The sequence below is a fragment of the Pleurodeles waltl genome, chromosome 6 (assembly GCF_031143425.1).
Source record: "Pleurodeles waltl isolate 20211129_DDA chromosome 6, aPleWal1.hap1.20221129, whole genome shotgun sequence".
Classification (NCBI taxonomy): Eukaryota; Metazoa; Chordata; class Amphibia; order Caudata; family Salamandridae; genus Pleurodeles; species Pleurodeles waltl.
Window position 1 is genome coordinate 246,143,731 of NC_090445.1, and position 288,358 is coordinate 246,432,088.

At 44.9% G+C, this 288,358-nt stretch overlaps 1 protein-coding gene across 4 annotated transcripts; it reads left to right on the top strand.

The window, feature by feature from the left end:
* The first annotated feature begins 5,514 nt into the window (after positions 1–5,514).
* Positions 5,515–139,288, top strand: TACO1 (translational activator of cytochrome c oxidase I). 4 transcript variants are annotated; one of them, XM_069238016.1, is made up of 6 exons: positions 5,515–5,533; positions 62,674–62,989; positions 85,847–85,953; positions 114,769–114,902; positions 129,231–129,408; positions 138,233–139,288. In XM_069238016.1, exons 2-6 carry the CDS (start codon positions 62,689–62,691, stop codon positions 138,431–138,433), a joined length of 921 nt encoding a protein of 306 aa, XP_069094117.1. In that variant the 5' UTR covers positions 5,515–5,533; positions 62,674–62,688; the 3' UTR covers positions 138,434–139,288. The 4 variants fall into 4 exon arrangements, with proteins under 4 accessions (XP_069094117.1, XP_069094116.1, XP_069094114.1 ...); XM_069238015.1 differs by lacking the exon at positions 5,515–5,533 and adding an exon at positions 36,385–36,404; XM_069238013.1 differs by lacking the exon at positions 5,515–5,533 and adding an exon at positions 56,661–57,316.
* Positions 139,289–288,358: the final 149,070 nt, after the last annotated feature.

Genomic DNA, 288,358 nt, shown 5'->3' on the forward strand with positions numbered 1-288,358 from the left:
CTGACAATTCTTACACAGGCCTGCCACTGCAGCCTGAGTGAAATAACGTCCACGTTATTTCACAGCCATTTTACACTGCACTTAAGTAACTTATAAGTCACCTATATGTCTAACCTTTACCTGGTAAAGGTTAGGTGCAAAGTTACTTAGTGTGAGGGCACCCTGGCACTAGCCAAGGTGCCCCCACATTGTTCAGAGCCAATTCCCTGAACCTTGTGAGTGCGGGGACACCATTACACGCGTGCACTACATATAGGTCACTACCTATATGTAGCTTCACCATGGTAACTCCGAATATGGCCATGTAACATGTCTATGATCATGGAATTGCCCCCTCTATACCATCCTGGCATAGTTGGCACAATCCCATGATCCCAGTGGTCTGTAGCACAGACCCTGGTACTGCCAAACTGCCCTTCCTGGGGTTTCACTGCAGCTGCTGCTGCTGCCAACCCCTCAGACAGGCAGCTGCCCTCCTGGGGTCCAGCCAGGCCTGGCCCAGGATGGCAGAACAAAGAACTTCCTCTGAGAGAGGGTGTGACACCCTCTCCCTTTGGAAAATGGTGTGAAGGCAGGGGAGGAGTAGCCTCCCCCAGCCTCTGGAAATGCTTTGTTGGGCACAGAGGTGCCCAATTCTGCATAAGCCAGTCTACACCGGTTCAGGGACCCCTTAGCCCCTGCTCTGGCGCGAAACTGGACAAAGGAAAGGGGAGTGACCACTCCCCTGACCTGCACCTCCCCTGGGAGGTGTCCAGAGCTCCTCCAGTGTGCTCCAGACCTCTGCCATCTTGGAAACAGAGGTGCTGCTGGCACACTGGACTGCTCTGAGTGGCCAGTGCCACCAGGTGACGTCAGAGACTCCTGCTGATAGGCTCCTTCAGGTGTTAGTAGCCTTTCCTCTCTCCTAGGTAGCCAAACCCTCTTTTCTGGCTATTTAGGGTGTCTGTCTCTGGGGAAACTTTAGATAACGAATGCATGAGCTCAGCCGAGTTCCTCTGCATCTCCCTCTTCACCTTCTGATAAGGAAACGACCGCTGACCGCGCTGGAAGCCTGCAAACCTGCAACATAGTAGCAAAGACGACTACTGCAACTCTGTAACGCTGATCCTGCCGCCTTCTCGACTGTTTTCCTGCTTGTGCATGCTGTGGGGGTAGCCTGCCTCCTCTCTGCACCAGAAGCTCCGAAGAAATCTCCCGTGGGTCGACGGAATCTTCCCCCTGCAACCGCAGGCACCAAAAAGCTGCATTACCGGTCCCTTGGGTCTCCTCTCAGCACGACGAGCGAGGTCCCTCGAATCCAGCGACGCTGTCCAAGTGACCCCCACAGTCCAGTGACTCTTCAGCCCAAGTTTGGTGGAGGTAAGTCCTTGCCTCACCTCGCTGGGCTGCATTGCTGGGAACCGCGAGTTTGCAGCTACTCCGGCCCCTGTGCACTTCCGGCGGAAATCCTTTGTGCACAGCCAAGCCTGGGTCCACGGCACTCTAACCTGCATTGCACGACTTTCTAAGTTGGTCTCCGGCGACGTGGGACTCCTTTGTGCAACTTCGGCGAGCACCGTTTCACGCATCCTCGTAGTGCCTGTTTCTGGCACTTCTCCGGGTGCTACCTGCTTCAGTGAGGGCTCTTTGTCTTGCTCGACGTCCCCTCTCTCTTCAGGTCCAATTTGCGACCTCCTGGTCCCTCCTGGGCCCCAGCAGCGTCCAAAAACGCCAAACGCACGATTTGCGTGTAGCAAGGCTTGTTGGCGTCCTTCCGGCGGGAAAACACTTCTGCACGACTCTCCAAGGCGAGAGGGATCCGTCCACCAAAGGGGAAGTCTCTAGCCCTTTTCGTTCCTGCAGAAACCTCAGCTTCTACTGTCCAGTCGAAGCTTCTTTGCACCCGCAGCTGGCATTTCCTGGGCATCTGCCCATCTACGACTTGCTTGTGACTTTTGGACTTGGTCCCCTTGTTCCACAGGTACCCTAGATTGGAAATCCACTGTTGTTGCATTGCTGGTTTGTGTCTTTCCTGCATTATTCCTCTAACACGACTACTTTGTCCCTAGGGGAACTTTAGTGCACTTTGCACTCACTTTTCAGGGTCTTGGGGAGGGTTATTTTTCTAACTCTCACTATTTTCTAATAGTCCCAGCGACCCTCTACAAGGTCACATAGGTTTGGGGTCCATTCGTGGTTCGCATTCCACTTTTGGAGTATATGGTTTGTGTTGCCCCTATCCCTATGTTTCCCCATTGCATCCTATTGTAACTATACATTGTTTGCACTGTTTTCTAAGACTATACTGCATATTTTTGCTATTGTGTATATATATCTTGTGTATATTTCCTATCCTCTCACTGAGGGTACACTCTAAGATACTTTGGCATATTGTCATAAAAATAAAGTACCTTTATTTTTAGTATAACTGTGTATTGTGTTTTCTTATGATATTGTGCATATGACACTAGGTGGTACTGTAGTAGCTTCACACGTCTCCTAGTTCAGCCTAAGCTGCTCTGCTAAGCTACCATTATCTATCAGCCTAAGCTGCTAGACACCCTATACACTAATAAGGGATAACTGGGCCTGGTGCAAGGTGCAAGTACCCCTTGGTACTCACTACAAGCCAGTCCAGCCTCCTACAACGTGGATGACCATCCAGACATCAGGCTGGAGCCGATACCAAGACCAAACCCACTGCCAGGATGTGACCCTCTCCTGATTACTCTCCCTCGTGTGCCACTGAGACACCCTGTTGACTGTTCAATGACATTACTCCATTTCCCAATGGCCCATGGACACTGGACCTTTGCTACCTACACCTGTGCCACCTACTCTGAGGATGCCATCTACCATGACCCCACTCATCACGTATTTGCCACTGTATGCACAATAAACACTGAAGATCACATCTACTGCTTTTGTGTCTTTATTTGTACACATACAAATGTTTGCTCTGCAAAGTGCTATGTGGGTTAGGCCCCCTAATCCAACAGGCAGTGTAATGGACTGCAGAGGGAGGCATCATCTGCAGGAGACACAGTATAACACATATGTCCCAGGGTAGATGTAGGGGAGTCACTAGTACAGCCACACACCAGAGTATATCCAATCATCCAACCTGCAAAAATAACATGACAGAGACTACCATCAGGATTGTAGGCACGGTACCACACAAAGCACATATGCAGTCCATAGTGTCCTGGCCAGTATAAATAGCTATCTAAACAGGGCACAACAGATATGACATGAGAACAGGAGAATGCAGGACACATAGCACAATATAGGCCTGTCCATAGGAGGTGTGAATCTTGCAACCTGCAGAGAGTACACATGGAAGAGATGATACATTTTCAGACAGCGCCTTACATGCATTCAGTCACCTCCCACAACACACATAGGGATAGGTAAACTTCACAACACCAATGATAATCCTAATCAAGAGGACCATTGACAGCAAACTATGTTGAAATAGTACAAATGCAAATACACACACAGCATACCTGAATATTACTGGAATTTCTGATTGATGAGCTCTGCCCTGGAGTCAGCTACAAATTCCTCATCTGCCTCCTCATCACTTTCCACTTCTGCATCACCAGCCACTGGCCCAGCTGCCTCCTCATCTTCAGCTAGTAAGGGTATCTGATGTCTCAGGGCCAGATTGTGGAGCATGCAGCAGGCAACTATGATATAGCATACCTTTTGGGGACAGTAGAGGAGGGCACCTCCAGAGATGTGAGCAAAGCAGACCACAGCACACAATGTAAACAACTATAAGATGTAGGTAATATCATCCACGGTATGTGAATTCCATTGAAAAAAAGGAGGCACGTAAGTATCTCATGTTCTTAGAAGAAAGTCTCTTTAATTGAAAACGCAGTTTGCTTCACTGAGAGAGAACATCCATCAAAACACAGCCAACACGTGTTTCGTCACGCAGGTGACTTTTTCAAGGCTGCAGAAAAACATATATACATACTAGTGTTTTATTTTGTTCTTAACTGAACAGCGTAAAAAAAAGCTCATACCAATAGGAATAAGGCCATTCCTTTTATTACTAGATTCAGTCCTGCTAGCAGGCCAGTGTTTCGTATACTTAAAAGGCACTGGCACTTACTACTCTTAGACCCTGGATTAGCATCCGCAATTGACAAGACACCATCTATTACACATAGCAGGGATAGGACCTTGAGGAATGTCCTATGTCCCAGCTTTCTTGCACCCCTCACAAAGACACTTCCGCCAACTTTGCTCTCTAGTAAACCGGTTGGTTTTTACAAGTGTGGTTGCTGTGTGTCATGCCAAATGGCCCTTAATAAAACTATGACTTTTTCTTACAATACGGAAGCTATCCATCAAATTAGACATTTCATCAATTGCAACACTAAGTATACGGTTTATTGTATTATCAGTGATTGTGGACTGATCTATGTGGGTAGTACTATTCGTCCTCTCAAAGAACGTATACAAGAACATGTTAGAGCGATCAGGAATCACACAGCTACTTACCCTCTTGCAACACATTTTAACTCACAGCATGGGGAGAAGGGCATCCTTAACATCAGATTTCATGGTATTACCCATGTATACACCTCACCCAGATTGGGGGATAGAACAAAGGATTTACGTAAGTGTGAGGCGAAATGGATACTAAAACTTCGGGCTGTAGAAATGGGTCTTACTACTGACCGGGAACTCCATGTATTTCTCAGTTAATGTCTATTGTATTGATATGGTAGTTTGTTGTTGAATTTCCTCATGTTATCCATCTTATGTTCACACTAATGTTATGGTATCCTTTGTATTTTTGTATCGCTTGAACATTGGTTGTTGCTTTTAAATTGGCTTAGTTTTGCATTACTCTAGATGTCTGAACCAACATATGTGTGTGTCGTCATGGGACATTGGCCACAGTTCTATGCATATTTGTAGCCTATTATTCTATAACTGTGTGGCTCATTACTAATTATGTTCATTTGCACCTTAGTTTGTCCTGTCTTACAATGATACTGCTAGCTATATACATTGTTGCTTCCTATGTACATGCATCACAAATGTATAATTGGTAGCCTACGGGTGATTTTTTGTAAATTTTGATCTTAACTGAATACTTTCTTTTGCATTCTCACACTTTAGATGCCCCCCTCTATTATGAGGGTTCTTCTCTTATATTACTTTCTTCATCACTGCATTTATTCTTTCCTCTATTTTATGCACATAGTGTTTCCTTGTAACTCATAGCTTTTTCTAATCTATTATTACATATTCAACCGTTCTAGTTTCCCCCGTTTTGTGTCCTTTTTGTGTGGTTCCGCCTTTTTCCATTATAATATGGCCACCGTTGTATTAGTCAGACTAATTCTGTCTTTGATGCATGGGTACCTGCACTTCGGTTGAGCTGTTCGTTTTCTGTCTCCTGATGTTTCAGTATTATAGTCCTTTTTCACTTTTTATATTATTACATGGGTTTTAAATAGCGCGTCTTCTGCGTTACTAATTCTTTGACTTCCGTGAAACTACTCGTGTCTACGGCTCTCGGCCGCATATGGTGAGTCTATTCACTCAGCATTAGCTTCAGTCTTTTTTCAGATTATTACACTGGGGGTTTCTCTAACAGTACGCCTCCGCGCTCACTTTTGTTTTGACTTTGTTAATACCATACACTTTACGGCACTCGGCTGTATACGGTGAATCCGTTTCTTAGGGCAAATTTCCTGTTTTGGGTCATCAAACCGTTTCACATGTACAACCCCAGTTCTGGATAATAGCTATGGACTATACCGGCTAACTTTTTGAAATGGGCTTCTACCATATATCGTCTGGTTTATGTTTTTGTATCTACTTTTAGGACTACGGCCTCGGACTTATCAGGGTCTCCCATTTACAGTTACTGTCCATTCGAATTGACTTTCCCTACTGTGGCACACTTATATCCACCAGCTTGAATACAGGTAGTTCATTAATTAATACCTGTTTTACCTAATGCATACCTTCTTGGTACTGCTTCTGTAGATTTTGCCCCTCTTTTTCAACCTCTAGTGATGCTTGGTGTTGCTCTTATTTTTCTTCCAGTTCCAGACGTGAATTAAACACTGTAACTTGGACTGATATAAGTTTCTGTACAATCACATTGTTTTCTAGGTACGGTTACAGGATATTATTTCATGTTCTCTTCTGAATATATGCATTATCTTTTGTTTAGCTGACTCACTCTTTACTTTATTATATGGACTAATTTACGCACGGTTTTCTTTGGTGCTAGTATACAATCACCTTGGGTTTCTATATATACTTTCTCTTTTAGGAATGAGCACATACTATATTGGTTTTAATTATTTTAGATGATTGGGGAGTTTTTCTTTCCCTTAGGTGCGTACACATGGTGTTTGTCCACCATTCTTATCTAATCTTCTCTGGTCTCCCATGTCCACGTCTCCTCTTACTTATCTGTTTTTTACACGGTGCTTTAACCCCTTCGCTGCCAGGCCTTTTCCCCCTCCTGTGCCAGGCCTTTTTTTGCCTATTTGGGGCAGTTCGCGCTTAGGCCCTCATAACTTTTTGTCCACATAAGCTAACCAAGCCAAACGTGCGTCCTTTTTTTCCAACATCCTAGGGATTCTAGAGGTACCCAGACTTTGTGGGTTCCCCTGAAGGAGGCCAAGAAATTGGCCAAAATACAGTGAAATTATTATTTATTTTTTTTTAAATGGAAAAAGTGGCTGCAGAAGAAGGCTTGTGGATTTGCCCCTGAAAATGGCATCAACAAAGGGTTTGCAGTGCTAAGCTCAGCAGCTTCCCAGCTTTCAGGAACAGGCAGACTTGAATCAGAAAACCCAATTTTTCAACACAATTTTGGCATTTTACTGGGGCATACCCCATTTTTGCAATTTTTTGTGCTTTCAGCCTCCTTCCAGTCAGTGACAGGAATGGGCATGAAACCAATGCTGGACCCAGAAACCTAAACATTTCCGAAAAGTAGACAAAATTCTGAATTCAGCAAGGGGTCATTTGTGTAGATCCTACAAGGGTTTCGTTCAGAAAATAACAGCTGAAAAAGAAAAATATTGAAATTGAGGTGAAAAAACCATCAATTTATCTCTACGTTTTACTCTGTAACTTTTCCCTGCAATGTCAAATTATCGAAAGCAATATACCGTTACGTCTGCTGGACTCCTCTGGTTGCGGGGATATATAGGGTTTGTAGGTTCATCAAGAACCCGAGGAACCCAGAGCCAATAAATGAGCTGCACCCTGCAGTGCGTTTTCATTCTATACCGGGTATACAGCAATTCATTTGCTGAAATATAAAGAGTAAAAAATTGCTATCAAGAAAACCTTTGCATTTCCAAAAAGGGCACAAGATAAGGTGTTGAGGAGCAGTGGTTATTTGCACATCTCTGAATTCCGGGGTGACCATATTAGCACGTGAATTACAGGGAATTTCTCAAATAGATGTCTTTTTTACACACTCTCCTATATTTGGAAGGAAAAAATGTAGAGAAAGACAAGGGGCAATAGCACTTGTTTTGCTAATCTATGTTCCCCCAAGTCTCCCGATAAAAATGATACCTCACTTGTGTGGGTAGGCCTAGCGCCCGCGACAGGAAACGCCCCAAAACGCAACGTGGACACATCCCATTTTTTTTAAAGAAAACAGAGGTGTTTTTTGCGAAGTGCCTACCTGTAGATTTTGGCCTCCTAGCTCAGCCGGCACCTAGGGAAACCTACCAAACCTGTGCATTTCTGAAAACTAGAGACCTAGGGGAATCCAAGGAGGGGTGACTTGCGGGGCTCGGACCAGGTTCTGTTACCCAGAATCCTTTGCAAACCTCAAAATTTGGCTAAAAAAACACATGTTCCTCACATTTCTGTGGCAGAAAGTTCTGGAATCTGAGAGGAGCCACAAATTTCCTTCCACCCAGCGTTCCCCCAAGTCTCCCGATAAAAATGATACCTCACTTGTGTGGGTAGGCCTAGCGCCCGCGACAGGAAACGCCCCAAAGTTCAACGTGGACACATCCAAAATTTTGGAAGAAAACAGAGGTGTTTTTTGCGAAGTGCCTACCTGTAGATTTTGGCCTCTAGCTCAGCCGGCACCTAGGGAAACCTACCAAACCTGTGCATTTCTGAAAACTAGAGACCTAGGGGAATCCAAGGAGGGGTGACTTGCGGGGCTCGGACCAGGTTCTGTTACCCAGAATCCTTTGCAAACCTCAAAATTTGGCTAAAAAAACACACGTTCCTCACATTTCTGTGGCAGAAAGTTCTGGAATCTGAGGGGAGCCACAAATTTCCTTCCACCCAGCGTTCCCCCAAGTCTCCCGATAAAAATGATACCTCACTTGTGTGGGTAGGCCTAGCGCCCGCGACAGGAAACGCCCCAAAGCGCAACGTGGACACATCCAAAATTTTGGAAGAAAACAGAGGTGTTTTTTGTGAAGTGCCTACCTGTAGATTTTGGCCTCTAGCTCAGCTGGCACCTAGGGAAACCTACCAAACCTGTGCATGTCTGAAAACTAGAGACCTAGGGGAATCCAAGGAGGGGTGACATGCGGGGCTCGGACCAGGTTCTGTTACCCAGAATCCTTTGCAAACCTCAAAATTTGGCTAAAAAAACACATGTTCCTCACATTTCTGTGGCAGAAAGTTCTGGAATCTGAGAGGAGCCACAAATTTCCTTCCACCCAGCGTTCCCCCAAGTCTCCCGATAAAAATGATACCTCACTTGTGTGGGTAGGCCTAGCGCCCGCGACAGGAAACGCCCCAAAGCGCAACGTGGACACATCCAAATTTTTGGAAGAAAACAGAGTTGTTTTTTGTGAAGTGCCTACCTGTAGATTTTGGCCTCTAGCTCAGCCGGCACCTAGGGAAACCTACCAAATCTGTGCATTTCTGAAAACTAGAGACCTAGGGGAATCCAAGGAGGGGTGACTTGCGGGGCTCGGACCAGGTTCTGTTACCCAGAATCCTTTGCAAACCTCAAATATTGGCTAAAAAAACACATGTTCCTCACAATTCTGTGGCAGAAAGTTCTGGAATCTGAGAGGAGCCACAAATTTCCTTCCACCCAGCGTTCCCCCAAGTCTCCCGATAAAAATGATACCTCACTTGTGTGGGTAGGCCTAGCCCCGCGACAGGAAATGCCCCAAAACGCACCGTGGACACATCCCATTTTTTGAAAGAAAACAGTGCCTACCTGTGGATTTTGGCCTGTAGCTCAGCCGGCACCTAGGGGAACCTACCAACCCTGTGCATTTTTTAAAACTAAAGACCTTGGGGAATCCAAGATGGGGTGACTTGTAGGGCTCGGACCAGGTTCTGTTACCCAGAATCCTTTGCAAACCTCAAACTTTGGCTAAAAAAACACATTTTCCTCACATTTCGGTGGCAGAAAGTTCTGGAATCTGAGAGGAGCCACAAATTTCCTTCCACCCAGCATTCCCCCAAGTCTCCCGATAAGAATGATACCTCACTTGTGTGGGTGGGCCAGGTGCCTTCAACAGAATAAGGCCCAAAACTTGAAGAGATAGAAGGGATAGCACAGCGATTTTATAAGGGCATATTCTTTTATACATCTTTAGACGGACTCTGCTTTGGGGACCCACATAAGTGAGGTGTCATTTTACTTGGGAGACTGAGGGGAAAACTGGGGAGTAGGAATTTTCTGCTGGAGCGGTGATCCTACTAAGAAAAGTCAGCAAAATATGCTTTTTTATGCAAATTTTGAGGTTTACAGAGGAGTCTGGGTAAGAAAATGTTGGGGGAGCCACGCAAGCAACACCTCCCTGGACTCCTTGGGGTGTCTAGTTTTAAAAGATTTCTGGGTTTTGTAGGTTTCCCTAGATGAAGGCCGCACCCAGGACCAAAAACATAGGTGGGCCCCCCCCCCCCAAAAACAGGTATTTTTGTAATATATCATATTGATGTGTGCACATACGTCCGTGATGTGCCAAACACTAAAATTGTGAAAAGAAACACACTTAGGTTATGTGAAGAAGACCCCTCACCCACCAACCAAGTTGGTGGCATGCTTCATCATTGGGGTCACACCAGAGGCACCTAGCGTGTCACAGGTGTGCTGCGACGCCTGATTACAGCGGAGCAGGTTTTGTCATTTTTACCACACATACTGGTTGGATTTGGCACGAGGGTGAGTGATGGTTCAGTGGATCAAATTTTATTAACAAGAGATTTCACAAAAATGAAATGCACTGCTAATAACTGAAAGGCAAAAAACTGAACCAATGACTCACAGCTCGTGAGCTGTAAAGCCGCGACAAGGCACCAACCGCTTTACAGTCCATTCACACACCTTTCATACATGACATGCACAAGACCATTCACACCGCCAGCCACGGGCCCAGCACATTACAACACTCACATCGACAGATCGCGCCACTCAAGGGCCCATCACTTACATACGCCCACATGCCTGATACAAGAATCACACCAGCTGATGGGAGTGTGGACTGGCGTTTGCCTGGCACCGCCAGCCAAGCGCCACCCCACGCACACCGCCAGCCAAGCGCCACCCCACGCACACCGCCAGCCAAGCGCCACCCCACGCACACCGCCAGCCAAGCGCCACCCCACGCACACCGCCAGCCAAGCGCCACCCCAAGCACACCGCCAGCCAAGCGCCACCCCAAGCACACCGCCAGCCAAGCGCCACCCCAAGCACACCACCATCACTTTTTTGTTTATAAACAACAAAGAAACCACTAATTATAAAATAAGCACAAAACTACAAACACAAAAGCTCTAACTAAATACATGACAGAGATGCCAACCGTGAAACATATGAAAATATAAAACAGACAGCTTACGCTCAAGGTATTTCCCAGAATTTCTTTTGGGTATGGTAACTTCTGTAACAGCCGGGAACACACAGCCCAGGCTTCGAAGGGCATTCGGGGCAGTACATCCGGCTCTCCCTCCGGATTAATCTCTGGGCACATACTCTACATTACTTTGTGGGCATGTCTTTTTTGGGAGTGGGAGGAATGTGATCTGGAAAGTGCCGATCTTTCAATCTAGCCACATCCTCCACCACTTCTACTCTAGGAACTCTTGCCGGTTCAACCACAATAAGGCTTTCTATCACCGACTCCTGAAATTTAACAAATGTCATCCTTGACTCAGGTGAACAATCCTTGTATACAATAAAGGCATTAAAAGTTGCCAAATGAAATAAATGTAGGGCCAACTTTTTATACCACACATAAGACTTACGAAGAGCAGTGTAAGGTTCCAACCTCTGATCTACTCTATCAACACCACCCATGTGCCTATTGTAGTCCAAAATGCACGCAGGTTTGCACACTTCCGCAACCTGACCCCAAACAGCCACAGGGGAAGTACTCTCATCATGGATGGTCGATAGCATGTACACATCCCTCCTGTCTGAAAATTTCAGAGCTAGCAGCTCATTATTCCGCAAGGCACTGCACTGTCCCCTCTCAAGTTTTTTACAGACAAGCTCCCTTGGATAGCCTTTCCGGTTAGAACGGATTGTGCCACAAGCTACAGTGTCCACCCTAAACAACTCCTTGAACAACTGCACTCCAGTGTAGAAATTATCTACGTACAAATGGTGACCTTTGTTAAACAGCCGTCTAGCAAGTTCCCACACAATTTTTTCGCTAACTCCAAAAGTGGTCGGGCAACCAGGAGGGTCAATACTGGAATCCCTACCAGTGTAGACCCGGAAATTATACACATATCCTGTACTGCTTTCTGACAGCAGATACAATTTAATCCCATACCGTGCCCTCTTACTAGGAATGTACTGCTCAAAAACTAAACGCCCCTTGAAAAGGACCAAAGACTCGTCCACACTTATCTCTTTGCCTGGAACATAGACCTCTGAAAACCGATCTACAAAATGATCAAGGACAGGCCTAATCTTAAAAAGGCGGTCACAATCAGGGTGATCTCGTGGCAAGGCTAAAGCATTGTCTACAAAATGCAGCATACGAAGAAGAAGCAAATACCGATTACGTGTCATAGTTGCAGGAAATATAGCAGTTGCCATCAAGGGACTAGTAGACCAATAAGAAGCCAGTGACGGCTTCCTGATCAACCCCATCAAAAAAGACAAACCTAAAAACCTTTTCATCTCTTCCAGATATGTGGGAACCCAATGAGTAGCTCTAGACTGAGGCTTAAGTCTGGCAGCGTTGTCCCGCAAATATTGCTCTGCATACACATTTATCTGCTCCACAATCTCTTCCAAAAATACATCGTCCATAAACAAGTGAAAGAAATGGACAGGCAGAAAGTTTTCCGTATTAACTCTACACCCTGGGAGACCAGTAAATGCAGGTAACTGTGGCTGCTCCATGTTTGGGGCAATCCAGGTGTCAGGTCTTCCAATGGGAAACCCTTCAGCCCCAGGCTGCTGCACTCTTGGCACATCAATGTCCTCCTCTAACACAGGCCCTTCATCTGCACTGAGAGTAGCTTCCTCATCAGAAGAATACTCTCGGACAGAAAACTCACTTCCAGAATCTCCTGCTTCCTCCTCTGCCTCAGATGCAGAGTCAGTGTCGTAATCATGGTCTGAAGACGACTCAAAGAGCATGCGAACAACCTGCTGAGCGGTCACTTTGCAGCTAGCCATGATCCTAACAACAAATGGATTGCCAACAACAACTAGCACTAAAATAAGTAATAAACAAAGTGTAGCTTTATCACAAAGAGTTATGTACTACAAAAAACTATACCACTCAGTTGCCTGAAATAGCTACTCACCAAGCAACTACTCTGCACAGATAAAGCAATCACCAATGATATCCCACTAAAAAGAAAAAAGAAAAAAGCAAATTAGACATATGACAACACAAACATCACTGTGCTCAAATCTAAGGACAATGTCAAACACACAATACTGCATTTAGTACACCACCTACAAACATGTCATTCATGCATGTCAACAATACTCCTTTGGAGTAAATTGCTTTCACTTACCTAAAACATGCAACTATGCAAACCACAGGACAACTACTGCCAAAACCGCAAAGATCCACAGCAAAGGAAGCAAAAGCGTTGAACTAGAAGAAAAAGAAGAAATAAATTGTTATAATCACAAATACAAATACTTTGCCAGTTGACAAACACCCCACCACTAAGAACTTTGAAGTTGTCCCTGGTACCTAAGTGGATCCTGCCCCCCTCGGGGGTAGATGGGCTTAAAAAAATTGGCCAATCTGCCCCCAAGGGGGGCAGAAATGGGCAACACCTCTGTGCCCCCTTTTAGGGGGCGACCCTTCCCAAAGGGGGCACCCCCAGCACAAAACAAACAAATCCCTGCCGTATTGGTGGTTTCTGCCCTCCTTGGGGGCAGATGGGCCTACAAAATTAGGGGCAGAGATGGCCATTACGATTTTTCCCCACCTTAGGGGGGCGACCGTTGCCCAAGGGGTGCCCCCAAACACATACCACACACACACACACACACACACACACACACACACACACACCACACAATCCCTGGCGCCTAGTGTGCTTCCACCCCCCTGGGGCCAGATCGTCCAAAAAATGGCTGGTCTGCCATCGGGGGGGCCGAAACAGAAAAAAAAAATAGCTCCCCAGGGGAGAGACCCTTGCCCAAGGGGTTGCCCCCAAAATTAACAATAAAAACAAAATCCCTGGTGTCTAGTGGATTTCGCCCCCCCCACCCCCCTGCCGGCAGATCAGCCCAAAAATTGGCAATCTGCCCCCCGGGGGGGGGGGGGGGCGAAATACTAAAAAATAGCCCACCAGTGGGGCGCCCCTTGCCCAAGGGGTCGCCCCCCCAAAAAACTTTACAATAAAAATAAATCCCTGGTGTCTAGTGGTTTTCGCCCCCCCTGGGGGCATATCCGCCGAAAAAATCGGCGGATCTGCCCCCAGGGGGGGGGCGAAATACAAAAAAAAATTGCCCCCGGGGGGGGGGGGGGGTTTGCGACCCTTGCCCAAGGGGTCGCCCCCAAAATACACACAAATAATAAATTCCCTGGTGTCTAGTGGTTTTCGCCCCCCCCTGGGGGCAGATCCGCCGAAAAATCGGCGGATCTGCCCCCAGGGGGGAGGCGAAATACTAAAAATAATTGCCCCGGGGGGGGGGGGGGGGGCGACCCTTGCCCAAGGGGTCGCCCCCAAAATAAACAAAAAAGAAAATCCCTGGTGGCTAGTGGAGATTCCTGCTCCACGATTGCGGGCCCTGCCCACGATCGTGGAGCAGGAATCTTATGAAAACAGGCACAGGGGGAAAGGAAAAACCCTTTCCTTTCCCCCCGTGTCTGTTTTCACCACCCCCGCCCCCCAAAAACGGAGAGGACTCACCTGAGACGTCCTTCTCCGAAGACGCGCTGGAAGCAAATGGCTTCCAGCGCGCCCGGCAACACTAGATGAGGTCAGCGCACTGTGCGCGCTGATGTCATCGGATTGCCGTGGGGGGTGCGGGGGTGGAAGGGGAAGGTCTTCCCCTTCCATCCCCGCCTGGGGGGGGAGAGGGGTGCACGGGGGCGCGCTAGCGCTCCCCCAAGTTCCCCTGTGCCTAGGACGAGATGATCTCGTCCAAGGCACAGGGGAACTGTAGCCTTGGATGAGATGATCTCGTCCAAGGCACAGAACCGGTTAAATACATTAGGCTCTTTATTTGGGGATCTAGACTTCTTTTGATTTCTTGTTTGGCGTTTTTGTTTTTACGCTGTTCAGTTAAGAACAAAATAAAAGACTAGTATGTATATATGTTTTTCTGCAGCCTTGAAAAAGTCACCTGCATGACAAAACACGTGTTGGCTGTGTTTTGATGGATGTTCTCTCTCAATGAAGCAAACTGTGTTTTCAGTTAAAGAGACTTTCTTCTAAGAACATGGGATACTTTGTGCCTCCTTTTTTTCAATGGAATTCACATACCGTGGGTGATATTACCTACATCTTATTGTTGTTTACATTGTGTGCTGTGGTCTGCTTTGTTCATGCCATACATATTTTCTGTGCTTATGGGTAGTAAGGCACCTTGACCACCTGCACCATTTATGTATTGTAAAATTCTCATTACTGTGATCACTCCCCTGGAGGTGCAGCAATCTTCACCCTTACTACCTCTTTATTTTACCTCCAGATATGTGTAGGCATCAAAATCTGGCCTTCAGAAGGCCAAATGTCCTTTCAATTACATGCCTCATCCTCCCATGGGCCTCATTGAAATGGAGTTCCCTTTCAGTGGCAGGGTACCTCATAGGAGTTAACACATAGGGAAGGTTAGGATAGCCAGAGTCACCTGTGTGCACAGAGGTAGGACTTGTTACAATACAGGTACAGCCACAGGGAAGTATGTGATGACAGGTGCCATAACAGAGACACACGTCCAAATGCATACATTCCAATGAGCCAAGCCCTCTCTCTGTAGTCATGCCATCATGTGGGGGACATTGCTGTTCCTCAGAATGAAGGAATCATGCACAGATCCTGGAAACTTGGATGTCACTTGGGTGATGTATTGTTCTGCCACACACACACCACCTGAACATTGATAGAGTGGTCGTTTTTCCTGTTCCTATACACCTGTTCATTGGCACTGGGAGGGACCAAACCTATATGGGTGCCATCTATGGTCCCTCCCACATGAGGGATGTGTCCCACATCGTAGAAGTCTACCTTCACATAGGCCAAATCCCCGCATTGGGGGAACCTGATGTAGCTGTATATCCATCAACACAAGAATGAACATGGGCTGTGACATCCCTGCTGACAAGCCTACTGTAATCTGAAAGGAGCCTGTGGCAAGAAAGTGTAGCACTGACAGTACCTGAACTATGGGAGGGATGGCATAGGGATTACGTATGGCAGGCAACAGATCTGACTCCAGCTGGGTACACAGATCCATGATGGTCTGACGATTCAGGCAATAGGTCTGAATTATATGCCTCTTCTCCAGGGTTGCAAGGTCCACTTGCGAACAGTACACTGGTGCATGTCGCAATATCCTCATGATAGGGTATTTAGGATAGAGAGGAGAGAATGTACAATGTGAAATGCACTCCACACATGTTAACAGAACATATCATTATCGCACACACCTAACACTGTAGAAATGCCGCACAGTGCTGACACATACTATATTGGCCATGCTGAAGCGGTATGGACTCCATCCTTGCTGCACATTGCTGCCCCTGATCAATAGTATTTGACACACATCACACGTGTTGGGTTCCATATGTGGTACACTGAGCTGTCCTGCACTCAGCACGTATGTAGTCATGCTAAATACCTATGTGGTTACACCGCCTCAGACCCGACGTTTATCTGGACATGCACGTCATATGACAACCAGCAATATAAGGCCAGAATATCATGCATGTCACATGTATGAGCCAAACCATGATGCCACAACATAGGCCTACTCCGCCTTCACTGAAAAAAGTGTATGGCACACTTATTTTCATGCATCAAGGCATATTAGAATAAAATGGCAGCTGCCTGTCCTGCAACACTAGACAGATGGAAGTGACCTAAGCCTAAGCCTAAGTCCGCTGGCATATGTCTTCATGGAAGTAGGCGGTTGCAACTGCTGTGCAACTCCTCATTGGGTAACATTGCTGCCTATGAGGGACTGGAGCCAATGTTGATCACTGCCGGCGGTGATGGTCCTGTACGCGGCTGCCGTGACTGCCATTTTCTGCAGCCTTGCTTAATTGACTCCTGACACTCTTGCAAGCAAGACCTCCATGAGTTGAGCTGCTGTGTACTGTCTCTGGGAGCCATCATGCTACGTTCTGCAGCTGATAGGGCCCCAGCCTTCACCCAAGAAGAGCTTGAGAAGCTGGTGGAAGGGGTCCTACCCCTGTATGGACAGCTGTGTGGGGCACCAGAGGAACAGGTGAGCCCATACCATAGTCATGTATGATAGGGTAGTGTGTGTGAGGGTGAATGGCATATGTGTTCCAGTCAGGGACTACATGCATGCAGGCGGCATGGTGTATAGCTGTGTGAACCGTGAGGATGGGTATGTGTGGGCTTTTGCTGGTTCTGCTGTTTATAGTCCACTGGTGTTGGTATGGTGCCAGTCTACATAACTTGTGCTCTCTGTCTGTGTCACCCATGCAGGTCAACGCCCATCAGAAGAAGGGGATCTGGCATGCCATCACCAAGCAAGTGTGGACCATGCCCGGCGGAGCACCCATTGTCACAAGCGGTGGGAGGACCTGAGACGCTCGGCCCGGAAGACCGCAGAGGCCCAGCTGGCAATGTCCTCCCAATGAGGAATGGGTGCCCGTCGGACCCTGACACCCCCTATGGCCCCCATTTTGGCAGTGACCTACCCTAAGTGGATGGGCGTTTGAGGGAAGCACCGCTGCCACAAGGGGGTGAGTACTGACTGCATCCTGGGACTTGGCTGGCCTTAAATGGGATTGGGTACCTCACTGCAGTCAAAGTGACATTGAAGTTAATGCAACCTGTGTATCAACATTTGGTAATGGGTATAGGCACCCTGAATGAGCATATGTTGTAGATATGTCTCCATACTTTACTGTCAGTGAATGTACATCCGCCACTTCCATAGCTCCTCATGTCTGTGTTGGAGGCTGGCCATCTATGTAGTGTAAAGAATCGAATTAACTATGCAGAGGGTCAGGGCAACCACATGTTGGATTCTAACATCCATGTGGACCACCTAATGCTCCAATTTTTAAGGTAGCTGGGCGAACAGTTAGGCTAATCCAGGAGATGTGCTAAGCATTTGCTGTACTCACAAATCCAAAGATGCACCACACACACTCAATGAATAACTAGAGACCAGAAATTATAAAAATACTTCAGACTTTTATATGAATTTTAAGACCAAGATCTTTAGAATACGTTAAGTACTTTTCAAATGATTACTTTTTGAAGTTTTAGCAGTCAGTCTTTCTGTGCATAATTACGCACCATTGAAATCAATGCACAGTCACCTTTAGAAATGCAGTAAAAATCACACAGGTGAGTTACCAGTCTCTTCTCTTGCAGGGTGGTTGCAGCAGTCGGTGGGCACACTGTGCCAGCTGGACAGTCGCGGGCGGCTCCCGATTCTGGCGAAAGCAGCGTTGGAGAGGTTCTTAGCACAGGCACAGGGCCACCAGTAGGGGCCACTTGGAAAAGGAGCTGCTTTGCAGATTTAAAGATGGTGCCTTGGGGTCCCCTTGGGATGTTGAGGTCGCAAGGGGTTGGGGACCCGGGGCACACAACATATCCCGCGATGCAAGGCCCAGGGTGGCCAGGTGCAGGGCAAGTTGGAGGTCCAGGAGCTGCGTGCAACAGAGTCCTTTGGTGCTGGAGGCGAGTCACTTTGAGGGCTGCTCAAAGGAGAACGGGGGCACTCTGGTCAGAGGTCCATGGTGTTCCTGAAGTCCCTTGACTGGAGCTTCTTCCTGATCCTTTTTCAGCTATGGGGGAGCTGGTTTTCTGCTTGTCCGATGTCAGCTGACCAGTACCCAGGGTACTGGCGTAACTCAGCCACTAGAGGGCACAGTGCCACCATACTTGGCACAGTCGTGGGTCATATCCGGGCGGTCATTGATGTGTCGTCGGGTCCGGCTGTGACGTCCAGTCGTGGAGATATTGGCCGGTCAGTGAAGTGACCCTCATTGGTTTGTTGGTCCTTTGCAGGTTTCTTGGTTTTCTTGAGTGGTGCCTCCACTCAGGAGGGAGATCTGGGATTATTCATGGAGCCTGGGTTTCTTGGGGTCAGTCCAGTGTCCAGCTCCTTCGCAGCAGTGATTTTCGGGTCCTGGGTGTAGCAGGCAGGGTTTGGCACCTTTTCTTGTGCAGCAGGTCCTCAGTTCTCTTGCTGTGGTCTTCTTTTGGTGCTGGTCTTCTTTTCTTCCTCAAATCCTTTTCAAATCTGATTTCTTGGTCTAGGGGAGCCCACTAAATACTGAATTTAGTGGGTGTTTTAGGGGGAACATGGTAGTGTCCATTGGGACACTTAACCTTGGGTGGCTACACCCACTACAGTGACCACTTCCTGTGAGAAGGGTCACTTCCCTAAATCTAATTGGCTATTTTCCTCCATTCCAAGATGGAGAAAAATGAAATGAAGGGTCCACTTCGCTTGCAAGCCCCTGGGGGTGGTGCATGCTTAGTGATGCCACACCTCCTACCCTTTGTGTGGTATCCCGCCTTTGCTCCCACCAAGCGCAAAGGGGGAGGCCATCTGCTGCTAGCAGCAGGCCAGGGGATCAAGTTTCAAAGGTGGTAGCCCTTTAAAGCTCACTGCCAGGGCAGTGCACATTCTTGTGGGAGGGGGAGTTAGCTCCTCCATCCAGGAAGGGCTTTGTTTCACAAACCAGAGATACAGGGCTCTCCCCCAGGGTTTGTGTATTGGTTGTCTGGATGTGGCAGGCTTGCTGGAACTAGTCAGCAACTATGCCAGGATAGTTGGCTTTTTCAGGGGGCACCTCTAAGGTGACCCCTGGGTACTTTTTAAATACATCCAGTACTGGTACCAGTTTAGATTCATCATTCTGAGTTGTTTGATACCAAACAACCCAGGGTTCAGAGTAGCCATTATGTAGCTGGTATACTTGTATTGACCAGTGTCCAGCACATATATTAAAATGGCTGCTCTGTGCACTCACTATGTCCCAGGTTTGGCAAGGACACAGTGGGGGCATATTGCTCATGCAATTATGCCCTCACATATAGTATGGTGTGCCCTGCCTTAGGGCTGGAAAGCCTGCTAGAGGGGTGACTTACCCATAACATATGCAGTGGAGGGTGGACAGGGCACACAGAGAGTGTGCCATGTTAAGTTTGTATTTTAGGTTTGCACCAGGACACTCAGCCTGCTATGGCAGTGCTGGGTGTACCTGGATGCATAGCTCTTGAGGTTGGCACAATCAGTGCTGCTGCCCTCAGGGGCTTACCCATAGTACCCCATGACCTGGGTACGTAAGTACCTTTTACTAGGGACTTATAGTAGTAGCTAACAGTGTATCCAATTACTTTCACAATGTTTTAGGGAAAGAACATTGACACTGGGAACCTGGTTGGCAGGATCCAAGTGCACTCCAATCCAAGTTGCATTCAGAAATCAGGCAAAAAGTGGGGGGTACTGCAACAAGGAGCCAGTCTCTCACAGTCTGTAATGTGGAGATGCAGTAATGTCATAGGCACATGTGTGACTCCATCCTCGCCATACAATGGATGTGACTGTTAGTATCACTGTAAGCATTGTGTATGAGCAGTTCAAGACAACTGCATTAGTGGCTCTGAGGTTTAGTCCACTCCCATCTGTGTAGCCTATTCTGTATATGCGACTGTGTCACTCTCCTAATATCACTGGGACTATATACATCATGTACTGGTAATGGTGTTGACACATTGTGGGGCTGACATTACAGCTCCACCACAGGACTGGCCTTCATGGAACATGAGTATTGGCCTGTTAGCAGACTAGGCAAATACATAGGTGATCTTCTGACTGTAGGGTATGTGTAGGTAGCCAACCTGGGATACTGTAACACGTCAAATTGATGAGATCTGATAGCACAGGTGATGCATTCCTAAGAGCTATGCTTGTGGGGATGATGGGCTTCCAACCATTTGGTTGGTAATGGAGGTGGTAAGTGCCTTGGGAGATCCATTATTTGTCAACATGGTGTGTACATGGCATGTAGGACATAGTCCTAGCCTGTCCTATGCTGCATTGCTGACTGACTGCCTACAACATGTGGTCATGGATAGTTGGGGGCACATCTGATGGCCTGTGACTATTACAGCTTGCCTTGGCAATTAGGTAGTGGCAGATTTGGAGTGGTTTGGGTCCTGCATGACACATGGCATGTTGATGTGACAGTAGATTTGTATTCAGTAACCTCAGGCTGCTTATGTGGTAGTGGGATGTGTATTTGTTGTACTGGCAGTGGTGTTTGTCCATGTGTGCCTAATGCATGCAAATACATATACCCCCTGAGATGTGTGTTGTCTGGCCTCAGTGACAGGTTTTGCCATTTGTGTAATGTTGTGTGTGAGGCTGGAGTTCTCATGGTGCGTAGTCCAACTGATGTACCTGCATGTGTGATGGCATTGGAGGTGGTCCATGTAGTGGTATGATTGTTCCTGATGTACATCTGTTGTGACAGTGCACTCAGTGGATGTGTCTGGATGCTTTACATGTGGTACATGGGCCATTGTTGATGCACTTAGCAGTATGCTGGGTAGTGATGCATGTGTTGTGCGTCACCTGCTTTGGCTCTGTGATGGGGTCAGTCTACTAACATGCCTATACCAAAGATTCACATTGTACACATCAGATGTGACTGTTTGGGTATCTGACTAGCATAGGCTAAATCTGAGTACTTCTCCATAGTGGCAAATGACAGGTAGGTGCTGTGTGGTCTGAGAGTGGAGTTGTTGTCAGTGTAATGGACATGTTACTGAGGACATGGACTTATCAGTTGTTGTGCCTCTAGAGGCCTGATGTGTTGTGTCTTGTCAGCTGCACATCCAGTGGGTGAAAGGAGTATTGAGGGAGAAGATGTGTATTCTGGCATACTATTGCTCCTGCAACCAAGGCATGCAATGCCAGCTAAAGGGCTTAGTTTGGCATCATTGGGGTGAGTCTAGTAGTGTACTCCTACTTAGGTATAGCTGTAGGTGTGAGGGGTGGCAGACAGGTGAGGGTAGTAGTGGCATGTAATAACATGATAGGTAATGTGTATTGGCAAATGCGCTGTCCTAGCCATATGTATTGTGACCGATGTACATGTGTAGCTGTGTCAATGGTAGGTATATGTTAACCACTGTGCCCCCTGTCTCTATCTCTCTCTCCCCCCTCTCTCACTGTGTGCATCAGCATCGTCTGTCAAAAGAGAAGGGGCACAGGTGAGTGGGGAAGCAGAAGCCCACGGGACCCATGAAACTGGCACCAGTGACACCGAGGGACCCAGTAGGACAGAGGGTGAGGAGAGTGCCACAGGGGAGACTGGATCGAACACCTCATACCTGGAATCCTCCTCCAGTGGACACTCCCTGGCAGTGGCGGACCCATCAGGGAACACCCCTGCTCCATCTATGTCCACCACCCCCCTTACTACCACCACCCTCCCTGTTTCTCCCCACCCAGTTGCCCTTGCGTGCTCACCCAGGAGGGTGGGTGTCTCCTTCATCAGAGGCACCTCTGCCCCAGTCAGCCCTGCTGCCCTGAGTGAGGAGGCTATTGACCTCCTGAGGTCTAACTCTGTGGGTCAGTCGACCATTGTGAATGCCATCCAGGGACTGGCAGCTCAGGTCCAACACAGCAACGCGTTCCTGGAGGGCATTCACGGTGCCATGGCTGGCCTACAGAGATGCTTTCAGGCTCTGACCTCTTCTTTGACGGATCCAGACACTAGTCCCATTTTACCCACAGTCAGCACAATAGCAGACCCGCAGACATCCACCCCAGTCACCACATCCGCACCCACCAAAACCACCGACACCCCCACATGCGGCACCTGCAGACACCACCCCAACAGACAATTACCCATCCATCACAACATTTCTCAGCACCTCTTCCCCATTTCCTCCCAAAAAACCTAAAGGCCCGTACTCACCCACCCAACAGACACCCCGCACCCACAAGCATTCCACACATGCACCTGCACCCAAGACATCCACACCTACACATCTGACAACCACTCCCTCTCCCTTCACTCCCATACTCTTTTGCCATGACTGCCCTGTGTGTCTAAAAAACATTTCCTCTCAGAGTTTTCCCTGTTCCCTACCTCTCTCCCATCCTGTGAGACCCCCCAAGCGTTTCTGTGTACCTGCCCAAGTCCAGCCCTTCCACCTCCAAGTCCTACCCTGCACCCCCTGCTAGTGTCCATGCCCATCCCCCTGCCAAAAGATCAGCCCCTCCTAAGCCCAGGCTCAAAGACCCCCCTACCAAGCCCAAACCCAAGGAACCCCCTCCCAAGCCCAAGCCTGAGGATCCACCTCCCAGGCCTAAACCTCCAGCACTCCCCCCTAATCCCTGAGGTGCCTTCCTGGTCCCTTGATGCCCCTACCCTGTGTAGGTAATTTTGCAGTCAAGAGTCAAGTTGGGGCACAGTGAGGTGCCATTTGTGCCTTGGGAACCAATGACTATGGACTGGCCAATGGCCTTCAATTTGTATATAGTTCATTTTTACTCTTTTAAAGTTGAATACACCTGGCCCTACCTGCTGTTGGTATCGATGGTAACATACTTGTCCTGCCTTTCTTTCTACATGGCTGTTTTGTGTATGCGGGCTCTGGTTTGTGTGTGTGAGATGTGTTGGTTGTGCTATCTGTTGTGACTGGGCTGCATGTGTGTGTGGTCCTGCCATTGGGTCCACTGTCATTGCTGTGTTTTGTCTGTAGGATGTATTTGTGTTTGGTATATGCATGTGTGTAGCCAAATTGTGTATTGTTTGTATTGGCATGTGCAAGGGTGGTGTTGTGTGCCCTTGTGTTGTTGTTGTGTGTGTGTCCGTGTGTGTGGTGTTGGCTATGTACTAAGAGTTGTGTGTGGTGTGTCATATGGCTCGTTGTATGGCAGTGTGATAGTGTTGCATGATATTGTGGTGTTGTTATGTATTGTTTTATGTATGTGTTGTCATGTGGAGGTGTGCAGTCAGAGTGCTTGGTGAAGCGTTTGTGTAGTTGCGGTTGTGATGTCGCTGTGTGAGTCGGTGGGGTTGTGTATGATTGTGTTAGACAGTGATGGTGCTGTGTGTGTGCGGTTTGGTGTGTGTATGGCACGTGTGTGTTGGCCATGGTGTGTGTAGTTTGGGTGTACGTGTGTGTAGTAGGTGTGTGTGTATGTAGGTGTGTGTGTGTTTGAATAGGTGAGTGTTTACGTGTGTGTGTGTCCATCGCAAGCCGTTCCAGATGTGTGTGTTGTGTGTGCGCGTGTACTAATGCCATTCCCTTCAGTGTGTGCTAGGTGTGTGTACTTACGGGTTGTTATCGCCGTTGCTGGTTCCGAAGTCATTGTGTGATCAGGAGCAGTGGGAGGACTTCGAGTTCAGGCTCCATGGCAGCTCCGGGCATGTCTGTGTTCCTGAAGGCGAGTTGGTTTCCGCCAGGGTTTTGGTGGCGGTGCGACCGCGGCGGAAACCCTGGCGGTGTGCAGCCTCATAATATGTCTGGCAGAAACATGCTCCCTGCTGGTCTGAAGGTGCCTACCGCTGTCTGTGGCGGCCTGACATTACTGGTGGTACTGGCGGTAGTTTAACTGTGTTCCATTGGGAACACCGCCATGTTCATAATTTGGCTTCCTTCACCAGCGGGGCGTCGATGGTACGACTGCCACCACCAAACTCATAATGAGGGCCATAGTCTCTAAAGTCTACGAGTTGCTCTCACCTAAATCAACTAAACTACACCTGCAAAATGAACAAAAATTGGAGTGAGAAATACACAAAATCGACATAAACATTGACTGGAATGACATTCATGAATACTGTAACACCAGTGCTGTCCCAGAATAAATTAATGCACATCCATAGAACTTTTTGGTCCTCTGAAAAATTATACATACTCGAGCCAGAGAAGACCCTAAGTGCTAGAACTGGGGTGAACTTAAAGGGTACCTAGCACCCATGCTGTTCTACTGCTGCACATTACAAATACACTGGACGAGTATCTTTGACTTAATTAAAAACATTATGGGTATTAGACCATCACCTGCATTTTATTATATAATTCTTGGATAGCTTGGTCCACAACTATCCAGGGAAACAGGTAATATCATAATATTAGCCTGTAAAGTGATTCTCTCTAATTGGAAGAATACGAGTGTTGTATCCTTCCACATGTGGCAAGAATGACTTTCGTTCCTCAGAGGAGCAGATAATATCTTCTTACAACTCACACCTTGGCGTTCTCTCAACAGACCTATGCGAGACTCGCTTGATAATACTATTCTATACTCCAAACCACCCTAGAATGGCAATACCCTCACTTCATCCTGTTACATTAATATTCTGTGATGCTCACTCCATTCTAATTATTTTTCACTCACTGGATAAAACAACTTGAAGGTGACAAGTAATTAGCTTACCTGCATTTGTTTATATGAAAAATTTACTAATCACTGTTCTATTCAGCTGTAAAGATGAGGTTTATACGATAAGCCTGTAGCACCGTCTATCTCTACTTCTTCATTCTAGTTTTCTGTACTACTGTTTTTCTTCTTCCTTCTTTCCTCTTCTCCTGTTCTGTTTGTGCTCATTCAACTTTGTTTGCGATATTGACTCAATGTTCATGCAGAAACTGTTCCTTTGTTTAGCACTGTCTCGTGTGTTTGAATATGCAAGTAACTAATAAAAAATATTTGGACACAAAAATGTAAAGGGAAATTAAAAAATGCCTTTCTACTGGAAGTTTAGCTAACCACAACTGATATATAAAATTGCCTTGGCCCTCCTGCAGTTATTTTACCACATCAGATATTGAGTGAGAGAGTGAAAAACACAAAGAGGAATGAAGAAGGAAGATGGGAAAAGCTTCACAAAGGAAGAAAGTGTTAAACTGCAAGAATGAGCTAAAGGAAAGGGCAGGGTGTGTTTGGTAGTGGATTAAAGATACACACACACACTGGCACGCACGCTCGCGCGCATGCGTATCTTCTTATTTAGGAAAAGGACTTCAGGCACACTGTGTGCAGTTGAAGCAAATGTTTATTCCAATACGATGGAAACAACAGAACGCGTTTCGGCGATAACGCCTTTTTAGGGTCGAGCCTGCGTTGCATGCGCTCTTGCATGCGTATCGCAGCGAGACTTTTTTCTATTTAGAAAAGGGCTCGGAACCCTGTCAACTTCACGTCAGTGTTTTTTATTGGTTTGTGGGCTTCCCTAATAAAATCTGCTTGCTTTCATTAGTCGATGGCACGCATACGTCATGCCTTTTCCGGTGGCTAGCCCTCCTCGAGCGCAGCGACCAAGTACAGAAAACATGCGAGGCTCGCTGTTTTCCATCGGGCTTGTGGACTTTTTTCTCTCTAATTTACAAGCGCGATCTCGCTTGGCAGAAGTCCAGCGCTTTACATACTTGATTTCACTTTTTCGGGTTATGTACATAAATGCACTTTTGCCCGATAGGTGAAAAGTCGGGTTAAGAGTTTACAACGCGATCAGCTCTAACATGAGCAAACGCGAGACCCGTTGCATTGTAAATGCTTGTTCAACCTGTTTCTTCCTCCATTTTGCCCGTATATAAATCCAACACCTATGCGCTCTCTTTGTGCTCAACATCACTAGCATTAAAAAAAACACTAAAAAAAATCCTTTATACAGCCTTTACAAGTGAAGTTAAAACCAAATATCCAAAATATTCAGATTGCACAAAGAATGATGTAGAACTTCATTACAAAATAATCTAAAAAAATAATTAATTCGCGATCCTCTGTTCATATAGATTAACCACTTCTCACTATTATTTCTACACTGTACATCTATTTTTCCAAAATAACAAATTATATATATACGTATGTACACATACACGTCACGGACTCTAGCATCCGTTAATGCTTAAATCATAGAGCCCTATATCTGAATCTGCACATTCCACTAAACAATTACCCTTTAGCATAGCTCGATGATTTAAGCATTTACGGATGCTAGAGCCCATGCCGTGATGTGTTCATACGTATATATGCAATTTGTTGGAATAAACATTTGTTTCACATGCAAAGCGAGTGCCTGAAGTATTTTTCCGAAATAAGAGACCTGTGTTTATATTGGGCGCGAATGGCATAGCGCCATGGAGGCACAGCTGACGGTCTTGAGCTGACTGGCAACAGCGAATTGCAGTGTGGATTTTGAAGTCGGTCAAGCCCATAAACTCTGATTATGTTAAAGGGGGAATTCGTCAGGTCGGAGGGATTTATCGCTGGAGTCGGAGGGCTCCCTGACGAGATTCGTTTGAGCTCAAGGTAGGCGTTTTTGTCTCCTTTTTATCTGGGATCTCGGAGACAGTCATTAGGGTTTGGGCAAGGACAGAATGCTCACAGCAGTGAGGTGCGAGTGAATCAGCCCTTCAGATATTGGAAGGCAGCGCTTTGCATCCAGTTAGGGCGGAGAGTTGGGAAAACGAATATTCAGCTAGAAAAGTAAAGGCAGCAGCAACTTTTTAACATGCGACTAGGAGAGAAACAGTACAGAGGTCAAGTGATGTGCAAATGGATAGAGATGATTTACCGAGCGTTTTTAAGAACTTGTAAAAATTAAAAAAGACAGCTAAGTGGTGGGAAACTGAATCACTGCAAAATGATTTGGAGGTTGGAAGCGCACCTAGAGGCCTGCATATTATGATCACTTGAACATATAAGGACCCTAATCCGGAGATGTTAAAGGAATGGGTACACCATAACACTAAGGGATTGGAAGGGATGATGAAGATACTGATCAAGTATGCACAATTAGACAGAGAGCAACTTATTAACAAAATTGGTGTAATCTGACAATTAGTAGATAAGCATGCTAATAAAGAAAAGATTAAGGCCCTCATTACAAGGTTGGTGGTCATCAGACCACCAGCCTCGCTGTGGCAGTCTTTCCGCCGCGGACCCGGCGGTAGAGACCGCTGCATTACAAGTTGTGGGGTTTGTCAGAAGCCAAACCGCCACAACGCTGCCTGGTCCGCCGGTGAAGTCACACCAACGTGGATGGCGGTGAGCTCCTCCAGCCGGACTGCAGCCTCTGGCTGCCGGCCAGATTACTAGACTACAGGCTTTCTCTGGCGGTCACCCCGCCAAGAAAACCCTGGTGCTAATGCACCCGGCAAAAGACTCCCCATTCCTGTCACCGGCACATGCACCCCCACACGTCCACACACATGTACCCACACATGTCCACACTCTTACAAGCACGCAGCTCACTCACCCATGCACTCGCTACATACACCCCCATTCACTCAGAGACACACACTCAAACACTCATTCACACACTTACACGCACTCAGGTATAGCACACACGAACACCCCTATTCATGCGTACAAACATTTACATTCAATTGCATACATGCACGCATTCACAGTCCCCCTCCACATATCCGCACGCATTCACCACCTCCTCCGCATACTCGCACTCATACTACACCCCCCTCCGCATACTCGCACACGCAGGCGCGCTCCCACTTCCCGCATTCAAACTACCACACACGCACTCACACATGCAGACACACACACACACTGACACCCCCCTCACGTCGGACAATCACTTACCTTCTCCGACGAGGAGGTAGTCCGGGAGAGGATGGGTCCTGGCGGTTTTGCACTGCCAGCACCTGCACCCCAACAAGACTCTGCCAAGCCGTATCATGGCTTGTAATACGGCGGCCAAAGCCTTTCTGGCGTGGCAGTGCTGGTGATGCAACCACATCTTCAGCTCCATCGGCCAGGCCGACGCAGAAGGACTTCTGCCCATAAATGGGCGGAGGTCCACACACAACTCCAAATATGGCGGTCAGCATACCGCCAGCACTGAAAAAGACGGCTGAAGGCATAATGAGGGCCTAAGTCCTTTAACAAATCAATGTTGGAGATACTGAAAGTGGCTGACGAGGTTATTATACAAAAGAAGAAATGCAAATTCCGTAGGGACAAAAAGGAATATGTGAGAGGACAAATGTATACTTTTGCGAAGAAGTTTAGAAGTTTGAGAAGTTGAGGAGACAGAAACTTTCTGAGAACAATGTGGAGAGATCTAGAATAGTACCAAGTGAGAGGAGTACAGATGTAAGCTTTGACACAGATGTGGGCAAACAGAACAGAATGGAGATACATACCACTCTGCAGAATGAGTTAATTTTTTTTTAAGGCAGGACTGAAGGAAAAACCACAGGCCTTGGCGAGAAGGAAGAAAACAATGAGGAAAAGGCAGAGGAAAAACAGAAGAGGGGGTCAGAACAAAAGGATTGTCAGAAGAGAATCTGAGAGTGACCAGGAGCAACTGGAGATACTGATTGACTGTAATACAGTAATCAATTTATCAGAAATGGAATTAAGTGAAGTTGATGTAAAAAAATCTCTCCTTGGGCCTATCCTACTGTAAAACTAATAAGTTTGATTACGTACAGACCAGGCTTGATCTCTTTAAATATGCTAGAAAATTGAAACTAGCAAAGTTACATAAGTTGAAAGATCGTAAAAAAATACAGGTTGTAGGGATTGGAGAAAATACTATACAGAGCAATTTGTTGGTTGATGATATATATGTGATGAAATAACTAATGGCAATGCAAAATAATGGCACCACTGAGATAGATGATACTGCAGTAGTGGAAAGATTGGAAAAAGGAGTGTGGTTATCTGAAGAGGGGAGCTCTATGTTGAAGCCAAAATCTAGAATGGTGAATGGTACCAATAAGTGGTAATGATAATATTGACCAATTTGTTGAAATGATAACGAAAGAACTCCAAATATTGTGGACCAAAAAAAACAGGAATAAGTATAACAAGAGTAGCATGGAGATGATGAAGAGGGTGAACAAGATATGTTCCAGCCAGAATGTAGTAGTAAGAAATGCAGATAAAGGAGGTAATGTAGTCTTGGGGTCTATGGAAGCGTATATATGAGAGGAGTTTCCTAAAGCTTTGAAGGGATGGTTTGAGCAGGGACTACCTAGTTCATTTGAACGTAGCTTTTTAAAGACAGATTGTTCCAAATTGCTGGTCTTCTATTCAATACCGAAAATACACAAGGATGCTCAGATGCCTCCAGGTAGACCCATTACAGCAGCACAAGAAGGACTATTTGAAAAAGTGTCAAGATACATAGACTTTTTTTTTGCAACCACTTGACAAAATCTTCTCTTCTATTTCAAAGATACAACAGATTTTTTGAGGAGAGTGTTTGATATCAGTTGTAAAGAAAACATGCTCTTAACGACACTTGACGTATCACACTGTATACCATCATAAAACATACATATAGGTTAAGGGCCACAGAAATATTTTTGAGGTCAAGACCTGCAAGGTTCTATAAACATAGTAAAATGCTGGTAAGCATGATGGAAGTGGTGTCTAAAGCACAATATCTTTTTATTTAATGGTGACACCTATGAACAACAACAGGGGACTGTGATGGGCACCTGCTTCGCAAATTTACACATGGGCCAGTGTGAGGAGCAGGTCCTCAATGGCTCTCATCTGGATGTTTGGAACACACATATTATATTATGGTTGTGTTTCCTAGATTACATTTTTGTGTTATGGAAGGGTGGTAAAAGGAGTGCTCTACAAATTGTGAAATAACTAAATCAGAATGATTTGAATTTCAGTTTTACAAGTAACATAAATGAGAAAAAGATTGAGTTTCTTGATGTGAAAATCAAGGGGGTAGATAAGAGGTTGGAGACCACCCTATACAGAAAACCTAGTGCTGGAAATAGCATCTTGCATGCTAGTGGTCTTCACCCTACCTCTTTGAAGGAGAGTATCCCTTATGGTAAACTCTTAAATGTAGAAGAATATCTAGTGACAACATAGATTTTAAAGAAGTGCAAAAGATATGGTATAGAGATTAAAGGATAGGTGTTATAAAGATGAAACCTTATAAAAGGCTTGCCATAAGGTATCTGGTAGAAACAGGGAGTCTCTTATTTGGTGAACCAAAAAAGAAATGTGGTAAGAAGACACAACACAGATCTATAATTATGTATAACAGCATATATGGAGGTGAGAGCAGTTTTGGGAAGGCACTGGCACCTATTGAGAAGTGATCCAGTATTAAGTATAGAGCTCATGAGATGTCCACAGGTAACATACAGGAGAAGTAAATCCTTAAAAGATAAAGCAGTGAGGAGTGATATGAGGAGTAATAAGAATAGCTGATTAAAATCGAGTGGTGGACTTAATAAGAATTGTGCCAAATGCAAGGCCTGTAAAAATGGAGAAAGCATTACAGAATTAAAAAGCGGAGGTAGAACTATCCATAAAATTAAAGGTCAGTTCACATGTAAAAAAGATAATTTGTGGTCTGTATGCTAAAATGCAGCTGTCCCAAGATCTGTGTAGGTGTAGGAGGCTGCCCCTCTATTTAGTGTGCAAAGCTAGGCACACTGTGCATGGGGTCCAGGCACCCACACGTTGGTTTACAGGAGTAAAACCTAGATCACCTAATGCTCTAATTTTTAAGGTAGCTTGGTCAAGCAGTTAGGCCAATCTTGGAGAAGTGCAAAGCATTTGTTGTACTCACAGCATCAATCTTGCAACTCACACACTCAAAGGAATAGCTCGAGACAAATGTATAAAAATACTTAAGCTTTTTATGTAATTTTTAAGACCAAGATTATCAAAATTGGTTAAGTACGTTTTGAGATATGAATTTTTGAATTTTAATAAAAAATAGTTTTTTGAGTGTAATTACGCACCATAGGAATCAATGGAATATCACCCTTAAAAATACATATGTATTTGTCTGGAGGTGGCAGGTTGGATAGAACCAGTCAGCAATCATGCCAGGGTAGTTAGCTTTTACAGGGGGCACATCTAAGGTGACCCTTGGGTACATTTAGGGATAAATCCAATACTGGCACCAGTTTGAATTTATCATTCTGTGTTGTTTGATACCAAACAACCCAGGGTTCAGAGTGGCCGTCATGTAGCTGGGAAACTCATATGACCAGTGGCCAGAACATGTATTAAAATGGCTGCTTTGTTCACTCACTATGTCCTAAGTTTGGCAAGGACACAGTGGGGGGAATATTGCTCATGCAGCTGTGTCCTCACATATCACATGGTGCACCCTGCCTTAAGGCTGGAAGGTCTGCCAGAGGGATGACTTACCCATAGTGTATGAACAGTATCGTGGACAGGGCACACATCAGTGTGCCATGTTGAGTCTGTGTTTTAGGTGGTTTGCACCAGGACACCCACCCTGCAATGGCAGTGCTGGGGGCATCTGGATGCATGGCCCTAGAGGGTGGCACAATCAGTGCTGCTGCCCTCAGGGGCCTACCCTTAGTACCCCCATGTCCTGGGTACCTAAGTACCTTTTACTAGGGACTTATAGTGGTAGCTAAAGGTGTATCCAATTGTGCCAATACTTCACAACAGTTTTAGGGAAAGAGCTCTGGCCCAGGAAACCTGGTTAGCAGGGGCCATGTGCACTACAATTTCTAGGCTACATCATACATCAGGCAAAAAGTGGGGGCTAACTGTGTGAAAAAGAGGCCTTTTTCTCACAGTAGAGAGTATCACACTACAGGTACACAAGACGATTCTACAGCATTGCAGGGATATTAAAAATGGAGATGCAACATACCCACTTGCCAGACACTATAAAGAAGAACATGGAGGTGATGCAAGGGATGTCAAATACAGTGTCATGGATGGTATAGGAGCAGATAGTAAAGGTGGCAATGGAGAAAAGAGATTAAGAATATTAGAGTCTAGATACATACTTGCACTAAATAGTAAAGAACTGAATGGATTAAACTGTGGGGAAGAACTATATGTGCACTTGTAAGAGATCTTGAACATTCTGCCAAATTAAATACAGGGACAAGAAGCAATTACCATAGATAAAATAATGTTCTGTTTAAGAAATGATGGATTTTAATGGTTTTAAATGTATTTTATGTTGTAGAAGTGGGGGAAGACAATCTGACATTCAAGAGGAGCAAAGGAGATTATTATATCTGTCTTTATCGGCCCTGTAGATCCAAAAAGGAAGCATACCTTATGTTTGAATTTGGTGACTTGAATTACAATGGTGGTATTTGACCCGTAATGAAATGCTAACGGGTAATTGTTTAGTGGACTATGCAGAATTAGATATATGGCCCTCTGATTTAAACATTAACAGATGCTAGAATCCGTGCCGTGCTTGTGTGCATACCTGTATATGTAATTCATTATTTTGGAAAATGTAATGTAAAGATGTACAGTGTAAAAATAATAACGAGAAGTGGATAATCAATATGAACAGTCGATCGCAAATTAATTATTGTTTGAGATTATTTTGTAATGAAGTTCTGCATCATTCTTTGTTTCAAGTTTATTTAGTATCCATCATATCCTTTGTTAGTAACATTGTATCGGCTTGCATAGGCGATAACTCCACCAAATGTGCAGCTTTCAATGTCCATTACCGACCCACACGAGCTTGGCGCTTCGCTGTTAGGGTCTGACCATGCTTCCTGCTCTTGCAACTCCTATCAAAGCATGCATCCCAAAACCATTCAGGAGCGTGAGGCCAGGTTGTTGCTGGCCCAAGTCTGGGATAACAGGAGGAGCCATCACTGGTTGAGGCAGTGTTACAGATCTCCCTCTTCACACTCTTCATGGAAGAAGGAGCATAGGAAACAGAAGAAACATGGAAGAGGTAAGACTCCCAGATGACCCTTGTCTCCAACAGGATCTTCATCCTTTGAGCCACAGTGGGTCACGGTAGAACCATTTGTGACCATTCTCTGACTGCTCCACAGCTGCTTCTCAGACGGACCTATCGCCTGAGACAGCTTCTCCAGGGCCCATATCCCTGGATTCATTAGCACCATCTTTGATAATGCTGAACTTTCAATTTCCGCGCAGATCCTTCCTGGAGTCAGGTATGGACCCTGCAGTATTTTTTTCAGCACCATGTTTGGAATTTTTGCCAAGACTCAACTCCTCTGGGGTCTGAGGTGTCTTTCATATTTCCCATATTTATGCCTATGGCGCCTTACAGGGCTGGGCCTTCAATCCCAGGACCCATTCCTATCTTGACTGGGGTGCACAACTACACAGTTCCACCCTCAGCACCATCATATAAGCCTACAATGCCTCCATTGTCTCCCCCACCAACACAGAGTCAGTGCCTTCACAACCTATGGAGCCCTGTCCTCGGAAGAGGTCTGAAGGGAGGCACAGAGACTAGTTGAAGAAAAAGGGGTAAACTGACATTGAATCCACATCATCTTTGGATCAACCTTTGACCCCCTAAACCTTTATGCATATGGGAAGGATGATGAGGAGCAACCTCATAACATGCCTGGTATGTCCTTGGCCAGTGGGCTTGACACTTTGCCAGAGGTGGACATGGACTTCCCCACTAGACCTCTTACTCCAGAGGTCATGTTGCTCCACTAGGTCATTTGAAAGGCGGCTGAAGTTTTGGATTTGCAGCTAAATTTAGTGGATGTTAGAACTAACTTCTTCATAATCCTGACCCCCTGATAAACCTTCTATAAACTCTTGTTGTCCAGAGATTTTCATTTTTAATTTGTGTTTTTGGATCATTAGAGAAGTAATTTAGCTTGGGTAGACATTGCTGATCCGGGCCAATTTTGTTCTGGATGACATTTTAAAAAATGGGGGATGTGTTGCAGTGATGATGTAATATTTCTGGTACCAGGAGACCTATATACTTCAATTTGGTGTCAAAACATAGCTTTAGGGGGTCAACTAGTCTTATAGAAAGAAAATAACTCATCAGAGTAAACTGTGGCAGCTATAATAGAGGAAGAGGAGACATATATAGAAGTGAAACAAATAATAATAGTTTTTTAAAATCCTTTTATGCATACACCAAACAATGTTTATGATCTGAATATGAAAAAAATCATGTTTATCACTCCTGTTTTAGGCACATTTTCATAGATCACTTATTTATTTATTTTGGCAATCGTTCGTGGTACATTTGCAGAATTTTGAACGTTTGAGAAGACCATATCAATAGGGACATCTTCTTGTAGCAAATGTTTTGCAAGTACATGTACGTGTAAGTTCTGTGGGTAAAGGCTTTAAAAATATCATAGGGTTTAGGGCCCCATCAATATCTTCCCAACCAAATTCACATGGATCTTTCTCTACATATTCATGATCCAAAACATTTACAGATCTTCTAATCAAGTAGAACACAATTTTAATGTGTCCACGCACAGAATATGACATCAGGGACGGTCAGTTAGCGGGACTGATCTCCTGAACTCACTGTACCGAAGATTCTCAAATGTGTGATAGTCAGAACTCATTTTCCACACACACGCAAAGTATTTTTCTGTCTTTAAAGTCACATTCTTCTTCTGTCTTAACAAATCCTTTTAGAAATTTCACAAATTCAGCAGTTAAAGCTCCATGCTTTGTTCCAATTTTGCTCATACTGTCACCACACAAAATAATATGTGCATGCAGGGCATCTCTGGGTCAAGTTTCTTGTACAGAATATGAAGAGGAATTAAGTGTCTTTCCTCATCTGTTCCATAACGTATCTACAACTCTGACAATCCTTGACTTATGAACATTGCAACAAATCTAAGTAGCACACTAACATCTGTGTCATTTGACAGTACAATGACTCGACTGGAACCATTTTGAACAGCCCACTCAGCATGTGGCACAACATGAAGGCCAGCTTCTTTCAATTTTTTGTTAAGTTCTTGAACAGTATGTGTTACGACTCTGCCGTCCCATTTCTAGGGGGTGCTGTAAACTGACTATCTGTAGCCTGGGAATCATCATTAACACTCACCCAGAGTCTCTTTCTGACTCCTGTTTGCCTCCCTTTTTGATATGGCATCTATAAAAGAACTACATTTGCTCCCATGGACTTCAGGTCCCATAATGCACTGTCTGGTAGTCTGTAAGACCTGCAATCTTCTGTCCATTGTTTCTTATGGGAAAAGTCCGGTTGTTCCTTTATACTGGACTCTCTCCTCCAGGACTTGCGAGAGACTGAAACTGCACACACCTGTGACCTATCTTGTGCAGCCCAGCCATGTGACTCCACCCTATGTTTGCTGATGCCTGGAACTGCTTATAAGCTGCCATTCCCTGAAGCAGCTCGTCGTGCATTGGAGTTCGATTCCTTTGTGTACCAGACCTCCTATTGGATTGTGTTCTTGTTCTGCTTCAGCCTGAATTTGCTTTCTGTTTCTCAGCCCTGTTCCTGCTTGTTTTTTTTTTTAACCAGTCTTCTCCCAGTTTCTTAGCCTTGTTCCTGTTTGTTTCAGCCAGAGCCTGCTTCCCTGTGTCTTAGCCCTGTTCCTGCCTTGTTTCAGCCTGATCCTACTCTCTGTTTCCCAGCCCTGTTCCTGCTTGTTCCAGCTCCCTGTATTCCAGTCCTGTTTTTGCTTGTTCCAGCCAGAGCCTGCTCTCCGTTTCCCGGTCCTGTTCCTGCTTGTTCCAGCCAGAGCTTGCTCCCTGTTTTCTAGTACTTTTCCTGAATTGTTTCAGCCTGAACCTGTTCCCTGTTCCTACCTTTGCTTCTTAGTTTGTTCCTTCTGTTTCCTCTTGGGTTATCGTGTCTGGTAAGTTTACTATCAGTCCTTACCTGTGTATAAGTGTTTTCCTTTGTACTGGGGTTGGCTCCTGGTTTCTAGGAGGCAATTCCAGCCCCCATCCTTTGTCTAGTGTTGTATGTAATCTTTAGTGCCTAACAGTGACAGTGTGCTATTGCTGTTTTCCAGGAATTGCCACTGTGTTTCCAGCTGGACCCACAAGGGCTAGTCTTGTGTATGTAAGTACAATCCTTGTTTGTGTCCTAAAGGTCCAGAGACAGAATCACTTTTGCTGCCTCCTTTCTATGGGGCTTGCGGGTGACTATCTGTAAGAGTACTCTGCACAGAGGCATTGACGTTCCCTGTTGCTGTGGGAAGTGAAGAGCCCTGCCTGTGTATAACCTTAGTGATAACCCCAGCGTGTTTGTCCATTACTGATCCGTTCCCTGTTTGTTTACTCTAAGGTTGCTCTGCCTTCACTATCCCGTTTCTGTGTCCTTTCCCCATGTATGCCTTTAGCTGCCCTTCTGCTTTGGTACACTACCTCCTTGGGAGATATTCTGTGACCTTAAGGGGTGCCCCAACCAGAGTCATGACTAGACCTGCCCGAAACCGGGACAATATGGCCCATACCTTTTGAATATAACTCTGCAGGCACCAACTACAATCATTCCACTTGCAATAATTGGAAATTCAGTGTTCACTGAGACATCAGCAATGTTTTGGTGAGTTAACATCTCCAAGTTCATCTTGTTCGATGTTGATGACCAGAATTTATCAAGTTACACAGGTATAGGTGTTGATGATTTGATGCAGGCAAAGACAATTGTTCCATTTATAGACATTCATCTGATTCTCTCACATTCTTTGACAGCTAATTCAAGGTAACTGTCAAAGACAATGGGCAGTTCATGCAAGATTCACACTGACTTTGATATCTGTAGAACAGTCTGAACAACCTCTCCAAAGTTTTGCATGGATGAAATCTTGATCATTCACAATTGTGATGTATAGTCCACAACAACAGCAGTTTTTAATGAGGACACCTTTTGGAATTGAAATTCTTCAGGTGAAAGTTTTTTTTTTCAAGCTCTTGTAGGAGTTTGTGCTTCACTGGTTTGGTTGCAGCATCTCCATCAAATACATGCTACGTCCATCTCTCTATGTGCTTGTGAAAGTTGTTTTTTGTAACCTGTTCTGTAGTGGTTGATTGGACAAAACTCTTACTATGGCAATTAAAGCTGGAAGTTTAACCTTAGTGATTATGTCTAACAATTTTTTATCTTTCAACACAAATCTCTCCTGCTTCAGTTCTGCATATAATTTCAGTCCATGTTCCAGGCCATCTAGTAGACGTGTCTTTATAATGTTATCCACAAATTGTTTCGTCACGAACTTGTGTAGTCACACAGGCTGTCATTTCAAAGGGGTTTCCTTGCTCCTGCATGAAATGAAGACGGCTGGAAACATGTTTATTAAAATGTTCTGTCTGTCCCACAAGTTTGTGGTGAGGAACAATTTCACAATGGTCCATTCATTTTTAATTTGTCATCTCTTAAAACATTGCAAATAGAAAGGACTTCATGGTAAACTAGCTGCCATTGAGCAACATATTCACTTTTACGTGTTTGACTAACAATTCCTTTGGAGCTTTGGATCGTCTGTTCCAGTTTCATATCTGGAGCCACAGAATTGAACCTGTCTTCTCTGTCTTTCACCACAAAATATCTTTGGATGAATTTTCTGTAGAGGTATGTTTTTTTCACCTCTAGCGTCCTCACTCTTTCCAAATCCCAGGACACATATCTCAGGAAGTTTATGCAGTCAAATTTGCGAAACACAGTAATCAGTGACTCCACAGTCGTCACATGCAGCTCCCAATCACCTTCCCACTCAACATGTACCAAGTTTTTCACTAGAGCTACCATGTGTAAAACATTTCCCCAGTACTTGCAAAGTTCTGTCTTTACTTCACATTCTTTGACAAACTCTACGTAACTTGGTTCTCACTTTTTCTGATTTTGAACTGAGTGTATTGAACATTGCCTGGCTTTGCATTAAGTCTTTTGAATGAAGTGCACCGTGTGCCTTGTTCACTTCTAAGATAAGTTATGCAAAACCTAATTTGTCATACTTGTTCCAGAAAGCATTCCAACGCAATGTTTCTATAGCCTAAGATATGATGAGCATACCATGTAATGAATGAACATAATGAGGTGCGCTCAATTCTGACTGGACAGTGTTCCTTCTAAAGATTTTAGCTTCAGTAAGTGCATCATCTATGCCACATCCACTGAGATAACTTCCTGCATTCCGCACCACAACTGTTTGTCATGGGGAAAACGCCCATCATTTGATAAAGATCATCAAATTCTACTGGACTGCTCATTAAAATGTCAGCTACCATACCGAAAACACCTTCTTCACAGAAAATTGGCAGGATACGCTGGTCTTCAAGCTGAGCAAACACATTTTGGAAATTTTTAAGAGCGGTATATACTGCTGCGTAGTATGTGACTGGTGATGGCATAACTAGTAAAAACCCAACCTTCTTCAGTTGGATGGTATTCTGGGAGATCAGAGCATGAATTCCAGCTCACAGAGGAACAGGCCTTTCTTCATCCTTCAGTCCGCACCGAATAAGCGATATGATAAATTCAAGTTAAATCAGCTTTGCAGACCACAGCATCAGGTAGAAGAAGATCCATGTCCTCAGCCACTTTGAAACTTCTGGTAAACTGGGACGTATTGATGACTTGTAGTGATTTTGCATACATTGGCAAGACAGTTGGTTTATACGTTTGCAGCTTTGTTTGTTTATGCTTACAGCTGAGATAGCTTGTTTTCCAGCAACTACTACTTTGATACAGTCCTGAAAATGCATCAATGCAGTATTGTGTGTGCTGGATGTTCCAGATAAAGGAGAGCTGTCTTCAAAAATAAAAATTATCAAGAGCAGCAATTGTAAATCCTCTCCTGGTAAAGTCACTTGGAAGTGGTGTCGGATTTGCAAGATTTTACAGCATGAGCTGCTAACAAGTTCCTGCGCTGTACAATGTTATTATAAACTGTTGATAACACTAATCCTATTCATTGAAGCGATTAGTTCTCTACTTTTGCACTTGTCATAGATTGTGTGGGCAGTCACCATGTGTAGCAGAGTTTTCTTTTTGCTGTGATGTAATTCATAAGACATGATTTTGAAAAGACAGTACATTTGCACAGCATAAGTCTGTCGGTTCTTGGAATTGTCTTCCACTTCTTCGCTTATATCTTCGAAGCTGTCATCAATGTTGTCGGCTTCTGTTCCGAACTCAAGAACTTTAGTTTGTAACGGTTTGGCTTTGCTGATATTAAACAATGATGTAAAAAATGTTAAGACAACATCAGGCTTTCATGTTGACTCCCATGATCTGCCGAGCTCTAGGGCATCACAAAATTTGTCATTAAGATCTCGCTGAGTGTGGACACGTAGCCAGCATTCGAGTGGCTTTAAAACATAGGGGGCATATTTATAATGCCCTAGCGCCACCTTATTGTAATTATTTTTTACGTGTGGCCCAACGAGGCTGAAATCCCAGCGCCGTATTTACAAGGTGCATGCATTGCGCCACTCTGTAACCCTTTGCGCTATAATATGCCTGCGACAGGCATAATGTATGCAAAGGGGGCGTCCCCCCGTTAGGGGAGCTGGAAAAATGGCATAAGGAAATCTATGAGATTTCCTTGCGCCATTTTTTACAGCACTTTTAACCCCTGCTTGAGAGCAGACGTTAAAAGGGGGCTTCCATTCTTTAAAATGGGGCCCTATGCACTCTGCAGGAGTAGCACCAATAGCGTCATGAGAAATTAGGCTATTGCCCCCCCACCCTGCGCCATGGTGCAGCGTATTTTAAAAACGGTGCACGCAATGTGGCGGTAGGGGGGTGCTAAGGGGTGCAGGGACAGTGAAGCTGCACTCAGTGCAGCGCCACTTTCCATAAATCTTCCCATTAATTTGCTTTTATTAGGAGTGCAAACTTAACTGAAGGCTGGCAGTTACGTTGCTGCTGGGAGCTCAGTGTACATTCATATTTTCGAATGTATGCATGCATGCAGTTCGGGTGGGCATACAAATCTGTTGCAAATACAATCATCTCACTGTTTAGATCAGCTACTCGGCTGAAAACTTCATCTTGGAAGAAACTAACTACAGATAAAAACATGTTTGCCCTTTGAGACTCACATACTTTCTACTTTGTTCTTTAATCAATCCCTTTGGCCCTTGGTCTGGATTAACCACAGATAACACATTAAAGATCCTCTGCTTTCTGATCAGATATTGGAGGTGGACGCTGGGTTTGGTTGTCGTCGCTTTGTCAAAAGACTTGGATTCTTGTTGTGATTCACCAGTTTCTGCTATTATTTTGACATTTTTTTTCAGGCTTTTTTCTATTGTATACGACTCGCACCACTTGTTACAATGATAAAGCATTTGATCCTCTTCATCCACCAGTTTTTGGGAACTTCGTCTTGCTGTATTTCTGCAGAATGTCAAACTCTCTTCTGTCCAGCTGCAGTTGATGTTAACTTTTCTTTTGGATTAGTTTGACATAAGACACCTTTTGTTGAAGGAGTCCTTAAATTTTGTAGTTTAGCAACACTCTGTCAGGAGGTAAAGATCCTCTGCTACCACCTGCTTTGCTCATGTTTACAAATTTGAATCAGTAGAAAACCTGAAACAAAAACAATATTAAAATAAATTATAGATATGATGATTAAAACACATCATTATAGAGCCGCCATTTTGGAAAATGGCAGAAGGGTTGCTCTGAGGATATATTTTCTGTATCTATAAGACTACTTGACCCCCAAAACCTATGTTTTGACACTAAAATAAAATATATAGCTCTCATCATTCCTGAAATATTACATCATCACTGCAACACATTTGCCATTTTTAAAAACGTCCAGAAAACATTAGCCAGGATTAGCAATGTCTACCCAAGTTAAATTACTTCTCAAATGATACAAAAATACAAATCAAAAATGAAAATCTCTGGACAACAATTTTCATCAAGGGGCCAGGACTATTACAGTAGTCCTGCTTCCTTCAACTCCTACTTCAGAACCCTTGCTGCCCTTCACTGAGGCCTCAGTAAAACCTGGCAGCCTAGGAAAATCCATCTTTGGCTCCTTCAGTTAATAGACTTGTAGCCAGACGTTATCACCGTGCTCCTATGGATCCAGCCTGCCTCTCCGTGCACCCTTCTTTTGAGAGATTGATCATATAAGCATCCTGCTCAACGGCCAGATAGCAGGCACATTCCCTGCAACAAGGAATCTAAATAATTTTAGTCTTGGAGGAAGAAAATCTTCCCAGCGGGCAATATGGTATTGAAATCCCTGAATGGCAATTGTCTTTTGGCCCACTATACATACATGCCCAATATATATATATATATATATATATATATATATATATATATATATATATATATACATACACCCCCCCCCCCCCCCATGGAGCCACCATACAATGGCTGTTGTTTATGTGGCTACAAGACTGACTCCTTCTTGGAACATTTCAGAACCAGTGAGGCAGCACCCTCAACCCCCAAGAGATTACAGTCAGGTTCTGCACTTTAAAGGTTTCTCTGGATGGCTTGTCAGCATACCAGCCACAGAACCACCTGGTCCATCAATACAGGGGTAAAGCAAATGGGAAAGGCCATGAATCCCGCCAGCAACCCTCCTCCTCCTCTTCTTCTTCCCTTCCCTGTGGAAAAGCAGTCTTAATTCTCTTTTCCCCAAGCCCTCTCAGAGCCTGTGGGAAGGCAAGTCCTGCTTTCTGCTGGCCTGGGAGGCCATTACTTCAGACCTGTGTATTCTTCAAATACTAAAAAGAGGTTATACCACCCCCGTTCAACCCGTCATCCTCCCCTTCCCCGGACCATCTTGCCATCCAAGAGGAAGAGTTTACTCCTTTTTGGAAAGGAGCAGTGGAGTTCGGGCCTTAGCAGGAAAAGGGGAAAGAATGCTACCCCCGTTATTTCATTCTACCCAAGAAGGATGGAGGAACTGGTCAGATAGGGTTGTCTAGTCTTGGAACACACTACCCGAGTATCCATTTCCTTTCAAGGAAGCTCCTTAAAACCATCCTGTTTTATGTATTCATCCATGGAGCATCGTTATTAGGGTCCATATCACTTGGTTGCCTCAATGTATTCAGCACTCTTAATAAGTTTCTAAAGTGATGGGACGATGCATATCCTCATGATTTCATTGGAGGTGGAAAATACTTTTTCGAAAAGGCTTGTTTTCAGTTATTTTTCATTTTTATTATTGAAGCTACCAGGTTTGGTTGCTTTTTCAGATATGGGCGAATAATGTTTCTGAACTGAGCTCCCACCATGTGGAGTGACTTCCCACTGTGAATCTTTAGGTTAAATGTGGCCTGAACAATCAGACTTGCATGAATGGTGTGCTTTAGAGAGCACTATAGGGACAGTGACTGGCAATATTTTTGGCCATGTCCTGCCTCAGCTTTGAAAACATTCATAGGAGTCTGAACTTTATTCTGTGTGCCAACAGAAGCGAATGCAGTTCTTTAAGGTTTGGTGTAAAATTGGATGATTTCTTTAAATCAAAATTGATTTTGGTTGCTCTCAGTACCTTTCTTTGGATGCCAGGCATAAAGAACATTGCAGTTGTCAAGTCTTGATAACGCTAAGATTCAGAGTTACGAGGAAGCAGTGACTGTTTAAGGATTACTCTCAGTGCCATAATATGGAATTTGAAGATGTTGATTATTGCAATGGTTGTGATGACCACATGAAGAATCCAAGTCGAAACATACTCAAGATTTGTATTCTGCTTTACCAATCGTATTGTATTTCTGACTCAATTATCCCTGCGCCTTCGTTATTTTCTAATTTCCCTATTTCATAACTGATTACCTTTGTACTGGAACCTTATCCCTTCCTAGGATGTTTAAAACTCATTTGATCAGTTACTATGATTTTTCTCTAGAATCAGACTTGTGCAACAAGTTCACCTCTGAACCTTCATCGTTCTTTGTAGATTTGTACCATAGTTTAGATTGCTTGCATCTCATAAACCTTTTTGACTTCCTCAATCAGAGCATCCTAAGCCTGGCTAGCAACACTGTTGAAGGAATCTCAACATTGACTTCTTAATAGGAACCGTAGGAAGAAATGTGCTAACCTCTTGAGGGGGTGTATTAGCAAGTATTTGGATAGACCTAGAAAGTCCCAAAGAATAAAGAAAAAGATTAATTGTCAGCATTTTATTCCCCTCAGTTTGTCCCTATTCAGACAGAATAATTTTTCCCTCTAGGAAAAGACCGTCCCAATGGGGAACACACAAGAAATACATTACTGGTAGTATTTCCAATCCTGAATCAATGAATCTGACTGGAAACCGTCTCTGGCGGTTGAGAAAAAACACAGGGTATAATAAACCTTGAAGAATGAAGAAAAACTAGTCTTCAGAAAAAAAGATAATAAAAGCATTTCATTTAACTAAAATCAGAATGGACAGACTCCATGTTCTGAGATATTTACCACAGTTTTTTGTTTTTATGGTATTATATATCTGTGGACACGGTTTCCTTTCTTTTCTTGTAAAATGGAGAAAATGTGTGTAGCGCTGATTTAGCTCCTTGTTGTTTAAACTCTATTTTGATGGTTTACCATTTTTCATAATATAGTGGCTTACAATGGTAAATGGTGCATTCGTACCTGTTTGCTTGAGGTTGGAGAGATGTATTTTGCTGTGTTCAAAGTGTGGGGATTCCACACATGTGTCAACATGTTCCACTGTTTATGAATATAATGAATATAAGCATACTTGAGAAGTGATGGTACAGGTAGCTAACCTTCTCTTTCTTTCCCTGCGTTAGGCCCCAGTCCAGCGAAGGTACCCAGGCATGTGAAGGACCAACTAGGCCTCTGTATTCTCTGCTGCTGCCTCCCGGGTCACTCAAAGAAACAAGTATTGGCAAAGCCAATAGGGCTTGCTTTTCCAACTTATTGGCTTTGCCAATGCTTTTGCTGAAGCTGTTCAGCATCTGCAAAAGGAAATGGAAAAAAAGTGTGTATGCGTCATGATGCATACACATCATGATTCTGCTGCATCCCATTGTGATTACATATTTGCAGGCACGCACCATAATGCAGCCACCAATTTGTATTTGTTTTTTGTCACTGGTCTAAGATGACGGACGACAATCATGGAGTGACCAATAAAAATATCAAATGTGAATTTGAAAAAAGAGCTGTCCATCAGATGGCAGCTGATGGGCCCTCGAAAAACTGTAAAAAAAATATATATATATTTTTTTAAAGGCTGCAACAGGACGTGCCTGAGTAATGGAGAAGTGCTTTGGGGGGAAAGGGAATGCTGTGTCCGGGAGAAGCAACAGGGTAGGGGAGCAACGGAGGTACTTGAGGCGGGGGAAGAAATACAATGTTAAAAACGCAAAAAAACAAAAAAAAAGCGGTGTGGGAAGCAATGGGCGAGTGTAATGTCGGAGCACTACTTAAGAACGACTCCACCACGGTCTACAGGTAAGAATGCTGCAGGTTCGATTTATTTAGTAAATTAAAGCACGAAGGTGAGCCCATCAGGCAACATCCAGGTTGCCCTGCTCCATTGGCCAACTGCAGTGCCCCAAAAAGCTGACATTCTTGAGTCAGAACATCTGAATGCAGCATGAGGACTGGAACACCCATATATCAACCTATCTAATTACCTACCACAAATAGGCATGTAACACAACCAAAGAAATGCAACAATAAAGTAAATAAATACAAAGATGGTGACAGGAAGATACATCATCTCCCCTTCTAATACACTCAAAACAAAGAGAATCTCTTGTAAGTATACAGGTTTCCTAAATCTCAAACAAATAAATAATTTACCTAGAAAATTCTTGCAAGTATCCAGGTTTCTTAGATACACGATCACAGGTGGTAGTAACAACATCACTACTAGTCTTCGTGGTTTCTTTTGTGCTTGGATGATGACTTGAACCTTGATCATCCTGATTAGACTCAGGAAATACAGTCATATCAGATGATGTCACTGAAGAATGTTTTCCAGGTCACCTGTTGTGATGAACTTGCATTGAGCAACTGCTGTCGAAATTGCAATGAAGTATTATCATGCATAAAAAAACTAAATGTAATTCAAGTATAATCACCTGGTACAGAAACGTTTTTCATCATGAGTTTTTTAAAGTCATTAAAAGCAATTAAATTCATTTTAGCCCACCAACGTCCATCTGTCAATTTGACCGTTGTACAAGCAAATCTAACAACTTTAAATGGACCATTATAGTGAAATATAGCTTTGGATCTTTCATGTCTTATTACCCAAGTTTCAACACAAATCTACTCGTCACCCATTGAACGAACCGTATCATGGCATCTCTTCATTTTACTATGGGAATCTGCCACCTTGGGGGTTCTACAAATCCACTTGCTCGTTTACGTCTGGAGGACGATTTATCATCTAACCATCTTGGAACCAAACCAGTAGGAGACCACCTTCCCCTCAATAAAGAAAAAGGTGATATTCGGGTAACACTGTGGGAGGTATTGTGGTATGCTCAAACTTTACTTCTCACAAATATTTCCACATCCACGCCACAAGTCAAGGCTGTTTGACTACCTTCTTTAAGTATTCTATTCACCCTCTCCACAGCTCCTTCAGAATATGGACTATACAAGGCTACAGTATAATGCCTAATACAATTTTTCTTAAAAAAGGATTCAATTTTTTCAGATACCAATTGAGTCCCGTTGTCCATTACAAGTTCCAAAGGGTAACCCTCTAGAACAAACATCTTGTTAAAAAAAAAAATCAATGGCCAACTCTGTGCTCAGTTCACTCACAAAGTCATAATAGACTATCACATGGGCAGGTAAACGGCTATATAGATGGATAAATTAAGTACTCTACGGTTACTTATGGGTCTCTTTATTTTCTCTATGTAAGGCTCATGCTTTGGTCCTCTCTGGCTTGGTTCATAATGGTCGTCTCTGTTCTTCCTCTCCCTTCTAGTCTCGACCGGGCTGGAACACCGTGGTTGTCGTGCCCATCAGACAGGCGAGGAATCAACCACAGGAAAGTGTATACTCTTTAATTTTGTCTTATTTCTATGGGGGTGGGTGTAAGTGAGATAATCACAGTTTTCCATATCCAGTCACTGTGATGTCATGCTTGTTTCTTTTACTTTAAAATGTAGTATGTGAGGCTCGTTCCTATCTTCCAAATAAGAGAAGACAGTCTCTCAGACTGGTGTCGCCTCTTCACAACTACTCGTTTTCAACCCTCCCACTCGTCCTGGCAGATGCCCACGTACCTGAGTGAGCCATGCACCTCCAGTAGCGTGGCGGGGCGACACGAGGAGATGATGGCCTCCCCGCTTACTTCACCAACTCTCATCCGGTTCCCTGGAAATTTCCGACAGGGCGCTGGAGCCTCCCGAGTCGTCCTGTGCCGGTTGGTCTGGTCCTTTGGTAGTCTCCCACGGTATCTCCGTTTGGTTCTCCTCTCTTCCTCTCTTGTTGGCATTCCTTCCTTCTGGGTTCATTGTCCTTCCGATTTCCCGCCACCGTTCATTACGGGGCTGATCAGAGTCACACTCAAGGCCACGCCCCTCCTCACGTCTCTCTTTAGATGTCTTAAAGAGACAGACATCTCATGTAGTCTGTGAGAAAAATTCAGGCACATCTTGTGTTGTGGAAAGAGACAGGAAGGGCTACGGTAAAACCTCATCTAAGCTGACATTATCCAATTACATGGACCTATTTGGAAAAATAGTAAGTACAATTAAATACCTTTATCTGTCTGGTGGTGTCAAAATAGGACCAGAAAAATCTAGTGCTACTTTATTCCATGGGCCTTCTGGCAAAGGAGTAGGCACCAAAGGTTTTTCCCCTCAACTTCCAATGTTTGTTAGAAAACAAACATTCCTTGTATTTGTCAACAAAATCCTCTACATGTTTATCAATATATGGCCACCAAAAATTCTGTCCAAACATTTTCTTTGTGGCTGTAGTTCCCAGATGCCAACGATGCGCCAAGCTAATCCCTCTAGACCTCAAATCCTAAACTATCCAGCCTGTAAAAAAAAAAAATCAGAGACTCTATTGTAAGCTGAGAAGACATTTGACAAAAATAGTGTACCCCTCCATTGAACTGTTTGAGGGAAATCCATCCCTTGTTGACATACTCCACCACTTTAGTCAGAAAAACATCAATACATGCTTTGCTCCAATAATCTTCACTGATGGTACTTGACATGTATTAACTACATCAATAGCAGCTACCATACATTCTGAGTCAACACCCTGACCATAATCAACATTTTTATTTTTGGCCAAAGGAAGTCTAGGGAATCGGCACAACCATTAGTACACCCTGGAATATACGTGACCTTAAAATTATATTCTTGAAACTTTGGCAGAATTCTTATTAACCTAGAAGAAGCCACAGATCCCCCCTTGTCCCCTAATAGGCTTATGATCAGTATATAAGCCAAAATTTGTGTCCCATCCATAAGTTTTAAACTTTTTTTATTGCCCATGCACATGCTGTTTTCCTTTTGATGGTACTGTATCGCTTTTCAACATCAGAAAGCATTCTTGAGGCAAAGTATGTTCTTCTGCACCAACCCCTTGATACAAAACTGCACCCAGCCCAACAGCACTGGCATCAACACATATAGGGGGTTATTACAAGTTTGAAGGAGGTGTTAATCCGTCCCAAAAGTGACAGTAAAGTGACGGATATACCACCAGCCGTATTACGAGTTCCATAGGATATAATGGACTCGTAATACGGCTGGTGGTATATCCGTCACTTTACTGTCACTTTTGGGACGGATTAACACCTCCTCCAAAGTTGTAATAACCCCCATAATACCTACTAATGATGTAGTTAATGTAATGGTCCAATAGTTTCCGGCCTTCAGTACCAATACAATTAAAGAGTAGAGCTAATTGAACAATATGCCATAACATCTATGGCTACCAAGTAGTTTTGAAAGGCACAAAACCAACAGTTCCACTCCAAAGCGGGTTTGCCAGGGTTGGCCAGATAATGTGGAGATTGCTGAACATGTCCACTAGCAGCCACAGTGATCAACTTCCATGTTTATGCAGGTTAAAAATAAATACTCAGATCACTGGTTATGATGCAATATAAATATCATGCAGATCGAAATGCTATGTGACATGCCTGCACTGCAAGTGATAAGCTTAGCACCCTTCTGTAAGAATACAATCATTATTTGCTTCTGTTTTTGCATTGTGCGCTAATGTCAGCACATGTCATGAAATTTGCGAGGTCAGGGCCACTTAATATGGCCACCAGCATGTTGCGTGCAGCATGTTGGTTACATCAGCACAACTACGCTAATGCACATAAATGCGGTGCCTGGCAGATGATTATAGATCTTGCATGGAGGCTGCGTCAGCTCGGATACTCTATGCAGCCACAATAACGATTTCTTCATGGTGGCTGCGTCACCTCTAATACTTGGTGTAGTTGGCTCCTCAGACTACTAGGTGACTCCTCCACAAATGCCCAAGAATGAACACAACCCGGCAACCTCGACTCAATCGGTTGATCGATGCTCAGCAAGGACGATGCCGATGAGCTGTCTATTCCTTCATCGCTCGTCGCCAAATATGTAGTATCGAAGCACTACTCAAGAACGACTCCACAACCAACAGGTAAGAATGCTGCAGGTTTTATTTATTTAATAAATTAAGGTACAAAGGCAAGCTCACCGGCCAACATCCAGGTTGCCCTGCTCCAGCGGCCAACTACAGAACCGTGACTAGCTCACATTCTGGAGTCTGAAAAACCTGAAGGCAGCATGAGGTATGGAACACCCATATATCAACAATCTAATTACCTAGCACAGGTAGGCAAGTAACACAACCCAACCAAGGAAATTAAACAATAAAGTAAATAAATACAAAGACGTTGATAAGAATATACATCATGGAGGGGTTGGGAGGTCTATTTGAGGGGTGAAGCAGCACGCTATGAAGAGACCAAGAAAACAAATTCACCCTCATGGAGTGCTGAAAGAAAAGGAAAATAAACAGTTCCCTGAATCTGTGCAGTACAACGATACAAATCATTCAATCCAGAGGACAGTAACAAAGGTATGCTCCACGGGACGGACATACACAAGAACAGAAAGTAGAACCATTCAATAAGAAGTAAGCAAATGAACGTGAGTGAGCACACTGCAAGTGCTGGTTATGATACTAGAGCCATTTTTGCAGAAACAGACTTAAAAAGGATATTTCTAATTCAATAGCATTGCTGATCGAAGGTCTTGCCAGACATGTTTCTCACTGAGGCATCTTTTACTCCTCTGGTGTCGAGAGACACATCACCAAGGGCACTGTGTCATTTTAGGGAGAAAAAAAATTAAAGAGTACCCCAGACTGGTGGATCTGTGTTTTGGTGACTTACCAGAATGAAGACACCGCATTTCCAGAAACGTTTAAATTAACTTGTTTGGAGAAACACTTTTTACTAAAAATCCAGTTCTGCTTGGAGCGCCTTTTAAAGAGAAATAACAAACTTACCACATTTCTTAATCAAGGAATTACAGTAACATTTTATTATAAAAAGTGCCTGTGATTAGGAGTTTAAGGAAAAGACCCCATAGTGTATGTGCTAAACAGGCACAGACTCTGAAAACAGTAGCATGAAAAAAATCAGTGTAATTCCCATCTCATGTTCACTTCATTGCCATTGATGCTGTTTCTCCGTGGCAGGAAGGGGCAGGCAAATTCCAAAGTTCACATCCCAGGCCAAGCCATGTACTGGATTTATCCTACACTTTGTCCTGGTGGGCATACCTTAAATTAATCCACAGAAGAATTACATTTTACCACTGACCATAGGAAAGGCGTGGAGGGGATATTCTGTTTAATGTGTTTGACAGTCCCATTGGGGTATGACTACCAAGATGGTCTGTGGTTGCACTTTCCAGAAAATCCCATGTTCAATGAAAAGGGCGACTCCTCTGACCTCCTGGTCAGCGTCTGTTAACATCCCCAGCTCCTCCTGCTGCCTCTGAGCCTGCCTGACTCTCAGTTCGAGGCCCTCCTCCACCTGCAGGCTCCTGCCTGCGCCTTATCCCTGGTGGCGTAGTGGCCAACTACAAGTATCTTCGGTCTCTCTGTTCTCTCCTTACTCCTGCCTTTTAACTCTGCTTTCACTTCATTTTTCTATTTGTTTTCCTTTTTTCTGTCTCCTCTCTCCTTTTCTGTCTCTTCTGTTCCCTCGCCCTCACGCACCGCTGCTGCTCCTGCAGCCCCACCAGCCTTCTCCTCCCCCGTGAAGCACTTTTCCTGCCCTCCTGCCTCCCAGCTGACCGAACCTCACTCCCCTTCTTAATGGTGGGTGCGCACAGCAGGCGCACCAAAGGCAAGCCCATCTGCACCTGGACTGCACCCAGCGCCAGAAACCCTTAATCTCTGATAAGCCATTCCCTGGCCACCCTCCATTACAGCACCAAGACCCTCCACTGCTTAAACACCGGCTGTCTCAGCGCCTGCTGCACCGCATCTCCTAAAGACACCCATGGAGCTTTTTCCTGCTGGAACTGCAACCTCAGTTTCAGCCACAACAAACAGCCGGAACACCCCAAACCACTGACGCCAGCCACAACCTCATCAACTGCCTCCTTCTGAATATACGCTCCCTCCATAAGCACACCACTGAACTTTTGGACCTCATCGTTTCCACCCGTCAAGACATCGCATTCCTAACCGAAATGTGGACCAACCCCACCTCCGGACCAGACATCGCATTCCCGGATGGCTAAAACATCCTAAGGAAGGACCCGCCCTCCCGTCCAGGCAGAGGACTGGTCATCGTACACAAGCCCTCACTCCGCATCACGGAGGAACACTGCACCACAATAGAACCCCTTTACTTCCTGATCCACGCCACTCACAACTCCTCCCTCCACGGCACCCTGGTCTACAGACTGCCTGGCCTCCGCCCAGCTTTCATCAACGCCATTGTAGACATCACCTCCCCTCCCCCCAAACGTCCTGGCATCCACTGACTACCTCCTCCTCAGCAACTTGAATTTCCACCTCGAGGACCACAACGACCGAAACACTGCTTCCCTACTCAACTTTCTTGCCACCCTCGGCCTCAGGCAACTGATCTCCGTGCCCATGCACACTGCAGAACACACACTAGAGCCCATTTTCACCTCAAGCAAACGGATTACCATCAAGAACATCTCCTCCCCGGACTGGACTGACTATCACTGCCTACACCTCACCATCACCACACTCAACAGCCGCGTCCCCAGGGCTCCTCACTGGAAATGGAATGAAATCACTGACGAGCAGCTCACCACGACCCTTGCCAAATCACCCCCGCCTTCTACTGACGATGACAACACAGCATGCAACCTCAACTCCTGGATCACCAAATGCGCCAACTCCTTAGCCCCCTTCCGATCAACTTCGGTCAAGCGCATCCCAAAAAAAGCCAGCTAGTTCACCACAGAACTCCAAGAATCCATGCGCACCTGCAGGCCCCATAGAGAAGAAACGGAGAAACAGCAAAACCAGCAAAGACCTCTCCTCCTTCAGAGCTGCCACTGCCACCCACCATCGACACATCAAGAATGCAAAAAAAGACGGACTCCTTGAACGCATCAACACCTCCCTGCACAACATGTGAGAACTATTCACGGTAATGAACTAATTCACCAATCCCTCCTCTGAAGCCACCAACATCCCCCTATGGCAAGACCTCTGCAACAAATTGACCACTTTCTTCCACCGCATGATTAGGGACATTTATGATGGCTTCCTCCCGCAGAACTCACCCAGCTGCAGAACCTACGACCAACCCAGTCCTACAGAACCCACCTAAACCATCCACAGCTGGTCCACTCTCACCACAGAAAGGACTGAAAGCATCACGAACGGCATTCACTCCGGAGCTCCCACAGACCTCTGTCCTCACCACCTCTACAACAGAGCCAATGCATCCCTCGCCCCCGAACTCCACAAGACGCTGAACTGCCAACACAGCCACCTTCCCCAAAGATTGGAAACACACCAAAGTCCCCCCCCCTAGAGAAACCAACAGCCGACCCATCAATGCTAAAGAATTTCCGGCCCATCTCACTACTACCCTACCTGGCCAAATTACTGGAAAAAGCCATCAACTTACAGCTGCGACAATTCATCGAAGACAACAACTCTCAGGAGAACTCTCAATCTGGCTTGCACAGCAACCACAGCATGGAGACAGCTCTTCTTGCAGCCACCGATGACATCCGCACACTGCTCGACTGCGGCCTCACCGCAGCACACATCCTCCGTGACCTCTCAGCAGCCTTCGACTTGGTATCCCACAGCACCTTATGCACCAGACTTGACAACGCAGGAATCTGCAGAAAAACCCTGCAATGGATTCACTCCTTCCTCTCCGGAAGAACACACTGAGTCAGGCTCCCACCCTTCATATCTAAACCAACAGAAGTCAGCTGCGGAGTCCCTCAGGGATCCCCTCTGAGCCCAACGCTCCAACACCCCGCTAACAGCCATTGTCAGAGACCACGTAATGAACATCGTGTCATAAGCCGATGACACACAACTCATCATATCCCTCACTGAAGACCAGGACAAAACTAAGAGGAACTTTCACACCGGAATGGAAGCTGTCGCCACGCGGATGACGGAGAGCTGCCTCAAGCTCAACTCAGACAAGACCGAGCTCATCATCTTTAGAAACTCCACTTCAGCCTAGGACGAATCCTGGTGGCCACCATCTCTCAGCGCCCCACCTACTCCGACTGACCACGCCCACAACCTAGGTATCATCCTCGACTCCTCCCTATCAATGACCTGACAGGTAAACGCAGTCACCTCTTCCTGCTGGCACACCCTCCACCAACTTCGCAAAATCTTAAAATCTAAAATCTTAAATCGCAAAATCTTAAAATGGATCCCGGGCGACTGTCGCAAGACAGTCACCCACACCTTAGTCACAAGCAAGCTTGACTATGGGCAACGCACTCTAGACAGGCACCACAACAAAGAACATCACGAAACTACAATTCATCCAAACACCGCCGTCTGACTCATCATGAACCGCCCCCACCAGGAACATATCTCCCAACACCTGAGGATCCTCCATTGGCTCCAAGTGGAGAAGAGAATCAACTTCAACATAGCCATCACACTTACAAGGCCCTTCTCAACATTGGACTGGCCTACTTGAATCATCGCATCTCTTTCCATAACCCCACCAGACCCTTCTGCTCCGCCCAGCAGGCGCTAGCCATCATCCCACTTATCTGGAAAACCACCGCTGGAGGAAGATCTTTCACCTACCTCGCAACTAAGAGCTGGAAGAACCTGCGAACGCACCTCAGACAAAGTCCATAACTCACCATCTTCAGGAAGAACCTCAAGACATGGCTCTTTGAATGAGGCCCAGACCCACCACCTGCACCTTGAGACCCTCATGAGTGAGTAGTTGCGCTTTATAAACTGACTGACACATTCCTGCAAGAATCCACCCCTGCTAGTGCACACAGAGAGACTGTTGACTGATCCAGAAAGCATTACTCAGGAGTCACTGTGTCTGCTCCAAAGAGAGTTACTCAAACACTGGAGTCGCTGCCTACTGCTCCAGAAGGCATTACTCTGGTGCACTGGCGTCACTCTCGACTGCTCCAGAATACTCTGGTGCACTAGAGTCACTGCAAGTGCTCCAGTTACTCTGGCGCACTGGGGTCATTGCCTTTTGCTCCAGAAATCCTTACTCTGGCGCACTGGAGTCACTAAAAACTGCTACAAAATGTGGTACTCTGATGTACTGAAGTCACTGCAGACTGCCCCAGAAGGTATTTCTAAGGCATTACTCTGGCACAATGGAGTCACTGCCAACTGCTCCAGGAGGCTTTACTCTGACACAATGGAATCATTGCCGCCTGCTCCAGAAAGCATTTTCTGACCTACTGGAGTCACTGTTGACTGCTCCAGAAAGCATTACTCTGGCACACAGCAGTCACTGCCGACTGCTCCAGAAGGCATTACTCTGGCACACTAGAGTAACGGATGACTGTTCCAGAAAGCATTATTCTGAAGCACTGGAATCACTGCCAATTGCTCAAGAAAGCGTTACTCTGGCGCACAAGTCACTGCTGACTGCTCCAGAATACTTTGGCACACTAGTGTTAATGCTGACTGCTCCGGTTATTCTGGTGCACTGGGGTCACTGTTGATTGCTCCCAAAAGCATCACTCTGGTGCACTTGAGTCACTGCCAACTGCTCCAGGACACGTTACTCTGATGTACTGGAGCCACTGATGACTATTAGAGAAGGTATTACTTAGGCATTACTCTGGCACACTAGAGTTGGTGCCAACTGCTCCAGGGGTCATTACTCTGACACAATGGAATCACTGTTGCCTGCTCTAGGAAGCCTTTCTCTGATGCACTGGAGCCACTGTTTAGTGCTCCATAAAGCATTACTTGAGCGCACTACAGTAACTGCCAACTGCTTCAGAAATCATTACTCTGATGCACTGGAATCACTGCCGACTTCTCCAGAAAGAGTTACTTTAGAGCACAAGTCACTGCTGACTGCTCAAGAAGGTATTACTCTGGCACACTGGAATCACTGTCAACTGCTTCAGAAGACATTACTATGGCGCAATAGAGTCACTGCCGACTACTCCAGGATGCATTACAGAAAGCATGTGTCTGACGCACTGGAGTCATTGCTGACTGCTCTAGAAAGCATTACTCTGACGCTCTGGAATCACTGCCGACTGCTCCAGAAAGCGTTACTGTGGCACACAAGTCACTGTTGAATGATCAAGAAGGCATTACTCTGGCAAACGGGAGTCACGGCCAACTGCTCCAGAAGGTATTACTCTGATACACTGGAGTCACTGCTGAAGAAAGTTTGGGAATAGAGTATGATGAAGCACACTTAAAAGGGTTGGAGGATAAGCAAAAAGATGAGAAGCAGGAGGAGAGAAGGAGGAGGTAAAGTGAAGGGTGGCAGAGTGAAACAGGATGATCTATAAACTACGAAATATTGAGGCAGAGGAGACCTGGAACGAGGGAGGAAGTAGGGAAAGGTGAGAATGAAGGAGAAAAATGTACAGAGACAAAGCACGGGAGGTTGAAAGGTAAAAAGAAGAGTGAAGAGAATCGTGAGATGAGCGAATAGAATCCCAAACACAATGTGCTTTCCAAACAATGCACTTATTGTACTTAATGTTCGTGTGCAAACATGTCCGTTGCTTAAATCATCTCACGTTCATCAAGATAGATGGACTAAAGACCTGAGACTAGATATCACCAAAAGGAAAGTACCTCCTAGTAGAGACTGGACTGGGCACACTGTTTTTGCTTTTAGAAATGCTTCATCATATCTCTACACGGGAACTACAGCCCAGCTCCACAGAAAACTCCAGCGCAGCCAGAACGCCTCAGCACATCTCATCCTCAACCTCCCTCGCCACTAACACATCTCCACCCACCTCAGATCCCTACACTGGCTACCCGTCAACAAAAGGATGGTCTTCAAAATCCTAATCCACGCTCACAAAGCACTCCACAACACCAGACAGGCCTACCTCAACGATCGACTTAACTTCCACATCCCGACAAGCCAGCTCCGCTCCGCCGACCTCGCAACAGTCCCCCGCATTCAGTGCACTACATCCGGGGCCAGATCCTTTTCCCACCTCGCCGCCAAAACCTGGAACTCCCTCCCCACCAACCTACGCAAGACCCAGGACCTCCTGTTCTTCAGAAAGCATCTGAAGACCTGGCTCTTCAAGCAGTAGCACCCCAAGCGCCTTGAGACCCTACCGGGTGAGTAGCGCGCGCAACAAACTTATTGATCGATTCATTCATTCATCATAACATGCTAGGCATACTCTTCGCACACTCACTTAAGTTCCTCTTGACACAGGTTGGGTTGGGCGCACCTTGCTCACTCATTTAAGCCCATGCTTGCTTTCGGTGACAGTGAGCAAAGACGAAAGCACAATGCGTACCTGGCTCCGCCTGAGATGAAGTGCTCTCCGACGCCCTGGCCCTAGCCGTCTCTCGTAATGCAACCTGCTCCTAACGGAAGAAATCATGCCTACCGGGCCAGCTCCCACCCAGCCCCTCATTCCTCCGCACTACCTTTCCCTTCGCCAATACCCATCCATGGAGACCTCCAGCCATTCTCCCCGTCTAGCCCTGTCTGCTGGGCGGTAACCCCCGACCCAAGCCCTGGCCGGGGCCCCCCGACCAACCCCTACTGTCTCGGTTCGCGGACAAAATACTTCAGCGACCAACTAAGATATCGTCACAGGGATTCAAAAGAAGACTTTCGTACTGGTCACGTGGTGTGCGTCGTTGCTAGTGGTGCCATTTGGTCACATCCTCTAACGGGAGCTAGACACAGCTGCACCGGAACATAAACGCTGCTACACCGGAACTTACTGTCCTCGGCACCACTGCGCCCGTCCTGAGGCGAGCCCGGGGGGGCATTTCATGGACGCCGGGCTTGCTGCAGCTAGCTAGGTTCACTTTTGATTTCTGCGGGGAGGAGATAGTCATTAAAGACAGGGAGCCTCATCGCCTCCGAACTGCTGAGTTCCCACCAAGGCCTTCGCCCTCTGCTGGTGTGAAAGAGAAGGAGGGTGCTGTATTAGATGCGGCACTGACCGGAAGGTACTTCTTCGCACCCTAAGGTCATGAGTGATTCCACACTGTGGGGAATAGGTTTTACCCGGACAGGTAGCCCGGCCTCAGTGGAATAAAGAGCCTTGTGTATGGCAGTCTCCTAAAGAGCAGCAAATTGCATGCGTGCCTGTCAGGGGGGAAGTTTGGTTTGTGACAGAATAGCAGCCATGACTGACATAGTGGGGACAGGCCATGCTGTGGCATATAGGAAGTAGACTGTTGCCACTAGATCCAGTGCCGTGTTTGGCTATCAATATCCGCGTTACCTTTTTTTTCACCGGTGTTCGTCCACATGATGCAAATCGCAGGCCCATAGGTACAAAGGAGAATGCTAAACTCCGGTTCCCAGAATTACTGCCTGCTACAAAGTTTCAAATGTGAGTAAAGCGCAAGAGAGAGACACCTACAGGGGTGTGCAGTGAGGGAACTCTGTTCGCGTATTTGTATCTGAAGAATGGCTGCTGTGTGACAGAGGGCTAAGTGTGATGTGCTTTCTCTACTCCGTGTATTATTAGAATAAGCAGCCGTCTGCAATGCCATTTCTCTGCAAATCAATGCATGGTCTTCGAGTTTCCGTGTCATCTGTTTGAGCCCTTATAAGCAAGCCCATCATATCACTTGGATTCCCACAGTATTAAACTCTTTACTTCACTCCCAATCCTGGACCCTTACCTTCTCTTTGTCATTTCTTATTGTTAACCAGACAGCTAGTATTAATCTTCGAAGAATCTTTTTCCTCCTTCCAGATCTTATTTATTTGTAGCTGTACATCTCGCGATCTTACTTAGTCTCACAAGAACCACAATTACCTTGCAGTTTGTTTCAAAAACTCTTCATCCCTGTGTGCAAACGGCTCACTTCCTTCAGCGCGCTGAGGCTCTGGGTACAGGTTTGAGATCAAGGCACAAGTCTATGGTAGACAGCATCTAGGCACTTATTGAAAGGGTGGACGCCATCTACCCTGGGACGTCACAGAGTACCCCCCGGTAGGAGGAGGGCAGGCTTACCTAATACTGGAGGGGGCCCCCTCAGCCCTAACTGATGTGAGCGTGGGTGGCCCCTTCAGTATATCTTTGAGGGGGGGACGGAAGGCCCTCACGTTGTGTTACACCACTGCATCTAGGTTGGGCCCTACAGTAAACATGTATGGGATGGTAAACTTGCCCTGGTGTAATTTTCAGACCAGCACACCTTCAGCAGCGCCTGCACGTTGTCTGCTTCTATTCCGAGCAGCAACACATAGTCGAGAAAGGGGCTATCTGATTTCAGCTGAGCTCATAAAAAAAGGCTAAGTTTAAGGGTCCATCAGGCTTTCTTTTGTTGGAGTATCCTGGCTGAGAGCTATCAGAAGCCTCACACCTAAATGCAATGGAGGGGAAACAAAGGCACACAGCTTATTACTTTCCAGGCACATAAGAGAAGTAGGGTTTTGACTTTGTGCAGGCCCTATATAGAAGACATATGCATTCACTGTAAGAATGTCAGATGTGTTGGTCTGTCCCAACATTTACACAAATAAGTTAAATTCCACATTTTTTTTTAATAGTGCAATGCAGCCCATTGCACAGCGTCAGAGCGCTTTACATCACATGTACATTTTATACATTGACAATAAATCATATGTGTGTAATTCAATGTGCCGGATGTGTAACATAAGACAATGACCGTTACAAGGTGTATGAGCCACATGTCCTTCATAGCTCAATGTGCTATATTAGAATGATTACAGTTTATGAATAAGTAATAAAAAGGCCTTTGTTAAAAGTAGTAAGCCACTTACCCATTTACATAAAATAAAAATCTGTCATCTGCGTGTTACATAATATGCTTTGCAGGAGGCATATTAACCTTTAACCAACAAAAATACAATGCAGTGCATATCAATGCGAGATATCACAGAATCTTTTTGTCACATTTCTGGAGAACAGACTAAACAAACAATCCGAAACAGGGATCTATAGCACCTACTGCAACAGTAATTTCCCTCGACCTCCCCTCTCAGATAGGATCCACACGGAACCAATCCTTTCGTATATCATGAGTAACAGAGACACAACCTCACCACAGCTGGTTGTCACCTCTCAGTGCTCCACTCTGAACATAACTCTTCCACGCCAGTGAACCGTTCAAGTAGTGTCCCCAATGCAACACATTTGTTAGTGCCCCCTTCTCCCTACGTGTTATCCGCATATATTGTTCTTCAGCAGTAACCCATTCCATTAAATCTTGGATCCAGCAATGGATGGATGGGTTCTGGGCACTCATCCAGGCAGTAGCCACCCTGCGCTTGGCCAGTACCAGAGATAGTTGTGTGAGCCTAAATGGGATACTCCTGCCCCAGTCTCCGCACTATCCCTAAAAGACATGTCAAAGGCGTTACTTCTAGCCCCAATCCCGTTACTTCCTCTAATCTCCGAACCACCTTCCGCCAAAATCGGTGCACCATCCTACAGGACCAAGCCAAGTGGAGAAAGGAGGCATTGAATGCGCCACATCTGGGACACCCAGCTCCCCCCCCTTACTGGATCTATCTTATTGAGACAGTCAGGTGTGATATACGTCTGATGCACAAAATTGAAGTGTAATAGTTTAAACCTGTTGTTGCATGACACTGTGCGCACCAGCGACATCGCCGTTGCCCAGTCCTCCCCCTCCATGGGGTCCCCCAGTTAATGCTCCCAAGCCCTACGCGCAACACTTATTGCGCCAGGTTGATCTCCCCGAGTGGGCTTTATAAAATGGAGTGATCAAATGAGTCCCCTCACCCCAATTTATTAGCTCACTCAACACCATCAATGCCCTAGGGGCCACCGGGAAACCACACCAGATCCCCCTGAGCCACACTCTCCATTTTAGCATATTGCAAGAACTGACCTGGGCCCAACCTGAACTTGTCCCGGGCATCAGGGAAGGAGATAAACTCCCCGTTGGGGTATAAATCTCCCACCACTACACATCCTCCCAGCCTTCTATTGACATTAGGTTATCCATGTCCCTAGAGGGGGGCTAAGTCCCAAATCCTTAATTCTCTATCAAACAGGGCACATCGAAGCACATTCCTAACGGCCTGCTCCCAGATCCAGGTAGTAGTTCTGACCAGATAGGGGATAGCAGACTCCGACCGACCGCCCAACATCAATACATGCGCCAACATCTTCCCACCCAGCATTCCTGCAAACATTCTCTTCTCCCAATTGTCCGATTCAGTCATCCACTTTGCAGCATTTTGTAAGTGTACCGCATAATAATAATGTCTAATATTAGGAATAGCCAATCCTCCCTCTTCCATGTCTCTCTGCAGCATCAACAATCCCACCCTACTACGCCGCCCAGCCCACACCAGTGAAATCACCAAACTGTCAAGGCGATTAAAGAGCCGAGTAGATAGCGGAAACAGAGAGTTCTGAACCAGGTAAAGACACTGTGGCAGGAACACCATCTTAGCCACAGCCGCCCTCCCCATCACTGAAAGAGGCAGTCTATTCCAAAACAAAACTGAGCTCTCAAGGCCATTCACCACTTGTTCTACATTATGTTTTTCATGCGCTGCCACGGTGTGAGTGACCCAAATACCTAAATATCTGAAGCTTTCGAGCTCCCATCTGAGCCCCACCCCTGGTAAATTCTCCTGAGGCTCGCCACAGAGAGAACCTGAAGGGAACAGAAGTGACTTCTTCCTATTCACCGAGACCAGACACTGCCCCAAAAGCCTCCAACAGCCGCAACAACAAAGGCACCAAAACACTTGTTGGTGTCTGATGCTGCACGACCACTAGCTTATCCTCCTATTCAGTAAGTTCTTGTTCCATTTGTTTACGCACCCCACAAGCAGTGCCTATGCATACCCCTCTCACTACAGCCTTCAGGGCCTCCCATTCCGTGCCCCTAGAATTTGTCGTGTTCCAATTCAAGTCCATATAATCTTTAATGGCAACTGCCACCTTATCACGACATCCAGCATCTGTCAGAAAATCCGTAGGCATGTGCCAACTACGTGTTAACCTAGTATTATCGGATCCCCGTCGCAATTGCATCAACACCGGTGCATGATCAGAGAGAAACCTATCCAGATGCTTAATGTCCAACACCTGTGAGCAGTTCAGTCCACCCAGAAGAAACCAATCTAGCCGACTATGCATGTTATGCGTCTTAGAATGACAGGTGTACTCCCTACCCTCCGGGTGTAGCTCCCTCCATCCATCCCACAGCCCTAAGTTGCGCATTACCTCTGTGAGAGATCTCGTCATCAACGGTTTAGTCCCCAATTTAGGCATGTGACGATCCTTCTCACCATCCAAAATACAATTATGCTCGCAGGCCCATATAACAGGCTCATCCACCCCGTCCCCCAAAATCTCAGGTTTACTATCATAGAAGGAGTGATCATCTATATTGGGTGCATAAGTGTTAAGAATAGTGATGGGTGCCCCGCCTAAGGTACCCTGTATGAGTACATATCTCCCCTCTACATCCACTTCACTGTAAATGTGGGTAAAGGGGATCCCTCGGGCAACCCATATTGTCACACCTCTTGTGGAAGAGGAAAAGGATGAGGAGAACATCTGACCCCACCATTTCTTCGCTAGTATGTTTCCCCCTAACCCTCTATCCTACTTTGATTCAAAACTGGGACTAGACAAAATACAGATCTCTGCAGCAAATATGTTAACCTCCAGAGTTACCTCATCATAATTATTATTCCCTAAGATTTAGTTGGCACACAGAGATCTCTGCAGCAGGTGCCCTAATCCCCATAAGATATTTTAAAATGAAGACTTTGCAACCAATCAAGTGAACAGATATACTGCCACGTTTTTGTTAATTTGTGGCAGGGATTTAAAAAATAAATGAATAAGGTGAGGCCCAGATTTTGCGTCAGGATTGTGTCACTTTTTCTGGCACAATCAATGCAAAATTTAATTTGTTAAATATTGTAATGTGCTCAGATGTACTCACGATAGACCTGCTAAACGTATGCATGAGGTCTTAAAATCTGATGTTACTTCTTGTGAGGTCATGGGTTGTGATGTAATTTTCTGTGATGCCACACGTGATGTTACGTGCCGTGATGTCACACGGTGTGTTGTCACTTGCATACTGCCTGACTTGGTTAGACCCCACCCACTCCACTTCTTTTCTTTAGGACTTGTGTCCTGGTGTGATGGCTGTCTTCCACTGTGTTACCTGCATTTGGGCAGTCTTTATAACAAGTAGAAACTCTTTACAGCAACACCTTTGTTTATTATGAGCCAGTGTTTGTTGTCATTAGAAACATTTAATAGAGAGCCCATTTTTTCAACATGCTTAGGGCCTCATTGACAGACAATGCAAATATTTTTGTGTACACTTACACATTTGTACTACTGCCAGTTAAGCGAAAGTTTAACACACTTGTTTTATGCACTGCGATTTACCACCAGCTTTAAGCCTAACTTTTAAGTTAACCTTAAACCTATCCCTTACTATAACACTAGTCTAAACTGTAAATAGACTATTTACTTAAACCAGAATGAAAATAACATATTGGCCTTATTGCTAACAAATGTTCTAACGATTTGCCAGAACTTTTCTTTGGAATGATTGTTATTGTGATTAATTACTTGTAGTGGGTTTCTCTGTTCTGTAGTTGGTGTTGTAACATATTATTGAAGAATTCTTAGAATAACTTTGAAGTGAGGAGTAAAATGGCATCTTCTGATTTACCGCTAACTTTCATGATTATTACTTTTTCTAGAATTAACTGTACAGTATGACTGCTGCTGTTGGCCTCGCAATGCTTCGCTCACAATATAGAAGAATATTATCGGCCCCCGGCCTAGGAGTGCACAAATTTCTCATTAATTGTGGATCTAACTCCCTGTTCTGTCCTGGATCAACTGTCATTGTGGGTTCTTCCGAGCTTTCACCATGTGCTTCCATCCACACGACACCTGCCTGCCCTGCAGGACACAACAAGTGGTCTAAAGTGAAACATATAAAGGGGCCGAAAGATGAAGCAAGAGCAACCATGTTCGCTAAGTTATCCATGAAGATTAAGTTTGCAGTGAAAGGTAAGAGTACATAAGGTGCATGGCTTCAGTCTCGGTGTGTGCCTTGAACCTAGGTTGTGTCATATTAATTAATTTACCCTGAAAAACAACTATAACGATATAAGTGAGGTGGTGTACGGCTCACCATGTGAGTTGGGAGTATTGGTTGACTTTGCACAGTATGTAACAGGTGAAGTACTAATTGAAATGGGTGAAGGTCATGAGGTTCTCCTTTGGTTTGGTGGAAAATCACTTACGATGCAATGTCCCATTTAAGGTCTATCGGAAAGATGCTAAGGATTTTAAGGACCAAATCCACACAGTTCAGTGATAGGAAAAGTCTGAAAAAGACTTGCAAGATAGTTATTTTAGACATTTGTAAGACACAACACAGTATACAAGTCTCAAGGTGCCTGATAGATGATTGTAGTGTTATGAACTAGTGGAGAGAAAAGGTGAAGAAAGAAGACAAAAATACAAATATTCTCATAAAACAACAATTTTGCAGTTTTGAGGCACTGTGTTCCAGATGGATGTACCTCTGTCTGCAAATCTACCACCAATGGAAGAGGATTTGATACGGAAAAGGGTTTAAAAATGTAATATTTGCTGAGCATAATTGTCTCATGCTATGGGGGCGGGGAGTGATGAAATCTGGAATATGCAGGTCTTACGATCTTGTGGGGAGTGATGAAATCTGAAATATACACAGAAGATTGGTTTTGTATTGCCTTTACTGTGCTACTCTAAACGGGCATCGTTTCCGGAGATTTGCCAGTGGGAACTTTTAGCGAGGAACTCCATCTTACTGACATTTAGATAGACCATGGTGTTGTTTATTTATGATTGGAAGACAAGTCTTAGTGAAATTCTGAGGCATCTTTGAATGTGAGGCCAATGATCCAGTGAGTGTGGTGAACGCAGAAGTGGAAGCTAGCACCTAAGACTGGAAGGATTCCCTACAGGATGTTGCGCACAGATGTTAAAAGTTAGGTTGCCTTCTTTTAGGTTGAAGGGAGAGGAGTAGTTTCTGGGTATGCTCCAAGTGGTGTTATTTTTCATGGTGTGGTAGACGTCCTGCGACAAGCATTTCTGTAAGGAAAAGAGCAGAGAAAGCACAATATTGTTTTTTGGAGGGGGTTGATATAGAGCCCTTGGGTTCCTTTTGATGTTTTTTCTTTCATATTTATCATCAGAGGCTTACCAGTGTGAGGAGTCATCTGCCCTGCTAAAGACATTGCAGATTAGGGAAATTCTCTTAACCATTAAAAGATGTATAAGTCCAGCAATTCTAAGTGAATGATGTTGTTTGCGCCTGGTGGATGGCGGATAGTGGCAACATTGAGCTGAGGTATTTTTAATACGTGGTATCTCAAGACTAGAAGATTTAATCAGCTATAAGTAGTGCCAGTGGTGGAGGTGAATGGGTCGGTTTGATAGATTATTGCAAGACTAAATCTAGAGTAGTCTCTTCAGTGCTGAGTCTAGGTTTAGTAGTCATGAGGAGTTCAGGTTGGGGGCCAGAGGCATTGTCAGACCAGTTGTCCAGTAGAATCACTGCATCATAGACATTTTAAATGGTAAGGTTGTGGATAAGTGGCTTGTGCTTTTAGCTGATCTGTTGCTGAGGTTAGCCAAGGTGCATAGCTTTGTTTAGAACTGAGGGGAAGGGAATAGAGGGAAAGGTAGAATGCGGCTGGACCCCAGGTATTGGGGGCCTCTTAAGTGATTAACAATGTTGTAGTGTTACTGGAGATGTAAGATATTATTCCTACTCTTTGTAGAGGAAGCCCTCTGCAAAGGATTGGTGGGCTATGTACCTACCAAAGTCAAGACCAACACTGCAAACAACCTCCAGGATGGACTGCATCAGTAGACTATGTAACTTGCAAATAAGTTTTATTCAGAACCTATTTTCCCATGGCACGGATAAGCCTAAAAAGTGGGGCAATAGAATACGCTATCCCTGTATATGAAGTAAAAAATATGAACAGGTATTCCAGACCCATCTGCACCCTCCACTGCGAGCTTAGCGTGCCACTTAATCACACAGGTTATAGCTTAGAATATCGTGGGCAAAAATATTGATTTACCAAGTTGTAGGGTATCAAAATGTCATGAAGGTCAGTATATTTAGGTAAGTTTTAATATCCTATTCTTAGCTCCACGTACCTCAAAGGTGTGTGTGTGTATGTGTATATATATATGTATATATATATATACATATATACATTCACATTACCTAGTAGCGGCCGCCACTAGGTAGTTAAAGATAGGGCCTAGTTTCTATATAAAAAGCGTTTTTTTACTTGCCTCTATCTTTGGAGCTACTTGACAAATCTTTACAAAACTTTCATAAACAACTTGCTGGCCATGTCAGCTGCTGTCTGGAGAGTTTTGGGGTGATCCGTCAGGTGGTAGGGGGACAGGTTGGGGCATAATAAAGGAGGGGAGGCCCAAAACACCTTTTACCAATTAATTTTTCCACAGGAAAAACTGAACAGCGATAGCGCCAAAACTACTGGACAGCATTACACCAAATTTGGTACAAAGGTAGGTCCTAGTCCAGAAAGTGACTTTTTTGTTTTGGTGTAAATCCTTTCAGTAGTTTTAAGGAAATTAAAGAAAATTCAAATTTGTTTGTCTAGGGAAGTGAAGGATTCGCAACCCCTCCCGATCTTGTGCTGAGATCTGATTGGCTGACAACACTTCAACAAGGAAGATGTTGAAATGTTGTCAGCAATCTTAGGAGTTGGCAGGCTCCCGGCCCCCTCCTGCAGCCCAAGGGACTGCCACCTCCCCGGGACTTTAATGAAAGTAAAGGGGGGGGGGGCTGCCTGGCCTCCCCTCATCGACCACCACCTCCCCAGGGCATTTATGTCATTGTTTTGCGGGGGCAGCCCTCTGGCTGCCACCACCTCCCCACAGCATTTATCGTTTGTGCAGGGGGGGAGAGGGAGATGGCGCTTCCTGGGGGACACCACCTCCCCGGGGCTAATTTCATTACTGGCCTGGGGGAGGCCCATTGGCCTCCCCAACAGCCCCGGGGACCACCACCTCCCAGGGGCTCTGTAAATATTCAGTTGGAGAGGGAGGGGGGCACCCAGTCCATCTCTGCCCCGGAGATCATCACCTCCCCCAGGCATCATTTATGATATTCTGTCACATGGCCCACCAGAGCCCAGGGATCACCACCTCCCTGTGGCTGTAAGAAAAAAGTGATGGGGGTCTGTTTTGGGCTCGGGGACCACCACCTCCACGGGGCTATTCTTGTTGAAGGGGGGGCCACGTGGCCCCCCTCATGGAGCCACTGATGGGCCTCGGGACCGCTGTAGGAAAGTATCCTCTTTTTGGCATGGTTACTCTCACTTTTTGCCTGCTATGCTATCAGTGTGCTTAGATTGTTTTCACTGGGAACCTGCTAACTAGGACCCCAGTGATTGTGGTCTGTCCCTCCAAATTTGGTTGCCTGTGATCTTTATGCACTCCACAATTGGCATACTGGTGTCCCTTTATAAGTCCCTAGTATATGGTACTTAGACACCAGGGCTATCCCATGGGCTGCAGCATGCACCCATGGGAGCCCATGGAAAATGTGTCTGCAAGCCTGCCATTGCAGCCTGCGTGAAAAGGTGCATGCCCCTTTCACCACAGGTCACTACACCAGGTCACTGTAAGTCACCCCTATTTTGGGCCTTCCTAGCCCAGAGGGCAGGGTACAGGTACCTGTGTGTAAGGGCACCCCCTGCATGAGCAGAGATCCCCTATGAACTCCAGTTCCATTGCACTGGACGTCGTAAGTGCAGGGAAGCCATTTTACCCGTGTACTGGACACAGGTCATAACCTGTGTCTAGCTGCTTAATGGTAGCTCCGAACCTGGGCATGTTTGGTATCAAGCATGTGGAATCATACCCCATTACTGTTGCAAGTATTGGTTGTATGATTCCATGCACTCGGGAGGCTGTTTAGAGGCCCCACCCAGTATTGTTCCTACCAGTCGTATGGGGTTTTCTGGGCAGCCTGTGCTGCAGCCACCCCTCAGACAGGTTTCTGCCCTCCTGCTGCTTGACCAGTCAGGCAGGGGAAAGCAGAACAAAGGATTTCCTGTGGGAGAGAGAGGCAACCCCACTCTCCTTTGGAAATAGGTGTTACAAGGCCTGAGAGGGGTAGCCTCCCCAAGCCACTGGTTTGCTTTGAAGGGCACCTTTTCTGCCCTCCTTGCATAAACCGGTTTGTACCAGTCCAGGGACCCCGGTCCCTGCTCTGGCGCAAAACTGGACAAAGGAAAGGTGAGTGACCATTCCCCTGTCCATCACCACCCCAGGGATGGTGCCCAGAGCTCCTCCAGGTGGCCACTCGATTCTGCCATCTTAAAACCAAGATGTGCAGAAGCGTCTGGGAGCATATGAGTGGCCAGGTCAGGCAGGTGAAGTCCGAGACCCCTCCTGATAGGTGGTCACCTTACAAGGTGACCAAACCCTCTCAGTGCTATTGAGGCACTCCCTTGCAGGTGGGTCCCCAGATTCGACGTGCAAGACTCCACCAGGTCTCCCCTTCATTGTTTACTTCTACTTCTGGCTGCTGGAACTGCAACTGGACTATTCAGGAACCGACGAGACTGCAACTCCTGAGACGACCTCGCCTTGCAACATGGTTTCTCTGGCTCCTTCCAGCAACTGCAACATTTCCCCGGCTGTGCATCCTCTGGGGTCGGCGAGACTTCAGCCTGCACCAAGAAGCAAGAAGGAATCTCCCTTGGAGTGAAGTAGGCTCTCCAATGCATCTGCAGGCACCTACAGCAATGTTGTGTGACTGCGTGCATCAGCTCTCCTCTGGAACGGCATGGATCCTGCATCACAGGTGGTGATCTGGAGTGGTCCCCTTGGTTCTCTCTGCTCGCTATCCAACTTAGGAGACGGTGAGCCCTTGCCTTTTCTTGCAGGACAGTGGCACTGTGCACCGCAACTCTTGAAGCTACAAAGGCTTGTTGTCTCCTGCTCCAAGGGATCAGCACTTCATCCTGCCAAGAAGAGTCTCCTCTCTGCTGCTCCAGCAATGTGGGACTCCTCTCCAGGTGTGCTGATTGGGCCTCACTGCAACTTACTGTTCTTGCAGCCAGTGGGTTGCCTCTGGGGGCTTCCACTGCTTTTTCTGGTTCTCCCGACTGCTGAGGGTCAGCCCGGACTCCCCTCCAAGGGTCGAGTCCCCTGGACCTTGCTGGTCCTCTTCAGCCTTGCAACTCTTCTATTGCTTCATCTTGCATTTGCCAAAGCTTGTTGGTGTTTCTCCTACACCACTGTCCATCTGCGACCCGACGAGCGATGTGTGACATCATCTGCACCGCTCCAAGGACTCCTCTTCAGCTCCTGGGCTCCACAGCTGGTCTTCTCCTTCCCCTGTCGACCCGGATCTTCATCTTCAGAAGGGTGGGTAGTGGTTCCTGTCCCCACGTGACACTCTACGTGGACTGGACTCTGTCCCGTTCTTTTGCAGGTCCCCTTCTTACAGAATCCACCTTTGGTTTCTTCTAGTCTGGTCCTGTTCTTGCACAATCCATTTCCTAATTCCTCTAGTTAGTTCTTGGGAAGACCAGGTACTTATCTCTGCTCTCCTGGTCACTGAGGGTCACTTAGATACTTACCTCTTGGGGTCCCCAGTTCTTTCAGCTTCCCTCTTACGAATCCGTATCATTGGGTGGGGTACTTCACTTCACATCCCACTATTTTAGTATATGGATTCGTCCGCGCCTAGGGCCCTAACTAATTTCTACAGTTTTACCAAAGCCTGTTGTTTTCTCTGCTAATCTCTGATTGTTATTGTGTGTGTGTTTATAGAGTGTGTACTTACCTCCATTTGGTGCGGACTGCCTATAACACTGTGTGGTTTCATTCATGTGTGATCAGTTGCTGTGTGACTATTGCGGTATTGTATAAGCTTTACATGTCTCCTAGATAAGTTTTGGCTGCTCCTCCACAGCTCCCTCTAGAGAGCCCTAGCTTCCTATACACTGAGTACATTTATTAACAGATGTCGGCTGGACCTGGTATAAGATGCCAACACCATAGGTATCCACCACACACCAGGCCAGCTTCCTACAACCGCCACCCCCCAGGGCCGGCTTATGCTGTGTCCCGGGGTGCCCACCCCCGGGACATAGCTGTGTGCTGTGGCTTGGCTGCAGCTTTGAAGCTGCAGCAGTGTCACAGCAAACACATCGCTTTTTGACAGTGGGACCTGTCAAACAAGTCCCGCTGTGAAAAAGTGGACTTTTCAACTCTGTTCCTTGCATGCAAATATGCATGCAGGGACCAAAGATGAAGCTTTGTTCGAGCAAGCAGGCAGCTGCTTTTAAAAGCATCTGCCTGCTTGCTGGAGTAATGGGACCGCTGGGGAGGCCTTGAGGACCCCCCTGCGGTACCAGATAGCCCATAAAGGGATTAGTATAAAAATATAGCGAGGGACCATGGGGAGGCCTTGAGGCAAAAACATAGTGAGGGATCGTGGGGGAGGCCTTGAGACTTCTCCCATGGTATCTGATACCCCTTAAGGGCAGCTTACAAAATAAATTAAACAAATAGTGAGGCACCGCAGGGGAGGCTTTGAGGCTTCCCCCCCTCCCCAATCCGCTGGCCCTGATAGCCCATAAAGGGCTAAAAATAAATGACATAGGTCAAGTGTGAAGGTCGCAGACCTTCACACTGAGCGTTAAGGGTTCAAATCCAGGTATGTCCCTTGTTGTTTCCTTCTTTTTGTTTTTCTTTGTGTCCCTGGTCGTTTCCCTCTTTAAAAAAAAAAAGTTTCCAAATGTTTAAGGCTCCTTCTGAAAGGTGATCTTACTCTTTTTAGTTGACAAATATATTTGTATTTTTAATTTGTTCAGAAATATCTCATTCTAAGTATGTCATCTATCAAAGCCTAAAAAACGATCTTTCTCTCTCTATTTCAATCTCTTTCTCCCACTCACAGGTATGCACCCACTCAGAACCTAGTGCCCCCACTCACAGCCCCACCCAGACCCTTACGCACCCACTCACAGACCCACTCAGACAGTTCCAGACCCACTCACAGGCGCAGACACCCTCATGCATCCACTCACAGCCCCGCACACCAACTAAAACACTGATGTACGCACTCTCACACCCAGACACACACTCTCACAGGCACTCTGACCCCCAGATACACCCTCTCACACCTATTCTCACATCCAGAGAGGCTGTAGCCTACTCCCGCCTCGGACGGCCAAAGGGATGTGCACAGCATGGGGTTGGGTGGTTTTACTGCAGGGTCTGGCTGCAGGCCCGGTATTGAGGGCAACTTCTGCTGTGCATGGGCGAAGGCTGTGCACTGTGCAAGGTTGGATGCTTATAGGGGGTTGGCCTTGGCCAAGACCTTTGGGCAACCGCAGCTGCGCACAGCCTTGGTTGGATTAACGTACAGTAATCCAAATTACTATAGTTAAAAAAAAAAACATAGAAATTCTCTGAAAAAAACAAAGGTTACAGGGAAATTATAATTAAGAAATATAATTAAAAAAACATAAAATTCACTTAAAAAAACAAAGGTTATAGCTAGGCTTAAATTTTAAAGGTGTGAAACCATAGAAATTCACCAGTTACAGTTACAGTTACCTCAATTAACTATAACTCATGCCCTAAGGTAACTATAACTCATGCCCTCGCCGTGCACTGTTAATTACCCCACAAACTATGGCACTCATGACATCATTGATAATAATCAATGTAATATTTGTAGTTACATTTTTCACGAAAAAACTGTGTATGGTGGGCATGAGTTATAGTTACTTTACGGCACAAGTTATAGTTACTTGAGGTAACTATAATTATAACTGGTGAATTTCCATTGTGTGTGTGTGTGTGTGTGTGTCTCTCTCTTTCTCCTCTTTCCTCTCTCCTCTCTCCTCTCCCCCACCACCAACAAAGAGACCATTGTTTATAGAATTCAGGCTAGGGTGTAAAGTCATTCACACGGAGCTGATCTAACTCTGGTGGCAATTGTTTTCAGGACAAAGTGTATAAAATCTACTCCAAATTTAAAGATAATCAGAACAGACCTTACTAGATCTCTAATCCAAAGCATCAGGCTACTCAGCCACAGCTAATCTCCTTTGACAGGTTATTCTTAAAGGATTCTGGAAAGATCATTCAGCAGTCTAGATCCAGTACCCCACTAGATGTCTGCCTCCCACAATCAATCAAATACACAGTTAATTCTCTTAATCTGCTGATCGCCGAACCATACTGTTCAACTTTTCCTGAGCAACCGGCTTGGTATAGTCAATGTGGAAAAAGGCAATGGTGCTCCCTGTACTAAAAAGGCAAATTTAGATTCACTAAATCCAAATAACTATAGGCCCATCTCCCCACTCCTGGTAATGGGTAAGATGTTAGAATCCTGGGTTCATGACAAACCACCAATTTCATTGTAGTCAACAATTGTTTGCATCCATTTCAGTCTGGTCTCCAGGCTGGTTTCAGTACAGAATCCACTCTCCTGGAAGTAACGTACTTAATTAAAACCCAGCTAGACACTGGCAAAAAAAATTTCTAATTCTGCTGAATCTATCAGCCGCTTTCAATTTGGTCTCACATGAGATCCTGCTGCTACAGCTGGAAGAGATAGGCATAACTGGCACAGCGCACATTTGGATAAAATCGATTCTTGAGGACAGACTCCCCCCCCCCCTACACATCATAATTTAAGGAGGTGAACTGTGGGGTCCCACAAGGAACAGCCCTCAGCCCCACGCTATTCAGTATCTATATGGCCCCCCTGGCTGCTGTGTCACAAGCTTGGGGTTTTAGTGCCATGTCAAATGCTGACAACACTCAATTGATGTTTGCCTTCAACAACATTGATAATTCTGTCACTGCCAATTTTCAAGGCTACATTTTGGCAATTGCAGAATGGATGTTTAAGAGCTTCCTTTGCCTGAACTCGCATAAGTCAGAGATTCTAGTCTTCGGCACTTCACCATCAGTGGACACGGAGCATATGGAAGATAAAACTGATACCTCTTTCTTTCAAACCTTATGTTGAAGCCACGGTTGGTATGTGCTTCCCTTTTCTACAATCACTAAGAAAAATCTTCAAATTCTTACCAGCTAACACACGTAAACGCGCCACACATGCTCTTAATTAAATCAAGGTTGGATTACTCAAATGTCTTGCTACCTGTGGCTCCTCAAAGGCTTGTAAATAGACTTCAGCGGGTTCAAAATGCTGCAGCTCACTTTGTGTTGAACATTCCACACCTCTAGTCTAAGACTATTCGAAAGCTCTACCTCCAGTTATGGATTTATGTATTCTTGGAAACATAAAAGATTTTGATGGGTGGCTCGTAGATTTCTGTGGAGTTGGTAACTTCTGATCTTGTTTGGGATGCAGCAAAGGCCCAACAAGTTCACGGCTCTAAAGGTGAAAAGAAGTGCTTTGAATTTGAATCCTTGGCTGATGTGGAGTCTATTTTGACTCATCCCAGTGTTTTTATCTTTATATGTGTATTCAAAGATTATGCACTTGGCAGTTTTGTATTTAAGTAGTGCATAGCCATCACCCTGGGAACGTATCTAGGTTGTGTGCACTGCCTTTGTCAGTTACTTCTGATCATCTAAGAAGAGCATCAGCTCAGTGATTGCTCTAAACGTGTTGTCTAAAAAGCTGCAAACATGTTCCTCTTGTAACTTGATACTAGAGTCTCTGTTGAGTTAACAAATTAATGCTCGTGGTATGCAGGAAAGTGCCTTTGAGGACTGTTTGGGACAAGAGCTGTACTTACTATATTTTGGGCAAGTATTTGAATATTTGCCCCGTTGGGGTACCTCTGATGCTAAAAAGCGCACTGGCATTATTTACCACTTGCACTGAGCACTTGGTTAGTTTTATCGGCCATTTTAGTCTTTTAGGAACATTTTGCAATTTGCCCAAGTTGATGTTTTTGCCTCTCGATTCATTACTTGTGAGTGGTGTCAACGTACTCTTTTTATCCATTTTTATTGTATTAACGAATACGAATGTGAATTCCATTATGTGCGCATTGTATGGATTATGTTTCTAAGCTTACACAATAAATAAATAATAAAAAGAAATGTGAGTTAAGCATAGTAAACCCGTACTACTTATGTATACTTACCTTCACAATCCTTTGGTACTCAGTATTTAGGTTACTATATTTTTTATATATCAATATTTTGCCTATGATATTCTGGTAGTATACCTGAACAGAACCTCCCAGCCCGTACCATAACGTCAGTACTCACACATTACATACTAAGCTCCCTGCTAACTTTCCACTTAGGTCAGTCTGAGGATACTATTGACAACATGGTACATGGAGAAAATAAATATGTAAGCCACATCAGGCACTAATTAAAATAACACATATTTCAACAAGGAACATCTGAGAAAGTAGTGATCAGCAGTGGCCTCTGCAAATCTCATGGGGAAGGGAAGGACTGGGGGGACAGGAGTTTGGGGGAATAACATTTTATTTTAAAAAAACGTACATGTTCCCATTGCCGCCTGCCGCATTGCTCCTCTGCTCTACTTCTGGTGTCCCAGCATTCACTGGGACACCAACACTCGCTCCTCAGTAATCCTGGTGCTGCTTTCATGCCAGGATTTGTTGGAGTGGCTTGTTCTGCCACTCAGACACTGTGTGGAAGTCTGTGGAGTTTCTCCAGCCCTATGGAGAAACCTAAGTGCGCATGTGTGTTTGGTCCGCCTGAGACAGCCGACCAAACACACATTCCCACTTAGTGCACAGATTCCACTCCCAAGCCTGCATTTCATAGTATGTAAAGTAGTAAACAGTAGCACTACTTAATACAAAATGCATTTCACAAACCTACGGGTGGAAGTCTCCACCTTCCCTATCTTTTCTATGGGGAGATCCTCACATGTATGTTTACTGCATAGTAGTAAATGTAGGAGGGACCAGAGGAGTGGCTGGGAAATGGTGAATACTTATTACAAAAAAGGGATGGGTTTGAGAAGGGTTAAGGAGGAGTTTAGGAGGGCTAATAAGAGGTTTAGGGAAGGAGAGACACAAAACAGTAAGCCCATTGCAGTTCACAATACTGCAGCTAAAAATTACCCAAAATAGTATTTTAATTTGTTACAGAAATTGTATATAAATAAAGGTAAATATTATTTTATGATGCAATATTTTAATAACTATTTTCTTTAAAATCATTGATCTTGATTGTTTTTAAAATAATTACATTAATTTAAATTAATTCTATACATAACATTTTGTAATTTTTATACATAAGTAAATAGAAACATTTGTCTTTATGTGGGATTTGTTTTCACCTTTAAAGAATCATTTTAATGTAATACATTTAATTACATATTTAACTCAAAATGTCATCAATAATGCTGTAGGATTTGTATTTTATCAATTGAAAATATGTGCAATTAAGTTACATTAATATTTAACTTAACATATTTTATTGAAAAGTTTAATAAACTTTTTAAGTTTTTCATATACTTTACCATAAGATGTTTCCCTGATGGTAGAGAACTCACCCTACATGTGAAAAGTTACTGGTAGTATCTTCACACTCTTACCTTAATTTTGAATTCAATATTTCATTAATGTATTGCATTTTTTATAAAAATTTGTTTAAACAAATCCATCTAAAATAACATGTTTATATTTATTTATTTTTTGTTTTAAAAAAATTGCCAAAAGTTATCTATCAGATTAATGTACACATTTTAAAATTACAGTTATTTGTTTAGATTAAAGGTTATTAAAACATTTTAATAAAAAATATTTTTGGGTATTATATTTTTTGAACAATAAATTAAGCAAAATATATTTTGAAAAAATTGAAATAAATAACTTTTACATTACTTTTTATAGGGGTTTTAGGACCCTGCCTCCATTATTTTCCAAGGGAGTGTGTTGCAGTACAAGTGGTTGGATATGTGTGGTGCTGACCGCACTTCGGGTCTAATCTGGACTACATTAATTACTGTTTGGGTCGTTTTTGGCTGTAATAAATTAATACTCATTAGTTAGCACCACCCTCTGTTTCAGGGGTGGAGTCAAGTGTATACTTTGCAGCAAATTTGCACTGTGGAATAGCGAATAGCTAAAAGTAGTAAATTTACTACAAAGTGTAAGAGTAAATTTACGTAAGTAAATAAATAACTGTAATTTTAAATTTTGCTTTGTGAATAGGCCCTATATTGTCTTAACTATGCACCATATTAAACATATACCATACCCATAATCAATTCTCAAATTAGCTGCAGTGGGGACGAGAACTAGACCGCACCTTTAGTGACAGTCAGTGATAGGAAATGCTCATTAGGACAAACCATTATCCTAGGCATGCTCAGGTCTGAAGAGAGAGTTTACAAAATCTTTTACCATTAGCATTAAAAATGAGCTGGCTGCAGTCAGACAATACCATACAACACCCACAGAAGATTAGAAGATATGGGGTGAAATAGGTGCAATCCTACATATTATGTGGCAGTGTCTGAAATTTTAGATGTATGCATCAGAAATCCTGGAGGGGATCAAGCAGACAACAGGAAACAAGCTTAAGTTCCCTGAGAAAATCATCTTGAGCCAGCTGGCACAGGACTTTTATCTGCTGCACACCATTCGGGGGAAGAGACTATCCTAGCTCCTGCTTGTGACCAGACACGTAATCCTGCCACTGTAGGACAAAAATCTGATATTGGTGATTGATTTGTGGCTGCAGGGACTTTGGTATATAGTGCAGTTGGACGGAAACAGGTATTTAGCAAATTGTGGGGCCTGGTGACCTAAGTACACCACAGCGGTTATGCATACCCATAAGAAAATGGGAGTTTGAGGCTTCCTAGCTAGGGGACAATATTTAGGGGAAAGGGGAGTGTTTAAGATAATGTGGGAAGAACGTGCAATGATCCTGGGACATTTGGAGGGAAGGGGGCGCAAGAGGGAACTCAGTGCCCTGAATAGACGAGGTAATGGCTGGCAGGGTTACTGTTTTTGGTTGGGAGAATCTTAGGTGAGTTATGTTGTACTCTTGAAAAATTACACTAAAAACGTTTGAAACCCTCCCACCCCCCAAAACAAAATCTTTACAGTGCGCAGATTCTGGAGACAGGAACTGTTAAAAAAAAATGTTCAGCTAGCCTGATTCCAAATAATATTTTTTGTATCAAATTGTAACGTGTACATCCTGTTCATACTCGGTCATTTAAAGGTGAGCTACGTTTTGAGGGGTGCTGCATGTAGTATCTATCTCTGCATAAAATGTACATTGTTTAGTAATACAAACAGCACTTCACTGGCTGCTGAAATAAAACACAGATGAGTTTTAAGTTTCCATGATATGGTACTAGCCAAAAAGGATCGCTCTTGAGCAGGCTTCTATAGTTGTTATTATCTTTCATGGCCTAGATGCACAAATGCAGTGAGTTAAAAAACAAAAGACTGCTATTAAAACTTAAATCTCAGTCGGGGTTAATGGAAACATTTTACCAAATGCCCCACGTTGCTTTCAGATCACAACTGGCATGTGGAACAACAGTGACTTTTGTCTACATGTGAGAAATGGTATACCAGTTCACTACCAGGTTTTGTGTGAGATGCATGTGGACTCGGGCGGATCATCCTAGCTATCTCCAGCCAGGGCAGTAGAACAAAGGCAGAAGAGATGTGCTTCCGCTGGAATCTATGTAATCAAATGGGCAGCTGCATTCCATGCTTTTTTCAGACCAACAGCAGTCCCATTTCCGAACTGAATATGTATTAAAGTCTGCGTGTCAACCAGTACAGCAACACTATTAACGTTAATGGAAGGCTCGAAGTGGAAAGCTACCTTTAAGGACACGTGAACTGCAACTTTAACTTGAGCTGTCTTTCTGAATAAATAGTCAAAGAGAATGTTCATATTTTTCACAATTAGTGTCACAGAAGGGATCATACCCATTAATTTTATCAATTGTGGCATCTCTATCAATATTTCAGCTTACTGTGATAAAGGTTTGGTTAATTTTAGCAAATCCAACTATCTACAACCTAAAAGCAGGAAATGAACATGGAAATCTGTGAGCCAATCCCCTATTCATCCAAGCTTTACTACTGATAATCCTGATATAGCACAAGGGTGTGCACAGGAGTAAGCTCTAAAATCTTCTCTCCTTACCTGAACACGTCACCATTTTACTTAGCAATGTGAGTAAATCACTAAGGGCTTGATTACGATTTCGGTGGAGGGTATTACTCAGATTACTCCGTCCCAAATGTGACGGATATCCCACCTGCTCTATTACGAGTTCCATGGGAAATAATGGACTCGTAATTCGGCGGGCATGATATCCGTCACATTTGGGAAGCAGTAATCCCCTCCGCTGAAGCCGTAATCAGGTCCTAAGTGCTAAAGAAATATATTAACTGCCACCAAGATTAATGGAATGTGATTGTGAGAATAGTTGAGCACCTTTGATACACGAAATGTAACTCTTTAGAATATACATATAGTTTGCATTTTCCTAATTAGTTTAGAGCAAACCCAGATATTGCAGCCAGGGAGTGCTGACTCGCAGACGCTCAAAGTGATTTATGTTATGCATTGTCTACTTCAGATCCTATCACAAATAAGCAATAGATCGGCCCTCTGTTACAGTTTTCTTTATCTGGATTAGGTTTGATTTTTGTCCACCATAAGAATGACTGTCGTTTGCTTTTTCTATTTAATTTGCTATGTGGAGCTTCCAGCAGCATTTGTTTTCTTCTAACAGTTTGTATTAGATGGGCAGTAGGGTCATTATGACTTGCTCTTCTCCTACAGTCCAGGCCTGAAAAATCATACAAATGTTACGAGACCTGCAGGTCTAGTGATCTGAATAATCTACTCAACCTAACTGTAATGCTCTGGTCCCATACACTGGTCTTAAATTGTGCACTACTGGGCAAATATGTTGTTTCTTCAAGCCGCTTTTTTCTTCATTATCACATGTGAGAGCACCTTCAAATATGTGAGTTCAGCATGTCCGCTGTACTAAAAACTATTTTGTTTGATTTAATAGACTAATCTTTTTCTCCATGTATTTTTTTTTCATAGTTCAGGTCTTTATTATGCACTTAGAGGGGATGAGCTCTCTTTGTTCAAGTAATTTGTATAAGCATTATTTTTTTTCACACACATTTTATTGCATTTTTTTAATAACCATGACAACAGTACAGTGACTCATATTGATTCGATGTCATGCGCAATGCACATAACAAATACAAAGGTTATACATATTATTCTCCATGAGCTTTTTGGTATCCTGGAGCTTAACTGTCTGAAACTCCCACCCCCTCCCATTAACTTCCCAAACTAGCAAAAGTGGTTCCGGTTTCCTTGTAATTCTCTTTCTTATGACTCTACCAACACATCTTCGGCAGTGTCTTTTTCAGGATACAAGTCAAACTCAGTTAGGCTATGTATCATACTTGTGTCCAGGGTGTCCTATGTCGTTGGGTACATGAATTATAGTACATCTGTATGTGACTTCAAGAGTATATCTCTGTATCCTCCTGTGTCCACGAGCTAAAGTCTTCTAAGAGCATATCCAACTCCATAGAGATACAGGTTTTGCGTAACCCTTTATATTCCTCCCTGTGCAGTGCCTCGCTCTCAGCCTGACCCCAGTCCACCACTTCCAGTTTTGACTGTGCTACCTGGGGGGGAACAGGCGACTTCCAGCGACGTGTGTTGGCCCGGCGTGCCAATATGAGCACCAAGTCAGCAAAACGCACAGACACTCCTGTCTTTCTTGTTCTAGAGTATAAACTTAGGATACAGGCGTCTGATTGTGTCCAGTAATCATGTTTTGTTACCCCTTTGAGTATCTGTGCTACTTCCGCCCAATATGTGTGTAACCGTGTGCAGCTCCAAAGCATGTGTAATAGATCCACGTCCAGTTGCTGGCAGCGGGGGCAACTCACTCCTGCACCTGGGAATATTTTATTGATATTATGTGAGGTAAGGTGTGCCCTGTGAAGGATAGAGAATTGTATAAATTTAAATCTGGAATTTCTGGATATAATTGTGGGGGTTGCTAGCAATCTCTTCCATTCTGCGTCCTGTAACATATGGTTGAGATCTGTGTCCCATCTTTGATGGAGTGTTTGTAATGATATTCCTAAGTGTGCACTTAGGCCTCTATACAGCCATTGAATATGGGGTGTACCCTGGCCCACCATATGCAATGCATTGAGGAACTCAAATGTCGTAGGTTCCATACCATCTGGTAGTCAGTGCTGGCGTACATATCGACTGAAGCCTGCATGGATTAAGAACAGTGTGCCTGGTAAGCCATGTGTCTGTACAAAGTCCAAATGCGGCATCAGTGCTCCGTTCGCGAATAGCTTGGAGACAGTCATGCTCTCTGATCGCTCCAAGGCTGTAACCTCTGTGATAAGGTTCCCATTGCCAATGGGATCCTTCTTAATGGTATGTGCAGAGTGTAAGGAGTTGCAGTCTGTGTGTATCTTAAGGACATCCTCCAGTACGCCATCACCACTTGCAGCAGAACGGGGACCTGGCTCGGCATGGCCTTATTAGGGCACAACAACTTATGTAATTGCCCGTTTTGTATCTGTGGTGTTTTATACCCCGTTTTGTGTAAATTGTAACCTGCTAACCAGTATGCCAACTACTGCAATTGCGCTGCTATACAATACGCTTTGAGGTCTGGAGCACCCATCCCCTCTTCCAACACTGACAGCTGCAATTTTTTCAAACTTATTCTACGACGACCTGACCCCCACACCAACCCAATCAAAGTGCATTCAAAGCGACAAACACTGTGCCCGGAACCACCACCGGCAAATTCTAGAAATAATATAAGGGGAGGAGGACCATTTTCGCCAGTGCCAGTCTACCTGCTACCGAAAGGAGCAATGTAATCCAGAAGACTATTTGTGCTCTAATGGAGTTAGTCTCCCGTTGCAAATTACCGTCTACGCGATCCTGCAGCTCTCTATATATATATTGATCCACAGATAGCAAAACGTCCGGGCTGCCACTGGGATCCGGCCGTCTCCCAACGCTATTGTCTGCCGCTCTAAAAGCAGCTGAAACGCAAAAAGGCATGATTTTGCAGAATTTATTTTTCAGTCCTGAGCGTCTGCTGTATGTACTCAGTTTGCCCACTATTTTGGACATATTGTGACGCGTATCTCAGACATATACTATCATGTCACTTGCATAGAGAGAAGTAGCCTGTACTTCGCCTCTAACCGGGATGCCCCAATTCGCTGCGCTCTATCTTAGTAATTGTGCTAGGGTTCAGTTGCCATTACAAATAATAAGGGCGATAAGGGGCAGCCTTGACCCGTGCCTCTGGAGATGTTATACAGTTCTGAGATGCATCTCCCTGTTTTTGCCCTTGCTGTAGGTGGCAAATATAGCTGACACACCCATTCAATGTAGGAGGCCGGCACTCCATAGTGGGCAAGTGTGAATAGTATGAACTCCCAGCTCAGCGTGTTAAATGCATGACGTATATCTAAGGAGAGGCAACCTGCATGTGGGTGTTTTTCCCGCGAGCTGTGCATCACATGGAATAAGAAGCATATATTTAGCGAAGTGTTACACTTTGGTACAAAACCGTTTTGATTGGTATGTAGTATTTGTGGTAGGTGTGGAAGAAGTCGCTTTGCTAGGATTTTGCTCAAAATTTAGTTTTCTCTATTCAGAAGAGAGAGGGGTCTATACGAGGTCAACTCCAGTGGCGATTTATTTGGTTTCAGTAAAGATGCAACCACCGCTTACCGCGGTGTGGGAGGCAAGTGCCCCACCTGTAGTGTGTGATTATATAAGTTCAACAGCTGTGGAGCTAGTTTGTGTATATAAGTACTATAAAATTCAACGGGCAATCCATCAGATCCCGGTGTCTTAGTACGTGACTTATCTCGTACTGCACCCTTAATTTCTTTCACTGTAAGGGCAGCTCCCAACTCCTCACGGACCTGTGGTGTTATCTGTGGTATGCGAGCCCTAATCAGGTATTCTATCAGGAGTGCGTCATGAGAAGATGTGGGAGCTGTGTACAGGTCAGCATAAAAGTTTAGAAAACACCATGTTTATACCCAGTTGCATACTTTTACCACTCCTTGAATTTCAGAATGAATAGCAAGAATTGGGGTTGGGGGAGGAACGGGGCGTATTAATCGCGCCAGCAGTGCAACTGATTTGTCCGCTTCTGTGTGTGTCCTTTGGATATATGCCTTGTAATCTAGTAATCGTAAGCGATCTAAATGTTCCGCATGAGACACCCTAGTCTCCTGTAACGTCACATGTCTCCTCCATGGCCCTATTAACTTCCCAATAGTGGACCCCCCCCGGATCACCACCTTAAAAGCTTCCCACTCATGTGTTAATGATGTGGCCGTTCCTGTATTTTCTAAAAAATAATTATGTATTGCCTGTGACAGCGTTTTCCGAAAGGGTGCATCTTCCAAACAAGTAGGTTGTAATTTCCAGGTGGGTATGGACGTTGGGATTCTACCCCACTGCAACTTCAATTCTAGAGGGTTGTGGTCTGATAAGTTCTTGGCAAGATAGGTGGAGTGAGTTATAAGAGGCAGAAGCTGTGGGGAGTACGGAAATCTGTCTAATCGCGTATGTAACTTGTGGGGATAAGAGTAGAAAGAGTATTGTCATAGTCCTATGTTTCTGGCGCACCAGGCATCTACTAGGGACCAACCTGAAGCCCACTGTTGCAGGGACGCCACCTGTCGCGACATTGCTGCACTAGGCAGTGGGGGATGGGATCGGTCCAGGGTCATATCTAGTACTATATTAAAATCACCTCACAGTAGCCATGGGCAATGTTCCCAGTCACTAAGTATCGCTGTTAGGCGTTCCCAAAAGGCATCTTGGTCTGTATTTGGGGCATAAATACAACCCAGGGCCACTGGGTCCCCGTCCAGCCTGCCCTTGACTAATACATATCTACCCTGAGTATCAATATGTGTGACTTGGGCCTCAAAGGGAACCCCGGCCCTAATGCAACTAGCAGTGCCTATAGCATATCCTGAGTATGACCTATTAAAGTACTGCCCCCTCCGTCTACTCTGCAATCTAAGCACCTCTGATGTAAGCAAATGAGTTTCTTGGAGGAATACTATCTGTGACTGTCTTCTATGTAATTGGGTCAGTACTCTATGCCTCTTATATAAAGTGCCTAGGCCTCTGACGTTTCAGGTCAGGATTGTGTAAGAAGCCATTTCCGTCTGCGCCATGTCGTTTGTGGCAACACAATGTTGTGAAACAATTTATACAATAGTACTTGCTGATATGTTGTGACAAGGAAACCTGCTACGTGCTGTAAACTTTGAAAAACGAAATACTCGGTCCAGTGCCATGTAGTCGATCAACCAAACTTTTTAGTGAACAAAAAACATATGTACCCCAAACCCAGTGTGCCTTCGCCTGTGTGGGGGACAAAAGCCATTAAATGTAGTTTCCGTTCATTTGCTGTGGAGAGCAACCTAGACCCGGCCCATCTTGTATATTTACTGTACAGATGTGTGTACTAGTAAATATTCAAATACAATACATGAACAATGATCCACCTGCTGTATACCACCCACAGCCCCAGCTACTCATGAGACATGAGGGCCACTCCCATTGTTTGTAAATCTGAGCAGTTTGGTCACCCAAATGTATACAATTAAAGATCACGTGCCAACAGTGGGAAACAAGGCCATACTCCCCACTGAGTCCTAGTCTGAGCGACCCCCCAGCGATGTATCTGCGCTATCCTGAGCCACACCATCGCCCAGCGGTGAAGCTGATCGACGCGCCTCCAGGTGGCCCATTAGAGCCTGTTGTGTGGAGGGCAGACATCCGCCAGCCCTCTTGGGAGCTCTAGACTGTCGGGCCGCAACCAGCATCCTTTCCTCTGGGGTCTCGGACGCTCCCATGCCTCTCCACTGGGTTTGTTGATGTGCAGAAAGGTGGTATTGAGCCATGTACGCGCCATGTCTGGTGAGTCAAAAAAGATTACCTTCTTGTAATGCTGAACGCGTAGTCTGGCTGGGAACAGCAATGCATAAGTAACTCCGATTGTTAGTCACCTTTGATGGCTTGGAAAGTGGCTCGTCTCCTCTGTACTGCCGCTGTATAATCTGGAAGCAATGAAATTTTCGCATTATTGGACTGATTTGGCGCCTTTACTCCGGAGGCCCCGAGCAGCGCATCTCGGTCACAATAATTTAAGATTTTTGCGACAGTGGGTCGTGGCGGGCGCCTGGAGATGTTTTTTTTTGTCGGTACTCTGTGGACCCTTTCCACTACAAAAATATCTGAGAGTCATTCCAGGGCCACCATAGTCCGGAGCCAGTTCTCAATCTATTGTGTTAGGGCCTGTCCCTCCACTCCCTCCGGGAGCCCCAGACATTGTTCCGGCGGGCCCGCCCTTCAGCGTCCTCGGCCCTCTCCAACAGGAGCTCCATCTGTTGTGTTATCTTTTTGAGTTCCACATCCTGGGACGCGCTGGCCGGTTCCAAGATGGCAAGTTTGACCTCGCTACTTTTGACTCTTTCCACTAACTTGCGATGTTCTTCTTTAATGAAGGATACTTCTGTGGTAAGAGCCTCCATTTTATGTTCGATGGCCAGTCGGGACTCCCGAATCTCCTGAAGAATCAGGTCCAGTTTGTCCTGGGGTGCCTCTAGCTGTGGGGGGGAGGGGGACACAGGACAGGGAATTCTGAGACATGAAATCGCCAGGAGGCGACGAACAGGAGGACACCTGGGAACCCCTGACATTGGGTTTTGCTTTAGACTTCCCCATTCCGCTACTGCCTAGATGATATAAATTATTTATTAGTGAGTGGGCATCGATCACGACCCACAGGAGAGCGATGAACTGGCACGTAAACTCCCACTCGTCTCGGCGGCCAACTGCCCACCAGCCTGCACAATTCAGAGGAGGTAACTTTTTCAGTGATAACCACTCACATTGTATTTCCTCAGTTATAAGTACTGGCAGGGAGTACCATGTGCGCCCTCAGTGCAGTTTCCTCCACCATCACACCGGCCTGAGGAATACTGTCCGGAACATGAGTGACATCCTGCCCGTCCTCACAACCATGTCTCAGCCTACAAGGGCCCTGTGCCTCAGTAATGCGGCTGGCTTAGCGCCTGTGTCCTGCTCCGCTCCGCCGACGGAGCCACTGCTCTCTAACCAGGCCTCTCCGAGAGTCAAGGAAATTACATAACAGCATTGAGGTTTACAGCCGGCGGCCACAGGGAGCCCATCAGAGGCGAGGAGCCTCCGCCGGTCGACTCTAATAGGCCACCCGCTCCCACTCATCTCTGGGCTTGCAAGGAGGTGCCAGAACCGGTCCAATCCACAGCGGTGTCTCACAGCGGCAGTTTGCAGCAACATAGAGCACCACACTCTGGCCGCCAGACCTGCACGGTCTGCAGGCTGGCCCGGCACCAAGGCGACCCCGCCACAGCCGGCGAGGGTGAGGAGCGTGCCCCGGGGCCCAGTAAGACCAGCGGCCCTTCCGCTCCCACTCACCTTCTTCCCGCCATGCTTCAGACAGCTCCTCCACCCCTTTGCCACCAGGAGGCACCAATGATCACTCCACGAACCTCCGCTCTGGCTCCCCCTCTTAAGCCGAGGTGAGGAGCAGGCCGGCGGCCGCCATGACTCAGAAGGACTGCCCGCTCCCACTCACCCCGCTCAATCTTCAGGCTCCAGGCCCCAGCCACCACAAGCTTCAACCACTCCGGGTCGGGCAAACCCGGCCTCGCTCAGGCAGCCGGACAGCCCCACCCATCAGCTAAGGGACACGCCACGCATCAGGCCGCCCGCCCTCTTCCTCGCCGCCTGGCTCCTAGTGGCTATTTTTGCAGCGCTTTCGAAGTGGGTTGTTCCGTTCCACTACTGTTACGGACGGCCTTTCACTGGGGCTGAAGGATTAGTATTGATTAACCGGGGCCGGTGCCCCTCCGCTAGACATCCCCCATCTTGGTCAGATAGCCCCTTTTTCTCCGTGTATAATGTAAATCTACCCAACATATTGGGTACACATGCCCCCTGACTTGCTTCTCTTTTACTAACAGGATTGTCATCCGGGTGGGGGCAGTAATGATTTAAAAATCTAATTTTTAATAAATATATCACTAAAGCTTGATATGGTAGCACACTCACATTTACAGTCAGAACATTTCCCATTGAAATGGCCACAAAATGTCTCACTGACATGCAGTTTTACTGATAAAACTTTATAGTGTAGGAACAGTAATGTTTGGAAATCAGTTTATGCAAACATTTATCATTTGCACATCAGCAAGTAAAGTAAAGCAAGTAAAGTATTTATTTGGTTTGACCCTATTAAAATCTTTGCTTCCTTCACACTTCTGAAAAACAAAAAAGTGCTTTCCTAATTGATGATATATTTGGGGTGTAGATTCACTTGTTTTTTAAATATGATGCATGTTAGAAAAAAAAACTGCCACCCTACAGCCTTTCATTTCACAATGATTGTAAGACAGTTCACTTTAGAAAATCCTTCAAATAAACACCAGTCTCCATGATGAAATTATCAGCAATTTGTAAGAAGATAGAAGCTGACATTTGACCTGTCTCTTTCAATGCACAGCAAATGTGACAATACAAAAAAAAGATTGAAATACATCTCTATTGCTCATTCACTTTCTGAATGAACATAACACCTGTTCTTTGCCATCTCTAGCTCTCTCGACAGTAGGCCCTAAAAATAGCTTCCCTCATAAAATCTGACCAGCTGTAGAAAGTGGGAGAATGTTTTTTCGAGGCCTGACAATTTATCTTTGTCGGATTGACTTCAGTTTCATTTTAACTTACTCTTTCTTACAGAAGGCGGCTCAAACCCAGAATTTAATGCAAGTTTGTCACAAATTTTGGAACAGTGTCGAGCCAAGAACATGCCAAAATCTTCAGTGGATGCAGCGATTAAAGGAGCGGTGTGTAGTAAGAATGATCTCTTTTTTTTTCTTACACAACTGTGATGTGCCTATCCGCGTTTTCCTTCTGTTCTCTTTTACAATTTATGGGTGTGTGTATCGCTGTCCACTTTATAACCATGTACACTGTCAAGTTTCTATAAATATTGGGGTATTTAATACGTGATCTGTATCTAATACTAGAGTGGCCTATTTTACAGTATCAATTTCTAATACACTTTACACGTATTGTTTTCAGTAGCTTTCTTAGGCCTGTGTCGAATCCACTTTTAGAGTGCCAAGTCTGGTAAGAAATAGTTGGTTAAAAAAGGTTCCGTTTTGCAAAGATTGAACCAGTAACATTAGTAAAAGTAGATCAGATTTAACTATCGTTTGTCAGTAGGTCGGTGAGAGAGATTTTCTATTATTACTATTTTTTATATATGAGTTTCAAATGGCTGATTTCATAGCACAAGGGACAAGTTGCATTGGTCTATAACAGATATGATTCATAAACCACTTTACAAGGGGTACGTTACTGAATCCAGAATGGTTGTTGTTCACTAACTGTGTGTAGTCTTCTTTTAGTTGTAAATGTATGTTTTATTTTGATGCTAATGCACAGAAACCCTTTTGGGGGTTTCCACCATATTGGAGTACAGATCAAAGAGTACCATAGTGCTCTCGAGTAAGAAGATGGAATGTTGTTCACGGAATTTGCATTCAGTGATTGCTCTGCTGATCAATTTAGCATTATACTCCTTTAATTTCATATGATTTATGGAACTTGTAGGAATTCTGTGTTGTGTTCAATTTTGGATGAGAAATTCATCATTGTTTTATTGTTTTAATGTGACTGGCTGCTGCACTTCATTTTGGACCAGATATTTCACTGTTACAATAAACACATCTACAAAGAAGTTATGCTTACCTTTTTGCGTATTCTATTAAACAGTAATTCCCTCATCTTTTCAAGCTTTAGTTGCCTTGCTGAACCAATAATGGTCTTATTGGCAAGATATCTGGCCAGAAAATCGAAAAGTGATGGTAAAAGCACCTCAACAACTGGGAAACACTGTAAAGTTGTCTAATCGAAAAACATCTCGTATGTAGGGGTGAAACGTAGCAAACACTGATATGCAACGGTTTTGGTGTTATGTGTATGCACATGTCCCCTAAGTCGGCTTTGTATAGTAAATACAAAAAAAAATAACCTAACTGTAGTCAAGTTTTAAGTTAGCCATAGACAAATGTTTTTCATCTTGTGATTGCTGCTGCTTGTGAGCCCTGTAGGTACTGTCACCTATAACTACATTGGTCTGTTCTATTGCCTGTAACAGCAGCTGTCTGCGAAGCTGTTGCCATGCCAACTATCTGCTGCAATGCCTGTGATGCTGGCCATTTGCTAAATAATCGCCAAGCCAGGCGTCTACTTACCTTACTTGATCAGGACAAAAGTGTGTTCTCCCATCTCAACACAAAGCAGATCTGAGGAGCAGTAAATGAAGCAGACGAGCTCTCCTCTTCCTCGTGCTGTGTGGATTAATGAGTGTTTCTGTTAACTATGAGCGAAGGTAGCTTCGTTCACTCTAGCAATTTAAGGAGCATGAAGAGTCATCCAGACCTCTACCTACTCCACACCATCACCATTTTACAGCAGCAGATTACGTCAGACACTATGACTCATTCTACCACATCCAGTGGACGTGCCCCATACAGTTACCACAGAATGTGTTAATATAATTTACTAGATTGATAATAACACACCCTTGTTGTGTACAGCAGCAAAACTTTGAACCTCTGTGCTGGCATACCTAAAGCACTCCCTGTTTGTGAAAACAATAATTTATTCACACTCGTTCAAAGCCAATATACATTAAGGGCCTCATTACGACTTGTCTGACCGCTGCCAGAGCGGTGGTCCTACCGCTTTGACGGTTGTCTGACTGCCACATTATGACCCTGGCGGTTGCACCACGGTTGTACTTCCAGCACCCCAGTTTACCTCCAGAGGAGGGACTGGCAGTGCTGGTGGTCCTAATCCTGACCCCCCCTCTCTGCCACCTTTTACATTGCTGTGAAGACTGGGTGCAGTGGGCGCCCGGGGGTCCCCTGCACTGCCCATGCAACTTACATGGAAAGTGCAGGGGGCCCCATGGTCAGCTCAGTCGCTCTGTTCACTGCCTGCATTGCAATTATGAGCCGGCGTCAATGTTGTCGGCTATTCCCCGCTGGGCCAGCGGGGAACTCGTAACGAGGCCCTTGGGAAGGCACCGGCACTGGCAGCAACCTAACACCGGGAGTTTGTTGGACGGCCTTTCTGCCCGCCAAACTCATAATGACCCCCTAAGTGTCTGAATGCCTACATTTATTGGACTTTGAAGTTATGTTTTTACATGCACATCCTTTTTAATCAGCATGGGAAATCTTTGGCACAGCTCCAGCCCATTACTTGTCCATCATGGTTTGCCTAATTTTCTTTATTCCGTACTGACTGCACTCTGTGGAATTACAACTTCTGTTGCATCTCAAAGTACCACACTTCATCTGGTTACCCCTTCCCATCATGTTTCCGTCACCCTAACTTCCATAAGTGTCCTCTTCTATCCCCTGTATTTCTACTACCATCTTTCATAATCAAGAATCTCACATAAAGAACTAAGGGCCACGTGTACCATGCTTTTTTCGAATCAGCCAGTTTGCGGCTACAAAAATGCTTTTTGGGATGCTCAAAGGCCAAACTGCGATTCCGTAACTTGTTACGGAATCGCAGTTTGGCTTTTGTGATTCTGTATTAGGAAGGGGCATGTCCAAGGCGTCCCTTCCTAATACCAAATCCAAATAGTATTCACGGTCACAAAACAATCACAGGCAAAATTAAGGGAACCCTTCCCCTTTGTGAATGCATGGGAAAACATCTTTTAAGAGCAGGCAGTGGTCCCACGGACCACTGTATACTCTTGAAAAATGAAACTGAAACGTTTCATTTTTTTTCTTTTAAAACGCAGTCTGTTTTCATTTCAGGAAAACAGGCTTTGTTTAAAAAAAAAAAAGATTGCATTATTTAAAAGCAATCACAGACATGGTGGTCTGCTGACACCAGCAGGCCACCATCCCTGTGATTTTTGTGATTCCCGGTGGGTTAATATTAATATTAATGAGGCAAGTCTATTTGTGCCCAACCGGGAATCACGAAAGAAACTCAGGTGAGTTTCTTACATTTAGAATTGCGATTTCCTAATTGCAATTTGCATGGAATCGCTATTAGGGAATCGTAATTCCAAATATTCGTACATGTGGCCCTTACTCCCTTGCCACTACCTCACCCTCCTCATCTACGTTAGGAATCACCCCTGAGATACTCCTTTCTTTTCAGCTCTTGACTGATCATAGGATTTTCAGATAGCTTTCTCTTTTGGTATTGACGCACAGCACAACCTTTAGTCACCCTGAGAAAATAACCTGGTTTCGATAATAGCAGCACCTTGGCCATGATAACTTCATATATTCTTCCTCTTCTCTTATTCACTCGGTATGTCCGCGTCGCCACTATCCAATACAATCAGTGTGTTGTTAAACCTCTTGATGACTTTCCTTTTCATTTATAAAGGAAAAGAAAAAGATCCAAAATTTCCTCTCCAAAACTATATTAGGAAAGAAAATCTCCCTTATTTGTACACAGTTAAACACCCAGATGCCATGCCATGCATTGACTGCCAAAAACATGGGTGCTTATCTTATTTCTAAGCTTTATCACTGTAAGTGCACTCACTGTTTGTCAATGCACTGTACATCACTCTAATCTGTATCACTCCACTCTGTCACTGCACTCTATGCCAATCCACTCTTAGCCACTGTAACCTAGTCTGCACCACTGCACTCTACACCACTGCACTGTAGTCTGAACCATCTACTCTGTACCTCTGCACTCTACGCTACTCTATTCCACTCTTTACCATTCCACTGTACACCACTGTAATATACCCTACAACACTCCATGCCACTCTATTCTAAGCTGCTGCACTCTGTCAATGCACTCAAAACCAATACACTGTACACTACGCCAATCTACACAGAACTACCACACTGCACGCCACTATACTGTACTAATCAACCCTCTACACCATTTCACTCTATATCACTTTACTCTGTACCACTCTGTCTCTGCACTTTATACAAATGCACTCTATACCACTCCAGTGTACATCACTGCACTCTATCCTTTAAACACTCTATGCTTCTCTGTTCTACTCTGCACCATTCAACGCCACTGTTCTCTGCACTGCTCTACTCTGTGCTGCTGCACTCTTCACCACTGCAGTTTACACCAGTGCACTCTGCCACTACACTCTGCATCACTCCACACCACTCTAACCTATTCTGCACCACTACATTCTACACCACTGCACTCTACACCACTCTACTCTATGCCACTGCACGCTACACCATTCTACACCTCTGTACTCTACCCTGCACCGCTCCTCTAGGATGATCCACTCCACTTTATGCCACTTCAACCTACTCTGAAACATTCAACGCTACGCCACTGCAATCTAATCTGTGCCACTCTACACCACTGCACTCAACGCCACTCTGCTGTGTCACTGCACTCTACACCACTTTACTCAAAACCAATGCACTCTACCCCATTGCACTCTATGCCAATCTACTCTGTACCACTGTACTTTACACACCACTCCACTGTGACACTGCTACACTACGCAACGCTCTACTCTGAGACTCTGCAAAACTCCATTAGGCTCCACTCCACTCAATGCCACTCCACTCCACTCGACAACTATACGCTACTCAATGCCACTCTAAAACACTACTCCACTCTATGATGTACTCTACTCTATGATGCTGTATACAACTCTCTGTGCCATTCAGTGCCACTTTACTTCACCCTGTTCTTTGGCACACTACTCCACTCTATGCCACTCCACTCTGACACTCTATGCCACCCCACTTGAGTCTATGATACACTACTCCACTCTCATACACTTCTCCACTCTATGCTAACCTACTCCACTCTACAATACTGTACTACACTCTCTGCAACACCCTCTATGCCACTCCACTCTGCTCTACACCACTCCATAACACTCCACAACACTCCACTCTTATAGTCTATTCCACTCTGACTCTCTAAGCCACTCAACTCTACTCCACTTTACGCCTTTCCACTGTACGACACTCTGCTCTCTCCCCAACACTCAACTTTACTGTACACCACTCTATAGCACTCCAGTCAACTCAATTTTACGACACTCCACTCCATGCAACTCTTGTTTACACCACTAACTTTCAGCAATGCTGAATAGCAGCCGCGCTGGTGTACAACATGGCTTAAACATATTGGCAAAGCCAGTAGCTCGTGCATCTTCCTTGTTGAGGAAACCCCCCAGTTGATGCTGGAGATGTTAAAACACTTTTCACTTGTTTCAAGCCTTCATTTCCTTGCTGAGATCACTAAAAGATGTGTAGACTTAAAAGCTCATCTGAGAGCATGAACACTTGGGTGATTTCCATCTGGTTATGCTGCTAAGACTATCTTCTTTCGATATCTGATGATATGTTAGACACGCTTGGATGACAATCCACCATTTGAAATTTAACCTATTGTACATTCAGTTTATTTAATTTTCTTTCCTGTGCACTCCAGGGATTCAATGCATCTTTGATTGACTTTTGTATCATCTTTGATTGCTGTATCGTAATCAGTAACTGTGCAAAATTGCTAGGCATTACTCTTGAAAAAAGATGCAGCCGCCAATCGCAAATTAACAGTATGCCAGAGTGTTTGTTTCCAGTTCAGACTGCTGTTGAGGATTAGACGATTCATCCCAGAACAGGACCATTAAAAGTACAGTCCATTGTTTTATCAAGAAGGGATTATGGCTATTCCTCTTTAACTGGGCTACCTACAGTACACCTCACACCAAGAAAGGCAGTTCTGCTTACACAGCATGCTTTTTCATTGATAACAAAAGGTTTTAGCATGTCACCCCATTTCTACAAGTGTTCTGATTCCTTCCCATGGAAGCTAGAGTGATCTAAATTACGCAGGAAATTACTGTTATAAACAACTCTTTTTACATGTCCAAATAATGTAAATATCTGGTGGGAACAATAGCTACGAAGTGCTGAAATACTGCTATTGGAACCTCCAGCACTAAACAAAAGAAAAATGTACAATGGCATAATCTTTTTCACTCTATGCCACTCTATGCATTTACACACTGGATGTCACTCCCTCTTGCTGTATGTATGACCTCTTTTCAAGTAACAATCACGAAGGATCTTAAAAGTTTCTTTCTACAGACAAATTCGATCCACTTAATTGCCTCTGAATATTGCCATCCTCTTGCGATTTAGCACTACTGGACTACAGTTTTTGCCTTTTTTCTAACCACATCGGTATTTCGCTTACCTTCTCTCCATTTATCCTCCTCCTAATTTGTTTCAACTTTGCTGTTTTTCTATTACCTTCTGTTGTTGCGTTAGTAGCTTATCTGGTGTTGGACCTTCTTTCTCAGAACAGCTGTCTTGCTTTCTATTTGTCTCCAATATTTCGATTATTTACTTCTTGTTCGGACATTGCTGCATAACTTACCTGTCTCTAAGTTTCTGCTCCTATGTAATTGCTTTCCCTTTTAACATTTTGGAAACCATTTTTATCCCGTCTCTTTCTTCTGTATCTTACTTCTATTAGTATCATCCTTTTGTTTGTTTTTGTACTATATGGGGGTTATTACAACTTTGGAGGAGGTGTTAATCCGTCCCAAATGTGACGGATATACCACCAGCCGTATTACGAGTTCCATAGGATACAATGGACTCGTAATAAGGCTGGTGGTATATCCGTCACTTTACCGTCACTTTTGGGACGGATTAACACCTCCTCCAAAGTTGTAGGTTGGATCGTTTGTTGCAGTGCTCCCATTCAGATTTATTTTTATACCTTATCACTGAATACAATTTTTTTAAAATTATATATTTTTATTAACATTTCACTGTCTTACATATACATTTCAACTTATTAGATCAACAGGTTCCTATTCAGTTCGCAGTCATCATAGTTAATAGCACACTAAGCTGCTGCATGTTCTAGGGCTTACAACATATTGTTCTTTTTATGTATGTAACTTCAGAATTAAAATTTCAGAGTGCCTAGCTCGTTTAAGTCTCTTGGATATTCATTCCTTCCGTGTGCATGCTGTGACACCGTTTTGTTTTTGTGTCTACATAACAGTCTTAACTAATATTAACTATTATTTTAACGTGATGGCGCTATTGTGAGTAGGTAATTTCAATCGCTTGGTTGGGCCCCTTTTCTTCTCCTCTGGGGCCGGGCTGGTACCATTCCTTATTTACCGTCTCCACCCGCTCAGTGGTGGGTAGGTGGGCCTCTGGGTCAAGTCCATCTACGCCGTATTGTGCTCAGTTCGGTCCCGCTGCCTCCTCCGCTCATCCGCCCCATGTGGCCCCCGGCCTCACTTGCCAGGAGGCCCGTTTTAAGACCCAGTAAACATGTAGTTGAAGACTAAGCCAGTTCTACCTCAAACAATCGTGCTAGGTCAGCTAGTACCGCGACCCAACCTTGCTGAATGTCTGGGCAGCTCCACACCATGTGGTCAAAATCAGCGTTCGCATCCTCACATCTGGGGCATGTCTTGGGGGCTCCGCCATAGATTAGCGACAGTCGGTGCAGGGTAAGGTATTTCCTGTGAATATAATTGTACTGAATATATCTCAGCCGAGTGTTTTGGGAGACTGTCCGAGGGTAAGCCAGTGCCCTACCCCACTCCGCATCCGTTAACTCCCTTCTCACCGTCCGTTCCCATCTCTCTTTCTGGGGCTGCAGTGAGTCCAATGCTTCCTCGTTTTGGGCCCGGTAAAGTTTAGTAATTAAGTGGGTGTCCTCCCCAGATGTCAACGGGAGATGTAATACCCTGTGGGTGGCAGGTTCTGCATTAATCGTTTCCCAGTGTTCTCTTAGGGTGTGTATCAGCTTCCGGTATAAGAGGAACTGTCCCCGTGGGACTGCCCCGTCCGTTAGATCAGAGAAGGATCTCAGCCCACCCTCCCGGAACAGCTCCCCTACTGTCTCCACCACAGCTTTCTTCCAGGGTCCCAGCCCCGTGCCCATCGGACACATCCCAACTGTGCCCGCCCCCAAAACCGATAGCGGTAGCGCTGGGGAGTATGGCAGTCCCACCCCCACTCTTCTTGTGCATCTCTTCCAGCACACTGCAGCTACCCTTGTCATCCGGCTGTCTGCTTGAGGGGTCATCTTTCTATTTATCATGCGTGCGATAATCCGCTCTATGCCTACCTCTCCGTGGACGGTGCTCCTGTCCAGCTGTCCCTTTCCAACAAACCACCCGGATACCCATTGCAGTTGGGATGCCAAATAATAGGTCTCAAAGTCTGGGACTCCCAGGCCCCCCGAGTGGGTCGGCCTGCAGAGGGTCGAGAGTGCTGTGCGTCTGTGGCCATCATCCCATATAAGTTCCCTGAGCAGGGTGTTTAATTCGCGGAACCACGCCGATGGGATCAGCAGCGGTAAATTAGCGAAGTAATAAAGGAGGCGGGGTAGTATGATCATTTTAGACAATGATACTTTAGCCATTATAGTTAACTTCAAGGAGCGCCAGAACCTCACAGAAGCCCGCAGGGAACGAAGTGCCCTACCGAGGTTACCGTCCCGTAGGTCCCCCACTTCGTGAAACACTTGTATACCCAAGTACTTAAAGGTACTCGAGCCCAACCCACGTCCCCCGGACACGAGGCGGGGCGTTCGCAGCTCGGTAGTATGGGGAAAGCGAATGTTTTGCCTCTGTTTCTGTGCAGTTCCAACAGAGTCCCGAAACGCTCTAAGCTCCTCAGGGCCCAGGGGATTCCAGTCTCTCCGTCCCTAAGATAGATAAGTATATCGTCTGCGTATAGTGAAATTACATGCTCCGATTGTCCCCACTGCACACCTTTACCCACGCCATCCCCTCGCATCTGGGCCGCCAGTGGCTCGATGGCCAGGGTGAATAGTAGTGGCGACAGAGGGCATCCCTGTCTTGTTCCCCTATATATTGGGTAGGTGTCAGATACCGTCCTGCCGTCCTCACCCTAGCCAGGGGGGACGTGTATAATAAGTCCACCCATTTTACCCAACCCTCACCCAGCCCCATTCGCCGCATCACTGCTTTAAGGTAGTCCCACCTGACCGAGTCGAAGGCTTTCTCGAAGTCCACTGCAAGTAATACTCCTGCTGTGGGTTTCTCTTCCCTGGGCATATGTAAGACAGCGAAGAGGTGCCTTAAATTCAGGAAGGTACTTCGATTCGGGACAAAACCGTTCTGGTCTACGTGTACCAGTGTGGGTATGTGGCTAAGGTTGGCCATGATCTTACTGAGTATTTTAAAATCGCTATTCAGCATTGACAGGTGGCGAAAGTCGGACACTGAAGCCTCCTTTGATTTCGACTTGGGTAGAGGGACCACCAACGCCTCCCTCAGCGTATCCGGTAGCTCACCGCGGTGCAGTGCCTCCGTATACATTTCCACCAACTGAGGGACCAATAGAGTCCCATACCTTTTGTAAAAGTCCATGGGGAGGCCGTCGGTCCCTGGAGTCTTCCCAGGGGCTAGTTGTTATATAGCATCACGGACCTCCTCCACCTTCACCGGGCCCCCTAGCCCATCCCGCTCCTCATTTGTCAATGTTGTCAAAGGGAGCCGCCGCAAAAAACTATTGAGGGCAGTAGTCCTAAGTTCACCGGGCTTCCTATATAAATGAGTATAGTATTCTTTGAAAGCATCATTTATAGGGCCCGGGCAGTGTCTTCGCTCCCCCTCCTTGTCCAGCACTCTCGTAATGGGCTCACCCTCCCCTCCTGGCCTCACCAATCACGCCAGCATTCTGCCTGATCTGCCCTCCTCTGATTGTAATGAAGCAAGATAGTTTTGCATATTGTGGCACCGGAGTTGTTCTTCAACCTGGGAGTGGGCTCTCCGTTCCTGGGTATATCCCTCACTCTCCTGTTCGTCTGCTCCCTGTTTCCGCTCCCCTCATGTATTTTCTTCTCTAAACTAGTCAGTTCCCGTTCAAGTGTACGTCTCACCCTGGCCGTCTGTCCCATACAGTAACCCTTGGTCGTTACTTTAAGAGTCTCCCACTCCGTAGATCTGGAGGCGGTAGATCCCCTTTTAATTTTAATATGGTCAGCCAGGTAGAGACGGAGGGCGTCTCTGTATGCCTGGTCTTCTAGGGCAGCAGGGGCCAGCCTCCACATCGGGATGGGGGGCCTATCTTCCGTCACCCTCCAAGTCAGCAGTAAGGGGTTGTGGTCAGACAGGGTACGTCCCAGATATTCGGAGTGAATCATTCCCTGCACTAGGGTTGCTGTGCAGACCACTCTATCTATTCTGGTGTGCACTCGGTGGAGGCCTGAGTAGTAATCTCTGTCATTAAGGCGCTGTTCACGCCAGACGTCCACCAGCCCCCAAGAATCCAACTATTCTCTTAATTTTTTGGCTACCTTACATGTCGCCGCCCCTGGTAGCGGTGGGGTAGATCGGTCCAGGTCTATGTCTAGCACGCTATTGAAATCTCCCCCGATTAATAGTTCTCCCATTCGCTGGCGCGTGAGATGACTAGATAACCGTGTCATGAAGGGGACCTGATCTTGATTGGGGGCGTATATACAACTCAGGACAATTGGAGTGCCATGTATTTTCCCATCCACGATCACAAACCTGCCTTTGTGATCAATGTTAGTGGATTCTACTTCAAAGGGGACCCCAGCGCGTACCCAGATCAGCACCCCCTTGGCATATGCAGCCTATTCCGTGGCGTACACCTGCCCTCTCCATCTGCGTCTTAGCTTCTCTACTTCTCCTGTTGCTAAATGGGTCTCTTGCAGCATCACCACCTGAATGCCCCTTCTCTTTAAGTAGGACAATATTCTATGTCTTTTAATTGGCGTCCCCATCCCCCGTACGTTCCATGTTAGTAGGTTATATTCTGCCACGTAGGTATATCATTCGCATAACAGCCTTCCCAGCCCTCCCCAGTGGCCGACATCCCCCTGTGTCTTACCGGATATCTAATACTGTCAAACCACGTCTCCCAAAGCGCCATCAGAACTAACAATTGCGTGACCCAACTCCCCTTCCCCAGGGCGCCTTTCAAACAGAAGGTTGCCCAGAAAAACTGTGCAACAGTGCAACTTATTCAAACATTTATTTATAGTTCTCGCCAGTCTGATGGAATGGAAGAGATTCCGGTTGGGGGGGCCGTGCCCGGAGGGGCCTCAGAATCGCACGCTCCTCCTCACCTCGGGGTCATATTATGTGTTCAGCTATCCAAGTTCATCTGCTGTCTGCGGCATCACCCTCGGGGCCCGCACCGAGCAGTCTGAGCCCCCCGCCGAGGACATCGCTGTGTCATCTGATTCTCCGCCAGAACCCTCCGGAGGGGACTCCTCTCTGCTCATGGAGGCTGCTGCCTCCAGTGCCGCCTTCTTCCCCATTTCCCTCTGCGACTGAGTTGGCGCCAAGTGGGGGCGTTTCCTGTTTCGCCGCCTTCCCGAGCCACGGCGGGCCCTACCCCCGTTCGGGCCCTCACTCACATGACGCCCAGATTGGGACCCACAGGCCTCCAGCCATTCCCACGCCTCCTCAGGGGTCTGGAAGAATGTGGTCTTACCATCCAGGATCACTTTCAACCTGGCCAGAAAGAGAAGCAAATATTGGATTCCCTCTTCCCTTAAAGCCCTCTTAACTGCCAGGAATGAGGCTCGCTTGGTCTGGACGTACAGCCTAAAGTCCGGGAACAGTGTCACCTCTCCGTTCGCTACCTTAAAGGGGCCTGCCTCTCTGGCCTTCTGTAGGAGAATGTCTCTGTAGTGCAGCAGCTTGGCGATCACCACATGGGGAGGCCTGCCCGGGGCGAGAGGTCTCGAGGGCACCCGGTGCGCTCGTTCCAGAGTATAGAAGGAGGTCAGGCAGCCTGGCGCGACAACTGTGCGTAACCACTCCTCAAGAAATTCCATCATATTTGTGCCCTCCGGGACTCCCACTACTCGCACGTTATTCCTGCGGTTTCTCCCTTCCGCGACCTCCGCTCTCTGCTCCAGGCACGCCACCCTGTTTGTGAGACACGTCACCTCGGCCATTAGGTCTTTTTGCTTCGGTGCAATTTCCGCCAGAGTGTTCTCTGTCTCCTTTACTCTGTTCGCCAGTTTGTGGTGGTCTGCCCTCAGTAGTCCTACTTCAACTGCGACCTGATTGATGTTGTGTTGTAGCGTTGTCTTTGTATCTTCAATTGCACCCAGGATCCTGTCTAAGGTGTCTTGTTCCTTGGTTTGTGGAGGGTCCTGCGAGTCCCCCCCTTTGCACTCGGTGGGTGTTATACTGTCCATGGCTTTACTTTTATGTCGGTTCTTGGGGGACATTGAGTATTTGGGGGGTTGCACCGCCGGGGCGGCGAGCAGACTATTATTGCGGCTTCTCCTCTGCCTGGGTTCTCCCCCCTTTGTCCAACTCAGTCTGTGTTGTGGCCCCCGGTCTACGTCGTCCCAGTCTGCCGAAATGCCGCTTAAGTAGTCACCTGAGTCTAGCAGACCCTTTGCGTGCCCAACAGGGATGAGGGGCTTCCCACCGTCTGGTCGTGTCTGTTTACCAGGGCTCGGCGGAGGGCCGGTGCTTCTACGCCCCCTCTTGTCCTGCGCTGGTGGACGCTCTCGTCTGGGACCCCCTACGGTCCACTGAGGTTCTTCTCCTGCTGACTTCGCTTGGGGGTCCCCCAGGGGCCACTGCTCAGTTCTAGGCGTGACGCCGGGGGAGGCGACGTGCTCCGCCGTTTGTTCTATGCTGGCGCTGCCTCTCCAGTTTCCCACTCAGGTCGGGTATGCCCCACCTGGGCCTGGTCCAGGGTCTTCTTTATTTTGGGGGTGCTGGTGTGTCCTCCGGGGCCCACCGCCCCACCGTTGTTGTGGCACAATCCAGCGCTTCCAACTGCTGCGCTATTTGGGCTCCCGGGCCCCTCTCTGCACCTCAGTTGCCCGGCCCCGCCGCACGCCCGACGGCCGTGGGTCTTCTCCTTCTGCCCTGGGCCAGGAGAGCAGTACGCTGCGCTCACCTTGTTAGGGGGCGTCAGGCCTGGGTACTTGCCGCCATTCCCGGCAAGTCAGCTCCGCCTCCGCGCGGGCGCACGTTTACGCTTTAGTCCCCGGCTTCCTTGCGCGCGACAAACCGCCGGCTCCTCACGCCGCCAGCGCGATCAGGGTCCGGAACGGGCTCCGCAGCTCTCCCGCTTGTCCCCTCAGGCTCCTCCCGCAGTGCAACAGCGGGTTGCCCCGAGGCCAGGCTCCAGGCGCACGGATAAGTTGCTGGCCGCTCCGGAGCAAGAGGATCAAGCGTGCGCCATCTTTGGTCGCCCGGCTACGCCCCCCCTTATCACTGATTACTAAAGCTGTGTTTTCCATTATACAGCTTTGTAATACCCTTGATTCATGTTCTCCCTGTAGAAAATGCTTACAATAAATAAATCTGTGATCTGTAGCCAGACTGTATACATAGAAGACCACTTTAGCTGCAGCAGTGTCTCTCTTGTAGCATGTGACATGTTCTCATCAAACGCTGTGCTCATTGGTACCAATTCACAAACACGTTTTTGAGTACGTGAAGTAGCTCTCCTGTAGTACTTGCCGGTGCAGTTCACAAAAGTACAGATAGAGATATCTGCCTACTCCGGTGCTATTTCTTATGTGGAAGTTGTTTGCCACAATTCCAGAGACGTCCACACAAGTAGTTGTACTTTTTTGTGTACATGTATGAGCATCAGGGAGAGTTACTGGACAATGGGTAATATCTACAAAAAAATTGGCAGGGTTAAAGGAAAAATCCAGGAGGACACAATGAGGAAATAAACGTACAAAAAACAGACACACAAAACGATAAGTCTACTGCAGTACACAGTTGCCCACATTTACTCCATCAAGTGCTACAGCCTAAACAAGCTAAATCTACTCCAGCCAAGCCTTGCTGTCAGTTACAATCCACATATGACCACTCATAAGTACCGCAGGCGAATTACATCAAGATCAATTGTGTCACCGACAATACCAACACATAAGCAAACACAAAAAACACAGTTAGAAATATTAACAAAAGTCAATATTGCCTTAAAAAACTGATACAAACTTAACCCCTTCGCTGCCAGGCCTTTTCCCCCTCCTGTGCCAGGCCTTTTTTTGCCTATTTGGAATAGTTCTCGTTTAGGCCCTCATAATGTTTTGTCCACATAAGCTACCCACGCCAAATTTGAGTACTTCTTTTTCTAACATCCTAGGGATTCTAGAGGTACCCAGACCTTGTGGGTTCCCCTGAAGGAGGCCAAGAAATTAGCCAAAATACAGTGAAAAATTCGTTTTTTTTCAAAAAAATGGGAAAAAGGGGCTGCAGAAGAAGGCTTGTGGTTTTTCCCCTGAAAATGGCATCAACAAAGGGCTTGCAGTGCTAAAATCACCAGCTTCCCAGCTTTCGGGAACAGACAGACTTGAATCAGAAAACCCAATTTTTCAATACAATTTTGGCATTTTACTGGGACATACCCCATTTTTATGATTTTTTGTGCTTTCAGCCTCCTTCCAGTCGGTGACAGAAATGGGCTTCCAGAAACCTAAACATTTCTCAAAAGTAGACAAAGTTCTGAATTCAGCAAGGGGTAATTTGTGTAGATCCTACAAGGGTTTCCTACAGAAAATAACAACTGAAAAAAAATAATATTGAAATTGAGGTGAAAAAAAACAGCAATTTTTCTCTACCTTTTACTCTGTAACTTTTTCCTGCAATGTCAGATTTTTTAAAGCTATATACCGTTACGTCTGCTGGACTCTTCTGGTTGCGGGGATATATAGGGCTTATAGGTTCATCAAGAACCCTAGGTACCCAGAGCCAATAAATGAGCTGCACCCTGCAGTGGATTTTCATTCTATACCGGGTATACAGCAATTCATTTGCTGAAATATGAAGAGTGAAAAATAGCTATCAAGAAAACCTTTGTATTTCCAAAATGGGCACAAGATAAGGTGTTGAGGAGCAGTGGTTATTTTCACATCTCTGAATTCCGGGGTGCCCATACTAGCATGTGAATTACAGGGCATTTCTCAAATAGACTGCTTTTTTACATACTCTCTTATATTTGGAAGGAAAAAATGTAGAGAAAGACAAGGGGCAATAACACTTGTTTTGCTGTTCTATGTTCCCCCAAGTCTCCCGATAAAAATGATACCTCACTTGTGTGGGTAGGCCTAGCGCCCGCGACAGGAAATGCCCCAAAACACAACGTGGACACATCACATTTTTTCACAGAAAACAGAGGTGTTTTTTGAAAAGTCCCTACCTGTAGATTTTGGCCTCTAGCTCAGCCGGCACCTAGGGAAACCTACCAAACCTGTGCATTTTTGAAAACTAGAGACCTAGGGGAATCCAAGATGGGGTGACTTGTGGGCCTCTGACCAAATTCTGGTACCCAGAATCCTTTGCAAACCTCAAAATGTGGCTAAAAAAACACGTTTTCCTCACATTTCGGTGACAGAAAGTTCTGGAATCAGAGAGGAGCCACATATTTCCTTCCACCCAGCCTTCCCCCAAGTCTCCCGATAAAAATGGTACCTCACTTGTGTGGGTAGGCCTAGCGCCCACGAAAGGAAATGGCTCAAAACACAACGTGGACACATCAAAATTATCAAATACAAACCTACCTGTTTTTGCAGGGGGGCGCCTGCGTTTTTGGTCCTGGGCTCAGCAGCCTTCTAGGGAAACCTACCAAACCCAGACATTTCTGAAAACTAGACACCCGAGGGAGTCCAGTGAGGTGTGACTTGCGTAGATCCCCCAATGTTATCTTACCCAGAATCCTCAGCAAACCTCAAATTTAGCTAAAAACAATCAAATATTTCCCACATTTCTGTGTGGGATCACCGCACTGGGACACATTTCATACCACCCAATGTTCCCCTCAGTCTCCCGGTAAAAATGATACCTCATTTGTGTTGGTGGGCAAAGTGCTTGTGAAAGGGAAGAGCCAAAAACATGTCGATATTGAGGGAGAACAAAAGGGGTCCAAAAGGGCAGTTTGCAAAAAAACAGTTTTAGGCTGACAAGTGCAGCAGAATTGTTATCGGTATAGATGAGACAATGCTGGGTGATAGGAATTTTGTGTATTTCTGCAGATTCCGGAAAGGTTCCATCACAAAAACGTGGGAAAAATGTGTGATTTCCAGCAAAGTTGGAGGTTTGCAGGGGATTGTGGGTACAAAAATGGCGCAGGGTGCATGTGAAACACACCAGCTGGAATCAACCAGATGTTTAGTTTTCAGATGTGTCTAGGTCTTGTGGATTTTTCTACATGGCAGCGTCCCAAAGTCCATAAAGTGCAGCCCTCGCCATTCCAAGTGGGATGATTTTGAGAGTAAGCCAAGTTCTCATGGCCCAAATGTAAAACTAAAACCCAAAATAATCAAATGCCTTCTTGCTTGCAGTGGGATAACATGTTTTAGAGAGCGGGGGAGAGCTGAAAGACTGTTACCCCCTTCAGTTGAGGTTGGGGCGTAACCAGGCCCATACTGGTTGGTAGCCACCACCCCAATATTTTTTTGTTTTTTTTTAAATTCCCTGGCATCTAGTAGACTTTCTGCCCCCCAGGGTGTGGATCAGGGGTAATTGCCTCATCTGCCCACTGGGCAGAACAACTTTGGCCCCATTTATTTGGGGTGGGGGTATGGCCATACTCCCACCCTCTTATTTTTGGAAAAAAAACTTCCCTGGTGGGCTTTATGCCCCCCCTTGGGGCACATGGGCCTTCCAAAAATAGGCCCCGATATGGCCAACAGTAATGTGCTCCCTTGGGGAGCGACCCTTACCCAAGGGGCTGCCTCCCTAAAAAAAACACACGCATACACACACACCAATCCCTGGTGCCTAAGTGGTTTCTGCCCCCATGGGGGCAGATTGGCCTAACAAAAATTGGCCGATCTACCCCCAAGGGGGGCAGAAATGATCTAAATACAATTTGCCCCCCAGGGGAGCGACCCTTGCCTAATGGGTCGCTCCCCATCTCTAAAAAAACAAACAAACAAAAAAATAACAACAAAAACAAATTAGCCCTGGCGCCTACAGGTTTCTGCCCCCGCTGGGGGCAGATCAGCCTAATAACAATAGGCCGATCTGCCCCCGGGGGGGCAGAAATGGCCTAAAATAAATTCCCTCCCCACCCCCCTGGGGAGTGACCCTTGCCTACAGGGTCGCTCCCCTTGCGTGACATTGGCGCAAAAAAAAAAATCCCCGGTTCCTAGTTGTTTCTGCCCTCAAGGTGGGCAGAAATGGTCTAAATACAATTTGCCCCCCAGAGGAGCGACCCTTGCCTAATAGGTCGCTCCCCATCTCTGAAAAAACAAACAACAAAAAAAAACACAACATTTTTTTTTAGCCCTGGCGCCTACAGGTTTCTGCCCCCCCCCCCGGGGGCAGATCAGCCTAATAACAATAGGCTGATCTGCACCTGGGGGGGGGGCAGAAAAGGCCTAAAATAAATCCCCTCCCCCCACCCCTCCGGGGAGCGACCCTTGCCTACGGGGTCACTCGCCTTGCATGACATTGACGCAAAAAAAAAGATCCCCGGTGCCTAGTGGTTTCTGCCCCCTTTGGGGGCAGATTGACCTAAAATCGGAAATGGTCTAAATACAATTTGCCCCCCAGGCGAGTGACCCTTGCCTAATGGGTCGCTCCCCATCTATAAAAAAACAAACAAAAAAAAAACACAAAAAGAAATTAGCCCTGTCGCCTACAGTTGATCAGCCTAATAACATTAGGCTGGGCAGAAATGTCCTAAAATAAATGTACCCCCCTGGGGAGCGACCCTTGCCTACGGGGTCACTCCCCTTGCGTGACATTGGCACAAAAAAAATAATCCCCGGTGCCTAGTTGTTTCTGCCCCCCTTGGGGGCAGATTGACCTAAAATCGGCCGATCTACCCCCAAATGGTCTAAATACAATTTGCCCCCCAGGGGAGCGACCCTTGCCCAATGGGTCGCTCCCCATCTCTAATAAAACAAACAAACAAACAAAAAAAAAATTATCCCTGGCGCCTACAGGTTTCTGCCCCCCCCGGGGGCAGATCAGCCTAATAACAATAGGCCGATCTGCCACCAGGGGGGGGGCAGAAATGGCCTAAAATAAATTTGCCCCCACACTCCCCCGGTGAGCGACCCTTGCCTATGGGGTCACTCCCCTTGTGTGACATTGGCACAAAAAAAAAGATCCCCGGTGCCTAGGGGTTTCTGCCCCCTTTGGGGGCAGATTGACCTAAAATCGGCCGATCTGCCCCCAATGGTCTAAATACAATTTGCCCCCCAGGGGAGCGACCCTTGCCTAATGGGTCGCTCCCCATCTATAAAAAAAAAAAAAAAAAACACAAAAAAGAAATTAGCCCTGGCGCCTACAGGTGATTAGCCTAATAACAATAGGCCGATCTGCCCCCAGGGTGGACAGAAATAGCCTAAAATAAATTTTCCCCCCTCCCCCACCCTACCCCCCTGGGGAGCGACCCTTGCCTACAGGGTCACTCCCCTTGCGTGACATTGGCGCAAAAAAAAAAAATCTCCGGTGCCTAGTGGTTTCTGCCTCCCTTGGGGGCAGATCGGCCTAATTAAAATAGGCTGATCTGCCCCCCAGGGGGGCAGAAATGGCCTAAAATAAATTTGCCCCTCAAAGGAACGACCCTTGCCTAAGGGGTCGCTCCCCTTGCGTGAAATTCACGAAGAAAAAAAACCTCCCTGGTGTCTAGTGGTTTCTGTCCCCATTGGAGGCAGATTGGCCTCATAAAAATAGTCCAATCTGCCCCCAAGGGGGGTAGAAATGGCCTAAATATAATTTGCCTCCTAGGGAAGCGACCCTTGCCTAAGCGGTCGCTCCCCACCTCTAAAACCAAAAACAAAACAAAAAAAAAAAAGATCCTTGGTGCCTAGAGGTTTCTGCCCTCAGGGGGGAGGGGGGCAGAAAAGGCCTTAAAAAAAAAATGCCCCCCCTGGGAGCGACCCTTGCCCAAGGGGTCGCTCCCTCATGCCAGTTTCATAAAAATAAATAATTCCCTGGTGTCTAGTGGGCGTTTCAAAAGCCAGATTGCTTTACAATCAGGCTTTTGAAACGCTCAGAGACACTTCCAAGGGAAGGAAATTAATTTCCTTCCCTTTGAAACCTCTCCGGCCTCCTCCACGTGATCGGAAGAGAAATGCTTTGCGCTTCCAGTGCGAAGGAGGAGGCCTGTGTGACAATCAGCACGCGATCGCGCGCTGACGTCATGGGGGGAGTTCGGGGGTGGAGGGGATTCCCCTTCCATCCACGACCGGGGGTGTGTGGGTGGGGGGCCCATGGGGGTGGCGCTAGCACTTTCCCCAGTTCCCGGGTGCAGGACGAGGTGATCTCGTCCAAGGCAACCGGGAACCGGTGCCTTGGACGAGATCACCTCGTCCAAGACACAGAAGCAGTTAAACCACCATGTATAAGGAGAGAACTAAACATAACATAGCAATCACCCAAATAAAGTACACTTCCAACATGCACACATGTTATGACTTCCTGGAATAAAAAATAAATAAATAACTGACCTACAATTTTAAACGACATAGGCCCTTGCTGAACACATACCAAATCATACAAAGCATTACAACTGTACCAAAAAACACTCATGCAAAAAACACTCAACGACACTCACTTAGCACTAGCACACATCAGTAGAACATTTATAACCATAATCATCTATAAACAAACCCTAATGCGCAATAAACCTATGGTCACATAGCACACACTGCCCACCTTCATACTTCACACCAATTCCATAAGTAAAGTCTGGAAAACTATACTATCTGCACTTAGAAATACCTCTATGTATGGTATGTTATGCCTACACCATGAAGGCATCACACCTCTAAGTGATGTAGGGTACCGGTAATGTGTCACCCATCACTACCGGCATGTTTTCCCCCATGTCCTCCTCGCTTTTTATATTTTTTCTGCTCTTCTACATAGAAGTATGTGGTGGGAGTGGAGTTCTATGGAAGCCACATAACGGAGGCAGATGTATGGTTATTCTTGAGCTGACCAGTGCAGCATGGCTGCCAATCTGGGAACCACATGCCAGCCAGGAGTGCTGCAAGTGTTGAGAGGGCCTACAGTACCGAGCATGTCTCAAGGCGTGCCCCAAGTATACTCCAAGCCACATATCCCTCACCCAGACTCACCCCACTGCACTGGATGGTGCTTCACACAGCTTATCTGAACTTCTGTTTTCAGCTGGTGGCTCTTCAGCAACATCATAGCAGAAAGTCAATGCATATACAAAGTCCACATATTAATCTGTGGATTGCAAGTGTTATATCATATCTACTGCTCCCTGGGTCTTGTGTTGTTCCATTGCATCATGCACAAAGTGTAATTGCAAGGATGTAGTCTGCATAATGTTTGTCAGAATCTGGCACAGTTAACTAAATACATGCATTACATATTGCTGTATCACATGTTGGCACACAGGAGCATGGTCATGACCGATCATTGCCTTTGTCTAGTTGGTTCATGTCAGACACAAATCAGAGACCGTGTGAACATGACATATCAGTCATTATGCCATTGTAATACAAAAATGTCAATGCTAACTCATGCACAATGTACACTTCAAAGTAGCAGCTATCACATGTCCAGAAATAGCCATGCTTGATGCACCCATTTATCATCACTTGTTGCTCTCTAAATCATGCCTACATTCCAGTGTGCCATCATGAGTGAATGTGTGGATGACATGGCTTGCGTAAATAAAGCCATCACGTGTCCAAAGGTTACTTTGTTTTTGTAAAACTATGACAAAGGTGCAGATAAAAGGGATTAATACAGTGTGCTCTTTCTGTTCTTTTATTACCCGTTGTCACTCATTGCACAAACGGACAGATGGAAATAACAACCTTGCATGGGACAGAGTGGGCTGCGTGGCTGTTGCAATATTGATATTGTCTCCTATTATGTGCATTAAGAAGTGGAAAAATGTGCTATAAGTCTTCTGCTCTCGCAGCATTCTTTCTCGTCTGACAGCAGGATATCAGTGAAAGACAGGACAGGGCAGCAGGACGTGTTTGATGCTAACTTAAAGATACAGATGACAGTTCAACAGAGACAAATTGGAGAAAACATTGTCATATATGGAACCTTGTACTTGGTATTTGTCGATGATCATGTGCTGGAACAATGTTTTACCTGGCGGTGCCACAGATAATTGGTCTGGATGGGCCCTCTGATGTCGGCTGCTGACCATTGGTGCCTCATGGTGGCTCTAGACATACTCCGGTCTCGTGTTTGCTCAGTGGCTGAGGTGGTATCACCACTGAGAAGGAGGGAGAGGACACTGACGGGGGAGAGTGTCTGCCGGGGAGTTTAACGCCAAGAGACTGGGTGGAGACATGGACACTACATGCCCATATTCTTGGTCGGAAGCCGCTACACCACTAATGACTAGGACCCATTCCTACCTCGCCCCCCTGCTGAGTGTGCCTGCTAGAAAGGATAGTGAATGATGGTGAGATTTGCATTGGACAACTCAGAGCCCTTTTGTGTCTCTCCATGTCAGATACCACAGTTTATCATGCTGGCAACTTTTCAGGATCAAGGGGCCTTACAGAGGTGGTGGAGACATGAAGGCACTATCAAGAGAAGTAGACTGTCCAGCATCTAGTAGTCTGCTGCCTAATGTCTCCATGGACATTGGCAATTCAACCCACCGCCAAACCCACTTTACCCATCTCCTGCCCCATGACCATGTGAGCACCAGCACGTCTTCCCACTCTTTACACTAAACTTCCACAGTGTCCGCAGTGCCTTAGAATTGTCTGGGTCTGCCCTGAACCCAACAATGTCTATGCCAGAGTAGGAGCTACATGTAGTCAGGGGTTTGATTACTGAGGATAGCCAGAAACTTGTGCACTCAATGCAAGACCTAAAATAAATTTGCCCCTCAAAGGAACGACCCTTGCCTAAGGGGTCGCTCCCCTTGCGTGAAATTCACGAAGAAAAAAAACCTCCCTGGTGTCTAGTGGTTTCTGTCCCCATTGGAGGCAGATTGGCCTCATAAAAATAGTCCAATCTGCCCCCCTTGCAATAGTGAGAAATAAATGTGAAAGGTTTTCACTAACAGGACATGTTAAACTTAAACATTCATGTCCAACTTTTTGAATGCACTGCTCTTTTAGGGCCTACCCTAGGGGTGACTTATATGTATTAAAAAGGAAGGTTTAGGCATTGCAAACGACTTATTTTGCTAGGTCGAAATCACAGTTTGAAACTGCACACACTGGCTACAATGGCAGGCCTGAGACATATTTTTAAATATATGTTTTTAAGGGCTACTTAAGAGGGTGATACAATAAGTGGTGCAGGCCCACTAGTAGCAGTTAATTTACAGGTTCTGGGTATATGTAGCCCCACTTTACTAGGGATTTACAAGCAAGTTAAATGTGCTAATTGGGTGTATGAGAATCTCACCATGTTTAAAGAAAAAAAGCACAAGCACCTCAACATTGGTTAGCATTGGTAAAGTGCTCAGAGTCCTAAAACCAACAAAAATTAATTCAACAAAACGGGAGGGGAGAAGGCAAAAATGTTTTGGGTTGACCCTGAAGATATAGCCAGGCCCATGGGAACTTGCAATGTAGAAGACCAGTGAGAGACAAATGCAATAAAACATTGGCATATAGGGGTACTTTGTACTTGGTAATTACCGAAGAACATGTGTTGGCATGGTGTTTTATCTGGTAATGCCACAAATCATTGGTGTCTGGATGGACCCTGTGAAGTCCTCTTCAGACTAATGTTGTCTCAAGTTGCCTCTGCACTTCACAGTTGATGCAGCAGCTGAAGAAAATAATAATGAAAAACTTCTATATATAATGGGTTCCTGTAAAACACTTACATTTTTGTGGTAAAGTCATATGTGTAGTTGAAAAGCAGAATAATAACAGGTAAGTTTAAACTTTATTTGTATATATACACATTTATTTTTTGTATTTTTACATATCTACACATATATATTACCCTATTAACCCACAAATTTTGAATCCTAAAAAAATCCCTTGCCCCAAAATTCCCTTGCCACCCAAAAACTCTTAACAACCCTAAACCCTAAAAAAAATCCCCTACCACCTAAAAACCCATAACCACCCTAAACCCTAAAAATTCCCCAGCCACCCCAAAACCCATACCCACCTTAAATATAAAAAAATTCTGTTGCCATCCAAAAACCCAAACCCACCTTATAAATTCTACATATATATGTGGTCGCCAGTAGATAGCTAAAGTTAAGACCTAGTTTCCATAGGGAAAAGCTTTTTTTGTTTTGCCAATAACTGTCCCGGTTTGCCGAATCTTCACAAAATTTTCAAAACAGTCTGTTCAGCTGCTGTCTTGAAAGTTTCGAGGCGATCCATCAAGCGGTAGGGAGAAAGGGGGGGGGGGCAGGAATTTTCGTTTTCCCCATTCATTTTCCCATAGGGTGTTTAGACACGCCTACAGCCGGAACCGCGGACAGATCTACACCAAATTTGGCAGGAAGCTAGATCTTGGTATGCAGATTGTTCTTTGTTATTTGCTGTAAATCTGTCCAGTAGTTTTGGATTTATTAAAGTTAACAAATATATAGGGACACGGAGGCTCCATGGATCCTGGAGGTCTCATGCAGAGATCTGATTGGCTGCTAAAACTTCATCCAGGAAGTGTTGACAGCCATTTTGGGACTCTGCTTCAGCCGAGTCCCAAAAAACACCCAAAAAAAGAAAAAGGGGGCAAGGTATGAATACCCTAGCTTTGGTCCTGGAGTCCCCTTATGACCCCGCAAGGGCTAAAATTACATAAAAATAAAAAAAAATCAGCTAAATTTGCGGATGGGTCTGTGGATTTTGAAGAAAATTAAATACAAAAACAAGCACAGTCTCCCACGTTTGTTGGTTTACTAGCCCCCGCATGGGCCAAGTCCCAGGAGCATTGTGGGTATTTTAAATAATGGAGAGGGGTGCACAGGCCCCAATCTAAAGGCCTATTAAAGCCCGGGGGACCATCACCTCCCCATCTCACCTGGGCTGAAATTAACCTTATGTGCATTATGTGGGGGGTTGCGTGCGGACTCGAGACCCTCTTCTCCCCCAACCAGCTCCTGGGACCACCACCTCCCTGGGGCTGTACTATTAAAAAAAATAATAATAATAATAATAGGAGGGCAGCGCAGACCCCCCGCCCCGGGGACCACCACCTCCCTGTAGCAAATACAACAATTAGTTTGGGGGCCACACAGACTCCCCATTCCAGTGGGGACCACCACCTACCCGGGGCTTTTCACATTTTTAAAGAAGGAGGGGCAGCTCGGCCCCCCTTCTGGGCCAGACCAGCTCCAGGGACTGCCACCTCCCAGGGCTGGCTCCTGCTGCCTCCTGAGGTGCCCACCCTTGGGAGATAGCTGTTTGCTTTTCCTTGACAGGAGCTATGGCAGCTCCCGCCAAGCAAAAGCAAACACTCCACCGTAAAAATGCTCCAGCTTGCAGGGAGCTGCATTTCGAATTGTTCCCTGCATGCAGGAGCAATGCCAGCTCTCACAGGAGGCGGGAGCCAGCTTGGACATCTGGGGCCTCGAGGCTTGCCCCCCCAGTCTCCAGCATTTATTTAAAAAAAAAAAAACTAGAATCCTGCCTTGCGTATTTATACTAGATAAATATGCAGGGCAGGATTCTTTGTGGCAAGATGTTCATTTCACAGAAACTAAACTTCAATGGAAAGCACTTACAGCTATAAACAAAGCAGGTGCCCAAGTTGGAGCTTCACTTCTGTTAAGTACTACACATCCTAATTTGTTGCGCAAGATAAAGGCAAACCAAGTGTGTTTTCTTTGCATTTCCTATGTGAAAAGTTACTGTAATCCATGATGGAGGCATTTGCATCCTTGCTTTTTTCAAACACAATAGCTCATGAACTGACTGTCACGGGTAGCTTCTTTCTTGTTATCTGCTGCTGAGACCAGAGATTGTGTTATGACTTTTAAAAACTATAAGTATGTAAAATGGCATAGCTTACTAAAAGGACCCCCAACCTGAGCTTGTTTGCTGCTGATCTTGAAGACACTTTCTTCACGCATAGGAATATGATCATATCTCCACCAAACAAAGGAGCACTTCATGAGTGCTGTGTGGTTGGCCTGTGGCCAAACCCTGCTGCGCACATCCAAAGGCCGTCCGTGGTGTGAGTTTGGGAGTTATAGGGGGTTGGTCGCAGGGCCTGACTGCAGGCTAGGCCCTGCGGCCGACCCCTGCCATGGAAAGCAGAAGGCCATGCATGACAGTTGTTGGATTAACATAAAGTAATTAAAATTACTTTCCCCAAAAAAAACATGGAAAGTCACTGAAAAAAACAAAGGTTACAAGGACGTTATAGTTAGAAAATAGAATTAAAAAAATACATAGAAATTCACTTAAAATCCAAAGGTTACAGGGCCATTATATTCAGGTTCTGAATTTACTCACAAAAACATAGAAATTCAGCATTTATAGGTATGGTTAGTTGAAGTTACCATAACTCGTGCCCTCACCATGCACTTCTAATTACCCCACATATTACATCGCTCATGACTTCTTTGATAACATCATTGATAATATCAGTGTATTAGTGTAACATTTGCAGAAAATTATTGAGGAGAAAACTGTGTAAGACGAGGGCACGAGTTATAGTTACTCCAGCTAACCATAACTATAACCTCTGAATTTCTATGGTTTTGTGCAAGTAAATTGAAAACATAACTAATGTCACTTTAATCTGTCTTTTTTAAGTGTATATAGATATATATATATATATATATATATATTTTTTTTTAGATATATGTTTATTTTTTACACAAATGCCCCTCCTTGATTCGTGACATGGCGGCACAAGCACAGACTCACCCATAGCCAGTAACAGTTTAAAATAACTAAAGTTTTATTGGCAAGTCACCAATAGTCCAATTAATGAGTGTAAACATAAACATACAAAACGTTTGACATAGACGACACGTTTTGGCTAAATGCCTTCCACCTGGCCTCTACATTTATATATCTATATATATATATATTTATATATATCATTTCTACTTACCTGCAAAATACTTACATTTACAACAATTTCCGTGGTAAAGGCATATCTTTTGTGAAAAAAAAATGTTGTTTAAGACTTGTGGTAAAGGCTTTTTCATTGTAGAGCCTTCGTTGTAAAAACATCTTGTTGTTTAGCCTTCGTTGTTAAGGCTGTTTCCCGGTTTATATACTCTTAGAGGCTGCATTAGTTAAGGTGGGGACCACACTGACCTCACTGGAAGTTTTTTTTGGCTGCACAAAGGCATGCTACACTGATACTTGGTTGAGGGAAAAACTGCATAACAAAATAAACCCAGTACTCAGGACCTGTATGTTTTGCTTGTGCCTTCCCGAGGGTCTTCCGGAAGGGAATTTGTGGAAAGGAGAATCGCTTAGAAGAATCCCAGGGCGACGCCCACAATTTAGGAATGACTTAACTCCAGGACTGATCCCGTTGAACAATTATATTGTTCTTGTTTATTTTATTTTCCCTCTTTCTGGACGACCTTATGCCTTCTATCACTCTGATGGCTTAAGAATAAACAAATAACCACCATCAACATCTGTGTTGTGTTCTGTCCTGCAAGCCTGTTACGGGGGATATGTCTTATTCCTTTCAAATGAACAAATTGATAATTGAACCAACATTTTCAAACCTCAGAAAGGGAATTAGTGAGATGGGAATGCATGTACATGGTAATAAATGTACTATGGTCAGACTTGTCATACGAAGTGATGGTAGGGGGCCAAATTGTTGCTGATAGGTGGGCAGTAACCTGGACACCAGAGGACGTTATGTCACTGCAGCTGTAGAGATAGGCTTATACAAAGTAACTTACACCTTGATTAAACGCCCATAGAGTTGTATCCTGAGTGATAGCAATAGGGATAATGGTTCGGAGGTAGATGTTGATGTGAGTGGCAGGTTCTGTCATGACAAAAGACTTGTTATATGATTGGCTACAGTGGGGGGTATTGAGTAGGTGACAGAAGATCTTTCCATATATTTACAGTGCAGTAGCAAAAATGAAGGATATATTGTATGCACTAATAACAGAGACATCAACAATGGCCACACAGGCAGAACCGCAGCAGTGATGGTGGTGCCAGGTGCTTGAAGGGTTGGCAGGAAAGGACCTGAAAATGAAAAAAAATGACTTGATGTGGATAAGCCAATGTGAGCCCTAATCATAATTTTAACTGTGTGAAGAGTTTAGATTTATGGCAGTGTTGAGCTATGACAAACAAAGACTGACAAAATTGTGTTTGTAACAGCAATCTAGTGATAGCAGGGATGCATTGTGATACCGGTACTGGTTCTGCCACAGGAGAGGTTGTTGCTGCTGCAGTGGTGCCTGTAATGCAACCAACACGGAGACTGTCGAAAGGAAAGTTAGAAGATAGCAATGATAATAAGTTCAGACTTAACTGTAACAAGAGAAGTAGGGGAGTGGTGGGGATAAATGATTGAATTGTGGGATTATTGCTTACATGTGAGGGGGAGAGTGTTTTTCTGTTTAAGGACAGTGTGACATGAATGGGTGTCAGTTTCTAGGTAAGATATAGAGGTGTTTTTCCCTTACCTTGATAGGATTACCTGAGACAGGTCAGGTGCATGGTGGAGAGGACACCCTCATCAAGGGGCTTGAGATGGAGGTGGGATTTATGTCCGCCACCAGTCAGAGACTTTGCCACCTGTACCCTGTCATACTTGTCCTTCACCCCTGTCCTACCATTTCTTCTTAAGATTTCCCTGTTCACCCTGCCCATGAGTTCCGGCCACAAGGCCACACCCTCTGCTGTATTGAGGGTTTACTGAAGCAGACCAGGTAGTCCTTTGTAGTGGTCCTCTACAAAGTTAACTAAAAGTTCTGTCTCTTCCTCACTTCTTCTTCCTTTGGACTGGGGTGGTCTTGACCATGGTGGCTGTATGTTGTGTTTAGCACCATTTTATCTCACAGCACAAGCGGAAGAGGGCAGAGTCCAGGGTGTGGCTTATATGTATGTGCTTCCTTGTTAATATTTGTCAGGTTTGTGATTTTTATTATCCGCAGGTGGTTACTGATTTCCTATTCTTTTTTTTATTTCGTAGTCTTGCACAGCATAGGTGGAAAACTCCACGTACACCATGTGGGACTAAGTTCATCAGCATATGCCTAATACATTCCTGTAAAATTACTAGCATTAAATCATAGGTCTTATGTGAGTCATGCATATCCCCATCACCATATATAAATGGGGGTGGGCAAGTTCTCCTTCTACTAGGTGTGAATCTCTCCATGGAGTTGCTGATTGCGGGTAGGCAGAGATTTACATGTATGTGGAAATCTACATTTGCTCCATCTGTATATTTACTTTTGTGAATCAGGTCATTGTGTTTGAGAGGAGCTGTGTTTTTATTAATTTATAATAGCATGTTTATACTCTTGGAAGGCACATATGAGGTCGTTTTTTAAAAATGATTTAAAATGGGGCTGACCGATCTCTTGCAGGATTAGAAGCTTACCAATTGACATTTGTAGCTTTTGTGCTAGGTCATTCGCTTTATAAAATCAACCAGTGTCTCTATGACCCCATCTAAATTCTGTGCACAGTTTGGCCATACTTGAGAGCTAAATGTCAGGTAATGCTGGCTTTTCTTTCAGGAAAAGGGGAAAAGCTCTTCCTATGTATTGTATGAGGGGCGAGGCCCTGGAGGCTCTGTCCTGCTTATCGAAGCTATAACCGACAACAGTAAAAGAGTCCACCAAGAAATCAAGTACATCATGAACAGGAATGGGTAAGTGCTTTGTGTGTTTTTGTTTTCTGTGGTGTGGATGACATACAAATGAGGACCTTCTCTAGAAATGGGCTTGGTAAGCTTCTTGTTTGTTGTGAAGGTTAAATAGTAAGTGTGAGACAAAGCAAAAATAGTGCAGAGGACTGGAGGATGATGAAGTTTGTGTCTTATTCGGCCAGCATCTTATTCAATCCGTCCTCCATTTACTGAGCATATATTCAGACATCTGCACATGAGACATATCCTCTTTAAATGTAGCTGAAGTCCCATTGATCATATAGATAGTCATCTGTATATGCATATTTGTGATCTTCCTGTAGAAAAAAAAGTACTAATCTAGATTGTTCTCTATAGTGATGCATTGGTATACAGTTGTAGCCTGGGTTCATGGTCATGCATAACTCCTGCAGTCCCCTTTTGTTGCATTAGTGTTACCTCAATAAGATACATTTGGGCTGTACAAAGGCCACAATTATATTAAGCATGCATGACTACCACTGCAAATTTTACTTATAAAATATTAATGATTTCTTAAAAACAAACAAAATTAATCACGCAAGTCATAAATCATTTCCAACAAGGTCATAAATCAATCACAAGTGACAGGTCAGCAAAAATTATACATTGCTATTAGGTCATAACTCAAAAGGTGACATATCTCAGTCCAGCCCTAACCTCTGCTTGGCCTGGTTTCTGGCACTCTCCTTGTTTGGCAATCATAAATGCCGCTTGGGGGGATGTCCTTGGCATATTGTTGGTTTCTCCTTGTTTGTGACAGGGAAGTAGCCTCATATTTTGTTTAGGCTCAACTCGCTACCATGTTTGTGTCTGTGCCCTGCTCTCCGTCTGCAGGTCTGGGGTGCGAGTGCTGTGTCCCCCTGCCGGCCCCATTAAACCCTGCCGTAAGCCATCCCCATATGGGTGGCCCCTGTTTTGGCCCACCGCCTTACTAGGTGACCCTTATTACCAACAATTATCCCCCTTTCTTTCCGCCACACCGCTTGTGGGGCTCGCGTCTCCAGGCGGCTGCACCAGGTGTCCCTTACTTCTTCTAGATTTTCCCAGAAAATCTCCATGTCTTCTTCCTATAGGTGTACCCCATCTAGGGTGTATAGCCCCGGGCACCTTGGGTGAATGAGGCGGCGTTCTCCAACCCATTTCCTTTGCAGTATTTGCTGACTGCAATATTCAGCCTCCTCCTGGAATTATCTACAGCATGTTGGACATGCCCCACGCCAACTGATCCTGGGTACGATCTCAGACCACATTATAGTGGTCTCACCAAAAATCATGGCTGTCTCCGTCAAACCCAACCGCATGTCATTGAGGAGGTCTTTTCTGCCTAATTGAGCCAGGTCGTTACCCTCTAAGAGAATGAACAAAACCTCTGGGTGTTTGCTTGCTGCCTCCCATAGCCGTTTGAGGGTTGCCTGAAGCTGGCCTCATTTCATGCCTGGGTACCCCCACCATTTGATGCCTGTTGCATTCGGGCCCTTCCTTTGTTCACCACCTTGGTTCCACCATGCCCCCATTCTATGGATGAATGAATGCTCGACCACCCACACCGTTCTGGACCGGGTTCCTGTTGAACAAAACAAAGTGCTGTCAATTGTCAAGGCGAAGGCCTGTGCCGTGCTCATAGCCATTGTGGTTGTGTACATCTTTTGTTGGCGGTGGAGCGCCACCTGCCTATTGCCATGATACCTTCTTCTGCCAGCCTATGATGAGCCGCTGTTGTGGCAGCTCTGATCCTGTTCCGACCCCCCCCCCCCCACAAGATGAACATGTGTGCCTAACTTTGCATCCTGCCCCCCATGAACATTGATCCTTCTCGTATTTCCAGCATATGGATGGCGGCCCCCTATCCCCGGAGGCCTTCCAACCGTGGCTTGGTTTATACCTGTGAGCTGGCCAAAACTTCTCCTGTTTCCCTTTGAAATAAGCGCTCCGAAAGTGATGCTTACTTTTCCCAGCCCATGCTTTTACTTCCTTTGCCACCATCATTTTATGGATGTAGCTAGACACATCCTCCTCATTCTATTACATATCTGGATGAGCCTGCATCTTTAATCTGAAGCCCTTATCGTACTCAAGCCACACATTGTCTGGAAACTGTGTATGTGCTTCATGAATCTTGGACTCCTACAACCACAGATCTGCTGCACAGTGGGGGAATTTCTCAACTATCACATATGCCATCACTCTGAATGCATCCAATCAGTTATCGAAGTTCCTCTCTTTCCTGGCTTTCTTCCTTTCACACCTATCCTCTTCCTTTTTGTCACATTGAGTAAGATCTAGATCCTCCGCCTGAATTTCCAAAAGGGTGAACATGTCAGTGAATTCCCTCCTCCATATCCTGTCTTTCACTCCTAGCGGGATTGCGCTTCCTAGACTCGTCGCCGTTGTGTCATTGTTGGATGACCTAAAGAGTGCCTTGCATATGTCTCAGGTGCCATGCCTGGTACCGGTGGGCTTTTGGTGATGGGCTCCTTGTTACCCCCTGTTGCGCCCCATGCCAGTGTGGGAGACCCTCTTAAAACCTGGTTGCTTCTCCTCCCTAGCCCTTCTATGTCATGCACACCGCTGACAGTTGTACTGCCAGCCCTACCTCTCTCAGTAGCCTGACTTTGCGCGGCGCCAGGGGTTTTAAATAGCAAATGGGCAAAGGATTTAAAGCATTCTTCTATGATTGCGCTAATATGCTCACCCTCTGCTGTCTTCTCCTTTTCCCCCACTGCTGGGCCTACGACTCTTGTGCTGGTGACAGTTGGCGGCTCCTTCCTTTTGGTGACCTTCTTGGACACTTTGATGTCGTTCCTCTGGTGCTTCCTAGGTTTTTGTGGGGGGATTTTTTCCATGCTTGATGCTGTTCCCTCGTTGATGTTTGTTGCTGCGTCATTCCCATGTTCTGCCAATTCTTGTTGCAGCCAGTCTTTGCCCTGCATTGCCGCTTCCTTTCTTATCCTGGTGATCATCTCCTCGCTGTCATCAGGTTGTTGCAATGGGGCCTGGTCCTCCATGTTTGATGGCGTCGCCCCCACTTAACTTGCTGGGTTTTGGGGGGGGTATATACGTTTAGGTGTTTGTTTGTGCCCCTTAAAGACAGTTACCCCCGAATTCAAAACAGGGTCTTTTTTTAATTTTTTTTTAAAAGGTTGAGCCCCTGTGCTGCTCCTCACTGCCTTGTCTGTTCAAGTGTGATGCAAAAAAAGCCGCTGAGCAATTTATGCCAAAGGGTGGTGGAATCAAACCCCTGCCTTGGAAGGGCTTAAGCCACCAAAGTACTGATTATTATAGACCCAACAGGTGTATTCCAGGCCAAACCCTGTTGACCATGCTGCTGAACTACGGCTTCTCGCTATTGCCGGTGAGGGGAGGCTGTGCTGTGCCTTGGTCATGCCCCCCTGCTATAATTATATTCTTCCCTGCATTACTATCTGACTCCAGGGTCGAACTCATGCCCAGTGTTTATGTAAACCAGCCCGCTTATCTTGTTATGCTACAGCATACCCCGCTGAGGTCACGCAGAGGCTTCAAGTCGTGTTGCTGTACTAGACAACGGTCCACTGAGCCTTTTGCCTTACTTTTGCTCCGCCCCTCCCTGCTGACTTGCCTGACGTCCGGGTTCCTCCAGAGTTGCGTTGCCGCTGCGATCCTCTGGTTGCAGGTGGGGGTGATAGCGCAGGCCGCGTCTCGTCGCTGCCTACACAGCGATCCTCACGCCTAATGCCTTCGGTGCCCCGTTCCGTTTCCTCAAACAGCGCAGCGTCTCCTCGGCCTGTCCTGGATGCCACAAACCTCCGCCCGTCAACCCAGGGCACAGCGGTGACTTGGGGAAAAAACTTCTGCTGGCTGGCACAGAGTCGCATCACTGCCGCTGCAGTAGTCCCCTGTGCCTCAAACCGACCTGGGTCATTCACCTTTGAATTGCGGTGCCGCGCTACCTCTGCTGAATCCTTGCAAGCCCCTGGGCTGTGATGGTACAACTTAAGGCAGCGCGCTCTTTGATGCTCTTCACTGCTGAAAACAGTATAGGGCCGCCATGCTGCTGATCACTTCAGGTAAGTGAAATCGGGACATACATACAGTGACACTCCTTGTTGGTGTAAAAGGTCATTTATTTTAGGACAGGGTTTAAACACAACATCATTTAACTGTATATCGTCCTTTTAAACCAGACCTTAACTTTTACGAATTCCTTTGCCTTCATTCTCTCCTCAAATAGCTCCCTTCAATTCTCCTACCGTATACGCTCCCCTATTCCTCCCATGCCTTCCTTGCTTGTAGCCTACCCCCCGCTCTGATCCTTCACCTCCTTGTTTTTCCCCCTGGAAGGGTGTACAAGCCTGCATCTGGCTCTCCACCCTCCCCCATCTCCTGCTACACCTCTCAAATCACCTGCCCTAAATGACTGCTAACAAACCCTGCTTAACAAACCTACCTTTCCTGCCTGACCTAAATATAGCCTTCCCCCCCTGCCTTCCTACGCTGGGTGGTCAAAACAGCTCCCTATCTGCCTAGTCGGCGCCGAAAAGAGGCCGACCCCACCCCTCCACCCCCCTTATAAACCCATGACTCAATCCCTCCTCCACTTACCTGTCTTCCAATAGGGCACCTCCGCGCCACTTCCTCTGCCCCGAACGTACCCGCGAAGAGACTAGACCGGGTCTCTCTCTCCGCGGGCCCCTCCATAGTTGTTTTCTGTTGTTGCGTTGCGTGCTGTTCCCAAGTATTCCCGTATGTACTCAACGGTGGGGAGACAGTGCTCCTTATGCTCCCTGCGCACCCCCCAGGTCCACTTCTCCTTCCCCCTTATTGCCCCCCATTGGCCCCTGCACCTTCGCACCACACCTGGCGTTCAGGGGTCACTTGGAGGGGGTGACGCGAAGGTGTGATGTCCTTTGAAGTGGCCGTCAGCCACCAGGCCAGTCAAACCAGTTCTTTCGAGTCCCAGACAGCTGTTAAGGGTCCGGCCCTTGATGCCCCCTTTGGGGGCTACCTCTAACCAAATCTGTAATGTATCCTAGAACACTCTTAGCCTACTTGATTTTCATATAAAAAATAATAGTTACGGACTTGAACATAGCTCCTTAGATTTTGCTTTCATTGCAGGATGTGTACAGGGGGTGCCAGATTTTAAAGCAACTATTTTGTGGTACAGGCCAAAATAATACTGGTAATGTACAGGAGTGATCTCCTTTATAAATAAGAATGCAAAGGTGTATAGCCTAGTTGATTTTCATTTAAACAAACGTATCCTTATTTGGACATAATTGAACAAGCAGAGAAATGGCTTGCTATTGGATTACTTATTTTACAATCAGATTTGTTTGGATCAAACGAAATTCAGAAGGATCTTTTAAGTGAATGTTGTTAATACGAATTACAGTGTACAAAAGCATGAGCCAAGGTAATTGTCAGATAAGAAAAGGATGTTTATTTATCTTACTTAGTTGTGCAGGTGGCATACAGTGCCAGGCATCATGAAAAATATTGCAAGGCTCGGTTAAGCATCCTACAGGTCCTCTATTGTACTTGATTGTGTATCTTGTTTGTGAACAAATGTGATATGAGTTGTTTCTTGTTGAAATCTTACTCTTATAAAAACTTGAGGGGAAATTGGCACACTCGGTTCTAGGTTTCTGGAAAAATGTAGATTAGCTAAAAACACCTTTTATGTACAAAACTGACATATATTGATAAAGATACCCAGATTTGTCAAGCAGAATGTAGGAAAGCACCTTTTTTTTGTACATGGTTAGGCCCCACTTCTTGCCTGGTTACTGATGTGTTTTTGACTGTTAGTGCACTGGGTCTCTGCTAAACAGGTCTCAAGTACCAGATCTCCTCCCCAAAGCTGCACAGTTGTTTTGCACAATTGTCAAACTCTTTAGCTACCACTATAAAGACCATAGTAAATGGTATCCCTGGTACTAGGGCCCGGGGTACTGAGGAAGGTCTCTGAGGTCTGCAGCATCAATTGTGCCACCCTCAAGGACCCCTCACCTAACACACACAGTGCTGCCAGTGTAGACTGCATGTGTTGGTGCTGGCCAAATTGAAAACACGACCTTTCACACACCCCTGTGTGCCAGGTCCCCTATCAATGCATGTGCCATCTGTAAGTTACCCCTAAAGCTGGGTGCATCCAGGGACCTGCCCCTGCTATGTGTCTGTCGATTCTGAGACACAGTAAATGCACAGGGAAGCTATTTTAAATGCATGTGCTGGACACTGGTCATTACAAGTTACCCAGCTACATAATGGCATCAAACATCTTAGAATAATAAACCCTCACTGACCCCAGTGATGAATGTATTAATAAGTGCACATAGAGGGCACCTTAGAGGTGCCCCCTGAAAAACCTACCCAGCTACTGGTGTGTTCACTGACTGGTACAAACCATTGGAGCCACCCTAGACCGAGTTCTGTCCCCCTGAGGTAAGGGCCATCGCTCTCAGAGGCCCAGAACAAAGTCCTGCTCTGGGCGGAGGTAATAACACCTTGTCTAGAGCAGGATGGACATTCCAGGACAGGGAGCTTCAAAGGTCTTGCCGCCTTTGAAATGCAACCCAGGTCTCTCCAGATGGTAAAGATGACCGACCCCCACCCCCGTCCTGACCCCACTTTTGGAGGCAGCATAGATGGGAAAATTACTTAAATTAGGAGTGCACACTTCATGCCACTCCCACCCCTAAAGTGGACGAGCTGAAGTGGACACTACTTTTCAAATTCCACCATCTTGCTTGGAAGAAATTAGGCCACTAGGGTTAGGGTTATGCCAACTTCTCAGCAGAAGTGGTCACATGAAGGGTGTAGTCACCCCAAAGGTGTTCGGCCCATTGGCTACCGCCTGGCACTCCCTGTAATGCCCCTGAATTGAGTATTTAGGTGGCACCCCTGAACCCTAGAACTCAGATCTTGACTACCTATGAAGAAGAAGGACAATGAAGAGTTGACCCCACAGAAGAAGAAGCAGCTGACCCGCTACCTGCCCTTTCGGCCTGCCTGCTAACCTCACCCAACTATGCGCAAAAAGTCTTGCCCTGCAGCTTCCAGAAACCCAGGAAGCCTGTCTGCCTTCTAAAAAAGACTCAGAATCCTGTGAGCAGCGGACCTGCTCAGCAACAAAGTATCTAACAAGAACTCTGCAGCCTGGAAACCTGACAACTGAAGGGACATCTGCACCCGACGACCTCAACCTGGTGAGAAGGCCATCAATGGCGCCAGAAGCGCTCCCCAGCTGTCCTGAGCCCGCGTCCACCAGAGTGTCACCCCTGCTGGACTCATCCAAGTCACCTGCAACCCCTGCATGCAGGTCCCTTCACCCCCAGCCTGGTGGTGAGAGAAAACCTGAAACCTACAGCAACTACTGCACCCCTGACCCCAGCTGAGGTGGGTGATCTGTGCCAGTGACGTCCCCTGGCTCCTGAGATCTCGAGTCCACCCTGGGTCCACCCCTCCCGGACCTCCCCCCCCCCCCTGCAGCTTCAACTCACAGGACCCCCTGACTGCGAGTGCTCCTGGAGAAGAAAACCTGATACCAAAAGACACTACTGCATCCGTCGGCCCTCGGCACAGGAGAAGAGGACCAAAGGTGCATCTACATCGCTGAGTGCCCCACGTCTGCTACCTATTTTTGTCCCCCACCAAATTTCCAGCTAGAGCCCTGCAGCCTGTTTGTCACGGGGTCAATCTCCCATAGGAAACCATTTGGCACTCGACACCTTACTGCACCTCTCCACCCGGCCGCCCCAGTGCCGCCCTGTGTGACCTGTTGGTGTGGTTCTGATCAGTGCACAGTACTTACCTTAACTCTCTGAGATTGGCTTTGTAAGTCGTTGTTAACCCTGTGTTTGCTGAACATTGTTTTCCTCCATAGGATAACATTGAGAGAACTTTGAAAACTGCATAGTATTTATGCTTAAAAGTCTATTTACCTGATTACATAGTTCTTGGGTTTGAAACATATATAAAAAGAATTGTTATATTTTTCTAAACTGTTCTTGGACTTTGTCTTTGAGTGTGTGCCTCTGTGAGCACAACAAATGCTTAGCACTACCCTCTGATAAGCCTATCTGCTTGCCAGCACTACCACAAAATAGTGCATTAGTCTTATCTATTTTTGCCTCTGCAATACCAGTTGGGGATTCACTGGACTCTGCACAGTATACTTCATGTTAGTGTACTCAATAAAGAGCCAGTTTCCTACAGAGAATTATTGTCATCTCTGAATATTTGAATGTTTTATTTCATACTAGTTAATCTATATTTTCTTTTTGGCCAAACAGCCCATTTATTTTATAACACAGTCATAAATAGTTAAAACATAAAACTAATTTAAATGGATTTAGACTACATCATTTTTTCTTTTGGAACATACTTACTACATATTTACTACATCTTGCCTTTGACCCAGTCCAACGCTCCGCTGTCTTCCAGGTATGTCCACGCTATACAGTTACATAAATCTATAAATGCAGAGTTTCCCTCGATAGTAAGAAAAAATGTTGAAACAAACTTGCTTGTCAAGTGACACGTCAGTCTAATACCTCTACTGTTTTAATATAATATTTTCCCATCAATTCCAAAGATTAGATGCAAAATTGCAGTAGTATTTAATTACAGAGGGTGGAATTAATAAGATTGTGCAGCTTATTTCCATCTACAAATGCCGCCCCTTATTGAACTGCTGACAGCCTTATTCAGATAGATACATGAATCACACAAAACAAATGCTTCTTAAATTATGATTTTTCACATCACGTGTCTTCTGAAGAGTCACAATATAGAGGAAAGTGATTTGTGGTCCAAGATGCAGAAATATTAGTGCCTATTTTCTTTAGGAATGCCTTACCATGATTACATATCATTAAGTGCTAATTGGCGATGACAAAATCGCACAAAACAGTTGTGGAACATAAAAATACTGTTCCAATTTTAACTCCAAATATCTTACAGTCATTAAATGTCATATTCTTTTTTTCACAAGTTTCAAGTCATTCCACATGCAAAAATGACTAAATGCAAAGTGTGAAGTGCCTAGTATATACCAGTACAAAAAATGCAGAAAACGCAGAAGTTCATAAAACTTCCTAGCACCTTATAACATATATAAAAAAAACACATCCTTTCCTGAGCAATGAATTTTCCCTATTAAAAATCATTAAAGGGCATCTGAAATCCCACATTAAGGCACCTGAATGTACATAGCCATAGTAGCTTATGAAACTCAAACTTGTTTCCCTCACTTTTTCCCATTTTAGGGTTGAGCGCACAAGCACTCCAGCCTGCTGTAATCTCTCTGTGGGCTTTAACCACACCCATCAGTTTTGTTGGTTCATGGGCTTGCCTTTTAAATATCGCTTGATTTTATTTATAAAAGGCATGCATACGTCATGCCTTTTCCGGTGTTTAGCCCTCCTCGAGCACACCGGCCAACTACTGAAAACATACGAGGCTCCATGTTTTTAGCATGGTTTCTGGACTACTTTTTCTTTTTTCCTATGCAGCACAATCTCGCTGCACATTTCTTGATACTTTTGACTGAGATAGAACTTCTGTTTCATTTTGTGTGCTCCTTCACGCTCATGGTGTGGCGCTTTTAAATCGGGTCGCTTATGTAAAACTGTATTTTTCATTTTTATTTAATGTGGCAATAAAAGTCAAGTTAGGACTTTACAATGCTAATAGCTCTAAGTCGAGCAAATGTGAGACCCATTTTAAGTAAGATAATGTTGTTAGTTTCCTTGAAAAGGGCTTAAGAAGCTTTAAATACAGTTTATCAAATCAGAATGAAACTATTGGCAGATAGGATTAACAAAGTGGCGTCTTACTTAATACATACGCACCAGAATAGATTTATAGCTGGCAATTGAACACTAATATTAATTACCTAATGCCTCTTTACCTAATAGAGACATTAGATATGTTTCTTACTAATCTGTTGGACATAGAAAAGGTGTTCGACCTGCTGGTCTAAGAGACTTTTTTTGCCAGGATACGGAAATTTGGATTTTTTCCCCAGATTATGGACTTCATTAGGAGGATGTATTTGAGGGTAAAAGCCAAGATAATTTTAAACTCTACAAACAGAGGCTCTGTGAGGGTTCAGCGCGGAACTAGGCACTGTTGCCCCCTCTTGCCAGTCCTCTGCTTTTTCATTGAGCCCTTGGTGATAGCAGTTCAGAAGGATATAACTATTCAAGCACCACTCTTTTTTGTTGCTGAGATTATATTGTATGCTGATGACATCATGTTTTTGCCTGCTTCAAGGGAAGAAGGTCAGAGTAGTGCCCTCGATATTCTCACAGTTTTTCAATCGCTGGGAGGGTGTAAGGTGAAGAGTGCCAAAACTGATGTCATTTTCAGCAATTGCCCCACTGTAGAGTTTATTCTGGAGTTTAAAGACTGCCTTCATACCCTCCATAAACGGTATTTGGGCATCTATTTTTCAGAAGACGTGAATGATCTATATGATTTGACCTACAGTCCCTTACTGATTGAGGGTAAAAATCTGTTTCCTAGGTGGATGTCGCTTCCTCTTACGCTGTTGGGCTGATTTGCCTTAATTAAAATAGCCATCCTTCCATTATTTAATTACTTATTTGTGGCAGCACCATGCACTATTAACTCTAAATTGTTTGCTGAAGTAAACTGAATGTCTTCTTTGTTATGGGTTAAAGCCAACTCAAGGATAGCACTGTGCACTTTATATCACAGCATGGAGAAAGATGGACTAGCCCTCCCTTGCTCTAAAATATACTATTATGCACAGTACATGTTCAGATTTATTAAGACAAATGCTGCATGTATCCACCTTCAGAACAAATTTGTGGATAGGATTCTGGAAAAATGTCAAATTAGAGACTTGCCTGGACTTGTCAAGAGCAGAGCACAGTTTTGTAAGGTTTTTGAGGTCCCTTATGTGAATCTGAAAACTCCTCTGAGTCACCTAGAGTTAGGAGGAAGGGTCTTTATGGACCCAGCTATTGAAGCCAGGTGGGGCAGGAAAGGATTTGCGAATTTGGGTGATTTTATTTTTTCAGAATTACAGATGGAAAACCTGGGGAGTGATAGAGCCCTTGGTGACGTATCATACAAGATGGTTGCAGTGGTTCTATAGCATTCTACTCAACATATTACGTAAGATCGATCTTAAAGAAATGCTAACTAAGAAGGCATTGGTATTGAATTTGGTGGAAAATATTAGAAAGATAAGTCAGTGGAATCGATACCTGTTGTTCTGTGAGAAAATAGACCTGCATGCTCAGATGTCAGCAAAATGGTTAAGGGAATAGAATGTGATATTATCGAAGGTAGACTGGTGGAGTATCAATGAGTTTGAATTTTTTTCTTGAGTGGGGCCAATTTTCGCAAGATGCAGTAATTCGCAAAATGGCTGTTATAGCGAACCCCCAGATTTTTGCATGAATTGAATCAGAACCACCTGAACCAGTGCTTATGTGTGGAGTGATAGGAGGTTGGGCCCACCTAGTTTGCTTGTGTAGTAAACTCGCCCACTTTTGGGAGGGTATTTATAGGTTTTTAGAAAATGTTCTGGGGATCCAGCTACCACAAATTATGCTCTGGCTCTGGTGGGTGTGAGCCTAATGTCAGGTATACCAATAATTATACAGAAGCTGCTTTATACTATTATGCTTGTGGTTTGGTCCCTGATTCGTCAAAGATGGAGGTCCTACCTTGTCCGTGTCACTCGCTGACTGGTGGGAGGAAATCAACAAGGTCAAGGAACAGGAAAGGATGTTTGTGGTGAGGTCTGGTAATATAAAGACTTTTGGTATGATTTGGAGATTTGGGGGAGTTAAGAAGTGGTGAGGATTCTGACATTCTGGGTTAACTAGGCCAGTTGAAGGTTAACAGCTGTATGCGTTCCTTTCTTTATTTTAAATGGCATCTTAACTATTTATGGAATTTTCTTTTAGGTGAATGTGTATTTATTCAAGTATGATATGTAAAAATGATTGGTTCAACACTGTACAACTCAATAAAAAAATAAAAACACTTCTGTGTCCTTGGCAAGACTTCGGGTTTTAATGGCTGTTTTGATATGCACTTGTTCTGCTTGTGACAACTTATCCTTATACAATAGGACAGATACATTACACTTAGTAAGCAATACATTCATAAAAAGGATGGAACTGCCATTATGAAGTTCAGAAACTACTAGGAGTGCTAGGAGTCCACATGAACACAGCCAGCATACTCAGTCCTGACTATTTGAAACCCTGGAAAGGGAAGCTTTGTGTGTTTGCATTTTTATTGCTTACCTGCCCATTTCTATAGCAAGCAGACCTGTCACTGTAGCTAGTTGCATTCAATTCTTTCTTCAGATGAGACATTTGCTAATATTGGTGGACTTTACAGGAAAAAGCCTGCATTGCCTATTCAGCTGGGAACTCTTCAAAGCATTACTTAAAGCAGGTCCTTGCCCAGCATATCATTTGTTTGCAGTCAGACCAATATATGATATAGTGATCCTAATGGACTGCTTGATTGGAGGCATGTGTATCATAGAAGGATAATTTAATAGGCATAATGAGAGCTTATTCAAAGATACTGCAGATTACTCACTAGAACACAAAAACCTAATATCTGAGGCTCAGCAGGAGATTTGGAATTGATCCCAAATTTATTATGCCTCCATCTCTCCTGTAGGCATCAGAAATGATTAAGGCTACATATTTTAGGTTTCAGTAATTTTCACTGCATATGGAGTTTCAAAATTGATCCACGGGAAGAGAATGACCTCCATAGTCAGGTTATTAGTTTGTCCTTGATGAAGGATCTACAAGAAGTGGTTGAAATCCAATTGAAATGTTGACTCCAGAGGATGCTTGAAATCCATGAAAAAAATGGCAATTGCATTGAAGTATACAAAGTAAATTCCTCCAGTTGATGATGTAAAGTCTAAATATACTATTTGTACACGGACAATAGTCTAACCTTAATGGAACGTTAAGGATTCTTTGTATAACCGATATGAGTGTGAAGGCAATTAAACTATTCATAGGTTCAGCTACAGCCTCCAAGATGCCAAAGCCAAATGCTCTGCCTATTGCCCACTCTTTTGCATTAAGCAATGACAGCTAATTTTTCTTCAGCCAACTTGTTTCTAAAGCCTGGGACTCTTCTTAGGGTCCCAGCTTTTAAGGAAAAGCCTAAACAGACCTACATGTTACTGGTTTATGGGACTCTTGAACTGATGAAGGTAAATTGTCTGCAAAGCACTTAGTGGATAATTGACAATAATTTTTACTAATTGAGCAAACTGTTTAGAACAGGTGGAAGCACAACAAACATTTTGGTGATCAGTATTCTGACAAGAAAATGTGTTCTAAATGGGAATTTTAAAGCTTATTGCTGTTTTCTGAATTATCTTAACCAGATATTTGAATGGAAAGCCCATAATAACATAAGTGATGAATAAACTGCTGTGTAAAAACATCTGGTTAAAGATCAACATTGACTGGGGGGGGGGTGTTCATCAAGAAGTTAAAATGTACATTCACCTAAAATAAGGTTGTATGCTTGCCTCAAAATGATTGTCTAAATCATTCTTTAGCTTCTGAACCCCTTAATGGTTGAATACAGGTTGTAGTCTGGATAATGGTGATCAATGGTGATCAAAATATAGGAAAACAAAATATTGAGAAGGTAAGAGCCCAAAGGGAGCTATTGTTTACTGTTATTAACTCAAACATCTATGAACCTTGAACATATAGATAGATATCATTGAGGTACATAGATGTGAAGTTAGTTAGACAATTTATGCATACTTACCTGTCTATATTTTGGCCCTTGGTATTCTGGACACAATATTGTAACCACTCGATATTCGTTTTAATACAAATGTACAGTTTGACAGCTGAGTTTTTCTAATTCATAAAACAGTTTTTCCAAAGATTGTAAAGTTTTCCTAAATGCGGGTCCTCTACTGACTTCTTAAAAAGGAGGAAGGAAAAACATCTGCTGTCATTTTAATATTGTCCCTCCATCAAGTGCACCTTAGGCAAATTATGTCACTGGTCAATTCCCTACCTTGATTTATATGGCACATAATTCTTCTTTTGCTTGTGATGATTTATAAGCTAGAAAACCTATTCTGTAGGTACTATTGTCACTGGATTGTTCAAGAAGAATCCATAACACTAATGTTTTTCAGGTTGCTGTGTGAATTTTGAAGTGGAGAAGAGTAGCACAGGTCTAGGTCCTACTCTTTCATCCTGATAAAATATCCTGAAAAATGCGACACTCTGTGATGAGAAGCTTATTTTGTACTGAGAGTGTGGTGTTTTCTTCCAGGGGGATGCTGTGCGATGGGGCACGGCATTGCTTCAGTAAAAAGGGCGTGATTGTGGCCCGAGGCGAGAACAGCAAGAACCAAGCCATTGAGCTGGACCAAGCATTGGAGCTGGCAATTGAAGCTGGAGCTGAAGACGTCACAGAGGTGGAGGATGAAGACGAGAGCACTGTGCTGAAAGTGAGAGTTCAAATTATGAAGTCTTCATGACTTCTGAAAGCAAAATATTTGTCTGTGATTATCTTTGCTGTTTTTCCCATTATTTACAAGAAAATTATTTTGTCTTTGTAAAGATGTGTGACTGATGAATCCTTTATGTCTGCTGCAGGATATATATTTGTGTGTGTGTGTTTGTGTAAATGCATGTGTTGTTTTTGGATATGTCAGCTTGATTTTGTTTTATTCGGTGCTTTATGATTGGCTACTCCCTAAATCTAGATGTGTCTCCAAGGCAATCTGTTTTCTCTGCTGTTTTGCGTGCCTCTGCTTGTGTGTATCAAATCCTCTCCACTTGTGCGCTTGTTTTCTGGCCATATAGCCAATATTATTCCACTGGGCTTTGTTCTGGTTGTCTTGGATCCTCAGAAATGCTCTGGTCTATACTCTTTTGCAAGAGCTTTATGCTCTGCAAGGTATTCATGTTTATGCAAAAGTTATAGATGCTGGCACCCTGAACCCAAATCTGGTACTGATATATTCTTGGGTAGCTGAGTGGGTAGAAACCTCATTGTTTTCAGTTAGCCAATAAAAATCAAAGACCCCCAAAAATGCCTAGTGCCCAAAACCCACTATCCAAATGACAAGGACTACACACCAGTGAATTTGCTGGGACTTCCAAAAAATCCAGTTCTGAAAACAGTGGTGGCCAGGAGTCAACAACTGAAGACTTGTCAGAGACCCCAATGACAGAAGTCACTTGAGTTCAGACTCTGGTTGGCTCAATTGATTGTGATATTGTTCGATAGGACATACATAGTTGTGGGTCGGCACCAGTCGTGGAATCCAAAGAGTACATATGCATATGCCAGTTGTGGTCAAGGTTTTCTGTGGGCACGGGCATCCATGTGCTATATGCTTCCAATGCAGTTGCTGGCATCATCAATGCTTTCTATAACCAGGACTTTAGTGTAGTGGCAGATCCTCCGTTATGGCGGAGGAGCCTCACCCCACTGCAGAGAGCGAGCAGATGAAAAATAAAATGATAATAAAACAACTTTACTATCATTTTATTTTTCACTGATTGGAGGCTCGGCAGAATATAGGGCGGGCGGGGCCATCCTCTATTGAGGAGGAGTGGTGGGCACTGTAAGTGCACATGTAGGTTTGGCCGGTTGTCTGAGCATGGCCAAACCGACATGCGCACTTGGATTTCTCCAACTTGTTCTCTGTTGTACAGCCGGGTGAAGAAGAGGCACAGGCTTTCTGTCCCTATGTGAGCACCAAAACAGCCCACTCACATCAATTAGGTGCTTCTCTCATGCTGGGTAATAACATTACCAGCATGAGATCAGCGTCTGGATTGGGTGGGGAGCCTGTGCAATGTGGCCCAATGTCTGACGGGAGTAGAAGAGCGGTGCAGAAGCTAAGTCCTTTTTGTTTTTTAAATTATTGTCCCATGCGCTGCCCCACCACTTTGTATTGCCAGCAGCCACTTCTGCTTTAGCGTTATGGCTTTGCCATATGATGTCTGGAATAGGATGGGCTAGTATAGCTGACACTCTTCTGGAATCTAGATGACCAAACCAGACCCTCAAAGGAGTGTGAAGTGGACTGCCTCCTAGTTTTTCTGGGACTTGGGAGCCATGATACAGGCACCTTACAGGAACACAGCGAGTAGGGGACTGTTATCCAGTATTGGATCTTTCATAAATTCACATGCTTGAATCATCCCCGTCGTCGAAGTGGGAGTCCCACGGTACATAAAATAGCAATAAATAATAAATAATTTTTTTTTGCCATAGGCTATAATGGAGCCAGAGCTTGCTCATATAGCCCATCCATGTCCTTTTGTGAAAGGACCCAAACCTGCCTGCTGTCCAATCAGGCACCAGCACCCTCTAGAACCTTCTCCAGAGAAGCTCTCTTCCTCAGATTTTCTACCGCACGTCGTGTGAAGGGAGTCTCCCTGAGCTCTGCTCAGTTTTTCTTCTACTTCAGAGATTTTCTCTCAAGAAAGCTTCAAATATGTCAGATTCTCCTAGAAAAGGCCTTTTCCGCCCTTGCAAGACCTGTGGTAAGAAAAGGCTCCATGTGGATGACCCACACAAAGACTGTTTGTACTATCTCTACCCACAACATCAGGTTAAGGACTGCAAAATATGTCGCACCTTCTCCACAAAGACCCTCAGAGACCGGGAGGGCAGGCTCCTGACATGGTTACAGGCCAAATCCTGTACTTCAGGTGAGGAGAGTGGGTCAGAGAGGCAACATAAAAGGTCCAGATCTGAGGACCTAGGCCTCACAGAGAAATCCAGGAAGAGGCAGAAATCTTATCATGGGAAGGGCTTACAGACTTCAGTCTCCTCCGAGCCTTCCTCTCCTCTTCAAAAGAAGGAGTCCTACCATCTATCTCCTTCTTCAGAGCCTTCCACTTCTGGAAAAATGACTCTGAAAATCAGATCAACGACGACAACACCGTCGACGACCGTGACGACGACGACGGTACCTACATCTACCGTCTCCACTTCATTGTCGACGAGACCGTCGTCGGCGTCGACGACCTTAGAATTGTCGGTAAGGGGTCCGATCCCCTCTCTCCAGACTCCATCGGCACCGTCGACTGCCCCGTCGACTATAACTTCAGCGACGCCATTCTCATCGGTGATATCGCCATCGACGGGGTCAAAGAAACTACCGTCGACGACACTACTGTCGACGACACTACCGTCGACTAAACCATCGACGGCGAGACCATCGTCGGCGAAACCATCATCAACGAAACCATCGTCGGCGACGCCACCGTCGATGGAAAAATCTCTACCATCCACGGCTGCATCAACTTTCACGCCATCGACAGCAGTGATGCCTAGTAGACAGGTTGAGGCCACTCCTACCTCTTCCAGGTCTCCAGAGTTCCGAGCCATGGTCAGCATCAGAAATGTACCTACACAGGACATTTATCCAACCGACACATCTCCAAACAAGGTGTCGGCTTTACTACCCAGTCATCTTCTTGACTGGGAGGAATCGGACGAAGGTCCTTTCGGAGATGCACATAGCCCTTCGCAGCTCCGTGTCAAATACCAAGATGACGATGAAGAGGATGAGTATGAACAGTATCAACCATACTACACGCATCAGGACCAATACTATGAAACACGAGAGCCTCAACACAGAGACACCATACAAATGCCTTCCTCCTTAATCCAGGATTTACAATCCATGCTTCAGGATTATAGGAGAAGGTTTCCAGCGGAAGGTCAACCATCGTCGCCGGTCTCTACCGTGACGCCAGTTAATGCTCCTCCTCCGGCAGCTACTCCAAGATCAAAATCACATTCGGTGTTAGCTGCACCCCCCCAGAGATGAAGGTTCCACTTCAGGGGAAGAAGAACAAGAAGAAGGAGAAATTGCCACCCCACAACATCCTACCGAGGAATGGGATGATTACTTGGCCTCCACTCCTTCTCCACCACCTCCTCGTCCCTCTGATTCTCCGCTCGAGGACATAGGTGGTTTCCATAATCTTATGGACAGAGCCGCAGTGCGTTTCCACCTACCAACATCTGTCTCCCAATCGGAATGTTTCCTGCATGATTTCAAAGAACAATCACGGGAGTCGGTACGGTCCATTCCGATTATTGATTACATATGGAGCGAGGGCACAAAAATTATGCGGAATCCGGCTACGGTTCCTCCAGTTCCACAAAAACTGGATAAAAAATATAAGGCAACCTAAGATTCTCCTGCATGCCTTACTGGACATCCAACGCCTGATTCGGTCATCTCACAGGCTGCTCAAAGACACTCCAAACATCCATCAACGCCTATCTCTACTCCTCCAGACAGGGAAGGTCGCAGACTGGATAATATAGGTAAGAGATTCTCCTCCATGTCTGCAATCACTGTCAGGGCAGCAAATTCATTAGCAATTTTAGGCCAATATGATCGTCAAATGTGGTCCGACATGCAACCTTTCCTGGACCTCATCCCAGAAAATAAGCAAGAAGAGGCACGAAAGATCCTACAGGAAGGTGAGCGTGCGTCGGAAGAGATTATTGACTGCGCTCTGGACATAGCCTCTACTGGTTTCCGCCAACTAGCGGGTGCCGCTGTCTTACGACGACAAGGTTGGCTCAAGGCCACATCCTTCAGACCAGAAGTGCAGTCCCGAATTCTAGACATGCCTTACGATGGGGAATCTTTGTTTGGCAAACATGTGGATGACGCACTTCAAACCATCAAGACGGACACAGACACGGCCAAGTCCCTGGGTACCCTGCAGTACAGGAAGCAGCCCTTTCGAGGGGCTAGAGGGAGAGGTTTCACCTCATTTCGAGGTTCCTTTCATAGACAATACCAGCAATCCCAGTACAGGCCTTCATACCACCAGCAGTACAGGCAATCATCGACTGCCTCCTATACCAGACAAGGAGGGAAACGAAGGCAGGGTTCACAATCCAGAGATCAACCCAGAAAACAATGATCTTCCACAGGCACCGGCTATGCTCCCTCAATGCCCGCAACATCAGCAAATAGGAGCAAACATTTCCAACTTCATCCAACAGTGGAAGAAGATAACATCAGACAAGTGGGTGCTGGATATAGTGACAAGAGGTCGTACCCTGGAGTTCATACAAAAGCCACCGCTTCACCCACCAACATCAGGCAGCTCTCTCCACCTTCGTCTGCTTCAAGCGGAAGTCTTCAGCCTTCTGGCCAAAGGGGCTATAGAGACAGTTCCTCTGCAACAACGGGGTCTCGGATTCTACTCCCGTTTTTTCCTCATAAGGAAGAAGTCAGGAGAGTGGCGTCCTATATTAGACCTCAGGAAACTCAACAAGTTCCTTCGGAAACAATCCTTCAGGATGATCACACTGTCAGATATCTTGCACCTCTTGAATCCTGGAGATTTTATGACAACCTTAGATCTCCAGGACGCCTACTTCCACGTTCCAATACACCAAAAACATCGCAAATATCTCCGTTTTACAGTAGCCGGTGCCCATTATCAATTCAGAGTCCTGCCATTTGGCCTCAGATCAGCTCCGAGAATCTTCACGAAATGCCTTGCCCCAGTCGCAGCATCCCTCAGAAGCAAGGGTTTCCAGGTGTTCCCTTACCTGGACGACTGGCTCATAAAAGCTCCGTCATCTCTACTAGCCTCAAAAGCCACAGATGCCTGCCTAAGACTATTCAACAGTTTGGGTCTAACAGTGAACCTACAAAAGTCAGTCGTATTTCCCGCACGCAGGAGGGTTTTCCTGGGAGCAGAATTGGACACTATCCAAAACAAGGCATATCTTACCCTAGCAAGGCAGCAGAAGCTGACCCAATTGGCTCTCACAATCTCCTCAAGAAAGTTAGTTTCAGTACGACTATTCAAATCGCTTCTGGGCATGATTTCCTCAGCCATAGTCCTAGTACCGCTGGCAAGACTCAAAATGAGACCTCTACAAGAAGAACTACAACTTCAATGGATCCAATCACAAGGATCCTTCGACGACTTAATAACCATCACACCAAGGATTCGGCAAACGTTAGAATGGTGGTCTCACATCGACCACCTCTCCCACGGTCTAACCTTTCTGGCACCAATAGCAGATTTCGTTATCACCACGGACGCCTCCTTGGAAGGATGGGGAGGCCACTTACAGGACATGCGCATTCAAGGCAGATGGTCCAAGCTCCAAAAAGAGATGCACATAAATCTGTTAGAACTGAAGGCGATTCATCTTACGCTCAAAGCTTTTCTGCCACGCATCGCAGGATCATCAGTGTTAGTCAGAAAAGAAAACACAACAAGCATGTTCTACATCAACAAACAGGGAGGAACAAGATCCCTCTCCCTCTCAAGGGAAGCTCAGTCTCTCTGGAACTGGCTCACACGGAACAACGTCCGCCTCAGGGCAGAGCACCTAGCGGGTGTCAACAATGCTCTAGCGGACTCTCTCAGCAGGACAGACGACAACTGTCACGAGTGGGAACTCAACCAGAGCATACTCAACAGCATTTTTCAACAATGGGGTCGGCCGATCCTAGACCTGTTTGCCACCAATCTGAACGCCAAATGCCAGTTTTACGCCAGTCGATACCCGCTCCCGGGGTCGTGGGGAAATGCTCTTTTGATAAGATGGTCCGGGATCTTTGCATACGCTTTTCCCCCCATTCCACTGATTCCCAGACTCCTCAGGAAAATGAAGACCGAATGCTGCAAGATCATTCTCATAGCCCCCAAGTGGCCGAGGCAGTACTGGTACACGGAGCTCCTCCTCCGGTCAATAGCCAATCCAGTCCGTCTCCCTTGCAACCACAATCTTCTGTCGAAGTATCAGGGTCTCATCTTACATCCCGACCCAACTTCACTGCACTTGCATGCTTGGCTCCTGAGTTCAGAGAGTTCCAAGATATGAACATCGACCAAGAATGTAGGCTCATATTATCTAAAGCACGAGCAGAGAGCACGAACAAGACATACAAATTAAAATGGAAGAGGTTCTGTGTTTGGTGTTCTCAGAACAATTTTCACCCATTTCAAATCAATCCTGAGCAAATTCTTCCTTACCTGCTCTCCCTTTCCAAAGCTGGTCTTTCCTATGCATCAGTCAAGATTCACCTAGCAGCTATAGCCTCTTACAGACGATCGGCTAACATGCCGTCTATTGGTTCAACCAGGGTAATCAAACAGTTTATGAAAGGGCTGTTCCGCACCTTTCCTCCGGTACGCTTACCTCCGCCAGAGTGGCACCTTAATATTGTTCTCTCCCAACTCATGAAAGCCCCTTTTGAACCCATCCATAGAGCTGAACTCAAGTACATCACCTGGAAAGTATCAACCTTGCTCGCTCTCACCTCTACCAGAAGAGTCAGTGATATACAGGCGTTCACTACCAAAGAACCTTTTTTAGTTTTTTCTGAGGATTTCGTTATGCTCCGAACCAATCCCAAATATATTCCCAAGGTTCCATCTTCGTTCCACTTCAATGAGCCCGTTATTCTACGAACCTTTTTTCCAAACCCTACTACGATAGCAAAGAGAACTCTCCATTCTTTGGACATTAAACGATGCCTAAAATTTTATCTGCAAAGTACCAAGCACATCAGGAAATCAGACCAACTCCTAGTATCTTATTCTCTGGGACGTCAGGGAACAGGAGTAACCAAGGCCACTATAGCCCGATGGATTTCTTCAACAATCCAATTTTGTCACACCAAGGCAGGAAAACCCTTGACTAGGCGCCCGAGAGCCCACTCCACAAGAGCAGTCTCCACATCGGCTGCTTTGTTTCAAGGTATTGCCCTTGAAAAAATTTGCCAGGCTGCGACATGGAAAACTACGCATTCTTTTACGCAGCACTTTTGTTTGGAGTCATCACAAAGAGCAGACTCTCTAGTAGGACAAGCTGTGCTACGCCATCTCTTTCATTAAGGTGAGACCTTTCCTTAGTTATAGTCATATGGTTTGAGATGCATATAACCATGTTTCTATTATGCTTCCATGTGAATATGTAAAGTGTATGTATGTACTTATGAATGTGTATACACGTACTTAAAGTATCTGTATTCCTTCGTAACTCACGGTCAGAAATGTATGAGTTTTCTATGACTGTTATTATTATTATTATGATTATTATTATTTATATTTGAGATAGAGGGTCTTCATGCTCGCACCCTCCACTCACGCTGGATACAATGTTTATCAACCATACTGCTGTCTATTCAGATTCAAGCATGTGAATTTATGAAAGATCCAATACTGGATAAGAAAACAAGTTACTTACCTATAACTACAGTTATCCAGTATTGGTATCTTTCATAAATTCACATGCGACCCACCGCCTCCCCTTTGATGCTTGCATTTCCTCTCAGGTTTTAATTTTTCACTCTCGTGCTGGAAAATCTGAGGAAGAGAGCTTCTCTGGAGAAGGTTCTAGAGGGTGCTGGTGCCTGATTGGACAGCAGGCAGGTTTGGGTCCTTTCACAAAAGGACATGGATGGGCTATATGAGCAAGCTCTGGCTCCATTATAGTCTATGACAAAACATTTTTATTTATTATTTATTGCTATTTTATGTACCGTGGGACTCCCACTTCGACGACGGGGATGATTCAAGCATGTCAATTTATGAAAGATACCAATACTGGATAACTGTAGTTACAGGTAAGTAACTTGTTTTCTTATGCAAGCCGCCTCTGCCTCCACTCTATGCAGTGCTAGTGTGAAAGTAATCCGGTTGTAGAATAGGATCTGATGGAAGCAATTGACAGCTTTTAAGGATGAAGATCTAAGTGCCTGCTAAAGGGGGAGATCTTCTGCAGATTTGAAAAAGGGGACAACTAAGTTGAAGCACAGGGACATTTTACTACTATCTTTAAAGTCGGAGCATTCAACGTGCTCCAGCCAGAGTGTGTGGTCGTAAACATGGCACTCTTAACAGATTGACTGTTTCTGTGTTGAATGAAAGGTTGTTACGAGGCAATATACAGCCACTTTGTGGAATGCTTTTAGAACCTAATAACAGTGCCAGTGTGCCAAAGGAAATGCAAACATGTTTTGGGCCGTGAAGCTTGGGACTCCTATTTATTGTGATCCTTTGAGTCCCATGCACCTTGCTACTGGGTGGGTGGTTGGGTAGGTATGTACGCACTTGATCCCAGCCTCAAATATTTTATTTACCAATTTCTGCCCCTTCATGAAAGAAACCAATTTAACTCATACATTTACAAAATAGAAGTAACGAATATTTTCCACCTCAGTTGTTGAAGTATGTTTATTTGGTCTGATATGTTTTCTCTCAGAATGTCTAATTCTTGTATATTTCCTCTGTTTCTTCTTATGTCTCCAGTTTATTTGTGATGTTCCTTTGCTTCGGGAGGTGAGAGAAAAGTTGGACTTGCTTGGCGTAGTCTCAGTCTCAACAGAGCTTGAATTCATTCCGAATACCAAGGTGTCCTTGTCGGATACAGAAATGGAAAACGCCTCCAACCTTCTTGGACTTCTCAATGCCCACCAGGATGTCATCCATGTATATGATAATATCGAGTAAGAAGGAGGTCATTTGAGAGACTTACGAGTGCCGATCTGCAAGAGAAAAAGGTTGAAGCATCTGTTGCAGCATGAGCACAGAGCTGTCACAATAGCTTGGGTTCATTTCTAGAGCTAAAGTTGGATTTATTACTGATCGAACTTAAAAGGAGTACTTTGTGCACACCCAGTGGAGTCCTGCATCAATACCGTGATAAACATTCAATGTATGATTTTACTGTTGCATAGTTCACTATTGAATCTGTGGATATTAAAATTAATATATTTTTCTTGATTCATATGTTAGGTGCCGGATGACTAACACCCTTCCTGCCGTAGACATTCATGCCATAATTCTCAGAACCCATTTAATGTATTTGCTCTATCCTTGTAGCAGGTGAGGCTGAAATCACCTCAAGTGTGTACAAAAAGATGCTCTGTGGAGAGATGATAACAGATTCAGGGGCTATCTATAATGTATTCTGATTCCCACAGTGGAAAAAGTGTATTAAATGGGATATAAGTTGACACCGGTGGTCCAGAGAATGCCTCTGTGCTGCCTGTAATCTAGTACTTCTGGTGATCATGGTATTGAGAATTGAATCAGGTGTTTCCTGACCATCTACGATAACTAAGTGAGCCAGTACCTATGAACTGAAATCCTGGATTAAAAGGAATAGTTCTTAATCAACAAATATAATTTTTCTCAAAGATGTTTCTTATCTAGAGGAATCCACTCTGGCAATCGGTCTTGCTTAATGAAGAGGGCTTTATTTCGCTGAAAAGACAGTGGTTAAACCTACAAGAGTATTTATGTATAAGACATTTTGACCTCAAAGTCCTTCATATATATTTTAAATTAAAAAGAAAGTGTGAATCAGGGTGATACATTTTCTTTTTTCCTCAACGTCTTGAGACTTGATCGCAAATGTCATTTGTATTGTTTTCTTTGTGTGTAATTTAGTTTTGTAGCAATCATGCCATGCAGTTGACACACAAACAGTCGTACCCACTTTCTAAACAAAAGACCAAAGTAACTTTGTTCAGCTATTGGCCAAATCAACCGGGATTTCTTTGAACAGATCTTCTAATCATTGTGGTTAACCGGAAAAATCCTAAATATGTATTTTGCTTCCATGTAAGTTTTTATATATGTGCCCGGTAGCTGACTTGTACAGCATTTAAACTTGGGTGTCATATAGAATCCAGTCACGTACTTGTGCTGCATTGAGCACTTTTGATACAATTTAACATATAATATGTTTTACACCATTAAAAATAATAGTTTAAGTATTACTTTATATATATATGTTCGATGGCATGTGTAGCTGCAGATACACATGCTATGCATATCCCGCCATCTAGTGTTGGGCTCGGAGTGTTACAAGTTGTTTTTCTTAGAAGAAGTCTTTTCGAGTCACGAGATCGAGGGACTCCTCCCCTTTCGGCTCCATTGCGCATGGGTGTCGACTCCATCTTAGATTGTTTTCTTTCCGCCATCGGGTTCGGACGTGTTCCTCTTCGCTCCGTGTTTCGGTTCGGAAACTTAGTTAGATAACCGAAAATTTGACGGTATTGTTTGCGTTCGGTATCGGGTTAGTCAATGCAGATCGACACCGAATCAAGAAAAAGCGCCGGTGGCCCTTCAGGGCTTCGATTCCCCGGCGGGGCCTGGTCGGCCCGACCACGTGCGTCTTCAAAGCTAATGGAACGGACCCCATTCCGCTTCTGCCCCGAATGCCACAACAAGTATCCTTACACAGATCAACATTTGGTCTGTAATTTGTGTTTGTCTCCCGAACACAAAGAGGATACCTGCGAGGCCTGTCGGGCGTTTCGGTCGAAGAAAACGCTAAGGGACTGGAGAGCACGAAGGCTTCAAATGGCGTCGGCGCCGTCAGGACACCACGACATCGAGGAAGAAGAGACTTTCTCCATTGCTGACTCGGACTCAGACGAGGCGGAAACAGAGCAGATGCCGAAAACCGTGAGTAAAACAGCCCCGGCCAAAACTCACGTAAAAATCATAAAGGGCCAGGGGATGCCACCGCCTGCAGGCCATGGCTTAACCCGTAAAATCGGTGACCGTCCATCGGCACCGAAAAAGGGCACACATGTGTCGAAGTCATCCGACTCCGGTCGAGATACCGGCACAGAACATACTCGGCACCGGGACCCTAGTTCCGAGCAATCTCGACATCGAGATACCGGCACCGAGATGAGTCGGCACCGAGAGATCGGAACACCGAAACTCCAAAAAAATGGCTTCGGAGCCGAAAAAGACTGCTGAAAAGGTTTTGATACCGAAACATTCGGCTTCGGAGCCGAAAACAAGCTCCTACACCGAGGAACAAGGCCTTTCAGCACAAATGCAAGGCCATAAATTCGGGCAAGAGCTAGAAGCAGGGGAGCCAGATTATAAACAGAGAAGGCTTCATATTCAAAAGGATACAGGGAAAATTAGAACTCTCCCTCCTATAAGGATGAAAAGGAAACTTGCTTTCCAAGATAAAGATAAACAACCATAGACAAAGGTGGCAAAACAAGTAACTCCGCCACCATCACCAAAACACTTACCGCAACCATCACCAATTGCAACCCCACCTATGATGCAGTCTCCAGGAGAAAAAGTACAAGCCTCCCCAACAGACCCCGTGTACATCACGCAGCAACTGACACCTGACTCAGTAGTAGTAGGCGCAGCACGTAAAAGGGCGAATTCACACACCTCTGGAGATGCACCACCACCCGACAAGGAAAGCCGAAAGTTCGATGCAGCGGGGAAAAGAGTTGCAGCACAAGCAGCCAATCAATGGCGCATTGCCAATTCACAGGCTTTGCTATCAAGATATGACAGAGCTCATTGGGATGAAATGCAACACTTTAAAGAACATCTGCCCAAAGAGTTCCAAAAGCGTGCGCAACAAGTGGTGGAAGAACGCCAAAGTATCTCGAATAACCAGATACGATCGGCAATGGATGCAGCAGACACAGCTGCAAGGACTGTAAATACAGTGGTCACTATTCGGAGACACGCATGGCTACGCACCTCAGGATTCAAGCCCGAAATCCAACAGGCTGTGCTTAATATGCCTTTTAATGGACAGCAGTTGTTTGGGCCGGAAGTGGACACAGCTATCGAGAAGCTAAAAAAGGACGCAGATAGGGCCAAGGCCATGGGCGCGCTCTACTCCCCACAGAGCAGAGGCACATTTAGGAAGGCACAATTTAGAGGGGGGTTTCGAGGCCAAACCACAGAACCCTCAACCTCACAAACCAGACCCACTTACCAGAGCCAGTATCAGAGAGGAGGTTTTCGGTGACAATACAGAGGTGGACAGTTCCCTAAAACTAGAGGAAAGTTCCAAAGTCCAAAGACCCCTCAAAATAAACAGTGACTTCAGTGTCACAAATCCCCAACACATAACACCAGTGGGGGGAAGACTAACAGATTTTTACCAAAACTGGGAGGAAATAACAACAGACTCGTGGGTCCTAGCCATTATCCAATATGGTTATTGCATAGAATTCCTACAATTGCCACCAAATGTGCCTCCAAGAACACACAACATGTCCAAACAACACATGGATCTAGTACAGCTAGACGTCCAAGCGTTGTTGCAAAAAGATGCAATAGAACTAGTACCCAATCAGCAGAAAGGAACGGGTGTTTACTCCCTGTACTTTCTCATACCCAAAAAGGACAAAACTCTAAGACCCATCTTAGATCTCAGAACACTAAATCTTTACATCAAATCAGTTCACTTTCACATGGTGACACTTCAAGACGTAATACCCTTGCGCAAACAACAAGACTACATGACAACATTAGATCTCAAGTATGCGTATTTCCATATACCCATACATCCTTCGCACAGAAAATACTTAAGGTTTGTAATCCAAGGAGTACATTACCAATTCAAAGTGTTGCCATTTGGGATAACTACAATGCCAAGAGTCTTTACAAAATGCCTTGCTGTAGTGGCAGCCCATATCAGAAGACAGCACATACATGTATTCCTGTATCTGGACGATTGGTTAATCAAAACCAATACGCAAGAACGGTGTTCTCAACACACAAAATACGTCATAGAAACCCTTCACAAACTAGGGTTCTCACTGAACTACCAAAAATCACACTTCCAGCCGTGTCAAATACAACAGTACTTGGGAGCAACAATCAACACAAAAAAAGAAATTGCCACTCCAAGTCCACAAAGAGTACAAGCATTCCAAAACGTAATACAGGGCATGCACCCAAATCAAAGGGTCCAGGTAAAATTAGTGATGAAACTACTAGGCATGATGTCCTCATGCATAGCCATTGTCCCAAATGCAAGATTACACATGCGGCCCTTACAACGGTGCCTAGCAACACAATGGTCACAAGCACAGGGTCAACTTCAAGATCTAGTGTTGATAGACCGCCAAACATACGCCTCGCTTCAATGGTGGAATACTATAAATTTAAACCAAGGGCGGCCTTTCCAAGACCCAGTGCCTCAATACGTGATCACAACAGATGCTTCCATGGTAGGGTGGGGAGCACACCTCAACCAACACAGCATCCAGGGACAATGGGACACTCAACAGAAACAACTTCATATAAATCAGTTAGAACTACTGGCAGTGTTTCTAGCGTTGAAAGCATTTCAACCACTAATAGCCCACAAACACATTCTTGTCAAAACAGACAACATGACAGCAATGTATTACCTGAACAAACAGGGAGGGACGCACTCGACACAGTTGTGTCTCTTAGCACAGAGGATTTGGCATTGGGCGATTCACAACCACATTCGCCTAATAGCGCAATACATACCAGGAATTCAAAACCAGTTAGCCAACAATCTCAGTCGGGATCACCAACAGATCCACGAATGGGAAATCCATCCCCAGATACTACAAACTTACTTCCAAACATGGGGAACACCGCAAATAGACCTATTCGCAACAAAAGAAAACGCAAAATGCCAAAACTTCGCATCCAGGTACCCACAGCCTCACTCCCAAGGCAATGCGTTATGGATGAGTTGGTCAGGGATATTTGCATACGCTTTTCCCCCTCTCCCACTCCTTCCGTATCTGGTAAACAAATTGAGTCAAAACAAACTCAAACTAATACTAATAGCACCAACTTGGGCACGACAACCTTGGTACACAACACTACTAGACCTGTCAGTAGTGCCTCATATCAAACTGCCAAACAGACCAGATCTGTTAACTCAACACAAACAACAGATCAGACACCCGAATCCAGCATCGCTCAATCTAGCAATTTGGCTCCTGAAATCTTAGAATTCGGACATCTAGACCTTACACAAAAATGTATGGAGGTCATCAAACAGGCTAGGAAACCTACTACAAGACATTGCTACGCAAATAAGTGGAAAAGATTTGCTTATTACTGTCATAATAATCCAACCATTACACGCATCTGCAAAAAACATTGTAAGCTACCTACTACACTTACAAAAGTCCAAGTTAGCTTTTTCATCCATTAAAATACATCTCACAGCAATTTCGGCTTATCTGCAAATTACACATTCTACTTCACTATTCAGAATCCCAGTCATAAAAGCATTTATGGAGGGTCTGAAAAGGATTATTCCACCAAGAACACCACCAATTCCTTCGTGGAACCTCAATATCGTATTAACACGACTCATGGGTCCACAATTTGAACCCATGCACTCTTGTGAGATACAGTACTTAACATGGAAAGTAGCCTTCCTAATAGCTATCACATCTCTCAGAAGAGTAAGTGAAATACAAGCCTTTACCGTACAAGAACCCTTTATACAGATACACAAACATAAAGAAGTTCTACGCACAAATCCCAAATTCTTGCCAAAAGTCATATCACCGTTCCACTTAAATCAAACAGTGGAACTCCCAGTGTTCTTCCCAGAACCAGATTCTGTAGCTGAGAGCGCATTACATACATTAGACATAAAAAGAGCACTAATGTACTACATTGATAGAACCAAACAAATTCGCAAAACAAAACAATTGTTTGTAGCTTTCCAAAAACCTCATACAGGGAATCCAATATCCAAACAAGGCATTGCCAGATGGATAGTTAAATGTATTCAAACCTGTTATATGAAAGCAAAAAGAGGACTGCCTATTACACCAAAAGCACACTCCACTAGAAAGAAAGGTGCCACCATGGCCTTTCTAGGAAACATACCAATGACAGAAATCTGCAAGGCAGCCACATGGTCTACGCCTCACACATTTACTAAACATTACTGTGTGGATGTGTTAACAACACAACAAGCCACAGTAAGGCAAGCAGTATTAAGAACATTATTTCAAACAACTTCAACTCCTACAGGCTAAACCACCGCTTTTGGGGAGATAACTGCTTACTAGTCTATGCATAGCATGTGTATCTGCAGCTAGACATGCCATCGAACGGAAAATGTCACTTACCCAGTGTACATCGGTTTGTGGCATGAGACGCTGCAGATTCACATGCGCCCTCCACCTCCCCAGGAGCCTGTAGCCGTTTGAGTTGATAAAAATAAACTTGTACGTTTGTAAACTTGTAAATATAACACTGTTAATCACATTATGTACATACATACTTACTCCATTGCATGGGCACTATTACTATATACACAACTCCTACCTCACCCTCTGCGGAAAAACAATCTAAGATGGAGTCGACGCCCATGCGCAATGGAGCCGAAAGGGGAGGAGTCCCTCGATCTTGTGACTCTAAAAGACTTCTTCGAAGAAAAACAACTTGTAACACTCCGAGCCCAACACTAGATGGCGGGATATGCATAGCATGTGAATCTGCAGCGTCTCATGCCACTAACAGATGTACACTGGGTAAGTGACATTTTCCATATAAAGACATTAACTGCACGTCCATGAAATCACAGCCCGCATAAAATGGGTTCAAAAAGTCCTACTGTGTGACGGAATGTTTCATTCTTGTCTTAAAAGGATAAGGTACTTTGCTACAGCTTGGGTCATTATTCATATTGCCAGCCCATATGTGTTCCCTCCAGAACAATAGATGGGCTTTTTCTAGGCTCCACTCACATATGTATAACACGTGGGCTAGAAAACTAGTATACATTTATCCAGTTTGAAACAGCATTCTAGGTTAACAGCCAACACCCCTATACAACCTAGAACTGTGAGATGTACCGAGCCCTCCAAGTCAGATTGGAGGCAGATCAAAGAGAAAGTGAACTTAGCAGTGTTGCATTTTCAATCTGTGTAACTGGTGCTCCATAAATGCTTTTCCTTTCGTGTACTGCATCACACTTAGTGCGGCAGAGCTGGTCAAAGTAACGGACCGTTGATTATTTTAAAAAGACTGTCTGGATCATTTTTCTTTTGCCCCTAGTGCAACTCAACTTGGAGGGCTCACTAATTACTAACAATTCTAGTTTGTATATAGATTTTCCCTTTAAAATCGATAGAGACGGATCTATGGTTGATAAGAACACAGCCGAGCTAAAACAGAAGTGTTAAAATGTTTCTCGTAGGGCATAGCTACACTAGCATACAAGGCTGCAAGCATCCCTTCCCCGCTTTTTGGTACTGGTTCGTACATTATTGCTATTCTGGCTAGTCAGTAATGAAGTGGAACATTTTTGCACATAACAAGTCGAATTCTGTAAATGAACCTATTAACTGGACACAAGTATGTCCCAATCTGTGCTACTGCCCAACTGTCCACATGCCTGCTGGCTTACTGGCTCTATCCTTGTATCTGTTTCGAAGACGCTATGTGCTTGTGCACGGTGCCTGGATTTCTTATTGATGTTCCATTGTGTCTCTGATGTAAGTAGAAATAGTAGTGAACGAATTTTCATTCAAGTCCATTTAATTAATTTCCAAGTATAATTTTCAATTTTCAGGATATTGACTTTTTTTTTATTTTTACCAAAACCCTTTTTCTCTTCAAGCTCGTAGGCCAAAGTATTTTAAATTACACAGGATGTAATGATATACATAGGTACTGGTATCTGTTCGTTGTTAAAAAAAAACAGACGGGGATACATTTCCTTACTTGTAATAGCGTGGTCAGAGAACATCATTGCAAATGGCAACTATTTAGCCAGCAATAGCATAAAGATAAAAACACTGTCTGAGGCATGTGTAGTGCATGAGGACTATGTAAGTGGAACTGGGGCGGGCTGATTTTGGTAAAGGGTGTTGTGATTGATTTGCGCTCTGATTTGTAGAAGTACCATTGTTCACTTTGAGTTAAGACAGGGTTCCTTCTGTTGTCCGCAACTACCTTTAAGAACCATCTCTAGGTCTATTTGAATATGCTGGTTAGAAGAAACAGAAACAGAATCAAGACAAAAGGAAGGATTGTGCAACCCGGTTTAGGACAAGTTCACATAGCAGTAGGCACTGTGAAGGTAAGGCTCTTACCTGATGCAGTCTGCTGGTGTGGTCTGTGTTTTTGCACAAAAAGGGCGGCGTAAGCTTGGACTAGTTTTTCTACGTATTCCTGCTTCCACCTTGCCAGCACATGGTTGCCTCTCAATGCATAACATGTGACTTGGAACATCTAGACCACTTGACAGTGCAGTCCGTGGGTGGCATATTGGATTTCTCTGTACCTGATGTGTAAGATGTGTAGTCCATGGGAGATCATGTTTAATCAGGACTGTCACTTAACATTGTCTTCCTCTCACACAAATATCTTTTTTTCCCACTGATCACGTTTTCTTTTTAGAAAAAAAGATCTGAAGAAGGAAAACCCTGTTCCAATTTTTCTTGTTGAAACTGCGGGTGTATATGCTCCATGACCTGCCTTTTACATTCACTGTTGACCCTGGCAGCATGCATTGTGACGTCAAAAGTCAACTGTAATAACTTATTATAGTTCAGGAGATGCACTTTTTATTTATTACAGGCCAATTAAGATGTCACAAGTCAATTGTAATTAAGAAATTAGAGACACCTTGTGTACAGGGATTGCTTTGCGCTATGTATTATAATCTGTTATTGGCATTGTGATGTAGAACTATTTAGAGAAGTAAGTAGTATACTGTTGGCGTGTGGAAATAGGAGGTGGTGCAGTAGTTACCAATTGCAAATCAAGGGGTTGCCTTTCTTGCTATGGCTGAATAATGTATAGTGTTATCCCCAGGTGTCCATTTGGACTACGTTCTGTGTTGAACAACAATTCTGCGATTCATATGGGATCACGTTTAGATGGCTTATTTGTCCCCAAATTAAATGGGTTTCTAACAGGCGCTGAAATGATGTTTTGCTTTCTCACAAAACTGAGGTCATTGCAGAGGTACTGTAGATTAGAGGCTCGCGAATCTCGCCGTGTGTATTGTAATTTACAGCTAAAGTGACATTTTTGTTTAAAAATTCTTTTTTTTATTTTACTTTCATCATAAATGTTAAACAAAACCTTTCTTCAAAGAATCAGTACGTCTTCGGTCCACAGAGGCATCGTTGTATATTACTTATATTCTTCTTCTTGTCATTAGAGCCTCCATCCAGCAATGTAAGCAATACGATGTTTTGGCATTTTTTTTAATTTTTTTTTGGCAAGTAGGAATCTTAATTAGTTAGTTATTTTCATTGTCATGTGGCCTGAGAAAGTCCATCAATGTTCTCCCTGGAACGAGATCTTCATCCAGTTTGTGGTCAGTGTGGATGGGGAATTCTGCTGTAATGATTCATTTTGTCATATCCCTCTTCCGTGGTGTGTTTAGGACCCCGCTGTTTCAAGTGTATTACAATGCATCTACATGCTAATACCAATACCGGCCTTGCATCCATTTTCCCTCTGCTGTGCATAAAGGACATTCTGTGTTTGTTTCCTGGTATATTTTACCGTTAATTACTGGTGTAAGATCAATTGTGTCTCTATTGTATGTTTATTAACTGAAATGAAATTTGGGGTTACTAAATACTATGCAATTGTATGCCAGTAAATAGGCAATTTTTTGTGCACTGCTGGTGAAATCTTGGTTAAGTGCTCAGCTGGTCCAAATGCAGTTCTTTTGGTGACAGGCTCTTTGAAGTCTGTAAAGTGCATCTGTAATCTATATCAAAACACATAATTGGATACAGAGATTGAATCTTAGGAAGATGTTGTGTAGGACTCCCTGAATATGTCAGGTCTTTCCATGTAGTCATGAGTGAAACAGTGGTGTTTCTGGTGCTTATACCATTCAAACTGTCCCAGTAAAGAATGGGGTTCTAGATCATATCCTTCCCTGTGGAAATTCCCTAAGCATTTCTAGGAAAAGTAGCTGGTTTTATGGTTTCTGCCCCATGGTAAACTATACAAATCTGAAGAGCAAATATATGGTTCCAGTCACAGGTCATTGCTTCCTTTTTCGTCTCTCTGACATAAGTCTGAGAGAGATTGGCACCTGAGCCTGAAAATAAAATAAGGAGTCCAGGTTTATCCAAGTTTTACTTCTGAAGCCTCAGATGTCAATGGCATGTAGCCACATCCCTAGCAAAATGCTGGCCCTCACATATTGGTGGTAATACTTGCCTTATTGGTGGCATTACTGTCATTGCAGTGCCCACTGTTGACAAAATGCTGGTCTTGGCATATTGGAAGTAATCATTATATGATAGTGCCAAACACAGCTAGTGCTTAAAAATGTCATAATGGTGGTGGTAATGCGTGGCAGAAGATGAGTTTACATACCCATTGCTCATCTTTGATACAGCGGTGGCTATCGCATAATGGTGATAATTATCGTCATGTTAGGTGCATCAGTGACATATACTGAAAGCAAATATTTCAATTATAAGTATTGCTGACTGAAACTCTACTCTGTAAGAATAGTGCAATGCCCATTCATTTTCATCTTTAAACAAGTCGTAAATAAATTATGTACAGCTGTATTTATATAACAGGATGCATTGTGTGCGCTGCTCATTTATTACAGTAATATTGCAAATATTTTAATCCATGGTTTAAAGTTTACATTTTATAACTTACTAGCATATTTTTTTTTTACATAATCAGCTCTCGCATTGTGGAGTAGTAAGTATGTTAAATGTACCACCAGCATTCAATATTACATACCACATGCTCATTCCAGTAATTCTAATGACTTAGCAGTAACTATTGATTCAGTAAAGGGCTCTGACACAGATAAAATTCAAGGGATACTGTGTGATGCAATTTTTCATCGTAGAGGCCCTATGTTTGGATCGAAAGGAATAATCGGTTACAGTTGACGTTGCACAGAAAGTGATACATAGAGAAGCAGTTCACAGAACTTCGTTCGAGCTGTTTATGCCGTAATTAAGATAAATAGTTCAGTACGAGCAGAAAGAAAATAGTGTGTAATTACATTTCTTCAAATCTGCACAGTGAATACCTTATGTTCTTCACATGGATGAAAGTGATGGTTGATTGGGGGAACACAAGAAAGATCATTCGTTTTTGCAAGCAGATATTTGTCAGCCCAGGAAAGAACCATGTAACAACCTATAAACAGAGGATAAGAGCACTGACAGAGTCCAAATCAAATCAAATCATTAACATTTATAAAGCGCGCTACTCACCCGTGCGGGTCTCAAGGCGCTAGGGGGGAAAGGGGGGGTTATCGCTGCTCGAACAGCCAAGTCTTTAGGAGTCTCCGGAAAGCGGAGTGGTCCTGGGTGGTCCTGAGGCTGGTGGGGAGGGAGTTCCAGGTCTTGGCCGCCAGGAAGGAGAAAGATCTCCCACCCGCCGTGGAGCGGCGGGTGCGAGGGACGGCAGCAAGTGCGAGGCCAGCGGAGCGGAGGGGGCGGGTGGGGACGTAGAAGCTGAGGCGTCTGTTGAGGTATTCCGGTCCCTTGTTGTGGAGGGCTTTGTGTGCCCTGGTGGTTCACACCTCCATGGAGCTATACTCACAGTAAGAATGGACACCAATGCATAATCCAGTGTGCTCAATAAAGCTAATCTGGATGCATCTGGGCAAAAGTGGAACACTGCTTTATCTTTGTACGAATTCCCAGATCCAGTATAGCTGTAAGGATTTAACTAGAATTAAGGCCAGGGACTCCGATGCTAACCCCACTACTTTCCTTTTTAGTCAAATAAGATCTGTAATGAACTCCATAATCTGAAGTGACTGTACAGAGGCAAAAAGGAAGGGTAGTAGAAGGGGAAGAACCATTCCATAAGCATCTGGGCTCACTGGCCTCTGGGGCAAGAGCCAGTGGAGGGCATATAGGAAGGACACTTGGTCTGCAATAGACTCTCTAGTAACCCCAGTCATCCTATAAAGTTAGGTACCCTTAATCTAAATATACTTGTTTTTAATATGATAGAATGTCTTGTGAGTATTAGAATGTCTCACCAGGGGATGGAAGTAAAGAGGCCGTGACTAACCCCCAGACCACCAGTACACAGTCCAGGGACGAAATATGAAGGTCTGTCTCCAGTAGAAGAGACGCCGGGAGTAGTAGGAAGGGATACCTTTAATCACCATATTAAAAGTGACAGTTGTCCCGCCCCGGAAATGACGTCATATCCGGTGGCTGGGACTTCCGGTGTCCCAGAAAGCCCTCCCCGGAAGTGACGTGCATGGGGGTGTCACGTGGTTTGTGAACACGTGGTGTCATGTGTTAGCCCTGTGTCTGGGTCCTAGCCCCTGGGTTTTGGCCTATGAGTTGTGTAAAAAAAAAAAAGTATGACTTAGTGCTGTGCAAGTGGTTTCAGAGCCTGAGAGGGACAGGTCTGGACATGTCAGACATTCATGCCCAAGTGCCAGTTAGGGGGCCTCTGCACAGGGCTGCAAAGTGGGCGGTCTGGTCAAACCTCCACACTGTTGGCTAATCCAAAAAATAAATAAAGTGGGAATGGTCAAATGCTGCTTATGTTAGAGCCAGCCTATCAATGTAGAGAGGTAAATCTAAAACAGAGGTGGGCCTGCATTCTTTCATGGGTTCCCAGATGGTTTAAATTAGAAAACTGACCCTGTAATTAAAAGTTTGAAACACCCCAGAGGTTGTTGTGGCATGGCTAATCTAAAACAGAGACATGTCTGCATTCTTTCAGGGGTTCCCAGAACCGGCCCAGTAATTAAAAGTTTGAAACACCACAGAGGTTGAGGGGCATGGCTGATCTAAAACAGAGATGGGCCTACATTCTTTCCAGGGGTGACAGAGGTGGGGTTAAATTAGAAACTGACACGGTAATTAAAAGTTTGAAACACAACAGAGGTTGAGGGGCATGGCTGATTTAAAACAGAGATGGGCCTACATTCTTTCAGGGGTTCCCAGAACTGACACGGTAATTAAAAGTTTGAAACACAACAGAGGTTGAGGGGCATGGCTGATTTAAAACAGAGATGGGCCTACATTCTTTCAGGGGTTCCCAGAACTGACCCTGTAATTAAAAGTTTGAAACACAACAGAGGTTGTTGTGGCATGGCTAATCTAAAACAGAGATGGGCCTACATTCTTTCAGGGGTTCCCAGAACTGCCCCTGTAATTAAAAGATTGAAACACAACAGAGGTTGTTGTGGCATGGCTAATCTAAAACAGAGATGGGCTTACATTCTTTCCAGGGGTGACAGAGGTGGGGTTAAATTAGAAAACAGACATAGTAATTAAAAGTTGAAACACAACAAAGGCCAAATATTGCTAACCTATAACAGATGCCTATTTCCAGGTCCCACCAATCACAGAGCCCAGGCATAATTACCACTGTGATCCTAGTATAAGAACCCCCCAACTTCACAGGCCTCTTTTTTTCTGAACTACATACTGACATTTGTGGCAAGCAGGGACGCATCAGGACATAATGGCTGGAAACATGAAGGGCAGAGCTCAGACTGGTGATGCTGAACATCTTCTACTTAAGGTCTGTAACAGTGTGATGTGTGTATGTGTTTTACTAAAGTTTAACAATGACATTAGCACCAATCTGTTTAACTATACATAGAGATGTAAAATGCCTGCTTTTTAAAAAATAAATAAAAAATAAAAAATGTAAAAGCTGCTATTAGTGTATTTTTGAGATACTGTAATTACTTTGTGGGGTGATTTTGTTTAAATGGTACTAGTAGGGTCTTGTGCTATGTATTTGTCTGTATTTTTATGGGGGTGCAATTATTTTGGGGATTGTATTGGTACTGCTTAACTTGTACCTGCTGGTTCTGGACCTGTGTATGGACATGTATTTTTGAAAATCTGCACTCATTTTGTGGGATGGTGTTCTTTTAATGTGTACTTGCTGATTCTGGGGCTGTGTATCTGTCGGTATTTTTTAAAAGTCTGCACTTGTTTTGTGGGGCTAGGGGTTGTTTAATTGGTACTTGTGGGTTAATGTGCAATGTATAGGCATGTATTTCAGGGCGAGTGCACTTACGATGTGGGGTGTATTTGGACTGCTTAATATGTACATATTGGTTCTGGGACTATGTAGGGGCCTGTATTTTTGTGGGGTTGCACTTATTTTGATGGCAGTTTGGTGGGCTTATTGTGTACGTCATGGTTCAGGGGGTTGTGTAGCTAAGGGTATTAGTGGTGGGGCTGTATTTAATTTGTACAGGAAATGTTATGGGGCTCTTTATGTATTTTTTTATGTGTATTTTATGGTATGGGCCAGTATTATATGGCCGCAATAGTGTGTTTAAGTGGTGAGCTTTTGGGGGTGGCCTAGTTGTTAATTTTAGAGCTCAGCGCAATGAGTTCCGGGGTGCAGAGCTCTAAAATTAATAACTACGCTCCAAGGGGTCAACCATAGCTCTGGGGTGCCCAGGTTATGAACTTTTGCGGCGTGGCTCTCAAGAGACCGCGTGGCCTTTTGAGAGCAGCGCCAAAATGTTCATAGCAAGGGCCCCCCAGAGCCGGCCTGAGCTCTGGGGCCCTTGTGATTAACTTAGCAAAACTGGTCTCAGAGGCCACTAGGTCTCTGAAAGCTGTTTTGTTAAGTTAATCTCTAGGTTCCCAGAGCCATACTGCGCTCTGGGGCTCGAGTAATTAACACAGCAAAACTGCTCCCAGAGACCTGCAGGTCTCTGGAAGCAGCTTTGCTAGGTTAATAACTCGTGGTTCCCAGAGCCGGTCTGTGCTCTGGGGACCGGTGTTATTAACCTAGCACAACTGCTTTCAGAGACCTGCTGGTCTCTGAAAGCAGCTGTGCTAGGCTAATAACGCAGGTCCCCAAACCCGTCCTGGGCTCTGGGGACCGGCGTTATTAACTTAGCAAAACTGGTCCCGGAGACCTGCAGGTCTCTGAGAGCAGCTTTGTTAAGTTAATAACGCGGGTCCCCAAAGCCGTCCTGGGCTTTGGGGACCGGCGTTATTAACTTAACAAAGCGGCTCCCAGACCGGCGTTATTAACTTAGCAAAACTGGTCCCGGAGACCTGCAGGTCTCTGAGAGCAGCTTTGTTAAGTTAATAACGCGGGTCCCCAAAGCCGTCCTGGGCTCTGGGGACCGGCATTATTAACTTAACAAAACGGCTCCCAGAGACCTGCAGGTCTCTGAGAGCCGCCTTGTTAAGTTAATATCGCCGGTCCCCAAAGCCGTCCTGGGCTCTGGGGACACGCGTTATTAACTTAACAAAACGGCTCCCAGAGACCTGCAGGTCTCTGAGAGCCGCTTTGTTAAGTTAATAACGCCGGTCCCCAAAACCGTCCTGGGCTCTGGGGACCCGCGTTATTAACTTAACAAAGCGGCTCCCAGAGACCTGCAGGTCTCTGGGAGCCGCTTTGTTAAGTTAATAACGCGGGTCCCCAAAGCCGTCCTGGGCTCTGGGGACCCGCGTTATTAACTTAACAAAACGGCTCCCAGAGACCTGCAGGTCTCCGGGATCCGCTTTGTTAAGTTAATAGCGCGTGTCTCCAGAGGCTGTAAAAGCCCGGAGACAGCGTTATCAAGTTAGGAGATCTCTTCTCGGAGGTCGCGCTGCCTCCGTGAAGAGATCTCCTAACTTGATAACGAGGTCTCCGAGCGTTTACAGCCTCGGAGACCTCTGCCGGCAGTTTTTTTTTTTTTAAATGGGCTTATTAACAACGCGGCTCTCAGAAGCCGCTGGGGAACACCCCAGCGGCTTCTGAGAGCCGCGTTGAAAGTTTAATTAGAGAGAATGCCGTGCGTGTTTCAGCGCGGTATTCTCTCTAATTAAACCATCCGATCGGATCCCCAAGACCTCGTGGGGTTCCCATGGTCTCGGGGATCCGATCGCTTGCCGCCAGAGTGCGGCATTTGTTTGTTTTAAAAAAAAAAAAAAAAAAAAATAGTAATGGCGCGAGGCCGGGTCTGTGGGCCCTGACCTCGCGCGCTAGGGCCGTAGGGCCCATACAAATATAAAAAAAAAAAGAAATAAAAATGAATAGCGTTTTGGGGGCCTTGGGATTGGGGCCCCCAAGGCCCCTTAGGGCAGCATTTAAAAAAAAAAAATACAAATACAAATATGAGGTCCCTGAGCACAGGGCTCAGAGACCCCCAGGCCATCATGTGACAGCCTTTTAAAAAAAAAAATATATATATATATTTATTTATTTATATATATATATATATATATCTGTGTGTGTTTGTGTGGCAAGTGTGGCCAGGGGTTTAGGGGCCTACAAGGTCGTTTTTTTTAAAAGCATATAAATAAAAAAAAATATTGAATTAAATTAAAATAATAATGATTAAAAAATAACTATCCCTGCTAAAAGCTTTTCAGACCCCTCAAGTACCACAGCCCACTCACCTTAGTTCAGGATGGCTTTGGATCTGATTTTGTTGCCTTGAAAAAACCCAGGACCTCACACATGCTGCATCCACATCCGGCCATTTTCTTTTTCTTTTAAAACAAAGACTGTGTGGTGTTGGAATTGGCTCAGCTAGGAGTTTAGACTGAGCTCCGCCCCCACACATGGTTCACAGCCTTGTTCAGCTAAGGTGAAAACCAGGCCTGGATCCTAGGATCCACTTTCCAGTCTATGTCTTATAGAGACAGTCCTAGAGGTAGTATTATGCAAGAGCGCCACCATGTGGAATTTGTTTATTAAACCTTGTATAGTTTTTGAGAAAAGTTTTACAGTTGTCAATATGTATTTATACTTACAGAACATAGGGATTCAACAATTTGAATCTTGATAGATACATTTTTTTTTTTTTTTTAATTTTTTTTTTTTTATTTATAATTTTTTTTTTTTTTATTTATTATTATTTTTTTTAAAAAAAATTTTAATTTTTTTTTTTTTTTCTTTTTGTCCTACCCTTGTTGTGCTTTTATGAAGGGTTCGGACGTAGAAGATGAATTGTGGTATGTTTAAAGGTAAATCTGTCTCTCTTGTACACAGGACTGTCAAGAGTCTGGGGAACCCCCTGTGCAAATGGAGACCGGGCAGCAAGGTGAGTTACAGGACCTTGGTCGTTCTGAACGACGTTGTCAGGAATGTTATTTTTTTATTTTACTTCTAATGGGCACCCATGTGTTTGCATAGGTTATGATGCAGAACTCAGGTGCGCGATTGCCTCTCTCCAACAAATCCTCCATGTTCAAGAGGGGTCAAGCACCTTGTCACAGGATAACGTTTCTGCAGGTATATATTAGGGGTCTTTTTGTACCCCCATTGAAAACCTAACAGGGTCTAACAATCAGACCTATATTTGGTCATCTCAGTGAGTTCGTATAGTCTATGTATTATATTGTATGTGTTACATTATTTTTTTATGTTTTTTATCCCGAGGGGCTCCTATGGATGAAGCGAGCCGGGATATGGATGGAAAGCTTAAAAAGCAGCCCCGCAAAAGGAAGTCCCCTGGTTCTAAGGACGGCCCGCCCATTAAGAAGGGACCCTCAAGCCGGAAAAACCATGGTGAGTTTAAGAAAATGTAGAGTTTGGTGTATACAGTGCAGCGTGTGTCTAAACGTCTTTCCGACCCATAGGTATAGCCGCTCTAACTAGCCCTAATCTATATTTTGCTATCTTTACGTCCTAGAATCATCACACCAGAGCTCCGGAGACGCCTGCCCTCAGCCTAAGCCGCGTATGTCATCTTTAAAGGTCTACACTGGGACTGTTCAAAACCCCACAAAGTCATCGGTACTCGTGAGCCAACCCGAGCACCGAGACCCGCCCTGCAACATCTCCACATCCGTCGCTCCTGGACCAGGTACAACTCATAACGACACCACATCATCCATCATAAAGGGAATACCTAGTACAGCGGGCACTTCTGCAACAACTATCCAGGGTTTGGGGTGTGACCATCCGGACATTATCGTTCTTACAACGCCAAGCGCCCAACTGATTGCACCTTGTGAAGCCTCTGGAGGGTCCCCAAAACAGTGCAGCAACCCTAAAATAAATCGGCTGTCCTTAAAGAATCGTAGGAAGAAGTTCCAGAACCCTGAGCAACAATCTGGGCCTCTAGACCTGTCTTTTAAAAATTTTGTTGAGGTACAACCGGCTCCCCCTAGGGTCCAGAGTTCTAATACCGGCGTGCCTGGCCTCGACCTAACCTCTCCAGGGTGTACAACTATCCCCGCTGTGTTATGTGACCCCTCCATGGAAAATGATCACCCTGCAGAGGATCCCTACTCCCACTGTATAGAGCTTCTTAAGGCTCTAGCTGGTACTACCCAAAGTTCTGAAGCCCCGGCATCCCCATGTCTGATGTCCCCCGATACACCCCCGGGGGCATACGACCCCACCAGTCCTGCGCCAAGTGCCCGTGCGCAATGGTCTTCACCATCATCATCAATATACCCCGACAGCAGTATAGGGTGTAGCGGAACGCAAAATCAGAGTTTTGGAACACCCTCGAGCGATGATCAGGGCTCTCAAACTCCTGGATGTTCACACTGGAATCCTGTTTTTACGTCCCGCTCTGATCCCTCAGCCGTGATTGGGGGTGATAACAACGGCCGCTGTCCTATAACTGGGGATGCTCAGGGAGTTGGCAATCACCCCTCTAGTGTCACAAGTACTGGCCTTGAAACAAACCTTTCAAGCCGGGCTAGAGTTCTAGACAACTACGTTAAAGAAATCCATCATTCGTTCAGACAGTTAAAATGCCAACTCCATCTAAAAACTTTAAAACTATGTAAGAACGACGGTAATAGAGGGGCATCCAGAGCTAGCATAAAGGCTTTAAAACAGCTGATGGCTCGGTGTAGAAACACAATGGCCCAAACTTGCGCTTCAACAATTGTGGCCATGGGTAACATCCCGTCATGACTAGGTGAGCGTACATACCCGGGGAATGTTAGAACTACATTTACCAGTACAGGGGGCCATAGGTCTAAATATGAAAAGAAGCCCCAGCACCTGCTTAGTAGAGCTCTAAGAGTTTTACGAGCGCTCAATAGTCAGAGGTCATGTCAACCCCCAAGCCCTGCACCCATAAGACCTCAAAATATAGAGTTAGGAGGTGCTGCTGGTCTTTACAGGCCGTCTGGGGGTGGCGGTCCGAGCCGTCTCAGCCTTAAGCAGTCTGGAGGAGCCCCGTCCGAAGTCGGTGTAGTGTCAGTGTCACCATTTGTAAACAAGCCAGACATTGTTCAGATCGGCGGGGGTCGTTTACCAAAAACCAGATGGGCCCATAAGAAGCCCGAGTGGCTTGGTAGCTCTAGAAAACGCAAGCTGGTAATAAAAAAGTTAAAGAAAGCCAGACTCTGCGTTACCAGAAGGTCTAAAAACACACCTACATCTAACCACACCCCTGGGAGCTCTCCAACAACCAGTAATTCTCAAACTGAGGCTTCAGAACCAGTTTTTATGGAAAGTGTGAGACGGTATAGTCGTGTTGTAGAGCGGTTTAACGCTACAGAACACTATGAGGAGTTTAGGTTCGTTAACCTAGATCGCCTACACTCCTCAGATCATGGCATCATAGCTATACATCAGGCTGTGCAAACGCTGATCGAACGATTGTTACACGATGTGGGTCCTAATGATTTCTTTCAGATGCGTTTTCAGGGACAGGGTCTCAATAGTCCCCTGTTCACCAGACGGTCATCTCGGGATGTGTTTGACGCTGTAACGTTTTTAGAAAACCTATCTAAACTTTTACAGAGCAAGGCTGAATTACTGGCGTACGGGTCCTTTAGAATCATCTCCCTCGTTGTTAGGGGGCGCGAGGGGGGTGCTTCCAGAGCCTTAAAGAGCGTTATGTACAGTAAAATCATTGACAAGAAATCACGATGGTTGCTCGATTTTAATACCGGAGCTACCAACATGTGTCTGGCCGCAAGCATTGCAGGCTTATTGATGGACCGCTCTACCCCAGACGCCGTCATTATGGCGATGGCTGTAGCAGCACATGAGGCGCTTCAGATACCGACTGACAAAATGGTCGGTTTTGGGGATCTGGGACTTTTTGAGAATCACTTCGCCGTGACGGTTAAAGTTCTATACCATGCAGGTTCTTGGAAGTACTTCACTACCAATGAAGGTGTGAAAAACAAGACCGTGTATGTGCTACACCATGAAAACCACTTTTACGGTGTCTTGAACCTGAAGGGTTTTCTAGGCGCCAAGTATGTGTGTGAGCATTGCGATCACATATACAACAACCGGACCAAACACCAGTGTGAATTACACTGTAAAATGTGTCAGAGGGACGGTTGTGTCAATGACAATGCTCTGAAAGTGAACTGTCCAACGTGCAAGCTGTTTTGTCGGTCGCAAGACTGCTTAAACACGCACATAGGCCTCGCCCAATGTGTTCTTAAAGCCGACTGTGGGACTTGCGGCCGTTATAAACCTGTCGATCACAAATGTGAAGGTATGCAGTGCCCTAGGTGTACAGCTCCTTTTATAGCCGGAACAACCCATGAGTGTTACATGCTCAGAAGTCACTACCAGAAAAAAACAGAAGACTATATCGTATTTGACATAGAGTGTACGCAAGAGACGGGGGTGCACCAACCAAACTATATTTACGCCCACCATCTAACCGGTGATGGGAGCTGGGAGTTTGAAGGTAGGGCTTGCGTGAATGATTTCCTCCTCACATTTATGCAACCCCGATACCAGGATTATACATTTCTGGCTCACAACTCCAAAGCATATGATTCTTTTTTCATTATCAGGGACCTGATACATGAAAAGCTTCCCGTTAGTCTCATAACCCAAGGTTCCAAACTAATGCTGCTTAAGGTTGTGCCTTTTGACATTAGGTTCATAGACACCTTGAATTTTCTGCCCATGAAGTTGAGCAAACTGCCAAAAGCCTTTGGGTTTGAAGGCTGTAAAGGTTATTTCCCACACTTTTTTAACACATGGGCTAATCAGAATTACTTCGGGCCTATGCCTCCGCCCGACAGTTATGGTTGCGATTATATGATGCCCTCTGAAAAAGAGAGTTTTCTACAGTGGTACGATGAAAACCGTGAAAAACGGTTTCATTTCCAAACTGAATTGAGAGCATACTGTCAGGCGGACGTTATGATATTGCGAAAAGCATGCAACCTATTCAGAGATGTTGTGGTGGCTATGACGAAGCGGGTCGTGTTTATTGAAACAGATCCGTGCGAGCGTGAAAAAAAAATAACTGTATACCTGGACCCATTTCAAAACATTACTCTGGCTTCAATGTGCATGTCTATTTATAAACACATGTTTTTAAGGTCTGAAACTATCGCCTTAATACCACCTGACCTCTATAACGGCAAGCAGAAACGTTACTCCACACCTTCTATTCAGTGGCTCATGTACGTCTCTGCGAATGAGAGCATCTTCATTCAGCACGCTTTGCAGGGCGGCGAATACCGTCTAGGCCGCTACTATCTAGACGGGTATGCATTAATTAACGGTGTTCCAACGGCCTTTGAGTTCAACGGGTGTTTTTACCACGGTTGCCCTCAGTGTTACAAACCCCATGAATTTAATAGACTGCAGGGCACCACGTTTGAACATCTGTACCGCCGGACTCTGGCAAAGGCGCAGTATATTGAGAGTTGTGGGTTTGTTCTGAGAACTCTCTGGGAACATGATTGGGTAACTGAGCTATCGAAAGATGGCGCACTGAGCACTTTTATTAAGAGCCAGCAGCTACCTTCACCGCTGGAGCCCCGTGACGCCTTATTCGGCGGCCGTACAAACGCCATTCAATTGTACCGTGTAGCTGGCCCTGGTGAGAAAATACATTACTACGACTTCACTAGTCTGTATCCATTTGTGAACAAGGTGAAGTTGTACCCTGTGGGCCACCCTACAATTGTATACAGGAACTTTAAACCTCTCAAAGAGTACTTTGGAATCATTAAGTGTCAGATTCACCCTCCGCGGAAACTTTACTTTCCGGTGCTCCCTTATAGAGTCGACGGTAAGCTAATGTTCCCCCTATGCCGTACCTGCGCTGAAAGTAAACAGCTTAGCGAATGTCGGCATAGTGATGAGCAGAGGCTGCTGGAAGGGACGTGGTGTACCATTGAGGTGCAGACGGCCCTAGAGAAAGGGTATCGGCTTGGTAAAATCCTGGAAGTCTGGCACTTTCCAAATACAACAACACAGCTCTTTTCTGAGTACATAAACTTGTTTCTTAGAGACAAGCAGGAGGCCTCGGGGTATCCAGAATGGTGTGTCGATGAGCCCTCAAAGAAAAAGTATATCGCTGATTACAAAGCGCGCGAGGGTATTAAACTGAGACCTGCGTTCATTAAGGTTAACCCCGCCCGCCGGCAGTTAGCTAAGCTCTGTCTCAACTCCTTGTGGGGAAAGTTCGCACAGCGGACCAATTTGTCAAACACATCCATCGTCACAGATCCGGATGAGCTTTTTAAGTACATATTCACACCTGTTTATGACGTATCCAGTTGTGAATTTATTGACGACGAGACGGCCGTTCTATGCTGGAAATACGCCAAAGAGTACCCCACAACGTGTAACAATATAAACATCTTTATAGCATGCTTCACAACCGCTCACGCCAGGTTAGAGCTTTACAGGCTGTTGGACCAGCTTCAGGAACGGTGTTTGTACCATGACACAGACTCTGTTATCTTTGTGAGTAAAGAGGGTGATGAAGATCCTCCGCTGGGTGATTATCTAGGGGATTTGACCAGCGAGCTCGAAAAGGGGGAGTATATACAGGAATTTACCTCATCAGGCCCTAAGACGTACAGTTATAAGACCTCAAGCAACAAGGTTTGCATGAAAGTCAAAGGTATCACTTTAAACGTCAACAATACGATTAAAATAAACTTTGACAGTCTGAAGGGCCTGGTGCACGAATACTCTGCATCGAGCGATCACAAAAATAGCAAAGCCATTGTTGTAAACCATCCGAGCATAGTCAGGTCCAAGAAAAAATGGGAAATTACAACACAGCCTATGTTTAAAACCTTAAGAGTAGTGTTTGACAAACGGGTCCTCACAACGGACTACAAAACACTGCCTTACGGTTACTAAAAGCCATTAGAGGTTTGAACATCGCCCAGATATGGACACCAGACTGCAGCACCCATTCTCCTGCGTTTTAGCGGGGCCCTCCAATAGCGGTAAAAGTTTTTTTATAAAGAAACTGTTAGAAAACGCTCCCGGTGTTTTATCTCAGACCCCCAACAACATCGTGTGGCTTTATTCATGCTGGCAGGATCTTTACACTGAGCTCACCCTAAAATTTCCCCACATTCGATTTATAGAGGGTATCCCCGATAATCTCAACGACGATGACTTGCTACCAAAACACCTTGTAAACATGGTCGTGGTGGATGACCTCATGCGTGAAGGAGGGGACCACCCCGAGCTTGAGCGGGCTTTTACGCAATATTCACACCACCGCAATCTGAGCATATGCTATATAGTGCAGAACCTGTTTTACAAGGGCAAGAGCAGCCGGTCCATAACTCTCAACGCCTCATACCTGGTCTTATTTAAAAACCCTAGAGACAAACTTCAAATCTCAATTATAGCTAAACAAATGTACCCCGGCAACACCCAGTTTTTCATGGATGCCTTTAACGATGCTACAGCAAAACCCCACGGCTACTTACTGGTGGATTTGAAACCCAACACTTTTGAAGACTACAGACTACGATCCGGTATAATACCCCCGGACTTCCCAGTCGCCTACACGCCTAAAACAGTGTCCAAAAACTATAAAAAGAACAAGTAAAAAGCTGCTTATAACATTTACACTCTAAACCTTGTAATATAAGGTCCCCACAATGTCGGCTCGGTTACGACGTAATTTAGGACTTCTAAAAATGTTGATCACGGCTAGCCCCGCGAGAAGAAAAGCCATCCTCTGCGCTGCCACGGATGATTTAGTGGCCGCCATTTCAGAAATAGCCCTAAACACCCTAAAAGGTAATGTCCCTATATCAACGCGCCAGTTCCGGGTTCTGAAGAAGAAACGCCACATTATTAAGAAGCTCAGCAATAAGAGGGCTTCACTCGTTTCCAAAAGAAAACTGTTCAAACAGTCAGGAGGCTTTATAGGGTCGTTGTTAGGTATAGCTATACCCCTAATCACAGGGCTACTGTCGCGATCCTGATGGAGCACGCCCACAAAATGTACCTCGTGCCCCGGCAACAGGTGGATCATCTGTCCCCTTCTAACACGGACGTCTGGGACATACGCAAAAACGAAACACATCGTCTCGATGCGGAAATCAAAGCCATTTTGAACCGGACTGATTTAAAACCCCACGACAAGGCAGGGCTTTACTCAGGAGCCCTTCAAAACTTTCTACAATACTACAAGCAACTCACCTCTGAAAAAACCAAACTGACGCTGTACACCCCAGATGCTGAACAGCCGCCTGGACCCTCTACGCAGGCTCATGACATAGGTCCCACACCCACAACTGATGCCTTTGTCTTAGACCTTTTAAAAAATATCAGTCAGAAATATAGAGGGGCTGCGCAAATGTTACTCAGTAAAATGAGTACTACTAAAGATTTGACCACTTGGAACGCCCGGGGTGAATTCGTTTACAAAGGGCAGCCGGTTGCTGGTTCCCATATGTATGATCTGGTCCGGGGTCTCACACACGGTAAAACCCTAACAACACGAGAAGCTCCTAGAGGCTGGGAACAGTTCCTAAATGCAGCTGCGGAACTCAACATTCCCTCCACGATCATCGGAAATGCCGAGAATCGCCGTAAGCTTGAAAGTTTAAAAGACCCGGCCCCTGCTATTTTTACAAGGAGCCCCGCTATATCGACATCGCCTTTCTTTCCACAACTAACACCCGCTCGGGACCGTGCTGATCTTCCTATGGGGCCTAAAAAGAGACTATTCAAAATGAACACATGGCTACCGATCTAATTTTGCACACATGTATAGTTTTTTTTGTTAAAAGTTTTTACGGTTCGAAAAAATGTGCTTCATTTTATATGTTTAACCATGTAAATGTTCGTGTTGAAACATGCTTGTAATAAACACTTTTAAATTTTCAGCCAGAGTATGCCATCTTTTTATTTATGAATGGTTTGAAAATGTACACAGTACGGATTAAAAAAAAAAATGCCTAGGATGAAAGCTTGTTTAAGATGTTTTTTATTTTAGACACTCACAAGTACAAATAACAGCTTTACAAGACCTTACACTTTTGACAGAGACCCGAGTCTGTTTTAACAACGTGTGACATTGTCCTGTAGTTTTCATTCACATATTTCATAACAACATCATCGTTGTTTACTAAATCGTCTGAGTATAGATTTAAAAAATTTCTAAACGTTATACCTTCAGACATTTTACTAATAAAGTATATACAATGTTCCCCACATGTGATGGCCATAGGATCCTGTACCCGCAGTTTATTATACACAACAGTGGGTGATGCTTTTTTTACATATTTGAATATCGGCTTTGTATAAATACTATGCTTAGGGAATTCAGCTAAACTATCAAACACTATAACCTTGTCCACATCCAGAAACAGTGCCGCCCAATGTGCCCCACCCTTGTAATGGGGATCGGTGTTAAAGACGAGGGTACGGGGCCTTTCCGGACCTATCTTTTCAGGTAGTCCATCGCTAGGGTATACCCCTAGAAAGTATTTCTTAGCATATTTATGTCTACTTAAGAAGTCACGTATCTCAGTAGTGTCCATTTTATATATTTTTTTAAAAAATAAAAACAAATTTTTAATTTTTATTTTACACTTTTTCAATGGTAGTCAAACATGAGCTGACGGGCGTGGTTGATCTGAATAACACTGTCGAATACAGAGAACACAACCATGTTCACATTGGCCGCCAGTGCCTGTGTAAAACGTATTTCCGCTTTTAGATTTCCGTTTTTGATCAGGTTGTAATGGTCGCCATCTTCCATGTCCGGCGTCAGGTCGAACGCAAACAGCGTGTAGCCTGCAGCATACCCTTCCCTTGAAACAACTACTCCTGAGTCCCGCAGCTGTTTCCCCGTTATCGAGACCAGCCCTAGATATTCCCGGACAAAATTTGATGTTCCAAAATTCGGCGTGAAAGGTTTTGCGGGGATCACAGCACCCTCGTGAACCAAAGCGGCATAGTTGATATCATAGTGTTTGAAGTTGAAAGGGTTTGAGTTGTAGGCGCCACTAAAAGCGGTATTGTCCACAAACCCTATGATGATGAGTTTCGGTAACTGCCCCAGAAATAGATTCTGCTGCTGCGTTAATCGGGTTCCGGCGGGGATGCTGAATATCTTCAGAGCAACTCTTTCAATGGCATACTTGGCGTTCGATAATTGTAAAGCTTCAGCATGGGCTAGTCTGACACTTGGGGACACTTTCACTCTCTTTACAAACAGGCTCGCTGACAATATAACCAGTTTATACTGCTCTGCATCACCGCTGATGAGACAGAAAGAGTCCTTGTTACGATTGAGTTTGATCTTAAGATCAATACCGTTGACTAACAGTTTGTCTTGGAAGAAAAGGTCTGAATGTACGCGCCCCAGGAGGTCAAACTGCCTACTGCCGGCGACGAAGCTGGCTCTTTTTTTAAAACCCTCGTTGTCTCCGTCCAAAGCTGTGTTCTCCAAATGCGCTTCGGTATCTCGGTAGAAGAGCCCCGCTGAAAGATGTGTGTCCAGCGCATCACGACTATAATTTAGAATACTCTCTATGTAGGCCCTGTAGGCATACATGTTATCACTCTGTGTGACGAGGCGATCGCCTAGGTTAATGTCCACTTGATTAAACATTGTTGCGATGGGATAGGCTATAGGGGCCACTCTAGCATCATCCTCGATGTTGTCACCGTTCGCTTTGGTTATTTTACAGACGAGGTGCAGGAGAGTATTGTTGAGATCAAGGTACATATCCGTGGATCCTGACACATAAAACTCTATCGGTGCAAGGGGTGTCAGAGCGGCCATCGGTGACACTTCCATGAAAAAACTGTTTTCAATGCTTGTCTGTGTGGGTTTGAGAGAAAACAGATCTAACTCAGATTTGGCGCATTCACCCGATGCACAGTGTACGAAGGCCATGATCGATGTTTTAAAAAATATTCGCACTAGAACGAGTTCTCTTCTTCTTGGTTGATCTCTTCCGTCTTATGACTCTTCTTTTGTGAGGGCCTTTTGAAGTAGTCCGGCGCTTCTTATAGGGCCTTGGCGGCCCCCTACGCAGCGATGCCCTTCGCTTCCTTTTAACAAAACCATGCGCTTTATACAGCAACCCCGCTCCTTCTTGGGGCTGTCTATTCATGCGCTCTGCTACCGCAGACGTTACACTGCCCACAACGTCCTGGGCTATGTTTGTAGCTGCCGCTTTAACATGAGGTTTTGCAATTTCGAACCCTCTTCTCAAAAAGGGCATGGCACGTCTAAACATGCTTCGGAAGAAACCCCCCAATCCCGCCCCATACATAACCGGAGCCCCTTGAAAGTAGGGTTGGGGACCGCCATACCCGGCCTGAACTCTATAATAGTCCCTGTACATCGAGGGATCCCCGTAGGTTTTCATGGTGACCATTGCAGCTGTCTAATAGTCACCTTCGCGCCGTGGCCTTAAATGAAGCTTAACAATAACTTTCCCGTATTTAAAGGCGACCGGCTCCGACTGATCGTTGTACACCATGATGGTTATAGTGTCAAAATGGTTTTTAGAAATTGCAACATAGTCGAGTTTGTGATGTTGTATATTAACCATTGCGTTATTTTCACCCTGCACCGGGACCCATCTCAACAAAGGGGAATAACTATCCCCGACCCTCTGCGGCTCTACAATGTCGCTATAAACGTAGAGTGTATAAAAACCGCCGTTAATATCGGGGCATGTAGGGTCTGGATCCATCTGCCTTTGGTGATGCTGTACGGTCCCTAAAACCCTTTGTAATTTACCACTACATTTAAACACTGTACTGAACTCTGGGGCTTTAAGAACCACCTTTCTTCTAACGTGATCCAATACCAGATATATATTAGCATACGCTTCAGTGCTGGCTATAGACTTGTTGATGGCATCGACCACCGTTGCGACGGTAGGGTAATAGCCGTGCGGGAAAGACAAGTTATAGGTCAGTGCATCCTGAGGTCGCTTTATATGAAATTTAACATCGGCCTTTGTAAAGGTATTCCAAGTTCTAGGGTACTGTATTTCCGTTAGTGCCACCTCCCACGGGCCTTTCAAATCCACTGGCTTTGCAAGTTTCACCGTATAACTCGAAATCTGATTGTCTGGGAACATGTCCTTCGAAGCGTTGGATGGCAGCGTGATATAAAAAGGGGAGTTCTCCATCATAGCGTTTACAGCTATACCTCACACACCGTGCAACGAGCTGGCCAGAACCCAACTGTTAAATTTCTCGGGCCACCCGCGCCATTTGACCAACGCCTGTCGCCGGGCTCCGCTCCCTTTTCTTTTCAGAACCTTTTCAACCCTGTACACCCTGTTCGGGTCGTAGGGCACCTCTTGTAACTCTTCTGTGTAAAAGACACCCGATACCTCTTCCCCAGCGTAGTCCTTTAACCTGTAAATATATACCCCTTCTTTAAGCTGCACACTTTCCACTATGAATATCTCATCGCTGAATGTTTGTTGGTAGCCTTTGGTGAAGACCCCCTTCAACTTTGAAACCCTGACATGAGCCCCTTCTTTTAAATCCGGTTTATTGACCTTCTGTGTGAGACGCCTACCGTACACCGTTCTCCACACCATTAACGAATTATCCCTTGTTACCTTAACAGGGGCCATTTTGATTGTCCTGTGGTAGGTGGCGTTATAAACATCTATAAAAGCCTTTAGAACATCCACGTATCTGTAGGTGTTGTTGGCGGTGAAATATCGCCACATCTTCGACTTTAAAGTACGGTTAAAACGCTCTACAACAGCAGCCTTTACCTCTGTGTGCGTTACAAAATGTTGAACAGCGTGCAGGTCTAATAATTTTTGGAAATGTTTGTTTAAAAATTCCTTTCCGGCGTCTGTTTGTAGTTTCTGGGGCACACGCCCGCTCGCGAAGATGTCTTTAAAAGCAGCTGTAACGCTGGTACCACTTTTATCATTTAACGCCTCTGCATATGCGTATTTGGACAAGACGTCTATGACGGTTAATATATACATGGCGCCATCGTTATGTTTTGCTAGATCTTGAAGACTGATTATGTCGGCCTGCCACTGATAATCGAGCTGTGCGTTAACAACGGTGGCCCGCCTCTTAAAGCGCCTCCTGGCAGGTTTGTGCAGCGAATAAGCCTCTTCCCCAGCTAACCAAGTCTTCACACTGGCACGTTTTACAGATTCATTTTCAGCTCGAGCCCTTCTAAATAGAGCTTCGGAGCCTCCGAAACTTCCAACCCCCTGTTTATCGTAATAAAACTTCCTTAAATCAGCATCCGTCATGCTGTCTCACATCAACACCCCGAAATGAAAGACACCTGTTTTGTGTAAGGTCATTTTATTAAACATAAAAAACATACATGTGCGGCTGGGGTATACAACCAGCGTGTATTTGACATTTTGTGCTACATAGCTTATAAATGTCAAAACCCGGATCCAATGTGGCTTTTTTTTTTTTTTTTTTTTACAAACGTATACATAGTACAACATCCACTACACATGTTACTCAGAGCATGTTCCTTTACAAACCCTAAGCGACACAAACATTGATATTTTTATAGCTATACTCTCAATAGCTCTAGACATGACTTCCCGTTCCCCACGTCTATAACTCTGAACGCTCAGGATACTGATATAATTCAACAGTTCATACAGTTCTAGATAGGACAATGCAGAACCTTTATTTGTGAGATAATCTACAGTCATGTTCTCCAAAGCCTCATGCACCCCCGTCTCAGGTGAAAGTCTTAACTTGCGCTTGTGGTCTTTGTCCAAGGCCCAGCATTTAACAGATGCGTTTAGCCGGCCATTGATACACCACTTGGCGATACACTCATGGCAGTTACATTGCAACAAGGCAGAAGGTTCCGAAATGTTCAGACATCGCAGAGTCACAGGCTGTATTTCAGCTATTCTTTCTTTAACCAGCACAAAAATCAATCTCCCGATACAGATGTAGCCCGGTTGTAACTCATAGACATCTTGCACCTCGATACCCGGAATCCCCTCCTAAAAGTGAGTAAGTATGGAGCGTTAAGTAACATATTTATGGTCTACTTTTTTTTTTTTTTTTTTAATTTATTTTTTATTTATTTTTTTATTTATTTATTTAAAACAGTTTTCGAGGGGCTAAAGACAACATTCTTCTGTTTTTATAATAAATGTCACACATTCGTCTTTCTATAACCCGTTCTACCATACGTTTGTCAAAGGGGGGACACAACCCGTGCATGCGGTCGAGTTTTGAGCATGGCTCTGCAGCGTATCGGATCTCAAGGACAGCCGCAGCCAAGACCTTCATCATGTCACAGTGGACACTTTTCTTCACAGCAGACAGCCCATACACAACCCTTAACAGCTTATATACCCGATAAGTGTCTATCCGGTTACAAACGTGACGAATTGTTCTTGCAGTGTATGCATCGTATAGACATTCGTGAGCCTCCTGTTGAGGGTCATTAATTTTATGCCCGTAGCAAAGGTCATAATAATCCCTTTTAACACACGCGTTCACAACGGCAGCTGCAAAGCCTTTAACCGGCCATATGGTGTCACAGGGGACGCCCGGAGCTTCCTTTTCAAGATCGTGGCTAGTGTAGGTGCAAACACATTTCTTACGAGGCTCTTTGTTCTGGCTTGTAATACTTTCAGACTGTCTGGAACAGCATAAGCAGAAAAAATTTACGGTGTTAACCTTTGGAGCTGACCCTTCTAGAGGCTCTCTTTCTTCTGTTATGTTCTAGGGTTCAAACAGAAAGCACAAGACACATTATTAGTTAAAAGTATGACATTAGAGTATACAGGCATAAAAAAAATAAAATAAAAAATGTCTTTACTAACCTCAGCATTCGCTTCACACTCAGCGGCTCCTCTGAAATCTTGGGAGTCGCAGAGGTCCATTGGGACAGAAACAGCGCCTGAACTCACACCTGATGGTTGTAAAATAAAGGCTTCTGCATCGGGGTCCTCCTGGAAGCCCATGTCTTCATAGACGGGCGAATTCGGGGGTGGTACACATTCTTCAACTTCAATGTCTACGACGTTAGATGCCCCGCTTAATCCATCTTTCGAGACATCGCTGTCACTGCCGGACCCCTTAATAGGGGATATCAAGGGCGACACATCCTTGAGGTCAAGCTTTTCAAGCCGATGGCAAAGTTCCTCTTGAAAACCTGTAACATCGGTATCCCGGGTGTCTGGGAAACCCTGTTGTGCATTCTCATCCATCGTACGAGGGGCGAGGGTCCGGTAATATCTACCAATAGTGTTCAGGGCCCCTGAGGAGACGGCTTTTCTGGCGATCGGATTGTATCTCTTCATAGCGCCTTGGCAAACTGATTCAGCCCTGGTTTGCGGTTTGACAGCCGGTTCTAACCAGCTCCTTATATGCAGCATTTAAAAAAAAAAAAAAAAAAAGGGTGGCTCTACCAGCCAACAACACGTGTTCACAAACAATGTGACACCCCCATGCACGTCACTTCCGGGGAGGGCTTTCTGGGACACCGGAAGTCCCAGCCACCGGATATGACGTCATTTCCGGGGCGGGACAACTGTCACTTTTAATATGGTGATTAAAGGTATCCCTTCCTACTACTGCCGGGAGTCAGGATGACTTGGAGTGTTTGCAGTTGGATCGGGAATACTAGAATGACAACAAACAGAGCTCAGTCAATATCTGTGGAAAAAAGGGTTAACCTGAGCTGTCCTAAACGGTGCAAGGAACTCAAACTGCAAACAAAGTAGAGGTGCTACAAACCACTGTTTCCAGACACATGTAATACTGACTTGTGCATAACTCTTATCAACACTACATAAGCTGAATGTGTCCAGAACTTTCCATTTTGTTTTAAGGATGGTAGAGTGTCGCACTTATAAAATTATGCCTCTAAATAAGCTACAGACTAATTATTCACAAATTCTATATATCTCTGGATGCATAGTGTGTGCTAATGAGAAAGTAAATACATTGCTGGTACTTTAAAACAATGCATTCGGAATCATAGGTTCATATTATTCTAATATATATTTTGGAGAATCTGTGATTTATACTGAGCATGCGGATATTTGTTATTTTTAGCAATTCAGACTTTGCTCAGTTATATGTATTTGAAATGTATGGTTATTATTCATCTTTGCTGGTCACAGGCTCTTTCCTTTGATTACAGTGGATTCGCAGTAGGCGTTAATTTGACACAAGCTTCTAGCATACATAATATTTAAATAATATAAATAGATGTCTGGTGTCAATATTTACCTCTGGAACATTGGTTAGACGCCTCCTTATGTGGATAGAAAGGAACAGCCAGCCAGAGCAAAGATTAGTGTATCTCATCTGCTGCTGCACATGTAAGTTGTCCGCAAATTGAGAGTCATTACTGCTGTATGCACCTTTAAGATGTCAAGCTTTGCTGTACTGCCTAGGATTGTGCTATTTGCACACTTTTTTATTTTTACACCCAGCTCCTATCAAGGTGATTCTCAGTTCTAACATAATGATTAGTAATCTACTTGGAAATGATTTTTGGAAATGACAGAATGGAACAATTAAAAGAAGTAAAATGAAATGTAAAAGTGAAACATAGACATGTAAATAGACCCTATGGACAATCGGAAGCCATTTCAAATTTCGTTTTCTGAGCTGCATGTATTTCCTACGGCTTTTTAGATGTTTTTGTGATTGTGTGCTGAAAATGTACCACTCTACCACCCATTTTTCACCCCTGGAAAGGGCCAGGATTCTTTGGCATACACATATATACTGAATTATTTCAGGACTGCCCTTCCATACACGGACTGGACTTAGCAAATATCTGCATGCTCAGTATAAAATACACTGAGTAGACTTTCCACGGACACCAACACGTCTGCACGCAACCTACACCTTTGGATCTCCAATTGCGCCAACGCTCTGGCTCCCCTGAGGGAAACCCTCTGGCAAACAGACAGCAGCGAAAGCCAGCTGGTTCTCCCCCACCCTCCAAGAGTCCAGATGCACCTGCAGATGTCTCGAGAGAAAATGGAGGAGCAGCAAAACCCTGGCAGACCACGCAGCCTTCAAAACCACCGTCCCCATACACCACCACCTCATCAGAGTCACTAAGAAAACTGCCATACAGGAATGAATCAACGCACACAACCGCAAATAACTCTCTACCGTGATCAAAGAATTCACCACACCCAGCACGGATACAATGGACATCCCCCTCCCAAACCCTCTGCAACAACCTCGTTACCTTCCACCGCAATATCTCAGACATCTACGACAGGTTTGCAACACCGGACCCACCAACCCCACCTGCAACCACTGCACCCAAATGTTCCAGATCCCAGCCAACCCTGACCAACTGGACCACCCTCACCACTGACGAAACCTTACAGATCATGAAGACGGTCCACTCCGTGGCTCCCTCGGACCCCTGCCCCACCACATCTTCAACAGAGATGGTGACACCATCACCCCCTAACTGCCGCACTATCAATTGTTCCATCAAGACCTCCACCTTGCCTGAAGACTGGAAACACGCAGAGATCAACCCCCTGCTGAAGAAACCCTCCACAGACCCGACAAACCTCTAGAACTAAAGACTCATCTCTCTGCTCCCCATCCTGGCCAAAGTCAACAAGAAAGCCATCAACGCCAAAATCACTGAGTTCATCTAAACCAACCGCATCTTAGATTGCTCTCCTTGCCGCAACAGATGACATTCAAAATCTCCCCGACCATGGCAAAACTGCAGCCCTCATCCTCCTTGACCTCCCTGCCGCCTTCAGCACCGTCTCCCACCACACCCTCTGCACAAGACTACACAACACTGGCATCCACAGCAAAGCCCTAGAGTGGATCTTCTCCTTCCTCACCGGCCGAACCCAGAGAGTCAAGCTCCCTCCTTTCTCATCCAAACCTACAGAGATCAGCTGCGGCGTCACTCAGGGATCCACCATGAGCCCCACCCAAATCAACATCTACATTACCCTGCTGGCAGACATCGTCAGAAACCACGGACTAAACATATCTATTGCTGATGACACCCAACTGATTCCCTCACCAACGAACCTGCACCCGGAAAGAGCAACTTCCACAATGGGAAGAAGGCAGTCACCGCGCCGATGAGGAACAGCTGCCTCATGCTCTGGCTTACTCAAGGATGCAGGAACACGCCATATTGGCCATGGACGCATTGTACGCTCCATGCAGTGTTATTTCTTTACAAAGCAATGAATGGAACAAGGAATTTCTGCATTAATTCCCACTAAGAAAAAGCTTGCAATCACTACTCACAAATTTGTAGTCAAAGGGAAGAAACTTCTGCCCATCTGTTCATATCTGCCTAATTGAAAGTGTTACAGACAAGCTATGACATGGAATGCAGAGAATCTCAAAGAAATGAGATGTAGTTTCTCTTGATGCGTTATATTAAGTATAGTGTAATTTGCATCTTTCTTCGCTATGACATGTTGCATATGTGACAAATTACAGGGCAGGAATTTCCATGGTACTCAGTTTGATTGGAAAACCTGCAATGTCCAGCTCAACTGCAAAATCAATCTTAATTTTATGTTGATCTTTTAAAAGTGCAGACATGTCATTTTGTATATCAAATGCAGATGACACAATATTATTCAATGGATACATGAGTATATACTATGGTCATCCCATTATCAACAACAGCCCATACTTTTTGTAAAATGTCCTTATCAATTTGACATTTGACACAATCTTTCTGCAGTTTCTTCTTTTGAAATGTTCCAAATCTCATTATATGTTGCATTAATGAAACTTGGAGACCTTAGACCTAATAGAAAACCTTGCAAATCCATGTTGTCAGAGAGGAGATATAAATATTGTTTAACAGTGGACAAAGTGGAATGTTGTAGCCATTGCTGGAATAAATTACTTACACTATAGGTAGTTACAACGCTTAAATGTTGTGATTGGACATATCTGGGAACAAGTCTGCAAGCCTTAAAACCCTTGGAAGAGTTTGAAAAATGTGTATAGCAGCCATTAGTGTCAAGATGCCACACTAACCACCTACCTGCTCCGTAAAGTGAAGAATCTATGTACCTTTATGCAGCATTTCATTGAGCTGTTCTTTTGTGATATTAATATACTGTTGCCATTTCTCAAATCGTGCAACAGAAGAAATAGTAAGTGTATTTACAGTTTGAACATTTGCTAGTCCAGGACATGTAGTCTGTTGTACTGTTATGTTAAAAAATATATAATTAGGCTAGGGATCAAGCAAGCTGTATATAAAGCATCAATGCCCTGGACCTGCCAGTATCTTGTACCCCAAATTGATTTCAAATCTATATTGTTTTTCCAATAATCATAACCCTCTATGTTCAATTTGGAGATAAATTTAACAGAATAGATTAATCTTGTTTGTGTCAGCTTGTTTTTCTTTGCTGGTCAAGACGTACGCTTATAATAAAATAAAGCCGGGTCTGTGGATGCATGACCAGAAAAGTACAGAAACTTTTTCAAATATTGTTGGGGACTCCCTACAGGGTGCGTTAGGCTACGTTCCCATTGTATATAATTGAAAACAGCACAAGAGGTGTACTTGGTATATGTAAATAGTGATGAGCATAATGACGGTAGCAAGACATGTAACCATAAATTGCAGAATTCAAATACAAATCCTCATTTTTCGTACTGTATAAGATTCTAGTTCAGATAATTTGTTTGAAACAGTTGTGACATCCCAATCATCAGATGCAGAGCCTGGGGCAACAAAGATTCCCATAGCAATTTTAAAAACATGTGGAATTTATAGTGTTTCTGCAGCACCAAAAATGTCATACAAGATCTTGGGCCAGATGTAGCAAAGGTTTTTACCCATTCTGTGTCTATGGGAAAAAGGGTTCGTACATATGGCCCCTTATCTCAAACAATTCCATCATGGATAGGAAATGCAGTAATGTTCACAACGGACAAGTCTATTCAGACCTTATGTGAGGAAGAATGGCACATAAGCACTTCAGCTACCAGTGCTGAAGAAGAACATTCTGGGAGATAACCTCCATTCAACAGTAGGAAAAACATTATAACAAATCCAATCCAGATGAAGAGAAAAAGCAATGAAAGACCAATCCAAAGGTAGTACAAAGGAAGAATCAGATATGTTTTTTTTACAACCTAAACCATAGCCCATGAGCACCATGCAAGGAAGTATGTAAAGAGTATGAAGAAAAATCATCAATGATGGCAAAGTAACCAGAAGCATTATGTGCAAACACAGACACATTATGAGGCAATGGAGAGCCAGTATGTACCTCCAAATGTGGTTTATAATATGCCAGGAGCAGCAGTGGAACACTGTATACCCAGGAGCAGCAGTGAAACACTGTATACCCATATCAGAAACACATCCTATGTTGGCAGTAGAAACAAGCATGAGTGCATGTTGAGCATCAGAGGACCCTATACAGGGAGAAACAACATTAGACTGCTGAATGCATGTAGATGGGTCTCTTGCAGGGTAGGGAGTGCAGATAAGGAAGTACCCAGATAACACTTGTGGCATGCTGTATGAGACCGGCCACATGAAGAAGCTTGAATAAATCAATGGAAACTTGTAATTCCTGTATAGAACCAGCAAGTGGTCGCAAAATCACATTACGTTAAACATCAAGTACGGGCACCGGGGTGTGGTAGGATGGGCAAATTCCTTTCAGTCTGTAATTATCTTCCAGACCAGATCCCCAACTTTAGGAATCTAACCAGAAGTAGCTGGTTGCTTCTTCACTTCATCAGTGGCAGAATGTTTAGAATTCACATTCAAGTGCTCATCTCTGAAGTTATTCTTATAAGACAGCAAAGAGTTGTTTGATATCAAAATGCGCCTCAGCCGCCACTGTGCCAGAGTTATCTAGATCTAGAACATACATCTGGACCCTGAAGAGGACTTAATAGGGGGTCTGACCATCCAAGGATCTTCTAGGCAAATTATTTAAAGCTCTCTTGACTCCATACAGGTAATGGATGCAACTACTACTTGAACCTATAGCTCTAGCTTTGAAGCACTGTTCGAAGTCGCCGTTCTTCCTTTCCACTATCGAATTTCCATCAGGATGATAGGGAGAGGAATAATGCACAGCAACACTCAGGGTTCCCATGGTGTCCCTGTTAGCCTTAAAGGCAAAAGCCGGTCCCTGGTGTGAGTGGAATGTCGCTACTGCCTATGTACCGATCAAGACTTGCAAATATTTTATAACAGTTCAAGCATTAGCCAATCACTGTGGCCACACCCACATAAATCAAGAACATAAATCAACTGCTAATTGAATGAATTTAAATGCACCATCCAAATGGAGTGGTCCGCAGTGATCCAAAAAGACACATTGTAGTGGGTTATTAGAAATTAGAAGGATTGTCTCCAGTGGGTGGGAAATGGTGGACCTTTTAATATGTTGGCAGATGTCACAAGAGAGGACATCATTTTTAGTCTGTTTATAAAGACCCTGCCACCAGTAGCATTTCGGTAATACGGAGACCGATTCACCACACCAGAATTTGTAGATGCTAATCCTTCATGAGGATAACTCAGTCATTCACCCCAGGAATGCCGGCAAAGGAATGTTTTGGGCACTCAACAGATAGGAGTATTTAGCTGGAAAGTTTTTAGGTAGAGGTGTGCCACCAGCGAAGCCGAAGCTGTGACTGTAGCCATGATGTCATCATTAATCCCCGTCTGGGCAGGGCTGTAGCTAGGAGTATAGGTTTTGGGGGGCAGAACCCCCAGTAGTGACCAGGAAGCATTCAGGGGGGAGGCAGTGTATATCATATGTGGTAGCATTTGAAAAAATACTGTATTAACAGTGATATTTTAAAGCACTGAATTCATTTTATTTGAGGTAAAAATGAGAGACAAATGGTTTATTTTAAATTATGTTAGTCTAAAATCAAAATATTTTTAAGGAATCCAAGGATTTCAGGTTCCCAGTTAATAAGAGGGACGGTAATCTTCTGTGTTGCGCATATAGCATATTTGGTCAGTATAACTGGTGAAAATGTAAAAGATTTAAAGACAACTTTGCAGGGGCCTAGTGGAGGGTTTCCTGCAACAGACTTTTGTCAACATTTGTGGTATTCGGAAAATCAGAAAGTCCATTACAGCAATGACATTACTTAAAATGTAATTAAAAATAAACACAATTTTACAGAGGATTTGGAGTTCATTTGAGAAAATAGAGCAAATGACACTGTTAAAATGCAATAACATTGATGAAAACTAGATGTAATTAAAGGATAGCCTTTTTGGTCAGGCGTTAGTACTTCAAGGAGTCCAACAGTAAAATTTGTTAAATGCCATTTTTATAAAGCAATTTTGAAAACAAATAATGAATGTACTTTGAAAGATCTGAGTTTGAGAGACACACATGTTTAGAATTGTTGCACATTAGTACCAGCTCTCCTCTATGTGCTCCTTTGTTTGTGATGGTACCCAATCAGCAACCACCAATACATAGGTCTGTACAATTCCCACACTGACCACACATTTTTCAATCCTCAAACAGCTCTGTAACAATATTAGTCAGCAATGACTGTTATTATTTTGAAAAAACAGATGTCACTTTCAAAGAACTGGTACTAAGGGCCAGATGTAGCAAAGGGCTTTTCCCATTCTGTGTCAAAATGTGTTCGTACATATGGCCCTAAATGTTTTTAAAATATATATTTGGAAATGTAAGAATTTCTCCCTCAAACATCTGTTTTTCAGTTTATGAAAATGCACACACTTTGCTATCAAATGCAAGCTTATCATGTAAAAAATTAACTCAATACCCCAGAAGAAAAGCTTATCAATATATAGTTAAAATAGACTTTTACCCTTAAATACCAGATTTGTCAATTTCAGTAAATGCATGTTTGGTACCCAAACATCAGTATTTTACATTAATCAAGCACATACATGTATTAATATGACACGTGGATCGGTGTACCTCACATGTCCATTTATAACTACCTCATACAAAGGATGCTAATCATATATTAGATTCTAAGTCAGGACCGAAGGCTCACATTATGCTTCCCTTTCTATGCTTTAATAAAACTTCAGCAGCCAATTAGAAAGCTCTTTAACAAAAAACTACGAATCCCATGAACCCACCATAGTACCATAAAAACCATAGAGTCCAACCCTATAAAACCTTCCTGACACGAAGACTCTTCCTCTTTCTTTTCTGCTTCGCAGCCAGTTAAGTGTATAAATTTTTCCTCTTAGCACGATTGTCTTTCTGTATTGTAAATAGTGTTGGTTTTGTTTAATCGCTATATGCACGTCTCGTGCGCTTTCATTTCCGATTTATTGCCATTTGTTTTTTAACATTTGTATGTAACATTTATTTTGTTGTATTTGTTCACCGGGCGGCTTGCCGCCTGCGTTGACTGGAGTGGAATTAGTTTCTTGGAGCCTGGACTGAACGGCAAGGTTGACTCGCAGTCCTATTTTATTATCTTTGATTACGCACCTTGGTGCACGCGAGCCGTCCAACGTGTTTTTCCCTCTTTTAAGGGAATTCCCTTCTAAACTTTCTGAACACCGTGGGTTTTCAGTTTTATTACGGGCTTCTGTCCCCTGTGCTCCCCTGAACGCCCTGCTTGTTGTTTCTCCCAGGGTTGTAAAATTTATATAAGGCTTTGCCTAGAGCTGTTGAGTGTTCCCTCCACACTTTTCCTATTTTCTTGCCACATTTTGGGGTCAGATCTTACAGCTCCCCCTTGGATACTCCCCTCTTGGTCACAGTGGTGATTTTGTATTATATATATATTTCCATATATATATATATATATATATATATTTAAAAATATGTTTTCTGACTATTTTGAGTTGCTCTCACCACTCTTACCAGCCATGTGTGAAGAATATCAAGAGGGGGGTGAAAATTACTATTTTGAAGAAACTCATACAGGTTCCTTTGAACAGGATCTGGTGCAAGCTTTGGACGCAGGCGTGCGCCAAACCGTTAAAGATGCCTTGGCTTAGGCTATTACTCCATTGAAGCACCACCTTTACGGATTTGCTCAGCAACAAGGCTGGTTTCCTTCCGCCGGAGGTCTTAGTGATGACTCCACGACTCTACCATCTAAAGAGATTCACCTGAAGCCTTCCAAAAACTTGTGGCTTCTTTGGCTAATGAACACCCCTACAGTATGCCTGCTGAACCTCGCTCTGAAGAGTTATCAGATGGCTCTGATGCCTTCTCTTCTCAGAGGTGGTCAAAAACTGATTTGCATCCTCCATGCAAGCGTAAGGCAAAAGCCCATCATACTTCCAATCCTAAACAGGCTAAACTGTTAACTTTTGAACCGTGTGAGATTATACACCCCAGATCTACAGCTTGGCTTCCTCCTTCTGAAGTTTCTGATTATGTGAAGATCCACATTTGACAGGAGTTTGATAAGGAGGTACGCGCACGTTTGCGTTCTGAATATCCCAGACCTGATCTTCCAGACAAGGTGGCAGAGGCTCCCGAGATAGACCCATCTATGGTGACCTACCTGAAGAAATACTCTAAAGACCCTGTTAAGGGTATTGATAGGGTATTGATAGGGCTTGGAAATCCTGTCAGGACAAGCTTTTAGACTTATCAGGTCCTCTAACTAAGATCCTGGAACTTGCATATCAGGCAAAGGCATCTAACTCTCCTATTGATGCAGAAACGTTGGTTGGTCTCAACGTGCAATATGTCTTTTGGGCAATACTAACTTTGCCATTTCTAATGAACGCCGTTGTTCTATTCTTCTGACACTTGACCCTAAATTGGCTGATCTAGCTTCCTCTGAAGCGGGTCCAGCAGCTTCAAGGCCTTTTATTTGGAGCTCCCTTTCTCAAGGCACTTTCCAAGTTCGTCTCAACCTTTCTAGTTTAGACAGAGCTCAAGGCTCCATCAAGAGAGCTCTACGACCTCTTTTTTGCCAGACTGGACGCTTCAGGGGGCGACTGTTCAGCAGAGGTTACCAGAATCGAAACGGAGACAGCTTCCACGGTCACAGAGGTAGAGGTGGCTATCAAGATCAAGCCTCCTCCTTCTACCCTTCCAGACGTTCTTTCATAGGCCGCTTCCATAGAGGAAGATTCAGGTGCACAGCTGCAGCCATCCAGGATTCCTCCTCTGCAGGTGAAAATTATCCTGTGGGAAGAAGTTTCTTTAGCGGGTCGCACTCAATGTTTCTATCACAATTGGCAAAACATTTCAAACGACCAGTGGGAGCTAGAATTCGTTCGGGGATTCAGAATAGAATTCTTTCAGTCTCCCCTTCAACTTCCTTTTCCCAGCACTCTGTATTTTTCCCTCTCAGATCAGATCATCATTCAAAAAGAGATTCTGGCACTTCTATCCAAGGATGCGATAGATGAATCGGTGTTACACCCGAGGGTTCGTGAGTCCCATTTTTCTAGTAGACAAGAAAGGTGGAGGCTTAAGGTTGGTCCTCAATCTAAAAGAATTCAATCAGTGGATCTTGTATTGCCATTTCAAAATGGAGGGCATCCATTTACTACTGGGCATTCTCTGGACTGGAGATTGGATGGTCCGCCTGGACCTGAAAGATGCTTATCTTTCCATTCCTATCTTCCCTCCCCACGGACGTTTCCTCCAGTTTCTTTGGGAAGGGAAGATCTACGAATTCAAGGTTCTTCCATTTGGCCCTTCGTCAGCCCCGTGGTGCTTCACGAAACTGATGAGGCCGGTGGTGGAATGTCTGAGAACCAGGGGCGTTCGCCTCATCATTTATCTAGACGACATAATAATTAAGACCCAATCTCCCCAGACGGTTATGATCCATTTGGAATGGGCGAACTCTCTCCTTCAAGACCTATGCTTTGTCATCAACATCCCAAAATCCATTCTAATCCCTTATCAATCTATAGAATTCCCAGGTTTCTTGGTGGACTCCCCCTCGGCTCAGTTGATTCTTCCTCCAACAAAGGTGAGGAATATCAAGAAAGAATTGAGTCTAGCCTTGTCCAGGACGACTAGATCCTTGAGGTCCCCAGCCTGTCAGGTGGGGTTGCTAGCCTCTTCTATTCAAGCGATATTTCCGGGACACCCACATTACAGGTCCCTTCAATGCCTTAAGATCATGCACCTGAACAAGGGCTTGTCTTACTCCCAGTCAGTTCCCCTTTCAGAGGAGGTGAAGATGGAAATTTCTTGGTGGTTATCTCACATGGAAGCATGGAATGGGAGAGCCATTTTTCCCTGCTCCCCGGACCTGATCATAGAAGCGAATGCCAGTCTATGGGGTTGGGGTGCTCGTTGCGGCCCCATATCTACAGGGGTCGCTGGTCCCAGCAGGAACTATCTCTGCATATCAATTGCCTGGAGCTCTTAGCAGGCTCTTTTGCGATTCGCAACTTCACCGCGGGCAAAGCGAAATGTTGCATTCTTCTCAGGATGGACAATATTTCAGTGGTTCGATACGTGAACAAGCTGAGGGGGATCCATTCTCCTTTACTGACGGAGATTGCCAAAGACTTTTGGAATTATTGTGTTCACAATCACATTTCGGTAACAGCGGAGTATCTTCCGGGTCAGCGGAATGTGACTGCAGATTGGCATTCCCGTCAATTGACAGATTCCAGCGACTGGAGGATACACCCACGAGTTTTCAGGACTATCATGATGATGTGGGGTGCACAATCGATCTGTTTGCTTCCCACCTGAAATCTCAACTCCTCACGTACTTCAGTTGGCGTCCAGATCCAGGAGCGAGGGCAACCGATGCTTTCCTCCAGGATTGGACTCCTTTCCTCTCTTATGCATTCCCTCCTTTTGTAATGATTCCCAGGGTCCTGGCACATCTTCAGAGACAGGAAGTGGAAATGGTTTTGATCGCTCCATATTGGAGAGCCCAGCCTTGGTTTCCCATCTTGATGGAGCTAGCCTGTGCTCCCCCCAGTCTCTTGCCCTGGAGTTGAAACCTCCTTCTGGATCCAATGGGGTCTCCTCACCCCTTGATCCTGTCAGGTCAAGTGTCCCTTTTAGCTTGGCGTCTTTCAGGCAAAACTGTAGCCTCCCAGGCCTTTCGAACGAAGCTCAGGAATTCATCAATCAATCCTGGGCCCCCAACACACATAAACGTTATGCCTCAGCTTGGAGACAATGGTGTAGTTAGTGTTCTTCACGGGGTTCAGATCCCTTTAATGCGGATTGCACTATGATCCTGAATTTTCTGGCCTCTTTAGCCGCTTCTGGGATGGCTTATAATTCCATCCAACATTTTCATTCAGCCATTTCTGCCGGCAATGTCTTTATTGATGGTAGACTTGTTGGTCAGTTACCTGTTGTTTGTAAACTAATTCAAGGCATTAGGATGTTAAATCCCCCTCTACTCAAGTACTCAGAGCTTTGGGATGTTAACATCATTCTTCGGTTTTTAGATTCCTGGCCTTCTACTAAATACCTCGCCAAAAAACAACTTTCTGCTAAACCTACCATCCTTCTTTGTCTCATTTCTTATAAATGTGTTTCTGACGTTAAAGCTTTGCATTTAGCAGGGAGACGTTTCTCTCCTGAAGGTGTTTCTTTTGTCATATCTGGAAGGACTAAGTGCAACACCAGGTTGGTGTCCCATCCAGCATTTCCGTAAAATCACAAACTTTGTGTTGTTCAATGCCTAAAGGATTATGAGGTAAGTACATCAGAATTCCGATCTGACATGTTGGGTCAGCTGCTTATTTCTCTCCAAAAATCATTTAGGCAGGGTTCTTCGACTACTCTGACTAGATGGGTGAGATGGATTTTGTCTGAAGCTGGCATTGACACTTCCAAATTGGAGCACACTCCGTGAGGGGTGCTATGGCATAAAAACCTTATGCTCTTGGTTCTCGTTTAGAAGATATTTTGAACGCAGCAGATTGGTCCTCTGATTCCACGTCTAAAAGGTTTTATTATAAGCCTATTTTGGATGTGTCTTCTGTGGTACTACCAGGACTTTAAACTAGCATAATCTGAGCCTCCGGTACTGACTTAGAATGAAAAGGTTTCAAGCTATCGCATTTAGAATTTTCAATTCTATTAAGGACACGGAAGCTAAGATTATCCTGCCCATGGTTATTGTTTCTGATGTGTTTAGACTTTGTTTTTCATAATGTTGTTATGATTTTGAAACAAATAGTATTATTAAAATTCCCACCCTGTTATTGTATTGTGTATAAAAAAAAAAATGTATGTTTTTCTGCTCTATCACATATAAGACAGTGTTTATGGCTCGTTATTTTTCTTTATTCTAGGTCAAGAGGATAAATTATTCAGTGTCCATTGTTCGGATTCCACAGAAGATTTTCTTCTCCTCCCACGTTGTTGATGGGATATTCGTCCTTGGTTCGGAAGTTGGTTGTTCTTCGGTTTCTGGACTCCAGGTTCATTTGTGACTTTTTCGGCATTAATACTGTATCTCTGGCTATGTGCAAAGAACGAGGAAGAGTCTTCGTGTCCGGAAGGTTTTATAGGGTTGGACTCTGTGGTTGTTATGGTACTATGGTGGGTTCATGGGATTCATAGTTTTTTGTTAAAGAGCTTTCTAATTGGCTGCTGAAGTTTTATTAAAGCATTGAAAGAGAAGCATCATCCTCGCCTCCATGTCCTTAATAGAATTGAAAATTCTAAACGCAATAGCTAGAAAAGGTTTCAGTCAGTGTTATGCTAAAAGTAGGCACTGGCATAATATAGCAAAAATGATCTTCGCTCTGCCAGGGTCACCACTATAGTTGTGCTCTTGCACTCTCTTCCTACTGCTTGGTAAGCCTTTTGTTAACATTACACTGTGATTGACAGCTCAGTGCCTATGACCATATCTCTTGAGCCCCATAATGACTGGTTGTCACATGCCCTGAATTGTCCGACACACGGCAATTGTACCAAAAATCATGTCACTTGCTTTATAGTGCAATGGAGAGCTGTGGACATGTTTTTTGGACCCTGTCTTCTATAGAGCAATAGTGCATCAGCACTCCAAACAACACAAACTGTACAAATGTGATAGTCTGGATCCAGACTGCTGCCTGACCACATGTACAGTTTTTCACCCACGTTACTCCAATGGTGTGGACCTGCACATCCTAGGCAGTTCTCCACAACTTCAAATCTTAAGAGTGGTGTAAAAAAAGCAGAAAGGCACATATGGACGACTACGCACTGTGTTATAGGTAGAAGCTCTGGTGTCTTAAGAAAACAATCAAGCAAAGCATGAAGGGGCCAATGGAATTATTTACTAGAATAACATATTTATTTGATAAAGTGCCTGCTCACTGTTGAATTGACGTATTGGCACTGATGAAGAGTGTATATTGCTACGCATCTAACAAGCTTTTTTCATCAATATGGTAAATGGTTGAGTGGACCCTGGGATTTTAGTCTGTGACCAGATAGATAACACATGTTCCTGCAGTGAATACATCCGGGTACTGGGTTACCAGAAAGTCTTATCAAGCAGGTGAATCCAGCCCTAAATGAAATTACACTAGGTTGCAGCGATGACCTGTCTACTAGGTCATTGGGGCATCGCCATCCTCCCCACAATCTGCCATCTTGTAAACATACATTTGTCATCAGGTGTTTTGCTATTTTAAATACATTCAGTGTTGGCCCGCCTCTTGCTGTTGAAAGGTCAGGCAGCCAGCCACTTTCAGGCAGTATAAATGCAAGTGTGCACTTTTGTCATTCTATGAATGACATCATGCCGCAGGGCTTACCTTTAAACAGCCCCATACTGCAAACAAAGAATACCAAAGAAAGTGGCATCGGGAAGTTGTTGCCTTGTTGCACCAATATAATGAAGTCCCAGGTGCTTCAATGTATGCAAACCTGAGGAAAGGAGGCCTGGTAGACTTAGGCAGAACCCACCCTATTCAATTCAGCATAGAGTAGGTGCACGCAAGTGTGTGTAATGGGACCTTTTGGCCCAGGCTCTAGAACATCTTCTGATTGTCCTCATCCTGCTTCCTGGGTTCTCTTACTGCACTTTCAGTACTAAAATGGCAGGGAACAAACAGCATGGCAACAGAGCTCTCCAGACAGCCGTGCATGGTGCACCTATAGCTGTAGCAGGAATAGGTGTTTTAATACAAAAAGCACACTGCTCATCAAAGGAAAAGTAAAACGGCTGGAGTTCTGCAAACCTCATGTGACTGCTGCATTACATTATTGTACTGATAGGGGTAATGTCAGGTCTCTTTCCCTGTTTGTTTTTTCCAGTGCACGCCACTCTACAAATGCATTGTGAAGGGAGGAAGAACATTTGCAGTGTGGTATTGACGATCTAGTCAAAAATATCATTTAACAATCCCCCTTTCTTGTTCTTTTTCCCTTAAGTGCCTCACCAATGTCAACGTTCACCAGCCACCATTGCTAACTTGTAATATTAACTGAGATTTGATGTAGCTGCTAGTAGCTCAGTTTTACACTTACTAATGGTGACAGGCAACACAGGGATTCAAACTCACAAAATGTCTTATAAGGCTCTTTCTGGCTCAAGAAATACCTCTCTAAACGGAAAGGGTGGGCATCAACAGAAACACGATTGTCTGCATTTGGGGTGTCTGCTCATATGTTGTATGATTCATTTTAAAAAAATAGCACAGACTCTGTCCCCACTGAATTTGAATTTATGTCACTTTAGGTGTCTCTCATCATCTCCTGTTCATTTGTTTCTCATTTTCTTCTCTCTTGTTCACACTCCTAGCTCCTTCATTAGCTTATGTTCCATCTCCTGAGTGCTTTTCAGCTTTTCAAGTTCTTTGACACCTTTTCCTTCTCTTGTTTGACTTACCCTCTTCCACTGTGCCTCTCACAAATCAGTTGTAAAAGTGCACATTGAACCCCCAACCCATCACAGGCAGTAGATAGTTTTTATGGTCTGCCATGCTTTCAGATGAAAAGAAGAAAGGCCCTCCTACGGCTGGGAAGGCTAAAGCTAAGCAAAACACAGAGCCAATCCCGCTGGTAATGACAAATGATAATAAAGTTAGGGTGGGTGTACTCCACCACAAGTCATATCATGTTTCTTGTTAGGTCTACTCAAGGTTCTAGTAATTTAAACCTGAGCTCAAACCCTGGTAGCTATAGCACAGAGCAGACAGCTTTACCTTCAGAAAATGTGTAAAGCATTTGGAAGTACCAAAACTGTTAAAGTCCCAAACTCAACAGAGAATAATTTAATGGACAAAATGACACCAAGACAACATAAAATTCCAGAAGGGGAACCAGAGATGTGAATTTTAAAATGAAAATAGTGCCAAAAAACATTACGCATTTCTGTCATTTGGTTGTGCTTGACCAAGACCTAGGCAAGATTTAAGGCTGGTGGCAATGCAGCATGCGTCCTATACAGAAACTAGGTTCATCCCTGACAGACGTTTTACCGTCTGATTTAATCTCTGAAATGACAGCAGGTTGTGACTGAGATGGGCTCCACGAGGTCAGATAGCTGTCGGACGAAGTCCCAGCAAAGCTGTTGACCGTCGGTAGGAAAGCTCAGAATTTGCACCCAAAAAGATCCCTCTCCAGCTAGATACTTTTACCACCTTTGCCCGGTGAAGATTTCAACCTTCGGACTTAGTCACTGTTTTGGAGCTCAGATTTTTCAGTGGGGCAAGGATGAAAGACCCTGGCGCAGACACCTTTCAGGATTGGGTCTGGAGGCTGTGGCAGGCAGGCAATGGTAAATGTTGAAACTGTTCAGCTGGGAGCTTACTACATTAGTTGCAGCACCACCATAGTTCATGGTGCAACATGAAGGCCATGGAACCAAAACTGAAGCTGAGGATGTGTGAGAGAGGCACATGTGAAGCTAAAAGCAGCAGTAAATTCCATGAGCAGACTCCAAGTCATCCTGGTGGTCAAAAGTAGTCCTCTTCGGAGGTCTGTGACACATCCTCTTTCCTTGTCACTCTGCCTCACTCTTTTGACAGTCTTTTCCTGCCTAAAAGATGCTCCTTCCACACCTGGGCTACTGGATGATGTGACACACATTACATAATCCCATGGTCTGACCACACTGCAGCCTCCAGCTGAAGCAGGCAATGTGGGACTGAGGGCTAAAAGCAGCTTTGGCAAACATTCTGATACCAGCCCTATTTTGTACAGTGAGAGTGAGCACAGTGGGTGGCCCCAGTGCTTTCCATTATATTTGGGAGTTCACCTCAAAGCAGTGGAGAGATAAACATCAGCCATGAATGAGACCGAGCAAGTGAGCACTGCAAGCAAGCCTGATTTCCATTGGTGGTTATGAGGATATTTCCGCCCTAAGCCAGTTTTGAAAACATAAACCAAAGAGAGGTTTTGTTCAGCACTATTCTCACTTAAAGTTGTGGAACTCACTGACTGATCTTTCAAGATTCCCACACTAATTGAAACTCTTTAAATGCTGTGTGGAAAGACTACAATACAGGTTGCTATCAGTTACATTTTCCAAAAACATTACCATTCTCAAGTTCCAGTACAATAATGTAGGTGAAGTTTCTTCAAAATAAATGTAGCAATGTGAAAAAAGTTCAAAGTTCACCTACACCCTTAATTTCAGGAAACATAAAACAGCAAAACAGAAAAACTCCTCGGCCCAGATTTAAAAACAGTCACGAAAAGCAGCGGAGAAGCCTAAATGCCGAGCTGTGTTATGTGACAGGGAGAGAGCAGGAGAGCACCAGATCTACAGAGATATAGCTCTTTCTTCCCCTCTCCCTAGTGCTGGCACAGATTTTAGCTGCCGTGCACTATGCACACACCTTTGCGCCATAGTGCAAGGGTGTGTACGTGAGCCTAGCATAGGTTTTGTACTCTTCCAGTGCAAAATACTATTCTGAGACTTAATTTAAAACTTTTCGTACTTTGTATTTCTGCTGCACAGTGCAGAATGCATGCAAAGTCGGAAAAGATAGAAGAACTGAAAACATTTCTCCTTATAACGCCTTATTTCAAATGGTGTTACATTTTGGCACAAAACTCTGTCTACTATTGTTAGTTGAAAGGGTTTTGCATCAAAAGACCGGGGTGGTTGCATGGGAATGCCCATCTACCACCCTTGTAATGCCCAATTGGCGCTAAGTAATACAAAGCAGTGTTTGGCACTGCTTTGCATTAATTTGGAGGTATTTTCCAGTGCAAAACTTGTAAAGTAGGAAAAAAATATTTTGTGCTGGTTTGCAACACTTTTGTGATGTTAACCCGGCGCAAGACGTTTGTGAATCTACCCCCTGAAATCATAAAAACTGTACTACAGGGTTGACAGGTGCACCAGCCATACATTTTAATTAAATGTGTATAAACTGACAATATAGAACTATACAAAACACAACTGAGTTCTTTACTAAGCACTGCTTAGAGAAAAATATGTTTTATTCAGCTTTTCCAAGAAGAATATTTTCATTATTGTGCCTTTAAAGCGCAGCAACAAATTATCTACTTAGGGAATTATGCTTGACCTTTCTCAGCAGTAGTCACACAATTTGCAAAATAAGGCAAAGCTGTTTAGAACTAGCGTGCTGCTTCATTCATCACATGAAGATGCTGAAAATGTTAAGTTTAAATCTGATGGAGGATTTCTTGAATCAACTGTACAGCTCAAAGAACCTCTGGGTGGTTAAAACAAATCACAAATATTTTTATTTATCCTTGTTTGGAAACCTCTCAGCCTCCCTACAGGAAGTCTTGGTCTATCCCTCAGGTCTCTGTGTTGTCTCAGATAGACCTCTGCTGGCCAGACCATCAGGCCTGCATTTCAAGCACAAGGCAAACAGCAGGTTCCTCAGTACTCCAACTATTTACCCTGTTAACACGTCCCTTTATAATAATTTATTACATATCAGGACTCGTTTTAGGCCAATGAATCTTTTGACCCAGTTGAGAGACACCTTAGGACGTGATAGCTAATCAATATATCAATCAATACGTCAATAATGTCATCAATATTTATCACAACAATGCATTTCACTTTAGTCAAAGACATCAATCAAATTCAAGACACCACCATGACCTGGCAGTCATGAATAACCACACCAGTTTAGTAGAATTTTATGAGTTTTATTCCCTGTTAGTTACAATTCTAAGAGCAAATGTGTTAATCTTAAAATCAAGAAGCAAAGTAGCATATTCACAATACGGCAACTCTGATAGGATTTCATCAAAGCAAAAATCCAGAACATAAGAACATAACACGGCGTGAACATAGATCAACTTTAGCAGAATGTCAATAGCGCGTCGGTTCAACAAAGCATAGATTCAGTCGTTTATCTATTTGCGTCAGTTTAGTGAACACCTGTCCTAACCACTGATTAGCATTGGCATGTTGGGCTTCATGCAAAACGATTTAGAACACCAATTTGGAAAACGTCTAAACTATGGTCCCTGGCAAAAGTAAGCAGTTGGTACCTGGAAAGGAAAAGCAAACAGACAAATTACAATTTCATTGTCATAGTTACCCTCCAAGGTTTAGGTCAGCGCTCAGGTTCAGTCTTCGTCTTCAGGACATCAGTCAAATCGCCATCAGTCAGAACTCAGCTCTGGGGCAAAGGGGCCCTTCCCTCATAAGGAGGTAAAGTGTAAATGGGCAATTTAAGGAAGAGGATGGTTTAATAAACCATAGCTAGTCACCAAACAGAGTGACAAAGTTTCTGGATAAAATCAATAGCATTCCCTACCTAATTCTGTTGGTCCTCTGTGTCATGGGTTTTTATCCCTTTTTCGTTGTACATTCCCCTATTATTTCATTGGTCCGCAGTTATACCCCACTATCTTTACCCAATAAGAAAATAGATAATGTCATTAATCTTTCACCCCATGGTCCATATGATTGACGTCTTCAGAGGTAGCACGTCCGGTATGATTTCATCTTTCTGTAATTCTTTGCACATCTTTTGGTCAGAAGCTCCATTGTCTTCAACGGTTTGAATGACCTTGTACATTACATTAATCTACACTGTTGCATTTTGTCTAATATTTTCTACAAGCAATGTGAATTTTTATGAGAACGGATCTACTATGGTTACATTCAGCTTCTAGTTTGGAGAAAACAAGAGGTCATGTCCTTTTGCGAGTAGCACACTGCACGTTAGGAAAAATACATTTAATATTCGAGCCAGGCAGCTAAGCTTCGGCTCATGCTAACTTAAGGCCTACAAGATTTATTTAACATAATTTTAATAGCATAATCATTAATAATTATCGCAAATCATTCATTAATTTGAATATTCATAGGCATTAGTTATTTTTATTAATCCACGTATTCATTGGCGACCACTCCCCGTGGTCACTATTCAAGTGCACGTTTTAGCAAAACAAGTCAATACAATTTCTATATGGCATTACCACACATTAGTTCATAAACATTTCATGTTAATATAGATTCTATAAGCTACGCTCTCTCAGTCCCTCCGCTGATGACGTTCGTCATCACACAAACCTTTCCCTTTGACCTTTCACTTTTAATTTTTCACCTTGCGCATAATGCGCATTTCAGCATCTTGTCCCTTGTGTGAACTTTTCCAAATTTCATTAAACATTTTCTTCCTTTCACTTTCCTCATTTCTCTTGTTTCTCTTTGTCTAATTTCTTTTAATTTTGTCATTAATTTTGCATGCTCCCCATAAACCCATTAGACAAGCCAGGACAATTAGTAGACCCCCTAATATTTTTACAAGAACCCCATTCCAAATATTGCTAAACCAACTCCCTACTCTGGCAATTCCTTTTCCCACTTTCTCCCACACTCCAGGTTCCTTCAGTTCCTTCAAATCTGCACTATCTCTAGTTAGGTTAGTAAGCATACCTCTAATCTTTTTACTATTATCCGGTATAAATGAGCAACAATGGCGCTCGTTGAGCATCTTGCAGACTCCACCGCTCTTTGCTAAAAGAATGTCTAAGGCAAGCCGATTTTGAAGAGTCATAGCTCTTTCCGCAGCAAGTTCAGTATCCATCAGGAGTATGGCCCCTGTGAAGTTTGTCAGCATGTTATCCACAATAGTAGACAACGTTCGAATCTTTATGGAGTTTAAAATAACCCCTACTGAAGGAATTATGGCTCCAAATATGTCACCAACGACAGCAGCCGCTGTCTCTCGTTTTTGTCTAGCATGTTGTAATTCAGACGCTTTAGGTATTTGCTTTAAGTCCTCAATCTGGTAAATCTTTGAGAAAACTATCCCCAGATAACATGTCCCATACCATCCCTTAGGGAGACGGTAATAAGCATTTAGTCCACAGATATAATAGATCCCAGGGATCGCTGGATCCTGTCCATTTAACATGAATGTCCATTTACTCTGAAACAAAAACACATGCCTGCATTCACTCGTTCCCACAAATAAAGTGTCATGTTCAGATTTTGGCCTATATATACAAAGCCGTACTACATGTAATGCATCTATAGCTAATTTGCCTTGCGTCTTTATTGCGGTGTATACATAATCATTTGCATATGTGCGTTTCTCTAGCCCCTTTTCTAATCTTTCCTTCAGTGCTTTGCGTCTATCATCAGTGTGATCTAAGAAGCTTTTCTCTACAGGTGTTAATAAGCAAGTCAGATTGTTGCGGTGTGCATAAGCTGTCCCAAATGTAAGTGTTGGTACAAAGAAACCTCTAACTATTTTTATACTATGCTCCTTAGCTAATTTGTTCAGAAACTCAATCACAGGCACAAAGGAAAACACCACATCCAAGTTAGAATAAAAGTATTGCACATGCTCCTGGTCATAGAATCTTGTTAGTAGTAAACTACAGCTTATCCCATATGTTAACAGCAAGCTATGGTAGGTGACCCCTTCTTGCACTGATGAAGGAATCTTTGTGCGCACATAACAATTTCTCTCATCCATGGTTTCAACATACTCATTCAGCAAGCGATAGAAGACGTTAGTGGAGAGTTCCCCTTTTGAGTTAGTTCCCTCATGCAAGTGTTTTGTATCTTGCTCAAACCTTTCCCACGGTGTTAGTGTTGTATTCTCAGGTTTTGAAGCATCGTTAGTCGCTTTCTTATCCAACCACGGCATTCCCACAATCACACCTACAATTATTATTGCACACACAATACCTAATATAAGGCTTAACCAACCACACACTTTACCCTTCTTGCTACTACCTGAATTATAAGCCATGGTCTGTAAAGAATCAGATAGCAGAATAACTCAAACAATCAACTTGAGGATGATTTAAAAGCTTTTTTTTTTTTATTCTTTTTTTCCTCTTGATGTAAAGTCACTCTTTCTCTCTCTCTCTCTCTCTCTGCGTCTATTTACAGCGTTTCACTCACTCCAGGACCCTTTTGTCAAATTAGGTTAGCAGCTTGTCATAATCGGTTTTTCGAAGTCAATTCAGGGTTTCAATGTCACATCCGTTAATTTTTTTCAGTCTCCTTTTCTCAGCTGTTCAGCTTTCAATTTCAATTTAACACAGTGTCTTTCTCTATCTGATTTCAGGTACCGTAGTATTGGCCTGGTACTTCTCGATCAAAACAGAATGCTAAGAATTCTTGTTGCCATTCAGATGTCGTTGCATATGCCCATTCAGGACCCGCGTACTTTCTATTTGCAGTTCTTTTTCTTTTCAACCTGCGTTCACTTTGTAATTCTCCTTCACTTAGATCCTCTATTCTAGTTGTATCGAGTTCTTCTGTTATTGTTTCACTTGGTACGACCTTTTCTTTGGCAACTTGTTTCCTTGGCCAGTTATCACACTTATGCGTTTTCTTCCTGCTCGACTTTTCAGGAGGCTGAACAGCACCCTCCTCTTGTGCTATGGTGTTTTCTCTTGACAGACCTGCAACTGGCTCAGGGGATGCCGGTGTGCTTTGACCTCTCTCAACTATTTCCCCTTCCTCTCCTTCTGGGTCTGTAACAGGTTCAAGATCTAACCCGTATCCGTCTACTTCTGGGAGAACCTCTCCTTGACTTAGTTCTCCTGTTGCCTCTACTGAGATAGGCTCACCGTCTCCTCTCTCAAGCTCGTTTACTGTTTGAGGGACTAAGCTGTCCTCAGTGGGCTCTTCTGCAGTCTCAGTTCCCCTTTGGCCGTTCTCTGGCCCTGAGACTTCCTCCTCTGGAATTGCTGAGTCGGAAACTTCAAGTTCCTCATCAGTCGGACATGTTACCTTCTTTGTGTGACTGGTATGTATCCAGTTTGGAACGCCTGCACATTTCACAGCAGTGGTTGTTGTTAGTATTACTTGATATGGTCCTTTCCAACGCGGCTCCAAAGACGGCTTTCTCATGTGCTTGGATCACTGATCGGTGGAAATGTGTTGGCCTCCACCTGGTGGGAAAAAGAGCGGACCACATCAGCCAAACCTTTGCAGTAGTCCAACACCATATCATCCGTGATATTCATAAGAGCATTTGCGGGTACTGCGGGCAGCCTCATTGCTCTGCCCATGAGGATTTCATGGGGTGATAGTTCCATCTTCTTATCAGGGGTGTTTCTCATCGACATCAGCACTAAAGGCAATGCATCTGGCCATTTCATATTGGTAGCTGCGCATATTTTTGCTATTCTCGACTTCAAGGTACCGTTCATCTGTTCTACTAGTCCTGATGCTTCAGGGCGGTAACTACAATGCAGCTTTTGTTCAATGTCTAATGCAGCACACAAAAGCTTAATCACCTCATTGTTGAAGTGTCTGCCCCTATCTGATTCTAAAGAGACCGGAAAACCGAACCTGGGTATTAGCTCTCTAAGCAATAGCTTTGCAACTGTGAGACTGTCATTCCTACGTGTGGGATAAGCTTCAATCCAGTGGCTGAAAACACACACAATCACCAACACGTACTTCAATCCTCCACACATTGGCATTTCAATAAAATCCATTTGCATCTTGCCAAATGGACCTCCAGCTCTCCCTATGTGGCTCAAAGTCACCACAGTCCCTTTTCCGGCATTCATCTGTTGGCAGATGATGCACCTGTGACAGGTAACCTCTGCGGCATGTCTGAATTTTGGGTTAAACCAGTCAATTTTGAACAATCTGATCATCGCATCTCTCCCAAGATGTGCCTGCCCATGGTAAAGTCTTGCAAACTGTGACAAATGGCTGTTTGGTAAAACCAACTTCCCCTCCTCTGAAACCCACAAGTCATCAGCTCTTTGTACGCATTGAATTCTCTGCCAAGAGCGTTTTTCCTCTCTGCTTGCACGGCTCTGCAGTGATTTTAGCTCATCTAAAGTATCAATCACTCATAATGCAAAATTCAAACATGTCTCATTTTCAGTTTGCAGTAATAGTTGCCACTGATCCTTGAACGATATACAGTTCAATGCGCAAAACCTTGCGACTTGATCTGCATAGCAGTTTCCCATTGACACAAAATCTTGTGACTTAACGTGAGCATTGCATTTCACCACAGCAATTTCAAGAGGTAACTAAATCACATGTAACAAATCCTTAATTTGTTCGCCATTTTTAACTGGAGAACCAGAAAAGGTCATGAAGCCTCTCTGTGACCACAATTGGCCAAAATCATGTACAATGCCAAACCTGTATCTGCTGTCAGTATAGATAGTGACTTTCAGATTTTCAGCTGCGTGGCATGCCTTAGTAAGGGCAATTAATTCAGCCACTTGAGCAGAATACACTCTTTCGAGCCATGAAGCTTCTATAATGCCAGCTATTGTACACACTGCATAACCAGCTCTCAGTATTCCAACTGAGTCTCTCAAACAGGATCCATCAACAAACATAATGCAGTCATTTTCTTTTAACTGCGTATCTTGAATGTCAGGTTGGGGTTTGGTACATAGTTCTGTTACCTCAAGACAGTCATGCTCCACTTCCTCTTCATTATTAATCTCAGTATTTTCAACAGGAAGTAGAGTTGCCGGGTTCAATACAGTACATCTCTTTAAGGAGACATTTGGTGACCCCAAAATAATTGTCTCATATCGGGTAAGTCGGGCATTTGTCATGTGCTGGGTTTTAGTTCGGGTCAACAAAATTTCAACTGAATGTGTAACCATTACTGTTAGGGGATGTCCCATCACTATGCCTTCACACTGCGTGAGGCTTTGACCAACTGCTGCAACTGCACGCAAACAACCCGGTAAAGCTGCTGCGACAGGGTCCAGAGTCGCTGAAAAATATGCTACAGGGCGGTTTGCACCTCCATGGACCTGTGTTAAGACAGAGAACAAGCATCACGTTCATGACAAAACAGTAGAAAAGGCTTTGTATAATCAGGCATACCTAAAGCTGGTGCCCTGCACATGCACTCTCTTAATTCCATGAATGACTCAAGCTCTTCCTCAGATAAGATTATGGTATACGGTTCATCCTTGGTTTCCTTGCCTGTCAATTTTATCAATGGTTTAGAGATAATCGAAAAGTTGGGAATCCACTGACGACAGTAGCCCACCATTCCCATGAACATCCTTACATCTCTCTTTGATGTCGGGGGGTTCATCTGCAGAATGGCTGTCACCCTTTCTTTTGATATTCTCCTGGACCCTTTCTCAATCAAATGTCCCAAGTATTTCACCTCTTTCTGGCAGTACTGCAACTTCTTCGGGGACACTTTGGGCCTGATTCTAACTTTGGAGGACGGTGTTAAACCGTCCCAAAAGTGGCGGATATACCACCTACCGTATTACGAGTCCATTATATCCTATGGAACTCGTAATACGGTAGGTGGTATATCCGCCACTTTTGGGACGGTTTAACACCGTCCTCCAAAGTTAGAATCAGGCCCTTTATGTCCGTTCTTTCCCAAATGGTTCAGTAAGGCAATTGTGTCATACCTACAGTCATCTTTTGTTCTGGATGCTATCAGCAAGTCATCAATGTACTGCACTAGAGTCGAACTAAAAGGCAATTCTAGCGACTCCAAATCCTTCTTCAGTATCTGATTGAAAATGGAAGGTGACTCAGAAAACCCTTGAGGAATTCTGCACCAACTGTACACCTTGTCCAGGAATTTGAAACTGAATAAAAATTGGCTGTCCTCATGAAGAGGCACCGAAAAGAATGCTTGCAATAAGTTTACCACTGTGAACCATTCTGCATCACATGGAACCTGGAACATGATTACTGCTGGGTTCGGCACTATGGGGCAACATTTTACCACAATCTCATTTATTTTTCTCAAATCCTGCACAATTCGAACCTTCCCACAAGGCTTTTTCAGACCCATTATTGGTGAATTGCATGGACTGCTCAATACCTCCTTCAGAACTCCCAGCTTTACAAAGTCCACAATTATATGCAACACCTGGATAAGGACATCTTGTGCCATGTGGTACTGCGACACCTGGGGGAACACTGCATTTGGCTTCACCTGTACTTTAACCGGTTCTACTCCTTTTATCAGTCCCACTTCCTTTCCTGTCAAGTCCCACACTTTCTCTGTCACTGTTCCCAGTAACTCAGCTGGTAAGTCAGTCACTGCAAGCATGGGGAATAAGGTTATCGAAGGGTAATCCTCATTCACTGCCTCCGTTTCTGATTCTGTAAATTGCCCACCATCCCCTTCATCATCACTGTTTGTTTGTACTTCAATTCCATCATTAGAACAGGTAATTGAACATTTCGTTTTGCACAGTAAGTCTCTTCCCAGTAGGGACACAGGACTTGAATCGCAAACTACAAACTTATGCAGTCCCTGGAAGTTTCCAATCTCAACCTGAACCGGATCGGTAATTGGGTTTGTCAAATACTGGTTTGCTACTCCTACCACTCTTATGATACGCCCTGATAGTGGTAATTTCTGAACCTCTGCACTTCTGACTGTAGAACGTGTAGCTCCCATATCAACTAGGAATTAAACCTTGTGTCCCATCACCTTTCCCTCTACATAGGGTCCCCTTTGATCTACTTCTAGGGACGCTGCAAGCCTGCACTCCTCACTGTCTGAACTGTCATCCGACCATTCATCATTCATTCCATCTTCACCACGCAATGGGAATTGCTGTACTGTGTTATTTTGGCTTACTACTTGACCTGTGACCTGCTGAGGAAGCATCACCTGTTGCTGTCCCATTGGAGCCAAGGGTAATTGCATTTGCTGTCTAGGTACCATGGGAACCTGCTGTTGTACTTGCTGCATTTGTGCTGGATGAACACGCGGCATTTGCATTTGCTGCATGGGCTGTAGCCCCTGCATCTGAACCATATTATTCTGGAAGTTTTGATGTTGACCTCTCATTTTTAGGCCTTTCATATTTTGAAATGTACCGACATCAGTGCTTTGTTGAACGACGCCATCATGTACCACATTTGGGCATTCCCGCTTCCAATGTCCCACGCCCCCGCACGCTTTGACATGGTGACATCTTTTTCATCCCCTGCCCATCATTTTGAACCAGAACAGTATTCAAGTCTGGACCGCGATTCAAAAAACCTCGACCTCGGCCTCTCGGTTGCACCTGAATCACGCTATTCCCTTGCGGTTGCTGCTGTACCATCTGCTGGATTCCGTTTCCCTGCATACCTGCCTGTGCTGCCCTTATCTGCATCACCATCATTTTCTCCTTCAACTACCTCTGCTTCAGCTCAATCTCGTCACTACAGTATTTCGCATACTGCAACACCTCATCAATCGGCTTTGCTTGCCAACAGATCAAATGATTCTTAATCATCTGGCTAACCTCTGGCCTCAGCCCTTCAACGAATCTAAACACAAGATGGTTCATGTCTTTCGGCTCAATGGTCTCAGTGCGACTGTAATGTTTGAACGCTTTCAATAACCTCTCATAGTAAGCATGGATTAACCTCCTGTGAGGTCCGGTCGATTTTCTGCCAATCAGTCACTTTCGGCGACACCTTCTGTTTCAAAAAATCACTCACTTTATGATGGTACTTCATCTCCTCCTCAGATGGTGCTCCAGTTACCTTATCCCTGGCCGGCTCCTGTGTCAGCCAGTCTACACCTCTCTTGCACTCAAGCCATAAGTCGGGCGGAACAACAATCTCAAACAAAGTATTCAAGTCTTCCCAGAGACACTTCGCAAGCTTCTCAAACCTATCTGTCTGCTGATACCACTCTATCGGCTATTAGCTATTATCTCAGAAAAAATCTAAATAGTAATTCTCCGTCCTAGGGCCCCAAAGGGCCAAACCGTCGTTCTGCTGCCAGAACTGCTAACACGTCCCTTTATAATAATTTATTACACATCAGGACTCGTTTTAGGCCAATTAATCTTTTGACCCGTTGAGAGACACCTTCGGACGAGATAGCTAATCAATATGTCAATCACTACGTCAATAATGTCATCAATATTTATCACAACAATGCATTTCACTTTAGTCAAAGACATCAATCAAATTCAAGACACAACCATGACCTGGCAGTCATCAATAACCACACCAGTTTAGGAGAATTTTATGAGTTTTATTCCCTATTAGTTACAATTCTAAGAGCAAATGTGTTAATCTTAAAATCAAGAAGCAAAGTAGCATAGTCACAATATGGCAACTCTGATAGGATTTCATCAAAGCAAAAATCACGAACATCAGAATATAACACGGCGTGAACATAGATCACCTTTAGCAGAATGTCAATAGCGCGTCGGTTCAACAAAGCATAGATTCAGTCGTTTGTCTATTTGCGTCAGTTTAGTGAACACCTGTCCTAACCACTGATTAGCATTGGCATGTTGGGCTTCATGCAAAACGATTTAGAACACCAATTTGGAAAACATCTAAACTATGGTCCCTGTCAAAAGTAAGCAGTTGGTACCTAGAAAGGAAAAGCAAACAGACAAATTACAATTTCATTGTCATAGTTACCCTCCAAGGTTTAGGTCAGCGCTCAGGTTCAGTCTTCGTCTTCAGGACATCAGTCAAATCGCCATCAGTCAGAACTCAGCTCTGGGGCAAAGGGGCACTTCCCTCATAAGGAGGTAAAGTGTAAATGGGCAATTTAAGGAAGAGGATGGTTTAATAAACCATAGCTAGTCACCAAACAGAGTGACAAAGTTTCTGGATAAAATCAATAGCATTCCCTACCTAATTCTGTTGGTCCTCTGTGTCATGGGTTTTTATCCCTTTTTCGTTGTACATTCCCCTATTATTTCATTGGTCCGCGGTTATACCCCACTATTTTTACCCAATAAGAAAATAGATTATGTCATTAATCTTTCACCCCATATTAGTTTACAGACATTTTATTGGTCCATATGATTGACGTCTTCAGAGGTAGCACGTCCGGTATGATTTCATCTTTCTGTAATTCTTTGCACATCTTTTGGTCAGAAGCTCCATTGTCTTCACTGGTTTGGATGACCTTGTACATTACATTAATCTACACTGTGGCATTTTGTCTAATATTTTCTACAAGCAATGTGAATTTTTATGAGAACGGATCTACTATGGTTACATTCAGCTTCTAGTTTGGAGAAAACAAGAGGTCATGTCCTTTTGCGAGTCAGCACACTGCACGTTAGGAAAAATACATTTAATATGAGAGCCAGGCAGCTAAGCTTCGGCTCATGCTAACTTAAGGCCTACACGATTTATTTAACATAACTTTAATAGCATAATCATTAATAATTAACGCAAATCATTCATTAATTCGAATATTCATAGGCATTAGTCATTTTTATTAATCCACGTATTCATTGGCGGCCACTCCCCGTGGTCACATTTCAAGTGCACGTTTTAGCAAAATAAGTCATTACAATTTCTATATGGCATTACCACACATTAGTTCATAAACATTTCATGTTAATATAGATTCTATAAGCTACGCTCTCTCAATCCCATACCTTTACATGTTTTTGGGCCAGCCCCTGGCCTCATATACGGCCCTCTCCTGCATCACAGACCAATCCATCACCTGTTTCCATGGAGCTAGCAGGGGAGGGCGGCCGCTACCCTTTAGCAATATCCCTCTTTGCAAATGCCACTCCAAACCTCACTGGGGCCTTTTTCTCCCCCAGCATCACACACCCCCACTACTCCTAACAGAATGGACACTGATGAGCTGTCAATGGGCCTCCCTACTACCTGAGATAGGACCTCAGTGATCCTGCCCCTGTAGCCCTCAATCACCGGAAAGTCCTACACTGTATGATAAAAGTGGGCTGGGGTCTCAGAGCAGCACCAACAATCCAGCGACTACAGTGCGCCTGTGCACCACAGATGCTCTTGTGTTTTGTAGGGCATATGCAAATTAATATAGGACGGAACAATGCATGCTGGAACCACGCATGCCTGAACAATGTGGTCATAACAGCAACCACGTTGTTACCAATAATGCCTTTACCACGAATGCCTTAACAACGATTTTTCATTGTAAAGGCATGCCTGGTAAAAGGAATGCGTGGAACGGCATGCTCGGTTCCAGTATGTGACCCCCGACGCCCCACCCCACCCCGCCCCACCCCAAAACAATCCTCCCCCTACCCCCTCCCCTAAAAACAATCCTACCTCGACCCCCGCCCCTAAAAACAACCCTACCCGACCCCGCCCCTCAAAACAATCCTACCCCGAACCCCCAACCCTAAAACTTAAACTACCCTGACCCCCCACGCACGCCCCTAAAAACAAAAATTACCCTGACCCCTCACCCTCGCCCCTAAAACTACTGTGACCCCCACCTCCACACAGAAAACCTAAAACTACCCTGACCCCCATCCCACCCCCTAAAACTTAAACTACCCCGCCCCACCTCTAAAACTACCCCTACCCCTCACCTCCTTCCCTAAAACTACCCTGACCCCCCACCCCAAACCTTAAAACTAAAATTAGCCCCACCCCTTCCCCTAAAACTACAGCGACCCCCCCCACCCCTGCCCCTAAAACCTAAAACTACCCCAACCCCCACCCCTGCCCATAAAAACTAAAATTACCCCACCCCTAAAACTACTGCGACCCCCACCCTAAACCTTAAAACTACCCCCGCCTCTACCCCTAGTACTTAAACTACTCGGCCCCCCACCCGACCCCTAAAACTTCCCCGACCGACCACCCCTGCCTCTACAACCTAAAACTACCCCGGCCTCCCACCTCCGCCCTTAAAAACTAAAACTACCCCCACCCCACCCCTTAAAACTACCCCACAACCCTACCCCAGCCCTACTTACCTGACCGTGTCCTCTCCGATCCTTAGCCTGTTTTCCTCTGCCTTTAACCACACATGTTCGTTGTTCAGGACATGCGTGGTTAAGGCAGAGAACAACAGAGTTGTTGTTCACGAAAGCGTTCCGTTTTGTGGACAACGCACCTCGTTGTTCGGGGTTCGGGGATTAGGCTGTTTTCCTATGCAAATAATTAAGCAATATGAGCCGAAGGCTGGAGGATGTGACCTGTGCTCTGGGCACCATCCACACATCTCTCTGGTTCAAGTCCTCCAGGGGCCCCATTCACTGTTCCCACTGGGCCCTTTGAGGTGCAAACAAATCGGGGAACTAAAAGTGATCTATAGATATGTGAAATCCCTTTCTCTGCCATTGGTCACGCAAGGATCTGAAATTTCAGAGGGCTGCCCTAAGGAATGTTCCCCAATGAGCCACGGTGTTGTTCCTCATCATGGTACAATTGCAGGTATCTAAAACAATTGAGATCTGTGTATGCCATATTCTTCCTGCAGCACCTGATATGATTTGAGGTGTCCCCCTTTCCAGGCGTCACCCACCCTGGAGATCCCAATCTTGTCCCACCCACCAAATCCTTCCAGGGAGGACATTTGACGCAACCACCACCCCATGGTAGGGGGTCACCAATGTAATATTTTGGTCCCATCCTGTACACTGCACCAAGTCTCAAAAACCACCTTGATGGACTCGGGGAGGGAAGACGGAATAGGGACACCATATAGTCACCCCTCAATCTGGTGCAGACCTATCCTGGCCACCTCAAGCCGAAACGCTGGGTCCCCCCATGTCTCACTTAGCCATTCATTGACCACCAGCAGCTGGGCTACTCAGTAATAAAGACCCACATCCGCCATACTTAGCTCCTCATCCCATGTAGAATGAGTACATTTTCCATACACTGTACAAGACGGTTGGTGAAGCCAGAAGAAGGCCCGAAGTTTGGCCTGCGGTTGGTATCCCCAAGACAGTGGCTACATTAGGGGATAGAGATAAACAAGAAGGGGAGGGCAATAATTTTGAACACTGCGGTGCGGCCCAAGATATTGAAAGCAGCGTCATCCACCGATTAAGGTTTGATGTTAAGTGGAACAGCAAGGGACAGACATTCAAGGTCCAGGTGAGACCGGGTACATCGTAGCCTGCACAGGCCATTCTGTCCCAATCTGCAGCCCCCTCAGGGAGCTGAAACTGATTTGGGACAGTTAATACTAAGCCTGCAGCATCCCCATAAAGACCAAGAATCTGCAGCACCCGAGGGATCGTGGTCAACGGGCATGAAATGTAGAGAAGCACATCATCAGCACAGAGTGCTATATGGTCTTCCATCACCACTCCCCAGTCAAAGCCCCACACCTCGGCATTGCAGAGAATCTACATTCCAGTAGATCAATGGCCAGCTCGAATAAGAGTAGCGAAAGGGGGCAACCTTGAGGGGTGCTCCGACCAATCGAAAATGGGGCAGATAATGTACTGTCGACTCGCACCTGGGCCTCAGAGTTAGAGTAAAGCACCCGCGCAAATGTACAAAATCGAGGACCTAGCTCCATCCTAATCAGCACTTCCTCCAAGAAGGCCCAGTTCACCGAATCAGAGGCCTTCTCAAAATCCAGCAGAAGAAGGGCCATAGGATCTCCCAGTTGAGAAAAATGTGTGAGTGCCATATGGACCCTCAAAGGCAGTGCCTGGTACTTCTGTGACTCATAAACCCACATTCTTTTTTATTGTTTTTATCCCAGAATTTTTTTAAAGACTCAGATGTATGCTTGGTGGCATCTGAATCAGATTTATTTTTAAGCTGTGGCTTACCAGGCCTGCTTCCCACATTATCGTGCCCTTTAGATGCATAGGTTCCAGATATTATTTTATGTAATTTGCATTCCTGATGCACTAGGGGAACTGACTCGAGACGTTGGCGTATAGCCAACGCTGCTGCCTCCCCTTTTATGTTATGTGAAATCATTGAAGATACCGTTGCAAAATTGCCAATTAATTTCATCCCCAAGTCTAAGGCAGGGGCCGTCCCATGTTCATTTTAAATCGGTCTTAGCACTTCAGACAAAACTGCAATTGATGGGGTACCGTTTGTTATAGTATATATGGCAGTGAAAACAATACCCCATGCTGCGCATTCTTCAACTGGGAGAACCATATCAAGTCGGAGACTCATAGTGAGAATTCTAAATTTATCTTGGGGTCCCTCATGGGGAAACACTGCTTCAAGCTGATTGGTTTAGTGCTATCCAAAACAGTATTTCCTCCCATTTGGTGGGTATCTTACACATATCGGCGTTGATAGTAACTGGACTAATGGCAGGCACAGCTAACTGTGGCTGCCCACCTTGAACAGCCCTTACTGGGGCAGTTGTTATTGTCTGCATATCAAACTGTATTAGACATCAATATAGTCTATCGGAGTGTGTGTACCAAATAAAGGAGACACATTGTGATTTTAAATTTGTTTAAGCTTTCTGGACTTGTTTTTTTTTTGCACTCTATTGGCTTACAAGTTTCACATATATCTTCTGGGTATGGATCTTTGGTCACAATGTGTGTTCTACGTGGTTGACACTGGGTTCTGGTGACATTGTTGAGGGTGGTGTACCATTTATTTTTTCTTTCACTTCTTGCTTGGATCTCTTGCCATCCTTTTAATGAAACTGGGAGTTTTGCAATGGATGGTTTTATTTTTACAGCCATGAGGAAGTCTAGCAGACAAAACATGTGTTGGTTGTGCTTTTGGATCAGACACTACATGGGAAAGGACTGATATCTTTTTTGTACATTTTCCATGGTTTGTCTGAACCGAATTGATGTTGTGAAATTGTTTGTTTAGCTCTGTCTCTGCAATATTATTGTTCATCTCTGTATTTTAAATTGAGTTGTCTGTTTACAACTAACAAAGGGTTCACTCATTGCAATAGAATACATTTGTAATACCCCTTATATAAGTACCTGACCTAAAACGTTGGTAGTGCCATGTTATACGGTTCCTACAAATATAGCAGGACTGTGTATTAGATCAACACTAACTTCACAGTATAGGGACTTAATCCACGTATACCATCAGTAAGTGTTGGTGGGTTTCGGCTAGCTCACAGTACCACATCCAACTCCTAAACTAGCCAGGGTAAGAGATGTTGTTGGCAACCTCGAATATGACACTCTGATCTCCAAGGTTGGAAACAGATCTAACTCTTTTATTAGTCATTCTTGCATGCCAAAGGTAAGCACAACAAAGCATACGACAAAGCATTTTCAAACATTTATCGAAATGATTGAATTTTTGTAAAAAAAACAAGAGCTGTGATTAGAATTATTAGTGGTGAACAATATGAACAATTCAATCATGTTAATTGTTGCTGTTTGCCTACTTCTATCTGTATCTCAGACTGCACTCACAAGAGTATAGTAGGTATGCCTGTCTGCCAAATCAGTTGGGATAATTTAACCCGCATACCTTGGTGTTAGGTGTCTGGAATCCAGTACAGGTCATCCTCGTTAACAGGATGAAGGTCAGAGTCAGCATGGCTGCATCTCTGTCACAGTTTGCAGAAGTTCCATGATAATCCCAACATGAAAGTGCTCCTCTCACTAGCATGGAAGCTGTTAATATAACAAAATATTGTTCTTATCGCACTGTGACGGAGGCACAGAGCAGCTCATTCATTTCGTTTAGCTTAAAAGAATAAGTAGCACAGCAAGAAAGGAAAACAACAGCATCATGTTCTGAAATGTATGGCCCTGGAACTAACTGTACAGACTACACGGCGTCAATGCCTATCAGACATGCACATGTAGCACATTCATGCATTAGCAAAAGAAAGAGATGTCAATTTAAGGAGTTGAATCTAAAATGGAGACTACATGCAAGTCATGCAACACTTGAAATCAGTAGTTTCCCATCTGAATCACAGGGTGGCATGTATGCTTTTCAGAAGTGTGGGCCTCTCATGCTGTCTATGCCTACACAAGCGCCATAACAGACCTATAAGGGAGGAAACAAGAAACAGGTTGGAAAGGAAAGAAAAACTTATTGGAAGATAAGGGAGAAAGAGAAAGAAAACAAGAAAGACTAAAAGAACAAAAACAAAGAGAGGACTGTCAAAGTTCCTACCCTCTCAAACAAATGTTGTTCTCTTCAGAACCCAAGGAAAACCTCTCAGCTGCTGCTGCAACGACCTTGCAAGAAGGACACCACATTCTGCTGGAACAAGGATGCAGTAGAGGAAGAGAGTCCGCTGCACTCATCAAGGTAAATCAGGAGGGCTCAACAGAATGAGGAGGTTCAGAATTGCAAGGCAACTACAACAGAGGTAGGGAAGACACTGATAGCAACTGGCCTCCACCAGGAGCAGCCAACATCCTGTCATGATTCAGAGGAGGGTATATGGGTGGGGACCACTCTGCTAGATCCCCCCACCCAAAAATAGGTGAACGTATCTTGTTCTGGACCAGATATTCTCCATAACTATGGTTTAGTCTTAAAACAAGAAAAGGACTCATTTCACCCAAATATACTGGGAACAGACCAAAAGCACATATATGGGTTCTTCAGAAAGCAGTAATTCGCAATAATGCCTGAATGGAGAACCAGAATTAAAGTGACACAGGAAGTTTTTTTTTTCTTTTTGTTCTTGAAATGTTAACACTTCAGATAGATAGACTATACAGGGAAGAGTATATGGACTATTTAGTCTTCTCCCATTCTCACAAGACCTACTCAAGAATATATGACATATTGGTAAACAATGTGTTGATATCAAATGTTACACACAGAACAATAATCCAATAACCTTCTCGGATCAACCCCAAAACAAGATTAAATTAGCCTAAAGTAACAAACTGGCAACTCAGGGGAGATAGATCTTTCATCCAGCACTATTGAGATATATGGGACCAAATGTATGAAGCCTTTTTCAGGTCTCAAATGGGCTGATTCGCAGAATCGGTCCATTTGTAAACACAAAAAGGCATTTTTACATGTACCAAGCCCAAATAGCGATCCAGTAGCCTGTTACCGAATCACAATTTGGGTTTGCAATTTGATATTAGGAAGGGGTGTGTTGAGGGCATCTCTTCCTAATACTGAATTGTATTGTTATGTATGAATGTTTTACGACCAAAATGCAGTTGCAAAGCATTCACATTTCACCATCAACTTCAAGTTGGTGGTAACCCATTCACAAACGGGACCCCTTCCTTTTGAGAAAGTTTGTAAAAACATTTTTTAAGAGCTGGCAGTGGTCACACGAACCACTTCCTACTCTTAAAAAAATGAAAATAAAACTTTTAATTTATTTTTAAACGCATCCCATTTTCCTTTAAGGAAAACAGGCTGCATTTCAAAAAAGAAAGACTGCTTTACTTAAAAGCAATCACAGACATGGCGGTCTGCTGACCCTAGCAGGCCACCATCCCTGTGATTTTAACGATTCCCAGTGGGTTGCCAAGCGAGACCTACCTCATTAATATTCATGAGATAGGTCTATTTGCGACCCACTGAGAACAGCAAAATGTGTCAAAGACACATTTCTACATTGTTGTTTGTTATTACCACATCGCGAATCACTAAAATGTTGTACATTGACCCTTTGTACATGTGACCCTTAGTGCTGAGAGAGGAACTATAAACCCATATTCTACATTTTTTCAATTAAATCCCACAGAAAAAGACACTACAATGTGGGATACATTCAATTCAGCACTTAGAGGGAAATACATAGGCATTATGGGAACATTATGGCGCTTGAAACATAAAGAACATATTCTTCTGGAGTCCAAGGTTCAATAAACAGAAAGTGATCGTAAAGCCAGTTCCTCACAAATACTCCTAAAAAAGGTCATTACGATTAGAGGCATTTTGAATGCATTGTTAACCAACAAAAAAGGAACTGCCCTGCTGCACCTTATAAGAAATACGCATGAAAGGAGGATAAAGTAGGGACCCACTTGGCTAAGAAAGTTAGACAAAATATGAAAATTAATTACATAGGTGAAATTAGACTCCCACGAGGACAAATAATTACCTCTGAGGATCAAAACTGTGAGGACTTCATCAGCTTTTATCAATCTCTGTACACACATCTTTTATTGGACTCATAGCAAAAGCAACAAAACCACTACTTAGAGATGGTGGACCTGCCGAGAAGAATGGATGATATCCAAGAATTCCTAGACTCTGCCACAACTGAGTAAGAAGTCAGCACAGCGATCAAAACATTAAAATTGCACAAAACCCCAGAACCCGATGGCCTTACTGCAAATGTTTAAAGATCATTCTCAAAAGTATTTTTTTTAAATAAACCAAATGTTTATGAATTTTATGAGTTAGAACAACGAATCTTACAGTGCAAGCAGTCAAGTACAGCACCAGTGAAAAACAGATATTGCATGAAAGTATACAAATCATTCCAAGCCATAATAGCCCACCATTTGCTATAGATGTTCTTGTGTTTTGGAGGGCATCCCTCTGCCACATAAATTGGTTCCTCTAGTTTAGCACACCAATTTATTGTGCTGGCCTAAGCAGTCAGTGAAGGTGGGTTAGCAGAGGTCCAATCCCAGGCAATATCCCTTTTAGCGATCAATGTAACCAAGGCAATCTAGAATCGCTCCAGCCTCATCCCCCTCAAGTCATCCAGTGGACCTAAAATGGCAATACACGGTGAAGGGTCGGTAGGTCTCTCCAGAATACGTGAGTGGAGCAAAAGATGGCAGGCTAATACTTTGCAATCACTGGACATGTCCAGTATATGTGGAAAAGATCTATGCTCTCCTTGTTGCATCAGGAGCAAGCAGGGGACAAATGCTGCTGTGCCCTCTACAGTCAGAGCAGTGTCAGATAAGTAAGGTGCTGGAATTTCATCTGAACCAGTCTGTCTTGAGGATATCGCTAATTTCTGCGGAACCATTAGGACCACCCTCCACTCGCTACCTTTTGGAAGGCCCACCCATGACTTCCATTTGGCCTTTATGAAAGTGAGTAGGTCTGATTATATTAAAACAACATTTGAGCAACAGTAGACCACTATTAGGCAATATTAGAGCTTTCAGGGTTTTTCACAGTGCCACTGAGTCACATAATCACAGGAATGCAGAGGGGCAAGGCATGGCTGATTGATAAGGCTAGCTAGGCTTACCAATACTTCTTGCTAGTCTGTCTCAACTCCAACTCCGTGTTGTCCACAATGATGTATTTTTCCTCCTCTGCCGCACTACCACAATGGTAAAGGCGGGGTTCCTTGTTTCACCCCAATGCTGCAGCTGGGCAGTACCCCATCGTCTGCTATCTCCGGAGGGATGAAAAGGCCAGGAGTATGGTGACACCAATACTGCCAAATCGGGGCCAGGAGTACAGGTAGAGTTGAAGACATGGGAGTACAGTTGAGCAAGCCGCACCAGCCACTATGCTGGCCGCTTTTACATCATAATTGCACATCCCATGGAATTAGACACATAGCATGCTGACTCTTGACACCTTACCCCAATTCTCAACAAGAGTTGTACATGAAGTGATTACAGATTTGTAAATGCAGGAAATGCTTCCTTTCCCCAAGAGCCATGTAAATAATTTGGCCTCCAATGGGTTGAACTCGGGACTCTCCTAAAGGGAATCCTCACAAGACATTAAGACGTAGTGAAGCTGTAGGAACTTACAAAATTGAAATTACTAAAGGTTGTATTCTGCCTGAAGCTCCTGAAATATTTACTGCATGTAAGAGCCCTGCTACACGTCTCCTAGCTTGAAAATCCCAATTAGATCCTAGTTACCAAATCCTTCTAAGTCGGGCAACTTACCCTAGCCAATGGCCTCTCCAAAGCTAATCTTTCTGTCCCACCCAATCCAGCACAACGCCCAACTCCATACCATGAGCACCACTTTTGAGACCTTATTTCTCAAAAATCTTGTACCTCAGATAACAACACGTTTTGATGTAATGGCATGGGAATGGAGAATAACTCCTACAATGACAATGTGCTCAAACCCAGCAAGGACACTAAAATGTTGGGTATCTTACCAGCCTACAGCCTACAGCTGTATTACATATAGATGTTAACTCTACAAGAACATACTAATGTAATGACAAGGCTAGAAATCCTCCTCCCTATGCTGATACAACTTAACCAATCTAAATTCATTAAGGGGAAGCAGACCAATGACAACCTGAGGAGGAGAATCCATCTGGTTGGAAAAGTGAAGAAAAAGAATATACCTGAAGTTTTGTTGCTAGATGGAGAAAAAACATTTTATGGGGGGATTGGTCCTTCCTGGTTAAAACTTCCCGTGGGTTTGGGTCTGGGCTTGCATTTATTGCCATGGTGATGTTTGGGTATCATGTGCCAGTATCCCAAAAATATAGTAAATGGGAGACTATTAGGACTGCTTCTCTCAGAAGAGGTTTGCAACAGGATTGGCCTCTCTCTCTCTCTCTCTCTCTCTGTTGCTTTTTCCCTTGGCATTTAACCACTAGCAGAGTGGATCAGGAAGAAGGGGAGCTGGGTGTGTCCCTTTCTGGCAGATAGATCATACAATAATTTTGTTTGCAGATGACGTATTGCTGACTATATTCAACCACAAACATCCGTACCCAGAATACAAACGTTTCTGCATACATTTGAAATGATAACAGAATTAGGTAAATTTAACAAAATCTCAGATTTTAAATCTCACTCTTTTCCAGGCTGAAGTGAATCCCATCACTCCACAGACAACATACATTCTTGGGGGTTCAGGTAACTCCAACCCCTGAGGTCTTAAAACTAACTTCTCCCCTTTAATACATGTTGCGCAGTGGTTGCCGTAGATGGTCCTCAATGTATTTATAGTAGTTGAGAAGACTCAATGCCATACAACTGAATATCCTGCAGAGGTTGCTATATCTCTTTCAAACACTCACTGTGCTAGGGTGAAGGGAATTCTTTTTAGGGGTTGGGGTAGTTTTGGGCCTCAGGGTGGGTGAGGGATTGTTGGGGTAGTTTTTTAGGTTAAGAAGGGGAGGTTGTATAACACAACCACACATGCCGTTTCCACATATTCCTTTACAAAGCATACTTTTACAATCAAATTTGTTGTAAAGGCATGCGTGGAAAAGACGCGGCGGTGGTTCGGACCGTGTTGTTAAGGCATGTTTGGTTCTGGCATGCGTGGTTGTGTCATACAACCATGAATGATGTCGCTATCATAAGAAATGGCCTTCAACAACAGAAGGCTGGAAGGGTATGGAAAGCAGACCATTTGGGAGCACCATGTTGTGGAAGTGTCATTCCTTTGTCGGGAATGGGTATGCTCTCAGTTTGTTGTTGGATCATGTCTATATTGTCTTTGAAAAAGTTGCTGGTTGAGCAGGTCTTCCTGGAGTAGTTGAGCAAGAGGTTACTGTGCTGCTTGTTGACTTTGCAGAGCACCCTGTGGCTATTAGAGGCTTTACTGATGACATTATTGTAATTAACAGTTTTAGCCTCTGTGATGTGCAATAGGAGGTGGTGCAGAGCTGTTCCTAAGTGGTCACACCACTATTGGTCTTTGTGTCCACATTTACTTTCCTGCCTTCCAATAGTATAACTAGCTGTCAATGAGCTCATGGCTGCACCATGGTACAGATCTTTTCGTTTGCAGACACCACTGCTTTTGCTTAGGACTGGGCATATGCTGCCAACTAATTGGTGATTTTTAAGTCCTGTAGCATGGTCTTACATTTTGAGCTGGGTTCAAATAAAACAGAAATGTTCTTATGAAGAGTGATTGTGGGTAGTTTCCACATGATATGCTCTTTATGTTTATTGGTTAAGAATTGCCTAAGTGAGTTGTGCCTTCGTAGGTCAAGATAAACGTGATGGCATCGTGTTTGGTCCAATTGGCATGAGTGCGAGAGGTGAATTTAGTCACAGGTGAGGGTCTTAGTGTGAGTTGTCAGCACGTCAAACTGAGCAATGTACTTGTGGTCAGTTAGTCAAATAAGGTCTTTATATATCCATTGCTCAAAAGTATGGATTTCCCAAGACAGATGCTGTTTGTATAACTGATGGAGTTCTGACTTCTCACTCTTGAATGCTGGGATGGGACCAGGTGTTTGATAGATGAGATAAAATGTGATGGTCTGTCTGGTGGTCAGAGAAAGTGGCGGAACTGGAGATCGAAGGCCTCACTTGCTTCTGGGGTGTGCAAGGCCATGATGTTTGATGAATGACTGCAACAACCCCTCCCTGTCAATTTGGTCTGTTGATAGACTGGATGCTGTAACCACAAGGGACCAAGAGATCTACAATATGCCTAATAGCAATGGAGTGTTGTGATGACCTCTACAACCCAGGTTGGTCATCCCTGTTTTAGCTTAGTTTTACAGTTCATATTTTATTAATTTTAGTAAGGCTGCTTTCAGAATGATTTTTTCTGCTTGCTTTTATTCTAGGAAAACAAGGAACAAACTGCTTGTTTAGTTACCCTTTGCACAACATGTAATCAGTACTTTCTGTCCAAGACTAAAGAACACTGTACACAGTATGCTAGCTGTGTTGCCCGTTCAAGAGACAGCTTCTAACACCTAGACTCAGCATTGCATGAGAACTACACTTCCAATGCAGTATGGTTTATTATATATATATGGTGCATTGATCCATAGGGCAGTCTGGCCTTGACTATCCTGGGACGCCTGATGTGCGAAATGCAGCTTGGCTTGACCTGATCTGAGAGGATTCCCATCTACATCACCAACTAACACCTAATACTGTTTCCAGGTGCAGGGTTGGGGCTAATCCCTTACATGGGGCCAGGCAGAAGAGTACACTCACTATGCTCACCGCACAGACGTAGGGTTAGATAGGAACATCTAGAACTACATACACCGTGTTGGATTGTTTATCTTTTTTACCATGTTTGCAAAGCTGATTACCTTGCTTTGTTTCATCATCAGCCTAATTATCGCAGCTCACTCTTTATATACCAAATTGTGATTGTTTCAATGAATGTATTGAAAACATACCTTGCATCTTTTGTGTCTCATCTTGGTATGCATGAGTAGTACCACGAAAGATCTCTTTCCACAGCTTCCCTAGGGAGTCAGAGTGTCATGTTCAGGTTGCATCATTCACCTTCCACCTTGGTTGGTTTAGGAGTTTGGGTGGGGCACAGTGAGCTAGCCAGCAGTTAAGCCAAACAGTTACTAATGGTGTGGATGGACACCAGTCTGCTACACTCTGCTTTTCTGCTGTCCTAAATACTCAGTCCTATTGCTATAGTTGGAACAGCATAACAGGAGCATGGGCTTCTGTAATCTAGATAGCACTAAGATTACTGCCAGTTATGGGGACTACTGAATATGCAAGAATGAGCATGAATTGGCAAGTGTGCTTAATATGTTTGCTGTGGGCAATGATTTCTGGGATGTTTTTGAGGTTGCTCTGGGTGCTTGTGTGTGGGCTGATGAGAGTGGTAGATGCCTGTTATGTGGCGAGCTTAAAGGCATTCATTCAAATCTGCACCAGATGTTTAGTTTGCTATAAGATCTTTTGGAATATGAGGTCAAGTGGTAGTGCTACTCAGGCAGCTGAAATCAACACCAGATTCATGGCTTGCTTAAATAGCCTTTTGCTACTTTAAAAAAAAAAAAAAATCTTTATCTTTTTTCAAATACTGTCCAACATTCAAAGTTTAAACAAAAATTCCATAGATCTCACCACTGACACACCTAGCCGTGGTTTGTGATGTTCCCCTTGTGGTTTATTGGGAACATTCCCACCATGTTCTCACCCAGTGGTCCCCAGTCCATCATATTATCTTTGGGTACTGTGTGTTGTTCATCCATGTAACTCTTACGTCTCTTAACTGGCAAAGGACCTCAACACTGCCCATGCACTCAAACCTTGACAATGTCATCACTTTGCCCTGCCATTTCTCTTCCATGTGCTTCTAAAAACCCTACATTAACCTACATTGTCTTGTCATCCGGACCTTCCAACAGAGTATTATTTGAGCTTACATGGGCAAATCCTCTACTACTCTCACATCTGTCCTGACCTATTTCATACGTACTTCTTGTGCTAAGGCCCATTCTATCATATCTTTTTCCCATGATGTTTTAAAGGTGGTCCTAGGGTAAATCCAATATATAGCTATACAGCATTTCACTAATAATAAGCCAAGTGCTGCATAGGCAACATGCCTAGCAAATAGTGCCTGACTGAAGCTTCTGTTGTAATATTATGGTAATATTTGTCATTAAAAGCTGTTGTGACACCACTTCCTCCAAGAATTTAGACACATGTATAGGTCATATGGACAAATGTGGGTCCCTGCTCTCCATATCTTGGAGAAGCAGTGAGTCTGCCAGGATATGTCCTATACAGCCTATGAGGTGGTAGATTTGCGTGGTGACCAAGATATTGCCCAGAAATGGAGATATGAGGCAATCCTGTCTTTACGCCAATGGGAGGAGGGGATGGGTTGCTGCAAAATTATGGAATGAGTGGTCTATAAGGCTAGGACTTGTGAGAAGAAGTTTGAGAAGGTCTGAGGCACATGGGACTCAGGAGAATAAGATTGGCCGGCTGGTGGTAGGCATTGTAACTAGAGCTATAGCACAAATGGCTGGTGTGGAGCTAAGTTGGGGGGTGTTGATATGATGAAATTGATATATACTGAAGGATGGATAACCTGTGATTGTATCAGTGTAATGTTCAAATGTTATTGTTCATAATAAATGCAAATACACTTTAACAAAAACGATATGTGTGTGTAAGAACTCAAAATGTACAAGCTGGAACCTACTACATTTCTCCTGCACCAGGGCGTAAATTCTTTCCGATTATGTGTCTGTGAGAGGTTCCAGTAGCTCCCTATCACATAACTATCTAACCTTCAATGGCATCTATTTCCTGGCATTTGGACCACCAGTCTTCTTCTGTCCTGCTTCTACCCATGCCTCCAATGTAGTGGAAGCTGTTGGTGCACTGGAAAAGTCCATCCAAATTTCCTTGACTGTTCGGGACAATTTAGCATAAAAGAGAAACTGTCCCGGCTGTACTGCAAACTGTTTGTGTGCCTCCTCAAAAGTGATAAAGGATTTCCCTGAGTATAGGTCTCTCAATGTTAGGCAGCAGCCCACCCTCCATCTGCTTATTGACATTGCTTGATTTATTTGTTAAAATGGTTGTAGCCAATAGCTTGGCATCATCCTTAAAGATGCGGAATGTCTTAAACGTCTATTGACTGCTGTTAGAAACTGGGTCTCTAGTTGACAGAGGTATGCACCCTGTCCAAGTAGAGACAAGAATCCTAGTCAAGTTAAATCAGTAACACATCCTTAATCAACCTGTGCTTACCCCCTAGTAGCTTGGCACAGAGCAGTCAGACTTAACTTAAGGGGCAATGTGTAAAGTATTTGTGCAACACACACACACAGCAACACAATGAAAAACACCATAAAAAGGCCTCCACGCCAGTTTAGAATAATAGAGAAAATAAATGTATCTGAATAATAAGACCAAAAAGACAAAAATCCAACCATTAAAAGTTGAGATATGAATTTTTAAAGATAAAATAAAAAATAGTGCTTAAAAGTCACTAGCGGTCAAAAGGTTACTTGCGGTCGTGAGGTAACGGTACAAATCCAAAGTTCAGGCCAACCGCAATGGAGGGTAGACCAGTTACAGGACACAAATAAGTCCCGCTAACAAAGTACCTTCGATAGAGCTTTGGTCAACATCAAGAATCCACTGCGTTGCCACTTAGCCATGCAAAGTGGGTCCTGCATCATCGTCAAGCCATCCCAAGCGTCATTGTCGAGCTGCGCAGGTTGTAGATCCAATGTCGTCGAGCACCCTCTGTATCGGCATTGAAACATTTTACATGTACTTGAGGCGATGCAGCATTTTTTGCAGAAATCCGCTGCAGAATCCACTTCTGAGGTCCAAGACTATAGACGGGCAACTCAGGCAAGAGTGGGACTTACAGATGACAGAGTCCAGCAGCACCAGGAGAATTAAACCCAGTCTTTGATGTCCCTTGGACTGCATAAGAACAGGAGGCAAGCCAGCAAGCCCTTGGAGTCACTCTGGAAAGCAAGATGGATCCAGTCCTTGTCCTCAGGATGGCAGAGACTAGCAAGCAGCAGGACAGCTCAGAAAAGCAGAGAAGCTGCTCCTTGGAACAGTCAGTCCAGGCATAGTGGCAATCCTTACAGCACAGCAGTCTTTACTCCAGCAGACTTCTTCCCAGGTCCAAAAATGTACTGATTTGTTAGGGTCATAGTCCCAGTACTTATACTCAAATCTGCCTTTGAATTGGGGGTGACTTCAAAGCAGCTCCTTGAAGTGCACAGGTCACCCTTTCATCCCAGCCCTGGCTTCAGACTGTCTGTTGGGGTAATCATTCCTTTGTGTGTGGGGTAAGGCGACTTCCCTTTGAAATGTAAGTGTGAACCCCTCCCCTCCTCCAGACCATACAGAACGCCCCAGCCCGACTCATCCTCAGAATTTCCCTGTGAACTCATATCACACCCCACCTCAGGCAACTCCAATGGCTTCCCGTAGAGAAGAGATGCCAAATAAAGCCCTGACCCACACACACAAGGCTCTACACAACCAAGGACCCAGGTACATTAACCACCGCCTGAACTTCCACTAACCATTGAGAAGACTACGCTTTGACTCCCTTTCACTTGCCCATATTCCCCACATCTACTGAAGGAGAAGTGGAGGACAATCCTCTCACATTGCGTCACATGCAACCCCGGACCATCAACTCACTTCTGGAATTCCGAATGGCCATCAAGACCTGGCTGTTCTACTAAGCCTTTGGGACCTGCAAGTGTCTGGATACCCAATAGGGGGATTAGCCCCCCTTTATAATTCCTGATTTAATGATTGATTGGTCCTTACCACCCAGGAAGACAAATTGGTATGTATATGAATACAAATGCAGTTTAGTGACCTGTGGTGTGGCTGTTTGGAGGCAATACATAAATGTAGCTGTCACCCACCCCAGTCCAGATGTGTATTAGAGAGAGGCTGTCAGGAACGCAGAGCAGTAAGAGCAGAGAAATGCCAACTTTCTAAAAGTCGCATTTCTGAAAAAAAGGTAATGTTAAATCTGACTTTACCAATAATATGAAACATGATGTTTCTGATCAGAAATTATAGCTTAAAAATATGCTAGCCTATGGGAGGAGTAGGCCTCAAAGTAGTGAAAAACGACTTTGGTGTGGGGGGGGGGGGGTTTAATACCAGGACATGCAAAACCTAAAAGTACATGTCCTGCATTTTACTTACAGAGCACCCTGCCCTATGAGCTGCCTTAGGGGAGACATATGTAATAAAAAGGGAGTTTAAGGCTTGGCAAGAGGTTTTAAATGCCAAGTCAAAGGAGTAGTAAAACTGCATACACAGACCCTTCAGTGGCAGACCTGAGACATGTTTTGAGGGATACTTAAGTGGGTGGCACAATCAGTGCTACAGGCCTGTGCTTAGAGGAAAAGCACGTGTACTTTGGCACTTGTTAGCAGTGGTAAAGTGCTCAGAGTTCTGAGGTCAACCAAAGGGTACAGGAAAAACAGGAGTTAGAAGGCAAAAGGTCTGGGTTAAGACCACCCTACGGATGCAGGTCTAACACATATCGCCCCAAGCTGAAAGTGGGGACAATTATCCAACCTCTAGGGAGTTGTCATCACTAAGGTTGAAAAACCTAGATAGACCATCAGCATTGGTGTGTGTTCTACCGCAGGTCTGGGTTCCACCCTGAAGTCCATACCCCGTAAGGAAATAGTTTGGGATTCTTACCCCTCTTTTGCATGAGCCACCTGAGGGGTCTGTGGTAAGTCGGAATCAGGAATTGAGTGTCAAACAGGTATGGCCTCAACTTCTTCAGGGCCCAAACCACAGCAAAAGCTTCTCTTTCTATATCACTCCACCTCCTTTCCCGGGGAAGTAACCTCTGAGAGATGAAGGCTACAGGTTTATATAGGCCGCCTTCATTGAGCTGTGATAAAACTGACCCTAGGCCATGCTCTGAGGCATCTGTTTGAATGATAATCTCCTTGGATAAGTCAGGGACCTTGAGCACATGGGCTGTGCACATGGATTGCTACAAGGAGTTAAATGCTTTTTAGCATGCTTCTGTACAAAACACATTTCTGGTTTGCTTCTTAGAAGTCAGCTCAGTCAAGGGGGCAACGATGGTACCATATTGCTAGACAAACCTCCTATAGTACCGAGGCCCAAGAATGCTTTGACCTCGTCCAGGTTTTGGGGGGCTTCCAGGCCATGATAGTTTCAATCTTGTTCTGTAGGGGCTGCACCTTACCTTTGCTTACCAGGTGGCCCAAGTACAACACGACCCCTGCCCTACCTGGCAGTTACTGACCTTGATAGTCAGGCCTGCCTGCTATAGGACCTGAAGCAGTTTCTGGAGGTGAAAGAGGTGGTCCTCCCAACTGCCACTGAAGAGAAGCTATGTCATCCAGCTATGCAGCTGAGAAGGCCTACAATTCATCAATGACTTGGTTCGCCAACCTCTGAAAGATGGCAGGAGAGTTCTTTAATTAAAGAGCATCACTCTAAACTGATGGTGGCCCTCTGTACTGGAGCATGCTGAAATCTCCTTTGCCCCTTCTGTTAGGGTGATCTGCAGTGCCCTGATGTAAGATCAAAGGCACTTAAGTATTGGGCACCCCCTAACCTGTCAATGAGCTCATCGTCCCGGGGAATGGGGTGAGCATCAGTCTTCCACTTCAGAACCCCTTCTTCCCTTCAATAAAGCCCTCACGGATGTCCTTCTAGGTACTTGGTCCAGACCCAGCACAGGGACTCCTGTGAATAGGACAAGCACCTGCCACCATCGGCCTGCACCAAATGGCACCAAAATTCCTGTCTCAACACTCTACCCCTCAGAGCCTTGTCATCCAGGCTTCTTCCTTATCTGGCACATTCCCATCTGAATCAAAAAGACTGGATCAGCTTGGGAAGAAGATGCCTCTTGGGCTTCTACACCCACTCCTTAAGGAATACGGTCGCACAGGTGTTGCCGCATGTCCCGGAGGAGGCCTATCATCTCCCAAGCCGTTGCTGATGGGAGGGATGCGGCGAAGTTCACGATCAGTTGTAGGCTGGACACGACCGACTCACTGGGTAGATCGGTTGCATCGACGGTGGCCTTAAGGTGCCACGCCTGGTTGAGGACATCTGGCATTTCGGGGGATGTCCAACAGTCTCTCATGGACATGCCCTTCAATGATACCTGTCTCTTCAGGGACAAAGCTGACTTGGCGCTTGAGTGTTTTAAGGTGTCCCAGGCTCGCAGAAGCCATTTGCCTAGCACAGTCCGCTTTTTGGCCCTTTCATGGTCACGGAGGGGGTGCCCTCCCGTGTTCTTTCCCAATCAGCCACTGAGCTGCGCATGCTACTCAGCCATTGAGTGCCTCTGGACGCGAAATCCCACAGGCTCGTGGGTCACTGAGCCAAAGGTCTGCCCAGTCCTCCCTGCCCCACTGCAGCCTCCAAACTCTCCAGTCAGTTGCAACATCCCAGTCCAGTTGGCGGCAGGATCCGCCATCACCAGTCCCACTGGGAATCCATCACAATGGACAGGTGGGCTTTGCAAATAGTCTGAAGGGGCTACTCCCTCCCCTTCAAGACTACACCTCCGCCCATGCCACCATCTTACGACCCCTTAGTGGAGGATCATTTGGCACAAAGGGGTTCCCCATGGGCTGCAGCATGTATTGTGCCACCCTTCAGAGCCCATGCAAAATGTGTCTGCAGGCCTGCACTTGCAGCCTGCGTGAAAAGGTGCATGCACTCTTTCACTACAGGTCACTGTAAGTCACCCCTGCAGTAGTCCCTCCTAGCCCAGAGGGCGGGGTGCAGGCCCCTGTGTGTGAGAGCACCCCTGCATGAGCAGAGGTCCCCTATGAAATCCAGCTCCATTACACTGGACTTCGTAAGTGTGGGGAAACCATTTTACCCATGTACAGCTACATAATGGTAACTCCAAACCCAGGCATGTTTGGTATCAAACATGTTGGAATCATACACTAATACTATTGCCAGTATTGGGTGTATGATTGCATGAACTCTGGGGGTTCCTTAGATGACTGCCAGCAGTGTTCCTACCAGTCTCCTGGGGTTTTCCGGACAGCCTACGTTGCTGCCACCCCTCAGACAGGTTTCTGCCCTCCTGCTGCTTCACCAGCTCAGGCAGAGGAAGGCAGAAAAAGGATTTCCTGTGAGGGAGGGGGAGGTAACACCCTCTCCCTTGGAAATAGGTGTTACATGCCTTGGGAAGGGTAGCCACATTTGTTGCCCTCCTTGCAGAAACTGGTTTGCACAAGTCCAGGGACCCCAGGTCTCTGGTCTGGTGTGAAACTGGACAAGGGAAAAGGGAGTGACCACTCCCCTGTCCATCACCACCCTCAGGATGGTACCCAGAGTTCCTCCAGGTGGCCACTTAATTCTGCCATCTTGAATCCAAGGTGGGCAGAGGCCTCTGGCAGCATCTGAGTGGTCAGGTCAGGTAGGTGACATCACAACCTCCTCCCGATAGGTTGTCACCCTGCTACCAATCCCCCTTCCCTCTTGGGTGGGTCCTCAGATTCAGCATGTAAAATTCCACCAGGACTCCTTTGCATTGTTTACTTCATCTTCTGGCCACTGGGATGCAACTAGACCCTCCAGAAACCGCCAATCTGCAACTACAGCGATGACTCCGCCCTGCAACGTTGTTTCTCTGGCTCCTTCCAGCAACTGCAACATTTCCCCAGCTGTGCATCCTCTGAGGGCAGCGAGTCTTCAGCCTGCACAAGAAGTAAGAAGGACTTTCTCTTGGAGGGAAGGAGTCAGCCCCCTGCATCCGCAGGCACCAACTGCAATGGTGACCCGCTGTGTGGATCTTCTCTTCTCCGGAGCTACGTGGATCCTGCATCACAGGCAGTGATCTGGAGTGGTCCATTTGGTCCGCTCTACCAGCTGTCCAACTTGGGAGACGGAAAGCTCTTGCCTCTCCTTGCAGGACAGTACCCCTGTGCACAGCGACTCTTGCAGCTACCATGGCTTGTTTGTTCATCCTCAAAAGGATCTTCAGGCTCCATGGAGTCCACCTACCACTCCCTCCTGCAAAGCACAGTCTCTTGCCTGATACTCCAGCGACATCGGCCTCCTCTTCAGGTGTGCTGAGTGGGCCTCACTGCGACTCCTGTGCCTGCTGCCAGTGGGGTGCCTGTGGGGGCTGCCTCCTCTTCTTGAGAGCTGCTGAGAATTGCCCCAGACTCCCCTCCTTGGGTTGAGTCCCTGTATCTTGCTGCTCCTCTTCAGCCTTGCAAACCTTCTTCTCTGTCTCTTGCATTTGCCAAGGTTTGTTGGTGGTTTTCCAGCATCACTAACTGACTGCATCTCGACCGCCAACATGGGACATCACTTGCACCACTTCTGGGACTCCTCTTCAGCTCCTGTACTGCACTGCTGACCTTTTTCAGCCACCGTTGACCTGGCCCTGCATCCACGGAAGGGTGGGTAGTGGCTCCTGCCACAACTGGACACTGCATCTCGAACTGGACTTGGTCCTCTTCCTTTGCAGGTCCTCTTCTGTCAGGATCCACCTTTGGGTTCTTCCAGTCTTGGTTGGGTCTTGCATAATCCTTTTCCAAAGTCCTCCTCTTGGTGTTGTGGGAAAACAGGTACTTTCCTCTGCTCTCTTGATCACTAGGGGTCACTTTGGTACTCAACTCTTGGGGTTTCTAAGTCCTCCAGCTCCCCTCTACTGATTTCACTTCCTTCGGTGGGAGGTTACCTTTCACATTCCATTTTTGTAGTATATGGTTTAGCCCTCACTATTTGCTATTGCTTTTACCAATGCCTATTGCTTTCTATGCTATTTGCTGATTGCTAATATGTGTATAATAGTGTGTTTACTTGCCTTTTCAGTGTTCTAGTATTTGTGTTACTATAATAAATTTCCTTTATTTTTGTAACACTGTGTGGTTCTTTCATGTGCCTAAGTGCTGTATGACTATTGTGGTATGGCATAAGCTTTGCATGTTTCTCAGATAACTTTTAGCTGCTCACCCACAGCTACCTCTAGAGAGCCCTGGCTTCCTAGACACTGCCTACACTTCACTAATAGGGGGTACATGGACCTGAAATAAGGTGATAACACCATAGGTGCTCACCACACACCAGGGCAGCTTCCTACATTTGTGGTGCAGAGGTGGGATAAGACACGTGCAATTGCCTTACCACTTTGTCAGTAGTCACTTTCCACAGGAAAGACCATTACTAGCTGTTAGGTACACACTGAACTTAGTTATCAGGATTTCTAATCTCCTAAATTTGGGTAAGCTAGGGGTCTAACATAGCCCTTGCTCCAAACCTTTCTAGGTAGCCTAGTTAGAGTAGTTAGGTGCACCCACACCACCCTAGTAAGAATGTCTTCAGTAGAGCACACCTCTCAGGCGCCAGACTCTCACTATGAGAGTCTTACTTTCCAAGAAGTTGAGTGAGATGTGTGCCTCTAGAAAACCAAAGACAGGGAAAAATTCCAACAAGAGTGTGCTTCTGGGGTTACTTCTCCAGGCTGTCCAATACAGTGCAGGCAGCCAGGAGGAGGAAGAAGTAGAAAATGACCCTCCAGTCCTAGACAGAGTAGATTTAGGCTACACTGGGGACGGTCAGAAAGAACCTGGAAAACACCACAGCCCTGTTAGGAGCGCTACAGGCAGTGAGAGGGCGGGTTATTTCTGTAGGCCCTCCTTTACTCCTATAGTGTTGGCCCAGAGAGTCCCCAGGAGGAGGGATAGGTCCTCTTCTGTCAATACCCATGTCTCATCAGTATCCGAGGGGACCCACTGCTCAAACTCAGGGAAAGATTCCTTAGATAGGGAACTTATGAAAATGAGATTGGAGGAGGCCAAGCTAAGGCTGCAGCAGCAACAGCTAGCCCTAGATAGGGAGGCCTTAGCAGTTGAAAGGGAAAGACAGGGTTTGGGGTAGGCTACCCATGGTGGTGGCAGTCTTAGCTTTAGGAACACCAGAGTCAGGGAGGACTCCTATTATTCTAGGACCCTGGGCAAGATAGTCCCACCTTAGAAGAGACGACAATCATAAATGATTCACTGCTTTTGACAGGGCCTGTAAAGTACAAAAGGTCCCCCAAAGACAGTGGACAGCAATCCCATGGCTCTCTTTCTCTGACAAGGGCAGAGACTAACTCCACACTGTCAGAGAGGAAGATGCAGATGATTATACATCCCTCAAAATACACTTTTAGATGGTTTTGGCTTAACCACTGAACAATGCAGAATTAAGTTCAGGGAAACCAAAAAAGAGTCTTCCCAAGATTGTGTAGATTTTGTGGACTGCTCTATTAAAGCTCTGGAAGGCTGGTTGCATGGGAGCAAACTAAGTGACTACCAGGGCTTATACAATTTGATTCCAAGAGAACACATTTTGAATAACTGTATATCTGATTAGCTGCATCAATACCTGGTGGACTCTGATCTGAACTCTCCCCAAGAATTTGGAAAGAAGGCAGACAAGTGGGTCCGCACCAGGGTGAGTAGAAAAACTCACACAGGGGGTGACCACAAAAAGGAGGAAGCAGTTAAGTATCAGGACAAGCGTGGGGGACAAAGACAAACAAAAATAATCTTCCTCAGGCCCACAAAGCTCTTCTGGGGGTGTGTCAAAGTCCTCTTCCTATTCCAACAAGAAACCTTGGTGCCACATATGTAGGCAGCCAGGCCACAGGACAAGAACAGCACTTGTCCTAGATTTAGCACCAAGCCTGCTAACACTACTACTACCACTAATACCCCTAGCACGACTAGCAGTTGCAACAACAGTGGTACCAGTAGCCTGCCCAAAAATGTAGATGGGTTCACCTTTGGGACTGTAGTGGGCCCTGGGGTAGACATAGAAACCCCTGAGACAGCCTTTGTCTCTAAGGGTGGCAGTGGCCTAGCCACCATAGCCGCTGGTCCCCTTAAAATGGGTAAGTACAAGCAGCACCCCTTGATAAATGGTGTTGAGGTTGAGGCCTACAGGGACACAGGTGCCAGTGTCACAACAGTAGCTGAAAAACTGGTGTCATCTGAACCTCACCTACTTGGTCACAGGTACCAAGTCACTGATGTGAATAACTCCACTCAGTGTCTCCCCATAGCTATGGTAGACTTTAGCTGGGATGGGGTTACTGGCCCTAAACAGGTTGTAGTGTCCTCTAACTTAACTCTCAAGTGCCTCCTAAGTAATAACTTGGAGACCTCAGCTTGGGCTGAAGAAGAGTTTCAAGCCCATGCAGCGATGAAGGGAATCCCTAAACACCTCCTTGCCTTAACCTCAACACCCCAACACAGTTGTAGGAAAGTGCCCTTTTTGGCATGGTTACCCTCCCCCTTTTGCCTGATATTGATGCTGACTTGACTGAGAGTGTGCTGGGATCCTGCTAACCAGGCCCAGTATTAGTGTTATTTCCCTAAAAATGTACCATTGCTCCCACAATTGGCACACCCCTGGCACACAGTTAAGCCACTTGTAAAAGGTACTCATGGTATCAAGGGTCCTGTGGCCAGGGAAGGTCCCCAGGAGCTGCAGCATGTATTATGCCACCCTGGGGGACCCCTCACCAAGCACACGCACACTGCCATTGCAGCTTGTGTGTGCTGATGGAAAGAAAAAGACAAAGTCGACATGGCACCACCCTCAGGGTGCCATGCCCACAAACCACTGCCTGTGGCATAGGTAAGTGATCCCTTTATCAGGCCTTATAGCCCTAGGGCAGGGTGTACTGTTCCACAGGTGGGGGCATTGTTGCATGAGCAATATGCCCAGACAGTGTCTAGGTCCATTCTTGAACATTATAAGTGCAGAGTGGCCATACTGAGTATATGGGACTGGGAGTTTGTCATTACGAACTCCACAGCTCCATAATGGCTTCTCTGAAGTCTGGGAAGTTTGGTATCAAACTTCTCAGCACAATAAACCCACACTGATGCCAGTGTGGGATTTATTGAAAAATGCACCCAGAGGGCATCTTAGAGATACTTCCTGTATTTTAGCCAAACTTCTAGTGCAGGACTGACCGGTCAGTGCCAGCTTGCCACTTCCAGACAAGTTTCTGACCACATGGGGTGAGAGCCTTTGTGCTATCTGTGATCAGAAACAAAGCCTGCACTGGGTGGAGGTGCTTCACACCTCCCCCCTACAGGAACTGTAACACCTGGTCGTGAGCCTCAAAGGCTCAGGCCTCTCATCACAGTGCCCCAGGGGACTCCAGCTAGTGGAGATGCTCGCCCACCGGACAAAGCCCCACTTTTGGCGGCAGGTCCGTCTGGAAAGTTAGGAAAAAACAAGAAGGAGTGACCACTTCAGCTAGGACCACCCCTAACGTGTGCAGAGCTGAAGTGACCCCCTCCTTGCAAAAACTTCCATCTTGGTTTGGAGGACAGGGACCAATAGGATTAGGTCTGTCTCCCCCTCTCTAAAGGGAATGGACAACGGAAGGCCATTGGCTACTGCCCTTTGACCTCTGTAACACCCCTAAATCCAGTATTTAAGGCTCCCATGAACCTAGCACGTCAGATTCCTGGCGACCTCAACAAGAAGAAAGAACGACTGCTAAGCTGACCCCCAGTAGAGAAAACTGAAGACACCGACTGATTTGGCCCCAGCCCTATTGGCCTGTTTCCAACTTCTGAAGCCCTGCTCCAAAAAGGAGACACATCCTGCAGAACCAGCGACCTCTTAAAAGTCCCAAGAGGACTGCCTGCACCCCAGAGGACCAAGATCTCCCATGGACAGCTGCCATGTCTAGAATGAAACTCCAGCAAAGGACAGCAGAACCCCACGGTTCCGTGAGTCCTGTGCACTGTGCACCCGACGCCCACTGCTCATGTCCAGGTGGCCCAACCAACGAGAGCTGGTCCCCAGGCGATTCTGACCTAGTGTCCACCCTGGGTTGACCCCTCCTGTATAACACCATGATGCCTGGAGCCTAAATCTGGAGGACACAGATTCCTGACGCCCAAAGGTACCCCTACACCGCAGTCCCCTGGCCTTGGGGAATTCGACTACTGGTCCAGCGACATCCAGCAGGCAGCCCTCCTCCTTGTCCAGCCTGTAGTTTTCCGGAACCGACCCTCTGGACCTAGCCTGCAGCATCTTTGTGACCCCTAGGGTTCCCCTATTGAAAAGCATTGGGAGCCCAATGCTGTGTTGGCCCCCTGCATCTGACCTCTCCTGTGTTGCTGAGGGTGTGTGCTTGGTGCTGATCTGTGCCCCCCGTTGCTCAAACAAAACCGCCAAGTCTGCCCTCCAAAGATGCAGGTACTTACCTGCAAGCAGGCCTGATTCTGAGTGCCCCAGTCTCCATAGGACTCTATTTTAAATCCTGCATCATCTTTGACCTCTGCACCTGTCCGGCCCGTGTTGCTGGTGGTGGGTGTTTGGGGTTAACTTGAACCCCAACCTGTGGACATCCTAAGTCCAGAGGACTGGAACTGTAAGTCTTGCCGGAGACTGGAACTGTAAGTCTTGTACTTACCTCAAAACTGTACTAACTTTTATTCCCCCTAGAACTGTTTCTGATAATTGCAGTCAACTTTTAAAACAGATATTTGCTATTTTCTTGAAAACCATTTAACTTGCCAAGTTGAAATACAATGGTGTTGATAGATATGTTTGATACTTACTTACAAATGTACTGACTTGAAAACTGAATTCTAGAAATAAAGTAACAAAATATATCTTTGCTATGTAAAAACAATTGGCCTGGAGTTAGTCATTGAGTGAGTGCTTAATTTTTGTATTTGTGTGTACAACAAATGCTTTGCACTACCCTCTGATAAGCCTAACTACTCGACCACACCACCAGAAAAGAGAGCATTAGTATTATCTACTTAAGCCTCTGGGGAACATCCACACTCTGTGCACACTATGGCCCTCATTATGACATTGGTGGAAAATCCCGTTTACCGTCACACTGACTGCCGCCAACCTACCACCGCTGCGGCAGACATCAGCTCACCATATTATGACACACATACACACACCAATCGGTCACTATTCAGCCTCATAGACAAATCCGCCAACCCAAAGGTCAGTGATAAACTGGCAGTATCCAAACCCAAACCCACACCATACTAACAGAACAAAGCCCACCACATTATAACCCATGAATCACCATGGCGGACATTCAACGGCGGTAAACCATTGGTGGTACATACTGCAGCGCTCAAAATACACACACTCAAACAAAACACCACCACAATGGACAATTCAAAAAACACACACGCCGCACACCCATACACACACCACACCCACACCACTATAAAACACATACCCACAGTACCCACAACCCTTTACGAATACAAACCATTGGCACGAGATAGACACCATGACCACAGACAAAACCACAGCCACACACCACCATCACCTATACACCACCCACGAACCTTACATCACACACCACAACACATCACACTACACACCCTCACGCACACTATCACACAACACCCATGGCACCATAAAGACACCCCGATTCTTAGATGAGGAGCTAAGGGTCATGGTGGAGGAAATCATCCGGGTAGAGCCACATCTATTTGGAGCACAGGTGCAGCAGATATCCATTGCTAGGAAGATGGACTTATGGCGGAGGATCGTGGACAGGGTCAGCGCCGTGGGTAAGCACCCGAGAACCAGCATGACATCAGGAAGAGGTGGAACGACCTACGGGGGAAGGTACGTTCCATTGCAGCAAGACACCAGCTCGCTATCCAGAGGACTGGCGGTGGACCCCCACCTCCTCCCCCACAACTAACAACATGGGAGGAGCAAGTTTTGGCAATCATGCATCCTGAGGGCCTGGCAGGAGTAGCAGGAGGACTGGACTCTGGTAAGTCAAATCTATACCATTCTCAACCCCCTACCTGCATCCCATCACTTACCCTCACCCTCACTCCCATCACTCCACCACCTCCCACACACCCTACCATCACATATCACTCATCCCAATGCTAAGCCCCTCGTGCACCACCAATGCATTTACACCGCTCACAGCCCTGCATGGACACCAATCACTAAAGAATACACACTAGAGAGAATCAGCCATCCCACCATATACTAACTCACACAACTGAAAGCTGCCAGGGCGAATACAATCAAAGAGGGCAACCCACCGCTGCACAATATTTCACACACAGAAACAATAACACTGTATTCACATCTCCACGGGTACCCCAGCCAATGTCAGTGGAGAAGATGTGCCAGCACTATCCAGTCCTCCCACAGAAGAGGACCACAGTGATGACAGCGACTCTGGTCGCCTAGATCTGGATGACCAACCTGGCCCATCAGGGACCTATGGACAGTCGGTTACCCAGCCACAGTCACATACCACCACAGAGCCTCCCCCATCAGGAAACACCACCACAGCACCCACCCAACATACCCAGACCTCTGTCCCCAGGACATGTCAATCAGCAGTGTGTCCACCTCTACTGGGACCCCAAGGCACACCTCGCCCCCAAGACAATCAGGGACCTGGGGTCAGTGGCAGTGGGCATACGGTTCAGGGGACAGAGGCATAGAACAACAGGGAAAATGGGAGGAGGACAGGCCCAGGGAACCAACTCTCCAAGAGGCACTCACAGATCCTGGGAGCATTCCAACATTCCCAGGATACGTTGGGCCAGATCCTGGCCAACGTGCAGGAGAATAGGTGGCTGCAGGAGGGACAGTACCAGGGGATCAGGGAGGACTTGCAGGCCATTAACACCACCCTGGTCTCCATTGCAGGGATGCTGGCAGACATAGCCAACATTATGAGGGAGGCAGTCTCACAACAGCGGGCCCCGGCCATTAGCCAGACATCTTAACTGCCTTCCACCTCCGCTGCCGCTAGTGGACAGGAGGCCCCGCCACAGGACCAGTAGGCCACCAGCACCCGCCCTCTGCAGAAGGAGAACCACCCCGCAAACGTTCCCTGCGATCCAGGCAGAAGTCAGAGACTATTGCCAAGACCCCCAGCAGGACATATGACTCTCCTGATTGTCACCCTTGTGTCCCACACCTGTCACAAGTATGGAGTATGTCAAATGATTTAAGTATGTATTTGTTTAACCAGTTTCAAACATTCCATTTCAAATGTACAGTAATGTTCACATTGGAAAGACCTGTAGTTGGCTGCAGTGATCACACCAGGAGCAATAGTGGGGGAAAAACATCTGCAAAATGGGTTACCAAAGGGTACAGTGAGTGGGCATAGAAGTGGGAAATAACAGCATGCCAGTGACAAAGATAAACAAGAAAATGTCAATGAAAGATGAAGTAACTGTCCTACCTGTGTGTCATTGGAAGTATTGTCTGATCACTGCAGTTCTGTTGTTCTCATCTTCATCCTCTGTCTCCTCATCCTCACTGTCCACAGGGTCTACTGCTGCTACACGGTCATCACCAGCCTCCTCATCCTGCAGAAAAGGCACATGGCGTCTTAAGGCAAGGTTGTGCAACATACAGCATGCCACGATTATCTGGCAGACCTTCTTGCGTGAGTAGCACAGGGATCCCCCTGTTAGATGGAGGCACTGAAACCTCGCCTTCAGGAGGACAAAGGTACGTTCTATTATCCTTCTTGAACGCCCATGTGCCTCATTGTAACGTTCTTCTGCCCTTGTTACTCACAGGGGTCATTAGCCATGATAGGCTGGGGTAACCTGAGTCACCTGCAAATATGGAGGGACAACATTTAGCCACACACTATCCCATATGGCCTACACCATACCCATACACCAACATCCACTGGGTGGGAACCAGGGCTCACCTATTAGCCACACCCCGTGCCTCTGTAGTTGGACCATCACATTTGGGATGCTGCTATTCTCAGTATAAAGGCATCACGTACAGACCCAGGATACTTAGCATTGACATGGGAGATGTACTGGTCCACCAGGCACACCATCTGGACATTCATGGAATGAAAACTCTTTCGATTTCTGAATACCTGTTCATTTTGCTGGGGGGGACAAATGCAATATGTGTTCCATCAATCGCCCCAATTATGTTGGGGATATGTCCCATTGCATAGAAGTCAGCCTTCACTGTGGCCAAATCCTCCACCTGGGAGAATACAATGTAGCTGCACATGTGTTTAATCAGGGCAGACAACACTCTTGTCAGCACGTTTGAGAACATTGGCTGTGACATTCCTGCTGCCAAGCCCACTGTCACTTGGAAAGAATCAGTTGCCAGGAAATGGAGCACTGACAGAACTTGCACAAGAGGGGGGATCCCAGTGCGGTGACGGATAGCAGATATTAGGTCAGGCTCCAGTTGGGCACACAGCTCCGTGATTGTGGCCCTGTCAAGTCTGTAGGTGAGGATAAAGTGACTGTCCTACATTGTTGCCAAGTTCACCAGGGGTCTGTACACAGGGGTATGTCTCCGTTTCCTATTCATCCGCAGCAGAAGCAATCTATGGGCAAAAGAGTTAATTTGTAATGTATAAGTGGCATTTGTCCTGTTGTCCAATTGTGAACTTTGACGCAGTTATAATCCAGGGCCTGCCCCCCCCTCCGAAATGGCGTCCGCCTGTCCTGTGAGGAGGGACAGGTGGAAGTGTGGTAATTCCGCTGACATTGTGCGCCATTGCCAGACGTGGTCGGGAACCGCAATGCAACGCCTCATTGGATAATATTGACCCCTATGGGGTACAGTGGCCAATGGTGATGTACGCCGGCGGTGACGGTATGCACCGCCGCGGACATTACTGCCATTTTCTATCTGTTCTCTCACTTGCTACCTGACCTTCAACGGGAAACATACACTGCATGTGCTGCTGTGACCTGTGTCTGGAACCTACCATGGCTCGTGTGACTGGTGAAAGGGCCCCTGCCTTCACCTCGGTGGAGTTGGAGCGACTGGTGGATGGGATACTACCCCAGTATGGACTGCTGTATGGGCCTCCAGACCAACAGGTGAGTACACTGTAAGCACGATGCATGGGGCATGAATGCATGGAGTGGTGTGTGTGTGAAGACCTCATGTGGGGGGGGTTGGTGGATGTCCCCTGGGTAGCGTGCAGCTTGTATGCTGGGCCCTGTGTGTGCAAATGGCGATGTGAAGGGGTATTGTGGGCCATAAGTGTAACAGGCAGGACGGTCTGACTAATACCTTTCCCTGTGTGTATTTCTCTGCAGGTCAGTGCCCATCAAAAGAAGGGTATATGGTGTGCCATCACTAAGGATGTGTGGACCCTGGGGGTCTACAGCAGGCGGAGTACCCACTGTCGGAAACGGTGGGAGGACCTGAGACGCTGGGCACCGAAGACCGCGGAGGCCCAGCTGGGGATGGCCTCCCAACGAGGAGGAGGTGCCCGTCGAACCCTGACCCCCCTGATGGCCCGCATACTGGCGGTGGCCTATCCGGAGCTGGATGGGCGCTTGAGGGCATCACAGCATCCACAAGGGGGTGAGTACATTGCCCATCATTACAACTTACGCATGGTAGGGTGGTATCCAGGTGGGGGATGTGTGTCTGTGGGTGCCCCTAGGCCAGGCCTGACATTGGAGAGTAGGTCCCATGTTGGGTAGGGTTCTGATGTGCTGTTCCTCCTACATAGCCTGTAGGCATCCACTACTGGGCAGGGCTCTGTGGGTCCCAGGTATGCCGCATTTGGCGGTATGTGTCCCTACCCATGCCCTGGTGACTAGCATTATTACTGGTAGTGAATTGCACAGTGCGTAGGCCTGTTTCCTGTGTGTGAGGGTGGTATGTACGCCAACGGTGGTGTTGGTGCAGTCATTGACCCTTTGTCTCTCCCCCCCTTTTTGTTCTGTCATCCTATCCTTATGTCCATTAGCATCATCTGGCAGAGGCACCGGCGACGGAGGGAGCTGCATCCCACAGGACCCAGGAGGCAGAGTCCTCTGACGCTGAGGGCACCAGTGGGACGGAGGGTGAGGGGAGCACCACGGCTGAGACTGGAGGGGACAGTTTGGACACAAATACCTCCTTGGATGGAAGCTCCCTGGTGGTGGCAGACACTGATGTGACCACCCCAGCTACAGGTTCAGCCACCACCCCCGTACCAGCACCACCCTCCCAGCAGCCCCCCACCGAGTTGCCCATGCCTCCTCACCCAGGAGGGTGGGCATCTCAGGCTCTGCCCCAGTAAGCCCTGCTGCCCTGAGTGAGGAGGCTATTTACCTCCTGTGATCCATCTCTGTTGGGCAGTCAACCACTGTGAATGCCATCCAGGGGCTGGAAGCCCAAATGCAACAGACAAATGCATTTCTGGAGGGCATTCACACTGGCTTGATGGCTCAACAGAGATCAATCCAGGCTCTGGCCTCCTCTCTGATGGCAGCCATTGTCCCAGTTTCCACCCTTCCTCCTCCAACTTCCTCTTCCCAATCCCATTCCCCTCAACCCCAACCTATCCCAAGCACACAGGCAGACGAGCATGCACACAGGACAACACACAAGAGTGGCACAGGCAAACACAAGCACCACACATCATCCCACAGGCACTCACACAAACACCATCCAGATGCAGACATACCAACATCCACTGCCTACACTGTGGCCCCCTCCTCCTCGCCCTCCACCTCCTTCCCATTTGCGTCTACACTCACACCTGCATGCACTACATCCTCATCTACTACCGCCATCACCAGCACACCTAGCAGAACACAAACCTCACTGGCAGACACCACCACAACAGCCATGCACACATCCTCTGTGTCCTCTCCCACAGTGTCTGTCCCCCCCCCTTCGAAGGTACACAAATGCAAGCACTCAGACACCCAACAGCCAACCACCTAACAACAGCATCCAGCCCATGCACCTGCACCTGCACCCAGCAGACAGACACCTCCCACAACCACTCCCTCTTCCTCCTCTCTCACACCTTCTCCCTCTTCCCCCCCAGTGTCCCTAAAAAACTGTTCCTATCCACCATTGACCTCTTCACTACCCTTCCCCCCCTGTCCGTCACGTCTGGCCAGCGTGGCTAAATCCCAGGCACGCACTTCAGCCAACCAGTCCACGGGCCCAGTAGTGTCCACACCCACTCGTGGTGGTAAATGTGAGAAGGTAGCCTCTTTCTAGCCTTGTTACCCCCACTTTTGGCCTGTTTGTGAGTGTATGTCAGGATGTTTGTCACTGTTTTCACTGTCTCACTGGGATCCTGATAGCCAGGCCTCAGTGCTCATAGTGAAAACACTATGGTTTCAGTATGTTTGTTATGTGTCACTGGGATCCTGCTGGTCAGGACCCCAGTGCTCATAGGTTTGTGGCCTATATGTATGTGTCACTGGGACCCTGTCACACAGGGCCCCAGTGCTCATAGGTGTGCATGTATATGTTCCCTGTGTGGTGCCTAACTGTCTCACTGAGGCTCTGCTAACCAGAACCTCAGTGGTTATGCTCTCTCATTACTTTCAAATTGTCACTAACAGGCTAGTGACCATTTTTACCAATTTACATTGGCTTACTGGAACACCCTTATAATTCCCTAGTATATGGTACTGAGGTACCCAGGGTATTGGGGTTCCAGGAGATCCCTATGGGCTGCAGCATTTCTTTTGCCACCCATAGGGAGCTCTGACAATTCTTACACAGGCCTGCCACTGCAGCCTGAGTGAAATAACGTCCACGTTATTTCACAGCCATTTTACACTGCACTTAAGTAACTTATAAGTCACCTATATGTCTAACCTTTACCTGGTAAAGGTTAGGTGCAAAGTTACTTAGTGTGAGGGCACCCTGGCACTAGCCAAGGTGCCCCCACATTGTTCAGAGCCAATTCACTGAACTTTGTGAGTGCGGGGACACCATTACATGCGTGCACTACATATAGGTCACTACCTATATGTAGCTTCACCATGGTAACTCCGAATATGGCCATGTAACATGTCTATGATCATGGAATTGCCCCCTCTATACCATCCTGGCATTGTTGGTACAATTCCATGATCCCAGTGGTCTGTAGCACAGACCCTGGTACTGCCAGACTGCCCTTCCTGGGGTTTCTCTGCAGCTGCTGCTGCTGCCAACCCCTCAGACAGGCAGCTGCCCTCCTGGGGTCCAGCCAGGCCTGGCCCAGGATGGCAGAACAAAGAACTTCCTCTGAGAGAGGGTGTGACACCCTCTCCCTTTGGAAAATGGTGTGAAGGCAGGGGAGGAGTAGCCTCCCCCAGCCTCTGGAAATGCTTTGTTGGGCACAGATGTGCCCAATTCTGCATAAGCCAGTCTACACCGGTTCAGGGACCCCTTAGCCCCTGCTCTGGCGTGAAACTGGACAAAGGAAAGGGGAGTGACCACTCCCCTGACCTGCACCTCCCCTGGGAGGTGTCCAGAGCTCCTCCAGTGTGCTCCAGACCTCTGCCATCTTGGAAACAGAGGTGCTGCTGGCACACTGGACTGCTCTGAGTGGCCAGTGCCACCAGGTGACGTCAGAGACTCCTGCTGATAGGCTCCTTCAGGTGTTAGTAGCCTTTCCTCTCTCCTAGGTAGCCAAACCCTCTTTTCTGGCTATTTAGGGTCTCTGTCTCTGGGGAAACTTTAGATAACGAATGCATGAGCTCAGCCGAGTTCCTCTGCATCTCCCTCTTCACCTTCTGATAAGGAATCGACCGCTGACCGCGCTGGAAGCCTGCAAACCTGCAACATAGTAGCAAAGACGACTACTGCAACTCTGTAACGCTGATCCTGCCGCCTTCTCGACTGTTTTCCTGCTTGTGCATGCTGTGGGGGTAGTCTGCCTCCTCTCTGCACCAGAAGCTCCGAAGAAATCTCCCGTGGGTCGACGGAATCTTCCCCCTGCAACCGCAGGCACCAAAAAGCTGCATCTCCGGTCCCTTGGGTCTCCTCTCAGCACGACGAGCGAGGTCCCTCGAATCCAGTGACACCGTCCAAGTGACCCCCACAGTCCAGTGACTCTTCAGCCCAAGTTTGGTGGAGGTAAGTCCTTGCCTCACCTCGCTGGGCTGCATTGCTGGGAACCGCGACTTTGCAAGCTACTCCGGCCCCTGTGCACTTCCGGCGGAAATCCTTCGTGCACAGCCAAGCCTGGTTCCACGGCACTCTAACCTGCATTGCACGACTTTCTAAGTTGGTCTCCGGCGACGTGGGACTCCTTTGTGCAACTTCGGCGAGCACCGTTTCACGCATCCTCGTAGTGCCTGTTTCTGGCACTTCTCCGGGTGCTACCTGCTTCAGTGAAGGCTCTTTGTCTTGCTCGACGTCCCCTCTCTCTGCAGGTCCAATTTGCGACCTTCTGGTCCCTCCTGGGCCCCAGCAGCGTCCAAAAACGCCAAACGCACAATTTGCGCGTAGCAAGGCTTGTTGGCGTCCATCCGGCGGGAAAACACTTCTGCACGACTCTCCAAGGCGTGGGGGATCCATCCTCCAAAGGGGAAGTCTCTAGCCCTTGTCGTTCCTGCAGTATTCACAGTTCTTCAGCCTAGTAAGAGCTTCTTTGCACCAACCGCTGGCATTTCTTGGGCATCTGCCCATCTCCGAGCTGCTTGTGACTTTTGGACTTGGTCCCCTTGTTCCACAGGTACCCTCAGTCAGGAATCCATCGTTGTTGCATTGCTGATTTGTGTTTTCCTTGCATTCTCCCTCTAACACGACTATTTTGTCCTTAGGGGAACTTTGGTGCACTTTGCACTCACTTTTCAGGGTCTTGGGGAGGGTTATTTTGCTAACTCTCACTATTTATTTTCTAATAGTCCCAGCGACCCTCTACAAGGTCACATAGGTTTGGGGTCCATTCGTGGTTCGCATTCCACTTCTGGAGTATATGGTTTGTGTTGCCCCTATCCCTATGTTTCCCCATTGCATCCTATTGTAACTATACATTGTTTGCACTGTTTTCTAAGACTATACTGCATATTTTTGCTATTGTGTATATATATCTTGTGTATATTTCCTATCCTCTCACTGAGGGTACACTCTAAGATACTTTGGCATATTGTCATAAAAATAAAGTACCTTTATTTTTAGTATAACTGTGTATTGTGCTTTCTTATGATATTGTGCATATGACACTAAGTGGTACTGTAGTAGCTTCACACGTCTCCTAGTTCAGCCTGAGCTGCTTTGCTAAGCTACCATTATCTATCAGCCTAAGCTGCTAGACACCCTATACACTAATAAGGGATAACTGGGCCTGGTGCAAGGTGCAAGTACCCCTTGGTACTCACTACAAGCCAGTCCAGCCTCCTACATTGGTTGTGCAGTGGTGGGATAAGTGCTTGAGACTACTTACCACTCTTGTCATTGTACTTTTCATAAGAGAAAAATATACAAAACAAGGTCAGTGTATATACACATAGCCAAAAAGTTTTGCATTTCCTCTTTTCACTCTTTTCTAAGTGCTGAAAAGTACTTCTAAACTTTCAAAAAGTTCTTAAAAGTTTAAAAAGTTTTTTCTGTCTTTCCAAAAAGTTCTGAAAACTTTTTTCTCTTTTTCTATCACTTTAACTCTCTCAAAAAAATGTCTGGCACAGGAAAAAATGTTGAACTGTCCAAACTTGCATATGATCACCTTAGCTGGAAAGGAGCAAGGAGTCTCTGCATAGAGAGAGGTTTGAGTGTAGGGAAGAATCCTTCCTTAGAACTGTTAATTAATATGCTTAGAGTACAGGATAAGGCCATAAGTGCCCAATCTGTAGAAAAAGTAGCTAATGGTTCTCAATCTGATCCAGGGACTCCCCCAGGAAAAGGTTCAGGAAAGAAACTTCTCAGCCTGCCCATTACTAGACAGTCTAGCATAGTTGGTACAGAGGTTGAATCACACCATACTGATGGTGTGCTCTCACATTATGCTGGTAGCCAAGCTGTTAGGGTGCCCTCTGTAAGGGACAGGTCTCCTTCTGTTCATTCCCATCATACCTCTGTATCTAGAAATGTCCCTCCCACCCACCCTGATGACAGATTGTTAGAAAGGGAGCTCAATAGATTGAGAGTGGAACAAACCAGACTGAAGCTCAAGAAGCAACAGCTGGATTTGGATAGACAGTCTTTAGAAATAGAGAGGGAAAGACAGAAGTTGGGTTTAGATACCCATGGTGGCAGAAGCAGTATTCCCCATAGTCATCCTGCAAAAGAGCATGATTCCAGGAATCTGCACAAGATAGTTCCCCCTTATAAGGAGGGGGATGACATTAACAAGTGGTTTGCTGCACTTGAGAGGGCCTGTGCTGTACAGGATGTCCCTCAAAAGCAGTGGGCTGCTATCCTATGGCTATCATTTACTGGAAAAGGTAGGGATAGGCTCCTTACTGTAAAAGAAAATGATGCTAATCATTTTACAGTTCTTAAGAATGCACTCCTGGATGGTTATGGCTTAACCACTGAACAGTACAGGATAAAGTTCAGAGAGACCAAAAAGGAGTCTTCACAAGACTGGGTTGATTTCATTGACCATTCAGTGAAGGCCTTGGAGGGGTGGTTACATGGCAGTAAAGTTACTGATTATGAAAGCCTGTATAACACAATCCTGAGAGAGCATATACTTAATAATTGTGTGTCTGATTTGTTGCACCAGTACCTGGTAGACTCTGATCTGACCTCTCCCCAAGAATTGGGAAAGAAGGCAGACAAATGGGTCAGAACAAGGGTGAACAGAAAAGTTCATACAGGGGGTGACAAAGATGGCAATAAGAAGAAAGATGGTGAAAAATCTCAAGATAAGCATGGGGATAAGGGTAAAACCAAAGATCCCACTTCAAATCTTAAACACTCTTCAGAGGGTGGGGATAAAACAAATTCTTCCTCTTCTTCCCAACCTGCACACATTAAAAAGCCTTGGTGCTTTGTGTGTAAAAATAGAGGCCATAGGCCAGGGGATAAGTCCTGTCCAGGTGAACCCCCTGAGCCTACCACCACTAATACATCAAGCTCTGGTGCCCCTAGCAGTAGTGGTACTAGTGGTGGGACTGCTGGCAACAGTCAAGCAAAGGGTGTAGTTGGGTTCACTTATGGGTCCATAGTGGAAACTGATGTAATCAGTCCCAAGACAGTTTCTGTCACACCTAGTGGCATTGGCCTTGCCACACTGGCTGCTTGTCCCCTTACAATGGATAAGTACAGGCAGACAGTTTCAATAAATGGTGTTGAGGCCTTGGCCTATAGGGACACAGGTGCCAGTTTCACTTTGGTGACTGAAAACCTAGTGCCTCCTGAACAACACATCATTGGACAACAGTATAAGATTATTGATGTCCATAACTCCACTAAGTTTCTACCCTTAGCTATAATTCAGTTTAGTTGGGGTGGAGTTACTGGCCCTAAGCAGGTGGTGGTATCACCTAGCTTACCTGTAGACTGTCTCTTAGGTAATGACCTAGAGGCCTCAGGTTGGGCTGATGTAGAGTTTTATGCCCATGCAGCCATGCTGGGCATCCCTGAGGAATTGTTCCCTCTCATTTCAAGTGAAATGAAAAAGCAAAGGAGAGAAGGCCTGAAAACTCAGGATCCCTCTCCATCAACAGGTAAAAAGGGTATCACAGTATCCCCTAACCACCCTACCATTCAGGATACTATTCCTGTGGTGGGAGAAACCTCTCCTGGGGTGGCACCTGTTCCAAGGGAATCATCAGCTGGCATAGCTGGACTCCCTGAGGTAGAAGTACCTCTCTGTGGGATAACTAACATTGGTGACAAAAAGAGCACCATTTTAGTGAACATGGAGCATCCCTCCAACCCTCCCAGAGAAACTTTAGTGCAGAAACCCTGTACTGCCTCACAACACTTAGGACAGCATCCCTGCCCTAGTGTGGAGCTCATAGGACAGCATCCCTGCCCTGCTCCAACTCAAGAGAAACAGCATCCCTGTTCTCTCTTCCAGCCAAATGGACAAAGTTTTTGTCCAGCTATGGCTTTACTGAGACAGCATCCCTGTCTGGCATTTCCATCATTACAAATAGGTTCAGTGGATAATTCCCACTGCTCTAAACTAAAACTTACTGATAGAAACTCTGAAAATACATCTTCACATTGTTGGTTAGCTAAAAAACTTCAAACAGGGTGGTTTACATCCCCACAGGGAAGTAACCATATAGTGGATGATAAAGGGAGTAACCAGTCTATTGCAGAGCTACTCTCTACTTATCACCACTTAGACAATAAAGTCTCAACTGGCCAAGGTTAGCCTTATTGTCCTTCGTTTGGGGGGGGGTTGTGTGAGAAGGTAGCCTCTTTCTAGCCTTGTTACCCCCACTTTTGGCCTGTTTGTGAGTGTATGTCAGGATGTTTGTCACTGTTTTCACTGTCTCACTGGGATCCTGATAGCCAGGCCTCAGTGCTCATAGTGAAAACACTATGGTTTCAGTATGTTTGTTATGTGTCACTGGGATCCTGCTGGTCAGGACCCCAGTGCTCATAGGTTTGTGGCCTATATGTATGTGTCACTGGGACCCTGTCACACAGGGCCCCAGTGCTCATAGGTGTGCATGTATATGTTCCCTGTGTGGTGCCTAACTGTCTCACTGAGGCTCTGCTAACCAGAACCTCAGTGGTTATGCTCTCTCATTACTTTCAAATTGTCACTAACAGGCTAGTGACCATTTTTACCAATTTACATTGGCTTACTGGAACACCCTTATAATTCCCTAGTATATGGTACTGAGGTACCCAGGGTATTGGGGTTCCAGGAGATCCCTATGGGCTGCAGCATTTCTTTTGCCACCCATAGGGAGCTCTGACAATTCTTACACAGGCCTGCCACTGCAGCCTGAGTGAAATAACGTCCACGTTATTTCACAGCCATTTTACACTGCACTTAAGTAACTTATAAGTCACCTATATGTCTAACCTTTACCTGGTAAAGGTTAGGTGCAAAGTTACTTAGTGTGAGGGCACCCTGGCAATAGCCAAGGTGCCCCCACATTGTTCAGAGCCAATTCACTGAACTTTGTGAGTGCGGGGACACCATTACACGCGTGCACTACATATAGGTCACTACCTATATGTAGCTTCACCATGGTAACTCCGAATATGGCCATGTAACATGTCTATGATCATGGAATTGCCCCCTCTATGCCATCCTGGCATTGTTGGTACAATTCCATGATCCCAGTGGTCTGTAGCACAGACCCTGGTACTGCCAGACTGCCCTTCCTGGGGTTTCTCTGCAGCTGCTGCTGCTGCCAACCCCTCAGACAGGCAGCTGCCCTCCTGGGGTCCAGCCAGGCCTGGCCCAGGATGGCAGAACAAAGAACTTCCTCTGAGAGAGGGTGTGACACCCTCTCCCTTTGGAAAATGGTGTGAAGGCAGGGGAGGAGTAGCCTCCCCCAGCCTCTGGAAATGCTTTGTTGGGCACAGATGTGCCCAATTCTGCATAAGCCAGTCTACACCGGTTCAGGGACCCCTTAGCCCCTGCTCTGGCGCGAAACTGGACAAAGGAAAGGGGAGTGACCACTCCCCTGACCTGCACCTCCCCTGGGAGGTGTCCAGAGCTCCTCCAGTGTGCTCCAGACCTCTGCCATCTTGGAAACAGAGGTGCTGCTGGCACACTGGACTGCTCTGAGTGGCCAGTGCCACCAGGTGACGTAAGAGACTCCTGCTGATAGGCTCCTTCAGGTGTTAGTAGCCTTTCCTCTCTCCTAGGTAGCCAAACCCTCTTTTCTGGCTATTTAGGGTCTCTGTCTCTGGGGAAACTTTAGATAACGAATGCATGAGCTCAGCCGAGTTCCTCTGCATCTCCCTCTTCACCTTCTGATAAGGAATCGACCGCTGACCGCGCTGGAAGCCTGCAAACCTGCAACATAGTAGCAAAGACGACTACTGCAACTCTGTAACGCTGATCCTGCCGCCTTCTCGACTGTTTTCCTGCTTGTGCATGCTGTGGGGGTAGTCTGCCTCCTCTCTGCACCAGAAGCTCCGAAGAAATCTCCCGTGGGTCGACGGAATCTTCCCCCTGCAACCGCAGGCACCAAAAAGCTGCATCTCCGGTCCCTTGGGTCTCCTCTCAGCACAACGAGCGAGGTCCCTCGAATCCAGCGACACCGTCCAAGTGACCCCCACAGTCCAGTGACTCTTCAGCCCAAGTTTGGTGGAGGTAAGTCCTTGCCTCACCTCGCTGGGCTGCATTGCTGGGAACCGCGACTTTGCAAGCTACTCCGGCCCCTGTGCACTTCCGGCGGAAATCCTTCGTGCACAGCCAAGCCTGGGTCCACGGCACTCTAACCTGCATTGCACGACTTTCTAAGTTGGTCTCCGGCGACGTGGGACTCCTTTGTGCAACTTCGGCGAGCACCGTTTCACGCATCCTCGTAGTGCCTGTTTCTGGCACTTCTCCGGGTGCTACCTGCTTCAGTGAAGGCTCTTTGTCTTGCTCGACGTCCCCTCTCTCTGCAGGTCCAATTTGCGACCTTCTGGTCCCTCCTGGGCCCCAGCAGCGTCCAAAAACGCCAAACGCACGATTTGCGTGTAGCAAGGCTTGTTGGCGTCCATCCGGCGGGAAAACACTTCTGCACGACTCTCCAAGGCGTGGGGGATCCATCCTCCAAAGGGGAAGTCTCTAGCCCTTGTCGTTCCTGCAGTATTCACAGTTCTTCAGCCTAGTAAGAGCTTCTTTGCACCAACCGCTGGCATTTCTTGGGCATCTGCCCATCTCCGAGCTGCTTGTGACTTTTGGACTTGGTCCCCTTGTTCCACAGGTACCCTCAGTCAGGAATCCATCGTTGTTGCATTGCTGATTTGTGTTTTCCTTGCATTCTCCCTCTAACACGACTATTTTGTCCTTAGGGGAACTTTGGTGCACTTTGCACTCACTTTTCAGGGTCTTGGGGAGGGTTATTTTGCTAACTCTCACTATTTTCTAATAGTCCCAGCGACCCTCTACAAGGTCACATAGGTTTGGGGTCCATTCGTGGTTCGCATTCCACTTCTGGAGTATATGGTTTGTGTTGCCCCTATCCCTATGTTTCCCCATTGCATCCTATTGTAACTATACATTGTTTGCACTGTTTTCTAAGACTATACTGCATATTTTTGCTATTGTGTATATATATCTTGTGTATATTTCCTATCCTCTCACTGAGGGTACACTCTAAGATACTTTGGCATATTGTCATAAAAATAAAGTACCTTTATTTTTAGTATAACTGTGTATTGTGTTTTCTTATGATATTGTGCATATGACACTAAGTGGTACTGTAGTAGCTTCACACGTCTCCTAGTTCAGCCTGAGCTGCTTTGCTAAGCTACCATTATCTATCAGCCTAAGCTGCTAGACACCCTATACACTAATAAGGGATAACTGGGCCTGGTGCAAGGTGCAAGTACCCCTTGGTACTCACTACAAGCCAGTCCAGCCTCCTACAGTAAAGGATCCAGGGCACCAGGCAGCCACAAGCAAAGGGTGCCTGCCCCAAGTGCTGCCCGGAAGGGCAAGGAGCCCTCCCCAGCTGCTGCCCTGAAGGGCAAGGTGCCATCACCAGCTGCTCCCAGGAAGGGCAAGTAGCCTGTCCCAAGTGCTGCCAAGAAGAGCAAGGAGCCATCCCCAGCTGCTGCCAGGAAAGGCAAGGGGCCTGCACCAGCAGGCAGGAAGGACAAGGGGCGTGGTGCTGGGACTCAGTCGGAGCCCCAACCACAACCATGGTTGTGCAGCCATCCGAGGCTGCAGGGGATGGGCAGGAGCTTCCCCCCACAACCACCACCAGCAGCAGCACCACCACCACCAGCAGTGGGCAGCCACTATGTACAAATGTACATTTGTCCATTATTTATTTCTAACCTGCTCCCGATGACTAGGTCACGTCTCGTTGACGTCTGACCAATCGGAACATGGGAACCACTTCCGGGTTTCACGCGTTTTACCGCGGTGTCTTGTTTTATAAACGGGGTGACCGCGCTCCTTGATTATCTACAGGAGCAGGGCCCCGGGTAGGTCCCCGGTTCATTCCAGGAAGTGGATTTGTAAGTAAATTTACCATTATTATCTGTTACAGTGGACTTTAAGGACCTATGTGCCTTTATCCAATGCAGGATCGGATGTAGTCAATTAACCGTTTCTTTACCCGACCAGGCGACGGGTCTCCCATTGATTTCTAACTCTCAACTATTGGGTCCCTTGTTGTTTTGATGCCTGGCCTCTCTTTATTATCACTGGACATGGTATAATTTTTACATTACTATACCAGAATTAATACAGACTTTGGATGATTACTTTGAATTGTTAAAACAACGATGGCATCTCACTATTATACATATTTTTGGCGATTTCAATGTGCGACTGGCATATATGTATTTTTTGTCTTCTCTGTGTCTTCATGTCCAGTACCACACTCTTGGTTTTGTGGCCAGTGTAATCCTAGGAAGCCTGTACCTTGTGATGGGATGGTAAGCCAATTGATTTCTTGTGTGCCACACTTGGGGCTAGTCACGAACCTTTCTGTCACTGTTTTTTACCTCACTGTGCACTGCATTTTCATTGAAATGAATATTTGTTCTCATTTTCCGCAGGGTGACTTGCTGACTAGACTGACTATGACGTGCAGCCTATATAAGTAAGTGACCGACTAGTACCTACTTTCACATATTAGCATAGGAGAAGTATTAGTAGTGGTCCAGACGAAGCATCACTGGATCAGTAGTGACCATTTAGACGCAAAACATGTTGACCTAGCATCATAGGATCTGGGGCACAACCTATTATTCTTCACTAGAGTGCAGCTGAGCATTACCTCCACTCGCACTCCCATTTTCATTTTTAACCTTGGCCTTAACCTATTTCTGAATTATTAAACATGACGGTGATGGTTCTGAGACAATTTTACCCTTTTCTTTTTTCTCTCTCCTACATACACCTATAGTCTGTGTTCATCATAGATCTGACCAATTTTAGTAGAAGATCTTCGGTTAAGTACCACCACCTTTATAAGGGGTGGCCTGTCAGACATTGCAGCACCAGTCTGACGAGGAGCTTGCCCAGTGATGACGCTTGACATCCTATTGGGTGTGTGAGGGCTCTCCTAAGCTCCTGACTATCCACAACCCTGTGTGTGTTCTTTCTACTTTTTCATTTCTGAACAGTGTACTTTGTAATTTTTCACTAGTCATATTTGGGAGAGTGTACACTGGACCAATAATCTTCCTGTTCCCTCCTTTATTATAATGATACTTTTAGATTGCATGTTCGTATTTTTTACTGTATTTATATTATTACACTCACTATCATCTATTTGTCTTGTCCTTGCACTATTCCTGAGGGGTACAGGGTATAGATGTTTTCTTACTGCATCTGATTGTGTGTATGGTGTTGGGGTGGAGGTGTGTGTTGTGCGTGTGTGTGTCACTCTCTTTTTCCTCCTTCCCTCCCCTGTGTGCTAGGCGGCTGTACTCACTGTGGTTGACTTCGCCGTTGTTGGTGTTCGTGCTGGAGCAGGACATAAAATATCATGCAGCTCGGGCTCCATGGCGTCGTGGTTGTTCCCTTTATCTCCAAAGGTGAGTCCTTTCCCTTCTGTGCAATGTTTCCTGCCAGGCTTTTGCTGTTGTTGATACCGCCCTGGAAAAGGTGGCGGTTTCAAGGGTCATAATATGGTGAGCGCAACATTGACTTCCACCTGGCTGTAGGGGGCTACCGCCGTGGTGGATGTTGTTTCCGCCCTGGCAGTCGGTGTGGTAAAGTGGCTGTCTATCTAAGTTCTCATCGCCATGGTCATAATGTGGTGGTAATTACTGCCAGCCTGTTGGCGGTATTACCGCCACTTCATCACCGACCCCCAGGGTTGTAATGAGGGCCTATATCTAATTTATATATAGTATTACAAAGCCAACTTCTAAAACAGGCTAAGGAGCCATGGAGCCGGAATAATGGTCCAGGACACGCCAACCAACAGAGACAGGCAGGCTGCAGAGCTACCTCCTGTCCAAACTTCCATTGAGGATCCCACTCCTGTAAGGGAGGCACCCACTCCCTGGGTGGAAACTACACCCCAGGAGCCTAAGGCTATAACAGCTGAGCTTATAGGGGGTAAAAGAATCCATTTGGAAAAAATCTAGATTAGAATAGCAACCCTGCCCTACTTTAGAAAACTTGAAGCAGCCATCTTGTCCTTCCTTGGAAACTTTGGGGCAGCAACTCTGCTCCACCCCAGAAAACTTAGGACAGCAATCCTGTCCTCCTCTAGAGCCTTTAGGACAACAACCCTGTCCAGCTCTACACCACTTAGGACAGCAATCCTGTCCACCTCTAGAACCCTTAGGGCAGCAACCCTGTCCTGCTTTACACCCCTGAGGGCAGCAACCCTACCCTACTATAGAGCCACAGGGACAGCAACCCTGCCCTTCTTTAAAAACACTTAAGTGCACAACCTCCAACTACGGAACTAGAGGGCCCACAGTTTAACCCCTTCGCTGCCAGGCTTTTTCGCCCTCAGGTGCCAGGCTTTTTTTTTGGCTATTTGGGACAGTTTGCACTTAGGCCCTGTAGCGGGGCATCCTTAGTAGACGCACCCCCAGATGCCCCGGGGGTACTTCCGGTGCTGCCTTGTCCGACCCAGAAGCTCTTTACACAATGCCGAGGATCGCCGAGATGCCAGATAATGTGGGGCTTTTTAAAGCCTGGGAAAACGAGGAAGAAGGAACGCCACCGCAGCCGCCGCAGGAACAGAAGAAGACAGAACAGCCAACCGCAACGTGGGAAGAAGAGAATTCAGCACTGGCACTGCAGCCAAACAGGAGACTGGGCAATCAGGAGGCAGCAGAACGCCGAAGCCGGCCACACTCTAGGAAGACCGTGGCCTAACCAGGTACGGGAAGGGGGGTGGGCGAGAAAAGGGACATTTTTTTGTTTGTTCATAATTTTTATTTTAGGTTTTCTCTTCGGTATATAAAAGACCTGAACATAGTGTGATTTTTTTTTTTTTTATATGTCCAAAAGGTTGTTTGTGTTCTCTTTCTTTAGTCATGTTGATATATGGTGTATAGATATAAAGAAAAAAACAAACAGAACCAAAAGGAAAAGAAAAGAAAAAACGGAAATAGTAGTTTATGTTTTTCTGACATCTTTATTTATATACTTAGATATATATATACATATATATATATATATGTCATTTTTGTGTTGACATTTTGAGAACAACAAAAGAATCAAACAACCTAAAGAGCAGAACAGAATGAAATGCAGCTAAAGACAGGAAAGCAAAACCAAGACAGAAAGGAAAGCGAAAAGAGAAGAGAAGGAGAAAGAAGCAAAAGAGGAAGTTAAGGAAGTTACAGGATAGAAGTGTAACAGGGAGAAAAGCAAAGGAATACCAGCACAAGAAAAGAAAGAGGTAGAAAGAAAAGAAAGAGATAGAAAGAAATAATCAGAATCAGTAATGGGAAAGAAGGAACGTAAAACAAAAGAGAACATACCTACCAACCTCCTGTGGTCTTCTTTTCTTTACATGCTCCTCTTGAGTGGGCCCGTGGATAAAAGAAGAACAAAAGAGTGGAAAACGTGAAGATCAAAGGAGAAGGCAAAGACTAAGAGCCAAGACACACCAAGGATACAACGATTAAGAGACTGTCAAACTGTTCTTTACTTTAATAAACTACTATAGCAAAGACACTCTCCTACAGGCCCTCATAACTTTTTGTCCACATAAGCTACCCACGCCAAATTTGCGTCCTTTTTTCCAACATCCTAGGGACTCTAGAGATACCCAGAGTTTGTGGGTTTCCCTGGAGGAGACTAAGAAATTAGACAAAATACAGTGAAAATTTCATTAAAAAAAAAGAATGGGAAAAAAAGGCTGCAGAAGAAGGTTTGTGGTTTTGTCCTTGAAACCGGCATCAACCAAGGGGTTGTGGTGCTAAAATTAGCATCGTCCCAGTTTTAAGGAACAGGTAGACTTGAATAAAAAAAACACATTTTTCAACACAATTTGGGCATTTTACTGTCACATTCCCCATTTTTACAAGTAGACAAAATTCTGAATTCAGAAAAGGGTCATTTGTGTAGATCCTACAAGGTTTTCCTACAGAAAATAACAGCTGAAATAAAACAATATTGAAATTGAGGTAAAAAAACAGCCATTTTGCACCACGTTTTATTCTGTAACTTTTTCCTGCGATGTCAGATTTTCGAAAGCAATATACCGTTACGTCTGCTAGACTCTTATAGTTGTGGGGATATATAGGGCTTGTAGGTTAATCAAGAACCCTAGGTACCCAGAGCCAATAAATGAGCTGCACCTTGCAATGGGTTTTCATTCTATGCCGGGTATACAGCAATTCATCTGGTGAAATATAAAGAGTGAAAATAGGTATAAAGGAAACCTTTGTATTTCCAAAATGGGCACAAGATAAGGTGTTGAGAAGCAGTGGTTATTTGCACATCTCTGAATTCTGGGATCCCCATACTAGCATGTGAATTATAGGGCATTTCTCAAATAGACATGTTTTTACACACTGTCTTGCATTTGGAAGGAAACAATGTAGAGAAAGACAAGGGGCAATAACACTTGTTCTGCTGCTATTCTGTGTTCACCCAAGTCTCCCGATAAAAATGGTACCTCACTTGTGCGGGTAGCCCTAGTGCCCATGACAGAAAACGCAACATGGACACATCACATTTTAACATTGAAATCTAATGTGTTTTTTGGAAAGTTCATAGCTGTGGTGGATTTTGGCCTTTTATATCATCCGGCACCTAGGGAAACCCACCAAACCTGTGCATTTTTTTAAACTAGACACCTAGGGGAATCCAGGTTGGGATGACTTGTGGGGCTCTCACCAGGTTCTGTTACCCAGAATCCTTTGCAAACCTCAAAATTTGGCAAAAACACCTTTTCCTCACATTTCGGTGACAGAAAGTTCTGGAGTACGAGGGAGGCCACAAACTTCCTTCTATCCAGCGTTCCCCCAGGTCTCCCAATAAAAATGGTACCTCACTTGTGTGGGTAGGCCTAGTGCCCGCAGCTGGAAATGCCCCACAACACAACATGGACACATCACATTTTTACATTGACAACTGAAGTGTTTTTGGGAAAGTGCCTACTTTTGGATTTTGGTCTCTAGCTCAGCTGGCACCTACCTCACTTGTGTGGGTAGGCCTAGTGCCTGCGACAGGAAACGCTCCAAAATACAACTTGGACACATCACATTTTTACATTGACAACTGAAGTATTTTTTGGAAAGCTTTGGATTTTGGTCTCTAGCTCAGCCGGCACCTAGGAAAACCTAGCAAACCTGGATATTTCTGAAAACTAGGGGCCAGATGTATCAAAGGGTTTTACCCATTCTGGGTATATGGGAAAATGCGTTGGTACATATGGCCCTAGATACCTAGGGTAACCCATGATGAGGTAACTTGTGGTACTCTCATCAGGGTCTGTTACCTAGAATCCTTAGCAAACATCAAAATGTGGCAAAAAAACACTTTTTCCTCACATCTCGGTGCTGCAAAGTTCTGGAATCTGAGGGAAGCCACAAACTTCCTTCTATCCAGCGTTCACCCAGGTCTCCCAATAAAAATGGTATCTCACTTGTGTGGGTAGGCCTAGTGCCCGCGAAAGGAGATGCAGCAAAGCACTATGTATAAAATACAAAACGACCTGTTTTTGTTGGGGGGGAGGGTAAGAAATCGCATTTTCCTACATTTCTTTGTGGGAGCACCGCACAAATTTCCTACCACCCAACGTTCCCTCAATCTCTCGGTAAAATGATACCTCACTTATGTAGGTGGGCCAAGTGCCTGTGATAGGGAAGAGCCAAAAACATGTCAAAAATGAGGGGGAACCAAAGCGGGTCCAAACGGGCAGTTTGAAAAAAAAACTTTGTTAGGCTGATAAGTGGGGCAGAATTGTTATTGGTATAGATGTGAAAATGCTCAGTGGTAGGAATTTTGTGGATCCGTGCAGATTCCGGAAGGTTCAATCACAAAAATGTGTGAGAAATGTCTGATTTCAAGCAAAGATGGAGGTGTGAAAGGCATTGTGGGTAAGAAAATGGTGCGGGTGCATATGAAGCACACCACCTTGGACTCACCCAGATGTTTAGTTTTCAGATGTGTCTAGGTCTCGTCGATTTTTCTACATGGCAGCTTCCCAAAGTCCAAAAAGTGCAGTCCTCACCATTCTAAGTAGAATGATTTTGAGAGCTAGCCAAGCTCTCATGGGCCAAATGTAAAATCAAAACCCAAAATAATCAAATGTCCTCTTGCTTGCCGTGGGATAAAATGTTTTAGTGTACGGGGAGAGCTGAAAAGACTGTTAACCCGTCAGTTGGGGTGGGGCCATACATAACCATGCCCATACTGGTTGGTAGCCACCACCCCGCTATTTTTTCGTTTTTTTTTATTCCCTGGCATCTAGTAGGCTTTTTACCCCACTGGGGAGTGGATCAGGGGTATTTGCCCCATCTGCCCACCAGTGGGCAGAACAACTTTGTCCCCATTTATTTGGGGTGGGGTGGGGTTATAGCCATACCCCCACAATCTTTAAAAAAAAAAAATCTTCCCTGGTCTATGGTGGGCTTTTTGCCCCTCCCTTGGGAGCAGATGGGCCTTACAAAAATAGTCCGATCTGCCCCCAAAGGGGGCAGAAATGGCTACCAGTAATGGGCCCCCATGGGGAGCGACCTTTGCCCAAGGGGCTGCCCCCCCCAAACAAAACACACACACACACCAATCCCCGGTGCATAAGTGGTTTCTGCCCCGAGGGCAGATCGACCTAATAGAAATAGGAAGATCTGATCCCAAGGGGGGCAGAAATGGCCTAAATAAAATTGCCCCCAGGGGAGCGACCCTTGCCTAAGGGGTTGCTCCACGTCTGTAAAACAATTAAAAAAAAAAAAAAAATCCCTGTACCCAGTGGTTTCTGCTCCCTTGGGGGCAGATCATCCTAATTTAAATAGGCCGATCTGCTCCCAAGGGGGACAGAAATGGCCTAAAATAAAATTGTCCCCCAGGGAGGCGATCCTTACCTAAGGGGTCACTCCTCGTCTGTAATAAAATTTAAAAAAATCCCTGGTGTTTAGTGGATTCTGCCTCCCTTGGTTGCAGATTGGCCTAAGAAAAATAGGCCAATCTGCCCCCAAGGTGGGCAGAAATGGCCTAAAATAAATGTGCCCACCAAGGGAGTGAACCTTGCCTAAGGGGTCTCTCCCCTTGCGTCAAACTCACGTAAAAAAAAAATCCCTAGTGTCTAGTGGTTTCTGCCCCCCTTGGGGGGCAGATTGGCCTCAGAAAACTAGGCTGATCTGCCCCCAAGGTGGGCCGAAATGGCCAAAAATAAAAATGTCCCCCAGGGGAGCGACCCATGACTAAGGGGTCGCTCCCTATCTGTAAAAAAATGTTTAAAAAAATCCTTGGTGCCTATTGGTTTCTGCACCCCTTGGGGGCAGATTGGCCTAATTAAAATAGGTCGATCTTCAGAAATGGCCTAAACTAAATTTGCCCCCCAGGGAAGTGACCCTTGCCTAAGTGGTCACTCCCCTTGCGTGAAAATCACAAAGAAAAAAAAAATCCCTGGTGTCTAGTGGTTTCTGCCTGAACCCCGGGGGCAAATTTGCCTAAAACAAATTAGGCCGGTAGAAATGGGCCAAAAATAATTTGCCTGCAGGGGAGCGACCCTTGCCTAAGGGGATGCTTCCCTCCTGTAAGAAAAAAAAAAAGAAAAAAAGGGAACAATCCCTGGCGTCTAGCGGTTTCTGCGGCAGATCGGAGTCATTACAGTAGGCTGATCTGCCCCCGGGGGGCGAAGAAAAGGCCTTAAAAAATGTTGCCCCCCTGGTGAGCTTCCCTTGCCAAAGGGCTGCTCCCCTTATGCACAAATATTTTTTTTTTAAACTCCCTGGTGTCTAGTGGGCATTTCTGCAGCCCAATCGCTTCACAATCGGGCTACTGAAATGCTCAGAAAGACATCAAAGGAAAGGAAAGGTCTTTCCTTTCCTTTGATGCCTCTCCCGCCCCCAGCCCATGATTGGAAAGAGAAATGCTTTGATTTCTCTTTCTGATCTGCGCTGGAAGCTGAGCTTCCAGAGGTGTGGAAGGCGACCTCTAATGAGATCAGCGTGCATTGTGCACTGATGTCATCAGACGTCACAGGGGTGTAAGGGGTCGGGGGTGGAAAGGGAAGCGATTCTCTTTACATCCCTGACTGGGGCTGTGGGTGGAAGGCTCATGGAGGGAGCGCTCCCCACGTGGGCCGGGTGCAGGACGAGCTGGTCTCGTCCCTGGCACACGAGAACCATGGCAGAGGACGAGACAAGCTTGTACCGGGCACCCTAGAGGTTAAGCACATTACAGAAGAAAACCCAAACTGCTAAGGTGCTCCACCTCCCCATGGGGAAGGGGCAATACAGTGGAAATAATACTGAGAGTAACCACTCCAATGCAGAGGTACTCTCAAGATATTTTTACTTAGACAATTGGGACTCATCTGGCCAAGGTTGGTCTTATTGTCCTCCATTTGGGGGTTATGTAGGAATGTACCCTCTTTTTGGCATGGTTGCCCCCACTTTTTTCCTGCTGTCAGTGTGTTTTGACTGTTTTCACTGAGATCCTGCTAACTAGGACCACAGTGATTGTGCTTTCTCCCACTAAATTTGGTTGCTTAGGACTTTGCACACACTACAATTGGCATACTGGTGCCCCAGTATAAGTCCCATTTATATGGTACCAAGATACCCAGGGCATTGGGGCACCAGGGGTTGCCCATGGACTGCAGCATGTATTGTGCCACCCATGGGACCCCATGCAAAATGTGTCTGCAGGCCCGCCATTGCAGCCTGTGTGAAAAGGTGCATGCACCCTTTCACTACAGGTCATTGCACAAGGTCACTGTAAGCCACCCTTGTGGTAGGCCCTCCTAGCCCAGAGGGCAGGGTGCCCCTGCGAACTCCAGCTCCATTACACTGGACTTCGTAAGTGTGGGAAAGCCATTTTACTCATGTTCTGGACACAGGTCACTACCTATGTCCAGCTACAAAATAGTAACTCCAAACCTGGGCATTTTTGGTATCAAACATGTCGGAATCATACCCCAATACTGTTGCCAGTATTGGTTGTATGATTCCATGAACTCTATGGGCTCCTTAGAGGACGCCCAGCATTGCTCCTACCAGTCTTTTGGGGTTTTCCGGCAGCCACCGCTGCTGCCACCCCTCAGACAGGTTTCTGCCCGCCTGCTGCTTGACCAGGTCAGGCACAGGAAGGCAAAACAAAAGATTTCCTGTGGGAGAGGGAGGTAACCCCCTCTCCCTTGGAAATAGGTGTTACATGGCTTGAGAGGGGTAGCCTCCCCAAGCCATTGGTATGCTTTGAAGGGCATATTTGGTGCCCTCCTTCTATAAACCGGTTTGCACCAGTGCAGGGACCCTCGGTCCCTGCTCTGGTGCGAAACTGGACAAAGGAAAGGGGAGTGATCACTCCCCTGTCCATTACCACCCTAGGGGCAGTGCCTAGAGCCCCTGTAGGTGGCCACTTGATTCTGCCATCTTAAATCCAAGGTGGACAGAGGCCACTGGGAGCATCTTAGTGGCCAGGTCAGGTAGATGATGTCACAGATCCCTCCTGATAGATGGACACCCTGGTAGGTGGCCAATCCCCCTTCCTAGGCTATTTAGGGTATCCCTCTTGGGTGGGTCCTCAGATTCAGCGTGCAAGATTCCAGCAGGAATCCTGTGCATTGTTTACTTCATCTTCTGGCCACTAGGACTACAACTGAACCATCCAGGAACCGACAATCTGCAACTACAGCGATGTGTCCGCTCTGCAACATTGTTTCTCCTGCTCCTACCACCAACTACAACATTCCCCCAGCTGTGCATTCTCTGAGGGTGGCGAGTCTTCAGTCTGCACAAGAAGTAAGAAGTAATCTCCCTTGGAGGGAAGGAGTCACTCCCCTGCATCTGTAAGTACCAACTGCAACGATGACTGGCTGCATGAATCTGCTCTACTCTGGAACTGCATGGTTCCTGCATCACAGGTGGTGGTCTGGAGTGTTCCCCTTGGTCCTCTTTACCAGCTGTCCAACTTGGAGACAGTAAGCCCTTACCTATCCTTGTAGGACAGTACCCTTGCGCACAGCAACTCTTGCAGCTACCAAGGCTTGTTTGTTCATCCTCCAAGGGATCTTCAGGCTCCATGTAGACCCCCTCAGCACTCCCTCCTGCAAAGCACAGTCTCCTTCCTGCTGTTCCAGCGATTTGGGACTCCTCTTCAGGTGTGCTGAGTGGGCCTTACTATGACTCCTGTGCCTGCTGCCAGTGGATTGCCTGTGGGGGCTGCCTCCTCTTCTTGTGAGCTGCTGATAGTTGCCCCAGACGCCCCTCCTTGGGTTAAGTCCCCTGGACCTTGCTGGTCCTCTTCAGCCTTGCAAACCTTCTTCTCCGTCTCTTGCATTAGCCAAGGCATGTTGGTGGTTTTCCAGCACAACTAACTGACTGCATCTTGACCGCTGACGTGGGACATCACTTGCATCACTTCTGGGATACCTTTTCTGCTCCTCTGCTGCACTGCTGACATTCTTCATCCACAGTCGTTCTGGTCTTGCATCCACAGAAGGTAGGTAGTGGCTCCTGCCACAGCAGGACACTCCATCTCAAACTGGACTTAGGCGGTCATTCTGACCCTGGCGGTCATGGACCGCCAGGGCCGGGGACCGCGGGAGCACCGCCAACAGGCTGGCGGTGCTCCCAAGGGCATTCTGACCGCGGCGGTATGGCCGCGGTCAGAAACGGAAAACCGGCGGTCTCCCGCCGGTTTTCCGCTGCCCTGAGGAATCCTCCATGGCGGCGCAGCTTGCTGCGCCGCCATGGGGATTCCGACCCCCTCACCGCCATCCTGTTCCTGGCGGTCTTGACCGCCAGGAACAGGATGGCGGTGAGGGGTGTCGTGGGGCCCCCGTAAAGGGCCCCTAAAAGATTTTCAGTGTCTGCCATGCAGACACTGAAAATCGCGACGGGTGCTACTGCACCCGTCGCACCCTTCCCACTCCGCCGGCTCCATTCGGAGCCGGCTTCCTCGTGGGAAGGGGTTTCCCGCTGGGCTGGCGGGCGGCCTTCTGGCGGTCGCCCGCCAGCCCAGCGGGAAACACAGAATAACCGCAGCGGTCTTCTGACCGCGCAGCGGTATTCTGGCGGCTCCCGCCGGCACCGCGGTTACCGCGGCCGGCGGGAGTCAGAATGACCCCCTTAGTCCCCTTCCTTTGCAGGTCCTCTTCTGTCAGGATCCACCTTTGGGATCTTCCAGTCTTGGTTGGGTCCTGCATAATCGTTTTCTAAAGTCCTCCTGGGGAAAACAGGTTCTTACCTCTTCTCTCCTGGTCGCTGGGGGTCACTCTGGTACTCTCCTCTTGGGGTTCCTAGTTCCTCCAGCTCCCCTCTACTGATTCCACTTCTTTGGGTGGGGGACTGCCTTTCATGTTCCATTGTTTTTAGTTTAGGGTTGGCCCTCCCCTAGGGCCCTCACTATTGGCTATTGCTTTTACTAATGCCTATTGCTTTTTATGCTATTCATTGATTGCTAATGTGTATATAATTGTGTGTTTACCTACCTCCAGTTTGGGGATTGCCTATTCAGTGTTCTAGTATTTGTGTTAGTATAATAAAGTACCTTTATTTTTGTAAAACTGTGTGGTTCTTTTATGTATGTAAGTGCTGTGTGACTATAGTGGTATGGCATAAGCTTTGCATGTCTCCTAGATAAGTCTTGGCTGTCATCCACACCTACCTCTAGAGAGCCCTGGCTTCCTAGACATGGCCTACACTTTACTAATAGTGAATACCTGGACCTGGTATAAGGTGATAACACCATAGGTGCTCACCACACATCAGACCAGCTTCCTACAAAGGCGATAAGGTAAATGACATCCTCCTGCCCTAGAATTGGATGAAGATCATTTTAGATACACCACATATAGAACCTTTTCATCTTGAACTCACAGGGGCATCTGGTAGAGGGCCTTTTGGACTCCCTGACAATGTCCATGCATTTGTGTGAGAGGCCTAAATGTCCATACTGGAGGAATTCAGGAGCCATGCTGTCAAGCTCAGTGAGGGAAGGTTGTAGTGGAAAATCTTCCCTCGGAGCTTGAACAGTAGATCCTGTCTGCATGGCAGCCTCTTGTGTAGTCTTTGTGATAGGTGAAGTAGATTCGGGAACCACCACTGGTGAGGCCATTCCGGTGCTATGGGGATCGTTCTTGTCCTTGATACGTACAGTCTGTTGATAACTGCTGGAAACAGTGGAATTTGGGAAAACGCATAAAGAATTACCCGGACCAATTTATCAAAAGGGCATTCTCCTTGGTTCCTTGTCAGGAGAACCTGGTTGCGAAGTCTAGGTATTTTATTTTTGTTTTCGTCTGCAAACAGGTTGATTTGCAGATACTCCACCCTCAAAAGATGTTTTCTTCGACGTTGTCGTGCAGAATCTAGTTGTGGGTTTTTGTGAAATTGCGACTGAGAGAGTGCGTCTGAGTGTTTAGGGCTCCCAGCAGGTGAATGGCAGAGATTGCTAAATTCCTGGCTATTAGCCATTTCCAGATGGCCGGCGACAGTGGATGAGAATGAGTGCCCCCTTGCTTGTTTAAGTAATACATTGTGGTTGTGTTGTCTGTTTGGACCAGGAAAGAGCTGGTCTGCATGTATGGGTAGAAGGATTTGAAGGCTAGATGGACCACCCTCAGCTCCAGCTTGATGTGATACTGCTGACTCTCGTCTGACCACATGCCTTGGGTTTGCAGAGGGCCCATGTAAGTTCCCCAACACCTGGAAGGAGGCATCCTTGATGAGAGTTTGTATGGGTGGGTCCTGGTGGAAGGGGATCAGTAGTTGTTGATGTTGAGACCACCATTTTAGCAATTGCCCTGCATCTTGCAAGAGAGTCAGCTTGTCATCCCAGTGGTCCAAGAACTGACTCCACTGATCTCATGTTCACGGCAATGAAAATACAAGAGGCCATTGGTCCCAGAAGAGTAGCCATCTGTCTGGCAGATGGATGTGGAATGTGCAGGATATTGTAAAACTTCAGATTGATTGAGGATAATTTCTCCTCCAAAGGACACACTCTTGCAGCCTTACATTCAGAGTTGCACTCATGTAGTGAAGCTTTTGTGTTGGCGTTTGTTTGGATTTCATGAAATTGATCTGACAACCCAACCTCTGCGAGGACTTGATGGATATCTGATAATGTCTTTTGGTTTGAGACGGAGATATGCTTTTTATAAGCCAGTCATCTAAGTAGGGGTAGATGAATATTATTTTTCTCCTTAAGGATGCTGCCACTATGGCCATGCATTTCGAGAATTTCGAGAATGTGCGAGGCGCAGAATTCAGGCCGAGCAGCAGTACTTTTTACTGATAATATTTGGATGCCACTTTGAAACACAAAAACGTCTGGTGTTTTGCTGTGATTGGAATGTGGAAACAGGCATCCTGGAGATCTATGGAATACATACCTTCCCCCTGATGGAGCTCCGGGTAATTCTGTTGAAGGGCAAGCATCCTGAATTTGTCATTGTGTATGAACTTGTCTAGCAGTCATAAGTACAGAATGGGTCTGAATTCTTGGTTTAGACCTTTTTTTTTTTCTTATTAGGAAATAGCAAGAATATATTCCTAGCCCCCTTTGGAAACGTGAGACCTCCTCTATGGCCTCCTTAAGGAGCAGACTGGTGAATTAGTTTTGTAGGATGACTCGCTGGGGACATGATGTTTTTGTAGGAGGAGACTTGAATTGTGAGAAACCATTTTGAACATATTCAAGTCCCAGTTGTCACTTGTGATGGAGGGCCACTTGCCCAGGTGTTTAATGATACGTCCCCCCACCAGAGCAGATAACAGAGAAGGGAGAAGCGATTGCTCATTGTTTATCTGCTGTCTTGGAGGAAGACGCTGGTTGACGATTAGCTCCTCTTCCCTTAGCTGGCCTGCGGGGATGATAATGAGACTGGGCCTGTTGGGGTTGTTGTGGAGCCAAGTGAGGGGTTTGAACCCTCTGTTGATTGGGGCGTCTATCGTAGGGCATGTATCTCAGGCGGAAATCTTTCTGTGGGCATACCCTCAAGCAGCCAGATCTGATGCATCTACTGATACACTAATAACCTGGTTGGAGACCAGACCCCCTTCATTTAGGATCTCTTTGAAGTCTTGCCTGTCTTCCTTTGGTAATCTTTCTTTGAACGTGGAAAGAGAGTCCCAGAGAGACCTGTCATATCTCCCTAGGCACCTGTCTGAGATACCTAGAAGGAAATTGTTCTGTATATTTTGTATATGTTGCAGATTGTATATACAGAATGTTTGTTTATATATAAATGTATATAAATTCTTGCTGTTTTGCGATGTTGGTGGTCACCCATTCGCTTCAAAGGCACAAAAAAAAAGTGGGTGAAACTGGCATCAGCATGCCGGCGAGGACTTCTTATGGCTCCGATGATGTCAGACGGAGTCAAGCGTGGAGCCGTTCCATTGTGACGTCCTTGTCAACGTGGAGAGCTAAAAAGAAAAACTTTCCATCGTAATCTGGCGCAATGGGAATACTCAAAAGGTGAGGAATGTACAGGTACTACTGATACTGAATCCAACAGCAAAAGCGTTACCGAAGGAAAGTCACTTGTTCTTCTCTGTCCCTCAGAGTTTTTCTGGACAGCTTCTAGCAATGATGACACTAATCAGGGTGACATACAATACAGACAGAATGAGGTTCTGTCAGTGCCTTCTTTTTTCCACAAGAAGGACATTTCAGAAAAAGTGAAGGCATGGTTTGACAGGAAAAAATAAACTTTTCTGTCAAAAAAGTAACCTTGTGCATGCTATGTACTGAAAAACATTGAGTGAAGTCAAAAATAGGAGCCAGAAATAAGATCTGACCTATCACCTGTAGGGCATGATGGGGTGCAGGAGGACCTAGGAGATCTTAAAGGCATGGTGCCAGTTTTTACATGTTGTCCTTTATATGCTGCCTATTGGCTAACAATGCTGCTCATTCCATTGCAGTTTCTTTTCAATACAGGCTGTGTTTCCACTTTATGGTCTCTTTTGTCTGCTTTACAGAAATGTTTGATAATTGTGAGAAGCTTTTAAAATGAAACTCATTGTAATTTGGGCAGTTTTAGCCTCTACTATATCGGCTGCATATGTGTGCGGGTAAATATACGTATATAGATGTAAATGTAAATGTAAATTAGCACTTGTATAGCGCACTACTCACCCGTTAGGGTCTCAAGGCGCTGTACTCATACCGCTATGGAACCCCTCCTGGCTTTTCCCTGTGAGGCGCCCACTCCTGAGCACCCCCAGGGTGAAGCCAGGCATCCAAGCGCTGTTGGGGCCGTTGTGGAGATTAAGCAAGCTATTGCCCAGAGTTGCACCCATGAATTAGATTAGGCACCGAGGCGAGAATTATCTGGTCAAGGGGAATTGAGCCCAAGACCTGCCGAAGCGGGACTTGAACCCTGGTCTTGAGCCAGATCTCTGCCTCAGGGTCTGCCGCTCTAACCATTGAGCCACACTTCTCCACAATATATATATATGTGTGTGTGTGTGTGTGTGTGTGTGTGTGTGTGTGTGTGTGGTGTGTGTATCTAAAAGTACTAAGTACATTTATTAGGTTATATATATATATATATATATATATATATATATATGTATATATATATATATATACACATATAGATATGTGTATATATATATATATATATTCACTTAAAAAAACAAAGGTTACAGGACATTATACTTAGGCTTACATTTTAAATGTATAAAACCATAGAAATTCACAGAAATTTACCTGTTATGGTCACAGTTATCTCAAGTAATTATAACTCGTGCCTTAAAGTAACTATAACTCGCACCCCTGCCATGCGTAGGTTTTTCGTCCAAAATCTTACTGCAATTATTACATTGATATTATTATCAATGATGTTATCAATGATGCCATGAATTCTGTAATTTGTGGGGTAATTAGCAGTGCATGGCGAGGAAGTGAGTTATAGTGAATTACTATGTTTTTTTGGGGGAGGGGGCTGCGTGGCCCCACTCCCCAGCCCGATCTCGACCCTGGAGGACTCCATCACTCAGGGCTCGGCCATGTCATTTGGGTGCCACCCACGACACCTAGTCAAAATGGCTGGGGACCACGTGGGGAACCTGAAGGCCCCCACGGTCCCAGCTGGGTCCACGCCTCCTGCGGGAGCCAGTATTGCTGTCACAGAGAGGAAGCTGCTAAAGATGCAGCTCCCTCTCTGTAAAAGCAGTAGTTTCCTCAGTTTCCCTGCCTGCATCTCTGCAGGCAGGGAAACAGAGGAAACAATTGCTTCCAGCAAGTGAGAGATGCTCGACAGCTCTCACTTGCTGGAACCGGAGTGTTTGCTCTGACTTGGTGGGTGCTTTCAAAGCTCCGACCAAGTCAGAGCAAACAGCTATGTCCTAGGGGTAGTGCAATACTACCACATACTACATATTACATATTACAAAGTCATTAGAAAATCTCATTTTTCATAACATGACAATGAAAACCAACACAAAAAAAATAAGAAATATTATTAAGAAGTAAAGCATTATGTGGTTGATAATTAACACAAAGTGGGCTATAATACTACTAAAACACACTTCTGCTTAAATGAGTAGGAAAACAAATACAAACTGGATAAATACAATGAAGAAGTAAATCATAATATCCTTGCTTAATAACATCATGTGGGTTATAAACAAAGCCCAGTACTACTAAATGACCCTAATAACCACAGAGACTTTGGTGACCATTCAAAAGCATTTGAGCTGCATTTCTTCTACAAAGATATTACAGAGGTTTTGCAAAGTATGCCTCATCACCTTCTGTAGGAAAGTGCCTCTTTTGATATGGTTATCCCCCACTTTTTGCCTGGTTTCTAGTGCAATGTTGACCAAAAGTGCCCTGGGTACCTGTTAAAGAGGTCCCCAGTGCCAAATCTCTTTCTCTCAAAACTTCACAGTCGTTTTTCCAATTGGCAAACCCTTTAGTTGCCACTGTAAGTCCCTAGTTAAAGGTACCTTTGGTACCTAGGGCATGGGGCACTAAAGAAGTCCCTTGAAGGCTGCAGCACAGACTGTGCCACCCTCAAGGACCCTTTCACCAATTGCACACAGTGCTGCCATTGCAGACTGCGTGCCTTAGTGCAGAGATAAAATGAAAACATGACATGGACCACAGCCTGTGTTCCATGACCCCTAACACTGTCTGCAATATATGTAAGTCACCCTTCTGGCAGGCCTTACAGCCCTAAGGCAGAGTGCATTATATTACAAGTGTGAGCAAAGCTGCATGAGCAGCTATGACCCTGTTATATCTTTGTCCATTCTCAGACATGGCAAGTGACAAGTGAAGCCATTTTTGTCCTGATTGGACTGCCTGCCTTCAACAAAGACCAAGATCTCCTAAGATCTCCAAGATCTTCTGGACAGTGGACCTGTCCAGAAGAAAAAAACTAGAAAGATAAAGAACACTGCCCTGAGGAACTGTGAAACCGCACCGGACCCACCTCTCCCCCAGTCTCTATTGGTTAACATTGGGCACCTGATCCTGAATTTGACCTCTGCACCCTGCCCCCGTGCCGCTGCGGGTGCACTCTTGGTGCTGGTTTGAACCTTGAATGGTGTTGACCTAAAACCACAGAGACGAGATTTGTAAGTTGAGTACTTACCTGCAAAACGTCATTCTTTTTTTCTATAGGTTAACATTGAAGACTCTGAAAATTGTACTGTCGATTTTTTAAACTGAAAAGTATTTTAATTTAAAAACTGCTTACCTTATAGCAAAGTTCTTTTGTTCAAAGCAAATATAAAAACAAATGTTATTTTTCAAATTTGGTCTCTAATTTATTCTTTCAGTGTGTGTCTCATTTATTGCCCCTGTGAGTACAACAAATGCTTAACACGGCTCCTTGATAAGCCTAACTGCTCGCCCACACTTCCACAAATAGAGCATTAGACCTATCTATTTCTGCCTCTACAAACCTTTGGGGATCCACGGAACTCTCTGCATGGTGTACTTCATTTTAGTGCACCATATAAAGATCCAGCTTCCTACACCTTAATTTCTATATTTTTACATAAAACAGGTATATTGCTTTATGGAATACTGGTTCAAAATTAACTCAGGAACATACATTAGCAAAATTGCCTGATGTATTAGGACAATAACTACTGTAACAAATACTTCTATATGTCTTTTCTAACACAGATTTGCCCACATTGAGCACAATGCCGACAAAGCAACACTTGGAGAAACAAAAATGCTAATTTTATTACAGAGAGAGGAGAAAGAAAATAATTAAACATAGAGAAGGAGGATTCCAACAGAAAAACAAAACTTATACTGGTGAGACTAATAATAATAAATATTTAGCAACTGTTTCTCACATCCTGAAGTTAATACCTAAAAGGTTAATAGAAAGTGATTACAAAAGAGACCACAATTAACAGGTAGGTATTCCAACAAAGAAATCCTGCCTACTTAACAAAAATGTACACTTTCACAAGAAGAGACAAGATCAGGAATATAGCTGCAAAGCATTATAAAACTTACGTCCTCATAAATCTTCTTGAAATCACTTCATTTCACAAGGAAAAAGATGGAGAAACTCATTCAGAAACAATGGGCCACATCTACAAAGCTTTGTATTTGTGATTTACTAATACCAAATTTTTGTGATTCCCTATTAGGAAATCGCAAACAGCTATGTACAACAGTGTGTCTTACAATGTTTGAGTTTTCCAGTGGGTCGCAATTGACCTACCTCATTAATAGTCATGTGATACGTTGCAATTTGCGACCCATTCGGAATTGCTAAAAACACAGGGATGGTGTCCTGCTGGGGACAACAAACCACCATGTCTGTGTTTGCATTTTTAATAAAGCAACTTTTTTTTAAAACAAGGCAGTCCGTTTTCCTTGAAAGAAAATGGGATGCATTTCAAAAACAAAAATGAAATGTTGTCTTTTAATTTTTAAGAGTAGGCATTAGTTCCTGGGACCACTGCCCACTCTTAAAAAATATTTGCCCCCACATGCACCAAGGAGAAGGGGTCCCTTGGGGACCCATTCCCTTTTGCGAATAGGTTACCACCAATTTGAAATTGGTGCTAACCTGCAAATGTTTTGAAAAATGGATTTCAGTCACAAAAACATTCTTATATCCCCCTGCAACTCACCATTAGGAAGGGACACCAATATTGACTTGGTCGGTTGGAAGGTTTGCAATACCGACTTGCAAACCCTATTTTACGATTCAGTGATAGGTTACTGACTCGCAAAATATTGTTAGTACATGTCAAAAGACTATTTAGTAGTCGCAAATGGCCCGATTCTCCGTTTGTGACTGCTAAAACCTTTTGTACATGTGGCCCAATATGTTTAACATATTGTTGAAAAAGCATTTCATGTGAAAAGAAAACTCTTTATTTTCATACTGAATCACACCAAAACTCTGGACAATTTAATTTCAACCCAGAACATGCATATACTATGGCAGAAACAACTGAATAGACTAAATGTATGCAGCTTTCTCCAGGGAACTTGAAGACATACATCACCCAGTGAACCATACTTTCATGAAGAGAGTTACTATCAACAGAATAATTGTGTGCTTTCAGTCACACCTGAAGGCCGGTGTCATGAAGTCTTACATGGCAACGTAGTAGGGAAAGAAAAGGAAATTTAAAGAAAAAACTGTTGATGATTTGCAGGAAAGACCCTACATGAATGGAATGCGCTTCTATTTGTAATATCAACGATACATCCATTCCGAAGCTTAGGACTTTGCTAATAACATTTAACGTATCACCACTACTTACAAAATATATCTATTGCAAACTGTAGATGTATGTCCATTTAGGACCAATACTAAACTCCAGTGGTATTGTGTTGGTTACCTGAGAAATCATGTGGGATACCACCTTTCATCGTATCAAAATGTTCTACATACATCATTCAACTGTAAAAAAAAAAAATTGTACGGACATTATACTTTGTGAAACCACCATCTTCGGAATTGGAACAACAAAAATATGCTCTATTTTAATCTCATCCATCACAAGTCAAGAATATTACAGACTACATCCAATCAAAATACTTTGATGCACTCTCTAAGAAAATAATTGTCCACAAGTTGCCTTAACTCAGAATAAATCCAAAAATCTATTGCTGGACTTAGCCAATTACACAACTAATATTCATAAATTTCAAGATACAATTTCTGAAATCTCCTATCGAACTTACATATGTTGCAGAAGAACATTTTATAAGAAGCAAGAAAAATTGATTGATCTCCTTGCCAAAACCTAAATTGAGGGTAAGTTGGCATAGAGAAATCTAATGCTCTTTATATTTGTGGAAGAAAGATACAGTCTGCAAATACCATGTCATCTTCTATTAGTGTCTTGGAAATCTAGACCATGACTTCATTCCTTCACGTGTAATTCATAACAATATGGAAATGTATCCAATTCATTTAGAACTACAGCAGCTAAACTTATATGAATGCATTTTAAATCAAACAGTGCATCTTTTTTAAACCATTGTTAGAATACATCTAAAATCTGGAAACAAAAGTGTGGCAAGAAATAATTAACTGAGAAAAAACTCAGAAAGAACTACATTACCTTCAGAAAGACAATGGGCCTGATTACAACTTTGGAGGAGGTGTTAATCCGTCCCAAATGTGACGGATATACCACCAGCCATATTACGAGTTCCATAGGATATAATGGACTCGTAATACGGCTGGTGGTATATCCGTCACATTTGGGACAGATTAACACCTTCCTCCAAAGTTGTAATCAGGCCCAATATGTACTACAAAAACATAGACACTGCTAACTACATCTAGTCTACAAATTTATCATTTGGAAAAGAAAATCAAGTAGGATAGTTTGAACACATTACTGAGAAACAGGCTGAACAAGTATATGAACATTAGCATACACCCAATACACTCCAGAGACATAATGGGTGATGCTTGAGAACGGTACCAGATGAATGAAGCAAAAGGAGAGCCTATTAGTGTCTAGGGGAAAAAGCACTAGAAGCCAGATTATATCCACATTTATTCCCCAATACAAAAGATGGATGAAATGATGATCAACCAGTTCAAATTTCACTATCAGAGAATCGAGCTACCAGATTATATTAAGAGGATCCACCCTTTCAATAGGCTATTCCATATATTTTCACACTTTTGTGTGAAAGTGAACTTTCAGTCACTTCTTATGCTGTTGCAAATGTTTTTAATAACACATTTTACTATTTTGGCACATCAACGTGAACAATACCAAATGTAAGTCTGGCCTCATGGGCCTTTTGTTCAAGTGCCGGAGAAAATGCATAGAAACTAAAATGGCAGTTGAAGCATTATATAATCCCCATTCCAGTGCCATAAGCATACAAATATTGTCTAAAAGGCAGGACCATCTTATGTGAGTGAGTCATGGTCAGTGCATGAACCCTACGTAATGTGTCCAGGGGACCCATATCTGCTTATGTTTCTGAGGAACACATTGTGCTTTGAACACCAGTTTTTCCATTGCAGCACAGCAGTCCATGCCTATAATCGATTCCTGTAGTGGCCGGCCTCGTTCTCCTCTCCAGTGCCTAGCCAGGTCTCTCTTAGCCACCAAGTAGGCCATAGAAAAAAAGGCATGTGTGGCTCGGGAGTCCTCAAATGTATTCATGATCCCCAGTAGTATAATTTTGGGGTCTAGAGCTAAAGGCCTGCACAAAACCCACCCAATCCTTCTGTTGGCCTCTTGCCAGTACACCTGCATGATTGAGCATTATCATATTACATAGTAAAGGAAGCCCAGAGAGTGTCAGCACCAGATACACTCAGTCCCCTGGGCACGCCCCATATGCCAGGATTGTGTCGGGTAGTAGATCCAATGGAAGTACTTAAATTCTATGAGGTGAAAGTGCACATAGAGATAGCTAGCTGTCTAGGGCGCATTTTCACCTCAATCTTCTCCTCATCATCAAGGACAACCGTTTACTCCTCCCACCTTGCCCTGAGTGTTGTCAAGGGGTCTGGCGTGGTAATTATTAGGCATTTATATAAGCGTGAGATGCCTCGTGGAATGAACTTAGGTGCTTCCCTCCCAGATGTCTTCCAGCGTACATATACTTCTGAGGTCCCAAGAATGTAACAATGCTAGACCCACAGTTTCCGAAAGCTACGTCCTGTGACACACAGGTTTTTCCCCTGTAAGGGTACCAAACCATTTCATGTAGTAGAAGGCTACATACCATCACCTAATAAGGGATTCAGTTGATGGGTGGTAGTGAGTGGGTGTGGGACTTACTATACAGCAGTTTGAGTATACCATATGAGTGCAGCAACTCCGGTTCGACCCTATGAGTGGGTCTCCTCTATCTGCTCGGAGCCTGTCATTAATATTGACCAGCCGTAAGGCCAAATAGTTTAACATTTGCAAAACCTAACCCCGCCTCAGACAGAGAGCACACCCCTTCCTGCCATTGAGAGAGGCAACCTATGTCCAGTTGTGTCCTGACCAGTAGTGGGGCAATGTTTAGTTCCCAATATCTCTGTTAGGTGAGGGCCACTGTCATGCCTAGATAGAGCAGGCTATCGCCCGCAATCGAGAATCTTCTGCCCAACCCCCACCCTGCTCCCCCTCGTATGGGACCAGTATCGACTTCTGCCAACTAACTTTGAGCCCTGATGCGTCCCCATATATCATCACGATTTCCATGAGACGTGGGATAATATCCTAAACTGTTTGAATAAAGAGAATAATATTATCTGTGTATAGAGAAACGCAATCCTCCTCGTCCCCCTTTCACCCAAAGCTACTTAGTCTAGCATCCATCCGGATGAGCTCCTCCAAAGGCTCATCACAAAAGCAAACAATAGGGGGAAAAGCGGGCAACCCTGCTGAATGCCCCTTTCATTTACTCGAACCCGGGCCCAGGGGACTGTTGCACATGTTATGCAAACTGGAACTGGCTTTAATAATATAACAGCGCTGGATTTTGTTGAAAAGATGAATGACAAAGATGAAGATCTAGGATATAACCTGATCAATATTATGAATGCCAACAAGAGACAAATAAATATAGGTTTTGAAGACATAGAGAATTGAACTGTATGCTCAGAAATTTAGAATCACTTACTTGGTTTATTACTTTAAGCTGTGCTGAGTGTGGATGGGACGATTTGTATCAATTTTTTCATGAAGCTAATGCTAACATCGCAGACAGTAACTGCAAAACATCTGCAGAATTTTGTTTGGATCCAGCCAATGTTTGCAGATATTTTAACCACAAATTTCAAACTATGCTTCATTACTAAACCAACAAAAAGAAAAATCGTCTTGTAGAAGTACTTGATTATTTTTGGTGAAAATAATATCAAGCAAGAGGCACACCACACATTCATATATTTCTCTGGATCAAAGATGCATCAACATTTGGATACAACTCTGATGAATCAGTTCTAAATTTTATGTAAAATTATGTCACTTGTGACATCCCAAAAAAACATCAGAACAAAAAACTATTTGAGCAAGTGTTATGCTTTGAATCACATAAATGTGGTAAATATTTCTTCAGAATATATCGGAACAAATCTAAATATTACTCAAGATGTCACATTGGATTCCGAAGACCGATTCTACAGAAAGGAAGAGTCAGCAATTTAATATAATCTGTAAAACATGCCGATACTTGCAAATCACCAAAAACAGTTATCGATTTAGAAGACCACAAGCATCTCAACATATTAACGACTACAACTCTTTAATTCTACATATGTGGTATGCTAATATGGATATACAAGTTGTTGCAGATAAATATACAGCGGTTGCTGTAGGAAGCTAGCTCTGTCTATACTATACCAAAGTAAGGTATAGTGTGCACAGAGTCCAGTAGATCCCCAGAGGCTTTACAGAGGCTAAAGTAGATAATACTAATCCTCTCTTTCATGGTAGTGTGGTCGAGCAGTTAGGCTTATCAGAGTGTGGTGCTAAGCATTTGTTGTACACACACAGTCAAAGAATGAGGCGCACACTCAATGACTAACTCCAGGCCAATGTTTATCTATCAAAAAATATACTTTGTTACTTTATTTCTAGAACCAAAAGGATCTTTGTAGCAGGCAAGTACAAATCCAAGAATGTATCACTTTCAAGTATCAAATGCACTTTGTTTAGAATTCACAGATAAAACAAGTTTCAGGTAAGTAATCATTTTCAATTTTAAAAGTAGACACACTACAATTTTCAGAGAAAGCAATGCAGTCCTAGGGGAGGAAAAGTATCAACACAGTTTGCAGATAAGTGCTTGACTTACAATCCAATTCTTCGGGGTTTAGGGTGTCCACTGGACACAGTTTGGGAAGGCACCAAGGGTACACCACCAGCAACATAGGGCTTTCTGGGTGCATAGGTCAAAGTTGGTGTTGGGTGCCCAATGGAATCCTACAGAGACTTGGGGCACTTAGACAGAACAGCTTGCAGGGGGGTACCCATGACTTCAGGGCACTGACCTGGACAGGGTTTAGATCAGCACTGGGAAGGCCACAGATCAACCACCAAACACATAGCCTCAGCGGCACAGGGGTGGCCGGGTGAAAGGTGCAAACACACCATTGGGTGCCCAATGCTTTTCAATGGAGGAACTTCAGGGTTCACAAAGAGGCTGCAGGCTTGGTCCAGGGAGTCGGCCGAAGTAGACCAATGACTGGACAGGTAAGTAGAGAGCCCACTGGATGTTGCTGGACCATTGGTTGGGTTCCACCTGGGGATCTTCTCTGGACCAACTGACCACCTGGATTCGGGTTGTGGGCATCGGGTGCAGAGTCGGTAGGACTTACAGATCTGAGAGGCTCTGGAGTCCTTCTTTGAGGTTTCTTCGTGGACAGGGCAGCTGTCCTCAGGAGATCTTGGTCTTTGGGTAGGCAGGCAGTCTTCTGGGGGTTTGTAGAGAATGCTGGTCATGCAGGATGCGTTGCCTTTTTGTAACAGGAGTCTTGAAGCTGCGGACGGGCCGGTAGGGCTGGGGCCAAGTCAGTTGTCATCTGGAGTCTTCACTGCTGGTGCAGCTCTTCAGTCCTTTTTCTTTCAGGTTACCAGGAATCTAAAGAGCAAGATTCAGGGGTGCTCCTAAATACTAGGTTTATGGAGATTTACAGGGGTCAGAGGGCAGTAGCCAATGGCTACTGACCCTAAAGGTGTCTAAAGGTGGCTACAGCTTTACTGTGCCCACTCTCTTTGGGGAGGGAGCACATTCCCAACCCTATTGGCTATCACAGTCCAAAACAAGATGAAGGATTCTGCCAGGAGGGCTTCACCTCAGTTTGGGCACCCTAAAGGTGGTCACAGCTGGAGTGGACACTCCTATGGTGTTTATGAATTTTCCCTCTGGACCTGCTGCCAAAAGTGGGGCCTGGTCCGGGGGGGCAGGCATCTCCACTAGCTGGAATGCCCTGAGGCAGAAAAACAAGTGGCAGTGGCTTTGCGGCTGACCGCCAAGTGTTGATGTTCTTGCAGCGGGGAGGTGTGAAGGACCTGCACCCAGAGCAGGATTTGTTCCTGATTCCTGAGAGCACAAAGGCTCTCAACCCATGGGGTCAAAAACATGTCTGGTTGTGGCGGGCTGGCATAGACCGGTTAGCCACACATTAGAAAGTTGGGTGAATTTCAGGGGGCTTCTCTAAGATGCCCTCTGTGTGCATTTTACAATAAATCCAACACTGGCATCAGTGTTGGTTTATTGAGCTCAGAAGTTTGATACCAAACTTCTCAGCATTCAGTGAAGCAATCATGGAGCTGTGGAGTTCATAATGACAAACTCCCAGCCCATGTACTCAGTATGGCTACACTGCACTCACAGGGTCTTAGAATGGACTTAGACACTGTAGAGGCATATTGCTTATGCAGCTATACCCTCACCTGTGGTATAGTGCACCCTGAGTTAGGGCTGTAAGACCTGCTAGAGGGGTGACTTACCTATGCCACATGCAGTGGTTTGTGGGTATGGTACCCAGAGAGGGATGCCATGGTGACTTTACCTTTTTCTCCTCACCAACACACACAATCTGCACTGGCAGTGTACATGTGTTTGGTGAGGGGTCCCCCAAGGTGGCATAGTACATGCTGCAGTCCTTGGGGACCCTCTCTGACCACGGGGCCCTTGGTACAACTGGTACCTTTTACAAGGGACTTGTACCAGAGGTGTGCCAATTGTGGAAGCAAAAGTACAGTTTAGGGAAAGGACACAGGTGCTGGGGCCTGGTTAGCAGGATCCCAGCACACACTCAGGCCCTCATTACAGCTTTGGCGGTCTTTCTCAAACGCCAGCAGCGCCAAAGCCAGTGCTGGTGGAATGCTGGCTGCACTATTAGGAGCCTTCTGCTGGGCCAGGGGGCGAAGGCAGCGTTTCCACCCGCTGGCCCAGCGGAAAACTCACCATAACAATGAGCCGGCAGCAATGTTGTGGTGCGTCGAGTGCAACAGCACCCGTCACGCATTTCACTGCCTGTAATTCGGACAGTGAAAAGTGCGACGGGCTGTCCATGGGGGCCCCAATTCCCCCTTTCTGCCAGCCTTTGCATTGTGGTGAGACCGCCATGCAAAGGCTGGTGGAAAGGGGACTCGTAATCCCCAGGGCAGCGCTGCTTGCAGGGCTGCTCTGGTGGATTGCAACCGCCGAGACAGCCAGGCTTTCCATAGGCGGCAACCTGGTGGTGCCAGCGGTCGGACCGTGGCACAGCTGCCACGGTCATAAGAGGGCAGTCGGACCGCCCTGTCTGTGGCGGTTCGACCGCCTTCGCGAGTGTGGCGGTCTTAAGACCGCCACACTCTTAATGAGGGCCTCAGTTAAGTTACCATCAGATGTGAGGCAAAAAGTGTGTGTGTGTGGGGGGGGGGGTTACCATGCCAAAAAGAGGCACTTTCCTACACAACCCCTTCCAAATGAAAGAGAATGAAGCTAACCTTTCCCAAGACAGTCTTAATTATCTAAGTGGAAGAACCTGGAAAGTCCATCTGCATTGGCATGGGCAGTCCCAGGTATGTGTTGCACTCTAAAGTCCATATCCTGTTGGTAGATGGACCACCTCAAAAGTTTAGGGTTCTCACCTTTCATCTGCATAGGCCATCTGGGAGGTCTGTGGCCAGTTTGAACAATGAAGTGCATACCAAACAAGTATGGTCTCAACTTCTTCAGGGCCCAAACCACAGCAATAGTTAAGTTGAATATTACATATTGGAGACTGAAAGGATAAGAACAGAGGGAATTGATAGGTTTGACCGTACCAGCATGCCGCTAAAACAATAATATTACCATTTCATAATGGCGCGAGGTTTTATGCACAGAGTCCATTTTTGATGTTTAGGATCGCTCGTTAAAAGGGCAGAGTAAATTAGAAACGCTGCGTACTCGAGCATTGGACACAGACAGAGCGTACTCGCGCAGTTATTTTGAAAGTTTACCGAATCGGTAAGTGCATGAAACGCATATAGGGGGCGTAAATTAACGGAGTAACTACATTCTCATGAAAGTTAAATGGCTATAATGTAGCGTTGGTACTCTGTTCTCTCTAGACACTTCAAAGTTCAAATTGGTGATCTCGGGTAAGCCTTCCAATTTTTACTGACACGAGGAAAGCACGGGAGGTGAAATCTCACGTAGGGGTCTATAATAAAAATGGATTTTGTCTCTTATTTAAGGGTCAGTTACATGGGATGCGATTAACGGACTGGAGGTGAATACATTACTAATTTCTGAAAGCGCAGACGAAGAGGTACGAGGTGGAGGGACAAATGGTTGTATATAAAACAGAAAAGCTACTTTGTGAGGCACTTTGGGAAAGGGAGTTCTTACATAAATGTGTGTGCTTGCACTTGCTCACTATTCTAGGAACACAGGTGTTGAAAGCACTTGGGATGTTTTTCTTCAGATGTTTTGATTGTATACATGTAAGGTAATGTTTTTATATTGAGGATTTACTTAAGTTAATAGCATATTTGTGGGAAGGAAGTCCCACAAGGTGATAAATTGCAGCTGGGATTTTCACTTGTTAAAGAATTATTTACTGGAGCACGCTGTATATGGGCTAAGATGAGACTATTCCTATGATGCTACTGTATGTGAATCTAGTCGTATTCGATTGTTGTTGCAGCCATTAGAAGCCTTGACAAAGTCGTAGGGTGAATGCCCAAGACGAAACACGTGTTGGCGGGCTGAGTCGAGTTTGAGATTTTGTGAAAAACAGAATAAAAGGAACAACAACAAGAATCAAATTGTATCGATGTGTGCCTGTTTTCTCTATATTTTATCTGTGACAACAGTTTCTGTTGAACTGGGGGTGTAGGTGGTACCCCAAACAGAGCACCGTCTTCCAAATCGAATTGCATTATATACTCTGTTACTACTTACTACTACAACTTCAGATTGTGAGTGCCATTCCCATATAACCATCTCGCTTATCCCCCTCTATATAACCAAAACCACAGCAAAGGCCTCCCTCTCAATGGCACTCCATCACTGTTCCCTGGGGAGTAACCTCCTGCTTATAGAGGCAACAGCCTGGATATAGCCATCATCATTGGTTTGGGACAGGACCGATCCTATCCTATGTTCAGAGGCATCTGTCTGCACAGTGAGTAGTGTGGAGCTTTGAGAACTGGTGCTGAGCACATTGCCGCCTTCAGAGTGTTAAAGGCCTTTTGACAACTAACCGTCCAGCTAACTTTCTTGGGCATCTTTTTGGAGAGGAAGATTTTGGAGGTTAGCTCTGTGACTGGGTTCACAATGAACCCATATCCTTTCACAAACTTCCTGTAATATCCAGGCAAGCCAAGGAATGCCCTGACTTGAGTCTGGGTGGTAGGAACATCCCAGTCCAGAATTGTCTGGATCTTGGGCTGCAAGGGTTGCACTTGTCCTCCACCTACAAGGTGGCCCAAGTATACAACAGTGCCCTGCCCTATCTAGCATTTGGATGCCTTAATAGTGAGGCTTGCAGATTGCACAGCCTGCAAAACCTTCCCAAGGTGGACCAGGTGGTCCTGCCAGGTGGAGCTAAAGACAACAATATCATCTAGGTATACTGCACTAAAGGACTCCATTCCAGCAAGGACTTAATTCACCACCTTTGGAAGGTGGCAGGGGCATTCTTTAAGGCAAAGGGCATAACAGTGAACTGACACTGCCCATCAGGTGTAGAGAATGCTATCTTTTATTTTGCTCCTGGTGCCATGCAAATTTGCCAGTACCCTGCAGTCAGGTGAAAAGTACTGAGAAACTTTGCTGCACCTAATTTGTCTCTCAGCTCATCAGCCCTGAGCATGGGGTGAGCATCTGTCTTGGTGAAAGAGTTGAGACTTCTGTAGTCTACACATAACCTTATTTCTTTCTTTCCACCCTGGGGATGAGGCTTGGAGACTAAGACCACTGCGGTAGCCCAGGGGCTGTCAGAGGGCCCAATAACTCCTAAATCCAGCATTTTGTTGACTTCAACTTTGATACTCTCCTTAACTTTGTCAGACTGCCGATAGATATTGGATTTTGACAGCCGAGATGTCTCCAGTGTCCACATCTTGGGTACACCAGTGTGTCTGTACAGGGGTTAAGGAGAAGAGCCCTGCATACTGCTGCAGGAATAGCCCGCAGTCAGTCTGCTGTTGGGCAGTGAGGGTGTCTGAATACACAACTTCATCAACCAACCCATCTTTAGGACTGCTAGAGAGGAGGTCAGGGAGAGGTTCACTTTCTGCTTCCTGGTTCTCATCAGTAACCATCAGCATGGTTACATCAGCCCTGTCACAGAAAACCTTAAGAGAGTTCATATGGATCACCCTCTTGGGTGTCCCGCTAGTGCCCAGGTCTACAAAGTAGGTGATCTCACTTTTCTTTTCAAGGATAGGGTAAGGGCCACTCCACCTGTCCTGAAGTGCACTTGGAGCCACAGTGTTGTGGGTACACTTGTTCATCCAATGGCTTAATTGTAGTAAATTACTGTTGATTACAACACTCAGTTTTATTGAGGTATATTCATTACATCATTGAATGTCAAGTTTCTAATAACCATTGCTTGTTAATTATGAATGTTCTGTCCCACCTGCTAAGCTCGTGCCAACTGTAACTTTCCCAAAAACGTGTTCCCTTCAAAACGTGCTTGTTACTAGAGACGCATAAATTGTATTGAACATGTGCCACAATCAGGAGGATACTTGCTCATTTCCTTAAAGATCAAATAACGATTAAACAAACTGTCAAAAAGCACACATTCACACTTGTTTATTTAAAGAAACCTCTGAGTCTGAGGTCATGCTTGGCTTCATTGCTATTGCTTCGCTCACCTGTCTCCAGTCAAATCTCCAGTAACGTTCCAGTGCTCCCCATCCTCCAGCCTGTCTCCAGCAGAGCGCCGGTGTTCCTCTTCCATCTTCTGCGGATTATCCCATATTTCCTGTAAAAGAGAGAAAGCAAGGAAGGTGAAAAAACCCTGTTTGGATTCCTCTGACGTTTTTCAAGCAATTAACTCAATTTCAAAATAAAAAGAGATTAATCACTCATATGTGCTGAACTAACCAGAGAAAAAACAGAGCTCTGTCATTTAAAAATTTAGCAACGATAAGGACCAGCGTGAATTATCATTTTGGGTGGAAATTCAAGATACAGTAAAAGAGGCATTTAGGAAAGACATATGTCCCGTAGCAAGAGCTCCCCTGAGAATTAGGAGATCGGAAACAGAGCAAGTTGATTAAACTATCAATGGCAAGAACTCCAGGACTTTTAAAGGAACCCACAGACAAGTTGATTGTTTTGCTGAATTTGGACATTGTTTCAGAGACTCTGTGAAAGCATTATTAAAAGAGAGATAGAGACTTGTTCAGCATTATAGAAACATATGTAACAAATGCACAATATGTTGGCAATAACTGACATTAATGTCATGTACTATTTAGCAACAGTTTATGCAGACACAAATGTATAGTGCTATAATTATTTTACAGCCCAGAATCCTCAAAACCTTAAATCCAGCATTTTGGGAATCAGAAGTCCTGACTCCGGACACAACACGCCGACTCTGCAGTCCACAGAGAAGTCAGTATTTTCTCTTTTCTTTTCCCAAGCCACCTTCCGCTTGATGATTTACGAGAGGGGAATGTAATCTTCATGGCGGTCATGTTAGTCCTCACTGGGATTGGGGAATTGTCATCGGCCCATCAGAACACCTGGAATTCAGGTGAATGGCTCTCACCAGAATAGAAAGCCAAAGTCATCAAGGAGTCTTTTACTGATTCAGATCATTTACCTCCTACTGAACAGTTTACAGTTCTAGTGAAAAAGTTACAGGAACAAGTCCTGAAATTGCGAACCGAAAATCAAGAGCTCAGGGAGAACCTAACACATTCCACATCCTTCACCCAATGGAGAGATCCCTCAGGTCCACGGCCCATTATCAATCCTCCTAAATTGCGTGCTCCATCCTCCTTTTTCACTCTGGCTAATTCCTCTGACCAGAATCTACATGTTACAGTGACTACTCCCATAACCGTGCCCTTGGCCAACCCTGAAAAATTCACTGGGGTTAGTTCTAACTTTGCTGCTTTCATGAGTGAATGCCAATTGCATTTTTTTGTGTAAGCCCCAAATATTCACATCTGATGCTGCCAAGGTAGCTTTTGTAGTTTCCTACCTTGATGGTGTTGCCGCCAATTGGTCTATTCCACTGATTGAAAACAATGATCCCATCCTATATAATTTTGCGGACTTCAGGGCAGCATTAACGCGTTAATTTGCAAAAAATAATTTCATCCAGTCTAGTGATAATAAATTATTACATTTATGACAAAGGTCAAAGGACCTCCTCACTTACATTACCACTTTTAACTGGTTAGTTGCTGAGACTAGATGGCCTGAAGAGAAACATACCTCACTTTTTTACAGAGGCTTAAGGGATGATTTAAAAGATATCCTTTCCCATCTTGTTGAATTACCCGAAGATTGAGCTGAATTTATTGATTTAGTAGTAAAACTACATCATAGGTTAGGAGAAAGGAAATCTGAACATCCTCAGGGTGAACCCAGGGTAGTTGTATTAAAAAAAGATAAAAAAGAGGTCGAACAAAAAGCAGAGGAACCTGAGCCCATGCAAACTGGGGGAGTTAGAGGCCCTTTATCTATTGCAGAAAAGGAATGGTGGCATAAGGCTAATCTGTGTGTATATTGTGGTAAATCTGGTCATTTTGCAAGCAATTGCACAATCAAACCTAAAAAGACAAAAGCTGTTGCTAGTTTGAATGTTCCCAAACCACAGCAGGAAAACTAATGCTCTCGGAGAGAAATGAGATTGCCTCTCTGAGAGGGCCCCTTTACTAGGTCTCCCAATACTTGACTAATGTACGTAAACTGTGTACCTAGGCACTAGGCCCTTAGAGTAACCCTCTTTCTATCTCCTCGGAATAGAGACCATTATTCAGTGCTCATAGACTCGGGTGCTATAGGCGGTTTCTTTGATCTGGCCTTGGCGGCCATATTGGGAGTGTCACATGTTGTCAAGACAGTACCCAAACCAGTCAGGGCAGTTGTTGGCTCAGCCTTATTCTCTGACCTTATTCGTTTCACACTAATCCTTTAACAACAGTATGTAACAATGGTCCTACAGAAGAAACAACCTTTGACTTAATTAATACCCCCACCTTTTGCATTATGTTTGGTATACCTTGGCTGGAACCATAATCCTAAAATTGATTGTGTCTCTAGAACAGTGACCTTGGACTCCCCCTTCTGCATGACTACATGCTATCAAGAAGCTTGCTGGCCAGTAACACCCTTCCTTAATGCTGCAATCAATGATGAGGCATATCAGGATTTTCAAGATGTCACCCAGTCAAGGCAACTCATCTACCACTCCATAGGGTTTGTGATTGTCAGATAGACCCAGTTCCTGGGGCAGTCCATCCTTGCAGTAGAATATATGCATTAACTGAACCCAAGAGTCAATATCTGTGCAAGTATTTGGATGTGTTGCTGGACTTGGAGTTCATAAGACATTCTACTGCTCCCATTTCATTGCTTCTTTTCTTTGTGGCGATAAAGTCAGGAGATTTGTGGGCATTCATTGATTACAGAATGTAAACAAAGCAACCATCAAAAACCATTATCCCTTACCTGTTATACCTGTCCTGTTGGATGAAGTTCGAGGGACCACCATTTACACCAAATTAGACTTGCGTGGAGCATACCATCTGATCCATGTCAAGGAAGGCGACGAATGTAAGACTTCCTTTCGGACAAAGTTTAGTTTGTTTGAATATACTGTGATGCCCTTTGGCCTTTGCAACGCCCCAGCAGCTTTTCAGAACTTTATCAATGATGTTTTACATGAGTTCCTAGATATCTGTGCTGTTGTCTATATTGATGTCATTTTGATATTCTTCAAGAACAAGCAGGAACACATGCAACACATTAGGACCATTGTGCAATGTCTTTAATACGGATTCAGTAGTTTCTGGGATATCACTTGTCACCCAGCTGCATTCCTATGGCCCCAAAAAGGTAGACACAATTCTTTGATGGCCAAACCCTACATCAGTTAAGGATGCCCAAAAGCTTCTATGTTTCGACAAATTTTACAGGCGTTTGATACCACAATTCTCCAACATAGTGGTCCCTATAACCACCTTCTTAAACAAGCATTTGCAATGCAATAGGTCTCACGTTTTCTCGAGTTAGAGCTATTAGCATTGTAAATTCAGAACTGGACTTTTCTTGCCACATAAATTGGTCAACCCTGTCTCATAATTTTGTTTTTTCCTGCCATGTTTTGGTGGTCAGTGGTGGCTACTGACATCAGAAATCACAATCCCTTGAGGAGAGGCGAAATGACTGCACTACCTTGGGTTGTGTAAACGTCTGAACAGAAATTGGAGAATAAGGCTGGAAAATTATTTTATTTTTATTTTAACAGAATGAACGTCCTGCAAGCATTCTTGCCTCCCATTTCAATGAGCAGAGCAGCCTGAGAAGATTTATAGCCCCAATAAAAGGGATAAGCAATGCCTTGTGTGTGATGTTCTGAGTGCTGGCAGGGACGGGCCCTGGAGAGAGAGACTCGAGATGCGATGCAATGCTAAGCAAGTTTCACATCATTGCTACTAGGTTTAGCTACATTCTGCCAGAAAGGGCATATTGTGGCTTTCGTGATCAGTGAGCTATACGACCAGGTGTTTCTTTTGTAAAATAAGCTTATTTTAGGAGCCAGAGGTAAACGAGGACAGCAGTAGAATAAAGCCAAAACAAATGTCACTGACATGGAAGGAATGGAATGCTGCAATAGAACGCAGGTAGCCAACAGCCTAAAACACCCACCGTGAAAGGGGAGCACCAAAGAAATAACAAAAATAGTCTGTCAAAGCAACAGATAAAAAAAACAAAGTGGAATATAACAGTAGTTGGTCACTGCTCTGAAACAGGAAAAGAAGGGAGAGAAAGGCAGAACTGACCACTAGCGAGCAAGAGTTTTTAAAGGACACTGCAATCAACAAATGAAATTGCTTAAAGCCATGAGAAGTATTCTAAAAGTATACATGAGGTCGAACGCCTACACTCAACCTAAAAAGGGACAACCATTTATCTGGTCTCAGGCAGCTGAACAGGCCTTCACAGCTCTCAAAATGAGTTTCACCTCTGTTCCTATCTCACGCCAGCCAGATCAACCATTTTATTTTGAAGCTGTTGCTTCTCAATTTGCTCTGGAACCTGTGTTATTGCAAAAAGATCCACAAACAGGGAATCTCCTTCCTGTGGTCTTGTATTCTAAGAAACTCCTTCCACCTGAACAAAATTATACCATAGCTGAAAGAGAACTGTTAGCTATTAAAACAGCATTTACTTAGTGGTGACATAATTTGCTGGGAGCAAAATACTGTCACCATCTACAATGACCATAAGAATTTGCAATTCTTTAGTTCAATCAAGGCCTTGACTCCAAGACAAATGCGCTGGCTTTATTTCTTTAGCGATTTTGATTTTATTACCACATATAGGCCAGGGACCAAACAACTTCAGTCAGATATCTTATCATGTATAGGACATCCAGAAGATGTTAGTACTCGTAATCCTCCCAATATAATACCTGCAAACAAAGTACTTACCCTAACCACTGTAGATACCTTTGTGGACAATGTCAAGAAGGCATCTCATAACCACCACTCAGAACGGTGACTCCGAAAACGATATAATACCATCGAACAAGTCTATTAATTGAATGCAGGAAAATTGTACATTCCAACGCAGGAAATGCAACATCAAGTATTAGTCTGGAATCATGATTCAGCTCTGGCTTGACACCCAGGTATACAAAAAGCTTTAGAAAACTGCTCACATAAATTTTGGTGGAAACCCATGCATCAGGATGTCCATGACCATGTAAATACATGCCCAACCTGTGCTTGGAATAAATCTTTACACCTCGCTCCTGCTAGCCTCCTCCAACCCTGGCCAATTCCCCCAGTACCATGGCACACAGCAAGCATGGATTTTAGTACAGATTTACCAGAATCTAATAAACATACTAATGTATTAGTTGTAGTAGAACTTTTGTCAAAAATGATACATTTCATACCACTCAAAAGTTTACCAACGGCTGCAGAGCTTAGCGCTCTATTTCTGCACCAAATAGTCAAACTCCTTGGCCTGCTCACAAAAATTATCTCTGACCGTGGAAGTCAGTTCACATCAAAATTCTGGAAAGCCTTTTGCTCTTCGCTTGGCGTAGAAATAGCCCTATCAACCGCTTACCACCCTCAAATGGATAGTCAAACTGAGAAAGTTAACCAAACGTTAGAAAAAACACGCAGATGTCTCCTGGCCTCCCTAACAAGAACTTGGGACCAGGCCCTACCACTAGCAGAATTTACGCACAATAATTCAGTCCACTCAGCCTTAGGGTGTTCACCATTTTATTTTCTCACCAGCACCCATCCCCGTAATCTGCCAGTAACCCTTCCAAACCTAACCCCTTCAGTTCCTTCTGTCACTGAAAAATTACAACTTTTAAAGGACATCCAGCTGAAAGCAAAGAACAAGCTAGCTAAACACAAGACCCAAATGAAAATACAAGCTGACAAACGCAGATGCCCTGAACCCAGGTATCAAATTGGAGATTTAGTATGGCTTTCTACTCGCAACATTATCCTGGCAGGTCCCAGAAAACTACAACCACGTTATCTAGGACCATTGAAGAGCACACACATGTAGGGACCAGCTACAATGAAATTGCAATTATCTTCTGAATATTGGATACACACAGTATTTCATGTCTCTCTATTAAAACCATACCACCCAAACACCAAATCTAATTCACCACCCCTCCAGTTATTGTTAATAGGCATCAGGAATATGAGGTGCGTTGCATGTTAGATGCTGAACGAATCCATGGTAAATTGCATTATCTGATAGACTGGAAATGATATGATCCTTCAGAACGCTCTTGGGAACCAGCATCTTTCGTTTATACCCATCACCGAGAGCAACTATTTTATCTGCCAAACCCTAAGAAACCACACCCAATACGTTGGCCTTTGGTGGGGGGGGGCTTTTGTGGGTACACTTGCACGTCCAATGGCTCAATTCTATTAATTTACTGTTGCTTACAACACTCAGGCTTATTGGGGTATATTCATTACAGCATTGAGTGTCAAGTTTGCAATAATCAATGCTTGTTGATAATGAATGTTCTGTTACACCTGCTAAGCTTGTGCCAACTGTAACTTTCCCAAAAATGTGCTCTCTTCAAAATGTGCTGGTTACTAGAGAAGCACAATATGTATTGAACATGTGCCATGATCAGGAGGATAATTGCTAATTTCCTTAATGATCAAATATCGATCAAACAAACTACCAAAAAGCACAAATGGACATTTGTTTATTTAAAGAAGCCTGTATTGCTCCACTCACCTGTCTCCAGTCGAGGTCCAGTGTTCCGCATCCTCCAGCCTGTCTCCAGTTGAGTTCCAGTGTTCCTCGTCCTCCAGTCCACCTCCAGTCAAGTTCCAGGGTTCCTCGTCCTCTGGTCAGCCTCCAGCAGAGCGCCGGTGTTCTTCTTCCATCTTTTGCTGATGATCCTATATTTCCTGTAAAAGAGAGAAAACAAGAAAGGTGAAAACCCCCACTTTGGATTCCTCTGAAGTTTTTCAAACAATTAACTCCATTGCAAGGTAAAGAGAGATTAATCACTCATATGGGTTAACCTAACCAGAGAAAAAACAGAGCTCTGTCATTTAAATAATTTAGCAACGATAAGGACTAGTGTGAATTATCGTTTTGGGCATGAATTCAAGGTACAGTAAAAGAGGTGTTTAGGAAAGATGTATTTTTGCAGCAAGCGCTCCCCTGAGAATTAGATCGGAAACAGAGCAAGTTAATTAAACTATCATTGGCAGGTGATTACCCCAGGACTTTTAAAGGAACCCAAGGCAAATTGATTGTTTTTCTGAATTTGGACATTGTTTCAGGGACTCTGTGAAAGCTTTATTAAAAGAGAGATAGAGTCTTGTTCTGCATTATAGAAATGTACGTAACAAATGCATAATATGTTGGCAATAACTGATATTAATGCCATGTACTATTTAGCAACACCTTATATAGACGCAAATGTATTAATGTGATGATTCTTTTACAGCCCAGAATCCTCAAAACCTTAAATCCTGCATTTTTAGAATCAGAAGTCCTGACCCTAGACACAAAACGCATCCGAGGGTCCAGTAGTTCAACTCTGCAGTTCACAGAGTGGAAGCCGGTATTTTCTCTTTTCTCTTCCCAAAGCCCCTTCCCTTCAGAACTTATGAGAGGGCAATGTAATCTTCATCGCGGTCACGTTAGTCCTCACTGGGATTGGTGAATTGTCATCGGTGAGTGCCTTGCACCAGAACACACAAGCTCCAGAACCCACACCTTCTCCCCTGGTTTGAACTACAACAGTGCAGTCTTTTGGCCATACTACCTCTTCTGGAGGTGTTGGCTGGTGTCAAGGTTTTTGGATGCTTTTTCCATGTACTCTACCATCCTGGAACATAGGCCTAGCACATAGTCCACCACATCTTACTTAGATTCTCAGAGAGGTCTCTCCCAACCCTCTTTCACAAAAGCAAGTGGCCCCATAATAGAATGCCCAAACAGAAGTTCAAAGGGAGAAAACCCTACTCCCTGCTGAGGCACCTCTCTGTAAGTGAAAAGCGGGCATAGCAAAATGACATCCCATCTCCTTTTGAACTTTTCAGGGTGCTCCATGATCATGCCCTTCAATGTCTTGTTGAACCTTTCAACAAGTCCATTGGTTTGTGGATGGTATGGTGTGATGAACTTGTAGTTTACCCCACTCTCATTCCACATGTGTTTCGGGTAAGCTGATATAAAGTTGCCACCTCTGTCAGAAACCACCTCCTTAGGAAACCCTACTAATTGCTTCAGGATACCTGGTAGCATGATCCACTGCTACCAGTATATATTGGTTTCCCGAGGCAATGGGTGGTTCAAGTGGACCCACTATGCCCCCACCAACCCTTTCAGAGGGAACCCCAACCACTGGGAGTAGAATTAGGGGAGCTTTGGGGGCCACCTGCCTTACCACTAGCTTGGCAGGTGACACAGGAGCTCCAAACCCCTTCACTGTTTGAGACATATTGGGCCTGTAGAAATGGCTGACTAGCCTATCCCAAGTTTTGGTTTGGCTCGGAGGCCCAACTAGGGAGGTGTCATGAGCTAATGTGAGGATAAATTCCCTGAACTACTATGGCACTACCACTCGCGTGGTGGCACCAGGTTTGGGGTCTCTGGCCTCAGTGTACAAGAGTCCCTCCTCCCAATAGACCCTGTGGAAGCCACTGGCATCTCCCTTATCCTGTGCAGCAGCTTGCTGTCGCAGGTCTTCAAGAGTAGGACAGGTTCTCTGTCCTTGGCACAGCTGTTCCCTAGAGAGCCCCCCTTGGCCCAAGAGCTCAACCGGGTAAGTTTCAAGTTCCATGACTCAATTCCCTCTGGGTGGATAAGTCCTGTTCCTGAGAAGAGGGGTCCTGAGCTTTTTGCTGTTTAGAAGCTGGTCCCCCCCATCTTCTTGCTCTTTCTCTTGGAAGGTTGGGCCATTATTCCAGGCTCCAACACTTCTTTTTCACCCTGTGCTCGGCTCCGTTCTCTGGTTTTCACACAAACCACATCAAGGATTTCCAGCATGGCTGCATGGGTTTTGAGTTCTACCTCGGCCCATGCTGAGGACTCCAGGTCATTTCCTAGCAGACATTCAGCTGGGATTGCAGATTTCAGACCAGTAACCCCTCTCCGTTCTAAAGTCACCTGAAGTAGGGTATTCCAATCCTGTGGAAAAGAAGATCCAAGATAATTAGAAGTGAAAAATCACAGAATGTATTGAGTTCATTTTCAGGAAGAAGAAACTCCATCACACCTGCAAGTAGCTTTCTGTCCACTAACTGACTCCCTAGAACACAGCAGCATTCTAGACCACTACACAGAAAGCCAGTGCAGGGGGAGATGGAAAATACCATAAAAACATAAAATAAGAGCTACAGTACAATTGTGAGTAAAGATAACTATTGACAACAAGAAAATATAAAGCTAATAAACTAAATAACAATACTACACTACCCCCCTCTCTAAAGGAAAACATAATATGAAAGAAAATACACATGAGTTTGACAACCCTGTTCAAATTCCAAACACGGCCATCATCAACCTTGACTGCCCCCTTGAACACTTTAATAACTTTGAAAATCCTACTAAAGTGTGATTGCCCACTGCTCGTTTTACCCTGCAGTTTTATCTTGACAGAATCTCATACTCCCACATTTATTTCTTTTGCAGACTTTCGAATATCATAAATACGTTTCCTCTTACTTTGAAAATATTTTTCTTTTTCTAGAGCAATTCTCTTCTGCTTCTCATGATCAAACTGCTCTTTAACATACTATTTCACCCACGGTGGATTCACTTTGGTGTGTGGAACACATTTCCTGAACAAAACAAAAGGAAATTGGCTGGTGCTTGAGTGTGGAGTAAACCTGTAATCTTCAACTTTTGACTTAACCAAATGTTCCCAATTTTCTCCCATTTGTTTTGTTAATTGAATAGTTTCCTTTAACGTTCTGTTAAAACGCTCTACCATTCCATTGGATTCAGGATGGTATAATGCAAATTTTTTATGAACTATACCCCTTGCAGCCAGAAAATCACACATCAACTTAGAGGTAAATTGAACTCCAATATCTGTCAAAATGTATCATGGGTTTCCTTCCCTGCTAAACACCTCAGAAAGAAACTTCACAACTGTCCTAGACGTAACTTCAGAAGTTATTAAAATCTCAGGCCAACGTGACAATGCATCCATTAGAACTATTACATACTTGGAAACAGCCCCACAACATATAGGACCCATGATGTCGATTGACACCTCTTCCCATATTTCTTTAGGAATATCCTTTAACACCATGGGTTGTGTCCTAGGTTTCAAAGTCTTATCAGCCAATTTACATTCTTTACAATACCTGACTCTTCTCTTCAAAGCCAAATCCATTCCTGGCCACCAATATGTACTTTTCATTCTTTCTTTCATTTTACATATCCCATGATGAACTGAATGTGCTAGATTTATAAGACGCTCACGTAAACTAGACGGAGGTATTAGTATACAACCCCTCAATAATAACCCATTCTTCACAGAAAGCTCATCCCACACCTTCTTGAACTGCATATTATCCTTTCCACATCTCACCAATAACTTGCCTGAAGACAGCAAGTCTTTGATTTTCAAGAATTCTTCATCTTTGCTTATTTCTTGTATCCACTCTTTTTCTGAAATACAGCCATTTGTTACATTCCAAACCTTAACATCTTCATCAATCCACCATGAAACATCATCATCATCCACATCCAAACTCTACGTTCTCATTCTGGACAAGCAATCAGCAGTTCTGTTCTCACACCCAGGAACATCTCTAACAAAAAAGTGGAAATCCTGCAGAGCAACTATCCACTTACAAATCCGAGAAGAAATGTTATCCAGGCCTTTTTTTTCAAAAATTTCTCGTAATGGTTTATGATCAGTTTGTACCTCAAAACGTACACCCCAAAAAAACTGCTTGAACTTCTTAACAGCCCAATATATAGCCAAGACCTCCTTTTCAATTGTGGAATATCTGAATTCTGCTCCCCGCAGACTACGTGAAGCGAAAGCTATAGTATTTTCCTTACCATTGTTCAATTGCTTAAGAAAACATCCTAAACCCTTTTCTGAGGCATCAGTCATAACATAACAGGGCAGCCCTGGCTGAAAGCTGCTAAGAGACTGAGCAGAAGATAAAGCATGTTTCAAGTCCTCAAATTCTTCTTGACATTCATCAGTCCAGACAAATTCTGTTCTTTTTCTGAGCAGATTCCTGATGGAACTGGATCTCCTAGCAAAATTAGGAACATACCTAGCATAGAATTCTGCCATCCCAAAAATACTTGAATATCTTCTCTCTTTTCTGGAGTGGACATATTCACTATTGACTTCACTAAATCATATTTAGGTTTAACCCCGTTTCCAGATATGACATGCCCTAATTTCTGGCCTGGAAAACTTGCACTTTTCACCTTTTAGTGTGACGCCTTTTGACCGAAATATTTGCAGAACATCTCTGACTTTTTCCATGTGTTGTTGAAGAGTTTCAGTGAAAATAAGTACATCATCTTGGAAAAAATTGACACCTTCCATATCTCCCAGGATTCCATTCATAAGTCTTTGGAAAACAGATGCAGCAGAACAGAGACCAAACTGTATCCTATTGAACTTGTAAACACCAAAAGGTGTGATGAAGGAGGTCAACAATTTGGATTGTTCACACAATCGCACCTGATGGTAAGCAAAACTTAGATCTAAAGTAGTAAAATACCTAGCATTACCCAAGGAACTAACCAGCCAAAGGAAATCTATCTTCAATCACTTCCTTGTTGAGGTTTTGGAGGTCTACACATAACCTGATGTCTCCAGATTTTTTTGTAGCAACAACAATTGGGGCAATCCATTGAGCCGCTTCCACTTCCTCAATTATGTCCTGTGACTGAAACTTCTGAAGTTCAGCTTTCACTTTGTCTTGTAAACTGAGGGGAATGCACCTGACTTTACAAGCAATAGATTGAGCATTTTCTTTCAAAACAATGCAATGTTTGTAACCCTTAATGCATCCCACTTTGGAGTTAAAAACATCTGGAAACTTGTGCATTAATTCTTCACCAAAATTAACAAAATTTTTGTACTTGAACTTGTGGCACAGAGTTTGGATTTAAAATAATCCCCAACAGCTTTTGATGGGGTCAGCTCAATATAGTGTCACCCACAACTGGAACATAAACTTTGCCAAATATTTTGTTATTTTAAATACTATAGATGCATCCAAGTACTCTCTCAATTTAATAGGTTTACCTCCATAAATGTACGGTGTAACATCTGGATCTTGAAGCGTTACTTTCCCTTGAAAATATTTTGTGTAATCCACCTCAGATACTAGAGATAACTTCACTCCTGAGTCCATCATCATCGAAATACTGATACCATTCACCTCAACCAAATCTGAAGGATACTCACAACGAATGCTAGAGACACAATTAACTTCATTAACAATTTGCAGAGTAAAATTATGTTAATCATTATCACAGTCAACCTCATTCACCTTCACTTTTGATTTAGCCAAAGATTTACAGCATTTGGCAAAATGTCCTTTTTATCCCCACACTTGTTACCAGAAACATTAAGTACATGGCAATCTTTGCTGTTGGCTAAATGTGAAGAAGACCCACATCTGAAACATAACAACTTTGACTTCATGTTGACATGAGTTTTGATTTTAGCTTTAACATCTAATGTTTGAACAGAAGCAGAGGTGTTTTTAGATTTTTTTAAATTTTCAGTGCAAGACTCAAAGTGTTCAATTTGCTTTGCAACCATTAGAACTTCATCTAAGGTAGGATCACTCTTTGACCAGAGAGCTTCTCTTATCTTATCACTCTTACATTCAAGCATCAACTGATCATGAATACGTTCATCCACACTTTCACCGAAATTACATAGTGCAGCTAGTTTACGTAAAGTCGTTACAAAATCTTCAATTGTTTCATCATCATTTTGCTTACATTTACCAAAATAATATCTTTGAAGAATAATAGAAATTTTCAGTAAATAATATATATATCTAGCTTGAGCAATATTATCTCAAACTCATATAAAGAAGAGTCCCCTTCAGCACCATTAGGAGAGTTTATCGTAGGTAATGTTTCCAAAATTTCCTGTCCCTCTGCTCCAAGGCAATGTTGAAGAACAGGTGCTTTCCTTTCTGCAGACAAATTGCTGCCACACACTCGGATATATGTTAGAAAAACTTTTTTCCACTTAGGCCATGAAATAGGAGGATATCCAGGAACGGATACAAAAAATTGAGGTGGCGTATTATTCTGCATAGTTCCAACTAACAATACGCTGTTGAGTGAATAACAGTATGGTCATGAAAATGAGCGGTACTGTTTAATGTCTGAGAAATAGGCTGAAGAAAAAAAAAATGTGACCAGATTCAAGCACGTACTGAAAAATAGTTGAAAACAAATAGGAAAACCATCCAAAAAAATAAAGCTGCTTGAAGAGAATCCGAAATATAAGGCAAGATGAAATCACAGTACCTTAACCAGAAACGAATATTAGGAAATCCAATTGTGCGTTGAAGTTCTGTAACGCTTCCAAAGGAAGTTCGAAGTCCAAATTGTCGCCAAAGTGAAGTAAGGTATTCCAATCCCGTAGAAAAGAAGATCCAAGATAATTAGAAGTGAATCATCACAGAATTTATTGAGTTCATTTACAGGAAGAAGAAATTCCGTCCACGCCTGCAAGTAGCGTTCTGTCCGCTAACTGACTCCCTAGAACACAGCAGCATTCTAGACCACTGCACAGAAAGCCAGTGCAGGGGGAGATGGAACATATCATAGAAACATAAAATAAGAGCAACAATACAATTGTGAGTAAAGAGAAATATTGACAACAAGAAAATATAAAGCTAATAAAATAAATAACAATACTACATCACCATAGCCATGAGATGGGCCATATGTGCGAACACTTTTTCCCATAGACACAAAATGGGAAAAAACCTTTGCTACATCTGGCCCTTAGTTACATTATCAGCATTGGTAACTGCATATATTTGCCCAGCCAAGTACTGTCCTGGGGAAACCAATTTTTCTGTCACCATGGTGACACTGACACCTCTATACTTCAGGGCTTCTACTCTAGCCCCATTAATCAAGGGGTGCTGTCTGTATTTGTTGATGTTAGGGGGGCAGACAGCAAGAGTGGCAACATCCACCCCATCCTCAGAAAGTAAAGTAGCTTCATTGTGGACCCTGATTTGCTCTGGGTACACTGTTGATCCCACCTGGGGACTGGCTATACCAGTGCTAGCTTGTGCAGTACTAGGGGGATTCTTTTTGGGACAGGCCAAGTCTCCAGTTTGGTGTCCATGCTGTGTACAGTTGAAATACCTGGCCTTTTGGGATCAAAGTTTTTGCCCTTGTACCCATGAGTGGATGGTGAAGAGATTCGGGCCCACCCTCCTGAGCAGGTTTTTCGGACATTTCGAAGACTCCTTACTTTTATCCTTAGGTGTCTCACCAGCATTCCCCTGGGGAGGCTTAGTAACCCCTTTCTTTTGGTCGCCCCCAGTCGAAGTCTTGGTCACCCTAGTCTTTTTACTGAGTAGTCTATGAAGTCAACCTAGGACTAGCTCAAGGTTTTGTGAGACCCCTGAACCTAATTCTATATTCCTCAGTGGTGAGGAGAGGTTCCCATTGAGATTGTTTCACTTTCCTCATTCCACAAGCCCTCTCAAAGGCTGTGAACCATGTGGTGATGCCACCACCCTCCTCATACTCGGGGACAATCCCTTTGAGGATTTTAGGGTCACAAGATTACTCTCTGTTCCTATTTATTACGTTGCTCCCACCATTAATAGGTACTAAACCCAGTTCTGCCCTCTCCCTCTCTTTAGCTAGGAGTCTATCCTCCAAAGCTATTCTTTTGGCCAGGCTTGACAGTCAGGTTGTACTGGGTCCTCAGTTGACTCAGAGGAGCCTGACCCACATGTGTGAGGTCTAGGTGCTGTGAGTACTATCCTTGGGGACAGAGATACAGGGGCCCTGTCCTCCACACTTAAGTTAGGAGAGGGGAGGTCATCTTCCCGATCCATAACTGCTTCTCCATCCTGAGGGGAGATCATCCTTCTCAGCAGGATGTTCCTTTGTGTACTCTGCCAAGAGCTACTGGAGCTGAATCTTAATAGGGTTGGAGCCAGTTTTAATCCTTTTGAGATTGCAGCAAGACCTTGACTCTTTCATCTTGAGATGGAGGTAAGGGGCCAGGTCGAGCTTCACAACCAGGCCTTCTGAGCTGCTCATTATGTTACTAAGGTTGGGGATTTCTTTCAGGAGCTAAGACTACTTCTAGTTACTTTACCCATAACTACAGTAACTTTTTTAACTTTTTAAGAATTGCTAAAGGGAACCTAACCAAGGCCCTAGCAAGACTTGGAAAAATTGACAATTCAAAAATTAATTGAATCTAAAGACAATTTGGAAATTAGTCAAGTGATCAGATGTTGGCTGAGTAGTCAAGCAAATGCAAAGTCGTAGACCCAAACACTGATCCACCAATAAAGGAAGCTGGCTTTGTATATACTATATCAAAGTGTGCACAGAGTCCAGGGGTTCCCCAGGGGCTTTACAGAGGCTAATGTAGATAATACTAATGCTCTCTTTTGTGGTAGTGTGGTCGAGTAGTTAGGCTGATAAGAGGGTAGTGCAAAGCATTTGTTGTACACACACAGACAATAGAAGAAGCACACACTAAGGGCCTCATTGTGACCCTGGCGGACGGCGGAGGCCGTCCACCAGGGTACCGCCGCTGAATGACCGCACCGCGGTCAAAAGACCGCGGCGGCCATTCAGACATTTCCTCTGGGCCGGCGGGCGCTCTCCAAAAGAGCGCCCGCCGGCCCAGAGGAAATGCCCCTGCAACGAGGACGCCGGCTCAGAATTGAGCCGGCGTAGTTGCAGGGGTGCGACGGGTGCAGTTGCACCCGTCGCGTATTTCAGTGTCTGCGTAGCAGACACTGAAATACTTTTCAGGGCCCTCTTACGGCATGGGCACGGCAGGGGCCCCCAGGGGCCCCGCGGCACCCCCTACCGCCATCCTGTTCCTGGCGGGGAACAGGATGGCGGTAGGGGGTGTCAGAATCCCCCATGGCGGCGCAGCAAGCTGCGCCGCCATGGGGGATTCTAAGGGCAGCGGTAAACCGGCGGGAGACCGCCGGTTTGCCTCTTCTGACCGCGACCGTGCCCTGCGGTGCTCCCGCCGACCCTGGCCCCGGCGGTCTTAGACCGCCGGGGTCAGAATGACCCCCTAAATGACTTAACTCCAGACCAATGGTTATTACATAGCAAAAATATATTTTCTTAATTTATTTTTAGAACCACAAGATTCAAGTTGCAGGTTAGTACCTCAAT

Bases quoted from the DNA above. Each gene is read 5' to 3' on its own strand.
- TACO1 (XM_069238016.1), top strand. From the start codon at position 62,689: ATGACTGCTGCTGTTGGCCTCGCAATGCTTCGCTCACAATATAGAAGA. The intron at 85,954-114,768 runs GTGTGTAGTAAG...CTTTTCTTTCAG, and splicing joins ATGCAGCGATTAAAGGAGCG to GAAAAGGGGAAAAGCTCTTC. The intron at 114,903-129,230 runs GTAAGTGCTTTG...GTTTTCTTCCAG, and splicing joins TACATCATGAACAGGAATGG to GGGGATGCTGTGCGATGGGG.